The 288,358-nt window shown below is 43.2% G+C and overlaps 7 protein-coding genes, 2 long non-coding RNA genes and 1 other non-coding gene across 13 annotated transcripts in view; 6 read left to right on the top strand and 4 right to left on the bottom strand.

Moving 5' to 3' along the window:
* The first annotated feature begins 17,694 nt into the window (after positions 1-17,694).
* LOC133507926 (uncharacterized) lies at positions 17,695-20,422 on the top strand. Its single transcript, XR_009796939.1, has 3 exons — positions 17,695-17,779; positions 17,900-17,961; positions 19,836-20,422. It is a non-coding gene; the product is annotated as an uncharacterized LOC133507926 (long non-coding RNA).
* Positions 20,423-55,922: 35,500 nt separating this feature from the next.
* On the top strand, positions 55,923-56,580 carry LOC133507066 (uncharacterized). Its single transcript, XR_009796732.1, has 3 exons — positions 55,923-55,973; positions 56,211-56,361; positions 56,483-56,580. It is a non-coding gene; the product is annotated as an uncharacterized LOC133507066 (long non-coding RNA).
* A 49,643-nt stretch (positions 56,581-106,223) lies between these two features.
* On the top strand, positions 106,224-111,927 carry svbp (small vasohibin binding protein). Of its 2 annotated transcripts, none has more exons than XM_061833395.1 (3): positions 106,224-106,468; positions 109,217-109,355; positions 109,910-111,927. In XM_061833395.1, exons 2-3 carry the CDS (start codon positions 109,242-109,244, stop codon positions 109,994-109,996), a joined length of 201 nt encoding a protein of 66 aa, XP_061689379.1. In that variant the 5' UTR covers positions 106,224-106,468; positions 109,217-109,241; the 3' UTR covers positions 109,997-111,927. The 2 variants fall into 2 exon arrangements, with proteins under 2 accessions (XP_061689379.1, XP_061689380.1); XM_061833396.1 differs by lacking the exon at positions 106,224-106,468 and adding an exon at positions 106,480-106,814.
* Positions 111,928-112,482: 555 nt separating this feature from the next.
* Positions 112,483-127,009, bottom strand: fbxo2 (F-box protein 2). 2 transcript variants are annotated; one of them, XM_061833394.1, is made up of 7 exons: positions 126,927-127,009; positions 126,492-126,616; positions 118,785-118,832; positions 115,595-115,721; positions 113,809-113,901; positions 113,584-113,722; positions 112,483-113,503 (listed from the first exon to the last, which is right to left on the bottom strand). In XM_061833394.1, the coding sequence occupies exons 3-7, from the start codon at positions 118,819-118,821 to the stop codon at positions 113,369-113,371; spliced, it is 531 nt and encodes a 176-aa protein (XP_061689378.1). In that variant the 5' UTR covers positions 118,822-118,832; positions 126,492-126,616; positions 126,927-127,009; the 3' UTR covers positions 112,483-113,368. The 2 variants fall into 2 exon arrangements, with proteins under 2 accessions (XP_061689378.1, XP_061689377.1); XM_061833393.1 differs by lacking the exons at positions 118,785-118,832; positions 126,492-126,616; positions 126,927-127,009 and adding exons at positions 117,452-117,587; positions 117,819-117,917.
* A 792-nt stretch (positions 127,010-127,801) lies between these two features.
* Positions 127,802-220,604, bottom strand: LOC133507577 (integrin alpha-5-like). 2 transcript variants are annotated; one of them, XM_061832769.1, is made up of 30 exons: positions 220,185-220,604; positions 203,804-203,928; positions 197,479-197,579; positions 196,576-196,699; positions 195,985-196,046; positions 195,785-195,830; positions 195,519-195,644; positions 193,800-193,844; positions 193,540-193,583; positions 193,361-193,417; positions 191,584-191,636; positions 190,318-190,526; positions 189,270-189,461; positions 189,138-189,183; positions 188,936-189,049; positions 188,349-188,404; positions 187,498-187,655; positions 182,016-182,153; positions 169,218-169,285; positions 160,565-160,715; positions 159,303-159,395; positions 156,783-156,862; positions 153,007-153,087; positions 152,811-152,916; positions 148,394-148,552; positions 148,202-148,306; positions 141,307-141,423; positions 134,766-134,867; positions 134,544-134,666; positions 127,802-129,113 (listed from the first exon to the last, which is right to left on the bottom strand). In XM_061832769.1, the coding sequence occupies exons 1-30, from the start codon at positions 220,382-220,384 to the stop codon at positions 129,030-129,032; spliced, it is 3,165 nt and encodes a 1,054-aa protein (XP_061688753.1). In that variant the 5' UTR covers positions 220,385-220,604; the 3' UTR covers positions 127,802-129,029. The 2 variants fall into 2 exon arrangements, with proteins under 2 accessions (XP_061688753.1, XP_061688752.1); XM_061832768.1 differs by lacking the exon at positions 127,802-129,113 and adding an exon at positions 132,358-133,012.
* On the bottom strand, positions 159,763-159,835 carry trnai-gau (transfer RNA isoleucine (anticodon GAU)). Its single transcript has one exon. It is a non-coding gene; the product is annotated as a tRNA-Ile (tRNA).
* A 2,597-nt stretch (positions 220,605-223,201) lies between the features above and the next one.
* Positions 223,202-226,370, top strand: LOC133507765 (uncharacterized). Its single transcript, XM_061833175.1, has 2 exons — positions 223,202-223,505; positions 223,761-226,370. Exon 2 carries the CDS (start codon positions 225,400-225,402, stop codon positions 226,321-226,323), a length of 924 nt encoding a protein of 307 aa, XP_061689159.1. The 5' UTR covers positions 223,202-223,505; positions 223,761-225,399; the 3' UTR covers positions 226,324-226,370.
* A 3,921-nt stretch (positions 226,371-230,291) lies between these two features.
* On the bottom strand, positions 230,292-240,520 carry bin2b (bridging integrator 2b). The gene is made up of 12 exons (XM_061833129.1): positions 240,275-240,520; positions 239,322-239,402; positions 236,676-236,730; positions 236,183-236,277; positions 235,672-235,767; positions 235,404-235,511; positions 235,251-235,336; positions 232,802-232,877; positions 232,629-232,711; positions 231,908-232,550; positions 230,885-230,974; positions 230,292-230,710 (listed from the first exon to the last, which is right to left on the bottom strand). The coding sequence occupies exons 1-12, from the start codon at positions 240,365-240,367 to the stop codon at positions 230,594-230,596; spliced, it is 1,623 nt and encodes a 540-aa protein (XP_061689113.1). The 5' UTR covers positions 240,368-240,520; the 3' UTR covers positions 230,292-230,593.
* A 2,944-nt stretch (positions 240,521-243,464) lies between these two features.
* txnrd3 (thioredoxin reductase 3) lies at positions 243,465-276,216 on the top strand. The gene is made up of 16 exons (XM_061832034.1): positions 243,465-243,799; positions 244,161-244,221; positions 244,776-244,885; positions 250,011-250,118; positions 250,255-250,327; positions 254,878-254,997; positions 255,138-255,280; positions 258,311-258,426; positions 265,318-265,543; positions 265,637-265,729; positions 269,270-269,346; positions 271,719-271,875; positions 272,660-272,767; positions 272,865-272,960; positions 274,398-274,532; positions 275,020-276,216. Exons 1-16 carry the CDS (start codon positions 243,683-243,685, stop codon positions 275,080-275,082), a joined length of 1,803 nt encoding a protein of 600 aa, XP_061688018.1. The 5' UTR covers positions 243,465-243,682; the 3' UTR covers positions 275,083-276,216.
* Positions 276,217-280,669: 4,453 nt separating this feature from the next.
* LOC133507129 (carbohydrate sulfotransferase 11-like) overlaps positions 280,670-288,358 on the top strand; it is a 45,590-nt gene continuing 37,901 nt past the window's right edge. Inside the window, exon 1 of the mRNA XM_061831865.1 lies at positions 280,670-281,433. Within this exon, the coding sequence (XP_061687849.1) occupies positions 281,340-281,433 (94 nt within the window). The 5' untranslated portion in view covers positions 280,670-281,339. The remainder of the gene's footprint in view (positions 281,434-288,358) is intronic.

Here is a 288,358-nt window from a genome sequence, read left to right on the forward strand (position 1 = left end):
CCATCCATGGATGGACGTCGGCTGCGGCTTGGCCTTCGCTGGAGTGGAAGCAAGATTCCGCTGTGGCTCTGTTGTCATCACAGAGTGAGTGAAAATCTGCTGTGGTTCTGCCGCCAGCGCGGTTTGAGTTGTTGCGGCTCAGTTGTCACCAAGATGGAAGCGAGAGTCCACTGTTGCCCGGTTGTCGGACCAGCTTCAACGATAGTCAACGGAGGCTTTGTTGCCGGCAAAGCATAGATGGACCTCAGCTGTGACTTGGTCGTCACTGGGGCAGAAGCGATAGTCCGCTGAGGCTTGGTCACCGGCGAGGCGTGGGCAGAAATCTGCTATGGTTCGGTCGCCGGACGAGGCATGGATGGATGTCGGCTATGGCTGGGTCGGTGAGCAGCAGGAGGCACAAGGCGGCACCCTACTTGGGCGTATTCTCTGTCTGCCACACAGAGGGCCCAGCTAGATGGCCAAACGGGTCCCCCAGAAAGGATCCGTGGTAAAGAGCACTTGGGTGCACAGGACAAAGGCACTCAGGGGCTGGAGCCGTGGGGCGGAAAAACAAACTGACTGGGACTGAATACCGGGAGAGAAAAAGTCAGTCTCTGAGTGCGAATGGCACGGTAGGCGAGGACAACAAGACAGACCCCACTCGGATATGGGATGGTTGGTTCTCAGGCTGGGAGCGCCGGGTGGTTGGCAATTCGACGTCTTCCCTGCTGGGTCCTCCTTTGACCAGTTCGTTTTGTCTATGGCAAGCGGCACAGGGCTGGACCCGAATGCAGGACTGAGAGACGAGGACATGATATTAAGTGTGGTTTTATTCCAAACTGAGGTCGTATATCAATAAGCATTCCAAAACAGGCAGAAGCACAAAAACGCTGGGCTACAGGCAAGATCCAAAATCATGAAGCAAGGTCTGATGACTATGAGGAAACACTTGACACGTAAACAAAAACTTAATATGACTATTGTGGCACAGATATGCTGTGACAAGTGGATGCTCTACACACAAAACTTGTGAACTTACGCACAGCAGAGGAGTATGAACTGGCAAATGCCGATGACACTTTCAAAACTTAAATGCCTGGTCTAATTAGTGTCCATTGTCAAGCAGCTGCGTGACAGCTGTCAGAGGTGGTACCGCCCAGGGCAGTGGTTTGGGCATGCGCCTCACAGGAAGCAACGCCCATGGCAGAGACTTGGCCATGTCCCTGAAACATACAGTGAAGAAAACAAGTATTTGAACACCCTGCTATATTGTATATATTATAAGTTCTCCCACTTAGAAATCATGGAGGGGTCTGAAATTTTCATCGTAGGTTCATGTCCACTGTGAGTGAGATAATCTAAAAAGAATGTATGATTTTATATGCAAAGTATGATTTTTTCAATGATTTATTTGTGTGATACAGGTGCAAATAAGTATTTGAACACCTGAGAAAACCAATGATAATATTTGTTACACTAGCCTTTGTTTCCAAGTACAGAGATCAAACGTTTCCTGGAGTTGTTCACTAGGTTTGCACACACTGCAGGAGGGATTTTGGCCCAGTCCTCCACACATATCTTCTCTAGACCAGACATGTTTCTAGGCTGTCGCCGAGAAACACATAGTTTCAGCTCCCTCCAAACATTTTCTACTGTGTTTAGGTCTGGGGACTGGCTAGGCCATGCCAGAGCCTTGATATGCTTCTTACGGACCCACTCATTGGTTTTCCTTTCTATGGGCTTCGGATCAATGTCATGTTAAAATACTCCGCCACGACTCATCTTCAATGCTCTGACTGAGGGATGGAGGTTGTTCCCCAAAATCTCACAATACATGGCTGCAGTCGTCCTCTCCTTAATACAGTGCAGTCGTCCTGTCCCATGTGCAGAGAAACACCCCCAAAGTATGATGTTACCACCACCAAGGTTCCCAGTAGGGATGGTGTTCTTGGGATATTATTTGTCTTCCTCGAAACATGGTTAGTGGAATTATGACCAAAAAGTTCTTAAAAAAAAAATTAAGAAAACTAATGATGGGCCTTGACATTTGCTGGTTTCAGCAGGGGAACCTTCCGTGCCATGGATGATTTCAAACTATCCGTCTTAGTGTATTACCAACAGTCACCTTGGAATCGGTGGTCCCATCTCTTTTCAGGTCATTGACGAAGTCCTGTTGTGCAGTCCTGGGCTGATTCCTCACCTTTCTAAGGATCATTGAGACCCCATAAGGACATATCTTGCATGGGGTTCCACTCCGATTAAGTTTGACCGCCATGTTTAGCTTCTTGCATTTTCTAATGATTGCTCCAACAGTTGACCTTTTTCACCAGGCTGCTTGGCAATTTCTCTGCACCCCTTTACAGCCATGTGGAGTTGTACAATTTTGTCTCTGGTGTCTTTGGACAGCTCTTTAGTCTTGGCCATGCTACAAGTTCGAGTCTTACTGATTGTATGGGGTGGACAGGTGTCTTTATGCAGCTCACGACCTCACACAGGTGCATCTGATTCAGGATAATACATGGAGTGGAGGTGGACTTTTAAAGACGGACTAACAGGTCTTTCAGGGTCAGAATTCTAGCTGATTGACAAGTGTTCAAATACTTGTTTGCAGCTGTATCACACAGATAAATCGTTAAAAAAATCATACATTGTGATTTCTGGATTTTTCTTTTTATATTGTCTCTCGCTCTCACAGTGGACATGGACCTATGATGAAAATTTCAGACCCCTCCATGATTTCTAAGTGGGAGAACTTGCAATATAGCAGGGTGTTCAAATACTTATTTTCTTGGATGTACTTGATTACCCTGATGTTAAAGAAATGGATCCAGACAAAAAAAGAAGCATACGCGATCTGAACTTTTAAGTCCAAACAGAAAAACCCTGCACTTCACAGTTTAAACTGCACATGAGGGTTGATACTACGTTGCTTGGATGTTTCAAATGCTTCAAAATATTAATCATTCTGTTAAAAATTATTTTAGGAATCTCTTTGTTTTCATATATACTAGACTCCTAAGATAGCACCACAAAAGACGTGACTTAATCACGTTTCAAGTAAAACAAATTTGGCATAATTTCTCTGGTCTTTTCTTATTGAAAATATCAACCTGGGACATAAAGTATAGAACCAAATCTAATGTGTTATTTTTAAGTTACATCATTGGTTATATTCAGGAGCTGCCAAAAACAACATCTAAAAATAAAAACAACAACCAGTTCAGCCAGTACTATACGTTTCAATTCGCTTATCCTCACGAGGGTCCCAGGAGGGCTGGAGCCAATTCCTGGTGTCACCGGGCAGCATGCAAGGGACACGCTGGACTGTTTGCCAGCCAGTTGGAGGGTACATAGAGACTATCTATGTCCCAATCTTTTGCATCTCTAATACTGTATACACATTCAATAATAAACCATATACAGCAAACTGCCCGAGACGATATTTTGTGGCCCCCACCTTAATATGAAAGTTTAATGTTTGTGCAGCCCTCGAGTTTTATATGCATGGCACTTTTACAGTGTTGTGTGCGGGCAGAACTGATGAACCCACCAATCTCGATGGGGTGTATGGTTCTCAGGGACATGACATCGACCAGGGTTGTGATAGCTAAGCAGAAAACATTAAAACCACATCACGTCAACTGAGCAGTGTTACAGTAAGATAAATCGAAACTAATGTTATCAAATTTAAATAAATAGCAGCAGTATGATCAGGCATCAAATTTAAAAATCCTCATGTCGCAATGTTAATACCTGGATGACCTGACTTTTATTTGACATCCACATTATTGTATATTTGGCTGGGTATAGGGCTATACAGTACATTTGATAAATTATTGTGTTAGTTTTTATAATAATGATTTTCACTGTCCTGCTGTTGCAAAAAAATATATAATAAATTCCCTGGAAATGTGCCAATGTTGAGAAAATATGAGTTACATACAGAACTTTGACCACTTCATCTGAAACATGTGGATGGTATTATATATCTTACAAGTTTGAAGGAAAAGGCAACATGTCCAAACGTCAGTTTTCCCGTGAACCAGACCAAATATTTTGCCTGAAGCCAGGAGGGCAATCAAGTTTGGACATTATAGGACAATATTTTTCAGCATATTTTCAACAATTATTTAAACAACACTACTTTTAAGTCGCAACTTATTGAACAAATTCATTTGAGGACAAAACATGCCATTGTGAAATCTTTATTCATTATAAAGGCATCGCAGTGTAAAAGTAAAATAACTTACCCTTTTCTGTGACAGTTTATGGTGTACCCACCTCTTGACCAGAATCACCGAGAAGGGATACTGGCTAAATGGCGATCCCCTTGAGGTCAAGGAGTATGGAAAATGGATGGATAGATGAATGGATTTAACTTTCATGACATATGAGAAGTGTGTCACAATTAGGGAAGAGGAGCGTTGCTCAATGCCAATCATGCATTGTATTCTTACCACTCTTTTCAAAAAGAGGAAAAAGAAAGTAACTGTTGATTCCATTTGACTGCCCCCCTCCCCATGCATTTTTTTCTAATTGCTTATTTTGAAAAACACAGCAATGACAAAGTCACTAATTTGAGAACACGAAGTAGCCCTACCTCTGACTGTCATGGTGGTGAAAGCCATACTTGATGAGATGATGAGACTGAACTGCTCCCCTCTAAAACTGTGATTTTAAATACTGTGCGAAATGTTAGTATCAAGTGTGCTGAAATGTTGTTTTAAATTACATGGCAAACATGAATAATATTCCTGCTTCGTGGCTATAGCCATCTTTTGGTATGGCACAATGATAGAGTAGATAGCTTTCCTGCCAGCAAGAAGCTTCCTGGTTTGATTCCAGCTTGGACAATTCTTTGCAACTGACTATTAGGCCCTTCTGCCTTGATGCTCTCAGCATGGGGTTCCTCCTGGTGATGATTTGCTAAAGCCTGACGTGTGCAAGAGTTGTGAGTTCTCGTGTGTCACAAGTGGCTTGCCAGTGTATAGTCCATGTGATCGTGTCCTGTGTAGGACAGAGGAATCAATTCATGCACCACTTTGACTGAGCTCGTCATATACAGTAACCCATGGCTCTCCAAAGCATACGCATCGCAGAACCTTCATTATTGTTTTAATTTACCGTATTTACCGTTTAGTATTTTGGAAGATGTGAATCTATTTTATTCCGTGGCATGGAAAAGCCACTTGCGCACTGAGAGTTACAGTCACAACGCTTAAAAAGATTAAGTTTTTGTATTTTGATAGGAAATGACATTTACTATACAGGGAGGGGAAGAAAATATTGAACCCTTAAAAATCATTTAACAAAACAACTTATCTTTAACGAGCAAATGCGTTATATTTTGTGCTTAAAACACGGTGCTGTGCTTAATATCTGTCGGTTGTGTGTGTGTGTGTGTGTGTGTGTGTGCGTGTGTGTGTGTGTGGGTGTTTTGCATGTCAGAGAGCTATTTGTATGTGTTGCGGTTCACAGTGTTACTGGCTGTGAGTGTTTTGGCTGAGTGTATGTTTTGGCTTGTGTGCAGCCTCAGGCAGAGGGAAAGGAGGTGAGGGTCAGTATGTGTTTTGGGGTCAATTTGAGGGTCTCGGATGGAATTACCAAGTCACCTCACACATTCACACACAGAGACTGGATTCTCAATGGTTCAAGTTAAGTGTGACCATCACTCTGTATTTGTTTTATATGTCAGTTAGATGTGACGCTCAACTTCAATTGAGAATCTGATGGAGTGTGCGCGCATGTACTGTATCCGTACAAGACTGTGCATGTGACTTTTCCCACCCATGATGAACCTATATGCTGAAAAATCTCCCTCAGGCACACTTTGTCTAAGCAACTGTGTTTAGGGTGCTAGTCACAAAGCTCTTCCTCGCTTTGTTGTCTCTCCCGCCCACGCTTCACATAGAATCCAGATGTTCAAACCAGTGATGGTCTTTGTTGATAGGCCCATGCAAGTTGGTCAGTTGTGTTTTGGCATTGGCTGGATTGTGATGTGTGACTTTATCCGTGTGCCTATGTGTTAGTGGAAGTGTGTGTGTGTGGTATATCTGTGTCCATGTGTGTTTTGGGCCTGCGGGGTAGATTTAGGTTGACTGATGTGTTCTAAGCATTGTTGAGCGACACCTGAAATACCTCGGAGTTCAGATGGATATCACTCAATACATCATCAATACAGTCTCTTCTTTTTCTCTCTCACTCTCACACATAATTGCTCACACACACACACACACACACACACACACACACACACACACACACACACACACACACACACACACACACACACACTGTACATACACGAACACAAATCAAATGAACAGGAAACAGTGAGATAAGATGAGACAGCAAGCAAGGGGGGAGTTGGGTTGGACATGCATGTCAGGTCGGAATGTGTGTGTTAGGCAGGTGAAAAATGAGGAAGCTGTTTTGTAGACAGAATGAGTGTAATTAGTACCACACACATGGGTTGTTTGGAAACGCATCGTCCGACCTTTGGAAAGGTCTGGGCTCATGCTGTGGGCTCACAAATATAATGTTTGCAAATCCAACACAAATCACAAGTTACATTTTGTCTTACATTGAGAAATTAACTATAAAATAACAAATGCTGTAATTATAACAGAAAAGCTCAAAATGGAAAACTATACCTTTTATATGATATTTTGATGTTTTAAAGCAGTCCCACTAATGTAATTTTGTTGGCATGGTTGTACATTTAAAAAAATCAGTTCCTGAATTTTTTTCTTCGAGTTATTGGAGTTTTATTTTTGTGTAGCTTTTTTTTTTTATTACAAACTAGGACTAACCTAAAGAAGATGTGAGAAGATAATTTTTTTATGAGTAGAAGTTACATGAAGTAAGCTAACTCGCTTGACTCATTTGAAGCATTAGTGAAACAGCAAATATAATTTGTCATATTGAATCATCTCCTTAAGAGAAAATTCAACTTTAAATTTAGCTGCTAAATATAATCACTCAAAATGTAGAAATGACACACAATGAGGAGCAATGTCAGTGACTGCTGGGATAGGCCTGCTGTTTTCTCATACTATACTGTAAAATAGTTATGCTACACCATAAAAAGAGCAAAAAAATAATTTATTGCTGAAACATCAAGGTTTTGATGACTGAATGTGATTTGTATGAGTTTACTCACTTCTGACGAGGTGTATGTGTGTACATGCTGTGCTTCAGACTGTGGTAGTGAGTAAACAATCCTCAGGTGCACAAAAGGCAGACAGATTCAATCAGAGTGAGAGAAAAAGTGGACGGAAGAGGTTACTAATTCTCAACAAATTGGTTCCTGTTGAGGACTCAACAATTTTGATGACACGTGAGTAGGAGGACCTTTCATGTTCTTTTATGCAGACCTTTTTTGCATTCTTTTTTCTTTATTTGGAATTTTCTCATCATCTTATTCATGGACACATTCCCGTCCTGGGTTTTCTCCTTATGTATATCCAAGAGGGCCGGGTCACACTTGATACTTCAGTGACACAAGCCCATTTACCGGCAGATACCTGACACTGAGCCACTGCACTCTCACACAGATTAACACTGACATTTAACCATGCCTCTCAAATGATTCTTCCCCTCTCAATCTCCACTTCAGCACATTTCGCAGCTTTCCCTCACTGCTGGATTGTGTTGTGTTGTTAAATTATACTTGCCTAATACTCCTCTTTTGACATTTTGATTTTTGGAAGGTCAAAAAGCTCTGTGACTGAAATTGCACACAACCCTGTGCTGGCAGTGGTAAACAGGAGAACACTGAGAAAGCTGCTTCTCATCAAAGACCTGCTCCCATCTGCCCATGCTCATGCTCTCGGGGCTCCGAGATATTTCCTTTCCAGGGCCATGAGACTCACGACTCCTCACGCTCATATTCACTCCTATGAGCAATTTCTAATCTTGAACTAAATGTACATTTTGGATTGTAAGAGGAGGTCAGATTACACGGACCAAAAGCACACAGATACTGAGATAACAATATGAAAATATAGCTATGTTGATAATATGATGAATAGAACTGACCCATTTTTTTTGAGAGGGGGGGGGATTTCCATGTGTGCAAATGTAACCATACTTTTTAAGATTGAGATGCAAGCACGTTTTAGTCAATGACTACCTAAGGTCTGGAGGTCATAAATATGAACAACACATTTTTAGTTTCTTGCCAAGAGATGCTTTGTCAGGCCTTCAAGGCAGCCATCATGTTGTTCATGTTTGTGAGTCTTGCTGCCCTCACTTCAGGCTTTAGTTGCTGAAAATTGTGCAATTATAGGGTGACTTGTCCATGCTGTACCTTTCTCATTCTCCCAAAGTCAGCTGCAAGTCAACTGCTACCCAAGCAAGCAAGCATAGTTTCCGTCCATTTTCTGATTTGCTTATCCTCACGAGGGTCACGGGATCGCCGGACTTTATCCCAGCTGTCATCGGGCAACCCTGAACTGGTTTGCAGTCAATTGCAGGGCACTTGGAGACAGGCAACAGTTGCACTCACAATCACCTCGGGGCAATTTTGAGTCTCCACTTAATGCATGTTTTTAGGATGTGGGAGGAAATGAGTCCCCGGAGAAAACCCACATAAGCATGGGATGAACATGCAAACTCCACAGAGGCAGCTCCGGGATTTGAACCCCAGTCCTCAGAACTGTGAGGCAAACGCTTTAACCAGTTGTGCGACTGTGACACCGCAAGCATAGCAAATGTGTGATTAATCACAGACAGCTGAGTGTGAAGGGAATTTCAGCTATCTGATAAAATACAATCCATCTATCCATCTATCTTTTTCTGAGCCGCTTATCTTTATGAGCGTTACGGGAGTGCTTGAGCCAATCCCAACTATCATCGGGCAGTAGCTGGGGTGCACCATGAACTGGTTGCCAGCCAATCACAGGACACATAGAGACATAACAGTCATACTCACAACCACACCGAGGGTAAATTTAGAGTGTCCAATTAATACGTGTTTTGAACCGCTGTGCACAGAACTGTGAGGCCAATGCTGCGCCACCGTGCCCCCTGTAAAATGCAATCATTTATCATTATCTTTCGTTGTCAAACAAAGTTATTGGGTCAGTTCGAGACACATAACTAAGCCAAGTTGGAAATGGAAATACATGAGTGGATTCTCTTTGTGGCTCATCACTCTGTGTCTGTCTGTTAGCGCCTGAACCCTCTGCTGAGATCTTATCTCTCAATCATTGCATGGAGTGCATTCCTGTTAACAACATACACACCTGCATGTTCAAGGCAAAACATCAAAATACTCGTCTGAGAGCAATCTCACTTTACCCTCAGTCATGATTCTGGTCACTTTTTTACTAAGACCTCTTTTTTAGCACATTTTCATTTTCAAGACACGGGCTGTTTGGAAATGTACATATTTTGGTACCTTAAATAATTGGTTCCAAATCCTTTGATGTCAATGAAAGCCTGCAGTCTGGAATGCAGACATCACAAGTCCTAGTGGATTTAATCCCTGATGGTGGTCTGCCAGGTACCTATTTCAACTGTCTTCAATTTTTGCTTGTTCTTGGGGAATTTTCCATTCAGTTTTGTCTTCAGCAAGCTGAATTCTAGCTCAGTCAAATTAAGATCATTGCATAAGATTTTACTGCTTTGCCTTTAAAAAAATAAAAAATCGCACAGATTGCTTTCGCAGTATGCTTCGGGACAATGTCCATCCGCACTGCTAAGTGCTATCATTGAGTTCTGAAGAATTTGAATGGATATAAATAGATAATATTCCCTGAAACACTTTGGAATTAATATTTTCAACAAATGCAAAGAAATTAGTTCCATTGGCATGTCCACCCCATGCCACCACCACCCTCCATGCTTGAAAGTCAGGTCCATAACTACAATTTTTTTTGTTGATACCGAACACCACCACAATTTATTTGAAATAAATGAGCAAGGTTTGATTTAGCAGCCGATTTAAGTTTGAATTTGATAGTATTTACATCCCATATCAACTGAGCGGTTTAGGAATTTCTATAGGCACCTCCTTTTTAACAGATCAACAGTAATGGAACAATTGACCCCTCTGTGGATATTGCGCAATCCGCGTCACTGACCAATCAGAGGCCAGAGATCTGCATAAACCAAAGCCCGTTTTTGCTCCCGCCATTTTCTCAGACAACATTGCATTGTACAGTATAGGTTTAGTTAGCGTTTTATCGCGTATTTGGGTTATTTAACAAAAATATGGTTAAGAGGTGTAGTCACGGACTTTGTAATAGTGACGACAGGTATCCTGAAAGGCTAGTTGGTGGAGTTCGATTCGTACCCTTTCCAAAACCGAAGACCCAGTACGAAAAATGCCTTCGATGGATCAAACTTTGTGAAAGACCGCATCAGCAACTAAATCCATCTAATATCAACCGGAACACATGTTTGCACGAAGGTATGCCCTATATTTGATTTTCAATACATGTCTCGTATAAATGAATCCGAAGTTCTTCGCTAGCATAACACTGCTGCGTGTGAACGATTGACACACTTATTCTTTGTTGAGCGATATTTAGCGATGATCGGACTGCACAAACGTATTGATTTCTTGCTGGCTCGTGGCCAGAAACTTAACCAGACTGTGTTTGCATGAAGATATGCCCTAAATTTGATTTTTAATCCACGTCTCGTATAAATGAATAAGACGTTCTCCGCTAGCATAACATTGCTGCGTGTGAACGATTGACACACTTATTCTTTGTTGAGCGATATTTAGCGATGATCGGACTGGACAAACGTATTGATTTCTTGCTGGCTCGCGGCCAGAAGCTTAACCAGACTGTTTGCACGAAGATATGCCCTAAATTTGATTTTTAATACACGTCTCGTGTAAATGAATGAGATGTTCTCCGCTAGCATAACATTGCTACGTGTGAATGATTGAATGAAAGCATGGCGTCTCTCTCAGTTAAGAATGTATTGTATTTAGAATCTATAATATATCGTTGATTTGAATGAAATCAGAAGCATGGAGTCTGTCTCAGTTCAGAATGTATTGTATTGTATTTGCCATTTTTACTGTTTGTCTTACGTCAGGGCTCGTGGCGTGACGTCACTTCAGGAGGCGTGGTTAAGTGCCCTGTACAGAGGGGTCAATTGGCTGCTCTGCTGTCCATGGCCAGGTGGGTGTATATGACTGCCAATGGAGCTGGTTATTGATGATTTAACTGCTGACAAAAGCAGCAGGATGAGTTCTAAAGTGATTCAGGCAATGTTATTTGCTCATATTTATCCAAATGCTTTGGGAATACTTCACAGTGCAGAAGGACTACAAGGTTACTCAGAAAGCAATCAAAGACTTTTTTTGAGGCAAAGAAATTGAAAGTAACTCAATGGCCATCCAACCATTTGACCTGAGTCTGACTGAGCATGAATTTCTCTTGGTGAGGACAGAACTGAAGGGAAATTTCCCAAGAACAAGCAGGAACTGAAAACAGTTGCGACAGAGGCATGGCAGAGCATATGTTCCACCCTTCAGGCTACAAATGACTGCAAAAGATTTTAAATAAAGTATTTGAAAGTAAATGGTTGACTGTTCATTATTGGAGAACCTAAATTGCCCTTAGGTGCGATTGTGTGTGCGACTGTTGTGTCTCCATTTGCCCTGCTATTGGCTAGCAACCAGTTCATGGTGTACCCCGCCTCCTGCCCAATGACAGCTGGGATTGGCTCCAGCACTTCCGCGACCCCCATGAGGATAAGTGGCTCATAAAATGAATGGATGGTTAACTGTTGTGTTTATTATCACTTTTGGTCCCTTGTTGTATTGTATTGTATATGTGTAGATGTGAAGATGGACTAATGCAAAGTGGGAAAGTCTTCTGTGGTCTGATGAGTCCACATTTCGAATTGTTTTGGGAAATTGTGGACATCGTGTCCTCCGCACCAAAGGACTGTGATGGATGGAAAGTTTAAAAGCCAGCATCTGTGATGGTATGGGGCTGTGTTAGTGCCAATGGCCTAGGTAATTTACACATCTGTAAAGGCAGCATTTTTGCTAAAATTTACATACAAGTTTTAGAGAAACATATGCTGCCATCCAAGCACACACACAATTTACACATCTGTAAAGGCATCATTTTTGCTAAAATTTACATACAAGTTTTAGAGAAACATATGCTGCCATCCAAGCAGCATCTTTTTCAAATACATTTCTAAAAACCCAATGCTTGTTTCAGAAAGACAATGCCAAACCACATTCTGCACGTGTTACAACTATGTGGCTGCATAGTAAAAGAGTATGGGTCTTAGACTGAAATATATGGTGCGTTATGAAGGATAAAATACAACAATGGAGACCCGCAGACTGTTGAACAGCTGAAGCTGAACATCAAGCAAGAATGCGAACAAATTCCACCTACAAAGCTCAACAATTAGTGTCCTGACCTCCCAAACATTTATTGGATGTTGTTAAAAGAAAAGATGATAAAACATAGTGGTAAACATGACCCTATTCCAGCATTGTTGGAATGTGTTGCAGCCATAAAATTCAAAGTTAATGATTATAGTAAAAAAAGAGTAAAGTTTATAAGTTTGAACTCTAAATATCCTGTCTTTTTTGTGTATTCAATTAAATATAAGTTGAACATCCATCCATTCATTATCTGTGCCACTTATCCTCACAAGGGTTACAGTCGTGCAAGTGTCCATCTCGGCTGTCTTTGGGGAGGGGGCGGGGTACACCCTGAACTGGTCGCCAGCCAGTTGCAGGGCACATAGAAAAAAACAACCATTCACACTCATGATCACACCAAAGGGCAATTGAGATTCTCCAATGGATGCATGCTTTTGGGATGTGGGAGGAAACCAGAGTGCGCAGAGAAAACACAAGCAGGCATGGAGATTTAAACCCCAGTCCTCAGAACTGTGAGGCAGATGCTCTAACCATTTGTTCTCCATGCTGCCTATAGGTTGAACATCATTTGCAAATTTTGAGGGTCTCAGATGGCATTACCAAGTCATTTTTTACTTATTTTATAGCCCCATTTCAGCACCATTGCATGCACTAACCTCACCCCCACAGTTCCTGTATTTATTTTACTTATTTTAATTTTATTTATGTTTAACAATGTCCCAGATTCATTGGAATAAGATTTGTATATTAGCACAATACCGTTTACTGTAATAATGGTCATTTTAAATGATCACACTCAGTCAGGCAGTAATGTTGCAGCACTGTAGCATAGTGAGAGGAGCACATTTTCATTATTTGCCTCTAATAAATCATAGGTGATCTGAATATTCTTTTTGTAAAGTTATAAATTGATTATCTCCTTCCTCCCGCAATATGATTCAGCTAATGTCCGCCAACCGTCATGGGAATCACTTTTATGTCTTAGCTAAAGTTGGAAAAATGTGCCTGTGAGTCACCTTCCATTTTTACGGAAATCATCATGAAATGTTTAGTGACTATATGTCTATTCTGGCAATTGAGCTTAATGAGGAAAGATCTTGTGGAAGCCTGCAAAAAAAGGCCTGTCTGCTTTGTTTAGGCAAAACTGAAATAAGCTTGGGCTGTGATCCCATTTGGTTCCATTTGGACCCATAATGTGAAAAAGTTTATGTTGCTCTTTTGTTCTTCCTTTCATTTATGCTAAAGTACTAAAATTTGCACATGTGGACATTATTAAACAATGGACAAAAGTGCAATCAAAACTTTTGACGTTTACTACTACAGTATTTTGAAGTAAGAGAAATGTGAGGTGTTGAGCATTGCTGATATGCTGCCAAACCAAAGTGATGTTCAGTAAACAAAATCACATCTGTACGAAATTAAGCAAAATGGAGAATCTAATTGGATTGTGGTCTGCTACTGATGGGGAAAACGTTCTGCTTTTCCGTTCTACCTTGAATGATCCTTTTGGGGCTTCTGTCAAGACATTTGACTAATATTTTGAGTCATTTCACAATTTCCAGTATTATTTTCAACAGCTCTACATGGAAATGGAAAGATGAGGTGGCTACTTCATTAGATGTGAATCTGCCAGCAGCTGATTAAAAACCAATAATAACGAGACAGAAAATCTCAACTACTGACACAAGCCTTAAAACTGTGCACTATTACAATGAATAGGTTATTCAAACTAGGTTTCCTTTTAGTTAATATAATCACTATATTTATGGGTGCAATAAATATGGTGCTCACTTGTTTTAAGTGACTTTTGGTTTGTTTTACTGTATCACCTTTTTGGGACAAAGATGACATTATTCATCCAAGCAATAACAATCAATAAAGACTCCAAAATGGTCATTGACATAAAGCAACAAAAACAAATAAACAAAAATGTAGATAACATTAAATATGTTCTCCCCTTTGGAGCTCGTGTGCCCTAACATGATGTTTTGTTGTTCCTGCAACTTTATTCCATTTAACAAAGCTACACCATGGAGAGATGTGTACACACAAGCCAGTATTTGTAGTCCACAGTCTGTGTAAGTGCAGACACACAGAAGAAAGGAACCAGCTGGGCAATAATATATAGAATAGGGGATGAGATAAGATTCAGTTGGAGCTCAAGACTTGGCATGAGGTCTAACCCAACAATGTCTTATCACTCCGCAAAGCATAAAAAAATGATGTGTGTGAACTTATAATAACACCATTAAAGGAATATAAGAATAATTCACCATCTCATTAATCTAATCCATTTTATAGTATGATTTTCTGTTTCTGTGAGATTGACCCAGAAGAATTCCCATCAATTGTAATCAATGCACCACAAGCAATAGTAAGTTGTAATGCAAAATATAGTAGGCAACAGAGCAATAAGAACAATATAAAATATATGTCTTGTTTAATTTCTTTTGAACAAACACCAAACATGGAAAAAATACAGTTTCCAATTAACCGGACTTGAGTAAATCCAAAACTGAGAAATAATAATAAACAATTTACACTCACATTTGGCCAATTTAAGATGGATTTACAATTCATGGTTCAAGTTACACAGTTCCGATTTTTCCCTGACAAGTGGCACAATCCAGAAATGCATTATGGCAAGGTAAAGTGGGGGGTGGAGCAATTCCATTAGATGTGCTCGGATTTATTCAGATCACAGTCAGGCCTCTTTCAGATTTGAAGAAAAAATGGACTGATATCAGATAATCCTTTTCAAGATTTGAATAAAAAACGGTTTTATATCAGATAATCCCATTGCAGCATAAATTGGCAGACAAAAACCATTAAGACTGACATCCTTGAAATAAACAGATTATTGGACAAACATCCTCATTAGCCCAAACAACCCATATAAGCACATTAAAAATCTTTAAATCTACAATTTACAGCAAAAACATAGTTCATTAAATATGGTCAAAATATGCTACATGATCAGTGGGATCATTATCCAACAATTCAGCCATTTTCTGAGCCGCTTATCCTCACAAGGGCTATCCCACCTATCATCCGCCAAGAGGGTTAGGGTTAGGGTACACCCCGAACTGGTTCCCAGCCAATCACAGGGCACATCAATGACACCTAGGGGCAATTTAGAGTCTTCAATTATTACATGTTTTTGGAATGTGGGAGGAAACTGGAGTGCCCAGAGACAACATCCATACTCCACACAGGCGGAGCTGTGATTAGGACCCAGGTCCTCAATTGCTCCACTGTGCCACCTTTCATCGTTAACGAAACAAATTATTTTCCAGTGGTACAAGGAGTAATGTGGAGTTTACCATCATTAAAATCAATGTGGGCAGATCAATTTAATTGTATGAAACGAATAATATTCCAAGCCTGAGGTTGTGGCAGGCTTCCAGTCATCCTTAGAATAGATTCTAAAGGTCTATAAATCACGAAATGGTTTTGGGCCTGAAGACAGGGCTAGCCAAGTTTATTTGTATAGCACAATAAACCAACAAGATAAATCAAAGTGCTTTACAAAAACATCAAAATATATATATATACAAACATGATTCTTGATTAACATAAAAACAGGTTAGAACAATAGATAATCATATAAAATCACTAGTTAAAATGTAATTAAATTCCTAAATGTGCAACAGTGTTCAAAATACTAGCAGTCCAATATGACTAACCAGATTAATCCTCGTTATCAGTCAAATTCTTTATTGCTACATGTCAAACAAGTTACCAGGTGCAGTAAATTTTCAGAAAAACACCAAGACCCAGCATTCATGATGTACATACTCTTAAGGCTGTGCAATTGGGCAATATGTAGTGTGTGTAAAAAGTGTGTTTCAGGGGTGTGTTAAAAAAGTAGCAGTGTGGCATTCAATCAGCAAGGTCATCAATTTTGTGAAAATCAGGTGGCCCCTATTTAATGATTAAGAGAGTACCTGTTGACTATGCGTTTCTCTTTGCAAACCTGAGGAAAATGACTCATTCAACACATTGTTCAGAAGAATACCTTACTTTGATTAAAAGTTTAGTTGGAGAGGGGAAACCTTATAAATAGGTGCAAAAAAATTATAGGCTGTTCAGATAAAATGGTCTGGAATGCCTTAAAATGAAGAGCAAAACCTGAGACATGTGGCAGAAAACATCACTGAAGGAACGATAGACCACACCCTGAATCAATCAGCAGTCACTCACATATCAATCCCACGCTACCCAGACCAAAGTCCGGCGTGTGTACCATTACACCATCAGAGGCCTAGGACCTGAAGGGATTTGGAGTCATTGTGAAAGGTATGACTGAATGCAGGCCTACGGGGGCACAAGTCAGTGCAATTTGTCGGACGGTCCAAGCCCGGATAAATGCAGAGGGTTGCGTCAGGAAGAGCAGCTGGTGTAAAACTGTACCAAACAAATATGACCATTCATCTAAAGAATCCCATACCAGATTGGTCGTGGCCCGGGTTAACAACGCCCACCCCAGGCACCGCTAACCTGCAGGGCGTCGGTGAAAATTCAGCTACTGTGGGTCGAAGACAAAGAAGAGAAGGAAACTGGATTTGTTGGCAGAAGAAGAAGAGGAATGCAGAGAGCCTCTCTTCCCATCTATAGACGCTGACTTCTCGGTGCCATCAGCTTTAGACGTTGTAGACAGACCTGGGAGCGAGCCTGTAAGATACTTCTGCGCAAGGAACGCTCCTATTTGGCCACTGCGGACCCGAAGAGAGCACCGGTTCCAGTCTACAGGGGGAGGGGTCAGAAAATCTGGCTGTCTGCTAAAGGCCTCCCACTCAGAGTGGAATCGGGGAAGCTCGCTCCTAGGTTTGTCGGTGAGTTCCCGATTACTAAGGTAATCAACCCTGTCACAATGAAATTAAAACCCCCGAAGTCTATGCGGATCCACCCAGCTTTTCACGTTAGCCTGTTCTTGTTGGTCCCGCCTGTCAGACTACCCCCCCCCCTATGGTTGACGGGGGTCCTGTCTACTTGGTACACCGGTTCCTGTCGTCTCGCCGTTAGGGGTTGCAGAACCTGTTGGACTGGGAAGGCTACGGTCCCGAGGAGTGGTCGTGGATCACCTCGCGGTTCGTGGTCGACCCCTCCCTCATTAGGGACTTCCATGCATCGCACCCTGAGGCCCCTGGGCCATCTGAGGCTGACTCTTGGAGGGAGGGGGTTCTGTCATGAGTGTGTCTGTCTCCGATGCGGTACACAGCTGCTCCAATCAGCAGATACACGCACCTGCATCCTGTCTTAGTGATTACGGCTCCCATATATATTGCCACGCATGTGGTCTGGTCTTTGCCAGATATTTGTACTACTATGTCACGTTCCTGCAACTATTTGTCTACGTCCTTGTTACTCTGTGTACCAATCTGTCTCTTATTAATGACCTGACCTTCTCACCTGCTGATTTTGGTACTGCTGCTTCTTTGGATCGCCTGCCTGTGTTTCGACCTTGGACTGACGCTTCCCGAACTGTACCTGGTTTTGTGAGTTGTGCATTTTGGGTTCAGACTTGTGCTCTGGTCTTGACAGATGGTGGTGGACTTTGCAAAAAGGATGGAAATGGCTGTAGTGAACACTGTTTTCCAGAAGAGGTAGGAACATAGAGTGACCTACGCGAGGAGAGGTAGAAGCACGCAGGTGGATTATATTTTGTGCAGACAATGTAAACTGAAGGAGTTCACTTACTGTATGTAAAGTAATGCGGAGGGGGCGACTCAACAGCATCGGATGGTTGTGTGTAGGATAACTCTGTTGATGGGTAGTAAGATTAAGAAGACAAAAGGCAGAGCAGAGAACCATATGCTGGAAGGTAAGATTAAGAAGACAAAAGACAGAGCAGAGAACCATATGCTGGAAGCTGAGAAAGGAACATTGTTGTGGGGCCTTTCGGAAAGACTTGAAACAGGCTCTTGATGGACAGGAGGAGCTCCCAGAAGATTGGACTACTACAGCCAAAGTGATCGGAGAGACCGGCAGAAGAGTACTTGGTGTGTCTTCTGGTAGAAAAGGGGAGAAGGACACTTGGTGGTGGAACCCCAAAATACAGGAAGTCATACAAGGAAAGAGATTAGAAGTGGGACACCTCGAGGACTGAGAAGAGGTGAAAGGAGTACATTGAAATGCTACGTAGGGCAAAGGTAGAGGTGGCGAAGGCTAAACAAGAGGCATTTGTGACATGTACACCAGGTTGAACACAAAATAAGGAGAAAGGGATCTCTACAGGTTGGGCAGACAGAGGAATAGAGATGGGGAGGAGGTGCAGCATGTAAGGGTGTTTAAGGATAGAGACGGAAATGTGTTGACTGGTGAGAGTAGTGTGCTAAATTGATGGACTGAATACTTCAAGAAGTTGGTAAATGAATAAAGTGAGAGACAAGGAAGTGTAAAAGGCAAGTGTGAAGGACCAGGAAGTGGCGATGATTAGTAAGGGGGAAGTTAGAAAGGCACTGCAAAGAATGAAAAATGGAAAGGCAGATGGTCATGTTGACATACCTGTGGAGGTATTAAAGTAATTTGGAGAGAAGGCTGTGGGAAACGACATAGGAATAAAGTTGATGAGTCATACAATGAAGTTATTGGGAAGATTTGTGGAGGCTAGACTTAGGACAGAAGTAAGTATCTGCGAGGAACAGTATGGTTTCATGCCTAGAAAGAGTACCACAGATGCATTATTTTCCTTGAGGATGCTAGTGGAAAAGTACAGAGAAGGTCAGAAGGAGCTACATTGTGTCTTTGTGGATCTAGAGAAAGCCTATGACAGAGTACCAAGAGAGCAATTCTGGGACTGTATGCAGTTACTGTTTGATGTGAAAAATTGCCAGCGACTGGTTAAGTGAGAATAACTTGATAAAGTCCTCATTATTGCCTCCTGCAGGCAAGAGACCAGGGACAAATATACGATTCCAACATCTTGGCGAGATGTAATTTCTAAGCACCTCATCCTTGTATCGTTTGAGCCGTTTTTCCAATTCATTTTGGTCCAAAAACCTCAACCACTTCACATTGTTGATGCGGTTTGTGAGACTGGTTTGTGTTTTCTATTGTCTTGAAGAAGTTGGCCAAATATTTGACACAACTCTTCTTCTCCGATACTGCTGTGTCTCCCGTCTCCTCATATGCATATTTTTTAATCCATCTCTCTCTGCCTCTGCCTTTACCCCCATGTCCTCTTCCTCTTTCCCAACATGTTTAAACCTGTACTCACAAATATTTCATGTCCGTTCATTTTCTGTGGTGTTGACAGGTGGAAGGCTTCTCAGCAGAATGTGAATTATGTTTACGCATGTACACTCAAATGTGTGATTGTATATGACTTTTCTTGCACTTGTGATTGTAAGACCGATAAGGTTGAGAGAAAAAAGCAAAACTGAAAATGTGCATTTTGTATAAAAGTATACATAAGTGCTTAGAAGCAAAGTAAATGTAGCGTGTTATATGGATAATGTGTATGTGTCCATGCATGCAGGTTCCCAAGTAGTTCCCTGTGCTGAAACTGTTGCATCTGAATTCACCGCTCTGGGTTACCATGATTTAGTCCCCCTGGAGTTCCGAGAACTGTGGGAAAACTCTCAGCATGAGTGTTTCTGTAAGCATGTGTGCATGTCTTTGGGTTTTAGCTCAGTGATAAAGGTATGCTTGTGTTCAAGAAGTCGACTTGTTCAAGACGAGGGCACAATACATCCTTTTCTCTGTCATGCAGGTCCATGGAGTCAAATAAGACTCAATCACTACAATGCAGTGGTGTTCTTTACACATGCAACAATGTACACCTGCTTGTGTATAGCCAGCCCAATGACTATAAATGTTTATATGCATTTCTTATTAATGGGTATCATTAATTTAATGAATGATCACACTATACAATGGAACATAGATAGAATCACGGCTACAATTATGTATACTGTATTAAAAGGGCTGAATGGAGCAACACTATTTCATCAATCTGCAACCATAGGTTATTGTTATGACCACGAGCTGAAATTTGGTTTGTGTTGATAAGAAAAGAAATAACAAAAGGAATAGGAATATGTTCATTTTCAATCCTTCGGAAAAGGGTGGCCCCTATTGAGATCTCAGTGTTTCAAAAATAATTTTGTCATGTTAACATACTGTTCACCTATTGTTAAAGTTATGTTATAAAGGGGATTAGAAACAAACAAAATCTGGCGTGATCTCAAAATTATTATTTTTACGATCCATCCATCTATTTTCTGTACCGCTTCTCCTTACTATGGTCACAGATGTATTGGAGCCTATCCCAGTTACATGTATCTTTGAGCGAGAGGCAAAGTATATCCTGAAATGGTCACCAGCCAGTCGCAGTATTTAACATGATTTGAAATTTTGGCAGCTTTTAGAACGAATCATTGAAGTTGGTGCACATGAATTGCTTTGGCTGGCCACATAAAACTATTTGGGGGCCAGATGTGGCTTTGACTTTAACACGTATGAGTAAAAATGAAGTTTAAGTGTACAATTGTAGTGCCTCTCTAGTATAAAATACTTTGAGGAGGTAGCCACCTGAGTTCTTTCCTCACTCCAAAGTAGAAAAGTAAGAAATTAACCCAATGGTAATTACTCTAAATGTCTATGACAACTTTACTTTTTACTTGTGCATTTAATTCTCTGTCAAAAAGTCTCTGAAATAATATTTCCCCTTATGAGTTAATATTATCCTAATTTAAATAATCAAGCTACCAAATAAACGCACCACTATTTTAACTATCTTGCAGATAGTCAAATAATAAACCTGGTTATGTAACAAAAAGTGTGAACATTTAATAACAAACTAAAGAATGAAAAATCAAACATATATACACAACAGTCAAATAAACAAAGTCCATATAACAGGTACACACTGCACACATTGCTAGGCTAACCTAAGCTAAGGGCCCAAACAAAACTGAATCCAGCCGGCAAAGCAACGAAATTCAAACTCCAATGTCACTGCGGTGCTTCCCCAGGCAGGAGTGAAGAAATGTTAAGGTGGTTTTTCCTCTGTCCAGAGTCCTCGTCCTTTCTTTCTTCTTTGAAATCCAAACACTGGCCTCGCTAGCCACGTTAGCGCGACGCTAGCACCCTTGTCCTCTCCATCGTGGTCCAACACACAGGCATTGCTAGCTAGCGTTAGCTGGTTGCTAGCGCCCAAGCCAAGTCCCATGCATGCACTTAGCCCCTGTGGTAGTGGCTAACTCCACCACGTTACGGCGTCATTTGAGTAGTCCACAAACAACACACTATCCCAGTTGAACTTTCAACAGTCCGAACACGTTGATCAACTTTTGATAAATGTCCACCATTCACTTTGTCCTTTTTCTCTCAACCACTTCTCCCAGTGACGCTGTCCAGCTTTTTTCCCTCTCTCTCTATCTCTCTCTCTCTCTCTCTCTCTCAAAACCCAAGTTACCACAATAAATCAACAAACAAAAGTATTTCCTCTTCACAAATGAATCAAATATTTAAATACAAATCCCTCAAAAAAAAAATAAAGTCAGCACACACAGTTTAACAGATATTCTACCACATTGTATAAAGATAACCTACAACTTAATTGTTATTCTATTATACTGAACTTATACCTGTACCAACTTTTAACCGGGTTACACAGCCAGGGCTGGACCGATAGGACCATGACAGAAAATTTGTGTTTCATTATTTGACACCTTTGGGTGTTTCTTCTGGTTTGCTGTCAGCAGTCGTCGTGGCAGCAAGATGTCAGCACACTATGAGATGATTTATTTGAATATGTGCACCGCTTGATATTTGCTGCAGCCTCCATCTTTCATCGCAATACGGTTATTTCTTTCATTCCTCCGCCTGTCTCAATGTGAATTCTACTCCCACAGAGCACCAGGTTTTCCCACAATTTTGCATCTTTCATTTGACATGGCAAAAAACATGTGCTCACCAAAAACATAACGTAACTGCCTTGAGTTTTGTATCTTCTACAAACCTGGGTATTGATGACTGCAAAATGTTGCTTCCTTCTGACTGTTGATACCAACACTTTATTGAAAAGTGTATTGTTGTAGGAGAAATAGGAGTACAAATGTGTTTGTAACGAGTTATTTATTTTTTTTGTGAATGAGGCCCATTGTCTATAGTGGGGAGCCAGAAGGAGAGCAGGAACACCCTAATGCACCTGCATCTAGAAATAGAGCCATTGTATTGTTGTTAAAGAAATATGTTCTTATTACTCCATATAAGGGGAAAAAAACAGATTCACTAGAAATTAGAGCTTGTGTGTTATAGTGAAAGGTTCTTGGAAGATAGCAGTCATGTTAATATTTTTCATTTTCTTAAAAATGTAATATAAATCATGTATTTAATGATGTAAAAAGTTTTCTCAACTGATAACACCTACTTCCTATACTGATGTGAGTTTGAGAGTGTATTGGGCCATATTAAAGCTCAAAGAAATTGTACAAAACATCCATCCATCCATCCATCCATTTTCTACTGCTTATCTGAGGTCAGGTCGTGGGGGCATTAGCTTAAGCAGGTATGCTCAGACTTTCCTCTCCCCAGCAACTTTATCCACCTCTTCCGTGGGGATCCTGGGGAATTCCCAGGCCAGCCAAGAGCCATGATCCTTCCAGTGTGTCCTGGGTCATCCCCGGGGTCTCCTCCTCGTGGGACGTGCCTGTAAAACTTCACCAGGGAGGCGTCTGGGAGGTATCCAAATCAGATGCTGAAAAGTCTCCTTGTGATTAATGCGCATGCGTTACTAATAAGGGAACTCTGGGTACATAGCAGACGCTTACTGGGAAATACCCCGGTCTCATAGTTCCCTTTCTTCTACATAAAGGCAGCGAACATACGTTATATCCTAAACCTACCTCAGCAATGGAGGCGCAGAACATGGTCCGCTTGGACTGAATGTCCCCCGCCTCCCCCAGAACATGAGCAAATTTCTGTCGGAGGAGAGATTTTAAACTCCTTTTGACGGGATTCTGCCAGATGTTTCCAGCAGACCCCTCAAATTCGTTAGGCCACGTCGAAAAGGCATCTTGCCCCACCATCAGAGCCAACTCACCACCAGGTAGTGATCAGTTGTGAGCTCCGGCCCTCTTTTCACACAAATGTCCAAGACATTTGGCCGCATGTCCGATGACACAACCACTAAGTCTATCATTGAACTTCAAACTAGGGTGTTCTTGTGTCAAGTGCACGTGTGGACACCCTGATGCTTGTACATGGTGTTCGGTATGAGCACAGAATTCCAAAGACAGATCACAGCTGAGGTTCTGATCAGGGGGGTGTTCTTCCCAATCACCCCCCTTCAGGTCTCATTATCATTGCACACTTGTGCATTGAAGTGCTCCAGGAGAACGATGGCGTCCCCAGTGGGAGCGCACTTAACCACCCCTTCAAAGGACTCCAAAAAAGGTGGGTACTCTGAACTGCTTTTTGCTGCATATGAAATTAATAATGATATTAATTCATGTTTCAACAAATAGCTGCCTAAGTTCAGCATTCCCGGGACCCTCATGAGGATAAGTGGCTCGGAAAATGGGTGGGTATGGGTACTTTGTCTAAAAAAACCAAAATATATTGAAGAAAAAAATATACGATGCTTCACTTACTATTAGGGAAGGGAGACGGGGATGGTGAAGAATGAAGGGAGGCTGCGCTCAGCTATTGCTAAGTAAGCAAGTACAGGAAGTTGTTGCTAGCGATAAATTCCTCCTTGGCATCCTCTCCTTTCTGCTCTTTCAAAAATTGGAAAATACACGGTGCCTTATACTTCAATGAACATGAGGCTGATATTAAGCTGACATTGATTCAGATCCTCGATCCATAAAGTAAGTAATATTTCCATCTGAGCAACGATCGAAGAACATTGCTTCATTTTTTTTTCTCCTCAAAAAAAGTTGCTTTGTGATCACTGTATCCCCTATTGGGGTGAAACCCTTCACGTGCACTAAAATACGGGCTTTGTCCTTATTAATAATCGCCACAGTCATCCGACTGAAACCCAAGTCTTTATGTCCATCATGTTTGTTGGTGTTAATCATTTCTTTGTTTGTTTGTTTGTTTTTTAATGATGTTGAACTTCGTTTCCACGGTCATTGTTTTTCTTCGGCTGGACCAGCATTGCTAAAAAAAAAAAAAAAAAAAAAGAGTTTTCTTCTTTTAGGCCTAATGTGTAGATAGGTGGGCGACAGGGGCAAATAAACTCCCAGCGCACAAACACAGATAAGCAATATGCATGAGCAAAGCAGAAACACGATGGTGCAGGGGCTATTATGTCAGACAAGACAGGGGCATCGGAAAGTCTAAACGTTTTAGGTCGAGACCGCCTTAACCCAAGAATTCCCTGTACCCAAAAAAAAAAAAAACCCAGAAGTTCCCCTTGGAATCTTTTGCCTGGCAGCTCCATCATCATCACCCTTCTACCAATATACTCACTCTCTCGCCTCTGAACATGTGAAAACCAGGGGTAGTCCGAAGTCTGCTCTCTCTAACCTTGTCTCCAAAAAATCCTACTTTGTCTGTCTCTCTAATGAGCTAATTTCTAATCCTATCCAACCTGTTGACTCCAAGCGAGAACCTCACCATCTTCATTTCTGCTACCTCTACTTCTGCTTCCTTTTGTTTCTTCAGAGCCACCGTCTCTAAACCATACATCATGGCCAGCCTTACCACTATTTTATAAACATTGCCCTTCATACGAGTGAAGACTCTTCTGTCACATAGAACACCAGACACCTTCCACCAACTGTTCCACCCCGCTTGGACACATTTCTTCACTTCCTTACCACAGTCACCATTGCTCTGTATTGTTAATCCCAAGTATTTAGTCCACCCTCGCTATCGCTTCTCCCTGGAGCTTCAGTCCTCCTCCTCGGCCCCTCTCATTCATGCACATATATTCTGTTTTACTTTGGCTAATCTTCATTACTCTCCTTTCCAGTGCGTCACTCCATCTTTCTAATTGTTCCTCGGCCTGCTCCCTGCTTTCACTGCAGATCACAATATTATCTCTGAACATCATAGTCCAAGGGGATTCCAGTCTAACCTCATCTCTCAGCCTATCCATTACTACCGCAAAGAGGAAGGGGCTCAGCGTGGATCCCTGATGCAGTCCCACCTCCACCTTAAATTATTCTGACACACCTACGGCACATCTCACCGCTGTTCTGCTGCCCTCATACATGTCCTGTACTATTCCATACTATACTTATACTATTCTTTTCCACGAACATCCTCAAGGCAAATAATGCATCTGTGGTACTCTTTCTAGGCATGAAATCATACTGTTGCTTGCAGATACTACTTGTGTCGTGAGTCTAGGCTCCACTACATTTTCCCATAACTTCATTGTGTGGCTCATCGTCTTTATTCCTCTATAGTTTGCACAGCTCTGAACATCGCCTTTGTTCTTAAAAATGGGGACGAGCACACTTTTCCTCAATTCTTCTGGCATCTTCTCTTCCTGTAGTATTCTTTTGAATAACTTGGTCAAAAACTCCACAGCCACCTCTCCAAATTTCTTCCATACCTCCACCGGTACGTCATCAGGACCAACTGCCTTACCATTTTTCATTGTATTCCGTGCTTTTCTACCTTCCCCCTTACTAATCATCGCCACTTCCTGATCATTCACACTTGCCTCTTCTACCTTCTCTCCCATTTTCTTCATTCATTAACATCTCAAAGTATTCTTTCAGTCTACCTAAAACACTACTGACACCAGTCAACATATTTCCATCACTATCCTTAATCACCTTGACTTGCTGCACATCCTTGCCGTCTCTATCTCTCTGTCTGGACAACCTGTAGAGATCCTTTTCTCCCTGTTATGTATCCAACCTGCTGTACATGTCCTCATATGCCTCTTGTTTAGCCTTTTCCACCTCTACCTTTGTCCTATGTCGCATCTCAATGTATTCCGTTCACCTCTCCTCAGTCCTCTCTGTGTCCCACTTCTTCTTCGATAGTCTCTTTCCTTGGATGACTTCCTGTATTTTGGGGTTCCACCCCCATATCTCCTTCTCCTCTTTCCTACCAGAAGGCACCCCAAGTACTCTCCTGCCTGCCTCTCTGAGTACCTTTGAAGTAGTATTCCAGTCTCCTGAGAGCTCTTCCTGTCCATCTAGAGCCCGTCTCACCTCTTTCCGAAAGACCCCACAACATTCTTCCTTTCTCAACTTCCATCAGCTGATTCTCTGCTCTACGTTTGTCTTCTTAATCGTCCTACCCGCTACCAGAGTCATCCTACACACCACCATCCTATGCTGTCGAGCTATCCTCTCCCCACCACTACCTTACAATCAGAAACCTCCTTAAGATTACATGGTCTGCACAAAATATAATCCACCTGCGTGCTTCTATCCCCACTTTTATAGGTCACTCTATGTTCCTGTCTCCTCTGGAAATAAGTGTTCACCACCGCCATTCCATCCTTTTTGCGAAGTCCACCACCATCTGACCCTCAAAGTTCTTTTGCTGAATCCCACACTTACACATCACTTCTTCATCGCTCCTGTTTCCTTCGCCAATATGTCCATTGAAATCTGCACCAATCCAAGCTCTCTCTCTGTCTGAGATGCTAAGAACAACTTCGTCTAGTTCCTTCCAGAATTTCTCTTTCAACTCATGGTCAGATCCTACCTGTGGGGTATAGCCGCTAATCACATTATAAATGATACCCTCAATTTCAAATTTCATCCTCATCACTCGATCTGGTACTCTTTTCACCTCCAAGACATTATTAGCCTGCTCTTCCATTAAAATAACCCTACTCCATTTCTCTTCCCATCTACTCCATGATAAAATAATTCAAACCCTGTTCCTAAAATTAAAGCCTTACTCCCTTTCTACTTGCTCTCTTGGATGCACAATATACCAGTCTTTCTCCTCATCATAATGTCAACAAACTCCTGAGCTTTTCCTGTCATATTCCCAACAATCAAAGTCCCTACACACAGTTGTAGGGTCTGTGCATTCCTCTTCTTTTTCTGGGAATATTTCCCAAATATCTCGGGACTCCCCTATTCAAAGCAGTCGTGAAGAAAATCTGCAAACTTGCATTTGTCTGTTTCCTGAGCCGTGAGTCTCTCTCATGTCATGTTTCAAGACTTTATGGGGTAAACGGACATTCAGTCTTGGCCAGGTAATAAACAAACCATTCTATGAATTTCCACTGACAGTTTCTGCCACCCACAAATGAGTTTGATGGGGTGTCACTAATGGATCACTTGCAACAAATTCAGTTACAGTGGAACTTCGGAATTCGAACGTCTTGGTAGTTGTAGAAATTGGTTTTCGACTAAAAAATATTTGAAAAATATGCCTCGGTTTTCAACCTAATTCTCGGTGTCCGAACACCTGAAACCCATGTTGACCCAGTGGCCCCCTGTAGCGGAGTGATGATGTATGCACACGGGGTTATGCCGAGACGAGCCACTGCTCACTAGCAGTCAGTCACTGCACGCCAATGTTTGTTCATAGCATGAGCATGCACCTTTGGTCATGGTCCTCAAGATTGCTGTTTGTTATTTTTGCAGTATTTTCTTTGCCATGGACACAAAGAAAGACAGTGGGGCTACCATCATCAAAACAAAAGGAAAGTTGAGTGAAACACAATGGATCTAGGTATGCTAAATATGAAAATGGACCTCTCGCCAGCAAGCAACTATCCTAAAAAAAAATAAAATAAATAAAAACGTAATAAAAGGCAATTACTGTTGCCAAAGTGGTATTATAAAACAAAGGGGTGACTGGTATTATAAAACAAAGGCCACAGATAATAGAACAAATGGAGAAGCTTCTCAAAAATTACACAGGTGAATCATGGAGCAGTGAATTTGACACTTTCTCCTTCCCTCTTGAGTCACTCCAATGCCACCGCACCACCACCAAAAAGATAAATGATACACATTTAAGTTGGTTTAAGTTCATGCATTTTTGTTGTTTAAACGCAGAGTGTACATGTTTTTACAGCTATAGGAATTAAAATGTGAATTTACGATTTGGAGGTTGGGAATAGTTTAAACTCAATTACATTATTTCCAATGAGAAATAATGCTTCAAAGGTTGAAGAATTCTGATTTTGAACACTTCACAAGAACGAATTATGGTCAAATTCCGAGGTTCCACTGTACTTCCTTTTTTTTTAACAACAACAAATTATTTCATTAATATAAGCCAAAACAAGAAAAAGAAGAAAAGATTATGTAGCCAGTACAAACCGGAAATCCAAACTGCTCTTATTATTCATTTGTTGAATGTTGTGATCCTCAAACTGATGAGGGTGTTTCTTTCTGTTTAGTGCGACTCGCCTTGCCCTCCTTCTTAAGAACATCCAATAACATTAGAGACATTAAGGCCTTATTATTCTGTCTCCACAACTAGGCTGGCCAAACTTTAATGAGTTGGACAAACTTTGATGATCGTGATAATGATAGTGCAAATTGGGGAGCTAAGTAAAGCAAAGAAAATAAAAGAAAATGTATTTTAATGGTGGATTTCATAAGCAACTCAATATGCTTTACATAATTCTTCTTTTTCTTTCGGCTTGTCCCATTGGGGGTTGCCACATTGTGTCATGTTTTTTCCATAGAAGCCTATCTTGTGCATCCTCCTCTCTCACACCCATTGTCCTCATGTCCTCTTTCACAACATCCATCAACCTTTTCTTTGGTCTTCCTCTCGGTCTTTTCCCTGGCAGCTCCATCCTCAGCACCCTTCTGCCAATATACCCACTCTCTCGCCTCTGAACATGTCCAAACCATCGAGGTCTGCTCTCTCTAACCTTGTCTCCAAAACAACCAACTTTGGCTGTCCTTCTAATGAGCCCATCTCTAATTCTATCCAGCCTGTTCACACCAAGCGAGAACCTCAGGATCTTCATTTCTGCTACCTCCAGTTCTGCTTCCTGTTGTTTCTTCAGAGCCACCGTCTCTAATCCGTACATCATGGCCGGCCTCACCACTGTTTTATAAACTTTGCCCTTCTTCCAAGACTTCTTTGCCAAATGATAACATTTGTGATTTATCAGATACATTCATGGTTCATTCTGTAGCCTCAGTGGCTGATGGCTTATCTACAAACTCCTCAGGTCATACTAATAAGTCTGAAAATATGTTAATAAACAAGTCAATTGTATTGCAACAATACTCTCCTCCCGCGTTACTGATTGTTACAGTTGATGATGATGCAAGAGTCAATGACAATGTTGATTATGTTGTTAGCAATGTCACGTTTGATGATGTGAGTGAAAATGCTTCTCCAAAGTTGTGCAATTCTAATGTATTAGCTCACCTTGATGAGAAAGTGACACATTTGTCAATTGATCAGGAAGCTGAAATGTCACATTTGCTTTTTGAGTTTTCTGACCTGTTTCCAGATGTGCCTGGCCGCACATGCCTAATTAGTCATGATATAGATGTGGGTGATGCTGTGCCTGTGAAACAACACCCATATCGAATTAATCAAATGACGAGTGAAATTCTGGGGAAGGAGGTGCAGTACATGCTGGACAATGACATAGAACACAGTGACAGTCCATGGAGTTCACCAAGTGTACTTGTGCCTAAGAGTGGTGGTGGCGGTTGGCGCTGCTAAGCTAAGATGAAAACTGTCAATGCGTTGTCATGAACTAACTCCTACCCTCTGCCAAGAGTGGATGATTGCATTGATAACGTCGGTCAAGCTACGTACATGAGTAAGTCTGAGCTTCTGAAGCGCTTCTGGCAGGTGCCGCTTACGAAAGATGGATAATGAGGCTTCTTCTTACGACTTCACCGTTGCTTTGGGAAACTACGCTGCTTGGAACACCAACGACACGGACGCCTGCCACCTTTCGTTTTCGGACTGGCTGAAACTTTCGCTAACTTGGACTACCTGCTGGGATGGACATTTGCATGTTTGGGAACACTTGTTCAACATTGGTGACTATTCACCATTGTGGCTCAAATACTCTGTTCTTGAACACCTATTTTGTGTTAGCTATTTTATCGTGTTTGTGTTGTGTTTAACAAAGGGGATGTTAGTCTAGATTCACACATAAAATTAGGGGCTTGTCCGGGATCAAATTCATTTGACATTTTTTTTACATCTGGTTAAAAACGTTTATTAATTTTTTGGGGCATATTTGCAACTTTGACTGTGAAGCAAGCAAAATGGAGTTTAATGTTGAGCACTTTATTAGGTATCCTACTCAAGAATCAGTCTGTGATTTCCGCAAGTACGATCTCTTGAAATTTGCGAGTTATTTCTGACTTGATGCCAAACCTCCTAAGAGGAAATTAAAATTTTGAAAAATGTTCTGAATCATTACGTTGATCAGAGAATTTTTATTCTTGGTGTGATGGCATTGGTTCAGGAACCTTCAGACATTTGGGAATTAAAGAAACTGGAATTACAACTTCAGATTGAAAAAGAGAGATGAAGGAAATAAGAGATTGAATTTGAGAAACTTGAAAGGTCCTTGATTCAGTTAGTACTTCTTTTGTTATTACATGGTATGCCAAAATGCTCCCTACTTTCAATGAAAACGAGGTTGATAAATACTTCCTCTACTTTGAGAAAGCTGCTGAAAACCTCAAGTTGGCCTAAAGAGTCATGGACTATGCGATTGCAAATAGTCTTAGAGGGAAAAGCTCAGGATGCGTGTTCAGACCTTTCTGTCGAGCAAAGTTCTGACTATGATTTTGTCAAAAAGACCCCACTGGAAGTTTAGGAGTTAGTACCCGAAGTGTATTGTCAGAGATTTAGAAGTACTCAAAAAAGGGACAATAAGAGCTTTGTAGCGTTTGCTAGGGAAAAGGAAACTTTGTTTGATAAGTGGTGTAGTTCAAAGAGAATTTCAGATTAGCAGAGTTTGAGGCAATTAGTTTTGATGGAGGAATTTAAGCAGTATGTTAATTCCAATCTCAGGACCTATATGGATGAACACAATGTTAAAACCTTACATGATGCAGTGGTGTTAGCACATAATTATTTATTGACTCACAAGAGTTCTTTTCAGTCTCCTGGCAATTCCAAGTCTTTTTTGCCAAAAGACTGTTTCTCATACAGAGTCAAGTGGTGATGAGGCAGGTTCAAATTCAAACTCTGGTTTAAGGACCTGTCTGTGCCTATTGTAAGAAGGCTGGTCACTTGAGTTCTGTTTGCAAAAAGCTCAAATACAACAATCAGTCTACAATTTCGCTAAATGCCTGTGCATACATCGCACCTCGACCTTCCTTGCCAGGTTGTTCTGAGGAGAGTTTGGTTCTGACAGTGGACTTTCAGATTCTGAAGTTCCGGTGAGGTTTGCCTTTTTATTCACAATGGTTCAGTTTCACTTATGGGAGATAATTCTACCTCAAGGCCCGTTACTATTTTAAGGGACAGTGGAGCTCTGCATTCTCTGATTTTGAAGGATGTTTTGTATTTTTCTGCGAGTCTTCAGCTAACTCAGATATTATTATTAACGGTATAAGTGGCTGTTCTCTTGCTCCTTTGCATTTTGTGAATTTGACTTCAGATCTGGTTTCTGACACCATCGAGGTTTGTGTTCTTGACTCTCTTCCAGTTCCTCGTGTTGATTTGTTGATCGGCAATGATCTTATGGGGGCACAAGTTGGCGCTGATCCTTTTGTCACTGTTTCTCTGGAGTGTTCGCACAATACAGAGAAGTTGGAGTGTGAATTTCTGGGTATTTTTCCATCTTATGTAGTGACTAGTGACTAGGTGCAGGTTTTAAATTATTTTATCATTGAGTAGATGGGAAGAGAAATGGAGTACGGTTATTTTAAAAGAAGAGTTGGCTAAGAATGTCTTGGAGGTGAAAAGAGTATCAGATTGAGTGATGATGATGAAATTTGAAATTAAGGGTCTTATGTATAATGTGATTAGCAGCTATGTCCCACAGATAGGATGTGACCTCGAGTTCAAAGAGAAATTCTGGAAGGAACTAGACGAAGTAGTCCTTAGCATCCCAGACAGAGAGAGAGTTGTGATCGGTGCAGATTCAATGGATATGTTGGCGAAGGAAACAGGGGCGATGAAGAAGTAATGGGTAAGTACGGCATTCAGCAAAGGAACTTTGAGGGGCAGATGGTGGTGGACTTCGCAAAAAGGATGGAATTGGCACTGGTGAACACTTTTTTCCAGAAGACACAGGAATATAGAGTGACCTACAAGAGCGGGGGTAGAAGCACACAGGTGGATTTTATTTTGTGCAGACGATGTGATCTGAAGGTTACTGACTGTAAGGTAGTGGTGGGGGAGAGTGTGGCTCAACAGCATAGGATGGCGGTGGGAAGGATGACTCTAGTAGACGGTAGGAAGATGAAGAAGACAAGGGTAGAGCAGAGAACCATGTGGTGGAAGGTGAGAAAGGAAGATTGTTGAGCGGCCTTTCGGAAAGAGGTGAGAGAGGCTCTCGATGGACATCAGAAGCTCCCGGAAGACTAGGCTACTACAGCCAAGGTAATCAGAGAGAGAGCCAGGAGAGTACTTGGTGTGTCTTTTGGTAGGAAAGGGGAGAATGAGACTTGGTGGTGGAACCCCAAAATACAGGGAGTGATACAAGGAAAGAGATTAGCGAAGAAGAAGTGGTGGAAGTTGAGAAAGGAAGAATGTTGTGTGACCTTTCGGAAAGAGGTGAGACAGGCTCTAGATGGTCAGGAAGAGCTCCCAGAAGACTGGAATACAACTGCCAAGGTATTCAGAGAGGCAGGCAGGAGAGTACTTGGTGTGTCTTCTGGTAGGAAAGGGGAAGAAGAGGCTCAGCGTGGAACCCTGATGCAGTCCCACTTCCACCTTAAAATCTTCTGACACACCTACGGCACATCTCACCGCTGTTCTACTGCCCTCATACATGTCCTGTACTATTCTAACATACAGTATTTCTCCGCCACACCAGACTTACGCATGCAATACCACAGTTCCTCTCTTGGTACTCTGTCATAGGCTTTCCTTAGGTCTACAAAGATACAATGTAGCTCCTTTTGACCTTCTCTGTACTTTTCCATGAGCATCCTCAAGGCAAATAATGCATATGTGGTACTCTTTCTAGGCATGAAACCATACTTTTGCTCGTAGATACTTCTGTCCTGAGTCTAGCCTCCACTACTCTTTCCCATAACTTCATTGTGTGGCTCATCATCTTTATTCCTCTGTAGTTTCCACAGTTCTGAACATCGCTTTTGTTTTTAAAAAAGGGGACTAGCAGACTTTTCCTACATTCCCTGGGATCTTCTCTCCCACGAGTATTCTATTGAATAAGTTGGTCAAAAACTTCACAGCCACCTCACCAAATTGCTTCCATATCTCCACGGGTATGTCATTGGGACCAACTGTCTTACCATTTTTAATTCTATTCAGTGCCTTTCTGACTCTTTGGAGTGATTTGCAGTTGAGTGTGAAGCAGTTGGGATGAGAATCAGCACTTCCAAATCTGAAACCATGGTTCTCAGTCGGAAAAGGGTGGCATGCCCTTTCCAGGTCAGGGATGAGATTCTGCCCCATGTGGAGGAGTTCAAGTATTTGGGGGTCTTTTTCAAAAGTTGTTAATCCGAGGCACGACTGATCCGGTATGTGATTCTTTAGATGAACGCTCATACTTGTTTGGGAAAGTTTTAAGCCAGGTTCCCTTCCTGACGCAACCCCATGCATTTATGTGGGTTTGGGACCGGCCTAGAGAATGCACTGGCTTGTGCCCCCATAGGGGTGCATTAATAACTGCAGTAGAATGACCTTTAAAAAATTCTGTGGTTCACCAAATCAGTATTAAGTGAGCAGCAATGTAGTTCTGTTATACTGTATGTACAACTGTCGTCTGGGTTCAACTGGGCTCCTACTACTGTATAAAGGCGGGTCTCCAAGCCAAAAAAGGGCATCCATTTCCTAAAATGTTTAAACAGAGGGAGAGTGATGGCTCACTATTTGCCTGATTTAAAGCCTCATAAATGCGTCTCGCCCTTGTGTTTGTGTCTTAGCATATCACCAGAATAATGAACGATTTCACTGAAGTACCTCCTTAAATGTTATCTATTTCATCTGACTGACACGTACACTCATACCAAAGTTACACAGCTACACAAATTTGAAGCAAAAGTCTTGCTTGACATGCATGAGCATTCTGGGGTCTGACTATTGGGATTCATTCACTTGTCAATAGGGATGTCCTCACCTAATGACTTATAACTCTTAAAGGTTCCACAGTTTGGCTATTTAGACCTTCATAGTGTCTCTAATGTGGACGTATCCTATAAAAGTGCCAATTTCAGTAAACAAAAAAACAAACTTGTTTTGTTGTACATGTGTCCAGAAATGACCCATTTGACAACTACCTCAGTTTGACCCATTTTGCATTGTCTTTATCTATATTCGACAAAGACTACCCCCTTTCCTCTGATTGGTTGCCTCCATGTCGAAGACCCACTTGTGAGAGCACACAGTGCTGGCTCAGGAGCGGAGCGGTAGGCGGAGATCTTCGCTGGTGAAGCAGATAAGTAGGGGAACATGGAATAACTTGATTTCAAGCCTCTCAGGGGAAAAAACATCTAGAGCTCAGGAATGTGTGGATGAGATGTCATCATATTTTACATGTTTGTTGAGGAACAAGAGAGACAGTATTGCATACCAGTTACTACAAATAGTTGGTTTGGGAAAACCACCACCCATCATCACTGACTCTAGACCAGGGGTGGGCAATCTTTTTGGCTCAGGGGACACATTCACTTTTAAAATGTGACAGGCAGGCCAGGTCACAAGCAGATGCCTACATATGAAAAATGAACACACTTACAATTACTTTTAATGGGAGTAGTGTCCTTTTTTGTTTTTGTTTTTCCTTTCCCACTGCATCAAAGTCTCGCGTTAGTTTCTCCAAAGACAGAAAGTGACAGGAATGTCGCTTATCCACTACAAAAACAAAAAAAAGGACATGTTGAACTGTGCTGATTAGTTGGTACCACACTAGTTATAGTTATATCAACATGAACCAATAACTTAAATACTCTATGTGTCAAATCAGAAACTTAGTACAGAATTGACATCACAACACAGAACAGTACACTATACACAGTTCACTTCTCAAAACACTCTTGATAGATAGATAGATAGATAGATAGATAGATAGATAGATAGATAGATAGATAGATAGATAGATAGATAGATAGATAGATAGATAGATAGATAGATAGATAGATAGATAGATAGATAGATAGATATAGTTCATGCACATCCATATAAATCCCAAGTGGTGCTCAAGCGCCAGCCCTTTTACCCTGAACCATAATGTGCCTTTTTTTCCTAATTCATCAATATTAAAAAACAAACCAACCAACCAAACATGTAAAAACAATTACTTCTCTGTTATGAAGTCCACCAATGGTGTTTTGACATTTATTTTTGAGTCCTGGGAGAAACATACTCCTATCTAAATTTATTCAGGGTTAATGAGAGGCTTTACTCGGGACTTAAAATGGCAGAATCACTGCCCTGCATTCACTTTTGACATTCATTCTCTTTGGTCCACTGTTGGCGGTTGAGGTGGTCAGAGCAGAAGCAGAGTAGAAGCAGAACAGCCAAAGACAACTAAATGTATCACTGGACCTGTAGGCATTACAGCACAATCCACAATCTATTGGAACCATTGAGCATTACGAACAAGGTCCAATAAATTGAGTCATGATTTTGGGATGATTTGGCAAATCTATACCAATCTTTGGCAGGCCAGATTGAAATGGTTAACAGACCTTATGTGGCCCGCCCGGCATAGTTTGCTTACACCTGGTCTACAGAATGAATTCAGTTAATGTACAAACCGTACTTTAAGCACTGGATTTGCTTTATGCTTGCAGCACTGTGTCCATTACCCAACTGATTATTCTGCTACACTGTTTATAAGTTTCTTTCGGCTTGTCCCTTTCGGGGTCGCCACAGCGTGTCATCTCAGATGAACGCATATATATGTTTGGCACAATTTTTACTGTTTATAAAGGTCTGTAATATACTGTACATAATATTTAACCATCTGCACTGCTGCTCATAATCTCAATACCACACATGTATGTATGTATGGGAATTGCAGTTCCTCTTGTTAACTATGTGAGATTTATCATATTGTTTATGATATTTATAGTATAACACACATATATTAGACAGAGCAGTTTATTTATTTATTTGTTTGTTCGTTTGTTTTGTTGTTTATAATACCAGCGCCATTCTGAGAGGAATGCATTTCTGGTATGTTGTATGTCATGTATGTAGAACATACATGACAATAAAGTTACTTGAACTTGCCAGAATTTTTAGCCCCCACAACACATTAATAAATGTTAAGTAGTTTTGAAAACTATCGTAGAAAACTGACAACCTTACAATGTAAAAAGTTCACTACCAGTATGTGTGTGCCTGTGTGTGTGCAGGCTGTTTAACTTGGCGACAGTGGCTTGTATGATATGCCAGCCAAGGAAGACATTGAGAAAGACCTCACGCCACACATGCTGAATGTTCGGCAGCTGCTCTTCAATGGTCTTCTGCTGAGTAGCCTGAAAACCTCACCGAGCCCAACTGGCGACCGGATGCACCCTACAGCACTTGTCTTGCATCATATTTTCCCATCTTCACAGAGTTGATGTGTTCTTCTTTAAACCTGGTTTATATTTTTGTTTCCCCTATAATTTTATAGCGGTGTGGTCATAACTTGGTGAACCACCATGAAAACTTGAAAAAAAATGATGTGGTAGATTTACTGCCATTTTCTGGTTTTATTAGGGAAATAGAGCTCTCTTAAAATAAATATAAAATTGGGCAACACAGTGGAACAGCTGTAGAGTGTTGGCCTCACAGTTCTGAGGACATGGTGCAGTCCCGGTGTGACAGTCTGAGTGCTCCCCTGTGCTGAAAAGTCTCCTTGTGATTATTGCACATGCGTTACTAACAGGGGAACTCTGGGTATGTAGTAGACGCTAACTGGGAAATCTCCGGTCTCATAGTTCCCCTTCTTCTACATCGGGGGAGTGAACATACATTATATCCTAATCCTAAACTAACCTTAAAACAAATGTTGATAAAAAGATATACACATATACTGCATGTACGTTTCCTGTGTTCATCTTTCTGAGACGCCATAGAACACGAACACTCGGCGACAAGTTGTCGAATGGCATGTGTTGAGGCATGGATGGGGTTGTTTCAGACTGGCCGGAAGTTTACAAAATATACACACATGCGCATTAATCACAAGAAGACTTTTCAGCACCGGGAGTGCTCAGACCATCACACCGGCCCCACCTGTGGAGAGTTTGCATGTTCTCCCCACGCCTGTGTGGGTTTTTTTCAGGCACTCTATTATTCCTCCCACATTCCAAAACATGCATTGATTGGAGACTCTAAATTGCCCCAAAGTGTGATTGAGAGTGAGACTGTTGTATGTCTCCATGTGCCCTGCGATTGCCTGGCAACCAGTTCAGGGTGTACCCTACCTCCTGCTCGATGACAGTTGGGATTTCAAGACCCTCGTGAGTATAAGCGACTCACCAAATGGATGGTTGGATAAAAACTTTCGTAGGCTTTTACTTAGGCTCATGCAGTCCTATGCATTTTTTGTTATACTGGGGTGGTGATGGGTGTTCAACACAAAGCCACATTAATTTCTAATTAACCTTTGAAAACTATTCTTTATTTATTTTAATTACTATATTTCATGTAGCACAGTGGTCTCAAACTGGCGGCCCCTGAGCCATTTGCGGCTCGTGAGTGTCACGACCCATCAAAACGGATGTAGGACCCAAATACAAGATGCAGAGGTAATTCGGGAAAAACGTTTATTGTTCCCCAGTCCGGGATCGGGCAGGCAGTCAGGTGCAGCAGCGGTAGTCAGAACGTCGGGCGTAGAGAGCAGGTCAGCGGGAAGGCAGGAGTCGGTACATTGGATCAGCCGGGCCGCTGCTCTGGGCGCTGTCATCTTTGACACCTGTCATCGGTCACAGCTGTTTCCCGTGAGGCACTGTGATTAGACCAAGCATTTAAATTGGAGTTTTGTAACTGGCATTTGACAGTGTGTTGCTTTATGTTCGTAAGTATGCTTCACCGCATCCCGGGTTACTTCGCTACTTAGCTTCATAGTCATTGAACCCTGTTTCTCGTTTTTGGATCCTGCTTTCTTGGACTGTGTAATTGTGCATCTCTTTAGTTAAGAATAAAACCCACTAAACATTATGCCTTTGCCTGGGAGTCCTGCATTTGAGTCCGCCTCCGCACCGCTGGGATGTGACAACAGCTATTTGTTTGACTCAGTTTGGTATTCACTTGCTCCATCTTTAGAGAAGACTGCTCCTTTTCCTCTGATTGGTTGCCTCCGTGTAGAAGACTCCCTTGTGAGAGCACGTTTGTTCAGTTGAGGTTGGCACGGGAACCAAAAGTAAGGTGGAGATCTTTGCTACTGGTGTAGATAAGCTTAATAAATTTGAATGACTTGATTTCTGGCCTCCCAGCAGAAACGGAACTCAGGAAAGCGTTGACAATTTTAATTCATATTTCACTTCTTTCCTGAGGCATTGTTGTGACAATATTACTTCCCAAATAGTTGGTTTGGCAAAATCTATTCCCTTTAAAAGGGGGTTGGTCAAATAAAATGCTTGCAATATTGCGACATTATACAAGTGAAGACAACTTATAATTTTGTATACTTTGTATAGTCAACATACATGATTTGTTTTCACGGGCCACATGAGAATGGGTCAGCCTGGATTTGGTCCCCAGGCCACCAGTTTGAAATAGGTGCCTTTAAGAAAAATCTGATTGAGTGTTTTTGCTTGTTTATTTACACAGTTAAGTTTTTTTTTTTTTTTTTTTTGTCAAGTTAAGTGTGCAATGAATGCTGGGTTAATCAAAATTCTAAAGTGAGTCAATTGAAAAGCAACATGTAGGAGGGATGGACTAGCTTTGGCTTTTCAGACTACTTTCAGAAGGACTTACTTATTTTAAATCAGTGTTATAAAGAAAACTGTGAGGTTTCAAATATTGTTCGGACTGCTAAAACAGCTGGTGAGCTGGTTGAAGTCACAGTGTGCTGCTGATTTCACATAAGTCTTGCTCCTCCTATCCATCACACACACGCACAAGCACACGCACACACGCCCACACTCGCACACACATGCACACACACACAGCGTGTAGTTAAACAGATGCCAACTCCTGTGACGATGGAGGTAATCAGATAAAGCAATGAGGTATGACTAAAGTCTTAAATGCAGACAAAATGAGTGCTGTTGGCAGTAATTACACGTAAAATATTAGTGTGTGCGGCTGCCACTAATCTGTCTTTTGCATCTCATGGCTCGCACCCCCTGACAATAGGTCACCAAAGAAATCTGAATAATATGCAGGTGCTACAGTCTCTTTCTATGTATGACTATAGTTGTACCTCTACTTACGAAATTAATCCACTCAGGAAGTTGTTTCGTAACATGATTTTTTTTTTTGTAAGTAGAAGCGCATTTTACATGTAAATAGCCTAATCTGTTCCAAGTCACCCCCCCCCATGCCCAAAATAAGCATTCAAATTGCATAATGTAAAGAATAATAAAAATCATGTTAATGTACCTTTGGCGTTGGGCAACTATCCGAAGACGAGGGTGAGTGACAAGCAAAAGGCATCGTAGGGGATGGAGGAGGAGGCCAACGATTGACAACCAAGAGAGAGCCTACATACAAATGTACGCATGCACAGAATTTAATTCCACAAAATTTTCTTGGGGCCCATAATGAAGAAAGATGAATTAACGTGCAAAAAACATCAGCAAAAACTGACAAAAAAGTTATTTTCCACTGTGCACTAGCTTGTGACAGCATGTGACTAACATGTGATTCGGTGACACTTGAGTGTCCAATGGAAAACAAAAAGGCTGCAGAGGCGAATATACTTTTGAAGCTCTCCAATTTTATTGTGATTAATGCCCATCTATTTTCCAAGCTCCTTATCCTCATAATGGAGTATTATAATTATCTTACTACTAATAATAATATTACCGCACATAGTACACTATATAGTGCAGTACTGACTGAGTGGCTCATTACTTTAACTAGTCTGTGCAGTGGAATTTGGTCATTCATCTATTTTGTGCTTTAGTCTGTCATCTGATATCATGCACTGAAAGACAGTCCTTAGAATTTGAATATGTACTTCAATTATCTATGATTAAAAATTGTTAAACGCGTACACCATTAGTCTATCATTTTGTACGACAAGAGGAAAATTTTCAATCTTGTAAACCAATATACATGATCAACTATTTTCTGTGTGGACCAAGCCGCAGTAAAAGGAACCTAAAATCTTGCTTATTGCATTGATCTGAAATGTAATATTTCACATTTGTGTAGCGGATGATTTTTGGTGCAATGTTTCAACTTGGTCATTTTAGAATTTGCAACAAAAGGGAGTGAAAAAAATGTCAAATTTCACATTTTAAGCCTGACTGACAGTATTCCATATCAGTTTGTGGTATCCGCAGTTAAAAATGTCATTGCCAGATAATAAGACATTGTGAAGCCTTTAGTATTAAATTTTTCTGTTCTTCTACAATTCCACCACAGATTCCCAACATTTGAGCACCCTTTGAGCCTTTGGCAGGCTAAACAAATAGTTGTGACTCAAAGTCCCAAAAAACCCAGTATAACGTATCGCTCTTTTCTCCTTGTATCACTATTGCCATTTCTACAGTATTTCATGCTGCTTTCATCTGTCATTTCTATTCGTCTCTTTTTTCTCATCGACCTCAACCTCCATTAGTTTCCTCTAAAATAAACTGCCTAACCCTTCTTGTGAAATTCAACCCTCCATAGCACAACACTGAGAGAAGTACACCTCATAAATGCCCTTGGGGCTTTACTTACTTCAAACACAGGCAACGAGGTCATGTCTGTTTACTTACAACCCTCTCTCCAGCTCTTTAAGTTCCCAACACTTCCTAATTGAATTACTGAGGGAAGCTGCAGTAAAGTCTGAATCTTCGCAAAATACAGGACATGGAAATTTCCTGAAATGGACTAAAAGACATTACTTGCTGAGTGCTGGATTACATAAAAGAAAATACCATCTTCAGAAATCAATCGAATCTCACTCACACCCAAGCGTTCAACACAAAACGGCTTTGGCTTTCGACATTTTGATTTATATTTAATTTCAACTACTTGTTGATGAGATTCCAGTATGATTCCTGAGCACTGTCGAGGTGAACATGTCAGCGCCCTAAGAACTGCTGGAGTTGCACCCAATCACACGGGCATGCATCTTCACATCTTCTTCACATCTTTTCTATGTGTGCAATCTCATGGCTGTCCTGAAGCAACAAATAGAAATACTAACAATGATTTCATGTTTTATGCACTCTGTCGAAAAGATGGGAAAACTACACCCTGAAATCAGCCCTCAAATCAAACAAAGTTGAAACATCATTCCCACGGTGGGATTCTCAATTACAAACCAGGTAGCGGTTGGTCTCCGAATAAGTCAAATTTATTGCTTGCTTCTAAACCACTGATGTGGAGTGTCCCTTGACGGACATAAATGTATTTCTCGGCCACACTTCCACCAGGTATCACTGTTGTTTTGGAACAATTGAACTCTAATCTCTTTTGTCTCCATCCCGTGGTTTCTATGTGAGATGGCAGTCAATGAATCACCGATAGCCTATGGGCACAGAAAATAAATTCCTTTTGCCTGATCTTCTTGTTTTTCTTTTGATTTGTCCCATTATGGGTCGCCACAGTGTGTCATCTTTTTCCATCTAAGCCTATCTCGTGCATCTTCCTCTCTAACACCCACAGTCTTCTTGTCCTCCCTAACAACATCCATCAACCTTTTCTTTGGTCTTCCTCTCGCTCTTTTGCCTGGCAGCTTCATCCTCAGCACCTTTCTGCCAACATACTCACTCTCTCACCTCTGAACATGTCCAAACCATTGAAGTCTGCTCTCTCTAACTTTGTCTCCAAAACATCCAACTTTGGCTGATGAAGTCAATAAAACAAAGTGAGTTTTACATTATAGTTATCTTTTGATTTCATTTTCACTTTACATTTTAAAATTCAGTTTTATTAATTTTCTTCTTCAAAAAAATTACATTTCTTCCGTATTTATTAATTTCATGATTAATTTTATTTTTTTTTAAGAGAAGTACTTTTCAAGTGTGTGATGGAAGCCTTTTGAAAAATGTTACTATTGAGCCAGCCATTCATTTTCTGAGCCGCTTATCCTCACGTGCGTCGCGGAGCACTGGAGCACTGGAGCTAATCCCAGCTGTCATCGGGCAAGAGGCGGGGTGCACCCTGAACTGTTTGCCAGCCAATCGCACGGCACATGGCAACAGACAACAGTCGCACTCAGAATCACACCTAGGGGCAATTTAGAGTGTCCAATTAACGTTTAATGTTTTTGTGATGTGGAGGAAACTGGAGTGCCCGGAGAAAACCCACGCAGAAACAGGGAGAACATGCAAACTCTACACAGGCGGGGCCAGGATTGAACCATGGACCTCACAGAGATGAAAGTGACGTTCCTGAAAATAGAAATGTGAGCACCGAAGGTGCAAAGTCCTGGTCGGTGGGTCCGGGGGCATGCCCCCCCTGAAAATTTTTGAAAAAATGGATGGCTGTGGTGCATTCTGGCAATATCTGTGAACAAAATTCAGACAAAAATTGAAAGTAAAATTTTTAAGTCCTGACCAAAAAAATTATTGGGCAGAAGTTCCCCATGGGCCAAGGCCAGATTCTTTTGCCCCCCATATCCCTATCACTGGATAGCACAAAATCACATTTGTCATTAAAATATGCTTAAAATATGCCATCTTATCTCAAGACAAATGAATTATGTGAACTATTCGGTAAAAGACATCTAAAATTGTCCTTTTCCCCACATTATACATATTATAGTAGATAGTAGATATAGAATATACACGAAAATATATCCTAGAAATTCTACACCGTACAGCAAAACATGTGAAATAAGTTCATCTGTAGTAATTACTATTAACGTTTAAGTCTCTAACTTATTATGTTGCGTTGTACTGATACACTCGACCAGATTGCTCACTATCTGAGATATAGATCTAGTAATACTAGTAATATAATGAGTTGCCTTTAATATTTTGAGATATATATGATTTTAACTGACTAACCAGGTTTTTCCTTTTCCTCAGGCCATGACCACTTGAACGTGTGCCTAACACTCGTGTCTATTGCACACATGTCATCTTGCCTGTCCACCTGTTTGAACATCGCGCTGGGGCCGAATTAGTTTACAAAAAATGCTATTCAAACACTCGACATTCAATGATTAATCACCCTTTGTGGCTTACGTTCTCGCCAAAATTTCAAAATCTCCAAGATTTGGTGAGGTCATGAGAATGCGAGGGGACGGGCGTTACTGTTACTTGTGTTAGTCGGTCAACATGGCAACGCCCGTGAAAGCAAAACAACAAACTAAAACGCGTGTTCGTTCAATGTTGTCAACTAATATCCGGATTCATTTTAGGCAATTTTTCCTCAATTTTCCAGAGGAATTTTCATGAAAATTTAAAAACCCGGAATTCTTTCCTCACTGACCTCAGAACTGGCCAATGTTCTACAGCTGCTCCACTGTTCCACCTGGAAGAAAACAAACTGTTTAATTCTCTCCAAACCAGTCAACTGACTTTAGCTCAGCATCTTAAATACATACTGTAATTTCTCGAGTATAATGCATCCTGAAGTATAATGCATACCCCTAAAGTCGACCTAAAAAAATCAGGAAAACCCTTCTACGAATGAACAGTGCGTACCACCAATTTACTGCAATCCATATGATCAAAATATTGGGAATTATCTGGATTTATATTTTGCTAGGTTTGTTCTTTTATTGTTTGTACTTGTATTGTTTTTCAAAAAATCATCTGTAGAACAATCATGAATAATCTTTGTGCATTAATTGATGCAGTGGTAATATAATCTCGGGACAGGCCACAGGACACGCTTGTCCTGGTCCCTGCAATTGTTAGAACAGAATCCCTCAACCAACTAAAATAAATTCACATTGATTGCATAACATTTTATAATTAGTTGATAACACATATTCCAGTCTTAAATAATTAAACAATTTTACACTGTTTAACTTGAAAAAAAATGTCCATTCCATATTTGTGCATTAAACATTTGTGCATAGTGAAGTTTACCCACTTCATTACATATCCTTGGCCAAGACTTCAAAAGAAGCATCTGACTCATCTCCAATCTGAAAAATATCCATTTTAGCTACCTTTGTGCATCACTGTAAAACTCATCATCGATGACTTCCCAATCCCAGGTGTCATCGGACAGGAAGCATTGTAGACCCTGGACTGGTTGCCAGCCAATCGCAGGGCACATGGAGACAGACAACAGGCACACTCACAATCACACCTACAGGGAATTTAGAGTCTCCAATTAATCCATGTTTTTGTGATGTGGTAGAAAACCGAAGTACCCAGAGAAAATTCACACAGGCACAGGAGAACATGCAAACGCCAGACAGGCGGGGCTGGTATTTGAACCCATCAGAACTGTGAGACCAATGCTCTAACCAGTTGCACCACTGTTCCACCACTTTATTTTATTGTTTATTATCAGGATTTAGGTAGAGATGGTGCGAATTGTTGTTTGTCTCAATGTGCCCTGTGATTGGCTGGAAACCAGTTCAGGGTGTACCGCGCCTCCTACCTGAAGATAGCTGGGATAGGCTCCAGCACTCCAGCAACACTTGTGAGGTTAAGCGGCTCGGAAAATGGAGTAATTATCATTATTTATTTTGCCACTAGCTTAACAATTGCTCCATGGCATCATTAACTACTGAACTTCTGAAACTCTAGCAACACAGTTGGGTAGTTTGGCCATTGTTAACATGGCTCTATTACTTGTGCATCATTAAAACACACAACTGAACAAATTGTGCACACACAGTGTTATTCTAGCCGCATTGTAAGCTTTGATTGACCTGCCACTGTGATGATGGACAAAGCACAAATCGGCAAAAACACATAACATCGGCTTAGACTTCTGCATTTTACAAAGCAAAGGTATTAAATTCCTGTTAAGTCAGCAACATTCAAGGAGAAGTATTTATGGCTCTTGCTCTTATTCTGAAACTCAATATTTCACCACTTCTGGTCGGTCCACTGATCCGTCAGAGAAATCCCTTGTTTTCTTATACGCCAATTCACCAAAGCAGATGAGCAATCAGGCCTCTGGCATGAGTCACCTCTCTTCCAATATAAAGGTACCTTGCGCACTCACTACTTGCGGTGCCTATTCACCGCAATTCCCATTCCCTTATTGATAATAACGTGGCCTATTTCTACCACTACAGCGTGCAGTTAGCCATTAAGCTGTGTTTTGTGTTATCCAGGCTGCAGTGTCTTTGGCGTATGCCTCAACCTACGGCCGGTAGCAAGGCAGCACCAAACCAGTGACTCTGCCATCCCACACCAGCAAGCTCTGCCGCAACGGTGTTAGATGCGTCACAACGGTCGGTCGCAACGTTGCGTAGCAAAGAAAAACAAATATCCACAGGGGCCATTGCATCAGACTGCTATGGCTCCATAAGGTGCTTTCTGAGGCGGACAAAATCCCTCTTGATTTCAATCAAGGCAAATGAGGGTAAAATTGTTGTCAGTCATTGTGCCAGGGCTCAGAGGCTGTCTGGCCGCTGCAGAGTGGACCGTAACAGCATGTGAATGGGCTCTATTTTCATGACTAGCGCAAATTCAGCACTGCACTTGCCGTAACTCTGCAAGGAGTGGGGCTAAAGGCAGTTTTTGCAATATTGTGGACTGACATACGATCAGAGCATTTGAAATGGTAAGTCTGCGCTGGTGTGGGTGTCACCACAGCCGACTTCAATCCTCTCCACTGGCAGCCGGTTCTTTCATCTCCTTTAAAAGTGGCGCAAATAGTCTTGCATGGAGATGTTTTATGTGTGGAAGAGGACGTAGCAATCCTTGCTGGACTGAAGCATTTTACATTAGTGTTATACCCTATAACATACAGAATGAGGTGGTAACAAATCTCTGGAAACTTAAATATGTTGGTGGACCTCTATATCAGCTCCAACTATTGTTAAATCCTGTCCTCATTAGGATAACTGGTGAACTGGAGCTTATTCCAGCTGACTTTCAGTGAGGGTGTGTGTGGTCATAAGCTAATCACAGGGTAAAAAAAAAAAAATCTTTACACTCACACTCACACTATACAGGATGGCCATAATTCTGAAATGAATACAAGAATGAAAAAAAAAACACTGAATTTGGGTAGTGGTGCCTTCCAATGTGTTTCTCTATTTTACATTCTTGTTTTTCTGGCACTGTATGTATGTATCATACCTTGTAATGGCTACACTTTCTCGACAGAGAATGTCTGTCTGAGAATGTCTGTATTCTCAGTTGTATGGCAACACCAGGCCCAGATTTAGTGGTGGGTCGCGGGTAGCGTACAGCGCGCCAACAGCCCACAACAGCTGAGAAAACACTGCTCGTATGTAGCTCAGTAGGATGCTTGTATGGCTCATATTAACATAGCTGCTGTTTTTGCTGTCTTCGCAGCAATACAGCTGTAGAACACACATCCACACATAGCATCTGCTACATATGCTCTGTCTAACGATGTAGTCTTTCAACCCCTCCCATCAGTACTTGCCACAAGGAGTCACTCACATGCTTTGTCTGGCACTCTTTTTACCTTCCTGCCACTGCTCCCATTTTAGATATGCTCGAGCCAGGCACTGGAGAGCTCCATTTGCTGGGTGTTGTGCCACTGTACCAGCATCAGCTGCTTGCAAGGCAGCAGTATGTACCACTCCGCTACCAGGGCATACCCCGTGTTTAACAATAATAAAGCCAAACCAAAATTATTGGCCCTGCAAACCACAGGCCATTAACCTCTAGATTCACATGCACACACACTCACATGCTGCTAAACAGTTTAGTACTAAGGAACATGTTGTAGCTGTGACAGTGTAGCAAATAAAGCTTGTTGCACATTTTAGATGTTGAATGTCAAGCTGCTATATGCTACTGACCTTATGGGTGGTGATTGTTATTGTAATTGGTCCTCGTTACCTGTTTCATCTACCATCCATCCATTTACAGAATTTATATGGAACTGTCACCACCTTTCGAGCTGGCTGTTTTATTCTGATATCCATCCCTGTATTCACACAGAAGGGCGCGGTGCAGCAGTGATGTCACGTTCCCAGCCTGAAAATGCTGTTTGAAGGGACTAAAGAGAGGGACAGAAAAAAGCTGGTTAGTCATTAGTCTCTCCACACTCATACCCACAAATTTAGAGATTATCTGCAAAAAAAATTATGGACCGTATTAAATTCAATATTTTTACTGGCCTGGATGAAATTAGCCTTTCAGGCTGTTTCTATCGCCAACAGCAGACAGAAACTGATGACTTTGAAATTTTTTACCTTTGGAAGAACTATTTGGGTAGAACAGATCTCAACACATTTGTGAGACATAAAAAAAGGCTGATTGTATGCCTTTACTAGACATTATTTTGCGATGCTGTGGGGACTTCATCAAAATGTAATCAAAGGCATTGTAGAAGATGTGGAAAAATTCTTCTGATGTTTGAATCAAAGGTTAGACAATAAACAAGTGATGCATTGGATATCCATCCTGCCATTGTGAAGTGACCGGCAGAACTTCAATGTCCATATTTGTATGCAATGTGTAAAAAAAAAAAAAGGTGCACTGAACTTGCATTCAAAGAAATTGAAGTATAACATCTGCTGCACAATATGCCAAAATGATATACATTATAGATTCGCTGGAGGGCCTTGGCCTGCTGTACCATGTGATGTCAGGGCTACTGCAACTACCGGTGGAACCGTTGAACAGGTGAGTGACAGCCGGCATAGCAGCACAGGGACAAGCTTTAAGAAGTCGAGAGTGGTCAAGACTGGTTTGACGGGCAGATCGAAGCAGCATCTCCTGTGATGCATAGTATGTATCGATTAGACATCGTGAAGGAGTGGAGCTGCAAGGCAGAGCTCTCAATTTATCGGTCAATCTATGTTCCTACCCTCGAGCTGTGGTAAATTACCATAAAAGGATCCTGGATACAAGTGGCCGAAATGAGTGACAGGCTTGATCATCACAGAGGGGATTAGAGTTGAGCCACTGCTCCTCCACATCGAGAAGAGGCACACGGGGTGGCTCGGACATCTGGTTAGGATAGTCGTGCCGCTGCTCACCACTCTCGTGAGGTGTTCCAGCCAGGTCCCAGGACATGCTGGAGAGACTACGTTGCCCAGTTTGCCTTGGAATGCCTGGGGATCCCCCCGGGAGAGCTGGATATAGTGGTTAGGAGTGGGATGTCTGGACCTCCATGATTAAGCTGCTGCCAATGCTACTTCACTCCGGATAAAATAAGAAAATGGACAAATGAATCTTTCAGTTACTTTTTGAATCAAGTAATGTAATTAATAACAATAAATAATTACATTTTAACCTAATTTGCCCAACACTATAGATCAACATTCGAGGCTATTTCTTTTGCACATGGGCAATTGTTTGTAACTGTCTCCAGTTACTGAACTGTGTTATAGGATTACAAATGTAGGGACTATACTGGGACACGTCATGATCTCGGATCGTAGGTCAAGTGGGGAAAATGTTGCTTTGGTCCCAATAGAATCATGTCTATGATGAATATAAGAACCACACGCTCTGCTCAACACATACATTCACACACCAAAAAACAGCTGAGTGGTTCATTCATGAGGAGGTCCTGAGGGAGATGGGTTGTGCATTGCTTCCTCATAAAGGAGGATTTATAGAGTGTCCTGCAACGCGTCTCACCTTTTGACAGCTCATAACCTTTTTTACACATCTATTGCTGTCTCAACTCAAACCAGTAAATATGTAACTTGGGAAAACCATCAACCTGAACTTGTCACAAATATTTATAATTACTTTAATTGCTGACACGTCATTGATTGATGGTACATTGTCTGAAGGTGACAATGTTAATGTGTACAGTTTTCTCTAGGGTTTAGTCAGTCCTGTGACTGACTGGTGATCAGTATTAGGGTTAATATGTAACCTTTGGGGTCCATGAAGGAAAAAATACAAGAGGCAAATATATAGGAACAATACATGCATACTGGGATTCCATAAAATACTTGTCGCTTCCTCACACTGCAAATAAATAAGTACAGTAGAACATCGTGTGTTTTGTCATATAATGTACGTGAACCAAAAAAGACCATGTCACAAAGCATCGCAGGTGTTTTGATTAGCATAAGGAAAGACAGGAGCCTACCTACCTAATGTGTGTGTCAACTGGTCATACCATAGGGTGGTAACTCATAAAGAGCCGCTCGCCAATGACATCTCTTCTAGGTTTCACACAGAATAAGAACAATATCTGTTGCAAGTGCCTCTCATAATAAGTCCTTTGAGGTAGGGTCCTCCTTCCCATTGACCTGGACAAGGACCACAAGAACTTGAATAAGGATTTTTTAAAATAAGAATACTTAAGTGATGCTAACGATATCTATATATCCATCCAATGTAAGAGCTCATGAAACATGATTCTGATTCTGAAAATCCTTCCATCCATCCATTTTCTTAGCCGGTTATCCTCACAAGGGTCACAGGAGTGCTGGAGCCTGTCCCAGCTATCAACGGGCAGGAGGCGGGGTACACCCTGAACTGGTTGCCAGCCAATCACAAGGCACATGGAGACGGACAACAGTTGCACTCACAATCACACCTAGGGACAATTTTGAGTGTCCAATTAATGTTTCATGTTTTTGGGATGTGGGAGGAAACCAGAGTGCCTGGAGAAAACCCACGTACGCATGGGGAGAACATGCAAACCACATACAGGCAGGGCCAGGATAGGCACTACAGGAATCTAGATTATTATTGTTATTATCAAGATTATTATCTGGCCAACATTCACAATAAATGCCTTGCTCAGTCAGTGAGTTATTGTAATCAAGACTGAAATCTTTGCAGATATCTGGCCAACTTTTTAATTGAGTCAATCTTTCTGAAGCCAAATGTGTGCAATTGCTCAAGAGTTATAGCATTTTGCAAAGCACTTCTCATGAATCACTCTATGTATTGATTTACGAGCAAGTTCGTCTGACATTATCACAGACAATAATTAAGTGTATCTCAATACAAAAAAAATGTGAAAAAGCTTGTGAATATTACAAAATAACAACCAATTCAATTTTCTCTTGCCCTACCTCTTGTCCTCAGGGTTCCGGGTGTCATGATCCTGCCGCTTCAGCACGAGCTGTGCGGGTTTTCGCGCAGGTGCGCTGATTGGAAGGTGCACACCTGCGCCTCATGCGCCTGATTATGCTGTGGATTTATATGACCGCGATGACAACTAGCCGGCGCCAGTTGGTATGATCTTCATGTCCCGTTCATGTGCTGCGGTATCCCTGATTGAACCTGTGTGTACCGACCTTCGCCCGTTCTCCGACCACCCTTGTAAGCCTGACTCCTTTGATACTTCTGCCTGCGTTGATTGTTCTCCCGTGTACCGACTCCTGCCTGCCCGCTCACCTGCTCTCTTCGGCCGACGTCCCAACTACGGCTGCTGCACCGGACTGCCTGCTCGATCCCCTACCTCTGCATATAATAAAGGTGTCTCCTTGAACTACCTGGCATCGTCCGAGTCCTGCATTTGGGTCCTACGATCGTTCCGATGGGACGTGACAGAACGAACTGGCCACAACAGGACCCAGCAGGAAAGACCCGACGCAAGGTAGACCGTCTGCCGGAGGTCCAAGCCAGTCCAAACCGGGTAGGCTCCCTGACGTCCTCTGCTTCCGTGTCTTACGCTCCGCCAGCGAGGTATGAATACGTCCCGTACACGACCCGTCCGGCTCCTCATATTCTTCTGGACACTGACTTTTCGGAATATAAGAAGGACCGTGATTTGTATGACCGGCTGCCTGAGTACGACTCTGACGACTTTGATTTTGAATCTCTTTGCCCGGCTTTTCATCCCAGTCAGTTTGCTCCGCCTCCCCGCGTTTCCAGCACCCGAGCGTCTTCGCCCGGGAGGTTGAAATACACCAATCCGTTTGAGGGAACCCGCTTGGCCATCTACCCGGGACCTCCGCGTGGCGGCCAGAGGAGACTCCCCGGCCAGGCGCTCCCTGGTGTCTCTCGCTGCGCGGCAACAAAGACACCGTCCTCCCACTCCTCGCCGGCAACGGTGAGACCGGCAGACCCGCAGCTGGTGGCGAAGCTTCCAGCCCAGAGGGAGGAGGAGCCGCCAAATCACGAGGCGTTCTGTCGCGAAATGCGGGCGGAGATAGAGCGGCAGAGCGCCGAATTGGCGGCTCTCACGGCCCAGGTCTGGCAAGGATCGGCGAACCAGCCGAGCTACGCTGACGTCGCAACGGCGACGGCTCGCTGCTGAGGCAGGTTCACGTGGCAGTTGGAACTGACCCGCTCCCGAGACACGCCCACGTGTCAGTTTCGACGGACTCTCCGCCTACTCAGGTTCACGTGGCCGTGGAAACCGACCCGCCCCCTTGCCAAGTGCACGTCGCAGTGGGAACGGACTCGCCACCTCGCCAAGCGCATGTAGCTGTGGAAACTGACCCGCCTCCTCGCCATTCCCACGTCGAGGTTTTGGCTGTTCCGAGCAGAGCTCACGCGGCAGTTGGAACTGACCCGCTCCCGAGACACGCAGACGTGTCAGTTTCGACTGACTCTCTGGCGACGCTCGTTCACGTTGCCCTGGAAACGGATTCGCAACCGCGCCACACCCACGTTGCTGTTTCAACGAATGCACGGCAAGCTCACGTGGCAGTGGGGACCGACCCGATGCTGCCTCATGTTGCTGTCCACAAGGTGGCGACGTCTCCACAGCCGCTTCTCGTCCGTGCCCTGGAGTACCAGTGGCGACCAGTCCGCGGACGCTCCCCGTTCTTGCTCTGGCGGCGACCGGTCCGCAGTCGTCCCCTGTTCCGAGGGCGACGGGCAAGTCCATATGTTCCCGTCCAGGAGGTGGCGAGAGTGCCACCACCTTCTCAAGTTCCTGTCCAGGGGGAGGTGGCGACGGTGTCGCCGCCTTCTCACGTTGCTGTCCAGGAGGTGGCAATGGCGATGGGGTCGCCGCCTTCTCACGTTACTGTCCAGGAGGTGGCGATGGGGTCGCCGCCTTCTCACGTTGCTGTCCAGGAGGTGGCGATGGGGTCGCCGCCTTCTCACGTTGCTGTCCAGGAGGTGGCGATGGGGTCGCCGCCTTCTCACGTTGCTGTCCAGGAGGTGGCGATGGGGTCGCCGCCTTCTCACGTTGCTGTACAGGAGGGGGCGCTGGGGTCGCCGCCTTCTCATGTTGCTGTCCAGGAGGGGGCGCTGGGGTCGCCGCCTTCTCACGTTGCCGTCCAGGAGGGGGCGCTGCCGTCGCCGCCTTCTCACGTTGCTGTCCAGGAGGGTGCGCTGGCGTCGCCGCCTTCTCACGTTGCTGTCCAGGAGGGGGCGATGGGGTCGCCGCCTTCTCACGTTCCTGTCCAGGAGGGGGCGATGGGGTCGCCGCCTTCTCACGTTCCTGTCCAGGAGGGGGCGATGGGGTCGCCGCCTTCTCACGTTCCTGTCCAGGAGGGGGCGATGGTATCGCCGCCTTGTCACATTCCTGTCCAGGAGGGGGCGATGGTGTTGCCGCCTTCTCACGTTCCTGTCCAGGAGCAGCTGGGGAGTTCTGTGGAGCCACCCTGGAGCTGGAGAGACTTCGGGATGGTGGCGGTCATGGCTCTGGTCCTTCTCTCAATCATTCTATTCGCCCCAGATGGCTTACAGCCGCTTCATGACCTGGCCTCCTTGGTGACCAATCCACGGCTGCCTACTGACCAAGCCTCTGTGGCGACCAATCCCTGGTCGTCTTGCAACGACGGCGTGGGAGGTTCTCGTCCGGAGCAGTGGCCTCCCTCGTTCTGGTTCCTGCTTCGCCGTTTGGTTCCTCACAGAGGTCGTCCGCCCGAATTGCCCCTTGGGGACCCTGGTGCTTGGCGTCCGGGTCGTCCTCCTGACCTGTCCACCCGGACGCCTTGTTTGGTAGCCTGGATGGCCATCAGACTGGGGTTCGGGGGGGGGGGGCATGCCCTCCTCCGGACACCCCTTCCGCCCACCCCTGCCTGTGTTAATTATTGTCTGTTTTTTCGTTTAGGCACGTCTGGGAGCCATGCCTTTGGGGCGGGGGGGGGGGGGGTACTCTCATGATCCTGCCCCTTCAGCACGAGCTGTGCGGGTGTCCGCGCAGGTGCGCTGATTGGAAGGTGCACACCTGCGCCTCATGCAGCCTGATTATGCTGTGGGTTTATATGACCGCGATGACAACTGGCCAGCGCCAGTTCGTATGATCTTCATGTCCCGTTCGTGTGCTCCGGTATCCCTGATTGAACCTGTGTGTACCGACCTTCGCCCGTTCTCCGACCACCCTTGTAAGCCTGACTCCTTTGATACTTCTGCCTGCGTTGATTGTTCTCTCGTGTACCGACTCCTGCCTGCCCGCTCACCTGCTCTCTTCGCCCGACGTCCCAACTACCGCTGCTGCACCGGACTGCCTGCTCGATCCCCTACCTCTGCATATAATAAAGGTGTCTCCTTGAACTACCTGGCATCGTCCGAGTCCTGCATTTGGGTCCTACGATCGTTCCGATGGGACGTGACACCGGGTGATCTCGAGCCTTTCCCAGCTGACTGTGTGCCAGAGGCAGGGTAATGGAATCGTCCACACTCAATTGCAGGGCACAAATTCACACATCAATATTTTACATTTCTTCAATTAACTCACTGACCAAGTTTCCACCGTGCTGCCCTAATAATCTTGATACCTGTAATTCTTTAACTGCTGTCGACATATTTGTACTGCATAAATAAAGATAACATTGCATCACAAAAGACCACCTTCAGAGTACAAATAGCTGACAAGGACAATTTTTAATTAGTTATTGTAGGCATTACCCTAGGTGTGTGTGTATCTGTGCGAGTGTTTTTGTGGGAGCATTTTTGTGATGCAACAACACAGAATTGTATTTATTTCCATTTTTAACACAATCATTCATCGATGCTTCCTAAATTTTGATGCACCCAACATTTTGAAGAAAAAAAACTTGCTATACAGACAATAACTTCATATATATATATGAGCATGTTTGTTGAGTGATTTTGAATGATTAAAAAGTTTCCAATTTAAAGTACTGTATACTTAAACGGAGACACAATGAGATATGATACTGTTCAGTGTGTTCAGCCAGCTTGGTCTTGTTTATTTTATTTTGACTTTGTACATTAGTCTTAAAAGACTAATGTTGCTTAAAGTGCTGCACTGTAAATGTTGACTTTATGGTAATTTACAGATAGCTGAGTAATACTTACCAATGTTGTCATATTAACATGAGCAGCAGACCTTGTACTGAGTGCAAGGTAAACTGCATGATACCCCCAAGCTTAGTATCTAAATCTCATAATGCATCATCTTTTACTCATAGAGATTTAATTACATCTAGAGGAGTCAAGAAGCTTGATATGTTCATAAAAACAAATTGCGATAAGGATGGCTTTTTTATGACTTTGCCTGAGATAAGTGTCATAGGCAGGACTGTCTCCTTTCATTTCATGAGAATTAATGGGGTTTCTTTTGATTCTTTGCAGAGAGATAAATAAGGGAGTTACTAAATATTGGTGAGGTGATTTCTCCAAGGTCAACCATACAATGTAGAAACGGGATGAATATAAAAATTTGGCCTTCCACATATTTGGTCCATGTTGATATCCTGTCCCATTGACAAGAGATGCCTGAAACTCATCACTTTATCCGTCACAACACACCAATCAGTACATCTGTATGAGCAGGAGGGAGCAGATGGGCATACCGCCAATTTGTGGTTGTTATCTGTATTGTTTGTTATAATTCATAAAAAAAAGGTTTCCTCATTTTTTAACAAGCAGCAAAACAAACATAAGATATATAGTGTTTATACAATAGAGAACGAGCTGACATGTTCCTGAAATTAATGTCATATTTTTGTAGTCCTTGTATCGGAACCCCAAATATTTTCCCCATTCTTTTCCACCAACAAAAGACACAGCATTCCTCGTTCAAATTGACCATGGTAAGATGGGGACAAGTACCGTAATTTCTCAAAAATAACGAGCAAATTTTTCCAAAAATATTTTCAAAAAGTTAATAGGGCCCATTATATTTAGGTATGAATGAAAAATAAAAAAATACAATCACATTGTATAGTTGTATACAAGTAAATAGAGTGGTTAAAAAAAAGGTATACATATATATTTCAATATGATATTCAATGTCTTATGTTACACATATATATTTATCACGGTATTGTGCGCCCCCAATCTGAACTCTATGACCTCCTCGGGGAGATTCCATTTTACGATCGTTAGCGTAGCATGTTTGTTGCTACTGCACCAAAGATCAGATACGACGGCCCGTGAGGTTTTTTTTTTTATTTAAACCTAGGCAAAAATGTCGACTACAACGGCTAGTTGTGCAGCTGCTTTTAAAAGGAGTGTGTCATCACTCGTGCCATGACGCCGCCAACCCGGAAGTAGCTCCGCAGTCTGAAACAACGATAGCTCAGGTAGGAATATAAACAATGTGAGCTCAAACTATATAATACGAGCATAATGGAAACATAAAAAAAAAAAAACAAGAGAGCGCACATAATTGAAATGGTCGCTTTTTTTAAAAATGTGCCCATCACTCTTGTTTCTACATAGTTTGAGCTCACGTTTTGATAGCCACCTGAAACCCGCTGCGGAACCAAAACTCTTGGGATTCAAAAAATGTTTCTCCACAAACGCCATGGATGGCACAGAGGATGACATGCTGTGGGAGCAAAATAGGATCACTCTTCATGAATTCAAGAGGCACCAGAACTGGACCAAGTCACCAAAGGTAGCTACGATGGATATTTTTCTGAGTGGAGATGAGTCAGATGCTTCTTTTGAAGTCTTGGCCTAGGATGCGTAAGTTAGAGGATAAACTGCACTATGCACAATTGTTTTATGCACAACTATTAAATGCAAAAAGAAGAGTGTCAAACAGTGTTAAATATTTATTTAAGACTGTAATATGTGTTATCTACAGGAAATGTTGGCGAAGGAAACAGGCGATGAAGAAGTGATCGATAAGTATGGCTTTCAGCAAAGGAACTTTGAGGGGCAAATGGTGGTGGACTTCGCAAAAAGGATGAAATTAGTTGTGGTGAACACTTATTTCCAGAAGAGACAGGAACATAGAATGACCTACAAGAGTAGAGGTAGAAGCATGCCTGTGGACTATATTTTATGCAGACGGTGTAATCTGAAGGAGGTTACAGACTGTAAAGTGGTGGTGGGGGAGAGTGTAGCTCGACAGCATAGGATTGTCGCATGTAGGATAACTCTGGTAGTGGGTAGCAAGACTAAGAAGACAAAGGTAGAGCAGAGAATCAAGTGGTGGAAGTTGATAAAGGAAGAATGCTGTGTGGCCTATCGGGAAGAGGTGAGACAGGCTCAAGATGGACAGGAAGAGCTCCCAGAAGACTGGAATACTCCTGCCAAGGTATTCAGAGAGGCAGGCAGGAGAGTACTTGGGGTGTCTTCTGGTAGGAAAGAGGAGAAGCAGACTTGGTGGTGGAATCTCAAAATACAGGATGTCATCCAAGGAAAGAGATTAGCAAAGAAGAAGTGGGACATAGAGAGGCCTGAGGAGAGGCAAAAGGAATACATTGAGATGAGCAAAGGTAGAGGTGGTGAAGGCTAAACAAGAGGCATATGACAACATGTACACCAGGTTAGATGCGAAAGAAGGAGAAAAGGATCTCTACAGGTTGGCCAGACAGGGGGATAGAGATGCGAAGGATGTTCAGCAAGTAAAGGTGATTTAGGATAGCTATGGAAATATGTTGACTGATGCCAGTCGTTTGCTTAGTAGATGGAATGAGTACTTTGAGAAGCTAATGAATGAAGAAAATGTGAGAAAAGGTAGCGTAAAAGAGGCAAGCGTGAATAACCGGGAAGTGGCATTGATCAGTGTTAGGTTTATCACCTAACTTAATGGAATAGTTGCACAAATAACAGACAAGAAGTCGTCTTTCTTCGGATCACGAGGATGTGAGAGACAGGCCAGTTACAGTCTCCAAACACGTTCTGAACCAGCTTTTCACGTACTCTTTTTTTTTTTTTTTTTTTTAAATTAGAAAACACACAAGGTCAAAAGGAGGGGTGAGCAGATGAAATGAACAAAGGTACAGTTTTGGTGATGATGTGGCACATTCTTTGGTTATGATGGAATTGTCCTTGGCCACTTCTAGAAAGATACTGTTGCATCTGTGGGTAAGAAGTTCATCCTGTGAACAAGACTCTTTGAAGCAAGGATGGTACTTTGGCTTTGTTGCAAGTCCATAATAAATATATTAACGATAACTCTAACAATCAGAAAGGGAGAAGTTAGAAAGGCACTGAACAGAATGAAAAATCGAAAGACAGTTGGTCCTGATGACATACCAGTGGAGGTATAGAAGTAATTTGGAGAGGTGGCTGTAGAGTGTTTGACCAACTTATTCAATAGAATACTAGCGGGAGAGAAGATGCCAGAAGAATGGAGGAAAAGTGTGCTCGTCCCCATTTTTAAGAACAAAGGCGATGTTCAGAACTGTGGAAACTACAGAGGAATAAAGATGATGAGCCACACAATGAAGTTATGGGAAAGAGTAGTGGAGGCTAGACTCAGGACAGAAGTATCTGCGGGCAAAAGTATGGTTTCATGCCTAGAAAGAGTATCACAGATTTATTATTTGCCTTGAGAATCCTCATGGAAAAGTACAGAGAAGTTCAGAAGGAGCTACATTGTGTTTTTGTAGACCGAGAGAAAGCCCATGACAGAGTACCAAGAGAGGAACTGTGGTATTGGATGCGTAGCTCTGGTGTGGTGGAGAAATATGTTACAATAGTACAGGACATGTATGAGGGCAGCAGAACAGGGGTGAGATGTGCCGTAGATGTGTCAGAATAATTTAAGGTGGAGGTGGGAAAGCATCAGGGATCCCCACTGAGCCCCTTCCTCTTTGAAGTAGTAAGGGATAGGCTGACAGACGAGGTTAGACTTGAATTCCCTTAGATCATGATGTTCGCAGATGGTATTGTGATATGCAGTGAAAGCAGGGAGCATGCAGAGGAACAATTAGAAAGATGGAGACATGCACTGGAAAGGAGAGGAATGAAGATTAGCCGAAGTAAAACAGAATATATGTGCGTGAATGAGAAAAGTGGAGGGGGAAGAGTGAGGCTACAGGGAGAAGAGATGGCGAGGGTGGAGGACTTCAAATTCTTGGGGTCAACAATACAGAGCAATGGAGAGTGTGGTCAGGAAGTGAAGAAACGGGTCCAAGCAGGTTGGAAAAAAAGAAAAGAGATGAATTACAGTTTGGGAAGAAAAGCGAAAAGAAAAGAGGGAGTTAAGGTCATTAGATGTTAAAATTGTTTTTCTACAGGTGAATCATCGAGGAAGGACAAATTGAATTGACTGCAGATGTGTCCAAAGCATGGTGTCCTACTGCTTATTACGAATCTTTTAGGTTTCAGGTGAAAGATTATGAAGCTCAAAAATCTGATGGCAAGAAAACTTCTGCCGCTAACTGTATTCAGAGACAGACCTGAAAAGGAAGGGGGGAAAAAAGGAAATGTATATTATCTTGTATTTACCCTGCATTTTTCTGTTAAAAACTTTCTCTTGCCATCACTGATGGTCCAATGCCAGACTGTCCATTTTTTTAGGTGCTCCTTTCTTATTTTTCCACTTTGATCTATTAAATTCCATTAATGCAGCCCTATGGGGGCACAAACCAGTGCAATCTGTAGGCCGGTCCCAAGCCCGGATAAATGCAGAGGGTTGCGTCAGGAAGGGCATCGGGCGTAAAAACTGTGCCAAACAAATATGAGCGTTCATCTAAAGAATCCCATACCGGATCGGTCGTGGCCCGGCTTAACAACGCCCGCCCTCGGCACTGCTAACCTGCAGGGCGTCGGTGGAAATTCAGCTACTGTGGGTCGAACCACGGAGTAGATGGGAAGAGGAATGGAGTAGGGGTTATTTTAAAGGAAGAGCTGGCTAAGAATGTCTTGGAGGTGAAAAGAGTATCAGATCGAGTGATGAGACTAAAATTTGAAATTGAGGGTGTTATGTATAATGTGGTTAGCGGCTATGCACCACAGGTAGAATGTGACCTAGAGTTGAAAGAGAAATTCTGGAAGGAACTAGATGAAGTAGTTCTGAGCATCCCAGACAGCGAGAGAGTTGTGATTGGTGCAGATTGTAATAGACATATTGGTAAAGGAAACAGGGGCGATGAAGAAGTGATGGGTAAGTGTGGGATTCAGCAAAAGAACTTTGAGGGTCAGATGGTGGTGGACTTTGCAAAAAGGATGGAGATGGCTGTAGTGAACACTTATTTCCAGAAGAGGGAGGAACATATAGTGACCTACAAGAGCGGAGGTAGAACCACGCAGGTAGATTATAATTTGTGCAGACGATGTAATCTGAAGGAGGTTACTGACTGTAAAGTAGTGGTAGGGGAGAGTGTAGCTCGACAGCATAGGATGGTAGTATGTAGGATGATTCTGGTGGTGGGTAGGAAGATTAAGAAGACAAAGGTAGAGCAGAGAACCATGTGGTGGAAGCTGAGAAAGGAAGAATGTTGTGCGGCCTTCCGGAAAGAGGTGAGACAGGCTCTCGATGGACAACCGAAGCTCCCGGAAGACTGGACGACGACAGCCAAGGTGATCAGAGAGACAGGCAGGAGAGTACTTGGTGTGGCATCTGGTAGGAAAGGGGAGAAGGAGACTTGGTGGTGGAACCCCAAAATACAGGGAGTCATACAAGGAAAGAGATTAGCGAAGAAGAAGTGGGATACTGAGAGGACTGAGGAGAGGCGAAAGGAGTACATTGAGATGCGACGTAGGGCAAAGGTAGAGGTGGCAAAGGCTAAACAAGAGGCATATGAAGACATGTACACCAGGTTGGACATGAAAGAAGCAGAAAAGGATCTCTACAGGTTGGCCAGACAGAGGGATAGAGATGGGAAGGATGTGCAGAAGGTTAGGGTGATTAAGGATAGAGATGGAAATGTGTTGACTGGTGCCGGTAGTGTGCTAAATAGATGGAAAGAATACTTTGAGAAGTTGATGAATGAAGAAAATGAGAGAGAAGGAAGAGTTGAAGAGGCAAGAGTGAAGGACCAGGAAGTGGAAATGATTACTAAGGGGGAAGTCAGAAAGGCACTACAAAGGATGAAAAATGGAAAGGCAGTTGGTCCTGATGACATACCAGTAGAGGTATGGAAGCAATTTGGAGAGATGGCTGTGGAGTTTTTGACCAACTTATTCAACAGAATACTAGCGGGCGAAAAGATGCCTGAAGAATGGAGGAAAAGTGTTCTAGTTCCCATTTTTAAGAACAAAGGGGATGTTCAGAGGTGTGGGAACTATAGAGGAATAAAGTTGATGAGCCACACAATGAAGTTATGGGAAAGAGTAGTGGAGGCTAGACTCAGGACAGAAGTAAGTATCTGCGAGCAACAGTATGGTTTCATGAAAGAGTACCACAGATTCATTATTTGCCTTGAGGATGCTCGTGGAAAAGTACAGAGAAGGTCAGAAGGAGCTACACTGTGTCTTTGTGGATCTAGAGAAAGCCTATGACAGAGTACCAAGAGAGGAACTGTGGTACTGCATGCGTAAGTCTGGTGTGGCAGAGAAGTATGTTAAAATAGTACAGGACATGTATGATGGCAGCAGAACAATGGTGAGGTGTGCCTTAGGTGTGACAGAGGAATTTAGGTGGAGTTGGGACTGCATCAGGGATCAGCTCTGAGCCCCTTCCTGTTTGCAGTGGTAATGGATAGGCTGACAGATGAGGTTAGACTGGAATCCCCTTGGACCATGATGTTCGCAGATGATATTGTGATATGCAGTGAAAGCAGGGAGCATGCAGAGGAACAATTAGAAAGATGGAGACATGCACTGGAAAGGAGAGGAATGAAGATTAGCCGAAGTAATTAATTATTTTGTAGTTTTGTGTGCATTTGCATGTAGTCTGTGTGGTTTTGTGTGATACAACAAGGAGAGTAAATCAGTTTTCGAGTTTGCAAGAAAGATGATAAAGGTCAAAAATGGGCACACAAAGTCGGGAAGTGGTGCACCCACAAATCCACAATTCTCAGTAAAGTATATTTGTTATCTATAAAATGACAATAATAGTAAAAGAAACACAGTGGAATGTAGACTGTACAATGAGATGTGTGTAGTCTATTCGTCTCATTTTATATAAATACATTTCATATTGTTCTAGTGGTAAACTTATATTTAGACTTGTGAAAATGGAGAATATTTGCTGAAACATGTCTTCACACCTTTCAAAAAGACATACCTTGCCCATGTATGTATAGTCACAGTCCAGCACTTCTGTTATCTGATGGTATGTTCGACATCTGCCGGCAGTATGTGTGTCTAAATAAACAAGGGCTGGGTGGTTTGCGCAGATTTCACAGATAAAAACAAAATAGCATCACTAGTATATTAAAGCGTTCACCAAAAAGATCCATACGAGCATCTTTTTGAATTAGTCCAAAATACTTCATTTATGACACTTTTTATGTGTAATCCCTTAATTCTGACAGGTCTGTTAACCATTTTATTCATCAATGTGTAAGATCAACGACGGAGTTTTTATCGATTCCATAAGGAGTTGGAAAATATATGAAATTTCTTAATTTGTCTCAAATGTATGTTTAAGTGTCTTGTGGTGGTTTTCTCAAGGGAGAATAAGAAAAATGTTTAACCCAGACAACAGTAAATCGCTTCTTATTTGTGCCAATTCAATTAAACACCCAGTTAGTTAGACACCTCAATTTATGCAGTTCGAACGGGGGGAAAGCATGTCAACTCAAATCAAATCCTGCTTTTAAAGTGTAAGAACTGTAGTTTTTTTTATTTAATTATTTATTTTATTTAATTTTTTTAGATATGCTGAAAAATTTTAAATGATCAGAAATGGCACTTTCTTAGGCACCTCAGAATTGGGCTTGTAAAACTTGCATAAATCATTTTAATTCACAATGTCTTTATCTCTAAATGTGTTCTCAATTCATATTTTCTAGTAGTGTGAAAAAGATGTCAGGCCTAGCATTATTATGCGTAAATGGAATGGGGTTTTTTTTCTCCCGTTTTTACCGCACTTTTTTTCTGGCAATGGATTTAAAATCAGATAATACAATTTGGAAGTTCACCACAATGATTTTCTCAACCTAGTTATAGTTAAAATAAATAAAACCCAGATACACCACAGGAGGAGAAACCTTACTCTGTATCTTCATACAAATGGATCAGCCATGAGGTGTTAGAAAGTGTTTTTATCCTCAGTTCATAACATCCACACAGGTTTTCGAAGAGGAGTGCGATTTCCAGTTAAAGCACGCCTTTGTTCATGTTTATAGTTAAAAAGCAGTTTACGAGATGGACTGCATGATATGTTTAACCTTGGGCGCTTCTGCGAAACACCACCTGGATTTAAAACAACTTGAGAAAAAAAAAAGTTTGAAAGCCCGTACGGCTCTTACCGTTATCACACTCATCAGATGCGCGATGATGCATTTTGAAGCACACGGCAAACATAGCCCTCATGTTGTATATTGCCTTACTGTAAACTGCGTGATAAAAGCTAAGGAAGGCAGAGGGGGGTGGGCTTCACTTTATTCCGAACGGGTCACCGTTCGTGCCGAGGCCAGAATTACAAGCAGCTGTGATGCCAACAGACATAGGCACATATGTACAACTTTAACACTATTTGGGCTTTAGACGTAAAACGAATCAGTGTCGACAGCACGGTGGTGCAGCTGTAAAGCATTGGCCTCACAGTTCTGAGTTCCAAGGATCAATCCCAGCACCTCCCTGCGTGGAGCATGTTCTCCCCATGCCTGTGCGGGTTTTCTCCGAGCACTCCGGTTTCCACCCACATCCCAAAAACATGCATTAATTGGACACTCTAAATTGCCCCGAGCTGTGATTATGACACTCCATGTTCCCTGTGATTGGCTGGCAACCAGTTCAGGGTGTACCCTGTCTCCTGCCTGTTGACAGTTGGGATAGGCTCCAGCACTCCCGCGACACTTGTGAGGATAAGCGGCTAAGAAAATGGATGGATGGATGGATGCACCTTAGGTTAAAGTGGAAATGTTTTGATTATGCTGTCATCTGGAAATGGAAACTGAACCTCAGACAGACAGAGAAATAAAAAAATTAATTTGTATGAGTTTGCGGATAAAAGTCTTTCTTTTTGTGTTAGTTAACTGTTGGGAGTATAGTAATGAGGTGAGTTAGCTTTAAAAAGAGTAAATGTGATAATATGCTGCAGTGAGATTTCAAGTTGGAATACCTTCAAAATAACACCAAAATGAATACCAAAATAAAATACACAAATCCCAAATGTGCGCATGTTCAATTTCAATTATGCTATAATGCTCTGAAGGCGAAAGTCCACAAAAGTGTACAGTATGAATTACAAAGTCATTTACATTTGAAAATGAAATATTGCTGCATTGAGCCTAAAAAAAGTGTAATCATACTTCTGTTATACTCCTATCCACTACAACTGCAAATGTTTTTAAAACTGACATGTTTGAAAATAAAAAATGACATGCTATGGAGAGATGACGGGAAGATAGTTGCACTACCATCGGGAGGTGGAAGGGAAAAAAAAACTGCACATCTTTATGTTTTTTCTGCAAAGATGCCCATGCATCCATCAATCAATTTTCTATCCAGCTTGTCCTCATTAGGGTCACAGGTGATCTGGAGCCTTTTCGAGATGCCAGTGGGCAAGAGACCAGGTACAGTCTGGACTGGTAGGCAGCAAATCGCAAGACTGAGTAGACAAACAAACAGATTCAAAAACTCTGAACCGTGAGGTCGACGTGCTACAATGTCATGCCCATTTCTATACAACTTGTTAAGAAATAATGTATTTTTCTGTGTGCAAATTGGACTACATAAGTAAAATACCCACAATAGGGCAGGAATCCATGATCCCTTCCATGTTGCAGCCACCTATGGTTTTATGGAGATTTCACAGATGATATCTTGTGAAGTTAAAATCTGACACTGGGGGCTGTGGGCATGCCTCAGTGCCAAATCCCTCAAATGTTTGTGCGTTTGTCTCAACGTCAGATTGGATGAGTGGCGTGCCTGTCTCGCACAAACCAGTTTCACGCTGAACGGCATCAATTCATTTTATCAGTTAATTTGCTTAATGGGCCTCCTCACATTTCATGTAGAAGTATTTATCTGGCTCCCACCCAACCAGCTCTAGTCTTGCACGACAAAGCCAACAGTCAGCAAAATATTGCACATCGAGTGGGTTTTGCAATTGCTCTGAATGGGGTGTTACCATTTTTGCTATTCATTTGTTATATTGTTATTATTATGCTTATCCTCACGAGCGTCACGGGACTGCTGCAGCCAATCCCAGCTATCACCGGCCAGGAGGCAGGGTACACCCTGAAATGGTTGCCAGCCAAACACAGGGCACATAGAGACAAACATCCACATTCACAGTCACACCTAGGGGGAATTTAGTGTACAATTAATGTTGCATGTTTTTGGGATGTGGGAGGAAACCAGAGTGCCTGGAGAAAACCCAAGCAGGCACGGGGAGAACATGCAAACTCCACACAGATGGGGCCAGGATTTTAACCCTGGTCCTCAGAACTGTATGGCTGCCCCACCGAGCCGCCATTGTTATTATTGTATAATGGCCCCATCACACCATGACGTTCTGATCAGCATTTTATAGCGTTTGAGGAAACGTTGGTAGTCGCCCATGGTCGCCGGGATAGCTCCAGAAGAGCGTTGTTTGAACGCTAGTGAACGTCAATGTTTGCTGGGAATCGGGGGAGAACGCCGGTCCGGAAAAAAAGTTTTGAACATGCACAAAAGTTCTCACCGAGACCAGCGTTCATCAACGTTTAATTTTAAATGCTGGAGAACGTTCAAAACGTTCATGGAACGTTTAACTAAGGTTCACCGAGCGTTGCATGCATTTGGCTCTCGTTAGTCGTAACTCTAGCTTTACTTGGTTGTTACTTAATCGTTTGCTTTGCAGTGAACGACTCACTGGCGACCTGTCAACGACCACTGTACAATCCCGTAGCGCACACAGCATGTAACTAAAGTCAAACGAACGTCGTTTGGAGTACATTGAGCGTCATTCATGAGTTTCCCGAACGTCCATGCATATGGGTATATAAACCGATGCTTTGTAAGCAAGGTCCATTTAATATTAAGCTACAGTAGAGAGCACCTACTATGGAAGATCCAGAAAACAAGTTCGTTTTCCCGGAAAAACTCCACCAGACTATCCTCAACAGCCCGGCCCAGGATCCTGCAATCCTTTCTCTGCATCTTATGTCTCTTTGTCGGACCGTCCTCACTGGGGTTTGCAAGGTGTTTAGGGTGCCCCGGGGGTGTCACATGGTGCGTGACTTCGCGGACGTGCTCTTCCTCCTGCTGTTGTTTTTCCCACAAACACATTGCTCGTGATGAAAGAGGCTTAGCTTTCTTACTAGCAGCGCTAGTTGCTGAAGTCCGCGCCCTAACTTTTTTTCTTCTCGGTGGCATGATGCAGAGTGGTCTAACTCACGACAACAACTGAAGTGACTATGAACTTTCCAACGTTTTAGTTCCGGTTCCACTGTAAAAATTACACGCCAGCAAAACGCTTTTGTGTCGTTATTCACCCATTGGTCACATGCTCAACACGCTCGTCTTACGTTGACAAATCGCTAGTCGCACCCCAATGACGCGTTTGCAAACGCTAATGATTTTTAGGGGTATCTTATTTGGTTGCTGTTACACGCTTTTCGTGCGTTAGACACGCTTTTCATGCGTTACACACACGTTAATCACACGCCAGATGCGTCATCCGCATTTGAGAACGCAGAAAAATAGAACGATTGAAATGTTCAGACGATGTTGACCAGAACGTCATAGTGTGACGGAACCTTTAGCTATAAGTTTCAATGGCTTTGTGAATGCCAATTCAAACGTTTTATTTCCTGAATGCCCACTAGTGTCTGTGGTTAAGGTGTAAGCTCAACCAAGAGATGCTGTCTGAAGTGGCTCCAAAGGAACTGCAACTAACGTGAACCACCTTAATCGTAGCTGAACTAGCAATCAAGTTATAAAAGCATCAGGAGAAGACAATTGGCCATATGTGTTTTAGTCCAATGCAAACATTTACGCTAACACAACCATCCAAATTTATAATGAGTTCATAAAAGGTTATGTGAGAATGATTAAATTGTATTGCAGATGACATGAGAAAAAAGATGTATTTTACAAAGTTGACTACCAAAGTCAAATACAGCCTGATCCAGGGTACTGGTTGGCCTTCAAGTTGACATTTTAAAGTGCTAATCCAGAGGAAATGTATTTTATTTGTCTATCATGCAAATGTAGCTAAAATTTCATAAAAAAATATTTAAAAAATTTTCAACACAACAGAAATGAAATATATTAGCGTCAAAGTCAGTCTCAAGATTTTGTTCGCAATGTCACTTAGATTCAAAAAGTTCTGGTACTCTCCGGAAGGTGACGTTATACCAAGACAACATTTAGCCTTAGAGTGAAAAAGCTAGCAATGATAATGAGGAAGTGTGTTGCATACAGCTGTTCTGCATCAAACGTTGACGGAGTCAGGTTACATGAATGGCCAAAAGATGAACAGTTGGGCAGGTTATGGACCAGGTTTGTGAAGACAAAGTGTATGATTGTCTATGTAGGAAGCCATTTCTGTAATGGGGGTTGTCTTAGTGTGACGTCACAAGGAAGCAGCTTCAATAGAGCCTCAGTTTGAAACAGACATTGGAGGCATTCGGATTACAAAGAAAGTGAGCGCTTTGGCACTAATTTATTTCATTTCTGTTGTGTTGAGAATTTTAAAAATATTTTTAATGAAATTTTAGCTACATTTGCATGATAGACAAATAAAATACATTTCCTCAGGATTAGCACTTTAAAACCTTTTTTTGCATTGAAAATTATGGAAACTGACGCCACTGTAAAATCATTCTTAACTGTATAAAAATAAGTTTTCCACTTTCTAATTATACTGAATAAAATTAACCTAAGGCATACATGGCCATAAACACAATTAGCTGGTATTCGGGTATAACAATATGTTAACTGTATAGAGTAAAACGTAAGAATAATTTATGTATCGCATTAACCGTTAACCATTTGAGGATGCAGGGACGATTACTATGATTTCACGGGATGTGATTCACTATAGCTTACACAGATCCATCCATCAATCCTTCCATCCATCCATTTTCCTAGCCACTTATCCTCACAAAGGTCGCAGGAGTGCTGGAGCCTATCCCAGCTGTCAACGGGCAGGAGGCAGGGGCAGGGTACACCCTGAACTGTTTGCCCGCCAATCACAGGACACATGGAGACAGACAAATCGCATTCACAATCACACCTAGGGGCAATTTAGAGTGTCCATTTAACGCATTTTTTTGGAATGTGGGAAGAAACCGGAGTGCCCGAAGAAACCAACGCAGGCACGGGGAGAACGTGCAAACTCCACACAGGCAAGGGAGGGATTGAACCTGGGTCTTCAGAACGGAAACAATAAATACCTTGTGGCCCGTGACAAAAATGACTTTGACACCCTTGCCATGCCAGACTGTCTCTCTTTACCACATCACGGTAAGTTCTACTCCGTGTTCTACGGCGAGAACCGCGTTCACTCATTGCCACAATCTGAAATTCAAAAGTCAAAAAGTAAATTGACTTCATCTTTTCTTCACTGACTGAGTTATGTTGATGCCTCACGTTATATCATGTATTCTATGAAGACTGTTGGATCTCCATGTGTCTGTGCACTTTTTGAGGCATAGTTTCACTGGAAACATCAAATTATACTTGGAGACTCTGTGGTTCCACTATAAATCTAAACAATGAGTCGAATGGGGGTAAGGTTATTCAGGTCTCCTCCCTTCATTACTTTGAACACTGTCACTAAGTTGAAAGACAGATCCCAGTTTCATGCCAAGATGAGATTTTTGTTATGACATCAGGTTTCTAAAGTGATTTATGAAATCTTTGGTAAATTATTCTGGCCTTTTGTTGGGCAATAGGTTCTCAGAAGTTAAAAATGGTTGAGGTGTTGAATTATTGTATAAAACAGCAAAATACAGTGTCTCCATTAAATGTACATAAACTAAAATTCAAAGTCATAATCAACTGAAACTTATATTCTTGTATTTGTGCAAATGTATCATGGTTATCATGGTCTGTGTTTTAGTTTAGATTATATTGTTTTTGTTTCTTTTTTTACTCCATCCAGAGATGGGTAGACTAGCTATTGTACTCAAGTAAGTCTACTGTTACTTTAGAAACATATGACTCGAGTAAAAGTAAAAAGAAGTCTTCCAAATACTTCCTTCAGCAGGACTAAGAAAGCACTCAGTAAAAAAAAGCTACTCAAGTATCAAGTAACAGGTGAGTAACTTCTGATTTTTTTCAAATCAGAGCCTGAACATCAAATAAAGTAAAAAATAAAATAAAATGTGAATGTGCAATTTCAGATATTGCTGAACAATATCCATCCATCCATTTTCTTAGCAAGGATCGCGAGAGTGCTGGAGCTTATCCCAGCTGTCAATGGACATGAGGTAGGGTAAACCCTGAATGGGTTGCCAGCCAATCGCAGGGCACGTTGAGACAAACAGTCGCATTCACAATCACACCTAGGGGCAATATAGAGTCTCTAATTGATATTGCATGTTTTGAGATGTGAGAGGAAACCGGACTACCTGGAGAAAATCCACGCAGGCACGGGGAGAACATGCAAACTCCACACTGGTGGGGCTGGAATCGAACCCTCAGAACTGTGAGACCAACGCTTTTGTGCTGCTGAATTAAGAATCATTTGGCCTCGCTGGTTGCACTTCTCATTGACTGGGCTGAGGAGAGGGGATTAATCGACCAGCAGCCGTCTCTTGTTTTTGTTTCGATGATGCCCAGCCCGTGGCGTCCACCTTTCCCTCCTGTTTCATCAGTGTAAGGTCCACGGTGGCCAACCTTCTCTCCTGCATTCCAGAGGTGGCGTTCAACACGTGGCTACCGCCATGCATTCAAACAGCAGTGCGTGATATACAGCTGCCACCTTGCCTTTCTGTTTCTGTGGCTTCTGACCAACAGCCGCTCCCTTACTCTTGCTTCAGCGACGGTGCCCAGCCTCCAGCGTTCACAACGTGCCCTTGTTCCGGCAGTGCCCAGCGAGTGCTGTCCACTATGTGCTCATATCTAATCAGCCCCCGACTCACAACGTCCACCATTTGCTCTTGTTCTGCTGGGGGCCAGCCCATGCTGTCCAACTTTCGCTCATGTCTCAACAGAGCCTCACCCCAAGCTGCCTCTCTCTCATCTCTCGGTAAGCCTGACCCCACCTCTTGCTCATCCCTCAGCAGTGCCTGACACCCAGCTGCCTCTCGACCATGCCTCGGCCGTGCTTGACCAGCAGGAGGTGCCTCTCGAACACGCCTGAGTGGTGTTCGACCAGCAGCATCAATCGCTGCCGTCACCTCTCGACCACGCCTTGGCGGTGCTCGGCCAGCAGCAGCACCCAATGCCTCTTGACCACACCTTGGCAGTGCTAGATTAGCAGCAGCAGCTGCCGTGTCTTGCCCACACCGCAGCGGAGCTCAACCAGTACCAGCAGCAGCCTCTCGCTCATGTTTCAGCGGCGCCTGACCCTGAGCCGCCTCTTGTTCATGTCTCAGTAGCACCTGATCCCGAGCAGCCTCTCAGTCCTCCCTCGGGGGTGCTTCGCCCACGGTTGCCATCTCTTCCTGTTGGGATTTTGCTTTGCCATTGGGACCCTCCTTGCAGATGTCCACCTGAGTGGCTTCATAGGGACCCTGGTGCTTGGCATCCTAGCCAACCTCCTGAACTGCTCAACCAGGTTCCTCGGTTTAGGTGGTCTGGATGGCCACCAGACAGAGTGGATTGGTTGTTTGTGCCCTCCTCCGTGCTGCCTTCCACCCGCCCCTGGTCACTGTTTTGTTTTTTGATTTGTCACATGTGGGATCCGGGGAGGGGGTTCTCTCAGGGACATGGTTGGGCCACTACTCTGTGTGCGGTTGCCACCAGCAGCAGCCCCTCACCTGCGCCTCATTGGCTTCAATTATGCCATGTATTTAAGCCTTGTGTGTGCCTTGTATTTTTAGTGGCCTGTTTGTTGTATGAGACTGCATTAGTCTTCAAGTGGAAATGAACTTCTTGTTGTCACGGCCAGTGTTTCTGCACCATCAAAGCCATTTCTAGTTAAGCCCCGTTTTTGCCTTGTAGTTATCTAACCTCGTTTTCATGTTTTTGGACTTTGCCTTTTGCCTTGCGTTTTTGTGGCTTTGCCTTTGTTGTGCAGCATGGTAGGGCAGCTGTCAAGCGTTTGCCTCACAGTTCTGAGGACCAGGGTTCAATCCCGGCCCCGCCTGTATGGTGTTTACAGGTTCTCCCCGTGCCTGCATTGGTTTTCTCCGGGCACTCGGTTTCTTCCCACATCCCAAAAACATGTGTTAATTGGACATTCTAAATTCCTCCAAGGTCTGATTTTGAGTGTAACTGTTGTCTGTCTCCATGTGACCTGTGATTGGCTGGCAACCAGTTCAGGCTCTACCCTGCCTCCAGCCCATTGACAGCTGGGATAGGGTCCAGCACTCATGCGACCCTTGTGAGGATAAGTTGCTAAGAAAATGGATGGATGGATGGATGGATGGATGGATGGATGGATGGATGGATGGATGGATGGATGGATGGATGGATGGATGGATGCCTTTGTTGGACTGCCTACCTGTGTAAGACCTCAACCTGGAATAAAACCACCCTCAAAATCATCTCACTGCCTCGGAGTCCTGCATTTGAGTCCCACCCTATGTCCCGTGCTCATGACAATAACGACATAAAAGCCATGTTTTTTTCCCCATTTAATTTATTGGGAAGAAGTGCAATTAAATGTATACAGTAGGTAAGTGTGTATCACATTGCCTTTAAACTTGGGGCAGTCCACCCTCAAAGAGGTAGTGGCCAGTACCAATTCTTACAGTATGCTGAACGAACCCAGATTCACTAAAATGCAGAGTTGAAAGGAATTTTAATTAAAAGGCGCAGAAAAAAATGTGGATAGATGGATGACTTTTACTACTTTTCTCTGTATGACTCAGATATGCCAGGTAAGATCTTCATAAATCATGTTTCCTAAAAATGTGTATTTTTTAGACCTTGAGTAAACCAGGCCCATAAATGTCAAAGACAGAATCTATGTCGAAATCTGTAGTCAGGTTGAGACTGAGGCCATCTAATCCACGGCCCATTTGCGCTGCCTGGTGGTGCCTCAGCCTGTGTTTCTTTGTTGTTCTCTATGGGCATAGTATAGACATTCCAGGATCTGTCACGCTCCCATCCTTAAGTAAACCCTGCTGGTGTACTCGTCCCCTGGAAGCAGCAGCCAGAGGAGATACTGAATACATAGGAATCTTGCACTTACAGTGGATAACAGATGCTGCATTGAGCAATGTTCTGCAAGCAATGCTGCCCAACGTGGATCTACTTCACCTGCACTACCTGTTGCATTTCATCATACAGTTTTTCAATCAAATATGAGACTCCAGCCTGAAGTTTTAAACCTTTCTAAAACAGAAGAATTCTGGGTCTAGCTATAAGAAAACACTTTTGAATATTTTGACCTAAATAAAATCCTTCCATGTAGTTTTCCTTGACAGTATAGGTTTGCAACAGATACTGTACTTTTGAAATAGTTTACCCCAGATGGATCAGGAGAAAATAAAACTAAACTAAAAGCAGGGAAAAATAGAAAATTTCAGGACACAAAAAGGATTTTTGAAAAAAAAAACCTTGTCTTAGCTAACTGACGTTCAGTAAGAGTCTGAGAGACAGCCCGACTTGATAAAATCCCAAATAGCATCATGGCATGTGCTAAATTGCACGTTCGGTCTCACAGATTCCACACATAGTTGGTATGTATGATGTACATGATCTAAGATCAACAATATTTTACTAAGATACAAAATAAACTGCATGATGACTCAGCCTAACAGATTATACCTACTGTTGGCAAAAGGTTTGAAAGTGAAGAAGAACATGTTTAAAAAACACTTTAGTGTGTTAGGTAACTATGCAAGTTTGTACAATTTTGGAGTGCCTCATAAGTGTAAATAAATTTTTAAGTGATGGAAGTGGAAGTGTTGGGAGAAGAGGCAAACAAACATAACTAATAGGAGTGGTACAAAGACATTTACCACTCCAATAATTTGAAGGAAGGCAGCAACCAAAAAAACAATGTTTTCTTTGATTTACATGAGTGAGTAAGTTGGATCTACTGTACTGTATGTACCATCCTGCTAACATTGTGTCTTAAACAGCACATTACCTAAAACTTCTCTAGAGAGAGAGACAAACACTAATTGTTACAGTGCACTGAAATGACCCAAATGCAAGGAACGATTGTGTTCAGAGCCGTTTTAATCCATCTGATATGGCATGGCTCCTTCTTGTGACTGGCTTTAAATCAGCATTTTACATCTTTTTAAAGCTCTAAAATGGCATTGCTGAAAATATATGATGTTATAATGTTGGGTCTCTCTCAGAAAAAAATTAAAAACACATTTAAGACTTTGCAATTACGCTTGAAGGTTAGTGTTTCTAAATGTTAGTCGGACTATGGGTTGTTCTGGATCAAAAAGTCCTTTTTGGGGTCCCAGTCACTCCCTGTTGTTTACTGTGTGTGGCATCTTGCCTGCATCCATCTACTTTCTCTACCAATACTACTTGTCCTTGATACGGGTTACAAGTGATGAGGTGCAGCCTGGACTGGTTGCAGATCCATCAGTAGGCACATTCAAAAGTATTCACTCATGGGGAAATTAAAATCTAAAATTAACCTACCTTGCTAGCATAGTAACCCAAGAAAGTAACAAAAGCACAGAGATGCAGATGCATATTGTATCTGTGCATCTCAACCACATGCAAACACATCACATGATGGCCTGAGCCGAGATTCAAACCAGTGACCCCTTGGCTATACGACATGCTAACCACTAGCCGACTGTAATCGTTTTATGTTTACATTCTGTAATCAAGTCTGGAAGGTCACTGGAGCATTTTCGACAGTATGTACTGTAGCGAGACTGCTGAGTTCTCCTCATTTCACAAATTTACGTCAAACCTTTTCAATCTCTTCAACACAGACACTCACACAGAGGAGGGCCTGTAGGAATTCCACTCAATTAGCTGTGCTTAGCTTGAGCAGTGTCGACATCACCTCCCTTGAGACCAGGCCGCCAATCTAACTGAGCAGACACATGCATAGGTTGTCTGCTCAAGATAATGAGCAAGACTCAACAAACAAAAAAACAGAGACAAGTATGGCCCAACTTGTAGAGGCAAAATATGTCTTATCTTGCGAATGTGAGACATCTTTGCCGACGCCGCCACCCTGTGCCCTCAGTTCAGGTTATTGATGTGACTTTGTTTGAATTACAAAATGAAATTAGTGGCTGTGTGTTTATTCATGTCTGTGTGTGCAGCTGGCTTATGCTACAGTCATTTATACAAAGACATCTGGTTGTCTTGGAGTACATAATTCTTTGTGTGTATGGTCACGTGTACATGTTTTGACAGCTGGGTCGAACCAAGTAGGCCCATGTCCTCAGATGTCCTATAGACACCGTAACCTTCTGACCTCACACTTCAACCTCCACCAGCCACACACTGCTCTCAATTCAGCTGCAACTCGACCAGCCTAAGCTAAAAACTATACAATGACTGGATTTTAGGAGCATGGGTAATGGAAGGAATCGGACAATGCTGCTGCAACTAAAGGAATTCTGTTGTGGTCAAATGAAAAGTATCAATATTGCATCATCATTGTTGATTTTCTCAGACCTCTGGTGAAACTATTGGAAGTACCTAAAAATAAATTTCAGAAGACGGCAAATTAAATGTGCTTTTAATTTTCTTTTTTTAACTGTCTGTCATGAGTGAGGCTCGAGGGCGGACCCAAATGCACAACTCAAGAGGCAAGCAGGCAGTACAGAGGAGGTCTTTATTTGTGCTGCGGTTGGTTACCAGCAGGTCAGTCCAAAAGAGCAGAAGTACTAGTAGCGGCAGGCTTACAAGGGTGGTCAGGGGACAGGTGAGGGTCGGTAACAGGAGATCGATCAAAGAAGCAGAAGTGTCAAAGGAGTCAGCCATACGGGGTCGGTCGGAGAACAGGCGGAGGTCGGTACACACGGGTTCACGATCAGAGATACGGGAGTGCTGGAATGGGGCATGAGATGCGATGATCTGGCGGAGGAGCAGTCGTCCCCTATATATACAGGGGTTCATCAGATCGTATGAGGCGCAGGTGTGCGCCTCCCAATCATCTGGCCACGCCCAGCCAGGATTGGAAGGCAGGGAGATGATAGTACCCCTCCCCCCTAACGGCCGGCTCCCAGGAGCATCAGGATGGGCCGCATGGAAGTCCCTGATGAGGGAGGGGTCCACAATGAAGCGGGAGGGAATCCAAGAGCATTCCTCCGGACCGTACCCCTCCCAGTCCACCAAGTACTGGACACCCCTGCCCCTGTGACGGGAAGACAGCAGCCGGCGCACAGAGTACACCTGTCCGCCGTCCACCATGCGGGGGGTGAGGGGCGGGGGGCCTGACCTGAGGAACCAGCGGCGGCAGACAGGTCGGGCAGAGCCTGCTCACGTGGAACTTCGGGTGGACCTTTATCGACCTGGGGAGCTTCAGGGATACGGCGACAGGGTTGATGATTTTTCTGACAGGGAACGGACCCACAAACCTGAGGGCCAGCTTGCGGGACTCAGTCCGCAGCGGGAGGTCACTGGTGGACAGCCACACTCGTGTCCCACCTTGAGCATCGGCGCACCTCTCCTCTTGTGGTCTGCTGCAGACTCATAGGCGCTGCCCATGCGCAGCACCGTCCTGCGTGCCGCCTCCCAGGTCCGCTTACAACGACGTACCACCACCAGGGCTGACGGCACCGCGGAGTCCAAGGGCACCGAAGGGAACAGAAAGGGGCGGTAGCCATGCACAACGTGGAACGGAGCCATACCTGTGGAGGAGGAGGGTAGTGAGTTGTGTGCATATTCTACCCATCTAAGGTGCTGGCTCCACGTGCTATGGTCCCGGGATGCTAAACAGCGAAGCCCGGTCTCCAGATCTTCAGAGGTTGACCCTCTCTGTTTGGCCATTGGACTCCGGGTGATGGCCTGATGTCAGACTTGCCTAAGCGCCGATGAGGGTGCAGAACTCCTTCCAGAAACGCGAGATGAACTGCGGTCTTCTGTCCGACATGATGTCCACCGGAAACCCGTGGTATCGAACGAGCTTGTCCAGCAGCAACTGGGCCGTCTGCGGATCTTCGGGGCCGGCACGAAGTGGACCATTTGGAGAATCTGTCAATAATAGAGAGGACCACAGTGTTCCCCTGGGAATGAGGCAAGCCAGTGACAAAATCCACCGCAATATGCGACCACAGACGAGAAGGATTGGGCATAGGACGCAGCTCTCCAAAAGGGTGCAGGAGGGACGTTTTGTTTTGTTCACGGTCCTCAGGTATTCAAGGTTCTTGTGGTCGGTGAGGACCATGAACGGGACCTGCGACCCCTCCAACCAATGTCGCCACTCCTCCATGGCCGTCTTGACCGCCAGTAACTCCCGATCTCCCACGTTTCAACAGAAAAGCACACGAGTGATCCTCCCGTCCTTGGTGTTTCTCTGTGACAGGACTGCTCCGATCCCCAAGTCCGACGCGTCCACCTCGACTATGAACTGGCGATCCGGATCAAGCACAATGAGGATTGGCGCGGTGGTGAAACTTGCTTTTAGTTTGTTGAAGGCCTCCTGAGAGATCATGGTCCACTCGAAGGAGCTCTTCAGAGAATTGAGGACTTGCAGAGGGGCGTCAACGGTGCTGAAGTTCCGTATGAATTTTCTGTAAAAGTTCGCGAAGCCGATGAACCTCTGCATGTCCCTCCTGCAGGTGGGAGTGGGCCAATGAAGAACCGCGTCGACCGTCCAAGGATCCATCCGAATCTCCCCCTCCGCCAGGATAAACCCCAGGAAGGACACGAAGGCTCGGTGGAATTCACACTTGTCTTTGTTTACGAACAACTGATGCTGGAGTAGACGCTGAAGGACCTCTCTTACTTGCTGGATGTGGGAGGCCAGGTCTAAGGAAAAGATCAAGATGTCATCAAGGTAGACAAACACATTTCTGTTTAATTGGTCCCGAAGTACATCGTTGATGAAGGCCTGGAAAACGGCCGGCGCATTCGTAAGTCCGAATGGCATCACCAGGTATTCATAATGTCCGGTGGGGGTATTGAATGCTGTTTTCCACTCGTCCCCCTCCCGGATCCGCACCAGATGGTAGGCACTCTGCAGGTCCAACTTAGTGAACATTCGGGCCCCCTGCAGCAGTTCGGACGGCTTTGCAGTCAGAGGCAAGGGATACCTGTTCTTAATGGTGATGTCGTTCAATCCCCGGTAGTCGATGCAGGGTCGTAGCGAAGTGTCCTTCCTTACAAAGAAGAACCCTGCACCAGCCGACAAGGACGACGGGCGGATGACGCCGGCTGCCAGCGACTCCTCGACGTAACTCCTCATGGCCTGGTGTTCTGGTCCTGTTAAGGAAAACAACCTCCCTCGCGGGGTTGGGGTGCCGCAAAGAAGTTCGGTGGCGCAATCATATGAGCGGTGCGGGGGCGGGGATTTAGCTTTACTCTCCGAAAAAACATTCAGATCATGATAACAAGCCAGTACTGCAGCTAATTCCGGAGCAGTACCTAGCTCCTTCACTTGTACAGGCGCGACTAGTATTCCCCCATCCTCCCGGGCAGTGCAGCACCGATTACGGCAGTCCTCACCCCATGCCTTAATCTGGCTCGTGGTCCAATCAATATGTGGATTATGCTCCTTGAGCCACGCGCTTCCCAAGATGATATCAATGCCTCGACAACTCAGGGGTTGATCAAATTAGCATCCGACCCTGAGTCGATAAATGCCGATACAGTACATGAACGGCCCTCCGTGCCGAGAGTGAGTTGAAGGAGTGAATGAATTGATACTGCCGCGGTATACCGGACACTCACCGGAGTGGAGATCCTGAGGCCGGTGTGCTTCGGTCGGACCGGGCACTGGGCGATTAAATATCCCAAACGTCCACACTAAAAACAACGCCCCTCTCGCCGACGACACAGGCGCTCCTCCGCTGGACCGCCGAGGGCCTCCACTTGCATGGGTTCCGTCGAGGGAGGGAGAGTAGGTGAAAGGGAAACAGTCGAAACAGGCGCCCCCTTCCCCTCTTCAGCCAGCGCGTCCATCTGTCCCTGGACGACGAGCCTTTCATTGACCTTGAGCGCCAACACGATGAGGGCGTCCAACGAGGGCGGGAGGTCCACGGAGATGAGGAGGCTGCGGATCTGCAAGGAGAGCCCCTGGAAGAAGGCGTCGTGGAGGGCGTCCTCATTCCAACTGCTCTCGGCTGCCCGGATCCGGAACTCAATGGCATAATCTGAGACGCGACGCCGGCCCTGGCGTAAATTCATGAGCGACGCAGCTGCCCTGCATAATGGAATACCTGTGTAATGGCACACACGAAGGCTGTCCAGGAGCAACACGTTTCTTGCGGCTCCATTCTGCTGTGGCCCACGCCTCCGCCCTGCCCGCCATGTCCGAAATGACGAAGGCGATCCGGGAACGGTCTGTTGGGAAGTCGGAAGGCAGCAATTCAAAATGAAGGTCGCATTGTTCAAGGAAGGGCTTGACGTTCCCCGAGTCGCCCGAGAAACGTTCTGGTCAGGAGAGAGGTGTAATGCTGGTGCATGGAACCTCCGCAGCGGGCGGCGCGGGGGATAAGAGCTCAACCGGAGCGGCAGCCGGAATGGCCGCCGTCGGCGTGGCAGCCGCGCTAGCTTGGGAGGGTAACCACGGCTCCAGCCGGGCACAAATCTTATGGAGCCTCGGATTCGTCACCTGGAGAGCAGCCTCCTGCTCGACCAGGCGTCTGCCCTGGATTTGCAGCGAGCGGCGGATGGCCTCAGAGTCGGCTGGGTCCATGTTTTGGCCAGATCGTTCTGTCACAAGTGAGGCTCGAGGGTGGACCCAAATGCACGACTCAAGAGGCAAGCGGGCAGTACAGAGGAGGTCTTTATTTGTGCTGAGGTCAGTTACCAGCAGGTCAGTCCAAAAGAGCAGAAGTACTAGTAGCGGGAGGCTTACAAGGGTGGTCAGAGGACAGGCGAGGGTTGGTACACAGGAGATCAATCAAAGAAGGCAGAAGTGTCAAAGGAGTCAGGCTTACGGGGTCGATCGGAGAACAGGCGGAGGTCGGTACACACAGGTTCACAATCAGAGATACGGGAGTGCTGGAACAGGGCATGAGATGCAACGATCTGGCGGAGGACCAGTCGTCCCCGGGGTCCTATATATACAGGGGTTCATCAGATCGTATGAGGCGCAGGTGTGCGCCTCCCAATCAGCTGGCTAAGCCCAGCCAGGACTGGAAGGCAGGGACATGACACTATCAACAAATTGATACAAATAATGACGCAGCCAGGTTTGCACCTAAACGTAAAACTAAGATAAAAAGACCTAGCTAAAAACATAATAATGTTGTGACTTTAAGCTTGTTGTTCCATCAAAGGCTGGCACAACCAATCACTCATATGAACTGTTGGTTTTTATGCCGGAAGCTAACCAGGGGTTTGCCAAGCAGTGACTGCCGTGGGCAAAGCAAGAGACAGACAGTTATTCAGAAGCCAATTTGCTAGAATTGGTTCAATCGGATGTCATCAATCTAGCCGCAGGATCGACACATCAATCAATCAAGCGACAAAATGGATGATAGATAGGCCGACGTCTTTTTTGGGGGGGGGGCACGCAGTCATGCAATCGACCAAAACGGTCTCGGCGAGCGACACATTTGGCACCTGTAATCCGAACATTACACAAAAGTCTTCTTAACGGAACTTATGTTAGTGATAGCTGAGTCTGACTTATTTAATAACTAAATTGATTACAATGTAAACTGAATTCTGAAAATAAAAGAGCAAGGAATGATTGACGCGCTGCACAAATGGAAAGTTTGATGCACAAAATGGCACTGGCTCGCCAGGTCATGTGACACCATGACGTCGGTGAATGCTATCATTTTGTGGAAGAGGACGCAGCAAACAATGTGTGACTAGAGTCTTAAACGTTAGCAAATACCCTACTTATCGAATGAGCTGTTGAAAACTGTTGGCCACTTAAAATATGTCCGTAGACCTCATGCCTCAGCGGCACAGAGGGTGACTGGTGATTGCCCCACAGTTCTGAGGACTGGGGTTCATATCCCTGCCCCATATAAGTGGAGTTTGCATGTCATGCACAGGTCTTTTTCTGGGTACTACAGTTTCCTTCCAATTTCCAAAATATCCATGGGAGAGTATAGATTGACCGTAGGCATGAATGTGAATGTGAATGCTTGTTCCTTTATACAGTATGTTTATACAGTATGTTTGTTTCTATCTGCCCTGTGATTGGCTAGTGACCTTTTCAGGGTGTACGCCAACTCTCTATAGATTCTAGCACACCAACGACTCTCGTGAGGATAAGCAGTAGATAATGAATGGATGGATAAAAATAATAATACCAATTATATTAATAATAATAATGGCTTATGGCCTTGCTACCCATATCTCATCAGATCTCGGAAGCTAAGCGGGTTTGGACCTGGTTAGTACTACAATGGGAGACCGCCTGGGAATACCAAGCGTCTCTCCCTGGCTAAAGGAAGAGGGGTTGCGTCAGGAAGGGTATCTGGCGTAAAAAACTGTACCAAACAAATATGAGCATTCATCTGAGATGACACGCTGTGGCGACCCCTAACGGGACAAGCTGAAAGGAAAAGAAGAAGATAGTAATAATAATGAGACTGGTCCTTCTTTTAAGAATAAGTGGTGCACCTGTAACCGGAAATATGTCTTATATTCAGAATGTGGAAGCTGGTCACGTGTCATCAAACGTGCCTGGCAAGAGGTGCCCACAAGTATTCATGTAGTTTTCAGTAATGCTAAAATGCCAATTTTGGGTTAGCATGTTGTGGCCACTGTTGCTTGGAGAATGCTCATTACACCTGCAAATTTATAATATAAGAAAGAGGCCATCCTTTTAACAATTTCTAAAAATGATCACTCATAATAGAATATGCACAACAAAATTACACTCACTTCTCATAACACTTCCTTTGGTCAAATATATAAATATAGAGAGCCAAGTGAACACCAACAATAAATATTTGTTTGCAATGACAGTGATGCAGTGCCTGTGGCAAAATCTGATGAATAACCAGTGTGCTGCAAAGTTGCATTGCACAGCCAGCTCTGTCTGTCTCAGGCCTTATACCGCCTGTGTGAGTGAACATGTGCATGTGCCAGGTACTGAGAATACATGTATTGTTTATCACATCCCTGGTGTGTGTAGGGAAGCAAGCAGGGAAACTTAAGCCTAGCACGGCTGTAAGCTTGCTGTTTTCCACAGGCTGTCCCAGACAGAAAATTGGGGAGTGGAGGGGTCCAAATTGCACTCACTGAGAGAAGAGAACGCTGCATTTGTCTCCTGCAGTGTGTGTCAGGCTTGTGTACAGTAATGGGAGTGTGTGTTGTGCAGTGGTAGGGCTGTGTGGCATATGTTTTCTCTGACTTGGCCCACTGTGGGCTAGAGCAGCCTCACAGTGACAAGCTCTTTAAGGGTTATTATTGGTTCTATCTAGACTAAACGGGTTTCACTGTTCAGTGGAACATAAACACAAGAAACACTGGGTTTGTGTGTGTTCTTAAACGTGCGAGAGTGGTTGCCTCCGTGTGTATTAGGCTTTTCACTTCAAGGTGAGGATAGAAGATAGTACCAGTCGAAATGCTTTACAACCTTTCTTGTCAATGACAAATATTTAGTCTTCTTGCTCTTACATAATTAGTAATTAATAGAAAACAATGAAAAATAAAAAGATCCTGGAACAAAAGTGAATACACAAATAGCATCTTGTATTACATTTGTAATAACATACTGTACAAAGAAAACTGTCTTGAAAGAGAGAGAGGGAGCGAAAACGTGTAAAATGTGTTGAAAAAATATACACAACAGGTAATTAAAATAACGTTGTTTTAAATTGAGTGTACTTTACAAAATTAATTCATCCGTTTTCTTCCGCTTATCCAAGGTCAGGACATGTGGGAAGTAGCTTTAGCAGAGAAGCCCGGACTCTCCTCTCCCCAGTCACTTCCTCGCGTACTTCCAAGGGGATCCCGAAACATTCCCAGGGACAATGGGATGTGCTCAGAACACCTCACCAGAGAGGTGTCCAGGAGGCATCCTAAACAGATATATATATATATATATATTATATATATATATATATATTAAGTTAACTTAAGGAAGGCCCATCCGCACACACTGGGAAGGAAACCTATTTTTTTTGTCTGCTTGTATCCGGGATCTTGTTCTTTCCGTCATGACCCACAGCTCATGAAGAACTTCCCCTTTTAGCTGAGCTCTTTCTTCACAACAACAGACCAATACAAAGTGTACATCTATCCAGATGCAGCTGTGAATCTCCCATTTCCTTCTTTCCTGACCCACGAACAAGACCCGAAGATATTTGAACTCCTTCATTTGAGGCAGATCTCATCCCTGACCTGCTATGCTACCTTTTTCCAACTTAGGACCACGGTCTTGTGAATTTGAAGGTGCTGATTCTGATCCAGCCGCTTCACATTTGGCTGCAAACTGCTCCAGTGAGAGTTGGAGATCACGTCTTAATGAAGCCAAAAGAATCACATCATCAGCAGAGCCTCTTGGAACTACACATAGATCGCATCCACTCTTCACCACCTCAGTAACCTCAGCCCCAGAGATAGAAGAGCCTGCCGCCGAGGCTCCAGAGTCTGCTTACCCATGGGAATGTGTGTTGGTTGAATTGAGAAGGTCTTCAAAGTATTCTGCCTAGAGACTCACAATGTCCCGAGTGGAGGTCAGCAACACCTAATCCCCAGTCCACACAATGTTGATCGTGCACTGCTTCACCCTACAAAGAAAATTAAGTAAATTAATGAGGCAATGTCGGCAGGCAGTTTCTATGCATGATCTGCACATTTCGTTGCCTGTGATTCAATAAGCAAAATGGAGGCACCCAACAATTAGGGTTGGGTATCGAGACTCAACAGCCAATTAGAAACGGAAATAACATTCTGGTTGGCCCAGAATCGATCAAATTTAAAAATGCCTACAGTTCACAGGCACCGAAGAAGAAAGTCGCAAAATCCAACAAAGAGAGCGCACAAAAGTGTCCTTTCCTGTCAGGGGCATGGCCAAACCACTGCCTTGGGCGGAGTTGCCTCTGGCAACAGCCCAACACCTGCGCCATATAGACGCAAATTACGCCTGGCAGATAAGCCTTGAGTTTGTCACTTTCAGGGCCAGTTCATTGTGTTGGACACTGCATTGTTGTGTATCAGTATGAAAGCGTCCTGTAGTGTATCTCCTTCATTACAGCATTTCTGTGCCACTATAGTCAAAGTCTTGTTTTTGTTCATGTTTCAAGTTTAGCCTCACAGTTATCGGACCTCGTTTCTGGCTTTTTGGACGTTGCCATTTGCCACGTGTCGTCTTGTACTTCTGCCCTTTTGGGCTGCGTCCCGTTTATGACCCATGACAAAATAGAACTCCTTTCGTAAATCATGTCCCTGCCTCTGAGTCCTGCATTTGGGTCCTATCCCTGGCTGAAAGCCCTTGACACTTCCATCCATCCTTTTTCTTAGCCACTTATCCTCACAAGGGTAGCGGGGAGTGCTGGAGCCTTTCCCAGCTGTCAATGGATAGAAGGCGGGGTACACCCTTAACTGGTTGCCAGCCAATCGTAGGGCACATAGAGACAAACAGCCGCACTCACAATCACACCTAGAGGGAATTTAGCGTGTCCAATTAATGTTGCATGTTTTTAGGATGTGGGAGGAAACCGAAGAAAACCCACACAGGCACAGGGAGAATATCCAAACTCCACACAGGCGAGTCCGGGATTGAACCCGGGACCTCAGAACTGTGAGGCCAACGCTTTAACAGCTGCTCCACCTTACCACCCCTTGACAGTTTCCTTTGTTAAAATAAATGACTGTCATGCTCCTGGCATCCTCCCCAGGCTGGGTGTGGTCAGCTTATTAGTCGGCACACACCTGCACCCTGGTTTGGGTTGAGTACACCCGGTACTTATAGGACACGGGGTACAACTAGTCCGCCGCCAGATCGTTGAGCTTCATGTCCCGTTCCAGTACATCAGTATCCCTGATCGACAACCTGTGTGTACCGACCTTCGCCTGTTCTCCGACTCACCCCGTAAGCCTGACTCCCACTTCTGCCTGCTTTGAACGTTCTCCTGTATACCTGACCTGCCGTGTACCGACCCTCGCCTGTCCCCGGACCATCCAAGTAAGCCTGCCTCTTCTGCTACTGCTGCTCTTATGGACTGACTTGCTGATCATAGACCTCTGACTGAATAAAGGCTTTTGTACTCTACCTGCTTGTCTCTGGAGTCGTGCATTTGAGTCCGCACTCGAGCCTCGTCGTGACAATAACCAGTCACCTGAATGCGTGCAAAGGAGGCTTTCGTGATGTGTGGAATTCAGATGTGCTCCCTCTAGCTCTACAATGTACGGAACCTAGTAAAGTCAGCTGGATGAGTGTAAAATAATAAAATACGGCTATGCCAACACCGAGGCAGATAAATTAAATGGTGGGTTGCACTCTCAAACACACCGAGGGGCAATTTAGAGTGTCCAATTAATGTTGCATGTTTTTGGGATGTGGGAGGAAACCAGAGTGCCCGGAGAACACCCAAGCAGGCACGGAGAGAACATGCAAACTCCACAAAGGCGGGGCCAGGATTGAACCCTGGTCCTGAGAACTGTGAGGCCAACACTTTACAGCTGAACAACTGTGCCACCCAAAAATAAAATATTAATCAATTTACCATTCTGGAAAGAAAGTAGAAACGGTCTTAGTATTTATTAGACCCTTAATATTGAGCTGAAATGCATCAAAATAAGCTCAGTGAAACATTCATCATTGCTTACATTGTTTCCTGCTTGTATTAATAGTGTGTTGGGTACGGATAGCATGCGCTGTGTCCATTTCATTTCATAATCCTGTGTTTGTCGATTGTATGGAAAGTAATCATTTATTGACCATACTCACCAAAATATAATGGAAAAAAGGCAAGGTTAACTGTGTCAGCATCCCCCTTGTTGGCCAGTTGTCTTTCTGTACTTTCTTTTGACATTGCACTTGCTTTTAAATACTTGACACTGCCAAAATAGTCAAGACTTGCATCAGTGAAATAAGTATACTATAACAGAACATGGATGTTGAGGAACACAAATGTATACAAGTTACAATGTGGGGAGAGCTTGAAAAGAATGGTGGCCACACAAAATGCTGACATCATGAGTACAATTTCAACATTTTTACTCTGGAGTGTACTCACTTTGCTGTTTTATACGTTAATATTTGTGTAGTGTCATGCCCCTGGCATCCTCCTCAGGCTGGGCGTGGTCAGCCAATTAGTCGGCACACACCTGCACCCCTTTTCGGCTGATTACACCCAGTACACGGGGGACAACTAGTCCTCCGCCAGATCGTTGATTCCCATGCCTCGTTCCCGCACTCCCTGTTCCCTGACCATCCTAGTAAGCCTGCCTCTTCTGATACTGCTGCTTTTCCTGACTGGTTTGCTGATCATTGACCACGGACCGAATAAAGGCTTTCTGTACACTACCTGCTTACCTCTCGAGTCGTGCCTTTGGGTCCGCCCTCAAGCCTCGTTCGTGACAGAACGATCTGGCCACAACATGGACCCAGCCGACTCCGAAGTCATCCGCCGATCGTTACAGTTCCAGAGGAGACGCCTGGCTGAGCAGGAGGCTGCTCTCCAGGTAACGAATCAACGTCTCCATGAGATCTGTGCCCGGCTTACGCCGTGGCTAGCATCCCAAGCTAGCACGGCTGCTACGCCGACAATGATCACTCCGCCTGTCGCCACCCGTTCCGCTTGTTACGGAGCCCTCCCATGCCAGCATAACTCCGCTTTCCCGACCGGAACGTTTGTCAGGCGACTCAGGCAACGTCAGGCCCTTCCTTGCGCAGTGCGACCTCCATTTCGAACTGCAGGCGTCCACTTTCCCCACGGACTGCTTCCGGATCGCCTTCGTCATTTCCCACATGACGGGGAGGGCGGAGGCGTGGGCTACTGCAGAATAGAGTCACACCTTGGAGATCTGCCTTTCATGGACAACGTTCGTCTGCACGCTCACCCAAGTATTCCAGTACCCGGCTCCGGAACGCAAGGCAGCGGTCTCACTCATGACAATTCGCCCAGGCTGTCGCCGCGTGTCAGACTACGCTATCAAATTCTGGATCCGGGCCACCGGGAGCCGGTGGAACGAGGAGGCTCTCCATGACGCCTTCTACCAGGGACTTTCCCCACGGATCCGTGGCCACCTCATTGCCGTGGATCTTCCGCCTTCGATGGATGCTCTCATCACAATGGCCCTCAAGGTGGATCAGCGCTTGGCCGTGCAGGGGCCGATGGACGGCATGACCGAGGAGGAGATGGTGAGGCTCAGCCCGGTCGCTTCCCAGCCGCCCACGCTGCTTTCTACGTCGGAACCCATGCAAGTGGAGGGGCTCAGCAGCTCAGCGGAGGAGCGCTTACACCGCCGGCAAGAAGTGCGTTGTTTCTACTGTGGTCGTCTTGGACACATAATCACCCGCTGCCCGGTTCGACAGAAGCGCTCCGACCTTAGGATCTCTACGCTGGTGAGTGTGCGGTATAGTGTCGTTGAGTCAGGGCGGTTGCTTTTGCACCTCACCATAGGAACGGACTCTCACTCATGCCTAGTGACCGCGTTCATTGACTCCGGTTCAGACGCTAACTTAATAAATCCCCGTGTGGTCGAGGCGTTGTGTGCGGCGACCTTCTCCACACAGCGTCTTTGTATTGCTTACGCCGCCAACTCAAGCAGCAGTGATATAATCCTGGGGAGCCCGTGGCTCAAGAGACACAACCCCCACATTGACTGGGTCACGGGTCGGATAATGGCATGGGGTGAGGACTGTCACAAGCAGTGTCTCGCCGCTCGGAGGGACGAAGGGATTCAGGTTGCTGAACTGAGTACCGCTTCGGAATTAGCCACGGTTCCCTCTTGCTACCATGATTTAAAGGAAGCCTTTTCTGAGTCCAAGGAAAAATCTCTGCCGCCGCATCGGCCTTATGACTGTGCTATCGAACTCCTTCCAGGCACCTCACCTTCCAGAGGGAGACTGTTCTCTTTGACAGGACCGGAGCACCAGGCAATGAGAGATTACGTCAAGGAGTCTCTGGCAACCGGACTCATTCGCCCATCGTCCTCATCAGCTGGTGCAGGTTTTTTTTTTCGTTAAGAAGAAGGACTCCACTTTACGACCCTGCATTGACTACCGAGGCTTGAATGACATCACAATCAAGAAATCGCTACGGCATTTGAACTCCTCCAAGGTGCCTGGATCTTCACCAAACTGGACTTGCGCAGAGCGTATCATCTGGTGCGGATCCGGGAGGGCGACGAATGGAAGACGGCTTTCAACACTCCCACGAGGCATTACGAGTATCTAGTGATGCCCTTCGGACTGACCAATATCCCGGCTGTCTTCAAAAACTTTATTAATGACGTTCTTCGGGAGTTCCTGAACAAAAACATATTTGTATGCCTTGACCACATTCTCATCTTGTCAACAGACTTGATCTCCCATATCCGACAGGTCAGAGAGGTGCTCCAGCGTCTCTTGCAGCACCGACTGTTCGTGAAATGGGAGAAGTGCGAGTTCCACCAAGCATCTGTGGCCTTTCTGGGCTTCATCCTGGCAGAAGGGGAGATATGGATGGATCCCGGGAAGATCGACGCGGTACTTCGGTGGCCCACTCCCGCCAGCAGGAGGGACGTGCAGAGGTTCATTGGCTTCGCAAATTTCTACAGAAAGTTCATTCGGACCTTCAACGCCGTGGCCGCCCCCCTCTGCATACCCTCACCTCTCCGCACAACGTTTTCGAATGGTCCCGGACCTGCCAGGAGGCCTTCAATAAACTTAAGGCTAGTTTTACCACCGCACCCATCCTCATTATTCCGGATCTGGATCGCCAGTTCATGGTGGAGGTGGACGCGTCGGACTCAGGAATTGGAGCCATCTTATCGCAGAGGAGTCCCAAAGACGGAAGGATCCACCCGTTTGCGTTCCTGTCTAGGAAGCTAACCCCGGCAGAGAGAAACTACAATGTGGGGGATCGCAAACTGCTGGCGGTCAAGACGGCTATAGAGGAGTGGCGGCACTGGCTGGAGGGCTCACAAGTACCGTTCATGGTCCTCACCGACCACAAAAATCTAGAGTACCTGAGGACCGTGAAGCGGTTGAACACCCCCAGGCCAGGTGGGCTCTCTTCTTCACCCGCTTCCGCTTCACTCTGTCCTTCCGCCCAGGTTCCAAAAACGGCAAGCCGGACGCCCTCTCACGGTTCCATGAGGGGGAGCGCACGGAGTCAGTAGCAGCTCCTATCCTGCCAGAGGCGTGATTTGTGTCCGGTTTCACCTGAGCGGTCGAGTCGCGGGTGAAGGAGGCCCTGGGAGAGATGCCGCCGCCCGCAGATTGTCCATCTGATCGCCTGTTCGTCGTTCCATCACTTCGGGGAGATGTCGTCAATTGGGCCCATTCGAACAAGACGGTCTGCCACCCGGGTCTGGCAAAAACTCTCTCTGTGGTCCAACAGAGATTCTGGTGGCCCAACCTCAGCAAAGACGTGAAGGAATTCGTCAATGCCTGTCCGGTGTGTGTGTGTGGCCAATAAGACGTCCCGTTTACGACCGATGGGTGAGTTGCGGCCTCTGTCCATCCCTTTCCCCCCGTGGTCTCACATCGCATTGGACTTCGTCACCGGCCTATCGCCCTCTCAGGGAAACACAGTTGTGCTGTCTGTAGTGGACCGATTCTCCAAGATGGTTCACTTCGTGCCACTTCCGAAGATCCCGTCGGCCAAGCAGACAGTCCAGCTGGTATTGGACGAGGTTGTCCGCTACCACGGGTTCCCCCGGGACGTTGTCTCGGACAGAGGTCCGCAATTCAGCTCCCGCTTCTGGAAGGAATTCTGCACCCTCATCAACGCTTCGCCTAGTCTAACTTCGGGCCATCATCCGGAGTCTAACGGCCAAACAGAGAGGGTAAATCAGGAATTAGAGACAGGACTTTGATGCTTAGCTTCTAGGGACCAGAGCACGTGGAGCCAGCACCTCAAATGGGTTGAGTACGCCCACAACTCCCTACCCTCCGCCTCAGCAGGTATGGCTCCACTCCACGTTGTGCACGGCTATCCTCCCTCTCTGTTTCCGTCCTTGGCCACAGACTCTGCGGTGCCGTCGGCCCTGGCAGTGGTACGGCGCTGCAAACGGACCTGGGGGGGGCAGCCCTGAGGACGCTCCTGCACATGGGCAACATCTACAAGTCTGCAGCGGACCGCAAGAGGAGAGCCGCACCAGAACTCAGGGTGGGGCAGCGAGTGTGGCTCTCCACCAAGGATCTCCCGCTGCGGATGGAATCCCGCAAACTTGCTCCCAGGTTCGTTGGTCCGTTTCCAATCACCAAAATCATTACCCGGTCGCCGTATCACTCAGACTACCCAGGTCGATGAGGGTGCACCCTACGTTCCACGTCGGCAGACTACGCCGGATCGTCCTCCGCCGCTGGCCCCTCCGGTCCAACCCACCCCCGTCCCCTGATTACACCCGGTACTTATAGGACACGGGGGACAACTAGTCCTCCGCCAGATCGTTGATTCCCATGCCTCGTTCACGCACTCCCGTATACCTGACCTACCGTGTACCGACCCTCGCCTGTTCCCTGACCATCCTAGTAAGCCTGCCTCTTCTGACACTGCTGCTTTTCCTAACTGACTCGCTGATCATTGACCACGGACCGAATAAAGGCTTTCCGTACACTACCTGCTTACCTCTGGAGTCGTGCATTTGGGTCCGCCCTCGAGCCTCGTTCGTGACATGTAGTGAGTTATTTTGAGAGAACAGTAAATTTTACGGAAGTTGTACATTGACTCATTATTTCTTATTTCTTCAATGTTGTCCTGTCACAAGGCATATAAAATGTCGAGGGGTACTCAGTTCTGTGAAATATTGTATATAAGATACTAGTGTATCTTATATATATAAAAAATGATGAAAAACTCACTTAGGCACATGAACATTAGATCGCTTTTAATATTGTGATTTAGAGGAATTTTGTAAAAGCTCAGTGTCACGAAAGAGTGAAGACATCCACCGTATTGCCTTCTGCGGGGCATTTTTTTTTTAAATTGGCGTATTTTACCTTTAATCTCATAGTATCAAACGTTTGTTTTAATGTAAATCTGTAAATCATTATATTTGTTAGATTGCATTTGTTTCCCCAAACAAATGTGACCTTTGTCCCACTGTATTTTTTTTTTCCTTTCCACAGCATGATGCAGCTCACCACGTAGCACGAGCGAATAGGTAACGCAGCAGTGTTGGGGGTGAAGGCATTCCAAAAGTAATGCAATTAGATTAAAATAATGGATGTCGATTATGTACTACAGACCCTAGGTCATATTATTGTGTAATGGCTCCGCTGCAACTTAAACCCTGAACACTAGTGTTTAGAGGGGTCTTCTGAGTGGTACCTGATCATTGCCAAAACAAAATACTGTGTGCTTGTGTGTGGCTGTGCTATGCGTGTACCCATTACTAGCCATGTGATTGCATAGTGCCGCTGTGTGGCGGCCAAAACAAATAGGCTTAATGAGAAGCAACAGTTGGGACAGAGAGTGAGAAAGAGAAATGGCGGCAAAAAGGAGCAGGCTAAACACACTGACCATGCTGTTTGTCACGCCTGGGCTTAAAGAATCCACTGTTCGCCTCTGTCCTATAGCATGGTCATCACCTTCATCAGCCTGCCCTCCTTCGTCTCACAGACTTTTTGCTCCTCAATTCACCCTGGGTCCTAGTGGTGGGTGAGGGGTTGCACGAGGTGACTGACAGCAATTAGAGATCATTTTGGACATATGGGGACATTTCTGTGTAGCCTGGTCATTCCTGCGCCATCTGGTTCTTCAGAGAAACAAACAGGATGCACTTTTTTTTCCTGTTTTTGTAATCATTGATTCATTTTGCTGATTCACATTCTAAACAACCCAATATGTTGCAGTGCTCTGGTAGAGTATATTTTGTGTCCCACCTCTGATATATTGGCCTTGTATGATAAAATTCTTAGGTCTTGTTCATACTACAGACAAACTTCAATACTCACAACCTACAGTCACGGTTTGATAATGACCTAGTTGTGCTTCATATCTTCTTCTTTCTTCTTTTCCTTTCGGCTTGTCCCGTTAGGGGTCGCCACAGCGTGTCATCTTTTGCCATCTTAGCCTATCTCCTGCATCTTCCTCTCTAACCCCAACTGCCCTCATGTCTTCCCTCACCACATCCATCAACCTTCTCTTTGGTCTTCCTCTCGCTCTTTTGCCTGGGAGCTCCATCCTCAGCATCCTTCTACCAATATACTCACTCTCTCGCCTCTGAACATGTCCAAACCATCGAAGTCTGCTCTCTCGAATCTTGTCTCCAAAACATCCAGCTTTGGCTGTCCCTCTAATGAGGTAATTTCTAATCCTATCCAACCTGGTCACTCCGAGCGAGAACCTCAACATCTTCATTTCTGCCACCTCCAGTTCAGCTTCCTGTTGTTTCTTCAGTGCCACTGTCTCTAATCCGTACATCATGGCCGGCCTCACCACTGTTTTGTAAACTTTGCCCTTCATCCTAGCAGACACTCTTCTGTCACATAACACACCAGACAGCTTTCGCCAGCTGTTCCAACCTGCTTGGACCCGTTTCTTCACTTCCTGACCACACTCTCCATTGCTTTGTATTGTTGACCCCAAGTATTTGAAGTCGTCCACCCTCGCTATCTCTTCTCCCTGTAGCGTCACTCTTCCCTGTCCACTTTTCTCATTCACGCACATATATTCTGTTTTACCTCAGCTAATCTTCATTCCTCTCCTTTCCAGTGCATGTCTCCATCTTTCTAATTGTTCCTCTGCATGCTCCCTGCTTTCACTGCATATCACAATATCATCTGCGAACATCATGGTCCAAGGGGATTCCAGTCTAACCTCATCTGTCAGCCTATCCATTACCACTGCAAACAGGAAGGGGCTCAGAGCTGATCCCTGATGCAGTCCCACCTCTACCTTAAATTCCTCTGTCACACCTAAGGTACACCTCACCATTGTTCTGCTGCCATCATACATGTCCTGTACTATTTTAACATACTTCTCTGCCACACCAGACTTACGCATGCAGTACCACAGTTCCTCTCTTGGTACTCTGTCATAGGCTTTCTCTAGATCCACAAAGACACAATGTAGCTCCTTCTGACCTTCTCTGTACTTTTCCACGAGCATCCTCAAGGCAAATAATGCATCTGTGGTACTCTTTCTAGGCATGAAACCATACTGTTGCTCGCAGATACTTACTTCTGTCCTGAGTCTAGCCTCCACTACTCTTTCCCATAACTTCATTGTGTGGCTCATCAACTTTATTCCTCTATAGTTCCCACAGCTCTGAACATCCCCTTTGTTCTTAAAAATGGGAACTAGAACACTTTTCCTCCATTCTTCAGGCATCTTTTCGCCCGCTAGTATTCTGTTGAATAAGTTGGTCAAAAACTCCACAGCCATCTCTCCAAATTGCTTCTTTACCTCTACCGGTATGTCATCAGGACCAACTGCCTTTCCATTTTTCATCCTTTGTAGTGCCTTTCTGACTTCCCCCTTAGTAATCATTTCCACTTCCTGGTCCTTCACTCTTGCCTCTTCAACTCTTCCTTCTCTCTCATTTTCTTCATTCATCAACTTCTCAAAGTATTCTTTCCATCTATTTAGCACACTACCGGCACCAGTCAACACATTTCCATCTCTATCCTTAATCACCCTGACCTGCTGCACATCCTTCCCATCTCCATCCCTCTGTCTGGCCAACCTGTAGAGATCCTTTTCTCCTTCTTTCGTGTCCAACCTGGTGTACATGTCTTCATATGCCTCTTGTTTAGCCTTTGCCACCTCTACCTTTGCCCTACGTCGCATCTCGATGTACTCCTTTCGCCTCTCCTCAGTCCTCTCAGTATCCCACTTCTTCTTCGCTAATCTCTTTCCTTGTATGACTCCCTGTATTTTGGGGTTCCACCACCAAGTCTCCTTCTCCCCTTTCCTACCAGATGACACACCAAGTACTCTCCTGCCTGTCTCTCTGATCACCTTGGCTGTCGTCGTCCAGTCTTCCGGGAGCTTCGGTTGTCCATCGAGAGCCTGTCTCACCTCTTTCCGGAAGGCCGCACAACATTCTTCCTTTCTCAGCTTCCACCACATGGTTCTCTGCTCTACCTTTGTCTTCTTAATCTTCCTACCCACCACCAGAATCATCCTACATACTACCATCCTATGCTGTCGAGCTACACTCTCCCCTACCACTAATTTACAGTCAGTAACCTCCTTCAGATTACATCGTCTGCACAAAATATAATCTACCTGCGTGGTTCTACCTCCGCTCTTGTAGGTCACTATATGTTCCTCCCTCTTCTGGAAATAAGTGTTCACTACAGCCATCTCCATCCTTTTTGCAAAGTCCACCACGATCTGCCCTTCAAAGTTCCTTTCCTGGATGCCGTACTTACCCATCACTTCTTCATCGCCCCTGTTTCCTTTACCAATATGTCCATTACAATCTGCACCAATCACAACTCTCTCGCTGTCTGGGATGCTCAGAACTACTTCATCTAGTTCCTTCCAGAATTTCTCTTTCAACTCTAGGTCACATCCTACCTGTGGTGCATAGCCGCCAACCACATTATGCATAACACCCTCAATTTCAAATTTTAGTCTCATCACTCGATCTGATACTCTTTTCACCTCCAAGACATTCTTAGCCAGCTCTTCCTTTAAAATAACCCCTACACCATTTCTCTTCCCATCTACTCCGTGGTAGAATAATTTAAACCCTGCTCCCAAACTTCTAGCCTTACTACCTTTCCACCTGCTCTCTTGGATGCACAGAATATCAACCTTTCTCCTAATCATCATGTCAACCAACTCCTGAGCTTTTCCTGTCATAGTCCCAACATTCAAAGTCCCTACACTCAGTTGTAGGCTCTGTGCATTCCTCTTCTTCTTCTGACGCTGGATCCGGTTTCCTCCTCTTCTTTGTCTTCGACCCACAGTAGCTGAATTTCCACCGACGCCCTGCAGGTTAGCAGTGCCGGGGGCGGGCGTTGTTAACCCGGGCCACGACCGATCCGGTATGGGATTCTTTAGATGAACGCTCATATTTGTTTGGCACAGTTTTTACGCCGGATGCCCTTCCTGACACAACCCTCTGCATTTATCCGGGCTTGGGACCGGCCTACAGATTGCACTGGTTGGTGCCCCCATAGGGCTGCATTACCTAGTTGTGCTTCATATATCAGCTATAAATATGACAGGTAAATAAGACGCACATTCAACTACTGTAACATAAACTTACGGTAACAACAAAAAATAATTGTCTTAATTACAGCAATAATTCAAATTTGCACGTCACAACAAATTGTGGGAACCGTTTAGCGTCACTGACCCTAACCCTAACTCATTATGCTAGCTATGCTGCTAGCCCAAACTGGAGCATCTCCACCGTCGCCAAACCTCGCTGCTTTCTGCTGTTCGGCTACTCAGGTCGTATGCTTGCTCCATGTTATTTATTTGCACCACTCCAGCTATCTACGAGCTACAGCTCATGCAACGTTTTACAATGCCAAACTAAGGAAGCGAACGTGCATCCCACATCCATGGTTAACCCAGCTTCAGTCACTAATCATCGCCTTCATGACAGCAAATAAACTACATTTTGACAAGTATTGTTGTCACAAAGGGTGATGGGAGGTTAAAATGGGAGACAGATGATGTAGATGCCAATTGAGAAGCAATCGTGACATGAAGTGGCAAAACACCAAAACAAGTGATTGAGTACTACAGTACACTTGTCACATAGGTCTGACCTGAATGGCCTTATAGCAGAGATCAGCCATGGTTAAAGAGCAAAACAGTAGAAAAATAATTGTGTCTACTGAGTAAAATACTGAAATACACGATAAATCCACAAGGACCAGAGAACGTAAATGCATTAGTACATCACTTGAGAAAATGGGCCGGTATCTTAAAAAGTACAAGAATCTAATACATGTTAAGAATTTAAGAAGTTGGTCGATTTTTATCCTGAATTGTGAACACAGGAAATAGCACGCAAGAGAAAATATATGCTTGCAAATGCATATTAAGGTTGGTTACATTACAAGGTAAACCCATTAAATTAACAAATATTTAAGCCATATTTTTTAAATTTATGATCAAAGAGTAATAAATATGTTGTACAATTGATCAGCATGCAGAATTATCTTTATCCTATGTCATAACATGGTGCAGCAACAGTCCTACAGTAATGATCTTGACGTAATTTTAAAATGTGGAAATTCAGACACAGTGTTCTGGAAGTAAATCTCTAAAGGTCGGAAGCTCTGTAGTTCATAGCCGAAATGCAATTTTACGATAATTGACATAGTTTTATAATTATTAATTCCAGGTTTGAATTTTCATTTTTATTTTTTACATTTTAATTAATGTGAAGTTTGGGGGTAGGGGAGAGGGGGAAAGTGTTTACAAATTGATTGGTAAGGGTTTTTTTTGTGTGTGTTTTAGCTTTGGTTTCCAGTTTTGGGTTCCCTAGTTTCTGTTTTTGGTTTCGGTCGAGAAATTTAATTTCTCAGCACCAAAAATTATAAATTTGATCGAAATTATATTATGAAAAATCACTAACTGTAGATTGGATAATTGGAATGGACTCTTGTTTTTAATACAGTGTACAATAACTTGTCCTGGTCCTGAGGCAGCAAATCAGTCCCAAACCATGACAATGCCACCACCATGCTTCACTGCTGGCATAATGTTCTTTTTATCAAATCCTGTACCATTTTTACCCAGATGTATGGGTTGCATACCTTCCCAAAAAATCAATTTTTGACTCATCAGTCCAGGGAATGGTTTCCAAAACTCTTGAGGATCATCAAGATGATTTTTGGAAAAATTGAGACGAGCCTTTATATTCTTTGCTGACAGTGGGGATTTTCGCTTTGGAACTCTTCCATGGATGCTATCTTTGGACAGTGTCTTTCTTATGGTATAGGCATGAACACAGACCTTAACTGAGGCCAGCAAGGCATGCAGGTCTTTAAATGTTGTTCAATGTTCATTTGTGACCCCCTGAATGTGTCATCATCACACTCTTGGAGTAATTTTAGTTGCCCGTCCACTCTTGGGAAGGTTTCCCACTTTTTCCAGTTTTCTCCATTTTTGGATAATGTCTCTTATAGTGGTACACTGGAGTCCCAAATCCTTGGAAATGGCTTTGTAATCTTTTCCAGACTGATTGATGTCAAACATTATTTATCTAATTTCTTCTTGAATTTCTTTTTTCCAGTACTAACCAGGGCCAAACCCGCTTAGCTTCCGAGATCTGATGAGATTGGGCGTTCTCAGGGTAGCATGGCTGTAAGTTATGAGGTCTCGAAAATACAAACCTCAATTCCAATGAAGTTGGGATATTATGTAAATAAAAATAGACTTCAATAATATGTACAACATTTTCAAACTATATTCTATTGCAGTAATTCCCAACCAGTGAAATTATCAAATTTCACTTAATTGTAATTAATATACCATAAAGACATTTCATGTTGAAACTGAAAAACGATGTTTGTGTGTTTGTTTGTTTTGCAATTGTTCACTCATTTTAAATGTGATTCTTACAACTTCTCTTCTACAACACATTCCAAAAAAGTTGGGACCGGAGCTTTGTTACAACTGTGTTACAGCAGTTTTCTTTTATACAGCACTCATTCAGCCTTTGGGGATGGAGGGCTTCAATTGGTGAAGCTTTTTGCTTAGGTGTAATATCTTTCCATTCTTTCTTGATGTACAACAGTCCATGGTATCAGCTGTTGCATTTTGCGCTTCATTATGCACCACACATTTTCAGTGGAGGGCTGGTCTGGACTGCTGGCAGTCCAATCTTGTGTGTTTCTTTCAGCTTGTCCCTTTTGGGGTCGCCACAGCGTGTCATCTCAGATGAACGCATATATATATGTTTGGCACAATTTTTACGCGGGATGCCCTTCCTGACGCAACTCTTCACAGGGAGTGGAGGGCCAGTGGGATACGAACCCACAACCCCTGGTTTACCAAACCAGTGCTCTATACACTGAGATCCGGGGCCTCCAGTCCAATCTTGTACTTGCACTATTTTACTACTAAGCCACACTGTTGTAACAGGTGCAAAATATGCCTTGGCATTTTCTTGCTAGCAAAAAAAGCTGGGATACCACTTGGATGGCAGCATGTGGTTCCGAAACTGGTATGTATTGAGTTTTAATATGGACTCATCAGACCACAGCATACTTGTGCACTGCGGATCAATCTATCTCAGACGAGCTTGGCCACAGAGAAGCAGTTGGTGTTTCTGGGTATTGATAGATTTTGTTTTGCAGGGTAGAGCTTTACCTTGCATTTGTAGATATATGGACAAATTGTGTCAACTGACAATGGTTGTCTGAAGTATTCCTGAACCCAGTTGGATGATGCCAGTTTTTAATGCAGTGCCACGTGGAGGATTGAAGGACCAGGGCATTCTATCGCATTTTAGCTTTGCCGCTTAGTTGCAGAGTTCTCTTCATTTGAAGATATTATGGAAAACATGATGAAATACCCTTTTTTTTTGCAATTGTACATTAAACATTCTTAAACTGTTGGACTATTTGATTACCCAGTTTATTGCAAAGTGATGAAAATCATTGGCAATCATTTCCAAATAGGGGTGTTTTTCTAGCATTCGTTGACTTTTGTTTGCCCTCTCACATCTTTTTTTGAAAGTGCTACAAGCATCAAATTCAAAATGAGAGAATAATTTCAAAATATATATATACATTAATCACTTTGAAAAATATATTTATCATCATTTTCATGTGTTAAAATGAATATATCTTGAAAAAGATGTTCAAATCATTGTATTCTGTTTTTATTTCCATTTTACACAATGTCCCAAATTCATAGGAATGAGTGTTTGTACCAACATGCAATGCAGTGCAATGACTAACAAGCACATAAACAGCTGTGAAAGAATACATTTTCACCCACAATACCCACAATGGCAGACTCAGATACAAAATATTAAATAAACAAACGAACAAATAAATAAATGAATGTTATTTGGGCGACATGATGGCACAGCTGTAAAGAGTTGGCCTCACAGTTCTGAGGATCAGGATTCCATCCTGGCCCTGCCTGTGTGGAAATTGCATGTTCTCCCCATGCCTGCGTGGGTTTTCTCCAGGTACTCTGGTTTGCTCCCAAATCCCAAAGACATGCAACATTAATTGGACACTCTAAATTGCCCCTAGGTGTGATCTGTGAGTGCTACTGTTGTCTGTCTCCATGTGCCCTTTGATTGATTGGCAACCAGTTCAGGGTGTACCCCACCTTTTGCCTGTTGACAACTGGGATAGGCTCCAGCACTCCCGTGACCCTTGTAAGGATAAGTGGCTAAGACAATTGATAGATGGATAAATAACATTTATAAAATTTTAAATAATTACGACTTCACTACTGCATCGCTGAAGGTTAGTGTTCCACAGCCTGGACAGCATCTCAACATAAGTACAAATTCAAGTTATGTCGCTGCCATAAGAATGCCATTGTGACAACCCATCCAGGTGTGCATCGAATCAGCTGGTATTGGCTCAAGCTCACCTGTGAAGTATAAAAAATGGATGAATCATCTTTTGGGAGTAATGTCTCAGTCATTTCCATGGTGTACAGTAAGCATATATTTACCCATGTGGGTCTGTCCAATTATTTTAGGCACAGTCACCATGGTCACTTTATTTTTAGTTCTGAACGACTTAGATACTTTGATTTGTACACCACACTTGGGTATGAGTATGAATGCTGTGTGTGTCTGTTTTGGTGGTAGATTGGCGAGCAGAGTCGGAGATTGTGGTGACTTTGTGTGTTTAGGACTGCTGGTGTGAAAGAGCAGTCAGAGCTTAGCTTCCCCCGGCAGCAAGGGTTTAATTTAGAAGCATAAAGCTCCTAACTCACACGCTGCCATCCCCATGGTCCGTCTCCACACACCTCTCCCCTCCCCTCGCCAAAATGTCTCTACCACTTCCCCTACCAACAAATCATCACTCTACTTTGTCATCAGCTTCCCTTAAGTCGAAACAACTGACAATAGAGGGAGTCATTAGCCACATCTGCAAAATCTAATGAAATCAAGACAAGGTTACTAGAAGGTGTTGATCTCATTTGTGAGAGCTGTCACCATTTGTGTACTGCCATGGTGCTTCATGCTCAACTCCCACCACAGACTATGAGATAGAGCACAGGTTGCTGGAGACATGCCAGTTCCCTTCCTGAGGATTGCTGGTCCCAGCTCAAGATAGACACTCAATTGTTATTTTTTTGTTTTAATTATTGAACTGTCTGGTGAATGTAACTTGTCTAGTTCAAGGTGAATTCTCTCAACTTAGCTCACTTGCTCCAAAAGCTCCAGGAAGAACAGAGATAATAACGCTTTATCGTATGTCCTTTGGCAGCACAGTGGGGCAGCTGTAAAGCATTGGCCCCACAGTTCTCAGGGCCAGGATTCAAATGCCAGCCCTGCCTGTGTAGAGTTTGTATGTTCTCCCTGTGCCTGCATGGGTTTTCTCTGAGCGTTCCGGGTTCCTCCCATATTCCAAAAACATGCAACATTAATGGGACACACTATATTGCCTTTAAGTGTGAGTGTGAGTGTGATTGTGACTGTTGTCTGTCTCTATGTGCCCTCTGATTGGCTGGCAACCATTTCAGGGTGTACCCTGCCTCCTGCCCGATGACAGCTGGGATAGGCTCCAGAACTCCCGCAACCCTTGTGAGAATAAGCAGCTAAGTAAATAGATGGATGGATGTCCTTTGCTCTTTGGAAAGTGTCACAATTCCACTGTTTGTCTCTCAAGTGGAACAATGTGTACATGGGTAATGGCAATGTTAATATGTTGCAGTCGGATCAGGCCTTTTCCAAATGCAGATAACAATCTGATCAGTAACTCATATGTGCCAAAGCCAGTGGAGTGTAACCATCCAAATCCGATATGCCCCGTCAATACAAGCCCTTTAACATCATGGATGTCTACACACTAGCATCTCCCCAAACAACAGAAATAAACATGATAGGAAGTACTCGCTATAAATCTAAAGTACATCAAAATCAGAAGCATTAAATACTATGTTAATATGCAACCGTACATTACAGGCAGGTTCATCATTAAATGAGCAAAATATTTACTGACAGTGACAGGTGGGGGAAGAGTCACCTCAGGGAGTCACCTCAGGCCAACGAAACATTCTGTGAAATCTTTTTTTTTTTTAATTCATTACTGTTTACTTCCATTTTGTCATTACCCATTGCGGAGTCTTTGTTAGTTATTTACTTCCAATTTGGCCATCTGCACATGAGTTATTTCACGTGTTCTGTCAGTGTAAACATAACCATAATGGATACAGTATGTTTACAGTGAATACAGCTATTTGCTGGAAATAGGGAGGAAGCCGTGTCAAAAGTAATTGATGCAAACCCAATAACGTTTCCAATCACACTAATAGGCCACAATGTGAAGAAATGAAGGTCCTTTTGTCACTTCAACATTGTTCCTTGGAAGGAGCGCTTTTCAGATAATAACAGACGATAGATAGCTCCTTCCACCCAGAAAAAAGCAAAAAACTCTAATAGCTGAAACAGCAAATGATGAGCTACCCGTATGAAAGGGCTGAAAATTGGAATTGGACACTTGATTCTGCAGTGTCTTGCCTTAATAAGTGGCACCAAAATGCTTGTTTATTTTATTGAATGAACCTTCATACAACTACACGAGGGAAAAAGCAGTTGTATGTTTGTATGACACCATGTTTTGTTGAGACTTCCCACGTTAAAATCTGTCCCTGTAAAGCTAACACAGGAGAAATTAGCCAATGCAACATGAGTAGAAAATATCAGTTTATCATTTACTGCCTGAGTTGTTAGATAAACACTTTTCCATTTCTGACAAGTGGTGTTAGGAGTTGTTTTAGTCATTACCTCAAGGGTACATTGTGTTGGGATTTCTGTTGGAATGACACGCATTAGTGCCCCAGGGCCCATGCATGTGATGTAACTATAATTTACCTTGTTTGCTGCATTCTACATTAATAACAACCACTTTTTGTTTCCTATTTGTAAAAAAAGATAATTATAATTATGAAAAAATGTTCCTCAGGCTTTTTCGGTTAAAATACTCCCTCCATTGTATACGTACTCTTTTGTATGGCATTCGGGTTTAAGGTAGCATTAAATTGGCAAATGGTGAGAAGAAAGTGGGGGTTTCATTTAGCATAAGCCCAAAGATGGAATCCCCAGCAATTAGACTCTGCCAAGGAATTGAAAAAGTGCTGAACTGATTCACTGGGAGGCACACATGAAGTCCTCCTCTCATGCCTCGGTGACTCCCACATAGTTGTTTACCAACGGCATTTGAAATGAGGTTGCGCCTCTTTATCTTATGTGTGGTAGACATAGTTGACTGAGTATAATTATTGGTTCTGTTGTTATATATTTTTGTCAGCTTTACAGGTGTCCAAAAGTAGCATATGAACAAAAATATCATTACAGCTGTCAATGTTGCAGCCCAACATGCTATCATATTATTTAGCCATTTTGAAGTCATGTCGACCAAGTCACCCCTAAATGAGTCAAGTGTCTTTTAAATCTTCACCAGCCTTCAGGTATTTTCAGATACTATAAATCTGCACCCACCGTATGCTGGACTTTGCTCACCTTTCCCTTAGGTGACTCAGCTGAGATGACCTTTAACAGTGTGTAAGGTGTATCCACGTGTTTCTTTCTGCTATTTTGTCCATGGCATTCAGCTCTTGCTCAGTCTACACCAGTGTTCAGGTAAAACTGCATGTACAGTAGATGTTAATTCATAAACAGACATAGGATGACTAGACAAATGGCAGTAATAAGGTTATTAAAGCACAGTAACTTGTTACATTTTTTTTTTCTGATGATGTAGTCTAGGGATGTCAAACTCATTTCTCTTGTGGCCCACGTTATAGTTCGCATTTCCCTCAGAGGGACATTTCGAGTGAAGGCAGCGTTGGGATCGATTCCCGCTCAGTGATGGTGTTGACATCTGCACTGCGACTGGCTGGCGACCAGTTCAGGGTGTAGTCTGCCGCTGCCCGAAGTTAGCTGGGATTGGCTCCAGCTCTCTCTGAATAAATGCAGAAGGGTTGCGTCAGGAAAGGCATCCGGCGTAAAAAAAAAATCAAAAAGACAAGTTACTGCCGCACCACCATGACAATGGCACAAAAAAATGGCTTTACACATCAATGCTGATAAAATTCCCAATTTGTTTCTAGTCCTATCAAATTGATGCATGTGAAATTTCCTAGTGACACGCCATTAGAAAACAGTTTTTTTTTCGTTTTTCAAGAGAAGTTAATGGATACACAGAATCCCCCAACTTTTTTTTTTTTTTTGCATTTGTTATCAATTAATAGTATTGGTAATATCTCTGGATCTGTGCAAAGAACACAATCTTTTGGACACATTTTTTGTATGTAGTTATCCAATTTGTTTTGTTTTTATTTTATTTTATCTATTTTTTTGGGGTGGGACCTTGAGTGGTTCCCACAGGTACCACTCGAACAGAAAAATGAAAATAATGGGTAGCGTTTTCATCCAGCACACAACAGTAAAATTTAACTGTTTAGTTACCATTATGACTGTAGTCTCACTCCCATGTGTAACCGGACTACAGCGACCTTGGCAGTGGGAATGAGAACAGCTATCTTACAAGTGCCCAATAAAAACAAATTAGTTTTGTTTGTGTTAACCATGGTTTCAAAAGCAAAAACTTTCCTACAATGAACAAATGAACTCAAGTACCCCTTTTTGCAAATTTTTAAGCTGTTTGGGGTTGTTAATAACTCCTGAAAGGGACCCACTTGTGTGTTTTTTTTTTTCCTTCATCATTTGTCTATCTCTCATTGTGTGGAAAATATTGGTAATTTGTATGGTCTCCCAAACAGTGTTTTGAATGGAATGAGACCCTTATGTGCTTGTAATGTATGTATAGTTAGACTAAATCTATCATTGTGTCCACATTGCCCCTACGTGTGATTGTGAGTGCGGCTGTTTTTCTCCATGTGACCTGCAATTGGCTGGCAACCAGGTCAGGGTGTACCTTGCCTCCTGCTCGTTGACAGCTGGGATAGGCTCCAGCCCTCCCCGCGACCCTTGTGAGGATAAGCGGCTAAGAAAATGGATGGAGGGATGAATGGATGTGTAGCTTAAGGAAACTGACCACATTTTGGATGCTCATTCCCTTGTGGATTATGTCGCACGCAGATCAAACAAGCCCGACAAAAAAAGTTTTTTGCATACAAGTTAAATCCATGGATCATGTAATGCCTTTGTACCAGGGCTCCCATTCCCCCTGTTGAAACCTGAGACTTTGCATGGCTCAAGATTGCCGCCCCTTTTGTAGTACCTCTGCATGTGTCACTGTGTTCCCTGTAGTTGTCGTTATTCCTCTATTTTTCCAGTATTGTCCGTGTAGATTGTGATACCACCGTGAATACAGCAGCATCTGGTCTCAGATTGTTTAAGACTGTCCAATAAGATATTGTCTGTACGGTTTAGTCGTCCCAATCCAAATCTGGTTCTTTTTCTGTCCAATCAGGAACATTTCGTACTACCAAAACAAATTGTCCCAAACTCTTCCACTCCTGTTGTAATGACGTGTGTGGTGGTATCCATTTCTAGTGTAGTGCATTTAGTTTGTCAGTCAGTCTTGTTCCTGTCACCACGACTCATATACCATCTGAGTACAGATAATCATGATTTTGTCTGGTGTGGGCTGTTATAAGTTTATCTTATACTACATTGTCACATGCAATGAGTCACTTCCTACGTCATTTTGTGGTTGTTAAATCACGTCTTGAGCTGTTTGCAGCAAGAAATCTTCTGTTCTTGTGGGAGGTTTGTTTGGAATATCTAAGGTGTAATAATAGAGTGCTGGATTGCTATTTTGTTAGATATTTAACTGTCCTCCCAGTAATTCTTTTTTTTTTTTTTACTTCTATTTTTCCTGTCAGAGAGGGAATTAAGCCCAGTCCTAGTTTCAACAAGCCATCTCTTCCCAACAAACGTACGGGGCAAATTAAAAAGTTGCATTTTGGGAGCATTAGTTGTGACATTTTTGATGGGGAGATGGCTGCTCTCTTCCTCATCTGTGGCCACAATTTTTAAATGTTTCGCATAAAGCTCCATAAATTTCTCCTTCCTCTGTCAGAAAGGTGTCAACTTCCTTTTTCTTATTTTGTAGCACTCTTTCTGTGTGTAGTGCTTGGTTAATGTAATGTTACAGGGTGCCAGTCGGTTTGTCAACCCAATGTTTTTCAATCCATTGTTTTGTAGGATTATTTGAATTTCCATGAAGAGCATTTTTTAATTGCCCTTGATACACACTCCCTGGAGTGTGATCTTCAGGAATGCCACTGTTTACTTTAAAACATGCAGTCATTCTAATTCTATATTCTTCACCTCTATTTATTTAGTTTTAAGACACCCCTTATTTACATGGATCTTACAAAAAGGAGACGACAAGCAAAACAGTTTGAAACAAGGTGTACACGTTTGTTTATGTGCATGTGCATGTGTGGAAGATTGCTGAATACATGTGTGGTCATCATTTCTTTAACAGGCAGCAGTTCTAACAGTTCTGATGATTAGATGTTTTTGTTCTTGCTATCTCCTGCTAGGAGGCTGCCACGTTATCTCGAGCAGAGCAAAACATTTCATTATTGGAAGCAGATGTATGGTAATTATGATCACAATTATTCCTACAGAAGCTATAAACCCTCTGCAGCCTACTTCCACCGGATGTACCGCTGCTCTCCAGCCTTGCTGTTGCCACAAATTCTGCATGTAATGTAATGAAAAGTTGAGACAAATTGAGTGTAAATCAACTGTGAATGCATGCAAGTCCACTTAGGCCATCCATGAAATGAAAGGACCTGATTTGCTTAGTATCAGTTTCTTTAAAAACATTTTACACAAATACAAATATTTAGTTACTGGTTTCATAGGACAGCACTTTGGTATTTCAATGTTGCTCTTCTAAGAAACTGCTTGTCAATCAAACACAGTGGTCGACACAGTGACGTCTTTCACTTTGGATTTTCTGAGTGTGAGGCTTTTCTGACCACGAAAACCTGCAATTACCCAGCAGTTAGTTTGCGACGTAACTTCGCTCTGTGCCATATTTTGCAACCAATGGATGCATTCATTCAATCTTCAGATGTTATGAACTTGATCAAGTCTTTAATCACAGTTAAACAGAGGAGACCATTTAGATTTCATCCAGCAAATTGTCTTTGATGTATATGTGATACAAAATATAATACACAATAAGGTTAATTGCTTATACTGCTGAGTAAAAAAAATTGCTGCTCATGAAAGTTTTGCCTCTATGCTGATACATAATGCTTCAGGGGCAACTTGTTGGCAATGTATTTTTCAGGATATTATTACAAAGCGGCTCACTCTCCTGCAGCCAGGGGATAAATGCAGGTAAACCTTTGGTGTGCTGCACCATAAATCCAATTGTGGTACAGCACTGCCAGATGGCACATATGCACACGTACATACTTTTTAGTTATTCTTGGTTCTTAGGTGTTGTATCATGACTGTTTTTTTTAAATTTATTATTGTTATTATTTCTGAAGCGATAATTATGCTGTGGACCACTGTGGTTGGTGTGAGGCCAACTCATACAGCTTCCTGAACAGTAACACTCCAAGTGTACTGTGTGTGTAAACGTGAGCGTAGTTGTGTCGAACAAAACGATCAGTACTTCAACGGTAAAATTTAAGGCAGAAGACAAAGGGCATTCAAAAAAATTACCATAAACATTAAATTGAAGTCACTTGCAGCCGTCAGATTTGAATGACGTCACCCAGACGAAGCGCTCCATGGATAATAATGTGAGGTTGACATCTTGTGGGCAATCGGAGGCTGGGATTCAATCAAGGGTGCAAACGTTAAAGTGACAAAGTACAGTACTACTGTTAAAAAAAAAAAAAAAAATCTACATTTCAAAATTCTAATTGTACTATCCACATTCAGCTCTGTGTGTGTAACGTAAATTGAAGATGCTAAAAAAATAAATAATAATACGAAGGATATAATATTGAGAAGTTATCTATTGTTTTTTAAACACACACCACCGTTAATAGTAGCTTTATTAGAAGTCTTGCATTTGTTTTCATGTTTTCGTTATTCCTTCATTCAAATATTAACTAAATGTCGACATTGGATTGTTATCGATGAGGAAACGAGCACTCGTAATCGGAACCTTATGTCGTGTTCGACAAACTAGTAGAAGACGGACTTGTTTATTTGTAACACCTATGTAAGAGTTGTTTTTAATTCATTGGCTAATAGCTAGCGTCACTATTTATTGTCGTTTCAGCAACTATCTGTATACGTTTGCGTTATTCTCGCCATTAAGTACATACGAGTAAATATATGTTTGTCAGGAAGCCGTTTCCTGTCATAATCAAGAGCGTTGTCTTCCATTACGGTCAACGATTGAATGTCAGCTGGCTAACATTCACGTTAGCTTCTCAGACAAGTAGTAAGTAAACGACACCATCGTGAGAACTCTTTAATATGTGTTTAAGTTGTTATGATAAATACATTTACATCAATGATGAAATTATTGTGTATCGTGGGATTTTTCAGTCGTTTTCGTCCCCGGTATGTGTTAAATATTTAAATGATTGATATTACCAACCTGTGATTTGTATTAGGAAGTTTAGTGCTCTGTAAAAATGGGGAAACTGGACCAATCTCTGGCTGACGTCTGAATACAAGGTCAATGAAGGTCGATCTTTTAGAAATTACTTTGTTGTTGACTACGAATTTCAAATTTTAGGAACTTTATTCATCTTTATCCTATTTTGAAAACCCTCACATCACTGGTAAGTTGCTAAACACGGAAACGTATACAAATAATTTGTAATTAATGTATTCCTTTCACTATGTAAATCAAAGAATAACTATATCTTCTTTCTTAGGGGTCGCCACAGCATGTCATCTTTTTCCATCTATGCCTATCTTGTGCATCCTCCTCTCTAACACCCACTGTCCTCATATCCTCCCTCACAACATCCATCAACCTTTTCTTTGGTCTTCCTCTCGCTCAACGAATTGACCCCTCCATACAGGGCACTTAACAACGCCTCCTGAAGTTACGTCACCCCACGTGTGCTAACCTCAGACAAACAATTAGCAAAAATGACGGCGCAGCAAGAAAAGACTAGAGCGAAACTGTCCAATTTACCATCTGATTTCTCACTCGCATTCTTAGCTACCAGTGAAATATCGTTGAAAAGCAGACAGCAGTATTTCAGCGAGGGGTATTTCAATGGTATTTACATACATATCGACGGAGAAACCATTGATATTAGCGCGAGATCTTTCCGGAGTCAGAGGAAGACCAAGAAGCCACATAATATAATATATTATAATCCAAAGGCGAATTCGTCATTGACAGTTTCCTATTTTCGTGTTACATATTACACTTGTGTGCAGAATCTGTATGTGTATCTGTATAGCCGTTCGTGAACAGCCGTATGAAGGAAAAGAAGGCTTGATTTACGAGTTGTTTCTCTCGTTTTCTTTGTGTAACGTCACGCGCACCCCTCAATATTTATTCTTGAATTAGTGCCGAACCTACATAAGTCCCGACTGAGTACGACAATCACCACTTTATAGTGTCCTCAAACATCCTTCCTTCAGTCTTGGTGTCTCGGTGCACGTCGAAGGCTTTTAGGACTCGCTAGTCCGGTTTAGCTTAGCTCGGTAGCCGACAACAGAGACACCTTTGTGCAGTCAGATCATCGCAAAATATCGCTCAACACAGATCAAGTGTGTCAATCATTCACACGTAGCTATGTTATGCAAGCGAAGAACTGCTAATTCATTTATATGAGACAAATATTGAAAATCAAATATAGGGCATACCTTCGTGCAAACAAAGAAACACGTTTGTGCAGTCAGATCATCGCAAAATATCGCTCAACACAGATCAAGTGTGTCAATCATTCACACGTAGCTATGTTATGCAAGCGAAGAACTGCTAATTCATTTATATGAGACGTGTATTGAAAATCAAATATAGGACTTACCTTCGTGCAAACATATCTGTTCCGGTTGATGGATTCAGTTGATCATGCGGTCTTCCACAAAGTTTGATTCATCGAAGACATTTTTCGTACTCGGTCTTCTGTTCCGGTTGATTTTAGATGCATTCAGTTGATGATGCGGTCTTCCACAAAGTTTGATCCATCAAAGACATTTTTCGTACTGGGTCTTCGGTTTTGGAAAGGGTACGAATTAAACTCCACCAACTAGCCTTTCAGGATACCTGTCATCAGTATTACAAAGTCCGTGACTACACCTCTTAACCATATCTATTGTTAAAGAACCCAAATACGCGATAAAACGCTAACAAAAGCTATACTAGACCATGCAACGATGTCTGAGGAATGGCGAGTGCAAAAAAGGGGCGTGGTTTATGCAGATCTCTTGCCTCTGATTGGTCAGCGATGCTGATGACGCAATTTCTACGGAGGGTTCAATTGATCACAAATGCGTCTCGTTGTTAGCAAGCTAAGCTAAGGAAAACTAGGCCAATAAGCAAGTTTAAGTTGACGTTTTCACTCGCCCAACTTCTTATGAGTACTCACGAACCTCGTTGTATACGATACGTAGGTTTTGCAGGTCATGTAGATACTAGCGTTTGATGTTTTCCTCCTCAGTAAATATTAGAAAACAGACGCGTTTTGTTGTTAGCGATCTAGGCTAGGCTAACTTAGGCCGAGCAGGTTCATCGAATTACTATACTTACTAAGAATAACTATATCAATCATTTTTAAAACTAGTGAATACTACTTTCAATTTTCTACACAAAAATCACCCCAAAGCCTGGTTCAGTAAAGCAATATCCTATACAAATGCAGAAAATAAGTCTAATCAGTGCTGTGTTTTAAAAACTCCATAAACTGATCAAATACATTTTAAAAAAGAAATAGATTACAGTTAAGAGGCATTTGTTGTTGCTATAATTAGTGGTCAAAGTGACATATCACACATCAAATTTGGTAGAAAAATATATAATAAAGCTGAGCATATATGTATTTTAAAATGGCCTGACCTGAAAGTGTTTTGGGAGGGGTTGTCAACTTCTGGAAAAGTTGTGTGTGTGAAGGAGTTTGGAAACTATGCAAAAATATAAGAATTGAGAAGGGAACAGTACTTCTTCTTGGCACTGTAACTACAGCTATCTTATAATTGCTAAATAATATTGTTTACTGTTTAGGTTACTTGAGCAGAGAACAATAACAATGGAACCCGTCTGTCGTAAGGACAAGCCAAAGCTGAACTCTACTCCAATCAGAGGAGACAGATCAAAACAGAAGTCTGCACAGCAGGAACTCAAACAGCGACAAAGGGCAGAGGTAGCGGAGATCATTGGATCTATTTCCATGCACTGTATTTTCCGCACCACAAAGTGCACCGGATTAAAAAAATGCTGTCTCAATTACGGGGTCTATTTCTGTACTGAACACATACATAAGGCGCACCGTATTACAGAGTGCATGCTAAAACATATGGTCTACCAAAAACACACACAAAACTGAGTTTAATTCCACTTTATTCTGCTGTCTAACAATACACTCACATTTTTTTAATCAATCTTTTCTTTGTAATCCGCTGGCAATTGTTGCACCACGGTTCTCTTTATGTGACTCAAAAGTTGACGTGACCCAGATGTTCTTTGTTCAGTAATCCCTTGTTCAAGTACACCTAACTGTGGCCACCTCACTACATTTTTACAGATTTTGGAACTCAATTCACACAAAGTGCACTGGATTAAAAGGTGCACTGTTGATTTTTAAGAAAATTAAAGGTTTCTAAGTGTGCCTAATAATGTGGAAAATACTGTAGGTAGTACTACTACTGATGTGTGGTATAATTAACTGTCCACTGTGTCACCTATCTTCACATACAGATATATGCTTTGAACAAGGTGATGACGGAACTGGAACATCAGCAGTTTGAGGCCTTTTGTAAACAGATGCAGCCACAAGGAGAATGAATATGCTGTCATTGCTGCCTTCATCAGGGTTTTGCCTGGCACAAATTGAGGCGGAGGTCGTAGCGTTCTGATCACTCACAAATATGCCACGCCCCCCACTGGCTTGAACAAATAATTTTTCCAAGTATTTGCATATATTGTTTGACTTTTCTTAAATCATATACAGTACTACTACATCTTTTTGACGGTTTAAGGACTGACAACTGTTTCTGCGACAGTGCTGTATAATACTAGTTTTCAGTCACGCTATCAGTATTTGTTCACCATATTGCCGTTTGAGAGCGGAGGACTCTCTCGTCATACATTTAATAAGCATCAGAACAAGACAGTGTCGACCTTCCAGATGGTGGCGTGTTACAGCACAGAAAAACTGTCTATTGCAGTTACAAATGACGCCCATCTAATATAGGGCTGGTCTGATAACGGTTTTCATTGTAGGTGTTTTAGAGAATGACTGACTACATGATTCAAAGGGTCAAAGATCCAATTTCCTCCAACTAACACACAATAAAAGACAAAGTTAAACATGTTGACGTTTTCTATATTAAATCTGGTTATCAGACTATTGAATTTGTCATGTTGAATATTCCATAGAGCAGGGGTGGCCAAATTTTTTTTCAGGCTGCGTACCTCCCGTGATCTACTTTACGGAAGACTGTGTCATTGACTTGTGGGGGCGCAGTCGAACGAAGTATTTGTATGTGTCCAGACTTTTATACGTTTCCGAACTTTTCTGTGTAAATCTCGACGACTCACTCACCGGATATGTGTATATCCAGTTGTCCAAGACAAGCAGAAGCGAATTAACAGTCCAATTTCTTTTCGGCGAAAACATCGACTTCGGCATTCAATATGGGTCCTCTATGCCAATTTTCTCTAATTTTTCCATGTACCTTGGTTTATTATCACCTTCTAAATGTTGAACAGTATTGGACAAAACTCTGGTTGTCGTGCTGTAAGACATATTTTCATTTCGTCTCAATGGAATTAACTTGCAACAATGCTTTGTTTGACAGGCAATATGGCGAGTTACGTGATTTTATGACTTAGGTCCACGAGCTCGATAGCAACGCGATCAATGTATTGGGTACACCAGAATCAAGAGATGGAATGGATGGCAGGCTGTTGTCTTTGATGGATAATAGGCTTTTTTTTTTTGGGTTGGGGGGTGTCACACGCTTGACTAAAATTAACTATGATTGACCAGTTTATCGCTATCGATGCATTGAGCACGCCTGCCATAGAGTATTTCTATTTTAAGTGTTATAAATGCACTGTAAGCAAGGTGCAGAACATATTTGAGGAACACTTAGCAGAATAAAATATTTCATACACAACCATCAAATATGTGTCCAAATGGCCTTTATTAATGTCATGAATCGGTTACATTGAGCCTGTATGCTCATTTAGGTCACGTCATAAAACCCTTTGTGTTTTGTATGTAAAGTATGTTTACTTTCTGAGCAGGAGACTTTGGGGCAGTTCCCATTGTACTGTTAACTGTATTGTGAATTATTTACACAGCATTACCAAGAGAAAATATATCTTGTTGAATCCATCCTCTGCACTTGAAAGTATCTATTGTTTCAGTTATCTAATACAATATGTTATCTTTCAATCGCAAACTATTTGCACTTGATAGGTTGATCTTTTATTGTGTGCTTGGAAGGCCGCTTTAATAGAATTTTTTAGACACCAGAAATTCAACCATTATTGCCCTTGTGTATCTTTTTAGTTTGTTTAACTTCTAGTCTCAAATAATCTTTGTATAATGTATTAGATTTGTCCTCTTTACTGATGATGGCTTTAACTCAGTCATGGAAACTGTTGTGAATGGCACTGTAGTCAATGCCAACAAACCTTTACTTGAGTCAATTTTGTATGAAGTTTTTATTATTATTTTGTTAAATAAAAATTTCCATTAAAAGTTTTTTTTCCTGTTGGATTAATTGATTTAATATTTGTGTGTCCACACACAGGTAAAAACTGACACAATCTATTGAGATCCAATTATCGTCCCGAGAGGATTAGTGTTGGGAATGTTTATTTTGCAGAAACTAGTTTGAAGTTCAGTTCACCATTCCAAAGAGGAACCCTTTCAGTTAGTCAGTCATATTTAAAAATTTTGAACTTTACCGCTACAGAAATGTAGAAGTTTACACACACACACACACACATTGCCTACTGGGTTGGGTGGTGGGCAACTGGTTAGCACATCTGACTCAAGTTCTAAGGACCTAGGTTCAAATCTGGCCTCACCTGTGCTGAGTTTACAAGTTCTCCCCGTGCATGTCTGGGTTCTCTACAAGGACTCCGGTCCCCTCTTACTTTACCTTCTGGTGGTCACTTTTAATATTACAATTGATTCACTGTATATTACAGTACACAAATATCATGGTGTACCATGCATTCTGACTGAATCACACATGTACATTTCAATGAAAAACAATATACAGTATTGTGCAACTCTTATTGCTAGTGTTTTGGAATAGAGTTGAACTATACTGGATTACGTAAAGGTGCTTCCAAAATATTGCCAATTCTATCTCTCCATCCATCCATTTTCCACACTACTTATCCTCACTATGCCCACTGGCATGCCGGGGCCTATCTCAGTTAAATGCGGGCAAGAGATGGGGTACATCCAGTGCACATATAAACATTCACAGTTTCACACACATTCACACATTTAGAGTCTTCAGTTAACCTAAAGTTCATGATGTGGCACGTGTGATGAAACCAGAGTACCTGTAGAAAACCCACGCGAGGAAGGGGACAGCATACAAACTTCACATAGGCGAGGCCAGATCTGAACCACGGTCCTCTGAACTATGAGGCAGATGTGCTAAACCATTTTCCACCATGTCAGCCAATTTTATCTAGAGGTAGCTAAATCATTTGAAACAACTCTTATGTGCATTTCAACACCACTGTAAACTATTATCACAAACCTATCAATTTATTGATTCAAGATTTGTATCAGAATTCTATTTACTTTCATTAGATGGTACATAACATGGTGCAACGCGTATCAGTAACTCCCAATGTGTGAAAACGCCTAAACCTCAGCACATTATCTAGAGCAACTTATGCATAAAGTTTCACCAACCATTCAACCACCCAATCAATTCAGCAATTAAATGTAAAATCTTGATCATTTCACACACTGAGCTAGACAGAGATGATACAGTTTTTAGTTAATTCAGTATTTCTTATGTATTAATGCTTACAACTCACAAACATAGGGGCAGCTTTTCCCGAGCTACCTTGGAATACGTACAGGATGATGTGTAATACACATTTTACTGTTTTATCCGACAAGTGGTCATCCTAAAACCATCAGATGTTCTCAACATTTTTTTTTATTCTTGCCTAGAGCTCAAGAGTAACAGAGCTCCCAGTAACGCGCACTCCAAACCACCCCTCCCAGTACTTTGTGTCTTGCCCTCCATGTTCAAAGGAGATGAAACGCAGACCAGGGCCATACCCCGAAAATTTGTGGCTGACCTAGTGGAGATGACAGAATTACATTACATTTTGACAAATGCAAATATACTCAGTGAGTTTAGGTTTCTTGTCATGTTCACCTCTTTCCATGAGCAGTCGTCACACTCTGGGTCAAGACTCACAGGTTCAGGTCTGAACTCCTGCATGACCACATGATTTTCATCCAGCAGGCCTACTGTTATCTGGTAGGTGCAGCCACAGTCCCGCCTCCCACTGTACCTGTGGAATGCGTAGAATTTCAAGTCTGTGGTGGGCACAACCCAGTTTGAGGTTGAGTGAGGCCACGTATTTTTGCTTTTTCTTACCAGTCCTCAACTGATACAACAGGTTGGGCATCCAGTTGTTCACAAGTGAAACCTTCTTCAAATAAGTCAATCACCTGCCTCTTCAGACACAGTCTGGGATGCAAAAACAATATGAAATTGACAAAATAGATTTTTCAAAAAGGGACTACTTTAGTGGACTAACATCTTTAGTGTAATCTTGTGCATGTTGAAGCTTCACAGCCTAGCTTAGTTTATCATAGAGGTGAGGTAAGGTCTTCTTTCCGCCACCTATGAGAAAGGAGTTGGTGCCGCAATATCTAAAATTGACCATTAAATGAGGTTTAAAAACTACATCATGTTGCCTTTGTCTCAGTAGGGAAAATAATATTCTCTAACGATCATTTTCTGATGAATTATTTATCATTATTGTTATCTATATTCTAAATTCAGTGGAAGTTAGACCATCTGCCTCACGGTTCTAAGGACCGTGGTTCAAATCCCCCCCACCAACGACCCCCCCACCCCCGGAAAGAAAAGAATAATGAGTAACAACAATAACCACATAGATGCACATAACACATTGCTCTAGATTAATTTCAATAACATCCATGATATTTACCTCGCCCGGCATGGGTCCTCCCGAATATGCTACATATACAAGACCTATAAAAGGGTTAGGAAATCGAAATCAAACAATTATGGGCGAGTCATTTAGAATATTTCAATTGGGTCCCTCGTCCTCCTCATCTCCCCACTCGTCTGTTTGTCGGGGAGTCAGTTGTTAGTGGAGACGCGATCTGCATATCGTGTAAATATGGCAAAAAACAATATGGTACAATGGCCCCGGTCGCTTCACTCGCTTCTGAGATGTTTTCTTCTTCAAAAAGAGCTTCAGTCTCAGAAGGGGCATCAGAAAAATTAAAAAAATCTCTCATCTGCCATTGCATTCGGCACAGCGTGTTTTCAATGCCAGTGTTCCTATGTGATACCTGGACATGACGTCACAGACAAATATGGCTGCCACTGGGATGCACGTTGAGTCAAGTCATATGTATGCAACTTTGCACTTTTATAAAATGCTCCCAGCTCACTTTTTCCAACTGGTATGATCATCAAAGTGATTAATATTATTTGTAGTTTTGATAACAATACCCATTTTAAAATGTGAATTATGGTGTCGGTGGGAGTTTAATCTGACAAGCATAGTTTGGAATGTTGGAGGACACTGGACTAAATAAAAAAAAAAAAATAGCAAGCATTGAGGAGTGCAAAAAACCTCACAAGTAAGTAAGTTTCTTTCGGCTTGTTCCGTAAGGGTTCGCCACAGCGTAACATCCCAGTTGAACGCTCATATTTGTTTGGCACAGTTTTTACGCCAGATGCCCTTCCTGACGCAACCCCTCTTGGGGAGTAGAGACCCCAGTGAAATACGAACTCATGACCCCTGGTTTACCAAACCAATGCTCTAACCATTGGGGCCTCTTAAACCACACACACACACACACACACACAGGAAGGCAAAAGCTGAGATTCGAACCGCTAATCCTAAATGTGAAGCTGACAAACTAACCAATATAACAATGCAATACCCATGTTACACATTTCTTAAAAGTAAATCTGGAACATTAATCGGGGTTTTATTTGGGAATAATTGATTCACTTAAAGTTCTCTTTATGGACAAATGACAAACTAGTTGTAATAGCATGTCAACCAGCATCATGGGACTGATTGCGTTCGACGATGGGGAAGCTGAAAACATTCCAGTTGTTGAATGACCTGCATTCTAGTCATATTTATGGAGACAATTGTGTAATTCATACTCACTCAAAGGAGGTTGCAAAGTATTTCATCACAGCTGTGTCACTGAAGTCATGGCCACAGTCACCTGGCATGTCCTCCACCATCCATTCGCTCCCACCATTCTCTGTCAGCTCCCAGAAATTCAGTTGCTCTGGGTGGGAAACACAGTCTGAGGATGCCATTGCAGAATCATTGCATGCATATTTTTCTATGTTTTGAGTATATGCCTGCAAGACGAACCAGATCTAATCACATTATTGGAGGAGACAATTATCCCTATGGATTTAATTTCAATACAGGGAGTTCTCGGGTTAAGACGGTCTCGACCTAAAACGTTTCAACTTTACAACACCCAAGTCTTGTCCAATCGACAGAAAAGCAATGACCACAGAAATTAAGTAACGAATATCACTAAAAAAAAAAAAAAAAAAAAAAAAAAAAATCGGAGAAAGGATTAAAACCGATGGACATGACTGGGCTTCAGTCCGACGAGCTTGGCAATTATTATGAAGGACAAAGCCTGTATTTTAGTGGACGTGAAGGTATTCAGTGCTCACAAAGCAACTTTTTTGTGAAAAAAAAACAAAACAAAAAAAACAAATCAACGTTCTTCGATCGTTGCCGAGATGGAAAGATTACTTCCATTATGGATCAAGGATCATTATCAGCGTAGACAGCTTTTTGGTCTTGGCCATGTTACAAGTTTGAGTCTTACTTATTGTATGGGGTGGACAGGTGTCTTTATGCAGCTAATGACCTCATACAGATGCATCTGACTCAGGGTAATACATGGAGTGGAGGTGGACTTTTAAAGGCGGACTAACAGGTCTTTGAGGGTCAGAATTCTGGCTGATAGATAGGTGTTCAAATACTTATTTGCTGTATCTCACAAATAAATCGTTAAAAAAATCTTGCATTGTGATTTCTGGATTTTTCTTTTTAGATTATCTCTCTCACAGTGGACATGCACCTATGATGAAAATTTCAGACTATGATTTCTAAGTGGAAGAACTTGCAATAAAGCAGGGTGTTGAAATACTCATTTTCTTCACTTTAATATTATTATTATTATGGAAAAGGCACGGCATATTTTCCTAACTTTGAAAGAGCTGTGTGGAGTTTGCATGTTCTCCCCATGCCTGTGTGGGTTTTCCCCGGGCACTCCTGTTTCCTCCCACATCCCAAAAACATGCAACATTAATTGGGCACTCTTAAATTACCCCTTGGTGTGATTGTGAATGTGGCTGTTTGTCTCTATGTGCCCTGCGATTGGCTGGCAACCAGTTCAGGGTGTACCCCGCCTCCTGCCCATTGACAGCTGGAATAGGCTCCAGCACTCCGCAACCCTCGTGAGGATAAGTGGTGAAGAAAATGGATGGATATGAAATACCAACACCCATCAATTTCTAAACCGCTTACCCTCACAAGCGTCACGGGAATGCTTAAGCCAGTCCCAGCGGTCATCGTAAATTTGGACTTTAACGGTGAAATCCGCTTCAGTTGAAATTTGAGTTAAGTCGCTACTGTGGGAACGGATCTCAGTCGTAGACCGAGGACTCCCTGTATTATAAATTGAAGATTATGATTCCAAAGCAGGTTTGCTAAAAAGGTATTAAGAAAATATACAACTGTGTGTGTGTGTATACATACATACATACATATATATATATATTATATATATATATATATATTATATATATATACACATATACATACACATACATATACACATTCATATACACATATATATATACACATACATACATATACACATACATAAATACATACATATATATACATACATATATATATATATATATATATGTGTGTGTAGCGCATCATTCAACTTTTGCCCTCCTTGATCATATCCAAAAGTTTTACTTTTTCGCTGATCGTCATCATCTTCCTCTTCATCATTGTCACTGACTTTTTTTCTGTATTCCGCGATCCACAAAGGTGAGACAACGGTCATGATCCTGCCGCTCCAGCACGAGCTGTGCGGGTGCCCGTGCGGGTTCTGTCACATCCCATCGGAACGAGAGTAGGACCCAAATGCAGGACTCGGACGATGCCAGGTAGTTCAAGGAGAAACAGTTATTATATGCCGAGGTCGGGGTTCGAGCAGGCAGTCCGGTGCAGCAGCAGTAGTTGGGACGTCGGGCGAAGAGAGCAGGTGAGCGGACAGGCAGGAGTCGGTACACAGGAGAACAATCAAAGCAGGCAGAAGTAACGAAGGAGTCAGGCTTACAAGGTTGGTCGGAGACGGACGAAGGTCGGTACACACAGCTTCAATCAGGGATACCGGAGCACACGAACGGGACATGAAGATCAACGAACTGGCGCTGGCCAGTCGTCATCGGGGTCATATAAATACATAGCATAGGCTGCATGAGGCGCAGGTGTGCACCTCCCAATCAGAGCAACCGCGGACACCCGCACATCCCGGGCTGGAGCGGCAGGATCATGACAACAGCTTCCATTTGAATAATCATATTTCGCAGTCACCACACGTTACACTTTCTTATTAAAAATTATTGAAGCGGTTTTACGGATTTTATGTAGCGCACCGTTGATTCATTCACGCCATAATGGCACGCCACAAAAGTGTAACTTCTGCTGTCTTTCATCATAACCAAAGGTTTTCCTCTTTTGCTGGCCATCAACATCTTCCTCTTCATCTACTTCTTGGGTGCTTTGGAAGAAGCTTTCGTATCAGCACAGCCATTTGGCGGCGTTGTGAACACAGTCAACAGCATCGAAAATGTAGGAAAGGAAGAACAAGAGAAACAGTGGAACGGATGTTGCTGGGTGAGGCTTCGTTGATGAAGAAGCAATCACCTCACGAGATAAATCCACAAATCCTCTCGTTGGTCGATGTCACACTGGGGACCAATCATGTGCTTTGTATCACTGTCATCCCGCAAAATGCTGATCTGGCTTTTTTTTTTTGGGTGGGGGGGGGTGAAAAAAAACGTGAAACACTGAAGCCGCAAAAAGTTATGCGTGGAGTTGCAAGGAAATCCTGCATATATATATATATATATGTCTTTGAGACTTGGGAAATTTTCTTGTGTTATTTCCAGCCTGTAAACCATTAATAGAAATAGATTTCAAATGTGGGTCTTAACTAATAATTTCTGGAGTACGTCAAACCAGGGGCCCTTGTTCACTTTCTGAAAATATCTTCCCCGCTTTATATTAGGAGACAACTTACCATCACCATTGGGATTTTTGATCAGATTATTGACCATGATTACAGCACCTGGACAAAATATAAAGCAAATTAGAGGATGCAATGCAATGGCCTAACTCTAATCCCATCCCTTAGTGTTTATCAATCTCAAGCAATCTTTACCTTAGTAGTACTTAGTAGTAGTAGTAGTAGTACCTCAAGTACCACTTAAATAACATTTACCTCTAAAAGAATCACCTACTTATATTCAACTGATTTTTATTATGAAAAAAGAGTATTTGAGAAGTAAAAATGAAGAGTTTGTTTTCAAAATGAGACATATCCGTTTTTTTCATTTTGAGAAAAGGGCTTGGTATTGAAGTGAAAACAATAAACTCCATTTATGTTTTTAACTATTGGGGGATGGAAAGAGATGCTAAAAAGTAACTAAACACCATACTACAAAAAAATATTGGCTTTAATATTCACCGAGTTTTTTTGATGACAAATTTCATTTTTTCTCCAAAATGAGACATATCCAAACATTCTATACTTGGCAAAGTGAGACATATCCAAATTTCGACTTAAACCTTCAGGAGCAACATTTTTTTTTTTTTGAGAGGCAATCATGAAAATTATTTGCCTTTCAACATTTCAAGCATTTTAAAATAATATTTAAGACCATGACCACCACATTTAGAGAGTTAGGTATCAGAAATAAGGGTCAGTCACCAGTCACAATTTTCACAATTAGCTGCCTAATGTCAGATGTTGAAAAAGGAGATGAAAAAATGGGAATTTCTTTTAAAAAGGTGTTTTTCAGTTATTTAGAAACTGTTTGTTTGTCCAGTATGAGGTCTTGGAAAGGCTGAGTTTACATCATTGTAATTTTGTGTATCTGTATGCGATTCTGCAATCTGACATCTGCAGGCATTGTGTCACTCAGTTGATTAATTTTGTTTATAAGTTGATGTGAGATCATTAAGAAAGTAAACTGCTTCAAACCAGTCTACCAAGGTTAATATGGGTTGCGAGGGATACCAGCAGAAAAAAAATAGGTCGTCGATCTCATACACACATAATGCAATCAAAATGAAATCAGTTTCAAACTCACAAATTCACTGTTTGAAATCTGACTCATTGACTCTGCTTTCTTTTGATTTTATTTATAGCTGTCGCTGTCGGGGGAAAGAACACTGCAGAATAGGATATAAGTCTGTAGTAATAATAACAGTATTCATAATGCTCAAAGACAGAAATTGAGTCTACTCCAAGGGTGTTGATTTCCTTTTAATGTCAACTTTTCTTAAGTCATAGCCGATAACTTTCCTTATAAAAAATGGCAAAAAAAAAAGATTGCATAGAATTATAAAAATTTATTCATTCAGTAATGATCGTTGGTGAAATATTTTGAACAACAAAATTACTATTCAAGCATTACACAATCATAGACAAAACAGTACGTTTATTACATTCAGATACAACGGTACTTGGATGAGAACTGAAGTATTAAATTAACCCTAACCCTAATTTCATAAAGAATTAAAATTAAATTGAAAAAGCACCCTCACAATGGGACAGCCTGCAAGTAACCCAGCACAATCCCTGATTCATTTATTCGATATTATTAAACATTGATAAACAAAATACAAGACTTAGTTCAGCTTGAAAGCAAGAAACACTGTAAAGATAAAATCAACAAAAATGCATGCCAAGGATCCAAATAAAAAAACATGGTAAAATGTATCACATGGCAAAACAATGAAAAGGTTTGCTACTGACTGTACTGGATATTTTTCAGTGTAAACAAAAACAATCTACAAAGATCAAAAGTCTTTATTTTCTTTCAATTCATAAGTAGAAAAGAAACATTACTGATTCACACATCAGTAGATTCTATTAAAAATAGAATTCATGTAAAAGAAAATCCAAATGTGATAAAAAAGGAAACAATAGGTCAACTTCACAAAGAGAAAAAATAGGGTCTACTATCATAGCAAGCGCTTCTTCTTTTCTGACCCCGTTTCCGCTGGGTTTCTTTTCCTTCCCAGCTTCACTCTCTCCGGTGTCTCGTACATAAAATCAAACTCGGCATTAGCATCTCTCTCAAACGTGGGCGCAGCCATTTTGGATGATGATGTGGAAGATTCCGGAACTTCCCTCTAGACGAATTCTGATTGGATGCTGCTTGCTTCAGCAGCGCACGCTGATTGAAGGATATTATGTCGCATTTTGCTCTAAATAAGATCTCGATATGTCGCATTTTGAAATAAAACACGATCTTCCTTGGCTGATATAGAACGATATGTCGCACTTTCAACAAAAATCAGAGTATCCCGATAACTACCATTCGGAGCTGGATAATTTTGGCGCGAGTTTCGTAAATCTGAAAAAAATGCCTAGGTCGCGTTTTGAAAACAAACTCTTCAAATATTCAGTACATCGGAAGTAAAAAAAAAAAGTTGCTAAATTATCTCCGTCAAAACTCCCAGAAGACCTTCCTGATGAAAGTGAACCAAAGCAAATCTATTTATATTGTGCATTTGAAGCACAAGCTGAGTTAATGTGTTTTGCATGATTGAAAGCATTTAAATACAAAAAAAAACACTTTAAACAAGGGGAAAAAACAAGTGCAACTAAAACAGTTTGGATGATTACATGATTATATGACTAAAATCATTTGAAAACAAAAAAATAAGTTAAAAAAAATAGTGTACCCCTCTTGGAAGCCATCACCTTACTGTGGTGGAGAGATTTGTTTCTCTCAGTGATCCTAGGAGGTAAGGTTGTCTGGGGCTTCACGCCCCTGATGGGGCCACTCATGACAAACAGGTCCCAGGTGGGGGACCAGACAAAACATGACCAAAATACTCCTATGACGAAACATATCAGTGGATCGAGGTTTCCCTTACCCGGACGAAGATCACCAGGGCCCCACTCCGGAGTCGGGCCTGGAGGTGCGGCCCGAGTGGCCAGGCCTCCACCCTTGGGGCTTGGCTGGGCACAGCCCAAAAGGGTGACATCGGTCCCCCTTCGCATGGGCTCACCACCTGTGGGAGCGGTCATTGGGGTTGGATGCAGTGTGAGCTCGGCGGTCACCTTAGTGATTTGAGGTGGTGTGTGACGTTGAGAAGTTCTGACTAGATATAGTCTAACAGTCCTCTACACACTCCTTGGGCTCTGGCAACAGTTCTCTTGAGAGGGGTTGGACTCTCCTCCACTCTGGAGTTGCCCAGGATGAGAGGCGCCTAGCAGGTATGGCAATATTTATTGCTCCCTAGCTCGGCACCTCAACATTGAGATTCACCTTGGTGAACAAGAGGGTAGCCTCCCTCAATCTCCGGGTTGGGGGACAGGGTCCTGACTGTTGTTTGTGCCGATTCACCAAACAACAGTTCAGAATACCCACCTATTTTGGAATCCTTAGAAGAGGGGCTGGAGAGCGCTCCTGGTGGAGAGTCCATCATTCTGCCGAGGGACTTCAATGCTCACATGGGCAATGACAGTGATACCTGGAAGGGTGTGATTGGGAGGAACGGTCCAGGAACAGTTATTCCAAGAAATATTCTATCTTTATTCATCTACTTATGCCAGTGAGGCACAATGACAGACAGAACAAAAAAAATCCTCTTCTATTAGATGGCAGGAAGTACATACAGTAATTAATCGATCCATTTTTGGTGACATTTACTTTTGTTTGTGTGCCGTGGGGTTTTTCAATTGTAAAATATGTGCCTTGGCTCTATAAAGGTTGGAAATTACTGTGTTAAGGGTTGCCACAGTATGTCATCTTTTTCCATTCAAGCCTACCTCGTGCATCTTCCTCTCTAACACCCACTGTCCTCATGTCCTCCCTCACAACATCCATCAACCTTTTCTCTGGTCTTCCTTTCGGTCTTTTGCCTGGCAGCTCCATCCTCAGCACCCTTCTACTCTCTCGCCTCTGGACATGTCCAAACCATAGAAATCTGCTTTCTCGAACCTTGTCTCCAAAACATCCCACTTTGGCTGTCCCTCTAATGAGCTCATTTGTAATCCTATCCAGCCTGCTCACTCCGAGCGCGAACCTCAACATCTTCATTTTTGCCACCTCCAGTTCTGCTTCCTGTTGTTTCTTCAGTGCCACCGTCTCTAATCTGTACATCTTGGCCGGCCTCACCACTGTTTTATAAATTTTGCTCTTCATCCTAGCAGAGACTCTTCTGTCACATAGAACACCAGACACCTTCTGCCAGCTGTTCCACCCTGCTAGGACCTGTTTCTTCACATCTTTACCACACTCACCATTGTTCTCTATTGTTGACCCCAAGTGTTTGAAGTCATCCACTATCGCTATCTCTTCTCCCTGGGGCTTCACTCTTTCTCCTCTACCCCTCTCATTCATGAACATATATTCTGTTTTGCTTCGGCTAATCTTCATTCCTTTCCTTTACAGTGCGTGCGTCCATCTTTCTAATTGTTCCGGCGCCTGCTCCCTGCTTTCACTGCAGATCACAGTATGATTTGTGAACATTATGGTCCAAGGGGATTCCAGTCTCACCTCATCTGTCAGCCTATCCATTATCACAGCAAACAGGAAGGTGCTTTGAGCTGATCCCTGAAGCAGTCCCACCTCCACCTTAAATTCTTCTTCACACCTACGGCACATCTCAGCGGTGTTCTGCTGCCCTCAGACATGTCCTATACTATTTTAACATATTTCCCCGCCACACCAGACTTGCGCATGCAGTGCCACAGTTCCCTTCTTGGTACTCTGTCATAGGCTTTCTCTAGGTCTACAAAGACACAATGTAGCTCCTTCTGACCTTCTCTGTCCTTTTCCCCAAGCATCCTCAAGGCAAATTATGCATCTGTGGTGCTCTTTCTAGGTATGAAACCATACTGTTGCTCGCAGAAACTTACTTCTGTCCTGAGTCTGGCCCCCACTACTCTTTCCCATAACTTCATTGTGTTGCTCATCAACTTTATTCCTCTATAGTTCCCACAACTCTGCAAATCGCCTTTGTCCTTAAAAATGGGAACTAGCAGACTTTTCCTCCATTCTTCTGGCATCTTCTCGCCCGCTAGTATTCTATTGAATATGTTGGTCAAAAACTCCACAGCCACCTCTCCAAATTGCTTCCATACCTCCACTGGTATGTCGTCACGACCAACTGTCTTTACATTTTTCATCCTGTTCAGTGCCTTTCTAACTTCCTCTTAGTAATCATTGAATCATTTAAGAATCCTCTTCTACTCTTCCTTCTCTCTAATTTTCTTCATTCATCCACTTTTCAAAGAATTCTTTCTATCTATTTAGCACACTACTGGCACCAGTCAACACATTTCCATTGCTATTCTTAATCACCTTTACTTGCCGCACATCCTTCCCATCTCTATCCCTTTGTCTAACCCTTTTCTTCCAAGTAGGTACCTTGCCACATTTCCAACCTGTTCAGCAGGATATTATGATCTACCATGTGAAAAGCCGCAAAGAGGCCCAACAAGACCAGAATTTCCTCCTTTCCCCGATTCTACTTTTCTGTATTCGACCTTATATCGTTAAGCACTTTGATCAGAGCAGATTCTTTATTGTGATAAGTTCAGAAACCTGATTGAAACTTATCAAAAACCCCTTTTAAGTTCAAGATTCAGCATTCACACTTTTTGCCACAGCTCTGGTCTCCATAAACATAGTAGCGGTACTGTCATTGATGTACCGTTTCTTCGTAGACATAGTGGTCTGAAATTTTGTAATTCAAAGAATACACAAAAAGGGTTACAAATAGCTATATAGTTGTCATTGTCAATTTCAACAGATGACCAGATATGACCAGGTCTAAGATGTGACCCTGAGTGTGTGTTGGACTCTTAATATGTTAATAGATGTCAAATATATCTAATTTAGCCGAGTTCTTTAGATTTTTTTCTGTAAACAAGAATATTAAAGTTCCGTTATGATAAAATAGTCATTGTCAGTCCAAATAACAAACAGAAATTCTGAAAAATCATCTATAAATGTTCTGTTGTATCTTGTAGCTCGATAAATTGTTAAAACAATAACTTTTGGGTCACCTTTAGCTAAAAAACTGATATTAAAATGAGCTAAAATCACCCAGTATAATTTCTTTATACTGAGGTAATGAAAAATAATCTCCTTTACCAGGGAGGCGAAGGAGTGTGATCCCCCTATAGATTGAACACACCCTCGGGTCACCCTTCTTGAAAAGGAGGACTATCACCTCAAGCTGCCAATCCAGAGACACTGTCTCCAATGTCCATGCGATGTTGCAGAGGCACGTCAACTAGGACAGCCCCACAACATCCAGTCTTTAGGAGCTCTGGGTGAATCTTATCCACCCCCAGGGCCCTGCCACCAAGTAGTTTTTTGACCACCTTGGTGACCTCAACCCCAGAGATAGAAGATCCCTCCTTAGAGCACCCAGACTCAGCTTCCTCATGGGAAGGCGTGTTGGTGGAATTCAGGAGGTCTTCGAAGTTTTCTCCCCACCGACTCACAACATCCTGAGGTCAGCAGCGCCCAATCCCCACTATATAGACTTTGTTGAGGGTGCACTGCTTCCCCATCCTGAGACGCCGGACGGTGGAGCAGAATTTCCTCAAAGCCGTCCTGAAGTCGTTCTCCATGACCTCACTAAACTCTTCCCACGCCCGGGTTGTTGCCTCTGTGACCACCAAAGCTGCATTCCGCTTGGCCAGCCAGTTCCTAGCTGCCTCGGGACTCCCACAGGCCAAAAATGCCAAATAGGACTCCTTCTTCAGCTTGACAGTAACCCTCACTGTTGGTGTACACTAACATGTTCACAGGTTGCCGCCACGACAGGCACTGACCACCTTACGGCCACAGCTCTAGTCAGCCGCCTCCGCAATGGAGGTCCCCGCCTTTGGCCACCGCCCAGATCATATCACACCGACCCCTATGGGCCCTCTCGCAGGTGGTGCGCCCATGAGAAGGGGTACCCATATTACCCTTTCGGGCCGAGCCCCATGGGTGCAGGCCCAGACAACCTCTAGGCCTGGCTCCAGAGGGTGCCCCGGTGACCCACGTCCGGGCAACATACAAGATCCAATTTTATTACTCGTCATAGGGGTTTTGGAGTCGTACTTTGTCTGGTCCCTCACCTGGGACCTTTTTGCCGTGGGTGACCCTACCAGGGGCATGAAGAACCAGACAACTTCGCTCCTAGGACCATCGGGACACACAATTGATAAGGTGACAGCTCGAGGAAGGGCTGAAAGGTTGCCTTGCTAAAACACACACACGCACACACACACACACACACACACATATACACACACACACTGAACATCTGGAATATGGTCTTGGAACATTTGTTCCTGCATTGATGAAAGCACTAACACCCAGTCTGCTGAGTCTGTACACTACACGGATCAACTGCAAAGCCAGCCTCATTCCACGCTGAATAGGGGACATCACAGAGGATCAGTCAGCCATCAAGATCAAGCTGACAGAATAGCTATCAGCAAAACAGGCAGTCCTGATGAGTCATAGGAACTTGTGTACAGTACACAATGTGTTCAGTATTTGTTTGTACTTTACCTCAACACTACCTCTTTTTGGATTGCTGTTGATAATAGTTTCCCTCCTTCACAACATGTTTTCTCAGACTAAAAATACACTTGACTAATTCTTAGTTATTCAGTGAAATATGCAAATGCGTGCATCCAAAAATATACATCTGAACCCATCAGTTTTTGTCTTAACATATACGACAGCATGTTACTCACAGCTCCAAAGGATAAAGCTGCTGTTCCGTGTATTTCTCAGGACACTCGAGCCCCTCTGCAGTGAAGTGTCTTTGTGCCAGCTGGGTTTTTATTCCAAGGGTGGGGGGAGCATGCATGCACTCAAACTGAATAGAAACACACATGCACACACTCAGCAGAAATGTTTTGGGAAAACACCACAATAACCGATGATGGAAGAAATGAAAAGTATGGTTGAAATAAAAAATGCCAGGATTTAAAGATTTTATATAATTTATATAGATATAAAGTCAATACAGTAAGATAAAACTAGTTTTCGAGACTTTTGCTTTTTAGAATACTGCTCATTTAATTAGTACTAACAAAATAATAATATACATTTTTGAATTGTTTAAAAATTAGAACTAAATTTATCTCATCGTTTAAATTTGGAAATGCATTTATCTCAGTGGGCACCTTTCAGTTGTCTGAATATGACCGGTGGACTTCTTCGTTGTGTAGCTTTAAAGACCACGTCGTGACACAGGATTCGTCTCGGAGACAATCTCCATTTATTTGACACAGCTGCCGTGAACAAGGTGAAACAAACACTTTGCAGTATATGTAGCATCAAGCTAGGACCTGGACAAGTGAAACAAATATACTATCCTCTTTCCATACTACAAAGGCCGACATGGTGGAGCAGCTGGTAAGTGTTGGACTCACAGTTCTGAGGTCCCGGGTTTGATCCTGGACCAGTCTGTGTGGAGTTTGCATGTTCTCCCCGTACCAGCGTGGGTTTTCTCCAGGCACTCCGGTTACCTCCCACATCCCAAAACATGCAACAACAAATTGGACACTCTAAATTGCCCCAAGGTGTGATTGCGAGTGTGCCTGTTTGTCTCCATGTGCCCTGCGATTGGCTGGCAACCAGTTCTGGGTCTACCCCGCCTCCTGCCTGTTGACAGCTGGGATAGGCTCCAGCACTCCTGCAAACCTCATGAGGATAAGCGGCTAAAGAAAATAGATGGATGGATGGATATAAAGTTTCTGTTACTGCCCCAACTTAAAATCCACTCTACTACTATTTGCTATTCAAATGAAGGTGAGTTTTCAATGACAATATATCCGAGAAACAATGTCGTAACGTCATCAAAATTAAAGTAACCACATTTTTCTGCCATTTTGAAAGTGTTAAAGCACACAAATTTCCAAGAAATCAATGAATTCCCCCTTGAGATAGATAGATAGACAGACAGACAAACACAATACATATCATCAATTTCATCGTTAACACTATATTTATTTGTGATTACCCTCCAGCCCAAGACATCATGTCAAATTAGGATGGGTATAGAAAATGAGGCTTTATTCTGAGTCAAGATATAAACATCATACATTAATAATACACACAGATTACCTCCCAATATGGAAGAGGACATTCTTCTTGTTAAAAATTGCAGTTTGTTCAGGATTGTCCTGCAGGCAGTACAGTACATTTCAATTTCAACATAACGACACTGTGGCATAAATGGTATTACATTCTTTTACAAGTAACATCACTGACGTCAAAGAAATACCGAACTGAAACTGAAATTACAAACTACTTAATCTTTTCAGAGTGAACAAAATACCAGCGCATTAATGCCTTTTGTTTGTGTTCCCTGGACTGAAACGGGTCTTTAAAGGACCAATGGGCATCATTTGGTGAGCATGAAAAAAAGAAAATGCTCTTATTGAACATTTACCCCATTTTAATTAATGTAATTGTTGAAGCAGATTGTGACTACACTTAAGATTATTTTTTTTTTGTTGATATGTATGCAACATCAAGCCATCAATTTTCTTTGGACTCATTCATGTTGCTGCTTAGCTGATGGGGTATACACCCTGGACTGGGCACCACCCAATCACAAGGCATATAGTCTATTAACAAATAACCACTTACACTCACATTCACACCTGTGGACAATTGTGACTCTTCAATTAACCCAACATGGATGTTTTCAGATTGTGGAAGGAAACACAAGTACTTGGAGAAAGCCCACGCAAACACGAGAAGATCATGCAAAACTGCTGAACCACGGATTAAATCCAGAACTTCTCAACTGTGACCATGTGCCACATTGACCATGGAGATTTGCCATTCAATCATCTTGTAACATTTATTAACACTTCCTTTCTTCATACTCCTGACATGGTGCACCACCCACTGCATTCACTAATTACTCACTGAGCAAAGATCTGAAGACGATCCATTACATAACAAACTCAAAGCTGTCTGGAATGGAGCAACATGCTCAAACAAAAAAATTCGAAATCCAACACAATGATACATAAATTCTTCCGATTCTCTCTTGAGACAGAAATAGTTTAGTATCAGCCGTGCCTTGTTAACTGCATGGCCTTCTCATATTTGTGGTTTAGATTTTAGTGCAGCACCAGGTAATTCGTGGTCCAGTGATCCAACACCCAAAAATATCCACCAACAATAACGTTCATCATTAGAAAACCTCATAATAATTTAGGTACTATATGTGAGAATATCCATTGGCGATGAACAGCTCCTCCATCTTGGATTTAGGCTTCTGATGACGCCTGGGGTCTGAGCTGGGCCTTCTCCATGGTGGCGCCATATGGATCTGACCTTTTGAAGAAGCCCATCTGGAGGAATACATAATGAGAAGAAAGTAACAGATTTGTTTAATTTGAAGCAAAATATAGCCTTTAGAATAAATATTAGCTGCTGTTGAAAAGCGTAGGCCTCACAGTTCTGAGGACCAGGGTTAAATCTCGGCCCTATCTATGTGGTCTTTGCAGCATGTTCTCCCCGTGCTTCGGTGAAATTTCTCCAGGCACTCCAGTTTCCTCCCACATCCCAAAAACATGCATTAAATGGACACTCTCAATTGCCCCTAGGTGTGCTTGTGAGTGCGACTGTTGTCTGTCTCCATGTGCCCTGCGATTGGCTGGTCCCCAGTAAGGTGTGCACCCTGCTCCTGCTGGTTTACAGCTGGGATAGGCTCAACAACTCCTGCAACCCTTGTGAGGATAAGCGGCTAAAAAAATGGATGGATGGATGGATGAAAAGTGGTTTTTGGAAGAGATTGTTTCAGTCACAAGCGCATTTACAATATGTACCGCCACAGCATGTCATCTTTTTCCAAGTAAGCCTAACTCCTTCATCTTCCTCTCAACACCCACAGCCCCCATGTCTTCCCTCACAACATCCATCAACCTTTTCTTTGGTCTTCCTCTCGCTCTTTTGCCTGGGAGCTCCATCCTCAGCATCCTTCTACCAATATACTCACTCTCTCACCTCTGGACATGTCCAAACCATCGAAGTCCACTCTCTCGAACCTTGTCTCCAAAACATCTAACTTTGACTGTCCCTCTGATGAACTCATTTCTAATCCTATCGAACCTACTCACTCTTAGAGAGAACCTCAACATTTCTGCCACTTCCAGTTCTGCTTCCTGTCTCTTCCGTTCCACTGTCTCTAATCCGTACATCATGGCCGGCCTCACCACTGTTTCATGAACTTTGCCCTTCATCCTAGCAGAGACCCTCTGTCACATAGAACACCAGACACTTTCCATCAGATGTACCAAAATGCTTGGACCCATTTCGTCACTTCCTTACCACACTCACCATTGCTTTGGATTGTTGACTCCAAGTATGTGAAGTCGTCCACCCTCGCTATCTCTTCTCCCAGTAGTCTCACTGTTCCCACATTACCCCTCTCATTCACACCCAGATAATATGCTTTACTTCAGATAATCTTCATTCCTCTCCATCCCAGTGCATTCCTCCACCCTTCTGTTACTCCACCTGCTCCCTGCTGTCTCTGTTGATCACATTATCTTACTAATCATTGCCACTGGTCTACCACACTTGCTTCTTCTATTCTTCCTTCTCTCTCATTTTCTTCATTCATCCACTTCTCAAAGTATTCTATCTATTTAGCACACCACTGGCAACTATCAACACATTTCCATTCCTATCCTGCATCACTCTTACCTGCTGCACATCCTTCCCATCTCTATCCCTCTGTCTGGCCAAACTGTAGAGATCCTTTTCTCCTTCTTTCGTGTTCAACCTGGTGAACATGTTGTCATATGGCTCTTGTCTTGCCCTACGTCACATCTTTCTTTACTTTACTTACTTTCTCCTCTCTTCAGTCCTCTCAGTATCCCACTTCTTTCCAAACCTCTTGCATCACTTTGGGGTTCCACCACGAAGTCTCCTTCTCCCCTTTCCTACCAGAAGACAGACTAAGTACTATTCTGCCTATCTCTCTGATCACCCTGGCTGTAGTAGTCCGGTCTTCTTGGACCTCCTCCTGTCCATCGAGAGCCTGTCTTTCCAAAAGGGCGCAAAACATTCTTTCTTAGCTTCCACCACATGGTTTTCTGCTCTACCTTTATCTTCTTCATCTTCCTCCACACCACCAAAGTCACCCTACCCACCACCATCTTATGCTGTCAAGCTCCATTCTCCCCTACCACTAACTTACGGTCAGTAACCTCCTTCAGGTTACATCGTCTGAACAAAATGTAATTCACCTGCGTTCTTCTACCTCTGCTCTTGTAGGTCACCTTATGGTCCTGTCCCTTCTGGAAAAAAGTGTTCACAACTGGCATTTCCATCCATTTTCAAAGTCTACCACCATGAAAGTTCCTTTCCTGGATGCCTTACTTACTCATAACTTCATCACCCCTGTTTCAATCACCAAGATATCTGTTACGATCTGCACTAATCACAACTCTTTCTGTATTTGGGATTCTCAGAACTACGTGATCTAATTCGTTCCTGCATTTCTCTTTCAACTCTCAATCACATCCTACCTGTGGGGCATAGCCGCTAACCACATTATACATACACCCTCAATTTCAGGTTTCAGCCTCGTCACTCCATCTGATCGTCTTTTCAACTCCAATATATTCTTAGCCAACTCTTTCTTTAAAATCACCCCTAATCCATTTCTCTTCGAATTTACTCTATGGTAAAATAATTTAAACCATGCCCCTAAGCATCAAGCCTTATTGGCCTTCCATCTGCTCGCTTGGATTCACATTATATCAACCTTTCTCCTCATCATTTTAACCAACCCATGAGTTTTTCCTGTCATAGTCCCAATATTCAAAGTCCCTACACTCTGTTGTAGGCTCTGTGCTTTTCCTACTCTTCTTTGTCTTCAACCCACAGAAGCTGAATTTCCATTGACGCTCTGGAGGTTAACGGTGGCGGGGACGGACATTGTTAGCCCGGGCCACAACCGATTTTTTATGGGATTCTTTTGATAAACGCTAAATTGTTTGACAAAGGTTTAAGACAGATACCCTAACTGACGCAACCCTATGCATGGCTTGGGACCGGCCTACAGATTGCACTGGCTTGACACCCATAGGTTTTTGGGGTTTTTTTTCCATTTAAAGTGCAAGTTTTTTTGGACATGTTTAGAGGTGACAGAGTGAGTATATTGGTGGAAGGGTGCTGAGAATGGAGCTGCCAGGCAAAAGAGCGAGAGGAAGACCAAATAGAAGGTTTATGGATGTGGTGAGGGAAGACATGAGGGCAGTTGGGGTTAGAGAGGAAGATGCAGGAGATAGGCAAAGATGGAAAAAGATGACACGCTGTGGCGACTCCTAACGGGACAAGCCGAAAGGAAAAGAAGAAGAAGAGAGTTTTTTTTTCATTTAGAGTAGCAAACCAAAGCTAATTTATTAGTATAGCACATTTCATACACAAGGTAACTCAGTGTACTTTACGTGATTAAAATCATTTTAATACAAATAAATAAAACATTTAAAACAAAAAAAAATCCAAAATAAAAATGACAAATAATATAGGCAACACGGTGAAGCACCTGTAAAAACATTGGCCTCACAGTTCTGAGGTCGCGGGTTCAGTCTCGGACGTGCCTGTGTGGAGTTTGCATGTTTTCCCCGTGCCTGCGTGGGTTTTCTCCGGGCACTCCGGTTTCTTCCCACATCCCAAAAAAACATTAATCGGACACTCTAAATTGCCTCTAGGTGTGATTGGAAGTGCGGCTGTCTGTTTCGATGTGCCCTGTGATTGGCTGGTCACCAGTTCAGGGTCTACCCCGCCTCCTTCCCGTTCACAGCTGGGATAGGTTCCAGCACTCCTCACGACTCTTGTAAGGATAAGCAGCTCAGAAAATGGATGGATGGATGGAAAAAAATAATTAGAAAAATAAAATAAAGAGAAAATAAAAGTGTTTCCTGCAAAAAGAAGAATATTAAAGTTTATAGAAATAACTAATATAATTTTAATGATCAATCTATGAGGTTGGACATACAAGAAATATTTAATAGCAACTCAGGCATATTTTACAGTTCAGTCCAACCGGCGGTTGACGATGAGTCGTTGGTGATCTTTATTCTTCCGGGCGAGAATATTCTTATAAAAAGGCGTGCCACCATCATTTATGTTTTTAAGAACTGAAGCCATGGCGTTTTGTGCTGGTGCGCCAAAATGCCGCGAGGCCTATCACACACCCCAGATACTTAAGGTGGGCGATCGCTCTGTTGCGTCGCACCTGCAGAAGAAGAGGAAGAGACTGTAAAGCAGGGGTCTCAAACTAACGGCTCGGCGGCCAATTACAACCTGCAAGACAATATTTTGTGGCCCCCAGCTGAAGATGAAAGTAAGGAGTTTGGGAGCTGGGTTCAAAAGATCGGCACATGTTTTACTGCCATCTGTGCAAGCAGAGTTACCAGGTTGAAAAGACTCTCTCATCTTCCGTTGGTATGAATCTGTTTCTAAAATATCAAAATAGTGAAGCATGAACTTCAGGCAGTGGTACTGGCAGTGCATGCGCACTAGGGATCGCAAAAAAAACCGCTTACTTTCATAACCGGTTTTAACCGAACAGCTGTAGCAAAAACCGGTACCATAGTGGTGTTTACATAATTCACCCGCCGGACCTCGAGTTGGGGTGCGGGGTTCCGCATGGACTGTTTTTGTTGTTGCTCTTCCGGAGTGACGAGTTCACAGAGTTCCCCCCGTTATGCGAGTAGTGTTTTGATGTCTGCCAATAAAACAAGTTTACTCCCATACTTTGGAGCGTTTCCTCGATGCCATGTTTGATGTTTCTTTGATTTAACTGAATGTTCTTTTGAGTCCAACTTTACTCTAACAGCGAAATGTGAAAAAAGTGGAAATGATGTTGAAAAAATAGCACAATGTGAAGTACCAGAACTGTAGGTGTGACAGAAAAATTTAACGTGGAGGTGGTACTGCATCAGGGATCAGCTCAGAGCCCCTTCCTGTTTCCTGTGGTAATGGATAGTCTGACAGGGATGGACGACTTCAAATACTTGGAGTCAACAATCCGGAGATATGGTGAGTGTGGTAAGGAAGTTAAGAAATGGGTCCAAGCATTTTGGAACATCTGATGGAAAGTGTCAGGTGTGTTATGTGACAGAAGAGTCTCTGCTAGGATAAAGGGCAAAGTTTATAAAACAGTGGTGAGGCCGGCAAAGATGTACGGATTCGAGACATTGGCACTGAAGAGACAAAAGGAAGCAGAACTGGAGGTGGCAGAAATGTTGAGGTTCTCTCTAGGAATGAGTAGGTTGGAAAGGATTAGAAATGAGCTCATCAGAGGGACAGTCAAAGTTAGATGTTTTGGAGACAAGTTTCGAGAGAGTGGACTGGTCTGGATAGAGAGTGAGTATACTCGTAGAAGAGCGAGAGGAAGACCAAAGAGAAGGTTGATGGATATGCTAATGGAACAAGCCGAAAGGAAAAGATGTAGAAGAGAGGCCACTTAAAGTGAAAATGTTTTAGGCGAGGGAGCACAGTCATTCAAACCCCTAAATTCAAAATAAGGTTAGTTTTCAATGTTTTAAAATCAAAGCATTTTAACAATATTCTTGATGAGCCTTGAAGTGGCAGATAATAGGAAACATGATAATTATAAATACATTCTGTCAGAGCACAAATGTCTGTCATGACTGTGATCTTGAAATTCGAGTCGAAAAAAAAAAACGCAATTGAAAGTGTCAAGGGGTTTGGGCTCCTTAATTAAAAACATTTATTCCCACATATGATTTGTAAGATTTTACCTTGTACAGCAGATATATGAGCAGTGAGAGTAAAAGCAGCCCAGCAAGAACAGCAAGGATGATGATCCACACAGGAACATAGAATAAGCTGTCTGCTTTATTCCACAATACAGCTGTCAACACCTGAACAACAGAAAGCCATCACAATTTCACTGATGTCTCAACAAATTAACAATGAACAATGTCACAGCAGGATGAAATGATGCTGGCAAAATGACTAACCTTTTTCAATCCAGATTGTTTGGATTTTGGAGGAATGGAGTAGGGCATCTTGTCGACAACAAACTGAACAGAACACTCCAAAACAAACTGTTTGTAAGCACTCTGATGACAAGGAGAACAAAAAAGATGCACATGAAAATCTAAACTATGCTGTATACCAGGGGTTGGGAACCTATGGCTCGCGAGCCATACCTGGCTCTTTTGATGGTTGTGTATGGCTCGCGATCCATACCTGGCTCTTTTGATGGTCGCGTATGGCTCGCATCGACCTCTTAATGACTTACTGTTTACAGTATGTCATTTCTGTCGCTTGGGCAATGGATATGAGGCAGAGACAGTTTGTCCTAGTGGGGGTTGCTGTAGTTTACTGTCCAATATGGAAGTGTGTGTGGGCAGGCACAGAAAGGTTGAAGGCAGATCAGGTGGAAATTAATTGTGGAAACACTTTTAACAAAGGTGGCTAAAAGAAAAAGAGAAGAGAACTACAGTAACTGAGTTTTCAGCAAGAATGGACAAAAGAATTCGCCTTTGTAGAGAAAGAAGCTTCCTTTGTGTCTGATTTATAATGTTGACGCATAACCAATGTAATGTCCAGGTGGCGCGGCTTCCTCCCAGATTCCAAATGTAAGCATACTAAGCCATCCGGAGACTAAATCAGGGCTGCCCAGAGTTTTTTTACCCCAAGTTGTACTTTTCAAGCAGCCAGCCTCTCAAGAGCTACCCATCACGGTGGTGGGTTGTGTGTGTGTGTTGGGATGATGCTCCCAATGTTATGTTATTCATGTTATGTGTTATATTATACTATATATATATATATTATATATATATATATTTAAAATACAGAATACATAAAATACAGAATTAGCCGTTGTGCAGTGTATTGTCTGTGCTTTCATCCTGGATCAGGCTGTGCCAAGGTGGAATTTTAAAATTACACAACAACTCATCCTGCACTTTCTACCTTACCCACTCGAAAAGAGAAAATCTTTTCCAGTTTTTCTTCGATGATTCACATACTCTGACAGTCATTGCACCTTAAAACAACAGCATTTCTTTTTTTATCTTTCGCCATTAATATTAAAAGTAAACATAAGCAGCATATGTAGCTCGTCTTTCCTCTATGTTGCCCAGAATGTGTTGCATACTAAAGCAGCACTGGTGGACACTGTCATTATAAAACACATTGATGGGTTGCATAAGTACTGTAACATTTGTAATTATGAGTGTACGACTTTAAGAGCGGGTATTGGGGGCGGATGTAAGGTAAACTTGGAAAAAGAAAGTGTCGTTGTTAGAGAAAGTTCCGTGTGCTGCCTAAAAGAAAACAGTGGCTTCTTTTCATTGTTTTACAGTATGTACAGTGAAGAAAAGAAGTATTTAATCACCCTGCTATATTGCAAGTTCTCACACTTAGAAATCATGGAGCAGGGTCTGAAATGTTCATCGTAGGTGCATGTCCTCTGTGAGAAATATAATCTAAAAAGAAAAATCCAGAAATCACAATATATAATTTTTTTCAACAATTTATTTGTGTGATACAGCTGCAAATAAGTATTTGAACACCTTAGAAAACCAATGACAATATTTGGGACAGTAAGCTTTGTTTGCAAATACAGAGATCAAACGTTTCCTGTGGTTGTTCACCAGGTTTGCACACACTGCAGGAGGGATTTTGGCCCAGTCCTCCACACATATCTTCTCTAGACCAGACATGTTTCTAGGCTGTCGCCGAGAAACACATAGTTTCAGCTCCCTCCAAACATTTTCTACAGTGTTTAGGTCTGGGGACTGGCTAGGCCACGCCAGAACCTTCATATGCTCCTTACGGAGCCTCTCCTTGGTTTTCCTGGCTGTGTCCTTCGGGTATTTGTCATGTTGAAAGACCCAGCCACGACCCATCTTCAATGCTCTGACTGAGGGAAAGAGGTTGTTCCATGAAATCTCAAAATAAATGGCCACGGTCATCCTGTCCTTAATACAGTGCAGTCGTCCTCTCCCATGTGCAGAAAATCACCCCCAAAGCATGATGCTACCACCCCCATGCTTCACAGTAGGCATGGTGTTCTTTTGATGGAACTCATCACTTGTCTTCCTCCACCTGGTTCGTGGAATTATGACCAAAAAGTTCCATTTTGGTCTTATCTGACCACAAAATTTTCTCCCATGATTCCTCTGCATCATCCAAATGGTCATTGGCAAACATAATGCGGGCCTTGACATGTCCTGGTTTAAGCAGGGGAACCTTGCATGCCATGCATGATTTTAAACCATGACGTCTTAGTGTATTACCAACTGTCACCTTGGAAACGGTGGTCCAGCTCTTAGTCATTGACTAAATCATGTTGTGTAGTCCTGGCCTGATTGCTCACCTTTCTAAGGATCATTGAGACTCCACGATGTGATATCTTGCATGGGCCTCTACTCTGATTGAGATTGACCGTCATGTTTAGCTTCTTCTATTTTCTAATGATTGCTCCAACAATGGACATTTTTCACCAAGCTGCTTGGCAATTTCTCTGTAGCCCTTTCCAGCCGTATGGAGTTGTACAGTTTTGTCTCGTGTGTCTTTGGACAGCTCTTTGGTCTTGGTCATGTTACAAGTTTGAGTCTTACTGATTGTATGGGGTGGACAAGTGTCTTTATGCAGCTAACGACCTCACACAGGTGCATCTGATTCAGGATAATACATGGAGTGGAGGTGGACTTTTAAAGGTGGACTAACAGGTCTTTGAGGGTCAGAATTCTAGGTGATGGACAGGTGTTACAATAGCCTTTTGCAGCTGTATCACACAAATAAATCATTAAAAAAATCATACATTGTGGTTACTGAATTTTTCTTTTTAGATTATCTCTTTCACAGTGGACATGCACGTACGATGAAAATTTCAAACCCCTCCATAATTTCTAAGTGAGAGAATTTGCAATGTAGCAGGGTGTTCAAATACTTATTTTCTTCACTGTATGTGAATTGTGCCATTGGATGTAACAACCAGTCATCCCTCACTCATTGAATCACATTGCAAAATGCCACAAACTGAATAGCTGGATGTTATGCTTTCAATTTGCTTTGGATTTTTTTCCCGCGCAACAGAGAATATCTGCAAAGAGACTGCATCAATGGTGCACAATTGTGCACGCGCACAGTTTAGAGGGAACATTGGCTGTCGTTTCTTTCCTTTCTTTTTTCTTTTTTTTTGGCACGCCGTTCTGCGATTGACCAAGACTGCCTCCAATGCGATTGACGCATTGAGCACCCCTGCTCTAAATCATCCACTGGTGTGCATCTACATTAGGTGTGAATTGTTGTTTGTCAGTATGTGCAGTGTGATCCTCAACCAGTTGATGGATGGATAAATTTATAGGGAAGTGCTATTCAAGAATAAGTGTACAGGTAGTCCTTTTTAGATTACTATTACTATTAGTGTACTTTTTCTATCTGGAACTACAAAAGCAGAATAGCGGAAAGATTTGAGTCTACATTCTACAACAGACCTGGTGCAAATGTATTTTGGGTAAATTAAATTACCACTTTAAATTTGTAAGATATAAAATCGTATAAAAGACCACTCTCCATTGGGGTCTACATAACTTCATATGAACTCATGAAAAAAAATTGTAATGTTTTGCCATGGATGTGGGATAACAGGTACTTTTGCATTGACCATGGCATTTCCCATGCAGAATTACAGGCATTCTGGTTGTGCATTTATAATGACAATGTGTAATTATTTTCTCGATCCACATATTTGTTCATCTGTTGAAGATGTCTTATTTTTGTAATCGCCTGAAGCTTGATCAGAACATAGCATGCCTCTTGTGTTTGTGTTGTTACAATTGTTGTCCGCTATCAGATTAGGGTAGGACTAAATGGAATGGTCCATAAATGGTTTAGGTCCTACCTGGAGGAAAGAAGCTACTTTGTAACAATTGACCCCTCCGTGGATATTGCGCAATCCGCGTCACTGACCAATCAGAGGCCAGAGATCTGCATAGACCAAAGCCCGTTTTTGCTCGCGCCATTTTCTCTGACAACATTGAATGGTCCAGTATAGGTTTAGTTAACGTTTTATCGCGTATTTGGGTTATTTCACAAAAAATATGGTTAAGAGGTGTAGTCACGGACTTTGTAATAGTGACGACAGGTATCCTGAAAGGCTAGTTGGTGGAGTTCGATTCGTACCCTTTCCAAAACCGAAGACCCAGTACGAAAAATGCCTTCGATGGATCAAACTTTGTGGAAGACCGCATCATCAACTAAATCCATCTAATATCAACCGGAACACATATGTTTGCACGAAGACATGCCCTATATTTGATTTTCAATAGATGTCTCGTATAAATGAATTCGAAGTTCTTCGCTAGCATAACATTGCTGCGTGTGAACGATTGCCACACTTATTCTTTGTTGAGCGATATTTAGCGATGATCGGACTGCACAAACGTATTGATTTCTTGCTGGCTCGCGGCCAGAAGCTTAACCAGACCGTGTTTGCACGAAGATATGCCCTAAATTTGATTTTTAATACACGTCTCGTATAAATGAATGAGACGTTCTGCGCTAGCATAACATTGCTACGTGCGAACGATTGAATGAAATCAGAAGCATGGCGTCTCTCTCAGTTAAGAATGTATTGTATTTAGAATCTATAATATATCATTGATTTGAATGAAATCAGAAGCATAGAGTCTGTCTCAGTTAAGAATGTATTGTATTGTATTTGCCATTTTTACTGTTTGTCTTACGTCAGGGCACGTGGCGTGACGTCACTTCAGGAGGCGTGGTTAAGTGCCCTGTACGGAGGGGTCAATTGGCACTCAGCAATCTCAACAAATGGCAATGACCTATGGGGTCTCTCAAGGGTCAGTTCTTGGACCCCTTCAGTTCAGCCTGTATATCCTACCCTTGGGCCAAATTTTTTAAAACTTTAATTTTGACTATCATAGCTAGATGACACACAGTTATATTTATCAGTGTCTTCACATGACTACAGTGCAATTGAGGTGTTGTGCCACTGTCTTGAGCAGATGAATTATTAAAGAGAATTGCTGTTAGTAAATACCTGGTCTCACTAGCTTTAAAAAGCAAAGAAAGAGTTCAAAACCTTAGTGTTCTGATATATTCCGACCTAACTTTCCACTGTCATATCAAATCAATCACAAAAACTTCTGACGAGACTGACCAAAAAGAGCATTAAACAGCTGCAGTTCATTCAGAATGCTGCAGCTCAGGTTCTGACCAGAACAAAGAGGTTAGAACAAACAGTGTAACTCCAATCCTGAAATCCTTACACAGGCTTCCTGTCAGCTTTAAAATGGATTTTGAAGTTCTGTTGCTCGTTTATAAATCAGTAAATGGTTTAGGTCGTGAATACATGAAACAAATGGTTATGAATACACACAAATATAACAAATATAATATATATTATCCATCCATCCATTTTCTTAGCCGCTGATCCTCACGAGGCTCACAGGAGTGCTGGAGCCTATCCCAGCTGTCAACGGGCAGGAGGCAGGGCATACCCTGAACTGATTGCCAGCTAATCGCAGGGCACATCGAGACCCTAACCAAATAGCCACACTCACAATCACACCTAGGGGCAATTTAGCGTGTCAAATTAATGTTGCATGTTTTTGGGATGCAGGAGGAAAACCGGAATGCCCGGAGGAAACGCACGCAGGCACGGGGAGAACATGCAAAATCCACACAGGCGGGGCCAAGATCGAACCGAACGAAATATAAACAGTAGAGCTCAGATATCGACTGACTCAAGTCAAATCGTGGAGCCCAGAATCCAAAGCAAAAATGGCGAAGCAGCATTTAGCTATTATGCTGCAAAAAAAAAAATGGATGTTTACAACAGAGGTGATGTTCGCCCCAAGTGTGAATGTTTTTAAATCCAGGTGAAAAACTCTTCTTTTTTCTCATGCTTTTTTGAGAATTTCCACTTTTAAAGATTTTTCTTGCACTGTATGCCATTTTTGTAATCTTATTTTTCATTTTTAATATCCAATTTGTAATTTTGATTATTTTTTTCCTGTTTTAAATGTGTTATTTATTTGAATTGAAATCCATTAACTCATGTAAAGCACATTGAGCTACCTCGCTAACCTTTGTGTTAGGGAGAGGCTGGTTGTCCTTTTTCCCATTTTGTTTTACAGTGTTGTGACACAATTGTGAACATGTTGTGTATCAGTATTATTCTGCCGCTCTAATTTCTCTGTGGCATTGGTGAGTCGGGGCTGGTTCCCTGACTGACGGTACACTGATTCTGTGACGTGTCTCACAAACTCAATTTCCTGTTGAGGAAAATATTGATGTTTAAGATGTTTCGTAAGCATGAAAAAAGAACTAAAAATTTAAAAAAAAAAACAAAAAAACTATAGGTATGCTGATATGATAGTGGTGCATTACATCAAAGGTGATCGTTCACATTCTCCACCAAAGGGCAGTACAAGCAGGCTTTGGGTTTTCCTCATACTGTAGTTTGTTCAAATGAAGGTATACAATTAGCTTACCCTGCTGAGGAAATTGTACACTCACCTTAAGGAAAGTTTCTGCCCAAAGTCTGGAGTGAATGGTCAAGATAACACTGGCTCCTCTCTCCAGCAGTCCAATGTTACACTCGAGCTGCCAGCACTCCACAGTTGGGGAGCATGTCTGAGAAGGCACAAAGAACAAAGTTTATGTGCCACTCAACAATAACATATTGTATTTATTTTGTCACATAAGTGAATGACTTCCTTGGCTTTTTATCACAACTGAATTATGAAAGTATGTTTTTTCACTTTGGTGGGATCTTTAATTGGGTTGAACAAAATAACAGACAAAGAGTCTAAAAACAGATGTGATGTAAGCTGTGTGTCAGGAACGGGACTCGAGGGACCCAAATGCACGACTCGGGTGACAGCCAAGCGGTAAGGAGAAACTCTTTATTCGTTCCAGAGTCGGTAAGCGGGGAGTAAGTCAGCACAAACAGCAGGAAAAGGAGCAACAGGCTTACAGGGTAGCTCGGGAGACAGGCGTTGGTCGGTACACAGGAGGTTGGCGTCAGGAATGCGGAAGTGCGGGAACGAGGCAACGATCTGGCGAAGACAACTCGTCACTTGAGTCCTATTAGCACCAGGGTTAATCAGCCGAGATGAGGCGCAGGTGTGCGCCTCCTAATCATCGTCGGTCTGCTGGGACACGCCCAGCCGGGCTGGAACGGCAGAGCCATGACAGTACCCCCAGCGCCCCCCCAACGGCCAGCTTCAGGATGGGCCGTGTGGAAGTCACTGATGAGGGTGGGGTCAACAATGAAGCGGGAGGGGATCCAGGAATGCTCCTCCAGGCCATACCCCTCCCAATCCACCAGGTACTGGACGCCCCTGCCTCTGCGACGAGAAGACAGCAGACGGCGCACAGAGTACACAAGCCCACCGTCTACCATGCGGAGAGGCGGAGGAGGCTTGACCAGAGGAACCAGTGGTGACGGACGGGTTGGACGGAGCATGTTCACATGGAAGGTGGGGTGGACCCTCATCGACCTGGGGAGCTTCAACAACACAGCGACAGGGTTGATGACCTTGCTGACGGGGAACGGACCAACGAACATGGGAGCAAGCTTGCACGATTCCGTCCGCAGCAGAAGATCCTTTGTGGACAACCACACACATTGTCCCATCTTGAACGTCGTTGCCCTTCTCCTCTTGAGATCCCCTGTGGACTTGTAGGAGCTGCCCATGCGCGCCAGTGTCTTGCGAGCTGCCTCCCAGGTCCGCTTGCAGCGTCTCACCACCGCCAGAGCAGACGGCACCGCGGAGTCTGTGGCCATCGATGGAAATAGAGAGGGAGGATAACCGTGTACTACGTGGAAAGGAGCCATACCTGTGGAGGCAAAGGGCAGGAAGTTGTGAGCATATTCCACCCATCTGAGGTGCTGGCTCCATGTGCTGTGGTCACGAGACACCAAGCAGCGAAGGCCAGTTTCCAGGTCTTGGTTAATCCTCTCTGACCGTTGAACTCCGGGTGATGGCCTGGCGTCAGGCTCGCCATAACACCAATGAGGGTGCAGAACTCCTTCCAAAAATGGGAAACAAACTGTGGACCCCTGTCTGAGACGATGTCTACTGGCAGCCCGTGGTAGCGGACGACCTCGTCCAGCAGCAGCTGGGCCGTTTGCTTGGCGGACGGGATCTTTGGGGCCGGCACGAAATGGACCATCTTGGTCCAGGGGTGTCCAAACTTTTTGCAAAGAGGGCCAGATTTGGTAAGGTGAAAATGTGTGGGGGCTGACTATTTAGCCTGACATTCTTTGAACCATTAACATTAAATACAAATTAACTTTTTGGGATTTTTTTTAATTTAATTACAAATGGCATACTTTTACTTTTACATTTTTTTTTACATTTAGGTTTTTACCGAAATCACAAACCACAAAAAATTAAGAAAACTATAAAGGATATCTAAGTTCATGTGAAACATTACATATTATTCACTATTATATGCTCACTGTAGGAAAAGTGCTGAAAACAAAACAATGATCACTGCATATTCAAACTGTGATTTTGACCATCACAAAAAAATTCGTAGCTTGCCTTTGTGGCATTTTCATTTGACTCACGGACTCTTGTGAAAAAGCTTTGCTGTGCCGTTAAAACAGCTTCCAGTTGCTTCACTTTTTCACCGCGTTTGTTCCCAGTTAGCTTGTCGTAGCTAGCATGTTTCGTCTGGTAGTGCCTCTTGATGTTGAATTCCTTGAAAACAGCCACAGTCTCTTGGCAAATTAGGCAGACACAGTTGTTTCGTATTTCAGTGAAAAAATACTCAAATTTCCACTTGTCCTGGAAGCGGCGGCCCTCGCGGTCAACTTTCCTTTTTTTGTTTACAGACGCCATGTTAGAAATGGGCTGGGCTGAAACGATCACGCAAGGTCAAGGGTCACGGTGGCCAGAGTGCGGCCACAGGGCTACTGCCATCTTCTGGTGAAATGAAAAATATGAAAAATAGCTTTTTGTACACATGTATTTTATACTGTGGTCAACAGTGCTGGCGGGCCGCATATTATTGATTTCATGATAGAGGCCGCGGGCCGGTAAAAATTTGTCCATGGGCCGCAATTGGCCCGGGGGCCGGACTTTGGACATGTCTGATCTTGGAGAAACGGTCGACAATGGAGAGCACCACCGTGTTCCACTGGGAAGGAGGTAGCCCGGTGACGAAATCCACGGAGATATGTGACCAGGGGTGTGAGGGAATCGGCAGTGGCCGCAACTCCCCCATTGGTCGCAGACAGGAAGTCTTGTTGGCCATGCATACCGGGCAGGCGTTGACGTAATCCCTCATGTCCCTACCCAGGTTTGGCCACCAGAACCGCTACTCGACGACAGAGCGGGTCTTGGTCATGCCCTGGTGGCAGACAGTCTTGTTGGTGTGCGCCCAGTCGATGACGTCCCCCCGTAGTGACGGGACCACGAACAAGCGGCCGGGAGGACATCCAGCTGGACCTGGAGTGTCCCTCAATGCCTCCTTCACTCGTGTCTCGATTGCCCAGGTGAACCCGGACACGAAGCAGGCCTCTGGAAGGATTGGGACGCTCGTGGATCCGCAAGAGTGCATGGGGCTTGCCGTTCTTCGAGCCTGGGCGGGAGGACAAAGTGAAGTGGAAACTTGTGGAAAAGAGTGCCCACCTGGCCTGGCGGGCATTTAGCCACTTCGCGGTTCTCAGATATTCCAACTTTTTATGGTCGGTGAGAACCACGAACGGCACTTGCGACCCCTCCAGCCAATGTGCCACTCTTCCATCGCTGTCTTGACCGCCAGCAGTTCGCGGTCACCCACGTTGTAGTTATGCTCAGCCGGGGTCAGTGTTTTTGAAAGGAAGGCGCACGGGTGAATCCTACCGTCCTTTGCGCACCTCTGGGATAGAATCGCTCCTATCCCAGAGTCCGATGAGTCAACCTCGACCACAAACTGCCGGTCCGGGTCCGGCATCATGAGGATCGGTGTGGTGGTAAAGCTTGCCTTGAGTCTTTACAAAGAAGAACCCTGCACCAACTGGTGAAGAAGACGGAGGAATGAGCCCTGCTGCCAGTGACTCCTCGACGTATTTCTTCGTGGCCTGGTGGTCTGGCCATGTCAAAGAAAACAACCTCCCTCGAGGGGGGGAGGTGCTGGGCAGGAGCTCAATGGCCCAATCATACGGGCGGTGCGGCGGCACGGATCTAGCTTTTCTTTCCTCCTGTTTCCTCCACCTCCTTGAGATCCAGATAACAGGGGGGCACCGCGGCTAACTCCGGTGCGGTGCCTGGCTCTTTAAATTCCGCGGGCACGACTTGAATCCTCCCCTCCTCACGAACAATGAAACACCGCTTGCGGCAATCCTCGCCCCACGCCCTGACTTGGCCCGTGGGCCAGTCAATATGTGGGTTGTGCTCCTTGAGCCACGGACTCCCCAGGATGATATTGCTGCTCCGCGAGTTGAAGACGTGGAAGCTAATTCGTTCTGTGTGGGCGTCGGGAAATACCATCCCTAAGGTTTGCGTGCGGAGCGTCACTCGGCAGAGGAATTTCCCGTTCACTGCGTAAGCATTGTGGAACCACTGCGTCGGAAAGATAGCCTCGACCACGCAGGGGTTGATCAAATTCGCATCAGAGCCAGAGTATGAATGCTGTCACGGTACACGAACGACCCTCCTTGCGTAGGGTGACTTGGAGAAGCGCCCGACTTGATTCCGCCGCGCTATATCGCACACTCACCGGGGTAGTGATCCTGAGGCCGGGGCACTTTGGTCTGTTCGGGCAATGGGCAATTAAGTGCCCCAAGCGGCCGCAGTAAAAGCAGCGTCCCTCCCGTCGCAGGCGCTCCTGTGCCGGACCGTCAAGAACCTCCACTCGTATGGGCTCCATCACGGGAGTGAGCATAGGTGGCAGGGAAGTGGGTGGAACGGACGCCCCCGTCTCTCCTCAAACCAGCGCGTCCATTTGTCCCTGGATGGCAAGTCTTTAGTCGACTTTGAGCGCCAGCGCGATGAGTGCATCCAACGAGGTAGGAAGATCCACGGCAATGAGGAGACCGGGGATCTGCGGGGAGAGCCCCTGGAAGAAGGCGTCAAGAAGGGCGTCCTCGTTCCATCGGCTCTCAGCTGCCTGGATACGGAACTCGATGGTGTAGTTGGAAATGCGGCGCTGTCCCTGGCGTAACATCATCAGCGACGCCACTGCCTCGCGCTCCGGCGCAACGTACTGGAAGACCTGCATTATGGCGCAGACGAAGGCCGTCCAAGAGCGACACGTCACCGAGTTGCGACTCCACTCCACCGTGGCCCACGCCTCCGCTCTTCCCGTCATGTAGGAGATGACGAAGGCGATCCGGGAGCGGTCCGTCGGGAAGGCGGACGACTGTAGCTCGAAGTGGAGGTCACACTGAGCAAGGAAGGATCTGACGTTCCCTGAGTCGCCAGAGAAATGTTTGGGTCGGGAGAGAGGTGTTACGCCGGTACGCTGAATCTCCGCAGCGGGCGGGGCAGACGGAGTGAGCTGGACCGGAGTAGCAGCCGAAATGGCCGCCGCCGGCGTAGTAGCAGTGCTAGCCTGAGAGGCTAGCCATGCCTCCAGCCGGGCACAAAAATATCAAGGAGACTCCGGTTCATCTCCTGGAGGGCAGCCTCCTGCTCAGCCAGCCGTCTGCTCTGAAACTGTAACGAGCGGCGGTGGTATCGGTATCGGCCGGGTCCATGTTATGGCCAGATCGTTCTGTCACAAACGGGACTCGAGGGCGGACCCAAATGCACAACTCGGGTGACAAGCAAGCGGTGAGGAGAAAGTCTTTATTTGTTCCAGAGTCGGTAACTGGGGAGTCAGTCAGCACAAACAGCAGGAACAGGAGCGACAGGCTTACAGGGTAGGTAGGGAGACAGGTGTTGGTCGGTATACGGGAGGTTGGCATCAGGAATGCGGAAGTGCGGGAACGAGGCATGCGAGGGAACGATCTGGCGAAGACCAGTCGTCCCCTGTGTCCTATAATTACCAGGGTTAATCAGCCGAGATGAGGCGCAGGTGTGCGCCTCCTAATCATCGTCGGTCTGCTGGGACACGTCCAGCCGGGCTGGAATGGCAGGGCCATGACACTGCGCAACAAACAGCCCAGTAAACCACAAACATAATTAAGTTCCTCTTGTAAACACAGAAGACAGTAGCCCATGTGGACCAGGGATTATTATATTCCCCATTCCTCAGTTAATTGCAATGATCTCTCAATACTTGGCACGCACAGAAGCTTTGAACTGGTCCTCTTGCAGTCTTGCAGGGGGCTCAACTATTTATTTAAGTTAAAATCCATCCATCCATCCATCCATCCATCCAATTTCTTAGACCCTTATTCTCACGAGGGTCGCAGGAGTGCTGGAGCCTACCCCAGCTGTCAACAGGCAGGAGGCAGGGTACTTGCTGAACTGGTTGCCAGCCAATCTTAGGGCAGATCAAGACAAACAGCCGCACTCACAATCACAGCTCAGGGGAATTTAGAGTGTCCACTTAATGCTGCATGTTATTAGGATGTGGGAGGTACCCGGAGTGCCCGGAGAAAACTCACGCAGGCATGGGGTCAACATGCAATCTCCACACAGGAGGGCTGGGTTTGAACCTGGGTCCTCAGAAATATGAGGCCAACGTTTTCCACCTACTCCACCGTGTCGCCATTATATACGTATATACTAAATAGTTTTATTAGCTCTACCTTGAGCAGCACGTGTGGCATAATTAAACATAAAACACAATGGGCCCCATTTTCCTATATTGGGCAAATTCAGTGTAGCACAAAAATATTTAATGCAAGCCTACTTGCCTTAGCTAATTTGGCAGACCAGTCTCCACTAAGATGGACGTACTGGCACAGCCAAGGTGTGTCCTTTGGTTTCCTGGCCACTGTATTGAGAATTTGGTGGTGGAATGTTGGTCTAAACTTACCTGTAAGACCAACTCTCACTATTGGTGCACAAATGTAACACAGTTGGAGCAATGGCAGCTAGAAACAGCTTGAACATATACGGTGGATGATAGAGCTCACCCATAGTAATAACCAGCTCTCTATTACCGTTTCCCACATCTGCTAAACAGACCCCAATATCTTTAGTTTGTCTTACTACAGCCCTTGGAGGATTTAAGGTAAATGAAATGACTGCAGATAGTCATGTCATTATCCAAGCTGCTTAAACTCACAAGGGTTGCGGGAAAGCTGGAGCCTATCACAGCTAGCTTCAGGTGAAAGGCATACAACACCCTGAACTGGTCGCCAGTCAGTTGCAGGACAGATTATCGACACCATCACTGAGTGGGAATCGATCTCACACTGACTGCACCAAAGGCAGGCGTGTGTACCACTACACAATCAGTGACTCTATAGGAAATAGTTTCCCCACCTTTAAAGGGTTACATAATAAATTCATTTTATAATTACCAAGTTTCCTTTTCCAGTCATGGGTCCTTTGGCCTCCCTCTTCTGGATATGATGTTCCAAGCTGGACTTCAGAGTTGAGGGACTTCTTGGAGCTGAAGACTGAAGCTGAGTGCATGAATAAATGAGTCATCAGCAGACACAGGAAAGGATGAATACAGTAGTTCAACTCCGAGGTATACATCTATTCCTGACCTTGTGTTTCAGAGCATTCAGGACATGTTTGGAGGAGCATCTGAGTGGCCCCTCAGTGGCCACTTCCACAGGGTAGAGGAAGTCGTGACCTTGAGCCCTCAGAGGACATCTCACTTCTAATGTTGACTGACTTATTGTACTAGGGCCATTGTTGACAAACTGAGAATGAGAAAATCAGTTTGAAATTGTATGCATGTGAGCATTATTACCAATTCTAAGGTTTCAGATTCAGACTATCATAGTTTCCCTCTAAAAGTAGTGGAAACGGGGAGCTCAGTTCATCACATTTAGGCCAAACACTGAAAACATTGTGGGTTTGACATCAAAAGATAAAAATGAGACAAGAGATCAACATTTTAGCTCCAATTTTGAAACATTTAAATAGGGATCTGACATTGCCTTTTGTTTGAACCATGACATTTTTCATTTCAACAAAAGTGTTGGAACACATGACCTCCACCACCACTGAAAGGTATGAAATTGAATCATCCAAGAAAAAATTGGAACCCCAAACATTAATAGTTGGTGATGAATCCATCAAGTATGCTTTTGCAGTGAAAAGAACACCAAAGTACTGTGTTTTACGAATGACACGGTGTCAGATATCTCTCAAAATATCCTAGTGTTCACTGCTCAGCATCCAACTGTGAAATCTGTCAATCGGAGGAACAAGAGATAAGGTGAGACAAGATGCACACAGATTCATTTGCGTCATCCAAACAATCTGATGAGCAAATGACAAATGGAATGTGCCAGCACTTTCGATCCCCCCCATCTCTTCTTGGCTCATTGGAGCCATCCATACCTCAGAATCTCCCCTCTATGACCACAACAACCATACAATCCGCAGTAGATGTTGGCTCCCCCTCTCCCAGCCTGAATGCAATGTTTGGTCTGATGGATAGGATGAAGACTATTGTCAACGATAGAGTCCAGCCCATACCACGCCAAGATCTTCCTCCCATCTCCCCTCGCCTGAAACCACCGTCCACTCAGAAGTGAAAGGCCCCTCCTTCACCCATGAAGACTATCTGAAAATCTGACTGATATTTAGCGGGTCTTTTCCAGAATAACTCAGACCCCTATGGAGATCAGGCATTTTTCATCCCTGTAATTTCAAGGGACAGAAAGTTGGTCAAAAAGATATGACACCAAAAAAGTAGAACTTCCAACTTAGTAAGGATAAAATTCAAGTCTATCGAACCATTCTCTCCAGCCATCTCTGCGAGACTTGCTCTTTTTAATATAAGGTCATTGGGTAACAAATCAATGTTTATCAATGACATCATTACAGCGTATGGTCTGGACTTTTTGTGATTAAATGAAACGTGGTTAACAGAAATTGGTTGTAATACCATTTTAAATGAGGAAACACCAGCAGATTTTAATTTTATGAACAAGTGCCGTACAGGTGGTGGTATTTCTGTTATTTTTAAATCATTATTTCAAGGTAAAGAAATTATACTGAGTGATTTTAGCTCTTTTGAATAGCTGCATTTTTAGTTAAGGTTGAACCAAAGGTTATAATTTTAATCATTTATAGACATCCAAGATACAATGGAAAATTCATGGAGGATTTTTTATAACTGCTGTCAGTTATTTGTACTGAGTTCAACTATTTTGTCCGAACAGTGGACTTTAACATTGATGTTGACAATAACAGAAAAAACATCCAAAGAACTTTCTGCAAGACTAGACACGTTTGACCTCTCTCAACATATTAAGAGTCCAACTCACTCAAGGTCACACCTTAGACCTGGTCATCTCTGAGGATGTTGAAATTCTATCGATTGACATTAAGGATTTGGCTATTTCTGACCATTTTTGTGTATTTTTTAAATTACAGATTCTTCCAAAAGTTCAGACAACCTCTATCTCTCTTGGAAAAGGTACATAAATGAGAGTACTGTGACTATGCTTATTGAGACTGTGGCTGTGCCACAGACTGTAACTGCTGAGGCAGTTGATGAACTTTTGGACAATTTCACCTCGAAAAATCACAAATGCCATGAATGCTGTCGCTCCTGTTAAAACTAAGACCATCCTGAGGCGACCTAGACTACTGTGGAGGAGCACAATGATGGTCAAGAGATTTCAAGCGGAACGCAAGTGGAGAAAAACAAAACTCAAAATTGACTATGACCTCTACAGACAGTGTCTTTAACCAAGAGTTAGTTAGAGCTAGACAGCAACACTTTTCTGAAATCATCAGCAAGAACCTCAACAATGCTCGTCCTCTATTTGCTTTGGTTGACAAGCTTACAACCCCGCCGAATCAGATAGATTCAGAACTCGTAACAGCTGACAAATGCTTGTTCGTTATTTTAGTGAAAAAGTACAATCCATCAGGTCAAATGTCAGCACAAATCAGCAAAAAGATAGAATGATCTCACATCTGAAGCCCCCCAGAGAAAACTCTCTTAACTTGTCAGAATTTGATACAGTTGACCAAAAAACTGTCGAGAAAACTGTGCAGCACTTGAAACCGTCAACGAGCTGTCTCAACTCAATACCATCTGACTTTTTTAAAACTATTGTGAAGTCAGTGCTACCTGATTTGCAGCAAATGGAGATGACATATGGGGTCCCTCACAGGTCAGTTCTTGGGCCTCTCCTGTTCAGCCTGGAAATGCTACCCTTGGGTCAAATTATTCAAAACTTTAATTTTGAATACCATAGCAATGGAGATGACACACAGTTATATTTAGCAGTGTCTCCAGATGACTACAGTTCAACTGAGGTATTGTACCACTGTCTAAATCAGATAAATAACTGGATGAGCCAAAATGTTCTTAAACTAAATCACAACGAAACTGAGACAATTGTTTTTGGCAATAAAGAAAAGAGAATTGCTGTTGGTAAACACCTGGACCCTCTATCTTTAAAAACCAAAGACCAAATCAGAAACCTTGGTGTTCTGATTGATTCCGACCTGACTTTCAACAATTATGTCAAATCAATCACAAAAGCTGCCTTCTACCATCTGAAGAACATATCTAGAGTGAAGTATTTTATGTGTCAAGCAGACCAGGAAAAGGTCATCCATGCTTTTATGTCAAGTAGACTTGACTACTGTCATGGTCTTCTGACTGGACTCGCAAAAAAGTATTTAACAGCTGCAGCTCATTCAGAATGCTGCAGCTTGCGTTCTGACCAAAACAAAGTGGTCAGAACATAGAACTCTAATCCTGAAGTCCTTGCACTGGCTTCCAGTCAGCTTTAGAATAGATTTTAAAGTTCTGCTACTGGTGTATAAATCACTAAATGATGTAGGTCCTGAATACATGAAAGAAATGCTTATGGAATACAAACCCAGTAGAACTCTGAGATCAACCGACTCAGGTCAAATAGTGGAGCGCAGAGTCAAAAGCAAACATTTTGCATGGCGACAATATTGTGCCGTCTGTCCATCAAGGGATGCACAGGGGACGCATGGCCCAGTGCATCAGTCACGTGATCCAATGCAGCTGGGCGAACATGACAATATAAAGAAGCCTTTAGAGTCTTCAACTAACCTAAGAACCATGTTTTAGGAATGTGGCTAAAACCCACACAAGCATGGGCCGAACATGCCAACTCCACACAGGAACGCCAGAGCCTGGAAGGGGAACTCCAAACCTAAGTACTGTCAAGCAGATGTGCTAAAAACTTGTATAATATGGTGCTCATCTGAGACAAAAATCTGAAATTATGGATTGAAGAGACAAATATAAATAACATAATCTGTTCATGATCCTAAGGATACAAGTGAAGAATGGTGGAGCATCGGCTTTTTTTTTTTAACAACAATGAGGTTATTCAGCAGCAAGAAGTTGATGGTTTTGTGAGTTTCTGCAGACTTAAACTTGATAGAGCGTGCGTTTTGCCTACTACAGAGGAGACTGAAGGGAGTAACTACAATAACAGAAAACTGTAGCATCGCAAAAAAGAATGGACGTTTGATGATGTCAGTTATTGCTTAAATAACAATTCGTCTTACAGTCTTAATCTATTTTACATTGCTATACTATTTATACTACTACTGGAGGCCCCGTAGCTCAGTGGTTAGAGCACTGGTTTGGTAAACCAGGGGTTGTGAGTTCGTATCCCACTGGGGCCTCCACTCCCTGAGAAGGGTTGCGTCAGGAAGGGCATCCGGCGTAAAAATTGTGCCAAACATATATATGCGTTCATCTGAGATGATACGCTGTGGCGACCCCGAAAGGGACAAGCCAAAAGAAACACACACACTATTGCCTACAAAGACTTATGTTTTCACGGTCCAGATGTAAATACCTGATTATAAAAGTTGAAATGATGGTCTCTTGTCTCATATTAGTTTTTTAATGTCAAAACCAAATATTTGTCTAAAAAAAAACATTTTTTCAAAGATGGGACGTTCACAATATTTTCCAAAACTCTGGTAATCGTGGCATACTTCATAGACATGTTGAAGCTCAGGGCCGATCTCCAGCTCGTCCGTCAAACTGTGACTAACACTCCAGTTGGGGGGAGGGAGGAAGATTTTGTCTGGCTGAGAAACACTAAAACATGATGTAAAATTTCTGTGGCAGCCCAAAAGAAGAATGAATGCATGACGCATGATGAAAGTATAAAATAATCATTTGTCTCACCCCTGCAGAATGACATCAGCCACTGCAGCTACCTCCAACTCGAACACAATGACTTCACTCTCTGAGTTATTTAAATTTTTACTACAAGACACATAAGCAGGGAAAATTTGAGGGTTCAAGATATATTCATTGTGGTGAACAAATGGCTATCAACTGAACGCATCCTGTTGGGATGCAACAAACTCACAACAGAACATTGGCAAGTCAATGACTCCGAGATCATATAAGGATAACTGATTACTGTATGGATAAAGTACAGTAAATACAGTAATTCTTGTGAGGCTTTTAGTAGTGATATTGAGTGAAAACAGTATATTTCTAGAAGAAAATCACAAAAATGTGTTTTTATACTTGTAATGCCAAAGGGGTTGTACAGACTCGCCGATTTGCCGACTTCACAACTCCACGGTGATGTTTGGATTTGTTTTTGTTTTTTAGGAGACAGCTGCTTGCACAGTGAAATGAGTAAAATATCCATCCATCTATTTTCTTTCACCACTTATCCTCACAAGGGACGCAGGGAGTGCTGGAGCCTATCCCAGCTGTCAGCGGGCAGGAGGCGGGGTACACCCTGAATTGGTTGCCAGCCAATCGCAGGGCACATCGAGACAAACAGCCGCACTCACAATCAGACCTAGGGGCAATTTAGAGTGTCCGATTAATGTTGCATGTTTTTGGGATGTGGGAGGAAACCGGAGTACCCGGAGGAAACCCATGCGAACTCCACACAACTGTGAGGCCTATGCTCTACCAGCTGAACCACCGTGCCGCCCGAATAAAATATCTGTCACCTTAATTGATTTTGCGGTGAATGTTGCTGTATTTCTAAATGTCTATCTTTGATAAGTAAGGAAGAGCCAATGAAAGGGGAAAAACAGGCTTAATCAAGAGAACCTTTCACTCCATGCAGTCCAAGTGGAAGGAAAGTAATGCATTATTCCTACTCAAACAAAAAGATTTGTGATTATTTGAAACACTCTAAATTCTTGCCACATGCAGTTTTGGTGGGCCCAGAACAAGGACCATTTTCATCATTTAGCCAAATTGTGGAAATGTTAGATACCTGTACCAGTGGCAAGCACAGTGCCCAAAGTTGTTTTTTTTTTTTTTTTCCCCTCGGTCTGTCTGGATATGCCATCACTTTCAAATGGATGATCCTTCACCTACCTGACATTGATGCTTTAGTGTTTCAAAGTGTATGTTCTGTATGAATCATAATGTATGATGTACTACAGATTTGAGTTTTAATCTTTTAAAATGTTATCTCAGTGAGCATCAAAACTCCACAAAGTAAAAAGGTATTTCATTGCAAGGTATGAATGCAGTATAGGCATTTGTAGCCGCTTAACTCGAGCAATGACAATAATATAAAAATATATTTTTAAAGACAACATATTGCCACAGAACCACCAATGATGACAACACCTGTTGTTTAGGTGGTTGACATGTATTAAATCATATTTGTATAAATAAATAATATACTTGTGATTAACTTTTATCTGAAGACACCACAGCCATAAAGAAAACCAAATTTTAGCAAGCTCGTCTTCAGCAATCATGTCATCGAACCTAGTTACTCTACTTGTTCACTTTTTTTACACAGAAACTAGTGTATCGATTCCATGGTATCAATATATATATCAGTTGGGTATTGGTCACACCCATAATGTATTGATTGATTGCCCTAAGAGTGTGTATATCATGAATGTTGGGTCTTGTTTTTTTTTTTTTTGATAATCTACTCCGCCTACTAGTAACTTGTTTGATATTTAGCAATAAAAAATGGACTGAAAACGAGGATTAAACTGGTGAGTCACATCGGAAGGCTATTATTTTTGAACACTACTGTAAGGCTTTTACTTCCGTTTGGTATAAAAATAAAATTTCACATTTTCATTTCTATAGTTTTAAACCAGGTGCAGAGAACTCATCTATAAGAGTTAATTTGTTCTTTATTCTTTAGGAATATATCCGTATCATCAGCTAGTTGGGTCAACGTGATTTCCCTGTGAAAAAGAGACAAAATTTAATCCGTGGAATGACCGCAATTCCACTGAAATCAAAAATAAGAAGAGAGGAATTTGGCATCCTTGTTGGATCATTACTAAAAACTGGAAATCTTTGAGGAGTGTTTGGAAATAACGTAACACAACTGCAAATATCTTGATAAAACAATTCAATGGTTGATAACTTTTTTTCCCAAAACCAAACGTTTGGAGAGCTTTAAATTAAAAAAAAGTACTCTAACTTATCAAATGTTTTATTAAAACCCCCCCCAAAAACTATTAAACAATCGCTATCAACGTTATCAGAGAAGTTCAATAAGTCAAGAAGAAGTCTTATATGAGAGTTTATGTGACAGCCATACAACTAGTTTGTGTTTCATTTAGAATCTCTTCAAGACTTTTTTCAACCTTTTAGAATACATCAATGAGAGAATGTTGTAATCTACATTTAAAAGTGAAATAGGTCTCCCATTTTTTATTAGCATCTGATCTTTGTCTGGTTTGGGGATGAGAGTAATTACACCTTGTTTCATACTTGTAGACATTTTGTTTCTTAACAAATATTCTTTAAATAATTGTAATCAATTATCTCCAATAGCATCCCAGAATAGAAAATAAAATCCCACCAAGATCACATCACATCCTGGAGATTTCAAACTTTTTCATTGAGCGTGTTGCTTCGTAGATTTCAACTTTGGTGATTGGTTGTTCACAACTTAGTTTAATGGATCTTGATATTGTGGGTGTCACTTTCCTTACTTACAAAAAAATGTATTACAGTTGCTAGCCTGATAATTTGATTTGCACATTTCAGTGTAGAATGAACCGACATGTTTTGAAATGCCCAGATGTTTATTGATATTGCCATTGATCGTAAGAGCTGAAACATCATTACTTTTTTGAATATTTTTATTACTTTCACCTAATTATTGCCATTTAGCTCTTGATCTAATAAAAGCCCCTTTTAGCCATATCGATACACGCATTGTTTATCTGTTCTTTAAGTCTTTTCCATTTAATGCCTTCCTCCACTGTTAAGAGTCTCCTTTTTCAGTAATCAATCCAAACCTTTCATGATAGGAGTTTCTTTAGTAGCAATAGCTTTTTTGCTATCGTCTCATTGCTATTTCTCTTACTCTGAATGTAAAGTTTTCTCATCTTTATACAGGATCCATTTCAATATTTTCAAGTATCTATCTGTATTGCCCTTCCCTTTACCCTATCACAATTTTTTGTCATTCAGCAAATTATTCTTTAACTTCCAAAAGCCTCTTATATTATGTTTGTGTTGTTTAAGCAATACGATTACGGGGCTCTTGGACCTTTACATGTATGACCCAGACAGATATTGTAATTTAATTTGTCATAGAAGTAAATGTCTGAAGGTGAAGTTTTGTTTTTTTTTTTTAACAATTTTTGGTTTAATAGAAAGCAATAGAATTAGTTTTCTAAAATCATTGTGCTAATAGTAATCAGTGTTGTATATCATCAAATTTGTCTGGAATCGCCCATGACTAACAGGAAGGTAGCTATCCTGTGTTCCGCGTGGCTCACATGAAATTCCGTATAGAGCGGATTATATGACAGATAAAAGTAGTTCTATGACAGATTTGTCCTTGAACTGATTATTTACCTTTTAATTTTGGCTCCTAAGAGTGGAGGATTTTTTTTTTTGTTTGTTTTGTTTAAGCTATTTGCACAAACTGGTGTTTGACCACCATCTTGACTTCACATTAAGATGATGATAAATCTTGACAAAAAGGGACCTACCTTCTTAATTGCAGCTCAAATTGGATAGTGTTTTGGCTGTCAGTGAGTCTGGGAACAGTGAAGCGGAGACCTGCCCAAAACTAAGAAAGAAATATATGTGATTAGGCCGAAGCAGAGAATGACCCACAGTTAAAGAATGGCTGACTTTCACTTTAGTATGTTGCATTTGTTCATTACTAGGCACCATGAACTGTTCTAAAGTCCCTTAATGGTCCACTGTCATGAAATGCATGATTTCTAGTATGTTATTAATGGGGGAAATAAAAGCAGCGGGAATGGACTCATCCATTTGTTCACCACAAAACATGATTTTGACGTATATGGCTTTTTGTAACTCCCGCCATGAAAATCTTCTCGAGGGATTTGTTTTTGAGAAGAAGCAGGAAGTGACGTTACAGCAGCAGCGCACTCAGGCTGGCTCGTCTGTTTATAATACAAAATGCCAGGTCGTATTGGTGGATATTGTTCGAACACTCAGGAGGATGGATTTACTCTTCATACTTTTAAAAAAGACCCGGTTTGTCATGAAAAATGGATTGCACAGGTGCAAAGGACGAGAGCTTCGTGGTTTCCAAATGACAGGTAGGTGTGTATAGAGCTACTAAAAAAAACAATAGTTGGGGGTGGGGACGTAATCCTCTCATAACGTAACAAAAGATCTGTGTACGTAAGTCAGGAGTGCTGAATGCGTCGACGTGCGCGTCAGACTGCTCCCGTGCAGCAGCCGCGGTAGGACGGTCTCCGCACGGCTTTGTGGATTGCCAACGGCCTTGTCAACAAGGCCGAGCCAGCCTTGTGGATTGCTGCAAGGACAGACCCGGCGTTAGCCCCGACACGGAGGTGAATTGGGCAGGGAGGTGGTTTGGCCGGGCTCTACCCCCATCAGCCATCGGTGTCTGCGCACCCCAGTTTGCACGTGGGCTCCCCGGCGACGGCTTCCACATCGGCTCGCTCCCCACAGCTCGCGTGCCAGCGAAGGCTTGCTCGCGAGCGACAGCTTCTGTGTTGGCCCCAACGCGGAGGTGGTTTGGCTGCGTGCGCGAGGAGAAAGGAGCTCTCCCTACCCCGCCCGGCATGGGTCCTCCTGAGTACGCTACATACAGTCAGGGAGTCTGTTGTTAGTTAGGAGTGATCTGCCTATCGTCAAAATATGGCTCGAAATTATAGGGTAATATTGACCAGGTCATTTCACTCGATTGTAAGATGTTCTCTTCTCCGAAAAGAGCTTCCGTGTTCCATAGCTAGTTGCCACTACGTGTTTTCAATGGCAAGTGTCTCGGTGTAATATCTGCTGATAAAGTTGCAGACAATATGCAGACCACTTGGATGTCAAATGAGACTTCCGCAACTTTGCGCATGGATGACACGCTCTCCACTCATATTTATTTTTTCGTATAGATATCCATCCATTTTCTTTGCCACTTATCATCACGAGGGTCGCGGGGAGTGCTAGAGTCTATCCCAGCTGTCAACGGGCAGGAGGCGGGCGGGGTACACTTCGCAATCACACCTAGGGGCAATTTAGAGTAGTGGATTAATGTTGTATGTTTTTGGGATGTGGGAGGAAATCGGAGTGCCTGAAGGGAACCCACGCAGGCACGGGGAGAACATGCAAACTCCACACAGGCAGGTCCGGGATTGAACCCGGCACCTCAGAACTGTGAGGCCAACACCTTACCAGCTGTACCACCCTTTCGTATAGACATTGAAGTGAATAATGTTATATGTATTTACATTACAATATCTATTTTAGAATGTTTAGCAAGAGCTTTAAAGTCCCTACAAAGTGAAACGCAAGCCTTTCTCACCGCCGAATGCATGAAACCATGAGCTGCCAGAAATGGACAGTACTGTACTTCGTTGAGCAACTTATGCATACAAATTCCGATAGCTGTTAGCTGCAGAAATACCATATATCTATTTAAAGCCTCTGCTAGCTAGAATATATCCGACAGAATTACTATGACGAGAGGTGCTAGCCAACAGAGAGCTTGCAAGGTAACAAACTTCCAGAGCTTACTCGGCTGACGTGTAACTCGCAATTTTGCCGGATAGCCTTTGTTGCGAGATAAGGCATTTTTTACTGGGTGCCATTTTAGCCTTGCAGTCCAGAAAAAAAGGAGGCAAACTGAAATGCGTAAAAACTGTTTCATTTGTTTAGTTCAATTTATCTCTGTAATTCAGTACTTCATTGTTCTCGGTCTTTAATTGTTTTCAGCAATCATCTTCAAACACGTTAATGTGTTTTACAAACAAATGCATCTTTAACAGCGTGCACCCAATCATGAATTGAGACTGGCTCTTTTTCCAGTTATTTTTAAGGGTTTCTATGGTCTCTTTTTTTAAATGAACTCTCCACATGAAAGATTGAAGTATTTTATGTCACAAAAGTATACAGCGTGAGTTCTTTCTGCTGTGTGTTGTAAAACAACAACTATTTTTCTTTTTTTTTCCATCTTGTCAAAGAAAAAAACTGTAGCATATATTCAAAGACATTGTGTGGACTACATTAGTTCTTACACTAGTGCCAGGTTTCATGGGGTTTCCCAGATCACACATAAGGAAGCGTGTCTCGTTTTCTGTTTCGTAGCTGCATGTTAGCTGAGTCAGACTCTGGAACACAAAGACAAACAGAAAACTGAATGTTTAGTGTCAAAGAAAAATAAAGAAAAAGAAAAAAACAAGACACTGGCTAAAAGAAGTACATGAAATTTCTACATCAAATAATGAGTCACTGAATGAAATAAAATCATCCACAATAAATGAATACTTTTTTGAATTATCTTAATATAATCTCCACTACTTAAAAATACTGAAACACCACAGTTTTTTTTAGGTAAAAACAAATAAAATATAAAAGTTTCTTTCGGCTTGTCCCTTTCGGGGTCACCACAGCGTGTCATCTCAGATGAACGCACATATGTTTGGCACAATTTTTACGCCGGATGCCCTTCCTGACGCAACCCTTCTCAGGGAGTGGAGGCCCCAGTGGGATACGAACCCACAACCCCTGGTTTATCAAACCAGTGCTCTAACCACTGAGCTACGGGGCCTCCAAAAAAAAAATAAATAAATAAATTAAAAAAAAAAATAAAAAAATAACAGGTATTATTGTGTTACAATCTCCATTTTGGTTGGGTTGGTTTTGTCTCATGTTTCCTGTGTTCTAGGTTTTCCATGTCTCGTGTGCTCATTTTGTAAGCTGTGTCCATCTGTTCCTGTTAACCTCCTCCTTTGTGTTGACCAATAATCTCCCTCCAGCCACTCATGTCTTGACCAGATGTTCCTCTTTGTCTCGACAATCTCTGTGGTCAACTCCTTGGTTCCTTTCAGTTCCTGGTGGTCCATTAGTTGTCCGTGACCACTGTGCCACGTCTTGTCTTGTTTCCAGTTGAGGTTTATTTAAGGTTTTCCTTGGCACAATGATTACTGCTTGTTTAACTTTGTTTAGTTTGACGTTGTTGGACACAAGATGTTTTTTAAGATTAGTTGAACTCCTGCACTCGGGTCCTCCATGCCTTTGTCTTGCCTTCCTTGCATCCTCAAGCCAGTAACGTGACATCTTGAGAGGTAATTATTCCTGAATTCTGGATTTGTCTTCACTTCTTTTTGTCCTTGTTGTTAGAGATCCCATAAAGACCACACTGCATTGAGTAGCAGAGTGAGAGGTGAATTTCACCTGCTTCTACGTAGCCCAAGCATGCGGACGCTGCCACAAAGTGACTGCCATCCAGTGATGTAGACTGAACACTTTTAGATGTCGAAACAGTTGTCTTTCTTACCTCATTGTTGCGAATGATCCCACTGTAGTCAGCCTCTTTGGGAAGCAGCGCATAGAGCTCAGCCTCATAGGCTCCCCCTTCTCCTTCATTTCTGGCATTGAAGGTGAGTCTCATGGAGTTTTCGTCACCCAGGTAAACTTCTTTTTTGTCACTGCATGATGATAAATATCAACAAAATGGTCAATGGTAGAATACAAAGTAAATTGTATTGTATTCTACAATGACCATTTGTTCTTGTTAGCAGAATGGAGACTCCTAATCATTTCATAACTTCATGGTCTTGGGTGTTAACAGGTGTTTTCTACCTTGCAGGTACCCAGTAAAAGATTTTTATATCTTCTTGAAAAGGTGAAGCTCGAAGCATGGTGGACGAGTGGTTGGTACAGTGAAGAAAATAAGTATTTGAACACCCTGCTATATTGCAATTTCTCCCACTTAGAAATCATGGAGGAGTCTGAAGTTTTCATCGTAGGTGCATGTCCACTGTGAGAGAGATAATCTAAAAAAGAAAAATCCAGAAAATACAATGTATGATTCTTTTAACGATTTATTTGTGTGATACAGCTGCAAATAAGTATTTGAACATGTGTCGATCAGCGAGAATTCTGACCCTCAAAGATCAGTTAGTCCGCCTTTAAAACTCCACCTCCACTCCATGTGACCTGTGTGAGGTCGTTAGCGCCAGAAAGACACCTGTCCACCCCATACAATCAGTAAGACTCAAATTTGTAACATGGCCAAGACAAAAGAGCTGTCCAAAGACACCAGAGACAAAATTGTACAACTCCATATGGCTGGAAAGGGCTACAGAGCTTGGTGAAAAAAGGTCCACTGTTGGAGCAATCATTGGAAAATGGAACAAGCTAAACATGGCAATCAATCTCAATTGGAGTGGAGCACCACGGAAGCTATCACCTCGTGGGGTCTCAATGATCCTTAGAAATGTTAGGAATCAGCCCAGGACTACACGACAGGACGTGGTCAATGACCTGAAAAGAGCTAGACGTTATGGTTTGAAATTATGCATGGCACAGAAGGTTCTCCTGCTTAAACCAGCACACGTCAAGGCCCGTCTTAAGTTTGCCAATGACCATTTGGATGATACAGAGGAGTCATGGGAGAAGGTTTTGTGGTCAGATGAGACCAAAATGGAACTTTTTGGTCGTAATTCCACTAACCGTCTTTGGAGGAAGATGAATGAGGAGTTACATCCCAAGAACACCATCCCTACTGTGAAGCATGGGGGTGGTAGCATCATGCTTTGCGGGTGTCTTTCTGCACATGGGACAGGACGACTGCACTGTATTTAGGAAAGGATAACCGCGGCCGTGTATTGTGAGATTTAGGGGAACAACCGCTTTCCCTCAGTCAGAGCGTTGAAGATGGGTCGTGTGTGAGTCTTGCAACATGACAATGACCCGAAGCACACAGCCAGGAAACCCAAGGATTGGCTCCGTAAGAAGCATATCAATTTTCTGGCATAGCCAGTCTCCAGACCTCAACCCAATAGAAAAACTTTGGAGGGAGCTGAAACTCCGTGTTTCTCAGCGACAGCCCAGAAGCCTTTCTGATGTAGAGAAGATCTGTGTGGAGGAGTGGGCCAAAACCCCTCCTGCAGTGTGTTGGTGAACAACTACGGGAAACGTTTGACCTCTGTAATTGCAAACAAAGGCTTTTGTACCAAATATTAACATTGCTTTTCTCAGGTGTTCAAATACTCATTTGCAGCTGTATCCCACAAATAAATCGTTAAAAAAATCATACATTGTGATTTCTGGATTTTTCTCATTATATTATGTCTCTCACAGTGGACATGCAGCTACGATGAAAATTTCAGACCCCTCCATGATTTCTAAGTGGGAGAACTTGAAATATAGGAGGGTGTTCAATACTTATTTTCTTCACTGTACATCTGCCTCACAGTTCTGAGGCCAGGGTTCAAATCCTTGCCCCGCCTATGTGGAGTTTGAATGTTCTCCCTGTTCTTGCATGGATTTCCTCCCACATCCCAAAAACATATGTGGTAAGTTGATTGACGACTCTATATTGGCCATTGGTGTGAATGTGACTGAAAGGTTATTTGTTTATAAGTGCCCATTCTGGTCACCAGGGTGTACCCTGCCTCTCGCCAGAAGATAGCCGGGATAGGCTCCAGCAAGCCCGTGACCCTCGTGAGGATAAGCGGTAACTGGATTGATTGATTGATGGATGGATGGGAAGGTGAAAGATTGCTCCCCGTGCTGAATCCATGGACCCTTGAGGAATCCCCTTTAGGAATTAATATAAGTTTCAAATGCAAGTTTTATTATCCTTGCATATGAACACAACAACGTTGCACATGCCAACCCCAAAACATAATAACGACAACAACATTCAATCTATGCTCATCATCAGCAGCCATACCAAACACACAAATATAACAACCATTCATCCATTTTCTTAGCCGCTTATCCTCACAAGGGTAACAAGGCAGGGTACACCTTGAACTGGTTGCCAGCCAATTGCAGGGCACATGGAGACAGACAACACTCGCACTCACGATCACACCTGGGGGCAATTTAGAGTGTCTAATTAATGGATGTTTTTGGAATGTGGGAGGAAACCGGAGTGACCTGAGAAAACCCACGCAGGCAAAGCCAGGATCGAACCCGGGTCCTCAAAACTGTGAGGCCAACGCTTTACGGCTGCGTCACCATGCTGCCCAAATACACGACATCAGCACTTAAAACTCCTTTCATAAAAATGTATTAGGTGCAATCTTTAATAACTTGATTTCATTTAAGATATTGTCATAACAAAAATATTCATGAGGTCTCCTATATAGGTGTACAGTACTTTTAAATTATTTGGGAATTGCTCATCTCTATCAAATCATACTTCTTGAAAACTTTCAACATCACTGAATAATCGATCCCGCATTCGTCTTTAGGCACCTTTGTAATGGATACACAATTTAAGATATTGTCATTTTTGCTTATTGTGTGTAATAATTTCTTTAAAATAGTTAATTTCATGATCTTATGATATAGAATAAAAATGTAATAAAAGGCAACCATATTTTGCAAAAGGAGTAAGTAGCATTACTAAGCTACCAGAGAATTACATAGTCAAATCATTGAGAGGTGACTTCAACACTCCCTCCGTCCCTCTTGAGTCCCTCTGATGCCACTGCACCCCCACCAAAATGGTAAATGATACACATTTGAATTGCTTTAAGTTTATGCATTTTTTTTATTGTTTAAATGCAGGGTGTACATGTTTTTACATAAATATGAATTTAAATGGGAATTTACTCTTTGGAGGTTGGTAACTGATTCAACTCATTTACATTATTTCCCATGGGAAAATATGTTTCGAAACTAGAACAACTTGGATTTTGAACAAGTCACAAGAACAAATTATGTTCAAATTCTGAGGTTTTACACTGTATTTTTAGATCTGCTGCTTTTATTTCGGTTTTCCTTTTTTGCACTCATTGAACAATCAAACCTATTGCCACAGCACATCATATTTCAGAGGAAAACATGATTGTTACTTATTTTGCCTTACGAGTTTATATAAGGGCGACACAATGGCTCAGCTGGTAAAGCGTTGGCCTCACAGTTCTGAGGACCCGCATAACTAACCCGCATGTGTGGACTTTGCATGTTCTAAACATTAAACATATAATCGATGCTGGAGAGCGGCTGCACGGTGGATCAGCTGGACCGGGTTCATTCCAGGGCCCCACCTGTGTGGAGTTTGCATGTTCTCCCCGTGCCTGTGTGGGTTTTCTCCCACATCCCAAAAACATGCAACATTAATGGGACACTCTAAATTGCTCCTGGGTTTGATTGTGTGTGCTACTGTTTGTCTTGATGTCCCATGCAATTGGCTGGCAACCAGTTCAGGGTATACCCTGCCTCCTGCCCGTTGACAGCTAGGATAGGCTCCAGCACTTCCGAGACCCTTGTGAGGTTAAGCGGCTAAAAAATGGATAGATGGATGGATGGATGGATGGATGGATGGATGGATGGATGGATGGATGGATGGATGGATGGATGGATGGATGGATAGATGGATGGATGGATGGATGCTGGAGAGACTCTGGAAACTAAGAGAGCAGTATAGAATTACCACTGGATTATGATTCAATAGTTTTGTTTCCTTCCACATCCTAAAAACATGCATGGTATGTCGATTAATTGAAGACTCAAAATTATATAGTATGTTAATAGCTGTGAATGTGAGTGGGAATGGTTGTTTGTTTCTATGTGCCCTGTGATTGGATAATGAACATTTCAGGCTATACATCACCTCTCACCCAGAGTTAACTGGGTGCCAGGATGCCTGCGACTTTAGTGAGGATAAGCGGTTCAGAAAATGGATGGATGTATGGATGTTTTTTATGAATTCCATGTAAGGATATTATAGACATTAAGTGTGCAAAATTGATTCGTGATTAAATACAGACACAAGCAAAAAGATCAGTGGTGATAAAGGATGTATCCTTGTGTTAGTTCACCCCTCAATAACCACTCCTCCATTACTATGTTCTTTTGAAGCCACTTTTTGTACTAAGTATGAGCCAAAGTAGTGATCATAAAATGAAATAAAAAGAACGGTTCTTAAGTCCTCACAGTTGGTCTGTGAGGAGTGATCTCCAGAGACCTCATACAGTATACTGTATGCACAACTCACCATGACCGAGCAAGGAAATGATCCACATCTGATCACATCAATTTGTCTCAGGAAACTCACTCCACCTTCTTGTGCATTTGAACAAAGTGACCTCCCTGATGTGCAAACATGCTTTTCAGTTTCATGAGGATCCAGCCTTCCCCCAACAGAAAAAAAAACCTCTGGTCAAAGCTCAATATCAGGGTTCCGCTTTGATTTAACATTTCCTTCAGCCCTTCCCCCTCTCCACAGAAGGTCTGAATGCAGCACCCCCTTGCAAGGTAGGACCACCAGCTGAATTGAATTAGGCAATGCAGAGGAAGTAACATTGATAATATTACACCATATACGTAGATGCAGAGAATGGGCACAATTCTGCAGCAGAGATTTTCACTTTTCAATAAAGCATAAGGTCACGAAAGGTTATTGTGATTTTTTTACACGCTGCATGACCTCTAGGAGAAGAGAGGTTGTATTCCATGAAACTGCTGAATCATTTCAATGTGGTCCCGTGACAGCTGGGATGTGCGATCGGTCATCGTGGGAACATTTTTGAAAGTGATTGTGTTTCTTCAGCTAAGAGAAATGGTGTGACCATGTAGTGTTCCTCATAACAGACCTGAATGACACAAGTGTATTTGTTTGCCTTGTGAGACTTTTGGCTCAAATATATGGCTGGAGAAATCCAGTCACAAACAAAGTTTATAAATTAATATCATTGGTCTGTACGTATGCGTGCATTTGTATTTGCATGTCTGTGTGTGTCTCCAGCTGTCCAGGGTACATTGCCTTCTACATTCATCCACCCATTTTCTCTTGTGCTTGTCCGCATTCAGCCAAATGAGCTAAGAGCCGGGCACATCATCTTAGCCTTTGTCGAAAAATACATCATATTTTTTCTTTCGTTTCTTTGCTCATTTAAAATGTTTAGCACAGTGATTTACTTTAAATCCAAACTTTTCTATTCTGATAAGCAATATAAGCTATCGAGGCATTAATATCTCTGCAAGACCTACAGAGTTCAACCATTTAAATCACGGAAAAAAAATGAGTCTGAAGGAGCCGACTCTCATTCATGAAGAAGCGCCCAGTTCAGGAGTGCCAAGGTAAACACTGAAAGAGCAACAACACAGCGTTCTGCCACCTGTGGGGTTTCAGGAGCCACTCTTCAATTCTCACGTTACCGTCCAGGAGGTGGCGATGGCGCCGCCACCTCACATTCCCATTCAGGAGGTGGCGAGGGCGCCGCAGCCGCCTCACGTTACCATCCAGGTGGTGGCGATGGCGCTGCCGCCTCATGTTCTCGTCTAGGAGGTGGTGATGGCTCCGCAGCCACTTCACATTGCTGTCCAGGAGGTGGCGAGGGCGCCGCAGCCGCCTCACGTACCATCCAGGTGGTGGCGATGGCGCCGCCGCCTCATGTTCTCGTCTAGGAGGTGGTGATGGCTCCGCAGCCACCTCACATGGCTGTCCAGGTGGTGGCGATGGCGCCGCCGCCTCATGTTCTCGTCTAGGAGGTGGTGATGGCTCCGCAGCCACCTCACATTGCTGTCCAGGAGGTGGCGACGGCTCCGCAGCCGACTCTCGTCCGTGTCCAGGAGTACCGGCGGCAACCGGTCCGCGGCCGCCCCACGCTCCTGCTTCGTCGACGACCAGTCCGCGGTTGCCCCCCCAATCCTGCTTCAACGGCGACCAATCCGTGGTCGTCCTACGCTTCTGCTTCAACGGCGACTGGCACGCAGTCGTTCCACGCCCCTGTCTCGACGGCAACAGAGGATGGCAACGGATTATCGGCATCCTCACTATCCTGTTCAGCAGACGGCGACGGTACCACAGTCCTTTTCGTTCCAGTTCCGGCGGCGACCGGTCTGCGGCCGTCCCACGCCCCTGTCTCAACGGCGATAGGAGCTGGGGAGTTCAAATGGGCCACCACGTAACTGGAAGGGCATCGGGATGGCTATGATGATGATGAAGGCGGTCATGGCTTTGGTCCTTCTCTGCGTCGTCCTCCTCACTCCAGATGTTTCCCAAACGCTTCTTGACCTAGCCATGGCGGAGACTGATCCCCGGCCGCCTCATGATGAAGCCTTGGTGGCGTCCGGCCCTTGGCCACCTGCCGACAGAGCATCGGCGGCGACCGATACCCGGTCGTCTCACAACCGCGTCTTGGGAGGGCTTCGTCCGGAGCAGTTGCGTGCCTTTGTCTGGTTTCTGCTTCGCCGTTGAGTTCCTCCCCGATGATGTCCACCCGAATCACCGCGTGGGGATCCTGGTGCTTGGCGTCCAGGTCGTCCTCCTGACCTGTCCAGCCGGACGCTTCGTGTTTGGTGGCCTGGACGGCCACCAGACAGACTGGGGTTGGGGGGCGGGGGGTGCCCTGGACCCGGACCCCCTTCCACCCGCCCCTGGACATGTTAATTTTGTGCGTGTGTTTCTTTTGTTTAGGCACGTCTGGGAGCCGCGCCTTAGAGGGGGGGTACTGTCATGGTCCTGCCGGTCCAGCCCTGGCTGGGCGGGTCCCAGCACACCGGCACTGATTAGGAGGCGCACATGTGCGCCTCATCCTCGCTGATTCCCCCCGGTATTTATAGGACCCAGGGGACGACTGGTCTTTGCCAGATCGTCGCAACTCATGCCCCGTTCCTGCACTCCCGTATCTCTGATCATACACCGTTGTGTACCGACCTCCGCCTGTTCTCAGACCGACCCTGTAAGCCTGACGCCTTTGACACTCCTGCCATCTCTGATCGATCTCCCGTGTACCCACTGCCTGCCCGCGGACCTACTCTCTACACCCGACGTCCTGATTACCGCTGCCCCACTTGACTGTCTGCCAGATCCCCGACTTTGGACCGAATAAACACTTTTCCCGAACTACCTTTGCGTCTCCGGAGTCCTGCATTTGGGTCCTCCCTCCATACCGATGGGTCGTGACATTTTCTACATTTTCAATAAATATTAGAAAAGAAATTAAAACTTGAAAATAAGCAGAGGGAGGGTTTCAAACACCCCTGTTGCACACCAAAACTCTTTTAGTACAAAGGCATACAGAGCCACTATTCTACAAAGTCATTCAGCTAAACAGGACAGGTTAGACGAAAAAGAAAAATGAAATGTACGATACAATTGAAAGGCAATTGCCATTACTTTCTCATCAAACCCAATGACACAAGAGAAGATAGATAAGATATAAATATATCCTCTGGGTGGTGACCTAAAACCGTAGCTGAACCTTCATTGTTATGTAAAGATGAAATTTAACTATAAGTATGGACTGGCGACTAAAATATGGAGGTAGAGCAAAACAGGCTCTTGGTTACAAGAAAATGTAAAGCCAGTAAAAACATTGATATTAATTACAATTCAAAATAGGAACAATTGTGTAATTGAGACAAAGGAACTGACATTTACTGTATTGAAAATAAGGTATGGTGTGCTGTATTTGAATAATTTGGTTGCTTCGTGAAAAATATATCGATCCATAGGTACATGGAAGTAAGAAAACAAATGAAAACAGAACCTGTTTGCCACTTGTTTGATTGTCCTCATTTTGTCAAAACATCATTCCACTAAGAGCATCAAACATCAAGATTATTGCCTCTCTTTGATGCCTGTAAGACAGTCATACTATTTAATTTGTGTTGCGGTGATTCAATTTCTTTGATGTTTTCATGGTAATCCTGGGGAAAAAAGAAGCACTAAGTGCAACAGAGCAACTTCAGTGTGAGTTGGACATCTTTAAGAAAGAGGGACAGTGTGAATCTGTCATGCAGGAGCACTACAGCCACAGATGGACATCACTCACCCAAAGGCATATATTATATATATATATATATATATATACGGGAGTGCAGGAACGGGGCATGAGTTGCGATGATCTGGCAATATATAATTACAGTAAATGTCAGTTCCTTTGTCTATATATATATATATATATATATATATATATAGTTTGTTATATCAGCTAAAATAATACAAAGTGACTTCCTCTCACCCATAGACAGACAACTTCAGGTCAGGCACACAGATGTTGTCTTCTCCACAATCCAGTTGAATCTGGGCCTGGGAAACGAGGGATGTCAAGAAATGGATGAGAAGAGGTTAGAAATATGGAAGAGAAGAGAGGCCAAATGGATATTGTATACTGAGAAAAGCTTTCAATGAAATGGATATTTACCCACACCAAGACAGTAGAATCATGATTTAATGAAAGGAAAAATGATTATAAAGACCACACACGCAACAGCCACAATCCAAAATGCTGTTGGAGGCATACATCTTCCGTGTTGACACTATAAGTGTGACGTGCTTTGTGCGAAACAGAATTTGTAGAATAGAGACAATATGACCAAGGGTATGGAGAATGAAAGATGATTCTAATCTAAACATTTATTGCATTTTTGAGGGAAATCATTCAAATTTCAATTTGTTTCAAGGTCTTAAAACATTGCTTGGCAAAAACTAAATGAAGATGACTGTCATTTATTTTGAGTACAGTGGGCCAAATGGACTTTCCTTCCTTGTTGACTTTCCTGTTTTTCTGCTATCCGTCTACCAATCCGTCCGTCTGTGTGCCGAACTATACTGTTATTGTTACCCTCTTTTCTCCAACATATGGAAGACATTCGATTCCAAAAGAATGTTACAGATGCCTATGAATAAGCCTGGTAATCGTTAAAATTGTCATAGGGAAGATTCACTTTCAAGTCCCTAGTTTTATTTACGCTCAAGGATACCAAACACACAGGCGTGAAAATACGCTCACCATAGTCTCAATTTCAATAATTTTTTGTTGGCGTTCGTCACTTCATCTTTGCAGGCGATCCATGTTTCCCACCGGCTCAACAGACTGATGTACATTATATGACGGAACAATCGAGCCGCTTGTTCAACTCTTTTTGTTTGATTTTTTTCAAAATGTGATCAGTCTCTAGTTACATGAATTGGTCTAAAGTTGTGGGAAAAAAACAACAACAGTATGTCAGAAACAGGTTTGCTGATCCCCAAAATACTGAAAATTGTTCAGGGAAAAATGTGTCTGCTCTTGTTAAATCTACAGGACAGCTTGAATTGTTAAGACCTCTCTGACAGTTTTGTGATTCACTTAAATCTGTGAGTGGACAAATGGAAACTACACTGACAGACTGTGTCAGATGGGTGGGCCGACCTTGCATAAGCTGTAGAAGATGGATGGATGGATGGATGGATGGATGGATGGATGGATGGATGGATGGATGGATGGATGGATGGATGGATGAAAGGATGGATGGATGGATGGATAGATACAGTAAGTAATGGAAATGTAATTGAATGTTATTACAAAACCAATTCCAATGAAGTTGGCATGTTGAGGTTAAACATAAGTAAAAACAGAATACTGTACAATGATTTGCAAATCATGTTACACCTATCTTTAATCAAATACACGACAAAGACACATTTAATGTTCATAGAGATTAACTTCATAATTTTTTTTAGCAAATGATCATGAAATTTGAATTTTATGGCTGCAACACATTTTAAATACTGAGACGGCCTCATGTATACTACAATGTTACATCACCTCTTCTTTCACGATCCATCCATCTATTCATCTACTACCAATTTTCCGGGTCAGGTCTGGGGGGCAGGAATTTTACCAGGGATTCCCAGACTTCCCTTTCCCCAGCCACTTCATCAAGCTCTTCCGGGAGGGATCCCAAGGCATTCCAAAGCCAACGAAGAGACGTAGTCTCTCCAGCATATCCTGGGTCATCCCCAGGGTTTCTTTCCAGACTTCACCAGGGAGGTGTCCAGAAGCATCCGAATCAGACGCCCCAGCCACCTCATCTGGCTCCTATAAATTTTGAGGAGCAGAGGTTCGACACTGAGCCCCTCTCGGATGACCGAGTTTCACACCCTATCTATCTGCAGAGGAAAGTCATCCCAGCTGTTTCACACTCGGCTGCGAACCACTCCAGCGAGTGTTGGAGATCACGACTAGATGAAGCCAACAGAATTACATCATCTGCAAAGAGTAGAGATCCAATGCTGAGGCCACAAAACAGGACCCCCTCTACTCCTTGGCTGCACCAAGAAATTCTGTCCACAAAAGTTATGAACAAAATCGATGACAGAGCACAGCCTTGGCGGAATCCATCTCTCATCGGAAATGAGTCCAACTTACTGCCGGCAATGGGGACCAAATTCTGACACAGGTCATACCGCGACAAAACAGCCAATATCAGGGAGTTCAGTACCCTGTACTGCCAATGACCGCCAACAGGACTACCCGAGGGACACGGTCAAACGCCTTCTCCAAGTCCACAAAACCCATGTAGACAGGTTGGGGGAAGTCCCATGCTCCCTCGAGGATCCTGCTGAGGGTGTGGAGCTGGTCCATTGCTCCATGGCCTGGACAAAAATCACATTGCTCTTCCTGAATCTGAAATTTGGTTTCCCAATGGACACTCCTCTCCAGCACCCCCGAATAGACCTTACTAGGAAGGCTGAGGAGTATGATGCCCCTGTAATTGGAACACACCCTGCGGTCACCTTTCTTAAAAAAGGGGACCACCAACCCAGTCTGCCAATCCAGAGACACTTTCTCCAATGTCCTCACAACGTTCCAGAGGAGTGTCAACCAGGACATCCCGACAACATCCAGGGCCTTTTGGAACTTTGGATGAATTTGATCCTCCCATGGGGCCTTGCTACGGAGGAGCTTTTTAACCACCTCGGCAACCTCAACCCCAGAGGTAGGAGAGCCCGCCTCAGAGAACCCAGATGCCGCTTCTTCATGGGAAGGCGTGTCAGTAAAATTGAGGAGGTCTTTGAAGTATTCTCTCCACCGACTCAACCTCCCGGGTCAAGGGCAGCAGCACCCCATCCTTACTATACACAGTGTTGAATGTTTACTGCTTTCCCTCCTGAGACACCAAACGGTGGACCAGAATTCTCTCAAAGCCATCTTGAAGTTGTTCTCCATGGCTTTACCAAACACCTCCGACACCCGGGTTTTTACCTTAGCACCCACCAAAGCTGCATTCCGAAGGCCTGATAGGACTCCTTCTTCAGCTTGATGGCATCCCTCACTGTTAGTGTCCACCAACGTGTTCCGGGTTGCCACCATAACAGGCGCCGATCACCTTACGGGCCGCCTCAGCAATCGAGGCACGGAAAATCATCCACTTGGACTCAATGGCCCTCGCTTGCCCCAGAACATGAGCAAAGTTCTTTCGGAGGTGGGAGTTGAAACTCCTTCTGACAGAGGAATCTGCCAGCCACTCCCTGCAGACCCTCAGAATACATGTGGGCCTGCCCTATTAGACCCCACCATCGGAGCAAACTCTCCACCAGGTGGTGATCAGTTGACAGCTTTGCTCCTCTCTTCATCTGAGTGTCCAAGACATGCAGCCGCAAGTCCGATGACACGACCACAAATTCGATCATAGAACTGCGACCTAGGGTGTCCTGGTGCCAAATGGATATGCGGACACTCTTGTGCCTGAACATGGTGTTTGTTATGGACAATCTGTGAAGAACACAGAAGTCCAGTAACAGAACACTACCGGGTTCTGATCGGGGGGCCATTCTTCCCAATCACGCCCTTCCAGGTCTCACACTCACATGAGCATTGAAGTCCCCCAGCAGAACAATGGAGTGCCCACAGGGTGCGCTCTCCAGCACTCCCTCTCAGGACTCTGAAAATGGTGGGTACTCTGAACTGTTTGTTTTTCTATTTACAACATTCAATAATTGTTTGAGAACTGAGGACACTTATTGTTGAAGCTTTGTGGGTGGAATTCTCTCCCATTCTTGCCTCAGCTGTTCAAAAGTCCGGGGTCTCCAGTGCCATATTACATGTTTCATAATGCGCCACATATTTTCAATAGGAGACAGGTCTGGACTGCATGTCGGCTAGTCTAGTAATCACACTCTTTTAATAGGAAGCCATGCTGTTATACACCTGGAGAACATGGTTTGGGATTGTCTAGCGGAAATAAGCAGGGTCATCCATGAAAAAGGTGTTGCTTGGATGGCAGCATATGTATCTACAAAACCTCTATGTAGTTTTCAGCATTAATGGTGCCTTCACAGATGTGTAAGTTACCCATGGCATTGTCACTAAAACAGACCCATACTATCACAAATGCTGCCTTTGTGTTCATAACAGTCTGGATGATTCTTTCTCTTTGGCACAGAGGACACAACATACACAACTTCTAAAAACAATTCAAAATGTGGACTTATTGAACAGCAGAACAGTTTTTCACTTTGCATTAGTCTATATTTTTTTTTATATATTAAATGAGCTTGGTCCCACAGAAGGTGGGAGCATTTCTGTGTTTTTTTAGAACTGTCTTGTGCTTTGCATAGTAGAGTTTTATGTTGCACTTACGGATGTAATGCCAAACTGTATTTACTGTCATTGGTTATCCGAAGTGTCCCTGAGTACATATGGTGATATCCTTTTCCTATTGATGTCAGTTTGTGATGCAATGCCGCATGAGGAATCGAAGGTCACGGACATTTAATGTTGGTTTTCGGCTTTGCCGCTAACATACAGTGATTTCTCCAAATTCACTGAACCTTCTGATTACATTATGGACCATAGACGATGAAATCTCTAAATTCCTTGCAACTATACACTGATAATGATTGTTCTTAAACTGTTCGATTATTTTCTCACACACTTAACCACAAAGAAGTGACCCTCACCCCGTCTTTGCTTGTGAATGACAATTCAGGGAAACTCCTTTTAGACTCAACCATTCACCTGTTCCCAATTAGCCCAAACAGGTGTTTTATGAACTTTCCTCAACTTACTCAGTTTTTTTTGCCACATATCCCATCTTTTTTGGAAGATGTTGCAGCCATAAAATCAAAGTTAATGATTATTTTCTAAAAACAATCAAATTTATCAGTTTGAACATTAAATATCACAATAGAGGACTTGCTAACCATCAGAGAGTCTTCTCCGGACTTTTTTCGACAACTCTCGCCAATTCGTTGAATCTTTTTCCGGAGTTACTTGTCGGGGTACTCTTCAAGGCTACGCGTCGGTGACAAAGGGGGCACGAGCCGATTCATAACTTAAGCTGCGGAAAAGAGGACATCGAGTAGCATTCCTATCGATTCATCTTGCGAACCTACACTCCCTAGCCAACAAAATGGACAAACTTCTTCTTATGATCAGGACCTGCAAAGACTTTGGACGTTCTGAGGCCCTGTTGTTTACAGAGACATGGCTTTGTGGACGGACCACAGACGCCACCATTACACTACCGAGCCTTCAACTCCACCGTGCGGACCGTGTCCTGGGGCTAACACGGGAATCGAAAGGTGGTGGAATATGCTTTTACATCAATGAGAAATGGTGCACACGGACGTTACACAGCTAAGCACACACTGCCGCCTCCACCTCCATCACAGTCTGATTTGGGGGCCACCACAAAAAAGGACAAACTCTGACTGCAACGAAAAATCAAAACAGCTGAATGGATTATCAGCACCACTCTACCCACAATTGAGGACTTACACGCAATGCGAACTAGGTCCAGAGCAGGCAGGATTCTTTCACAGGATTTCACAGGATCCTCCACATCCTGGCCCCAGCTCTTCCAGCTCCTTCCGTCGTGAAAGTGCTACAGATTAATGCAAGTCAAAATTAGTAGGCATTCGAACAGTTTTTTTCCTCTGGGAATTAAGTCATTACATTCTTAATCAGCAAATTTACTATTTTCTGCTTGTGCCATTGTTGGGACATTCACATTCTGCTGGTCCAATCAACAACAGTATTAATAATTTATTTTGGAGACTATCGCACGATTTGTCATCTTAACCTGCTACCTTCGCACATCTGTCATTGCACTGTCATTGCACTGGTCTATTATGGGAATCGCGAATGGGTAAAGGGAGTCTGTACAAGTTTTACACATGTGGGACGTTGACACACTTATCTCTTACCTGTTCTAAATGAAGAAGATTTTACATCTTGCACAACTTTTATAAGGAATAGTTCCGATAAATAGAAATGTCTCTTGTTCTTTGTTCTTGCTGCTTTGTTGTTCTTTGTTCTGTATGTCGTACCAGGGCAGCACCGTCTGCCAGAGAAAAATTCCTTGGTGTATTTTCACACACTTGGCCAAATAAAGCTGATTCTGATTTTGATCTTGTCTTTGTAGTGTATTTATTTGAATATGGGTGGAACATGATTCGTAAATCATTGTATTACATTTTTATTTAACACATTTTGTACATTTTATTAGAAACAGATCTTTAGTTTTGTTCTTATATGTTAATTCCTAGTTCTAAGTCAAAATAGAGATGTAATTCCACAATACAATGATTTTAAATAGCTTGAAGTTCATTAATTTTGGTAAAACACAGCCCAACTCAAAATCTGTCATCACTTTTGCATTGTGTCATTCGTGTCATCTTCAAAAGCGACACTGATGGTAAGTGTATATTGTATACTACAATACAGGTGTGATATGGTATGATTAGTCAAATCAGTGCATTGATTTTGACTTGATGATTTGAAATTTTATTTTATTTTTTTTAATTCATTCACAAACCTGACTTTTTAAGTTGCATCAGGAAGGGCATCCGGCATAAAAACTGTGCCAAACAAATATGAGCGTTCATCTGAGATGTCGCGCTGTGGCGACCCCTAACGGGACAAGCCGAAAGAAACTTACTATTTTACTGACACTAACATGCTCTGCAGTCAGGGATCCTGCTACAAAGTGTAGTAATGTTGGCTCTCAATTTTGAAAATGAGACCATAAAGGGTTTGTGTGCTTCTGCTCCATGATAAATGGAACAGAAAGCTGTCATTCCTTTTTAAGTGAAGCTCAACAACAAATGACTTTGACTGTGTTTCCTTGAAGGTTTCCGGGCAATAGTCTGCTCAACTGTGAAGTAACAAGCTTATGATGTTATTTATACATTCACATATGGACATCATATGTACAGATCCTCTAATATCCCATGTGCTACATGTTGCGCATGTTGACACTCAGCCTTTTGCCTCATGGAGGAGAGCACTGTCAAGATCTAGAAGCAAACCACATTCAGAGGTTGGAAAGCAGAGCACCACCGCAGCCAAACACAACTGCAGGTTTTCTTTGTGTGTTTTTGTACAACCAAAGCTCACCAGTCCTCGCTAAACTTTCATCATGTGTGGAGAGGGAAAGAACAGTACCAATGGAGAGTTCGAGGCCAAAGTCCAGTGTAGAGCTCTTGCTCTACTGAGGTTGACCCTAGACCAATCACGTATGTTTTGTCAGATTCAAAATGTTTGCCTGTAACTACCTGTAAATTAGCAACATACTAATCACAAATAATGGAAAATGAACTTTACTGTTGTTAAGGGTTTCAGATTCTCTTACAAGTGTAAATTTTGAAGGCCATATGCTTAGATTATAGAACACAAGATATGCAACTATATGGGAAATACAGTATTGTAGAGATGTTTACTGTTGTTATGCAATATGTAGACAATTTACACGGAATTATTTCTACATCATGCTCAAGTAGACCGCACTGTAGTTAACTATAAAGTAAACATTACAGTGTCTCTGATCATTTCATGGATTGTATATACAATTCATTTTCAACGTGAATAGAATGATCAGAAACAGAATCACCTTTAATGGCCAAGTATGTAACAACACACAAGGAATTTGTCTCCAGCAGTTGGTGCCACCCTGGTACGACATTCATGATGAGTACTGAGAAGAAGAACAAACAAACTTACAAGAACCAAGAACTTTCAATTAATATATTTCTTATAAGAGTTCCAATTGTGCAAAGATGCAGAGTGTTCTAGTAATTAGAGTAGTCAGAGTGCATCAATCCTAACACATTATGTTGAGCTTATAGAGTGTGACCTCACCCATTCGCAGTTCGCTGTTATAGTCCAGTGCAATAACAATTGTGGAAAGGGAGCTGATTAAAGACACGAATCATGCGATACTCGACAGTACATATTACTAATATTAATACTGATTGGACCAGCAAGGTCTGAAGGTGTGTCCCAACAATGGCACGAGGCAGAAAATTGTACATTTGCTGATCAAGAATTTAATTAATTAGTTGCAAGAGGGATAAAAAACAGTACGAATGCCTGCAAGATTTGCTTTGCGTTGATCTCACGACCCCTGTTTTACCAAACCAACGCTCTAACCACTGAGCTATGGGACCTCCAAAGAAGCCACAAGAATTACAGTGAAGAAAAGAAGTATTTGAACACACTGATATATTGCAAGTTCTCCCACTTAGAAATCATAGAAGGGTCTAAAATTTTCATCGTACGTGCATGTCCACTGTGAGAGAGATAATCTAAAAAGAAAAAGCCAGAAATCGCAATGTATGATTTTTTAATGATTAATTTGTGTGATACAGGTGCAAATAAGTATTTGAACACCTGTCTATCAGCTAGAATTCTGACCCTTAAAAACGTGTTAGTCCGCCTTTAAAAGTCCACTTCCACTCCATGTATTATCCTGAATCAGATGCACCTGTGTGAGGTTGTTAGCTGCATAACGACACCTGTCCACCCCATTCAATCAGTAAGACTCAAACTTGTAACATGGCCAAGACCAAAGAGCTGTCCAAAGACACCAGAGACAAAATTGTACAACTCCACACGGCTGGAAAGGGCTACGGAAAAATTGCCAAGCAGCCTGGTGAAAAAAGGTCAACTGTTGGAGCAATCATGAGAAAATGGAAGATGATAAATATGACAGTCAATCTCAATTGGAGTGGAGCCCCATGCAAGATATCACCTAGTGGGGTCTCAATGATCCTTAGAAAGGTGAGGAATCAGCCCAGGACTACATAACAGGACTTGGTCAATGACCTGAAAAGAGCTGGGACCACCGTTTCCAAGGTGACTGTTGGTAATATACTAAGACGTCATGGTTTGAAATCATGCATGGCACAGATGGTTCCCCTGCTTTAACCAGCACATGTCAAGGCCCGTCTTAAGTTTGCCAATGACCATTTGGATGATACTGAGGAGTCATGGGAGAAAATTTTGTGGTCATATGAGACCAAAATGGAACTTTTTGGTCATAATTCCATTAACTATGTTTGGAGGAAGACGAATGATGAGTTCCATCCCAAGAACACCATCCCTACTGTGAAGCATGGGGGTGGTAGCACAATGCTTTTGGGGTGTTTTTCTGCACATGGGACAGCATGACTGTACTGTATTAAGGAGAGGATGACCGCGGCCATGTATTGTGAGATTTGGGGGAATAACCTCTTTCCCTCAGTCAGAGCATTGAAGGGTTAGGGTTGGGTTGTGGCTGGGTCTTTCAACATGACAATGACCCAAAGCACACAGCCAGGAAAACCAAGGAGTGGCTCCGTAAGAAGCATAGCAAGGTTCTGGCGTGGCCTAGCCAGTCTCTAGACCTAAACCCAATAGAAAATCTTTGGAAGGAGCTGAAACTCTGTGTTTCTCAGCGACAGCCCAGAAACCTGCCTGATCTAGAGAAGATCTGTGTGGAAGAGTGGGCCATAATCCATCCTACAGTGTGTACAAACCTGGTGAACAACTACAGGAAATGTTTGACCTCTGTAATAGCAAACAAAGGTTTTCTCAGGTGTATCTGCAGCTATATCACACAAATAAATCGTTAAAAAAAATCATAAATTGTGATTTCTGGATTTTTCTTTTTGTAGTCTCTCTCTCACAGTGGACATCCACCTCCGATGAAAATTTTAGACCCCTCCATGACTTCTAAGTGGGAGAACTTGCAATATAGCAGGGTGTTCAAATGGTTATTTTCTTTACTGTACATCCTTTGCTGTTTTTCTTTTTTTTTAGGATGGAGTTGATGTTTGTCTCTCACTTCAGGTCCTGTTAGACTAATTCCCAAGAACTTGAAGGTCTTGACACAAGTTGTGTTGGCCACACTAAAAGCTCCAGCCTCACCACTTCCTGTCGATAGGCAGAATCATCACCATCTTTGCTGAGGCCGATGACTGTGGTGTCATCTGCAAACATCAGGAGTTTGACAGTCGGCTGGCTCGAGATGCAGTCGTTTTTGTAGAGCGAGAAGAGCAGAAGGGAGAGTAAACAACTTTGGGGTGCCTTGGTGCTGATAGTGCGCGTGGATGAGATGGTGTTCTCCAGTCTCACCTGCTGTGTCCTGCGCGTCATGAAGCTGCAGATCCACTGGGAGATGGCAGGCAAGATGGTGAGCTGGAGACATTTGGAGGAGAGTTGTTCAAGGATGATGGTGTTAAATGCAGAAATAAGATCCACGAACAGGATCCCTTGCTGTCGAGATGTTCAAGGATGAAGCGCAGACCCACGTTGGCGGAATCATCCGCAGACCTATTAGCTTGATAGGCAAACTGGAGTGGGTCCAGCTGAGGACTTGTGACACTCTTGAGGTGGTCCTTTACAAGCCGCTCAAAGGACTTTATGACCACGGATGCCAAGGCAACAGGCCTGTCGCCATTAGGACCTTAGACTCCTGTTTTTTGGGGGGGACCGGTATGATGGTGGGGCGTTTGAAGCAGGTTGGTACTTCACAGAGTTCAAGAGACCTGTTGAAGATCTTTGTGAAGGCAGGAGCAAATTGGTCTGTACAAATTTTGAGGTAGGAAGGAGACACAAGGTCTGCGCTATGTTGATCTTTTGTTGTTTGAAGATCTGCGTCACGACTTGTTCATGGATGTTAAATGGTGGAGTTGGAGTTGTTGAAGTGGACAATGGTGTGACTTGGTTGGTGTGTGGAGTGAAAGTGTCCTTTTCAACTCTGCAGTAAAAGCGGTTCTGGTCTTTGGCTAGCCTACTATTAATGCCGATTGGGTGGGATCGTCGCTTGTAATTAGTGATCAATTCTAATCCGTGCCAGACTTTGGAATTATTTGTGCCAAGATGTCTGTCCAGTTTTGCTGCATAATCCCTCTTTGCAATGTTAATTTCTTTAGTCAGCTGGTTTCTAGTGCAATTGTATCGGGCCCTACCCCCACAGCGATATGCTCTTTAGCCTCGCAGAGCTGCCTATGGCTTTAAACCACGTCTTGTTGTTGTTCAGGATAGATCCGCGCAGGGCGCCTAAACCATGCTTACTTAGACACAGCGTGGCCAAGCATGTTATGAGCGATTCATTAGAGTGAATTCCCAATAGTATTTCTGTTTCCTTTCTGCCCATGGTGTCAGAAATATTGACAAAGAAAGTACAGAAAGGCCTTGATTACTTTCAACAGGGATATAGTCATAATGTCAAGGTTTCCTAAACGGGAACGCCAGTTAAGGTTTCTGCAATGAGTTGGCCATCTATGCAAAAGAATCAACCACCTCATAAATTAATGGTGGACATTGAATGAGATAAAGATTTCTGATTCTTATTGTTCATGCAAAGCAGGGTAAGTTTGCATTTTTACGCTACATAAACATGCCGATTCGAAATGATATCTACGTTCTTAGTGGATAATTAATTTACATAAATTATGGCAGTATGCGTGTCCTCTATCGGTCTGAACGTACATACTGTCCACGTAAATGTAGGCCCAAAATACTTGTATTCACGTGATGTGTTTAATCATGGATAAGAATGCTTGAGAGCAGAGCCAAAGTGAGGGTGGAAGCTTTGAGTTTCCCCCGGCTCAGGTAGAGCTTCTTCCTTCCTCTATAGGTGTTTCACCGACTAATTGAATAACTTACCTTGGAACAGATGGATTTGTGCTGAATTATCTTTGATACATTCACCTGGTCGTGAGGTTGGCCACAAGCCTTAATCCAACGTTTGCATTTATCTAAATTACGGTTGGGGGGTAGGAAAGCACACTAGATATTCTCCCAGTAATCTCTTTGGATAGCGCTCGTCTCCATTACACGTTAACCAGCCACATCGAAGCACCATATTTCCAAATTGGATATAAGCAGGACTATACACTCGCAATTCAGAGGCTTAAAGTAAACACGCGTTCTCTTTGTTTGTGGGTAAAGGATCGCGGCTGTAGGCAGCATGGGCGAAGTTCAGAAAATGCAACTCACTGATTGGTCAAAAGGGAGCAGTCAATCATTCTCACGGTACCATTCATTGAATGTGTGAAAAGTTTTTGTTGGAACACACTCCTCCACACAGAAACTGACATACGTGGTAACAATATCCATGAATTCATCAAGGGTGCTCGTTGAATTTTCAAAGACCCTCTGGTCTGTGCAGTCAAAGCAGCTTTGAAGTTCTAATTTTGGCTTGTTGGTCGACTTTTTAACTGATTTTACCAATTTTTTCGCCCACTTGAGTACATGCCTTTATGTAGGTATTAAGTAGCTTGAACAGTGATCAGAGGAGCCTAGGGGAGCAAGAGGAATTGTGTAATATGCGTGTTTAATTGTGGTATAGCCATGGTCTAAAGTGTTATTTTCCATCGTCAGGCCTTTTACGTGCTGCTTATGTTTAGGGAGTTTGTAGTTAAGTTTATCTGTGTTAAAATCTCCTATGATAATGAGGGGTGATTCTGGGTGTTTTTTCTTAATCTCGTTTACCTGTTCGGCTAGCATCAACAGTGCTGCGTTCATGCTAGAATGGGGCGGAATCTAAACACTCACGCGGCTCCAAAGTGTACTAGGTGCTGAGCTGTGTAACATCTGTGCACCATTTCTCAGTTATATGAAAGCATATTCCACCACGTTTCGATTTCCACCCAAGCGCCCAATAATGAACGGGTAGCATAACAGCTGCACCAGGAACAGGTCCATAAAGTCTTTGTGCGTCTTATGCACATAATGATGCATGTTCCACTTAATAGCTTGGGCAATATGAGAAACAGGGCATACCTTCTTCTCTATTTGTTGCTCAGTGTGATCATTCAAGATAGGTCTGAGCCCATGTCGGTCTATTGGGGCTTGGGGATCCAGGCTGAAGGCCAGACTGATGACTATGGGGGAGAGTTTATCCCGAAACTCCTCTTCTGCCTGAAATGAGTAAAGGTGCAATTGAATGAGTAGAAAATGAAAAAAAAAAAAAACACGACACCCTTAGTTTCCCTTCAGTTTCCTATGCTGTATCACTACACCAGCCATATCACAATTAGTTTTACTCAAGGTGTGTTGTGCAGTGACAAATTGTTCAGGGAAGGCCATTTTCTGCTTCAGTGAGGAAGGGCTAGAAAGACTTGTTTGGATGTGTTTGGTGAGGAAGAACTGGACAGAGCATTGACCTCAACAACAACAAGCGGAAGAGAAATTATGAGTAAGGCACTCTCATCCAATATCAGTGACCTCGCATTGACACATTACATAAATATGCAAAGTGGATAATGCCATTAGGGAGCTATCCAAATATAAGATGTACTGGTAGTATACATTTTTTGGTGTTTTTTTTTTTTTTCTCACCAGATGCAAGGGAAGCTGCCATAATGTGAGTTTTGTTTTTAGATGGTATTGTATTCCTCCATCTGCAGGAATTATCATAACAAGGAAAAGTACACAATGAGATGCAATGTTGACTGACAATATGAGGGGACGGTTGCCAGATGCAGGTCAAACCATCTCTTATGCTGTCAAAGAGCAAAAACCTTGGGCTAGATTGCTTTTGTCAGTGGTGCCGTTTGATCAGACCACCACTGAGTGATGAGATGATTGGTACTGTAGTTGCTTTACCTCAGTATTCGGTAATGAGTGCCTCTAAAACACCACTTCAAACCCCTCTATTAGGAATTGACTTTAATCTTTGTCCTTGACCAGAAAGGTAATTACATTCACCTGTGGCGATTATTTGACAAGATAGAAAAGGCCTTTGGGCCTGCAGAATGGTAAACAGCTTATTGCACACTACGTCTGTTGAACAAAACGTAATTCATTGAAAACAATTGTTTTGTTGTCAAATATTTTACTTTGAAAAAATTATAATCAATAATTGCAAGCTCTCTACAGAGGCCCTGTAGCTCAGTGGTTAGAACACTGGTTTGGTAAACCAGGGGTTGTGGGTTCATATCCCACTGGGGCCTCCACTCCCTGAGAAGGGCATCTGGTGTAAAAATTGTGCCAAATGTATATGTGCATTCATCTGAGATTATATGCTGTGTTGACCCTGTAAGGGACAAGCCAAATGAAACTCACTTTTTTAATTGCAAGCTGTCTATATTAAGAGTCCCACCATTATTAAATATATCGCTATTGTCTTAGTCTTTTGAGTAAATTTCATGGGGTTTTCATGAATAACTGTTGTTGATTGCAATGTCTAAAATCCAAAAATATGGAGGGTTTTGTACGTTTGGTATTCAAAAAGGTAATTAAATGTATTGCAAGGTTTTGGGCCTGTGCATCTGTAAGTTTTTTTTGGTTTACATTTCTTGATATCATAGAAATATTGTGATACAACCAACAGTAATAGGTTTGGCCACAAAAATTGTGATGATAATCACATAGGATGGACACAAAAAAAGAGCTGGAATTTTTCAAAAAAAGCAACTGCTCTTCTGATTGCGTCCACTGGATGGCACAAAAACAATTGTGTTCCGCAAGCACACCTTTGTACCGGGGAAGAGCAAGTAGGTCAAGAGCCAAGTCCGGATGAGATGCTTTGTGTACTGCCCGTGCTATTTGTTACGGCTTCTATGGTACAGTACTTTTAATGTGAGGTTTGGCACACCTCATAGCTCCAATGTGCCTTTCAAAAAAGAGAAAAGTGGACGCAGAGTGCAGCGTGTTCCAAGAAAAAAATGGTTATCCTCCTATTTATTCATGCAAGTGAATGGGAAAGCTGCATGTTTGGTGTGTTCACAGCATGTTGCAAAGCTGAAGGAATATAACCTTCATCACCACTATTTGAGTCTTCATGCCGAAAAATATAACAACTTTCGGGGACAGCTGAGAAGAAAAAAGATGAATTAAATGTTGACCGGACTGAAGAAACAGCAGTCTGTGTTTACTCACAACAGAGCCCATCAGTGATACTGGTGTGAAGGCTCGCTACCTCATTGTTAATGAAATCGAAGTAGCTTCAAAACTATTTAATGAGGGAGAATGTGTAAAAACATGCATGATGAAGGCAGCGGATGAGAATCACGGTTGCAGACGGGACTTCTGGTCTTTCAGTGGATTTGGACAGCCAGTTACAGCACAAAAGAAAGTCACTTATTGAGATTTCAGTTGCAATTGATGAAAGCACGGACATTACAGAAGTGGCACAGCTGGCCATTTTCATCCACGGAGTTGATGACACAATGACCGTCACCTGAGAGCTCATGGTGAGGGTACCAATAAAACCTACGACGACAGCATCTAATAATTTCACTGCACTAATCCTTACACTGATCCCGCGCTGTCAGCCTGATAAAAGATTGGTGATACCTCAATGATCGTGAAAAAAAGCAGGTGTTGAGATAATGTTTAGAGAGAAAGTGCAATCTGCCATTAGAGGAAGAGAATTTGGGACTTTTTCATGTATTTTCCACTAGGAGGCTTTATGTTGCAAGTCGTTAAAGATGGATAACGTCATGAAGGTGGTTATCAAAACTGTTAATTTTATGTGATCCATAAGCCTCAATCACCATCAGTTTGACAGCCTTCTCAGAGAGAAAGACCACATCTATGGCCTGCCATACCACAAATGAAATGTTTTATGATTAATTGTGATGTTGTGCTCGTATTATTTTGGACTGTATTAAAAATTAAGAAAACAATCATGACGTTTTTGTTTTTAAGTTCTAAAGTATATAACTTGTAACGTAAAGGCTATGAATTACCGGTCTGGCCTAAGCTAGAATGAGTTTGACACCACCGGTCTAAGCGTTTCCCGGTTGACTTTGGCAAAAGGTGGACTAAAATCAGAACAAGTCAAGGCATATCTATCCTTATAGTGTCGATTTTCCTCTAATGAACAATTTTCCAATCTCAACTACTAAATTCAGACAGGAGACAGGAGATGGATTTCAAGTAAAATTTGATGCTGATCCAAAAAGGATTGTTTGACCTTGGTGGAGGTCTGCAGTAGACTGGGAACAAATTCCATTTTATTAGTTTGTTTGCTGGCAATCTTTGTCCTGACCTGTGTCAGACCTTTCCCATATTTCTTGGAGTGTCACCAACAACAACAAAAGTCAAGACTGTCTGTTGGGCTTTGTATGTGTTTAGTGCACACCATGAAAATTATTTCTTGACAACATTGCTTCACAGTTTCCCTGGGGATCTAGCCAATCAAATCTACTGTGCCCCACAGAAGAAGTTTGACCCTGTGGTTTAATGTTATTTTACTTAAGGTGGTTGGAATACAATGGACCTTCACTGCATTCCAGAGGTGAGTTCTTTCCGAAACTGTGCAATCAGATTTTTCCATTTGTTATGAATATGTTAAAGGTCAAGTGTCATCCCTATAAACATTCTAAAATATATATTGTAATGAAAAATACATATAACATTCTTAACTTCAATGTCTATACGAAAAAATAGATGTGAGCAGAGAGCGCGTCATCCATGCGCAAAGTTGCTCATTCTACGACATCCAAGTGGTCGCCATATTGGCTGCATCCTCTGTCCATGGCGTCACCTGGACATTCGCCATTGAAAACACGCTGCGGACCCTACTATGGGAGACGAACACACCCCTTATGACGCGTAAGCTCTTTTTGAAAAAGAGAACACCACACAACCGAGTGAAGTTACCGGGGCAATATTACACTATTGTTTCGAGCCATATTCAGATGATATGCCATCACGGCCAAACCGCTTCCCCGTCAGATCCACTTCCGCGGCGGAAATCAGCCATCGCGGCTCATCGCAGCCGGCCAGTGTGGCTCATTTTCGTCGCCAAGGTGACTTATCACGGAGACGAGCTGTGCTGCTTTAGGGGGTTGCTCATAGCCACCGCAGTACGCGATGAACAACAACGTCGAACCAGGGAGCTTTACTGCGTTGTCGTCGCACGCGGCTGAATGAGGTAGAGCTGAGCAGTGCTGCTTTAGGGGGTTGTGCATAGCCACCGCAGTATGCAATGAACAACACCGTCGAGCCAGGGCGCTTTACTGCGTTGTCGTCACACGGGCTGAGTAAGGCAGAGCCGAACCGTGCTGCTTTAGGGGGTTGTTCATAGCCGCCACAGTACGCGATGAACAACACCGTCGAGCCGGGGCGCTTTACTGCGTTGTCGGCTGCGTTCTTCAGAGCCGCCACCGTCCACAAGCCCGACTCACAGCCTTCGCTGAAGCCGCGGTGCCTCAGCCGGTGTGGCTAATTTTCGGCACCGTGGTGGCTTATAATGGAGACAAGCCGTGCTGCTTTAGGGGGTTGTTGATAGACGCCGCAGTACGCAACGAACAACACCATCGAGCCGGGGCGCTTTACTGGGTGCATGCGGCTGAGTGAGCTATTGTCGGGTTCTTCTGAGCCGTCGCCGTCCGCGAGCCCGAAGTGCAGCCTTTGCTGGCGAAGCGACACAGCAGCCTGATGCCGTCCGACGAGCATATCAACATATTTCGTACGCGGATCTTTTGTTACATTATGAGAGACCGATTACGTGGTCCGCCCCAAACTATTTTTTTTCTTTTAGTAGCTGTATTCACACCTACCCGTCATTTGGAACCCACAAAGCTCTTGTCCCCTGCACCCGTACAATCCATTTTTCACAACGAACCGGGTCTCTTGCAAACTTATGAAGGGTAAATCCATTCTCCTGAGTGTTCAAGCAATGTCCAGCAATGCAACGAGCCGGCAATTTGGCTAACACGAATGAACAACGAGCTACCTTCCCGGAGGTAAAACTAATGGAAACAAACGAGTCCATTTGGGGTGCTTCTGTCCTTTACGTCACTTCCTGCTTCTTCTCGAAAACAAATCCCTCGAGAGGATTTTCATGGCGGGAGTTACAAAAAGCTGTATACGTCAAAATCATGTTTTGTGGTGAAAAAATGCATGGGCCCATATTGGCTGCCATTTTTTCATTAATAACATACTAAAAATCATCCATTTCATGACAGTAGCCCTTTAGGAAACCCTCAGATTGTGTAACAACATAATAACCTCAGTTAGTATATAGATGAATAAAATTCCTGGCACAGATATTCAAATAAATGCTGAATTATGTCCTTGCAAAATTTCTGTAAACAAGTACAATAATTTATTTGCAGAATAGATCTTCAACCTGTCATTTATGTGAGATGATATTTTAACAGTCACACTGAATTGCTCATCAAAATGACTACTCCTTTGATCCTGTGTTTGTCTGTTTGGACAACAATGTGAAGCGGTATTTTATCATACTCGGTTTTGTCAATGTAGCCCTAGTTGGGGAAAAATGAAAAAAATTATGATCCTGACTGACCCGTAAATAGATCCTGGTGTCATGGCACAAGCGTTGTCCATTGGTGAGCCTGAAAGTCTTCACCAAACTGGGCTGCTGACTGTCCAGAAACAGAGTCCTCCTGACAGATTCCTTCTGGTTCTGCTTCATATTGTCCAACTGAATTTCCACCAAAAAGTCTAAAAACATGCAAATGCAAACAAGGCCATATAGAGTAAATTTGCATAGAACATCTCTTTATGCATGTATAGTATTACAAACAAACTGTGTTCATGTCTCTGTACATGTAAAAATGTTGCGATAAACAAACTTTTCATGTTCGCCTACAGCAGTGATTTTCAAACTGTGGGTCACGGCCCCTGATGAGAGGGGCGGTGGCGGGGGATGCGTGGATGGACGGGTATCGTGAACGCCCATGAACACTTTTCAATAAGTTACACCCAGCTGTTGGGTGTTTTTTTGTTGATTCCAAAGAAATCATGTTTGCAAGCAGGAGGTGGGTGGCGCTGAAAATTTGCAAGCGGGTTGGAGGGGTTATTTTGAAAGTTATATCTCCAAAAGGGGAGCGCAGCAAAAAAAGTTAAAAAAAAAACACAGTCTTATAGTATCTACAAAGGCAATACATTCCTGCAACAAACACGTTTCTTAAATGTTGGAGCCCAACTAGGTAGCCTCTGTTTACACAATTGCCCTTTTATCTTCTTGTTAGCAGCCAATTTGAACACAGTTAAGTCCAGCATACTTGTGGGAACACAAAGAAAGCAAAGTACTGTAATAGGGAACATCTGTGTGTCTACGTGATTGTGCGTGCAAGTGTGTCTGTGTGTGTGTGTGTGTGTGTTTGCATGTGTGTGTGCGCGTGTGTGTTTCACCTAGATGAGAAGGGAGGTGCTTTCCTTGAGCCAGCAAACAGAAGGTGATGCTGACACTGAAAGTTGGAGAAAATATTACAAACCTACGTGCATACAAAGATTAGAAACACACTGATGCCTGTGTGTTTTTACAACGTAGCCAGAATATTGTGTACATTCTTATTAACATTCTTAGATCCATAAAAATGAGCTTTCTATGAACCACCTGTTTGAAACTGAGCACCTGGCGAATACTACCTAGTCTAAAGTATTAAGAAGGATTAAAAGTTACTTTTTGGTAAGATGAACGTATTTCCCACATAGAATTCTGTGTTTCTAGTTAAGAACAGCTAAGACAGGAAACTGACAAACATGAAGTCATTTGACATCCTCATGAGGGAAACTTTGAAGAGCTGAAATAGATCTGTGATACCTGTTACATAACAGTCATATTTTCCATGTTTGGTTATTTTCAGATGGCTATTTAAACACTTCACGTTTTCGTGTTGAAGAAGTAACGCTATTTCCACAACAGAGGAAAAACATACATTGTGTAATCATCCTATTAACCATTTGAGGGTGTAGATGAGAGGAGAAGGCGGTTGTACCAAGACACGGCAATGTTTCCATTCCTAATGGGAAGCTCACAAATCTTCTCTTCTTGGTTGAACATTGTTGGCTGTACTGTGAGAGATGCACTTGCGGTTACAATTGGTCGAGACCTGAGCGAAGACACGGCATAAAGATTCACCCAAAAAGAGGTTATCTGCTGTTAAATATAAATTACAATGCTATAGGCCTTAAACACACCTATACAGCACAGATTTGTCAGCCCCAAAAGCACCAACAATCAGGTCTACAAGAGAGGAAATTGGAGAATTAAAGTAAGTTATCAAAGAAGGAAATTGTGTTTAATAGCTCCCTGAGAGTGGAATGCTGTACCTGGGTAGCCATTTAGATCCATATCTATATTGCCCCGTAGCGCAAAACCAAAGTTGGCAGGGAAAGAAGTGGGAGCCCAGTGGCCAGAGAGAGTCTGAGTGGGCGTGTCTTTCAATCCCTGAGGATAACCGTTGTAAATAAGAACCAGTCCCTCTTGGTCTTCTCCTCCGTAAGGACAGCCAATGGCCATATCTGATTGTAAACACAAAGAGCACAGAATATGAAGCAGATTGTGTGTTTTGGTTGCTTTACAAAATGTACATTCTCAGTAGAACAGCAATTTGCAGAGCAGCTTCCAGTGAGCAGCAGAATCAGTGTCATGCATTAGAAGTTGAAGTTCTGCAAAAAATAAAAAATAAAAAGGTTGATCATTTTCTGTGTTTCATGTGTATGATATATTTTATTTGACTTTCTGTCATGTCATTGGAACAAGCTGTATAAAGATCTAAAACCAGGAAGCAAATTATTGCAGCACCGGTAAGCAGAGAAGCTCTCAGGAGTGAGTAGATAACTTAAAAAACTATTGAATCATAATCCAATAGCAATTCTACAGTGCTCTCTTAGATTCCACGGTCTCTCCAACATCTATTTTATGTTGAATACCAAGTAATGGATCAACTGAAAGATGAATGTCGACTACAGTTTACATTTCTTTCCTTTGTGAATCTTCCTACCACACTGTTTATGGCCACATTCAAGCAGCATCATGGGCACTATACTATTATAATGTGGTGTGGTTATGACAGAGCCCAAATAAAAGTCAAGATCAAGTGGCCAGAAAAGTGCGTGTAAATGATGCTTGGATAAAGCACTGGAGTTTTTCTGGTTTTTGCTTAAGGTGTTTTTGCAGCAGACTTTAACAGCCATTCCAAGAGCCAGTAGAGTCTGAATCATCCACAGAGAGTATTTTAGCCCCAGCGTCACATCCTCATGACAATTGTTTGCTTAGTGCACATTTTGACACCTGTTGATGACCTAGTCAGAGGTGAAAGTCAATCGTCTACATAAAGACCAATCACGTTTGTGGTCCATCATTTTACACTCATACCATTGAATCCATCCTGGTTGAGATCACCCAAAGGTGCCAGTGATGTGCCGAAACGCCCGAACTGCTGCTGGCCAAGTAAATGCTGTACGCTGGGCTCAAGCACCAAAGGTTCCTTCTGCAGGTACACGTAAACTTTCCCAAGCTCCTCTGGGCGCCCGGTGGAACCTCGATCCATGAACATTGGAGCTCCTACCACAAGGTCATCCAGTCTGAAGAGGAAGTCAGATCACACATGTACATATACAAAAGATGTGTGGAATATATATATATATATTATTAAAAATATAAAACTATGGAACAAAGAGGGCAGCAAAGTGGTCGGTGAGGAAAAACTCCCTGACAGTTCTGAGGACCCGGATTCAAATCCGTCCTCACCAGTGTGAAGTTTGCATGTTCTCCCCATGCTTGCGTAGTTTTTCTCTGAGTCCTACAATTTTCTCCCACATGACAAAAATCATACATGGAATACAATTCATACAGTTGCAGACTCTTAAACTGTGTGTAGTTGTGAATGTCAGTGTTAATGGTTGTTTGACTATACGTGCCCTGTCATTTGCTGACGACTAGTTCGAGTTCATAGCTGAGACCGGCCCCACTACACCCACGACCCTCGTGACTATAAGCGGTGTAGAAAATGGATTAGCAATGATGGCTACAAGAAGAAAAAAGGTAAACTTCTAGACAGTTCTTCACTGGCCATCAAAGCTATTTTATTAATTGCCTTTTCACTTCAGTGTGTAAGATATTGATGACAATGTTGGGTTGAGAACCCACAAATTTACCATTTTCTGAGGTACACACACGCACACAGAAAAATATATCCATCCATCCATCCACTTACAATCACACCTAGGGGCAATTTAGTGTCCAATTAATGCATGTTTTTGGAATGCGGGAAGAAACTGGAGTGCCCGGACAAAAACCACGCAGGCAATATATACATCTATGGCGGCACGGTGGCACAGCTGTAAAGGCCCCCCAAGTTCTATACAGTACTGTAATTCATAATTCAACCAAAACCTGTGTGAAAATTATGTCTCGAAAACTACAAAATTAATATGATCCAATGAAATGAGTGACAGCCTAAAGTGACTGAGTTGGCGTGGGAAATTCAAACATATGTGACCTCGGTTATCATGACAAAAGTCATAACTTTTATTTATTAATCCGATCTTAAATTTCTCTCCCTTCCCTCATTTCCCCTTTTTTTCTCATTTTGCCAATGTTTCCATCATCTTTCTGAGCACGGTCCCTTCATGTACTTACCCATCATTGTTGATGTCAGTGGCTACCACTGCATAGCCAAAGTAGGAGCCCATCTGCAAGACATTAAAAGCATGAGTCAGTTAGTCTCTAATTACACCACACTGCTTAGATCTCTTTATTTTTCTTCCATGTCCTGTCTTTTGTACCCGCCAACTTCAACGCAAGAGGTTTCCCTCCAAATCTCTCAATCCCACAATCCAGTAGGGTGCCAACCTTTCCAATTTCAAGAAACTCACTCTTCAAACATCTGGAAAGATGGGAAAAGGTGCCGGTGCTCTTACTCTCTAAACTCACTTAACGCTGCTCTTCTGGTTCAATCTCACACTACAAATGATATATAAGGGTTACATTACATCACTCTGTGACTCAACTCAATGTGATTTGCAAATCAGATTAGGGGGCCCAGGGAAAGAGAAGTCTTAGCACAAGAGATTATTTTATTTTAGCAACTGTGCAGAGCAAATCTACAGAGACATCATATGAGCACTGTTTAGCTATTCATACTCACTCTATGAAATACCACCACCACTTGCTGTTAAGAATTGACAGTAATGTTGGACACGTGTCTACAAACTTTGTAATTTGATTTTTTTTTTTTTTATGTGATTCTTTTTTGGGATGGGGGGGAGTTTGTGTCATTTATTGTCACAGTCAGACGTATCACTTATTCAAGTATCAAATGATGACTTTAACAGTTCAGTCCAAAAGCCAACAGAGCAGAGCATTCGCCACAGAGAGTCTGTCAGCCCCTGTGTCACATCATTCATTACAGTTTACTTAGCACCGTTCACACCGAGACTGACACTCCTCCCACATACAGAAAACACACACGCATTTAGGTGGGTCACGTGGACTACATTTGGCAAAATATTAAAAGTAACAGTGATGTTCACTACTAGTGTAGCTGTCAATCTATTTCCCTCAAATGTAATTGTCATGTTTATGGGAATAGTAATCTGAATCTTATATCTCATTTAGGGCATTAAATCATTTTCTGCCATGAAGAGCACAAAGTTGGTTGCAAATGCAAAAACTAATGGGCACAACAAACTTGTGCCGAGACAGTCTGAGGAGATCCACACGGAAAATTAATCGTTTCAAGAAACGTGTGTCCACACTATAACATTGAAAAACTGCGCTATGTGTGTCAGACCTGCATATAACCCTGCCACAGGAAGTCACCAAAAGCACACAACATGAAACCCTCAGATCGACGCAAACTCACAGCAATGATGATGAACAAAAAGTGAGGAATAAAGAAGAGATTTGTGTGAACCGTACAAATGCAACACATTCAATTCAACATTGCTGTTGTGAATGTTTGCAACATTCCAGCATGGTCACGTGACAACTGGCACAATTATCTAATCTGAAAAGATGTGTTTGCCCACCAGGAAATGTAAGGGCAGCATTTTGAGATTCATCCACTTTAGAGCCTGGTACAAAAAAAAAAAAGATACGATTCTGCCCAGCAAAATGCAAGCGCCATGTGGGCAGAATACAGAAATGGTAAAAAAGAAAAATGAACTTGCAGATATACTGAAATGTGTTCCGAGACATGAGGTGGAATGAATTAACAAGTTTATTTGTTAGAAGTCTACACCAGCAAGACCGATAAGCAAAGAAGTCAGTGGTGTTGGTTGATATAAACTCAGACTATGACTTGCTAAAGGCTTCTGTGCAGGACAAACTTCTTCAACTTCAACCCTTACATTATTCTCAAATGTGTGACATACAGTATGGAAACTTGTTCAAGTTCTGCTAAAACTGAACATACTTGCTCTCCTGTCACGTTGAGCAGTGATTTCAGATCCCTTGCATTCAATATGGACACCTGTGGGACAGTTATTGATTACAAATCATTGTTCAAGAAGCCAAAATAGTTGACATGGAAAATTGACTTGACTTGTACATTAATGAATAGAATGAATTCATCAATTTATTTGTACTCCTTACTAAACCATACAGCATGAGTCCTTTTGGAACTCCTGTGATGAAATCTGCAACAAAGACAGCGGGTAGGAATAGGTTAGCACTGATAAAGAATGACTGAAACAATGTTTACATTTTCTGAGGCCCCCCCTCCAGGATGTCAAAACTGGAGTAGACATACTCAGTCATGTGTGTAGAGACTAAGTAGTTTCAGGCCTGAGGTGGTCAACAAATCCTACACCCATGTGTGTTTTGAGACTCTGCACTGTCAACATGACCCTCACCTTCCTCATCATCCCCACTGAACTCGCCAACAGCCACAGAATAACCTGCAGCGAGATAAGTCACATTAGAGAAATTTGGGAAAAAGGTGGAACACTTAGATTTCTCCAACATCTCATATACAGCGGTACTACACAAAGATGCACTTTGCAATGTTAATGAAAACTCCAATGGTATTTGAGTATTTTTCATGTCATTTGGTCAATGACAATAAAGACACTGTAAAATAGAATTCCAATGTAATGTAATGTTCTACCTTGGTTTGGTATGGGTAAATGTCTTCCATACTGAAAGTCCTACTTTCAAAATGTTGATGATGACTTTTTAATTTTTAGGCATTTTTGGCAGAAAGAAATACTTATTGACAAAGCAAGTGAAATAAACTTCTTTTTGTCATGGTAAAGACAAAAATGTAATGTCCTAAACATCTTCACAAAAATCTTGCAAGTTGCACAATTTACACGTTGCCCTTTAAACTGTGGATACAAGTGCAAAAATGATCCTACGTACTCATGACAGCAATTAAGACTCTTGTCTTTTCACAATCATAATAACGGTAGAATCATGCAGTAGTTCCGACACTTTCACAAATTCACATAAATTAATCCATGGCTCAGAAATAACGCCATTTATTTTACTGTCCACTATTGTGTGAATGCAAAATGGCTGTTTCATCCTGGCACTTCAGCTCACAGATCCCTCTGATGTATTGCAACAACACAATTATGTCATGTCATCATCCAAGCAGCTTAACCTCACAGGGGTGGCAGGAAAGCTGGAGCCTATCCCAGCTCGCTTCGGGCAAAGGCAGACTATACTGCAAATTGATATCGAGACTATCACTGAACAGGAATCAATCCCACGCTGCCCCGCACCAAAGGTAGGCTTGTGTACCACTACACCATCAGTGAACACAAAATTTAGCCCACTATTGTCTTTTAATAATGTGCTATGTATTTACATCTTCCGCAAACTAACAGAACCAGTAACAACTAGCTTCAACACAATGATGCTTTTATATGTTATATGTAATATATACTCCTTTATATTATCACTGAAAAGTTGAGGTAATCGGTAAATGGCTGTACAAAGATCTAAACCAAAAGATACCAGAACAAGTTTCCCTTTACAACAATACAGTAAATTTTGTATAATTACTGTTTTGAAATATTAAATGTTGTTATTGTCAAAACATTGTTAGGGGCCCCATAGCTCAGTGGTGAGAGCATTGGTTTGGTAAGCTCAGGATCGTGAGTTCATATCTTCCTGGGGCCTCTGCTCCCCAAGACGGGTTGCGTCACGAAGGGCATCTGGCATAAGAACTGTGCCAAACAAATATGAGCGTTCATCTTAGATGTCACGCTGGGGTGACCCTACCAGGACAAGCCAAAAGAAACTTTCTAGCATTTTAAAATATTGTTTACTCTGGGGTGTTTCTAATTTTTTGCTCAATGGATAGATCACCCAAACATTATAAAATCTCCGTCCAGCAAGATGTGCTACTACAACCGAAATAAAAAAAAAAAGAGAGAATGCTAATTTAATAGCTCTCTGGCATAGAAAAAAAAAGAGTATTATTATCTTTCTGAAGACAACGTTTTTTTAGACAGGACTTGAATGCAAGTGTGCCAAATGCTTCCTTTGTGTGTGGCAACCCACAGTATGTGAAATTGCGATGCAAACGCCTTGGTTTTACATTGAATAAAATATCGATTCCTTACCCAAGTAGCTGTCGTCATAGCTTCCCTGCACTTGTCCTGTTTGGATCTGACCAGCAACCGAGAGTAAAAAATATGAAGGGTAGTAGGCCTTAACAATCTCGTCTGGGGTAGCTGATATCAGCTGACCTATAAAATTGTAAAGTATAATCAGTTAAATGGCATTTAAATCATAAATTAGTTGTTTCACTAGCCAGTGATAATAGTGTAGCATGTTCTATATTTCAGATGACTCGCTTTAAAAAATATCAACAATAACATGAGCAAACCTTGCCAGTAAAAGCTGCCCGGTCCACCAAGAACAACTCTTCCGTCCTAAAACACATAACAGCAGGAATTTGCATGAAACCAGTTGCTTCAAAAAGTTACAATAAACTCTTTGAGCCCGTTACACACAGTTTAATCTCTACTGCATATTCTGTCAAAACGCAACAATGGCTTTAGGATGACTTACAAATATTGCTCCTACCTTGGTCAAGTCAGCACTAAATCCTCCTTGACAATAACCCTGTCCTGCAGGTCCATGTCTTTCTGTAGTTAAAAACACCCAAATGTAGAAAACATAACATATATTTGTTCGTTAATAAAGATTAGGAGTCTTAAACTATTAAGAGACTACATCCGCTAGTTTTAAGATAACATTAGAATTACAGTGACCAAGGGGGACAGTAATTACAACAATACGCATCCAGGACGATGGACACGTGTGCAGAGATACGAAAACTAGTACTCATAAACCATGCATGTTCCTCTCAACTTTCAACAACAAGTAGCAAGGTAAAATGACACATTGACAAAAAACTTGCAACATTGTCAAATTATTGCATTGCATTTGTAATCAACAACATTTATCGTTTCATGGCTAATTTATTTTAACGCTCAGCACACATCAGTCTGACGCTCACGTCTTTTGTCATCACCTCAAAAAGTTGAAATTCCTACAAAATTGACTTTTCGGGTTTTCATCGAAGAGCAATAAATAGTACAGTGAGATATATACTGTATGTATGTATTACTTAATTACTATGTAATTACAAGTACTAACATTGTAGTATCTCACCTGTTCGACAAGGAGCATACTCCACAAACGATTTGAGGTTGTCCACAGAGAGGTAACAAGTTCCCGTCACGTCAGAGAAGGGCGTGTCATGTTCGGTCCTCCAATAATACCTGGGAGCGCAAGCCTGAAAAGCACAGATGCATAACCACCCTGCATTTAAAATAGACATTTCCTCTTTTTGTTTTCATACAGTATATCCTGTTCATCATTTACTTTCCCATTCTTAACTAGCAGAAGGCATATTGCAATATTATTCAAACCTATTCATTAACAAAAGACCTCCTTTCTGAATCAGGTGAGAACAGAGATGAGTTTCTCATTTGAAATCTGGAGGCAATCTGATTTTCAGTGTTTTGCTCGACGACAATTCGAGAGTGGACAGTCAGAGCTGGGATTCCAACCACCGAAATGTATGTTTTCTGTATGAATTGCCACCTTCACACTGTTTTACTTGGAAATGGGCACATCAGAGAAAGGTGTGATGGCTGTCGTCGAGTGAGGATTTATTCACCTATTCCAGACAGAACTTACCGAAGCCGGACATTGTCGAAGTCTGATTTCATACATCTGCTGAAGTGCCGTGCAATTAGATAATTAAATGTAGCTATATGTCAGGAAAATGTGCGGAAAAAGGTGGAAGGTGGATAAAAGATGGTACACAAGGGAGCTAGTGTTGTTTTGTTGATTTATATCCATAAAAATTCTGCTGAGTTAGAAGGATATCATACGGTAAATGGACCTATACAAAAAAGACAAAAAAGATGACTTTCACCATTCATTGCCCTAGATCTACAATATCCAGTGTAAACGAAATCAATCAATTTTGAAAAGACATTCTTCATGCAAAAAAGCCCACAAAGCTCAGCAATCGAAGGTGACCAGCCACCAGGATGCGATTCTTACCAGGACATTGTTGCCTTGAGAACGCACAGTTGCTCCAAACCACTGCTGGGACTTGAACTCAATCTGAGTGTTCACATCATTTATATAAAAATACTGATCACCTAAAAAAAAATAACAAAAAAAACAGACTAAAATCATTACAAAGAACTTCTACAAGCAAGACCAGGAGGAAAAACTCACTGGTGTCATGTTTTATGTCGTGCTTGCAAGGCTTCTCCCTGCATGGTCCTGGGTTTTATGTTATGTTTGTATGTACTCTGTTTTATATGAATTCTAATTATTTATTTGACTTCAAATCTTACTTTTAGAGAGTCCTTGTTGTCAAAATTATTCTCCCAGTCCTCTCGGTCTGAACCTGTTGACGTGCATGAACTCTCTTTGTAGCGTATTTCACAGAAGTGAGTGCAATACATTTTTGTATGTGCTGTATTCAATTGTGTTTTGTGATTGGACAACACTGAAGAAATGAAGCTTCTCTACAATATAGCAGTCCACAGCTTCTATAACGCTGTAGATTTACTGTCCCCTCGAAATAATTCCACACACAGTCGTTAATTCAAAACATTTGTTAACAAAAGTGAGTACACTCCTAAGTAAAAAACTACATTTTCCATCCTCGGAGTCATGTGACTCATTAGTTTACGGTCTCAGGTGTGTATGTGTCATGATCCTGCCGCTCCAGCAAGAGCTGTGCGGGTGCCCGCGCGGGTGCGCTGATTGGGAGGTGCACACCTGCGCCTCATGCAGCCTGATTATGCTGTGGATTTATATGATCGCGATGACAACTGGTCGGGGCCAGTTCGTTTGATCTTCATGTCCCGTTCGTGTGCTCCGGTATCCCTGATTGAACCTGTGTGTACCGACCTTCGTCCGTTCTCCGACCAACCTTGTAAGCCTGACTCCTTCGTTACTTCTGCCTGCTTTGATTGTTCTCCTGTGTACCGACTCCTGCCTGCTCGCTCACCTGCTCTCTTCGCCCGACGTCCCAACTACCGCTGCTGCACCGGACTGCCTGCTCGATCCCCTACCTCTGCATATAATAGAAGTGTCTCCTTGAACTACCTTGTATTTTCCGAGTCCTGCATTTGGGTCCTAGTCTCGTTCCGATGGGACGTGATAGAACGAACTGGCCATCACAGGACCCAGCAGGAAAGACCCGGCGTCGCCGGGACCAACGCAAGGTAGACCGTCTGCCGGAGGACTTAGCCTGTCCAATCCGGGTAGGCTCCCTGATTTCCTGATGAATACAACCCGAACACGACCCGTCCGGCTCCTCATATTCTTCAGGACCATGATTTGTATGACCGGCTGCCAGAGTACGACTCCGATTATTCTGATTATGAATCTGCTCATCCGATCTTTCATCCCAGTCAGTTTGTTTCACCTCCCCGCGTTTCCAGCACCCGAGCGTCTTCGCCCGGTAGGTTTAAGTACACCAATCCGTATGAGGGAACCCGCTTGGCCATCTACCCGGGACCTCCGCGCGGCGGCCAGAGGAGACGCCCCGTCCGGGCGCTCCCCGGTGCCTCCCGCTGCGTGGCAACTAAGACATCGTCCTCCCACTCCTCGCCGGCAACGGCGAAACCGGCGGACCCGCAGCTGGTGGCGAAGTTTCAAGCCCAGAGGGAGGAGAAGTCGCCAAATCACGAGGCGTTACGCCGCGAAATGCGGGCGGAGATAGAGCGGCAGAGTGCGGAATTGGCGGCTCTCACGGCCCAGGTCCGGCAAGGATTGGCGAACCAGCCGAGCTACGCTGACGTCGCAACGGCGACGGATTCGCTGCTGATGCAGGTTCACGTGGCAGTTGGAACTGACCCGCTCCCGAGACACGCCCACGTGTCAGTTTCGACTGACTCTCTGCCTACTCTCGTTCACGTTGCCGTGGAAACCGACCCGCCCCCTCGCCAAGTGCACGCCGCAGTGGGAACGGACTCGCCACCTCGTCAAGTGCACGTCGCAGTGGGTACGGACTCGCCACCTCGCCAAGCGCACGTAGCTGTGGAAACTGACCCGCCTCCTCGCCATTCCCACGTTGAGGTTTTGGCTGTTCCAAGCAGAGTTCACGCGGCAGTTGGAACTGACCCGCTCCCGAGACACGCCCATGTGTCAGTTTCGACTGGCTCTCTGCCGACTCTCGTTCACGTTGCCCTGGAAACGGATTCGCCACCACGCCACGCCCACTTTGCTGTTTCAACGGATGCACTGCAAGCTCACGTGGCAGTGGGAACCGACCCGATGCCGCCTCACGTTGCTGTCCAGGAGGTGGCGACGTCTCCACAGCCGCTTCTCGTCCGTGCTGTGGAGTACCAGTGGCGACCGGCCCGCGGACGCTCCACACTCCTGCTCTGTCGGCGACCGGCCCGCGGTCGCTCCCCGTTCCTGCTCTGTCAACGACCGGCCCGCGGTCGCTCCCCGTTCCTGCTCTGTCGGCGACCGGCCCGCGGTCGCTCCCCGTTCCTGCTCTGTCAACGACCGGCCCGCGGTCGCTCCCCGTTCCTGCTCTGTCGGCGACGGGCACGCCCATACGTTCCCGTCCAGGAGGTGGCGACGGTGACACTGACGCTGCCTTCTCACGTTCCTGTCCAGGAGGCGGCGACGGTTCCCCAACCACCTCACGTTCCCGCCCAGGAGGAGGTGGAGTTGGTGATGCTGCCTCCTCCTTCTCACGTTCCTGTCCAGGAGGTGGCGACAGTTCCCCAGCCGCCTCACGCTCCCGTCCAGGAGGAGGTGGAGTTGGTGATGCTGCCTCCGCCTTCTCACGTTCCTGTCCAGGAGGAGGTGGTACTGGCGCCGCCTTCTCACGTTGCTGTCCAGGAGGTGGCAATGGTGTCGCCGCCTTCTCACGTTGCTGTCCAGGAGGTGGTGAAGGTGTCGCCGCCGTCTCACGTTGCTGTCCAGGAGGTGGCGATGGTGTCGCCGCCGTCTCACATTGCTGTCCAGGAGATGGCGATGATGTCGCCGCCTTCTCACATTGCTGTCCAGGAGGTGGCGATGGTGTCGCCGCCCTTCTCACGTTGCTGTCCAGGAGGAGGCGAAGGTGTCGCCACCTTCTCATGTTGCTGTCCAGGAGGAGGCGATGGTGTCCCGATGGTGGCGCTTCATGACCTGGCCTCGTTGGTGACCAATCCACGGCTGCCTACTGACCAAGCCTCGGTGGAGAGTCCTGCATTTGGGTCCTACTCTCGTTCCGATGGGACGTGACAGAACGAACTGGCCCCGGCCAGTTGTCATCGCGGTCATATAAATCCACAGCATAATCAGGCTGCATGAGGCGCAGGTGTGCACCTCCCAATCAGCGCACCCGCACAGCTTGTGCTGGAGTGGCAGGATCATGACAGTATGGGCCATAAGTGTGTTAAAAGTCTCTCTCGCCCATTTTCTACCCTGTAGTGATATTGCTCCCTACACAGATGATAACACTACTATATTTATAAGTTTTACCAGAAGGAGTAATACAAGCAGTTGTAATGTTTACATTTTCCAGAAAAGTAGCCAAAAACAACAACGTAGTTATGTCCAACCATCCATTTTCGCAGGTCGTGATTAGTTCTTAAACTTATTAGTCTTTCCCAGGTGACTTTGGGCGCGAGGTGGGGTGTACCCTGAACTGGCCGGTAGCACTGCAGGTGATAGTTATGTATTATGCTTCATTAAATGATTATTTTGAGATTTTGATGTTGTATTGTATACATTTTCTCCTGCCTTCAGTAACCCTTTACCTGTCTTGTAACTTCTGTTGGAAATAAAATTGAGTTGAATGGTGGGAAATTAATTATTTTTTTATTGAAAGAGATTCACAACCTTAATGGGTCCAGGGATCTCTTTGAGGGGAATTCCACCCCCACCCCACCCCCCAATATCTCCATTATTATCCGAAGATTGTCATGGCTGTGCCAGTCCTGTTGTGGCTGTCCCGGTCCCTGATGTGGCGCACCGGTGTCTCATTTACGTAATTACGTCCCATGCATTATGGCCACGCGTGCAGTCTGGTCTTTGCCAGATTGTTGATCCCATGTGGCGTTCCCGCAACTCCTTATTTGTGCTCTTGCTATCCCGTCTACCGAACCCCGACCCGTTACTGACCTTCCTCTTACGCCTGCCGAATCTACTACTGCTGCGGACTGCTTACCGGTATTTGGACGTTGGATCAAATAAAGACTCTTCCCAAACTGCTACTAAGCCTCGTGAGTCGTGCATTTGGGTTCAGCTGTGAGTTCTCGCCATGACAGAATGATCTGGCCAAAAAGTGGACACTGCAGACTCTGATTCGGTTCGCAAGGCTAGAGACCTTACGTAACACAAAGGAGCCCTCCAAATGATTGGTTGCCATCTGCTGGAGGCGATGGCTCGGCTTGACTCCTTGTCCACGTGCTTGTCCAGTGGATCCGGCGCCAACCTGGGCCTAGCCGGTGCCACAGCAGGTCTACGTACTCCCAAGACCACTTCCGCGCAGGTCGCTGACACTCAGAGAGACCTGTGCTCACGGCTCTCTTGCCCGGAGGGGTTTTCTGGAGACCGGGGCAATATTAAGCCCTTCATCACTAAGTGTGAGTTGCACCTCGAGTTGCAGTCTGCCGCCTTTCCCACCGACCGCTCTAGGATTGCGTTCGTGATCTTCCACCTGATGGGAAGGGCGGAAGGCTGGGCTACTTCGGAATGCAGCCACGGCACAGATACGTGCCGAACGTGAGCGTCCTTAGTCACAGCCATGGCACAAATGTTCCAGGACGCATCCCCTGAACGCGAGGTGGCCACATTGCTGATCATGCTCCGGCAGAGGCTACGCAGAATCTCGGATTACACAATCAACTTCCGCATTCTGGCGGGCGAGAGCCAGTGGAATGAGAGGGTGCTCGTCTATGCCGTTTTCCAGCGGTTATCGCCCGCGATCAAGGATCGACTAATCCCGGTGGACCTGCCAATGGACTAGGACACCCTCATTGCGCTCATCCTGAAAGTCGATCAGCGGCTCGCAAATCAAGAAAAGCACAATGCATGACGGGGGAACGGCCGGCTGCCGGAGCTCGCTCGCAGCTGCCCCTCAGAGCTCAATCGCGGACAGCTGCCGAAGCTCACTTGCGGCCGGCTCCCGGAGCTCGCTGGCGACCGGCTACTGGAGCTCGCTTGACAGCCATAGGTTCAAATCTGTATGGACGTATTCCTCCGTCTTCCCGATCAATCGATACTTCTATTTCTTCATCAGATGAGGATAAATCCGAGAAATCAGCGCTGGCCATAACTGTGTAGGAGCATAACCGAGCCTCAGGTTGAGCACATGACACGTAACATCCACGCACATAGGTCATGTGACTCGCCAAAATGTCAGCGACCGGGAACATTCAAAATTGCCGATATAAATATCCTCAACACAACCTTAAATGGTATCTGATGAAAATCTTTATTTTAAAGTTACAGGACCAATGACATGACCTATCTGATACATTGTTAATTTCACTGAGTGGACTTCCTCTTTAATTGTGTTTGGGTTTGAGTAATTTTAGTCAATACACAATTTCCCTTTTCCTCAATTTAGATTCCCCATTGTTCTTTTTTGTTTTCATTTCCTGTTAATGTGGATGGCTAAAATAGTGTTACTTACACCTGGGATTCTGAAATATGTATACCCGCCAGCAAACGATGTGGTTTTCTTTATGTGCTGACATACCACAGTTTCTGTCAATAAAGTAGCCGTAAGATAACAGTAGTGTCAGTGAGCATGTTCAATAAGAGAGACCATGTGATCCCCTTATCATTTCCTGCCCTTCTAACGTGTGTGTGGCAGCCCGATCCTCTCGGGTCCTTTGTCCTAGTGATGACTCTTCTCTAATTTGAGCTCAACATGCAACTCAGCCCAAGTCCAATTAGAGTGGACAGTTCTGCGGAAACACTGCAAACATCCCCAATTGCAGAAAGTGACCAGCTTACCAAGGGGTGGACAAGAGGGAAGTTACAGCCATGATCAGAACACACTGGACACATCAAAGGCAAGTTTCAATCCAAACAGAGAAGTACTGAATTAGGGGTTTTTAAAATGGCAGGAGCCCTACTTCTGACCTTCAGGTCATGCACAGGGGCAGCTAACTTAAGTTGCCCCCATAACTCGTCTAATAAATTACAGCATGGATGGTTACACAAGCTGAGTTTACTACATAGACATGTCCATTCTTTTTAATAGTACAATTAATGAAGTCAGATGACTTCAAATGTGACCAACAACGGTGATTATGAAGCTGGGTAAATAGTATCCATAAAATGCACACAGTACTTTTCCATGTTGTAAGGTGAAGTCATGTAGAGAATCAACATAGAATTTACAAAATACTACCTTGCTTGTCAAAGTTGATAATGCTGCAGTTAGTTTGGTTCCAGTGGCACATGAAGACAGCTCCTCCTTCAGTAATTCCAGGCTGGCTCGTGTTGCCTTTAGGAGCCCCAATCAAAATACTAGGACTGGACAACAAAGAGCAAGTACACAATCATCTCATGCACTGAAGAAAATATGCTGAAATTAAAAATGTCTCACATAAGGAACAGTCATTTCTAATAGTTTGCCATTAAGAAAGGGAGATATGGGAGGGACTCAATCCTCATAAACTTACTGTATATAAATGCAGATGTTTGAATAAATAATGTAAGTGTTTACTTCTCTTATTTTGGCCAATACTTTTAATTTGGTTCTATAACCAATTGTAAATCACCACAAAAATGTGAAAAAAAGATGAAATGGCACAAAGACGCCACAAGATGGTTCCCAAGTAATACTTGTATTGCTTTCTTTAACCTGAATAATGCAATGTTTGAATAAGTAATATAAGTGTTTACTGCTCTTATTTTGGCCAGTACATATTTTAATTTGTTCTATAACCAAATGTAAAACATCACAAAAATGTGGGAAAGAAATGAAATGGCACAAAGACGCCAAAAGATGGTTCCCAAGTAATATTTGTATTGCTTTCTTTAACCTGAACAAAAGAAACAACTAACGGGGATTTTTTTGTGACAAATAATGGAGGATATGTTTATAAAAAAAATTGTGAATGTGGCTAGTGTAGCGTGTATCGGTAAATTTCTGAATGCCGAACCATTACTATGCGACAGCTTAAATGCACAATGAAACATCCAAGGAAAATACCACCAAAGTCATTTGGAGTTTTCAGGAAAAATCATCTCAAAAGTCAAAAGGTTTTACCATAAGTTCAAGAGATCAGATCAGAGTTTACCCATCATACATGTTTTGTTATCACGTGTGTGTTTGCACGTGCGCATGTGTGTGTGTGTGGTGTGTGTGTGTGTGTGTGTGTGTGTGTGTGTGTGTGTGTGTGTGTGTGTGTGAGAAGGGAGAGAGGACTGTGTGCGATGATAACCATGGAAATGGAACTGACTGCAAAATGAATGCATCTGGCTACACAATACAACATCCATCCATTTTCTTAGCCGCTTATCTTCACAAGGGTCGCAAAACTACTAGGGCCTATCCCAGCTGTCAACGGGAACGAGGCAGGGTACACCCTGAACTAGTTCCCAATTGCAGGGCACATGGAGACAGACCACAGTCGCACTCACTATCACACAAAGGGGCAATTTAGACACTCCAATCAATGCATGTTTTTGAGATGTGGGAGGAAACCGGAGTGGCTGGAGAAAACCCATGCAGGCACAGGGAGAACATGCAAACGCCACACAGGGGGAGGAAGGATTGAACCCTGGTCCTCAGAACTGTGAGGCCAACGCTTGACAGCTGTGCCACCGTCCATTCATCCATTTTATTTGCCGCTTATCCTCACGAGGGTCACGGGGAGTGCTGGAGCCTATCCCACCTGTCAACGGGGAGGTGGGATACCATGCCATTTGCCTGCTTTGTACTACTTACTTTCTACACTCTGTGGTGAAGCAGAAGATAAATTCTATCTCTTCTCTCACTTCCTCATTAACACTAATGGCACATTGTTAAAATACTAACAAAAAAGACTAATTCAGTAAAAAGAACAAATAGCATGAATCACCAAAAGTTGCTGCTTTTGGGGTGTCGGAGGAAACCGGAGTACCTGCAGAAAATTCATACAGGCACAAGGAGAACATATAAACCCCACACAGGCAAGGTTAGATTTACACTGTGGTCCTCAGAACTGTGCTGCGCATCATTGAAGCCCCACCCAGAAATTTCCCTTCCAGCTTGTCCTTTGTGCTTCCTTTCTGCCATTTTCGGCTACACTGTTGACTGCGCGATAATCTCTCGTGTTCAGAACACTGCCGACGTGCTGTGCTGATGCGAAAGCTTCCTGCGAAGCGTCCATGAGGAAGATGACGATGAGCGAAAAAGTAAAACTTGTGGATATGTTCAAAGATGTTACGCTTTTGTGGCGCGCCATTATGGCATCAATGAATCCAGGGTACGCTACATAAAATCCAGAAAACCGCGTCAATAACTTTTAATAAGGAAGCGAAATGTGTGGTGACTCCACGAAATAAGAGGATTGTTCAAATGGAAGCTGCGTTAGCTTTGTGGATAGCGAATTGCAGAAAAACGGTCTGGTGACGAAGATGAAGAGGCTGAAGAAACTGCTGACAAACCTCAAGCTGCAAAAAGCGTTTCACTCCCTCGAGGACAAGGCTTTTTGACAAGGAATTTTGGTTTGAAAAATTTACGGCCTAAGAAGCGTGCCTCTGTATGGTGAGGCTTCCTCTGCCAACAACGATGCTGCTCGTCATTATGTGGAGGAATATGCTACAAGCTGTTGAGTATAACAATTGTGTTGACGGGATTATGACCTTGTACAGGGGATTTTGAAGCGGAAGAAAAAACAAAGACAATGTTAAAATAATCATCCATATGTTCTCATTTTGTTCAAACTGTAGTTGGTTACACAACACCACCAAGCTTGTACCTTTGAACTCATTGTGTTGATGTAATCAATCTAACTTGATGTAATCAATCTAACAAATATAAACAATTAAAGTCTGACACGTCTTAGTTTATGTGTCGCAAGCCTTCAATGGTTGTGACACACTCACACACACACTCATTATGTGATTTACTGAATAAAAAGAAGCTGCAAGGAGACACAAGTTGGAGTTGGTTGGAAGCAGGGAAGTCCTGTCACTCCCCTTGCAGCAAGTAAAACTTGAAGCCTTGTCTGTTCGCCTTCTTTTAATAGAGTGAAGCTTTTAAACCTGACATTTGGTCCTTCGAGCCGGATCCCAACACACCACCGCCCATCGAGGAGGGAGAAGACAAACCGAAGTCTGTCGACAGCCAGGAGCATTTAGCTGTTCCTGAAGAAAAGCCCTGGTGAGACGTGAATTCGCGACCAGGCCGGTGTTAGAGTCCAATCTCCCCTTGGTGGACGAAGGTTGACGGGATCACGAACAACTGGCGTACAGACAATGCGTGAACCGGTAAGTGAAGGCTACTCCGCCAGAAGGAGGTTTTAAGGTTACTCCACCTTTAAAGAGGTTATTTATTAGGATCCATAAATGTGTGAGTGAGTGAATGTAAGTGTGAATGCCATTACTTGTGGAATCATAGGTCACGGATGGAAACCTAACGGTGCTAACAGAAGTCCGTGCTTCGGTGAAGTACACAAGGTACTGGATTAGGACTTGGGTCCCAAAAAGGACAAGTAGTCTGTACGGGACAAATGTAGAAAAACATAATGGTGAGCGGGAATAATAAGTCTGCCCTAGAGGGGATGTAAACTTTATGAAATAATGTTTACCGGGCAGCATGATGTTTCTTAAAGAAATGGGAAGAAAAAAGAAAAAAAAAAAGAAAAATAGCATGGCTTAAATGGCAAGTTAACAGTTGGAGGATGCAGCAGGTTGGTAGAAAGATTGATGGCAAGTGTTACAGGGAAGTAAGGCAAAGCCAAGATTAAGACTTACATCTTGGGATGTCGAGAGGTTGGTTAGCATAGGCAAGAAAGAGAAAGGCAGGAGAGTTGGCTGAAGTAATGCAACAAGTGGCTATATTAAAACCAGCGACAACAGTTTAAAACAGGCTAAAGAAAGTGAGGCAGAAAGAGAGCTGTAAGAAAATCTTGAAAAAAAAAAGAAAAAGAAAAAAAATGCTGTCTCCCTGGGAAATACATTCACTGATAAAAGCACCAAGGAGGCAGCAACAGGAAAATATGGCACACACATAGTGACACAATCACAAGCCCCCATTCCTCCTATTGATTTAACAGTTCTAAAAGATGTGCAAAACATGCTCCTCAAAGTGAAACTCAGTGATGGCTTACAGAAAAAAACGGAATTAAAAGGTAATATACATTAGGGTCTCAAACTGGCAGTCCGCGGGCTATTTGTGACCCCCAAGATGATGTTTTGCGGCCCTCACCTTACTTACTATGAAAGTCAAATGATGGTGTGGCCCTGAAGTTTTATATGAATGGCACTTTGCGGTGTTGTGTGCAGAGCTGGTGAACCTACCAATCATGGTGGGGTTGTGGCTTTCGGGGTGTGACAGTGACAAGTCCTGATGCAAGCAGAGAAACATTTTTCATTGAGTGAAAGTTAGTGATTTTGCCATGGAGAGTTTTATTCGTTTTGCGCACAACCTGTTTACACCAGCTTTCTTGCTTATTTTATTTTATTTTTTTTTTTAAAGACTTTTAAATTGTGTGCAACTAGAATCACTGAGGGGGTAGTGGTACACACGTCTGCCTTTGGTGTGGGCAGTATGGGATCGATTCCCGCTCAGTGATGGTGCCAATATCTGCCCTGTGACTGACTGGCGACAAATTCAGGGTGTAGTCCACCATTCGCCCAAATTTAGCTGAAATCGGCTTCACCTTTCCTGCAACTCTTGTGAGGATAAGCGGCTTGAATATATGACATGCTATGACAAATTGTGTGCATGTGCGCTGAGGCTGCGTCCCAGCCTCAGCCAGAATGTGCCTTCAGCGGCCCTGATGTGAATGGACTTTTGAGACCACTGATATACATAATCAGGGGAAAACCTAAAAATAATAAAATAAAATTTAAAAAATCTGTTGAAAACACTGACAATTTTGAGTCACGGGCCTTGCCATGTCTCAATAGGAGGGATGGTAATGGTAGATATTATAGACATTTTCGCACCTTTGGATTCAATTCTTACTCAAAAAAAAATTTGTAGATCATGTCTTAATTGCTAAAAACACAATACTCAAGGGAACTGCAGACCTAAGGCGGCAGTTTCCCCAAGGTAGTCAGCCTTTCCAGTTTTTACACATTAATTTTATTTGAGTTAAACAGCATTGTCATGATCCTGCCGCTTCAGCACGAGCTGTGCGGCTGTGCTGATTGGGAGGCACACACCTGTGCCTCATGCGGCCTGATCATCCCCCGTATATATAGGACCCGGTGACGACTGGTCCTCCGCCAGTTCGTTGAGCTTCATGCCCCGTTCCAGCATTCTCGTATCCCCGTTCGAACCTGTGTGTACCAACCTTCGTCCGTTCTCCGACCAACCCTGTAAGCCTGACTCCTTGATACTTCTGCCCACGTTGATTCTTCTCCCGTGTACCGACTCCTGCCTGTCCACTCATCTGCTCTCTCGCCCGACGTCACAACTACCGCTGCTGCACCGGACTGCCTGCTCGATCCCCGACCTCTGCGTACAATAAAAGTGTCTCTTCTTGAACTACCTTGCGTCTTCCGAGTTCCTGCATTTGGGTCCTACTCTCGTTTCTGATGGGACGTGACAGAACGAACTGGCCAATACAGGACCCAGCAGGAAAGACCCGGCGTCGCCGGGACCGACGCAAGGTAGACCGTCTGCTGGAGGACCAAGCCTGTCCAATCCGGGTAGGCTCCCTGACGTCCTCCACTTCCGTGTCTTACACTCCGCCAGCGAGGTATGAATACGTCCCGAACACGACCAGTCCGGCTCCTCATATTCTTCTGGACTCTGACTTTTCGGAATATGAGGTGGACAACGATTTGTTTGACCGGCTGCCTGAGTACGACTCCAATTATTCTGACTATGAATCTGCGTCGTCCGATCTTTCATCCCAGTCAGTTTGTTTCGCCTCCCCGCGTTTCCAGCACCCGAACATCTTCACCCGGTAGATCCAAGTACACCAATCGGTACGAGGGAACCCGATTGGCCATCTACCCGGGACCTCCGCGGGGCGGCCAGAGGAGACTCCCCGGCCGGGCGCTCCCTGGTGTCTCTCGCTGCGCGGCAACGAAGACACAGTCCTCCCACTCCTCCCCGGCAATGGCGAGGCTTCCAGCCCAGAGGGAGGAGGTGCCGCCAAATCACGAGGCGTTCCGCCGCGAACTGCGGGCGGAGATTGAGCGGCAGAGCGCGGAATTGGCGGTTCTCACGGCCCAGGTCCGGCAAGGATTGGCGAACCAGCCGAGCTACGCTGACGTCGCAACGGCGACGGACTCGTTGCTGACTCAGGTTCACGTTGCCGTTGCACGAAACCGACCCGCCCCCTTGTCAAGTGCACGCCACAGTGGGAACAGACTCGCCACCTCAAGTGCACGTCGCAGTGTTGGCGGTTCCGAGCAGAGCTCACACGGCAGTCGGAACTGACCCGCTCCCGAGACACGCCCACGTGTCAGTTTCGAATGACTCTCCGCCTACTCAGGTTCACGTTGCCCTGGAAACAGATTCGCCACCGCGCCACGCCCACGTTGCCGTTTCAACGGATGCAGTGCAAGCTCACGTGGCAGTGGGGACCGACCCGACGCCGCCTCACGTTGCTGTCCAGGAGGTGGCGACGTCTCCACAGCCGCTTCTCGTCCGTGCTCTGGAGTGGCAGTGGCGACCGGCCCGCGGACGTTCCCCGTTCCTGCTCTGTCGGCAACCGGCCCGCGGCCGCTCCCCGTTCCTGCTCTGTCGGTGACAGGCACGCCCTCACGTTCCTGTCCAGGAGGTGGCGACAGTTCCCCAGCCACCTCACGCTCCCGTCCAGGAGGAGGTGGAGTTGGTGATGCTGCTGCCGCCTTCTCTCGTTCCTGTCCAGGAGGCGGCGGCGACGGGGTCGCTGCCTTCTCAAGTTGCTGTCCAGGAGGCGGCGGCGACGGGGTCGCTGCCTTCTCAAGTTGCTGTCCAGGAGGCGGCGGCGACGGGGTCGCTGCCTTCTCAAGTTGCTGTCCAGGAGGCGGCGGCGACGGGGTCGCTGCCTTCTCAAGTTGCTGTCCAGGAGGCGGCGGCGACGGGGTCGCTGCCTTCTCAAGTTGCTGTCCAGGAGGGGGCGGCGACGGGGTCGCCTTCTCACGTTGCTGTCCAGGAGGGGGCGGCGACGGGGTCGCCTTCTCACGTTGCTGTCCAGGAGGGGGCGGTACTGGCGCCGCCTTCTCACGTTGCTGTCCAGGAGGGGGCGGTACTGGCGCCGCCTTCTCACGTTGCTGTCCAGGAGGGGGCGGCGACGGGGTCGCCTTCTCAAGTTGCTGTTCAGGAGGGGGCGGTACTGGCGCCGCCTTCTCACGTTGCTGTCCAGGAGGGGGCGGTACTGGCGCCGCCGCCTTCTCACATCCCTGTCCAGCAGGAGCTGGGGAGTTCTGTGGAGCCACCCAGGAGCTGGAGAGACTTCGGGGTGGCGGTCATGGCTCTGGTCCTGCTCTCCATCATCTTCTTCACTCCTGAGTTCGCCCAGCCGCTTCAGGACCTGGCCTCGTTGGCAACCAATCCCTGGTCGTCTTGCAACGACGGCGTGGGAGGTTCTCGTCTGGAGCAGTGGCCTGCCTCGTTCTGGTTCCTGCCTCGCCGTTTGGTTCCTCACAGAGGTCGTCCACCCGAATCGCCCCGTGGGGACCCTGGTGCTTGGCGTCCGGGTCGTCCTCCTGACCTGTCCGCCCGGACGCCTCGTGTTTGGTGGCCTGGATGGCCACCAGTCTGGGGTTCGGGGGGGGCGTGCCCTCCTCCGGACCCCCTTCCGCCCACCCCTGCCTGTGTTAATTAGTGTCTGTTTTTTTTCGTTTAGGCACGTCTGGGAGCCGTGCCTTTGAGGGGGGGGGGGTACTGTCATGATCCTGCCACTTCAGCACGAGCTGTGCCGCTGTGCTGATTGGGAGGCACACACCTGTGCCTCATGCGGCCTGATCATCCCCCGTATATATAGGACCCGGTGACGACTGGTCCTCCGCCAGTTCGTTGAGCTTCATGCCCCATTCCAGCATTCTCGTATCCCCGTTTGAACCTGTGTGCACCGGACTGCCTGCTCGATCCCCGACCTCTGCGTACAATAAACATGTCTCTTCTTGAACTACCTTGCGTCTTCCAAGTTCCTGCATTTGGGTCCTACCTCTCGTTCCGATGGGACGTGACAAGCATTACAAATGTAGTTTAGTATTGATCTGCCCCTTATCTAAATGGGTGGAGATTTTTCCATGTACAAGTGCTGATGCTATTAATGTGGCAAAGTTCTTGTGTAAATATATTATTCCTTCTCATGGCATCCCAAAATATTGTATGGCAACAATGTGCCACATTTTGTTAATGAAAAAAAAATGGTCAAGTATCTGCAAATCTAGAAATAAATTAAAAAAATATAATAAAATCATTGTGCAGAATTAGTGGAACGAAGTAATGGGACAGTGAAGTCTTGATTAAGGAAAACTACATTTAGTAAAACTGTATATGAAAATAACCCCAACAGATGAAGGATTGTTCCCATTTGAAATAGTATCTAGATTAGATTAGATTAGATTAGATTAGATTAGATTAGATTAGACTGCCCATGGTAGAGCGGCCAGTGCAGCAGTCAGAAGAAAATACTTTAAGTGATTGGGTGAAAGACATGCTGCTAAATAAAACTGTAAAAGAAGCAAATGATCTGCCGCCTACTGTGCCTTCTTCACTGGTACTGTTGGTGTCCATTGGTGATTGGGTCCTGAGAAAAATCATCAAGAGGAAGTGTTGGTCCTCACCTCGCTGGGATGGTCCACTCCCACGGTGATAAAGATAGCAGAACGTCCCACATGGACACACTTGTCACCACTGCAAGCCTGTGGCTCCCTTTTCATTCAACGACGAGTAGCGGTGGAAGTCCGGCTACAAAGGGTGGGGTAGGAATAGGCTGCCCTGGTCTCAAACCGGTGAAGAATTCGGCTGATCCGCGCTTGAGCATGTTAGGTAAAGGAGGGCCACTATTGGGACTGTTGGCCTTCGTGCTGTTCGGCCCATGGCTCCTCCGCACTGGCCAGTCTGGGACTGTACGTGTTTATCACTGGATCTATAGACATGAATCATCATGGAGCAAGGACAATCCCACCTCTCCAATGGACGCCAACGCCTGGTACTCTTATGTGAATATGGTGTCCCTCCGTGCACAACCAATGACAGATCAACAAGTGTGGTGAAGCTGGAACTACTCAGATGCCCTGCCATGAAAAGAAGTGTGCAGCAGCGACGAGTCCGACAATGCCAGCAATTCCACCTAATGGTCCCAGACTTCATGCCAGGCCAGGAGAGGATTACTACGTCCTGGCCGATCCATAGAAGCAGAAGCGAGAAAAAGGGTATCCACGTGCCCATTAGCCCGCAGTCCATCCCGGAGCCCGTGGCCCGGGTGCTAACTGACAAAAGCAAGGATGTCATGTTCATCAGGCCCAAGAAGCTGATCCGCACATCTGCCACCCTGGTCCTCAGTTATGTGGACATCAGGACTTTGGCGGAGGGCGTGTGTCACTACGACCTCAACGAGGAAGATGTCACCTGGCTGCAGGTCATCGACGAGGAGTTTGCAAGGTTTCCCTTCTTCCACTGGATGAATTCGCCATAGAGGGCTGAGCACCGTTGTCATAACAACGTGACACACAATACAGAGACACAGTAGGGCCTTGGTATCGAGTACTACGAGAATGTGGTGTGCGACGTGCCAGTTCCCCAACGGAGAGGACGACAACGAGATGGTGTTCGGCAACAAGTGCAATATCTGCGTCCACCATCCTGCCAAAGTGCCAGTTGTGCTCGAAAACGGGCGATGCTATGAAGCCCACCCGCAGTGGAACCAAGTGGGTCCATGTCAGCTGTGCCTTGTGGATTCCAAAGATGAGCAATGGGAACCTGGAGAAGATGGAGGACGTCACCAACGTGTCGCACACTCCCAGCAACAGCCTCCACTCCGCCCTGGAGAGACCATCATCACTCAGAACGACAAAGTCAAGGTCAAGTACTACTGGCCCAAGCACTCGGGCCTTAAAGGCAGTGACTCTGTGGAGCGGGACTGCACCACTGAAGTTGAAAATGAGGAACGCGTCGGGAGCAAGACGGGCAAATTGAGAGGAAAGGTTGGAAGGGACGATAAAGAGGACATGGCTGCCCTCGGCTTCATCCCTTTCGCCTCGTCGTCCTTGTGTCTTGTTTGTAAATGTGACCCGCAGGAAAAGCGTGTCAATGTCCGGAAGATGAAATTGCAAGAGATGGAGGAGGTCTTCTACGAGTTTGTGGACACTGAGGAAGTGGGCCGTCACCTCAAGATGACACCCAAGACAGTTGACTTCCTGTACCAATACTATAAGCTGAAGCACAAAGCTAACTTCAACCAACTGCTGCTGATGCCTAAGAAGGACGAGGAGGACCTCTGGCCAGATGTGAACACGAGGTGTTGCTGAGATGACTGCAGCTATTCAAGCAACTCAGCCAAGACCTGGAGAGGGTGTGCAACCTGACTTGCATGGTGATGAAGATGTAAAGACTATTGATTGGAAAAATACGAGCAATGGAGTGCAGGACAATGGCCTGACTTTAAATGGACAATGACTCTGCACTGTCACCAGCAGGGCTGAAGAATCTCTTCTGTGTTTGCCCTTATATGCCATGGGGTGCAAAAGTCTACATGACTGTCCCAATCACCAGCGAGGGTTACATCTCACGGCTTCCACTCTCAGTGGAGGCTGTGTTTTTATCTCGACATCAACCATTGCCTTTCTCCTTACATGTTTCGCGACTCCAGTACCAAGAATATCTACACTAGACTTGGTTGGGCTGCTGTGTACCCGCACATGATGGGTTCAGAAATGAGCAACGATGTTCACCAACTGTTTATTTATGATGATGATGATGGTGATTATTATTATTTATTACTATTGGTCCTGGTTCACCTCCGGACCTTGGTATTTTGTTATGATGAATTTCCTTATCTGTAATTACTGTTTTGGGTTTGTTCTGCCTTTTCATGATGTGTATAATCGCACGTTTGAAATCTTTGATGGTTCGAGCAAGGTCAAATGTTTTTGTGAACTATGCCCTTCTACAACAAGTAGACCCTGATAATATGCAGCTCCAGCCAAAAGGAAACTTTTGATGCTTTATACGCTCGAGTGTAAATGATGAACTTTCTGAAAATGCAACAGCATTCTGATGTCCCCACTAGTATTTCCAAAATGATAAACAGTAGGGAAATGTTAAAATAATCATCCATATGTTCTCATTTTGTTCAAACTGTAGTTGGTTACACATCACCACCAAGCTTGTACCTTTGAACTCATTGTGTTGATGTAATCAATCTAACTTGATGTAATAAATCTAACAAATGTAAACAATCAAACGGTCTGACACGTCTTAGTTTATGTGTCGCAAGCCTTCAATGGTTGTGACACACTCACACACACACTCATTATGTGATTCACTGAATAAAAAGAAGCTGCAAGGAGACACAAGTTGGAGTTGGTTGGAAGAAGGGAAGTCCTGTCACACCCCTTGCAGCAAGTAAAACTTGAAGCCTTGTCTGTTCTCCTTCTTTTAATAGAGTCAAGCTTTTAAACCTGACAGACAACATCTTGTTTTTCTCAAAGATAAAAACCTCAGTTACTCCATCAGCACCTCTCATAGAAGATTCTCCGAGTGAGGAATATTACATCAATCCATCCATTTTCTTCGCCGCTTATCCTCACATGGGTCACGGGAGTGCTGGAGCCTATCACAGCTGTCAATGGGCAGGAGGCAGGGTACACCCTGACCTTGTTGCCAGCCAATCGCAATCTCATAGAGACAAACAGCCGCACTCACAATCACACCTGTGGGCAATTTAGAGTGTCCAATTAATGCATGTTTTTTGTGATGTGGGGGGAAACCGGAGTGTCCGGAGAAAACCCACGGAAGCACGGGGAGAACATGAAAAATCCACACATGGAGGGCTGGGATTGAACCCAGGTCCTCAAAACTGTGAGGCCAACACCTTCCAGCTGGATCGCCGTGCCATTAGAATATTACATACGTACTGCAATAAAAATGTGAATGTTCCCCACAAGGTTTTAATAGATAAAGATTTAACTAGACACTTGTACTGCAGAAATGAAGATGTTGAGGTTCTCGCTCGGAGTGAGCAGGTTGGATAGGATTAGAAATGAGTTCATTTGAGGGACAGCCAAAGTTAGATGTTTTGGAGAGAAGGTTAGAGAGAGCAGACTTGGTGGTTGATGGTTTGGACATGTTCAGAGGCGAGAGAGTGAGTATTTTGGTAGAAGGGTGCTGAGGATGGAGCTGCCAGGCAAAAGAGCCAGAGGAAGACCAAAGAAAAGGTTGATGGATGTTGTGAGGGAGGACATGAGGACAGTGGATGTGAGAGAGGAGGATCCACGAGATAAGCTTAAATGGAAAAAGATGACACGCTGTGGCGACCCCTGACGGGACAAGCAGAAAGGAAAAGAAGGAGAAATATGTACTCTATTGATGACATATTTTAAACATTTTGGTACCCACATACACACACAAAAAAACAACTCATCCATCCATTTTCTTTGATGCTTATCCTCACAAGGGTCACGGGAGCGCTGGAGCCTATCCCACTATCCCAGCTGTCAACAGGCAGAAGGCGGGGTACACGCTGAACCGGTTGCCAGCCAATGGCAAATAGCTCCTTATCTCAAATATTAAAAAAAACTCAGCTATGTACACCACCACCTCCTCCAGCAGAAGATTCTCCAAGTGAGGAATGCTAATAACATACTGCAATAAAAATGTTATTGTGCATCATATTGTTTTATTGATAGAGATTTAACTAGGCACTTGTACTGTTGTATTTTTTTGTCTCAAGTAAGCAGAGTATAAATACTGTACTGTTGACACATTTTAACCATTCTGGTTGATGGTTATTTTCAATACTTTGGTACTGCACTGGTTGATTTAGGCTATGAAAAAAGTACAAACAATAATTTAGTCCTGTATAATAATAGGGGTGCATATTGCCACAAAACAGTGCTTCAATACAATGGACAATCAGAGTAACAGATGACTCCCCTCGTCTCTATTAGTCCATTTAATCGAGGTTCCACTGTGTATGTCTTAAAAAGTATGTCACTGGAAATAATATTTTTAAAAGGTTGTATCATTTTGTGCTTTCAAAAAGTCCTGTAGAGTACTGGGTAATTAGGTCATATTTTGAAACCTCATTAAACTCATTTTTTTTTTGGGGGGGGGTGGCCGGGGTCATTAACATTTCTTCAACAGAACAGTGTTTAACCCCACAATTATTATTTGTGTGTTTATTTAGTCTTGTCTCCCTTATTACGACTTTTTACTTCAATATGATATCTTCCATCCATCCATTCATTATCCGAGCCGCTTAACCTCACTAGGGTTTGGTCAAAGCAATAACACAAAGATACATATAAAACCTAAGTTGGGTATGTATACATAGATGGTATAGTGTTCAACACAAAAAACACTAATGATTTTAGCGATTGTCAGAATCCATGACTGCAGCAGAAACCTCTTAACCAGTGTAGCAGAATGAAAACATTCTCCCTATGGAAAGCATCCTTTTCCTGTTGTCTTGTTTACTTACCACACAGCAAGAATGAATTGTTTTACACTGGTCTGTCACGAGCTGAAACATTCCATGTCATCAACAGCCCAAATGCTTCTAATTCTCCATTGTTAAGAAATTAGTCAACACTCAACCCTTCCAATTTCTACATCGAGAGGTAAACTGTCAGAGTTCACAGAAAAAAAAATATATAAAAACAATCAGACCAACTTCACATTCTTGCTACAAACCCTGAAAGATAAATTCTAGCTCCGAACCCTCAAATATATGCTGTATACAAAGATAATGGGTAGAAGCACAGCAAGTATAACTGTAAACATCCAGCATGACTTTGAAAGTACACTTCCCTCATAACACTGCTGTGATTACTTTTTTTAATGAATTGGGTCAAAGTGAATAAAATCTTGAGATTCCTCTCGTCAACTATGTACAGTATAAAGAGCCACCAGGTAACATACAGTGAAGAAAATGAGTATTTGAACACCCTGCTATATTGCAAGTTCTCCCACTTAGAAATCATGGAGAGGTTTGAAATTTTCATCGTAGGTGCATGTCCACTGTGAGAGAGATAATCTAAAAAAAGAAATCCAGAAATCACAATATATGATTTTTTTTAACGATTTATTTGTCTGATACAGCTGCAAATAAGTATTTGAACACCTGAGAAAACTAATGTTAATATTTGGTATAGTAGCCTTTGTTTGCAATTACAGAGGTCAAACGGAGGCCCCGTAGCTCAGTGGTTAGAGCACTGGTTTAGTAAACCAGGGGTTGTGGGTTCGTATCTTCGTATCAACCCTCCACTCCCTGAGAAGGGTTGCGTCAGGAAGGCCATCCGGCGTAAAAATTGTGCCAAACATATATATGCTATCATCTGAGATGATACTGTGGCGACCCCGAAAGGGACAAGCCGAAAGAAACACACACAGAGGTCAAACGTTTCCTCTAGTTGTTCACCAGGTTTGCACACACTGCAGGAGAGATTTTGGCCCACTCCTCCACACAGATTTCTCTAGATCAGACAGGTTTCTGGGCTGTCGCTGAGAAACACGGAGTTTCAGCTCCCTCCAAAGATGTTCTATCGGGTTTAGGTCTGGAGACTGACGAGGCCACGCCACAACCTTCATAGGCTTCTTACAGACCCACTCCTTGGTTTTCCTGGGTGTGTGCTTCAGGTCATTATCATGTCGAAAGACCCAGCCATGACCCATCTTCAATGCTCTGACTTAGGAAAAGAGTTTGTTCCCCAAAATCTCACAATACATGGCCGCGGTCATCCTCTTCTTAATACAGTGCAGTCATCCTGTCCCATGTGTAGAAAAACACCCACAAAGCATGATGCGACTACCCCCATGCTTCACAGAAGGGATGATTTTCTTTAGATGGAGCTCATTATTCGTCTTCCTCCAAACACGGTTAAGGGGATTATGACCAAAAACATTTTGGTCTCATCTGACCACAAAATGTTCTCCCATGACTCCTGTGTATCATCCAAATGGTCATTGGCAAACTTAGGACGGGCCTTGACATGTGCTGGTTTAAGCAGGGTAACCTTCCGTGCCATACATGATTTCAAACCATTACATCTTAGTGTATTACCAACAGTCACCTTGGAAACGGTGGTCCCAGCTCTTTTCAGGTCATTGATCAAGTCCTCTCATGTAGTTCTGAGCTTATTCCTCACCTTTCTAAGGATCATTGAGACCCCATAAGGACATATCTTGCATGGGGTTCCACTCCGATTAATTACTGTCTGCTTGTCTCTGGAGTCGTGCATTTGGGTCCACCCTCGAGCCCCGTTCATGACAATAATCATATAAATGTGTGTGTTATTGTTCCTTTTTGTTTCAAACTCACAGAGCCAAGCTTTATCCAGACATCTATTGATCCATTTTCCATACCGCCAAGCCGCACTTGGGTAGAGAGTCTGCCGGAGCCTAGCCCAGCTGACTCTGAATATACGCTGAACTAGCCACCAGTCAATCACACGATACATATAAACTCACTACCATACACACTTACAGTCACATCTGTGGTCAATTTAGTCTTCATTCAATCTACCATCCATACATGTTTTTGGAATATGGGAGAAAACTGGAGTACTGGAGAAAACCCATGGAGGCACGGGGAGAACATGGAAACTCCACACAGGTAAGGCCGAATTTGAACCCCAGTCCTCAGAACTGTGAGGCAGAGGTGAGAACCAATTATCCATCGTGCTACTGCCTTTGTCCACCTTTTACAAGTACCTGTATTAATTTGGTTCTTTTAAGTTCCTTTTGTCTATTTGCAAAATTTGTTAATGTTGACTGTGCCCCGTAGTCCAGACACACACGATCTAAATTAAATAGTAAAGTGAGCTTGCTCAGATAAAAGAAGTTTCATACCAGCATCTAGACGTAATCCACAACTGAGCCAATATATACACTCACTAAACTGCCTTTACATGACACTTATTCTCCAAAATCAACTTTCAAGTTGTTCATCACACATTCATTCATGTGTGTTACATTTGTGGCAAAATATCTGCCGTGACAAAGACAAGGTGACTCCTAAATAATTGTTTCTTTATGTTGATGATGTAGTAAAATGTTTGCATGTCTTGTGTACATGCTTGTAGAAACTTTGCCAGTCTCATTAAGATGATTTTGAAAAGCAAATCTTCCCCTAAAAGTCACGAAATTGTGAAATATATTGTAAGAACTTATGACTTGCTTCTTTGCAGTTCAAGCCTCCGCTCTTTGTACGACAATATTACTCACAGACAGCCGTGCAATGTCTGTTTCCAATCACTTTTGGACAGAAATCTGGATTTGCACACGAGCGCGCGCGCACGCACACAAGGGACATACGTTTCCTCTCAGTTTAATGTATGATCCAACTACTACATTTAAATTTGCCTTCCTTAGTGAATGAAAACAATACAATAAACGGAGTTAGTTATTTTCAAATCGTTTGAAACATTTTGCCTTCTCCAAGTTATGAAATATTGAGACTGACCTGGAAGAGTTGCCGAAGAACTCCACAGAATACCCAAAATAACTCCCCAGTGGTCCGGTGAAAACGACGCGTTTCTCCGTGTCGAGATTAAAAGAGTCGCAAAATTCGCTCAGAACCAGAACCATGACAGGTACTACAAGTACGGCGAATGGACGTTTTCCCGTTGACAGCATAAAAGGAGGTCCAGAAATGGTGCCCATCTCTCCTTTTGTGCGTCTCGTCTTTCATTGAATAGCTGTTGCGCAGAACACATCATCCGTCCTGGTCTCTGCGCAGGATAGTTTGAGTCTGACCATCAATGTTTGTCGTCCGTGGTTTGCTGCTGCTCAGTTGGAATCAGCAATGAGTAACAGAGTGAATCGTGAAATGTGGAGAACAGGAAAGTAGAGGAGGGAAGGGCTCCATGCGACCTCATTTGGGGTGGAGCTTTCTAATGACACCAGGCTGTGGCAGACTGTATCCTCATAAAACCGCCGTAGCCAGCATTACACATAGAAAACGAATTAGACACCTTGAAGTTTAGCTACATTTTAATTCCTGCTCAATTCTTCAACATACCAAGATTTTTTTTTCAACAGGTCTATGCCTCCAACTTTATAGGAACATTTTGGGGAAGGGACTTTGGTGTCCCTGTTCTGCGCATAAAGGCATGCTTGGGGGACTTTGTTGTGGAGGATCTTGAAAGCTCAAACCTTAACCCTGTCAAACATCCACAGATGAATCACAGGCTTGTCATAGGTGTGAATGTGAATGCGACTTGTTCTTCTCTCGATATGTGCACCGCAATTAACTGGCGACAGGTCCAGGGTGTACACTGAAAAAAAAGTGTGTATGTGGGGGAAAAAAAAGATTTAAGTAATTACAGTAAAAAAAAAAAAATACATTTCCATCACATGAAACAACCAAACTGATATTTTTCAACATTTATTGAAATCAATCCATGCATTTTCGGAGCCGCTTATCCTCACGAAGGAAGTCCTATCCCAGCTGCCAACGGGCAGGAGGCGGGTGACACCCTGAACGGTTGCCAGCCAATTGCAAGGCACATGGAGACAGTCACCAGCCGTACTCACAATCACACCCAGGGGCAATTTAAAGTCTCCACTGAATGCATGTTTTTGGAATGTGGGAGGAAACTGGAGTGCCTGGAGAAAACCCACGCAGGCACGGGGAAAACATGGAAACTTCACACAAGCGAGGCTGGGATTTGAACTCAGAACTGTGCCGCCCATCTATTGATATTCACTCTAAATTGTTCATAGGTGTGAGTGTGAATGATTGATGTCAAACACGCATTATCTGGCAAACAGCAGAGGTTGCATGTTTTCTCTGTATTCCCAAAATTCCTTACAAGGTAATTCCAAATTCTTTATGGGCTAAAATGTGATCCTGTAGGGGTTTTTTCCGCTTTTGGTGCCCTTGAATAGGCTGGCAACCAGTTCTTGGTGCACCCTGTCTTTCGTAATGGGCTCTGTGTTACATGTGATCCTAGTAAGAACAAGTGGTACCAAAAAAAAAAAATGGATTCAAATCTGAATATTATTTGCATGTTCTGCTATGTTTGTCTGTGTTTTTCTTTGGGTTTCCTCCCACATTCCAAAACAAATGAATTGTCCATACGTGACTTATGGTTGGTTGTACCCTATGTACCATGTGATTGATTTACGAACAGTTCACCGCTACCAGTACCCCACTTCTAGCCAAACATCAACTGTGAAAGGCTCCAGCTCCCTGTGACTCTGAGAAAATTTGTAAACAAAAATCATTTGTGAATACAGTACTATTGCCCTATTGGATATTTTTATATATCTCAGACACGACATTTATTGCTGTTGGATAAACTTTATCCATCAAATATAGTATCGTCATCGTGGGTGACAAATAGCTAAATGTTTTGTCATCAAAAATTTCATTTTTGCATCAATAAAGGCAGAACAAAATGTAAAGTAAACCCACGGCGAACATCAATGGAACGCCAAAATGTAATGCTAACAGTTTTGGCAACAGTTTTCCATCAAACAATTTGTTGGTAACACACACACACTTATAATAATAAATCATTTCACATAACATCCATCCATCTTCTTTGCCGCTTATCCTCCCGAGGGTCAAGAATTATTGCAGCAAGAGCATCATGCAAAGCTTGAGTTCTGTTGACATTAATTGGATGCTCTATTTATTTTTTTTCATCCCCACTTGGCTCTTTGGAAAATCATGACATAAAATGAGTCATTCATACACAGCTGAGTCTGATTACTAGTTTTTTTGTTCAGCTTCTTATGAAAGCCCAATCACTTGTTTTTGTTCAACTTGGAACAGATTGAGGGTAAAGAATTGTAAGAGAAAAACAACAACATACTTCACATGTACTGGCAGAAAGCATGGTGACTAAGCCTGGAAACCCCTGAGGCATCCATCCATCTATCAGCAGGTTTGTCTCATCTTGGTGAGGCTGAAGCTGCAATCTTGTAGACTGATGGGCTGGGATTGGTGGATCTGGTTATGGACGCCTGTAGAACTGAAGAGCTGTGCATCATCTATTAGCTGCAAGGCAGGAGAACCTTAAAGAAAATATTTCTGACTTTATGATCGTTACATTCCCTCATAAATGTGTACATCTAAAGTTAGTTGTTACTGGTTCTGTTACTTTGCTAAAGATGTAAATATATAGCACATTCTTAAAAGACAGTGAGCTAACTTTTGTGTTCACTGATGGTGTAGTGGTACACACGCCTGACTTTGGTGTGAGCAGCGTGTGATCAATTCCTGCTCAGTGATGGTGTTGATATGTACCCTCCGACTGACTGACCACTAGTTCAGGGTGCAGTCTAATTTTTGCCCAATGTTAGCTCTGCTAGGCTCTGGCAGTCTTGTGGGGACAAGCGGCTGGGACAATGACACGGAATTATTTTAAAAAAGACTTTCAGTGTAGTATACACACTACTGCATATTATCTTTAAGACTGCTCAACATTCATATAAATTTCTATCTCTTTTAGAGTCATGAGTGAGCTGGAGCCTATCTAAGCTGACTGCTGATTTCTCGGATTTATCGCTAAAGCTTGGCTTGCTCATCCGGCGGAAGCATTTTCACGGCCAGAGCTTGCTCCTCAGACTCGGCGTCATTCAACCCGAAGAACCATTCGAATATTCAGCATTATTTACAGCCACAGGTTGAAATCTGTATGGAAATATTCCTCCATCTTCCCGATAAACCGATACTGCCATTTCTTCATCAGATGAGGATAAAGCCAAGAAATCTGCGCTGGGCACACTGTAATCGAGCCTTTGGTGCGGCACCTTACATGTCACATCTGCGCACGTAAGTCATGTGACTCACGAAAACGGCAGCCCCCCTGAAAATCCGTAATTGTTGATTAAAAATCTTCTCAAAACACTATTAAATGAGAGAGGATTTAACATCACATTGTCAAAATAGAGTACATAATGCATGACCTATTGGATACATTGTTCATGCAAAGCACTGGATTTCACTTTGAAGTAACACATGGAGAGGGAGAAAACAAGTACTGATGTCTGCTGCAACCATTTTTTTTTTTTTTTAACATTTTCACAGCGTTCCAAGTCAAAACGTCTTGTAACCTCTCAATGCAGACATTGTCACGACCGGGGCTCGAGGGCGGACCCAAATGGACGACTCCAGAGGCAAGCAGGTATAGTACAGAAAGCCTTTATTCGGTCCGTGGTCAATGATCAGCGAGTTAGTCAGGAAAAGCAGCAGTATCAGAAGAGGCAGGCTTACTGGGATGGTCAGGGAACAGGCGAGGGTCGGTACACGGTAGGTCAGGTATACGGAAGTGCAGGAACGAGGTATGAGAATCAACGATCTAGCAGAGGACTAGTTGTCCCCCGTGTCCTATAAGTACTGGGTGTAATCAGCCGAAACAGGGTGCAGGTGTGTGCCGACTAAATGACCCCTCCGTACAGGGCACTTAACGACGCCTCCTGAAGTGACGTCACGCCACGTGCGCCTACGTCAGACAAACAATTCGCAAAAATGGCGGTGCAGCAAGAAAAGAATAGAGCGAAACTCTCCGATTTACCGGCTGATTTCTCACTTGCATTCTTAGCTAAAAGTGAAATATCGTTGAAAAGCAGACAGCAGGGCTTCAAGTATTCAGCGAGCGGTATTTTAATGGTATTTACATGCATATCGACGGAGAAACCATTGATAGCGCAAGATCTTTCCAGAGTCAGAGGAAGACCGAGAAGCCACATAATATAATATATTATAACCCAAAGACGAATTCGTCATTGACAGTTTCCTATTTTCGTGTTACATATCACACTTGTGTGCAGAATCTGGATATGTATCTGTATAGCCGTTTGTGAACCACCGTATAAAGGAAAAGAAGGCGAGGCTTGATTTACGAGTTGTTTCTCTCGTTTGCTTTGTGTAACGTCACGCGCTCCCCTCAATAATTATTCTTGAATTAGTGCCGAACCTACGTAAGTCCCGACCGAGTACGACAATCACTACTTTAGTGTCCTCAAACATCCTTCCTTCAGTCTTGGTGTCTCGGTGCACGTCGAAGGCTTTTAGGACTGCTAGTCCGGTTTAGCTTAGCTCACCGCCGAACAGAGACACGTTTGTGCAGTCGCTAAGTCCGAGTTTGCCAACATGGAACGTCTGGGCAGTGTCCGCCGCTCGGATAGCCCGTGGGCCTCGCCACTACACAACGTCCCTAAACTGAGTGGCGGGTGGCGACCGTGTGGTGACTACCGCCGCTACCCTGTTCCACACATTCAGGACTTCTCAGCCCACCTGGCAGGCAAAATCTTGTTCTCCAAGGTCGACCTGGTGTGCGGGTATCACCAGGTTCCCGTGCACCCTTCAGACGTTCCCAAGACAGCTGTAATCACCGAGGTTGCTGTGCGACCTCTCGGCTGACCAGCCTCGGCCGCTGGTCCCTGCAAACTGGCAAAGAGCTGTTTTCGAGGCGGTCCACAACCTCTCCCACCCCGGAAGGAAACCGTCCGTGAGGCTGGTGGCCCAGAAGTTCGTGTGGCGCGGTCTCAAGAAAGATGTGCAGGCCTGGGTCGACTCGTGCGTGGCCTGTCAGCGGGCTAAGGTGCATCGCCACACAAAAGCCCCCTTGGAGCCCTTCGCTGTCCCCGAGAGGAGGTTTGACCACGTCAACGTCAACTTGGTAGGTCCACTTCCTCCCTCGCAGGGATTCACCTACTTGCTGACCATGGTGGACAGGACGACCCGCTGGCCCGAAGCTGTTCCCCTCTCCTCGATAACGTCGTCAGACGTGGCCCAGGCATTCATCGGCACGTGGGTTGCACGCTTCGGGACACCGTGCGACTTTTCCTCAGATCGTGGCCCTCAGTTTACCTCTGAACTCTGGAACGTAGTCGCTGAGAGTTTGGGGGTCAAGCTGCACCACACTACTGCCTATCACCCCCAGGCGAACAGTCTTTGCGAGCGGTTCCACCGCTCCATGAAAGCAGCCCTGCGTGCCGGCTTGACGGACGGCAACTGGTTGGATAAGCTCCCGTGGGTAATGCTCGGCCTCAGGTGCGCCCCCAAGGAGGACCTGTTGTCCTCATCCGCCGAACTCGTCTACGGCCAGCCACTGCGGGTCCCCGGCGAATTCATCCCGGACGCCACAGCGCCCTGGTCCGCAGCCAGGCAACGGTCCTCCCTGCTGGAGGCCGCAAAAGGGTTCGCGCCGGTTCCCACGTCGCAACATGGCACCCCAGCTGCCCGGCTGCCCCGTCACCTGCGCTCTGCGGATTTTGTGTTTGTTCGTCATGACGCCCACCGTGGACCTCTCCGTCCCCCATACGACGGGCCGTTCAGGGTCCTGGAGCACGGGGATAAGAGCCTGCTCATGGACATTGCCGGCAGACCCGAGACTGTTTACGTGGACAGGGTCAAACCCCCGCACCTGGACATTGCCCAGCCTTTGGGGTTGGCCCTCCCCCTGCGCCGGGGTCGTCCCCCTTTGCCCTGTGCCCCTGGGCCTGCCGGGGTGCCCTTGACCCCGCCTGAGCCCTTGTCCCGTGACTCAATGGACAGTGAGGCCCCGCCCCCCTCGGCCCCTACAGTGCACACCCACCGGGGTCGGGTCATCATCCCTCCACGGCACAAGGATTTTGACTATGGGTGAATTCTGGGGGGGGCTTGTGTGGTGTTTACATAATTCACCCGCGGGACCTCGAGTTGGGGTGCGGGGTTCCGCACAGACTGTTTTTGTTGTTGCGCTTCCGGAGTAAAGGTTAACAGAGTTCCCGCCGTTATGCGAGTAGTGTTTTGATGTCGTACAATAAAGCAAGTTCTGTTCCTGTGTCCGACACTCCGCCTCCGACTCCTTTTCTCCGGCGCTACAGGACCATCAATCTTTGTTGACCTCTACTGGCACAATTATAAACTGCAATAAGAATGAGCATTCACAGTAACTAGCGGTATCACTCATGAAGCCCATGAAAACAACCCGGTTTAAGACTGAAACGGAGAACCAGGTGCGGTGGAGGTTTTTTGCAATGGCCTACATCATTGTTAATTTAACTCTTATACTCTTCAATTAGCTACATATGCCATTTGTAATACGGTAAACCAAAACAACCTACGACGTTGGAATCATAGCTATTTTGTTTATCTAAGCTGTGGGTCGGCTAAATGAAAAACAGGTTAATGTGATGGCTCTGTGAAAAGTTGAGAATTTCAGTGTTTGTCACCGTGTTTATTTTAGGTTCAACCTCATTACTGGCATTGTCCTACAGAATCTGGGAGTCAAGACTGATTATGTGGTTTGGAAGAAAAGTTTAATTTAATTCGAGTCAGTGCCTGTCAGGATCCCTGACTGGACTCCTAGATCAAGTGACAACATTTTATATCCCCCAAAGGCAGCTACAAATGGCAACAATTGAGAGTGGTTTGTGAAAATATTTGGGTTTGGCAAAATTACTGCCAAATCTTTTCTCAGGTACAAAGAGCCAGAAGAACAGCCAAAAGTGCTTACACAGTCCAAAAATCACATTGATAAAATGAATGCATTTTCCAAAATGAGACTTCGATGGGCAGCACGGTGAATCAGGTGGAAAGCATTGGCCTCACAGTTCTGAGGTCCCGGTTCAATCCCAGACTCACCTGTGTGGAATTTGCATGTTCTCCCCGTGCCTGTGTGAGTTTTCTCCGGCACTCCGGTTTCCTCCCACGTCCCAAAAACATGCAACATTAATTGGACACTAAATTGCCCCTAGGTGTGATTGTGAGTGTGGCTGTTTGTCTCTATGTGCCCTGCAATTGCCTGGCAACCAGTTCAGGGTGTACAGCGCCTCCTGCCCTTTGACAGCTGGGATAGGCTCCAGCACTCCTGCGACCCTCGTGAGGATAAACGGCTAAGAAAATGGACGTATAGATGGTTGGAGACTTAGGTGAGGCAGCAAGGTGGAAAACTGGTCAGCTCATCTACCTCCCAGTGATGGGATTGTGGTTTCAAATCCAGCCTTGAGGTGAGGCCACACATTGATGTTGAATGTTGCTGCTGGAGTTTGGGTGTTCATTCTTAGATGCAAGTGCAAAAGCTTGTTTGTTTACATGTGCCCTGTGATTTGCTGGTGACCAGTTCAGTGTGTACCACCTCTCCCCTGAAGACGACTGCAATAGGCACACGCACCCAAAACCGATGTTAGGATAACTGGTTTGACAAATGGTTGGATGGAGACTTGGGTGAATTTTGGATACGAGGTGTTGGCTGGGGGCAGCACAGTGGAGCAATTGATTAGAGCATTGACCTCACAGTTCTGGGGATCGGGGTTCAAATCCCAGACCCCCATGAGTGGAGTTTGTATGTTCTCACCATTCCGGCATGGGTTTTCTCCGGCCAGTCCGGTTTCCTCCCACATCCCAAAAACATGCATTAATTAGAGACTCTAAATTGCCCCTAGGTATGATTGTGCATGTGTCTGTTGTCTGTCTACATGTGCCCTGCGATTTTCTGGCAACCAGTTCAGGGTGTACCGTGCCTCCTGCACATTGACAGCTGGGATTGGCTCCAACACTCCTGCAACCCTTGTGAGGATAAACAGTTCAGAAAATGGATGAACGGTGTTGACTGGGGTTGTGTTTGTGGGAGGAAGACTCACAATTTGTCGAGATTTGTTTGAATAAATAAAATAATTTTCTCAAACAAAGTGATTGCCTGCACTGTGAAGTCTCAAATGCATTATTGAAATGTAAAAGGCAGAGAATATGACTGTTGACATGTCTAATACTCAAAATCTGCCAGAGGCACAAAACGGCAAAAATGGCCAGGCCACAAAACATTCAGGTCCAAAAAATACCAAAACCACAATTCAACACTGGTTATTGACACTAAATCAGTGCTGTTACCATTCTTCTCAAATTATGACTAACACCGAACAGTACTAATTGCATAGACTGTTATCAAGTTAAGAGAAACGAAACCAAAACCTTTACAAATGACAGATCATGTTTCTTTTTCAATTACATCAATACTGTCATGATATAAAAAAGTGTGTTGCACTATTACAGTAACAAGACTCCAAGGTCAAAATCCCAGCTGTGTTGGTCCAAATAAACCACAACATAGCAACACTACATTTGTGCTGTAACTGTTGTTAAGACCAGATTGTTTTCTGACATTTGTTTCATAGATGTATTTAAACATTATCCAACTTGTTTACCTGTTGGTGAGTGTATTCACATAATTTAGTCAGCACTTTTCGACAATTAACATGGCTTAGCTGTTACTTTCACTTTCTATAAAGGAGGATTTAATTTCACTAGCCTGGTAATTACTAGAGTTGTGAAACCAAGAATTCCCTGAAATAGAACTTTTTGGAGAAAGACACTGGATAAAAATCACATCTGTGGGACAGTCCCAATGTATAAACCATTGTTGAGAACAAACACAGAGACAATCTCTTAATGATACCCAAAAGTTTCAAGTTTAACTTTTTGGAAGCTGTGCAGCCTGATGGAGTTGGCATAAAATCAACATGTCAGCAGTCAAAGATGCATGTTGGGAGGGCTATGGTCTGGAACTACTTCGCTTCTTCAGGACATGGACAACTCCTGGTGAGATTAATGAAAAAAAGAATATTTTGCTGTCTTCCAAAAACTCTTCCAGGTGAACTCCAGCATTCGATTTGTTTTCTAACATATGAACTACTGCTGGCCCACTTGCTAAGACACTAGTGGATCCGTTTAACTTCTTGAATGAATTAAAGTGGTGGTTAGAGCATTTGCCTCACACTTCAAATTCTGGCCCCGCCTGTGTGGAGTATGCATGTTCTCATCGTGCCTGCGTGGGTTTTCGTCAGGCACTTCAGTTTACTCGCACATTTCAAAACATACATTGGACTCTAAATTGCCCTTAGGTGTGATTGTGAGTGCGAACGCTTGTTTGTTTCTATGTGCCCTACAATTGGCAGGCAACCAGTTCAAGGTGTACACCGCCTCCTGCCCGAAGTTAGCTGGGATAGGCTCCAGTACTCCTGCGACACTTGTAAAGACAAGTGGCTCAGAAAATGAATGGATGAATGAGTTAGTCTGAAAAATTGGCCTGTATAGATCATCAGCATAATGAAGACAAAGTCCTTTTTTTTTTTTCTCTATTCAGAATTTGTTTCTATTCACTCCAACCTTTCATTCCTGTGATGAACATTCTGGTTAAGCATATGTAAAAATAATATAGTACTGAACAATGACATAACCACGACAACTTCATAGCTCACAGAAAAAAAACCTGACACATCGCACAATAAAATCCATAAAGAGGTGTATTTAAAATAAGTGGTATTTGGACTGACACTATTTGGAATGTAGTAATTCTTTTGATTGTAGATTTGTTTTTATAACAGCCATACTGTAACATGTTGTAGTCAGACCACTACTAACTACAGTAAACCATTTGACCTGTTACTCTGACCAGTCATCTTTGTAAAGGCAGATTTTTGTCAAGGTGTTGATTTGCATTTTATTGGTTAATTGATGTAAAGACAATTTTTATTGCAGACCTTCTATTGGATCGCATTTGATTATTCAGGTCATGTATGTTTGCAAATAGGCATCCACAAACCAGCATTACATATTAGACTGTCAAACTCAAAATCTTTATTATTCAACTTTATTGACATATATAAACTGCATAAAAAAAGCTTTAGTAGTAAAAATACAAACACAGAAAATACTATTAGGTCAGCTTTAGTTATCCAAATGCCCATAAAATTGAGTTGAACCGCTCAGTTCATTTTGTTACAAAAGTTGCAACATCAAAACATCTGAGTATCGGCAAAGTATTTGGAGATTTGTTTGTGCAGCTTCCACACCCATAACAATTTGGACCATTTGGATATGAACTGGAACATGTGTGAGTCAGCAATTCCTCATGGGAGGAAAGAGTGAATTCTCCCTCACTCTGCCTGGAGAGGACCAATGAAGTCTTCTGAGAAAGTTCCAGCATGATTTTCTAGATCTCTGTGCAGTTGCCAGTTCTCCTCCCTGACCCCCTTCAACAGACCTTCCTGTTGCTATACAAACATAAAGACAAGACACTTTTCATCATGTTTGGGACTCTGGGCATCTATTTGGATTTGGGCAGCATGGGCAATGTAATTATTAAACAAACCTAAATACCATAAAACTGTATGCAATATATTTGCTTCTTAAATGTGAAAATATTTTAAAACAACCTAGAAACCGACCTGGGTGTCAGCAAAAACCAGGATTATATCCCCTTCTTCAAATTGGAGTTGCCCACCATCAGATGCTGCATGGCTCTTTAGTGCCACCCCCTGGTGTTAAACATGTTAGACCAGTCAACAATCAAGACTGCTGTCGCCACACCAAAACAACAGTTGATAAAATCTGGCAATTACTACATGTCAAAAATCTAACTGAAAAAAAAAAACATTTACAATAGTCATTTAGCCAGTTTTTTCTTATTCATCTCGAGTTATTTAACCAGTGTTTTCTTATTCATCTCTTTGGTTAAATACAAATCGCCCTCTAACCCCACTCTCCACTCCAATTAATCTCAAAGGTATTCTCTCAGGTTGAGGTCAGGACTCTGCAGACCAGCCAGTAAAGTCAAAGTCATCTACTTCAAACTCTGTCATCCACATCTTTATGGCGCTTGCTTTGTGGAGTCATATTGAAAATCAAACTGTTCCTCCAAAGTTGGCTGGACGAAATTATCCAAAATACTCCTTAGTTCGAGTGAAAGAAACTCTGAAGGATTCAGCGTGTCAAGATCTTTTGCGCAATTCATTGCTCCCAACTTTATGACAACAGTTTGGCATGGCTGCACAAAGGAAGGCCCATAAAGTCATGTGTGACAGAGTCTGGTGTGGATGAACATGACTGGCCTTCACAATGTCCTGACACCAACATGATAGAACACCTTTGGTATGACTTGGGGAGCTTGTGAGAGCCAGGCCTTCTCATACAACATCAATGTGTGACCTCACAAATCTTATTCTGGAAGACAGGTCAAAAATTCCAATAACAACACTCCTGAACCTTGTGGACAGCCTTCAAAGTAGAGTTGAACCTTTTATAGCTAAAGAGTACCAACGTCATATTCAACCAGATGCATTGGGAATGGGATGCCACTTACATCCGTGAGTCAAATCAGGTGAGTGAATACTTTTGGCAATACAGTGCATCTTGACAACATACTGTGGAGGTGAGTAGTACATTAAACACCAGATGTTATGTTTGTCTACCTTGTAGAGAAAGCCAGGTGGAAAGTGGCTATCACAATCATCTCCTGAGCAAGCTCTCTCCTTGATGTCAGAGGCTTCTTCTACCTCTTCTTCCTTAGTGGGAAGAAGAGGACATTTCTCAGAGCGGAACGATACACGAGGTGCAGGAACTGGTGCAATTTTGATCTTGGCTTCCTCTGCTGGCGCTTCACTTTCATTGTCCTCCTGGTCAGAAATGTGTGATGCATCTCCTGCGCAATCAGAAGGGCCAGATGTTTCTTGACTTGCAACCTCAGATTTAGGGATGCTAGAGTCATCAGAATGATTTGTTGATATTTCGGCTTCCACCTCATCGACACTTTCACTTGTGCTCCTGTCGCCGAGTTCACTGACACACACAGACTGCCTTCTAGGTGTATTGGTACCACAGGAGCTAAGGTCAGAATCTGAAGAGAGCCCAGTTTTGGTATGGATGCCACTATCCTCTACTATAGTGATTTCACCTGACTTTCTGGGATTTTGTGGAGCAGGAGAAGAGGGTGAAGCATTTTTCCCATTTTGGGTTGAGGAATGGACAGAGACATGATCAGCCGGGAAAGCTGTGTTGCATGGGATTGGATTTGAGATGACCAAGGACATTCTCTTCTTTGACTTTCCTGTAGTGCTGTGAAAAGATAAAGAACAATTATTTTGGGGACTTGGGGTATAGATTTCTTTTTTTTATACATTATAAATATATCACCTGCTCAGACCCTTAATGATGAAATCTTTTCCAGAGTGTTGATTTTCTAGTTTCTTCATCACATTGTACAAATCCCTGTTAAGCTGCATATGAAGAATACAGATTTTCCCCATCAATAAATGTTAGTTTAATTGCTTCAGAATAAGAGTGAGGGGGGGGATGTCTGATCTTACCACGCTCATTTCTTTATAGAAAACATCTCTCAGATTTGAAAGGTTTTGAAACACTGTCACATAGCAACCAATCCGGCTACAAACAAACAAAATACATCAGTCAGCTAATCCTCATGACAGTTACAAAATACACTGAACACTTCATCTGTATAATTTTTTCTGGGGTGGTGGATAAAAGGCAGTATCATATAAGCACTTTCCCAATTCAAGACAAAGTAATTAAGAGACATTCTACATTTTACAACATAAAAAGAGTTCCCTGATGCTTTAGGATATCTATGAGATACTTAAAAAAAGTGTTTCCATAAAGTACAGTGCCTTAAAGTATTTGGCCCCCTTGAACTTTTCAGGCTTCAAATATAAAGATATAATTTTTTTTTTTTTTTTGTCAAGAATCAACAAGTGGGACACAATCGTGAAGTGGAACAAAATTTGTTGGCTATTTTATACTTTTTTTTTCCACAAAAAAAACCTGAAAAGTGGGGCGTGCAATATTATTTGGCCCCTTTCCTTTCAGTGCAGCAAACTCACTCCTGAAGTTCAGTGAGGATCTCTGAATGATCCAATGTTGACTAATGATGATAAATATAATCCACCTGTGTGTAATCAAGTCTCTATATAAATGCACCTGCTCTGTGATAGTCTCACGGTTCTGCTTAAAGTGCAGAGAGCATCATGAAGACCAAGGAACACACCAGGCAGGTCCGAGATACTGTTGTGGAGAAGTTTTAAGACGGATTTGGATACAAAAAGATTTCCCAAGCTTTAAACATCTCAAGGAGCACTGTGCAAGCAATCATATTGAAATGGAAGGAGTATCAGACCACTGCAAAATCTACCAAGACCAGGCCGTCCCTCTAAACCTACACCTCAAACAAGGAGAAGACGGATCAGAGACGCAGCCAAGAGGTCCATGATCACTCTGGATGAACTGCAGGGATCTACAGCTGAGGCAGGAGAGTCTGTCCATAGGACAACAATCAGTTATATACTGCACAAATCTGACCTTTATGGAAGTGTGGCAACAAGAAAGACATTTCTCAAAGATATCCATAAAAAGTCTGGTTTAAATTGCTACAAGCCACCTGGGAGACACACCAAACATGTGGAAGAAGGTGCTCTGGTCAGATGAAACCAAAATCGAAGTTTTTGGCCACAAAGCAAAACGATATGTTTGGCGTATAAGCAACACAGCTCATCACCCTGAACACACCATCCCCACTGTCAAACATGATGGTGACAGCCTCATGGTTTGGGCTTGCTTTTCTTCAGCAGGGACAGGGAAGATGGTTAAAATTGATGGGAGGATGAATGGAGCCAAATACAGGACCATCCTGGAAGAGAACCTGTTGGAGTCTGCAAAAGACCTGAGACTGGGACTGAGATTTATCTTCCAACAGGAGAATGATCCAAAACATAAAGCCAAATCTACAATAGAATGGTTCACAAATAACCGTATCCAGGTGTTAGAATGGCCAATTCAAAGTCCAGACCTGAATGCAATCGGGAATCTGTGGGGAGAGCTGAAGACTGCTGTTCACAAGGGCTCTCCATCCAACCTCATTGAGCTCGAGCTGTTTTGCGAGGAAGAATGGGCAAGAATTTCAGTCTCTCGATGTGCAAAACTGATAGAGACATACCCCAAGTGACTTGCAGCTATAATTGTAGCAAAAGGTGGCGCTACAAAGTATTAATGCAAGGGGGCCGAATAATATTGCACGACCCACTTTTTAGGTTTTTATTTGTTAAAAAAGTTTAAAATATCCAATAAATATCGTTCCACTCCACGATTGTGTCCCACTTGTTGATGCTTAACAAAAGAAAAATGATTTCATATCTTTATGTTTGAAGCCTGAAACGCAGCAGAAGGTTGAAAAGTACAAGGGGGCCGAATACTTTCTCAGGGCACGGTAGGCCAATATTCACAGAATTGATTTAGATTGAATGGACTGGTGGTAATACTGCCAATCACAGGAGGAAAAGTGGACAAGAATAGATTGGTAATAACTACTGCATTTTAATAGCACCATCCCCCCAATATGAAAGTTAATAAATACTATCAGCTGTCTATGATTCTCAGGACTGAATTATTCAGATGCACAACTTTTCTGCAAAGATTTTTTGTTTTTGTAAGCTGCTAACTCCATCTTACTGGCCATTTACGTTTTTTTCTAAACTGAAATGACTGCTGTGAAAAAGGTGACCAAAACAGCAAAGCTCGTGCTGGCCTTTTATCTCAGTACTGGACATTTACAGGGAGACATTGAAGTAAAAGTTTCATTTTTGTGTAAAAGATTTCGATGAAAGGCCATCTTTGTCTTGTATTTTTTTGACAGACAGTAGAAGGCTTGCCTGTGTAGGAAAAAAAAAGCAAAAAAAAAAAAAGCACAAAAACCATTTGTCTTATCCATTTCATGTTCAGAGACCATGAAACTTGGCTGGTGAATACCTCTCATAGAGAACAGGCAACTCCTCCCTCAGTTCATGATTTATCTCTTCAAAAACATTCTGGGCTTTGTTGAACTCCTCCTCAGCCTATAAAACAGGACAGTTTCTATAGTAAATAAGCTACTGTGATCAAAATGTGTCTGAAATACACTACCTTAGCAATTTTAGCATCATCCTTTTTCTTGGCACACTGCAGCGCTTCTAGGTGGTGACGTGATGAATCATAGTCCACCAGCTTTCTACCACGTTTAGCAACTCTTTCCTGAAACACATATGCTCAGGTAAACACTCAGTTGGACTAACTGATATCAGACACTTGTGCTCCAGTCCACTTCTCCATCTCTCAAGGCACATTACATTAAGTAATTTTGTATGTGAAGGCAGTTTTCCTGGCACAGACAAAAAAAAAAAAATTGAGATACCTTGACTTCTGGAAACTGGCTCGTATAGTTTTCCATGGTGCGCACAATCTGATCATTTATTTTCTCCTCAAAGTCATTCCACAGTAAATCTTCACTCTAAAACATGGATTAATTATGGAATTCATTTTCATTATACTGAAAGTGCTACTACAAACCATTATAAACTGGTTTATACAATAATTATTTCAGAGGGAAAAAAAATGTTGGTCAGAGATGAATAAGGATACTCCTAAATGAGTTCCAAGATAGGGAAGTGTAAATATTCAATGATGTATAAGTTTCATGGCTGCATAACTTGCACAAAAGGACAGAACAGCTGAAAGTATTCATACAAATGATACAAATGTGATGGTAAAACCCATAAATATCAAAATATATTGTTGGCTAGATCTCTAATTGCAACAACTTGCTGACATATTGAAGGCAAAGCAATTTATGAAGCCAACATTTCTGAATCTCAATTATTTTTGGCTTGCCTACAGATAGTAAAAGAAATAGATAACAAAAATACTTCTATAATGATGGCAAGTTCCTCCACTTCATCCCAGTCAGATTCGTAGACATCTCGCAACGTCTGAGAAAGCCGCTTCGATGTCTCGTGCACAGCTGTGGAAATGAGAATTATAGGGACGGAATTAATATTAAATCGCTCTCCAAAAGTCAACTTTTTGCATTAGCAGCACTTGGTGCTACATGTAGTATTGTTGTCAACCTTTGAGGCAACACTGTTACACCCACACCAATAAGGTCATAACAAGACTTGCTTGTTGAATGCAACGTAAATAAAAATAGCTGGCAACACTAGACATGCAATGATTTCTTAAGCATGATAAATGCTGAGTGTTTTTTCTCAAGAGCAACACAGACATCAATGCCAAGTATATTGCAAGCTCCAAGAATAGTACAACTTCACTTCCCATTTACTCAATAACCCCCATTCAATTGAATGTGATAGTTGTTGATAGAATTGTCTGCAAATATTTAAGTGTTAAAAAAAAACTTGCCTTTCACTGCACCATAGTAGGCCCTTACGTCTTTAAGTAGCCTACTTCCATCAATCTGTGTGAAAAAAAAAAAAAAAAACCTCAATGACTTTGGGGATATGTGCATTAGTTACCACTTCCTTAAGATGTGCATTTTGTTTTGTTTATTTTAGGGAGAACATACTGCATTACAAAACTTCTGGTCCTCTGCACAGGACTCCCCAAGGGACACATTCGAACGCCTTCTCCAAGGCGACAAAACACGTTTGGACGAACTCTCATGCACTCTCGAGGATCCTGCCAAGGGTGTAGAGCTGGTCCACTATTCCACAACTAGGACGAAAACCACATTGCTCCTCCTGAATCTGAGATTTGACTTTCTGACGGACCCTCTGCTCCAGCATCCATGAATTGTCCTTACCAGGGAGGTCGAGGAGTGTGATCCCCTTGTAGTTAGAACACACCCTCCGGTCCCCCTTCTAAAAAGGGGCCCCACCACCATACTATACCAATCCAGAGGCTCTGTCCCCAATGTCCACGCAAGATATAGAAGAGCCCACCTCAGAGAACTCAGACTCTGCTTCCTCATGGGAAGGCGTGTTGGTGGAATTGAGGTCTTCTTCGAAGTATTCTCCCCACTGACTCACAACTCCCCATCCTCACTGTACAGTGTTGACAGTGCACTGCTTCCCCCTCTTGAGACGCAGGACGGTGGACCAGAATTTCTTTAAAGCTGTCTTGAAGTCATTCTCCATGGGCTCACTGAACTCTTCCCACGCTCAGGTTTTTGACTCAGTGATCAACAAAGCTGTATTCCAATTGGCCAGCCAGTACCCATCACCTGCTTCGGGAGTCTCACAGGCCAGAAATGGCAGATAGGACTCCTCCTTCAGCTTGACAGAATCCCTCACTGTTGGTGTCCACCAACGTATTTGGGGGTCCTTCTCTTCACACCCGAATGTTCAAGAAATGTGGCCCCAAGTCCGATGACACGACCACAAAGTCGATCATCGAACTGCCAAGTGCACATGTGGACACCCTTATGCCTGAACATGGGCACAGAAGTCCAGGAATCGAACACCCCGCCGGTTCTGTCGGGGGAGGGGGGGGTTCTTCCCAATCATGCCCTTCCAGGTCTCACTGTCATTCCCCACATGGGCATTGAAGTCCCCTAGCAGAATGATGGGAGTCCCCAGAGGGAGCACTCTCCAGCACTTCATCTAAGGACTCCAAACAAGGGTGGGTATTCTGAACAGTTGCCAGAGCCCAAGCAGTGCGTAGAGCTGAGTCTGACTATATCTAGTCGGAATGTCTTGACCTAACGCACCAGCTCAGGCTCCTTCTCTGCCAGAGTGGTGACATTCCGTCTTCCTAGAGCTAGTTTTGGTAGCCGGGGATCGGATCGCCAAGGTATGCGCCTTCGGCTCCTGCCCAGATTACAATGCAGCAGACCTCTATGACCACTCTCACAGGTGGTGCACCCAAGGGAAGGGGGACCAATGTTACCTTTTCAGGCTGTGCCCTGCCGAGCCCCACGGGTGAAGACCCGGCCAGCAGTGGCTTGTCTTCAAGCCCCACCACAAGGCCTGGCTCCAGAGGGTGGCTCCAAGCAAGAGAAATCTGGATCAATTTCTGTATTCAAACATAGGGGTCTTTTGGCCATGCTTTGTCCGTTCCCTCACCTAGAATCTGTTTGTCATGGGGGAATTTAGCAGGGGGGTGAAGCCCCAGACAACTTAGCTCCAAGGATCATCTGGACACACAAACGCCTCCACCACGATAAGGTGACTGCTTGGGGAGTGGATTTGTAATATAGATATTTCAATATATTGACTGAACCGCAACACAAATAGCATGTAAAAAGAAATGGAAGCATTCTTTTAAATGAAAGCACACAGGATTTTCACATTATTCCACACCTAATTTCTGATCTAATTTGTATGCATGGTTTATTTGTTCCTAACATCTCGTGAAGATTTCATGTTATTGGCATCTTATAGCACCATATATTAAATGAGAAAAATACTGATGTTAAATACTTCAGTCGGTGTCCTGGTTGTGGTGTAACCACGTTTAAATGGAGGTTAAAATTAGCCATGATATCAAACATGACTTGTGCTGGACCAAAGGACGATGATCAAACACCTTACCGGTAAGCAGTGTTGTAAAAAGAGGCTTTGAAACCCACTCTACGTGTTCCATAATGTTCAATTACTTGCACCTTCTAAACTTCAAATTTGCATGTTTACAACATAATAATATCTAGACATCTTTTAAAAAGTCAAAATGTCACTTCTTTAAATGTTGTAAACAAAAATTGAGCACTTACTGTGAATTGAAAATAGTTTAACATCCTTCCCGTTGTGAAATAGAAAGTACTGACTCCAAAATGCACTAGACTTTAAGGAACTTGATTCCCTTCACACTAACTTTGTCATCAGAGTATCCAAATGAATAAAAATGTATACATTTAAAGTTACTTTGTTGTTAGAAATAATGACTTGTAAATGTGCATTCAGGAGAGAAAGAACATACAGTAGATAAAACACTGGTATGGGGTGTAACCTATTGCTTTAAAAAGTTGAAAAAACCCAGACAATTGTCTTTAAAGTTTCACAGTAAGTATCATTACACTACACTCAAATCATGTAGGTGTACTGCATGTACCTGTTGTTTGCTGAGGTTCTGCGAGCAAACCTCAAAATGTTCATCCTTGGTCTCCATGGTTTTTCCCAGTTTTTGAAGGACCTGTGTGATCGGAATATTTTGATTTTAGCAGATTTTTTTTTTAAACCAGATAGCTACTTTACACTTATAATCACCCAATTGTAAAATGTGCCACTTGACTGTATTTTAAAAGACTCTGTTGTGTTTTCTGCCGACAGCCAAGCAGAACCAATTTTGTTTAAAGTCACTATTGATTCTGACTGTGACCTTGAATAGTCTTTTCACAGATACAAAACAATCAATATGTAGAGCTTTTAATGTCTAATATCACATAATATTTGAAGAGTTGATCTGTCACTTTACTATGACTTTGATCATGAACTGAGAAAACACAATACCCTAACACATTATTGCATCATCTCAACTAAATGTCCTTAACAACCAGGTCTTTATTTCCCCACACTTCCCATGGCTTTCACATTTCAACCTGAAACAAAGCATCTGACATCACAATAGCATTAGGTCTGCTCAGAGCAGCGACACATTAATCCACCAGAACTGTAAAAGTGTTTTCTTCTACTTCGTTCTATGAAACGAATCAACCTCAAATTCAAGCGTTATCGAGTTGAAAACAGCGGAAGTTCATAATCAGGAAGTGGTTGCTGGTGTTTTGTAACACAGCTGTGATGTTCTGACAGGGGTCAGCTACAGACATGCTAAATGGTCAACTTTGTGGAGTTTCGTCATTAGAATTAACAGGACACGTCGTTCGTGGTCCCACAGGCTACAGCATAAAAAAGACCACATAGCACATTCCGGACTCAAGTGCAAGTATTACAGTTGCTACGTCTCGCTTTCTTCTTCTTCTTAAAGAGTGGAGTTAACGTTCTCCTGGATGCGTCCCGTCAACACAAGTACTGAACTGACATTTATGGAGCAGTCACGCGGCTCACCTTCTCTTGTGCGCGATTCAATGACTTCTGGACCCTTTTCGCGAGGAATCCGGCACCGGCCTGCAAGTTCGGACCCATCTTATTCTCGGCCATTGTCCTGTGGTTGTCTTTGCAACGGTATGCAACCGCCTCTCGTCTGCTTCCTCTTGAAAGACGTCTGCCTTTAGGCGATGGAGGTGGAGCAACAAAGAGCAAATTACGCGATTCCCGCGTGCTTGCGCACGCGTGCGCGCACGCACACAGATACACACGGAGGCACTTTGTGTTCAACGAACGTAAATTCCTTGATATCACTAACCGAATCTTGTCTTGATGACGTGATTATTATGGAGTGTGTCTGCATGTCCCAATGTGTTGAAGCAACCGTGCCTTACATTGTTGCAGTAGTGAAGCATCTCACACTCATTCATTTACTAAATCATTCGTTCATTCATTACTTCTCACACTCACTTGAAAACCATGTGTGTTGATTGCGTCAGTCGGATGGGGCATACTGACTCAGCCAAAGTGATTCAGAAGACCGAACGAAAGAAGAGCAGGCAATGGTCACAATACCTCGACAAAATGAGAAAAAAGCCAATTATAATTTGTATGAATGCTGTGTCACTAATGGCGTTATCTTACACTCTCCTCACTTTGGTCCAAGCAGCATAAGTTCAGTTCCCACTCAAGTGATGATGTCGAAGTATATGTGTGCTTTGACTGAAAGGCAACCAGTTCAAGGTGTTGTCTTTTGCCCAAAGTTTGCTGGGAAAGGCTTCAGAACTCCCGCGACCCTTGTGAAGATAAGCGGCTTGAAAAATGCATCGATGGATAGATGTTTAAGATAGAAGAAGCTTATCTGTGGATTTACGTCAAGTAGACTTGACTATTGTAATGGTCTTCTGACTAGACTCCCCAAAAAGAGTATTGAACATCTGCAGCTTATTCAGAATGCTCCATCTTGGGTTCTGACCAGAGCAAAAAGGTCAAGGCTTATTGCTCAATTTCTAAAGTCTTTACACAGCCTTCTAGCTTGCCTGGTGGCTTTACAATAGATTTACAGGTTTCTGATACTTGTCTGTAAATCACTAAATGGTTTAGGTCCCAAATACATGAAAGAAAGGTTCAAGAAATATAAACCCAGTAGGGCTCTGACTCAGGTCAAATAAGGGAGCGCACAGTCCAAAGCAAACATGGTTTAAGCAGCATTTGGCTATTATGCTGCACACAAGTGGAATAAGTTGCCAACAGAGGTGACATCAGCACCAAGTGTGAATGTTTAAAAAACCACCCCCCACAAAAAAATGCATGGTAGGTTAACTGAAGATAACTGAGATTGAACCCAGGTCCTCAGAACTCTGAGGCCAACGCTTTCCAGCTGCGCCACCGTGCTGCCAGCCTTTAAACAGTATTGGGAAATCCCATAAAATGATGTGACTTCTTTGGAAGAATTGCTAATTTTATGAATAACATTTGAGTTCATTAGAGACAGACCTGTGGATGTATTTGAACTGTCGGCTCACCTGAAACACTGGTTCTTTCTTTAACATAATGGAAAAGTCGAAAGATATTAGCCAAGACACCAAGAAAGAATTCTAGACTTGCACTAGTCTAATTCATCTTTCGGTGCAATTTTCAGATGAACAGAAGGTGCCACATTCATCAACTTTTATATATAAGTATAAACACCATGGGAATGTTCGTCCCTCATACTACTCAGGAAGGAGTTGGATTGTGTGAATGTGTTTGGTCATAAATGTCCAGCCCAATAACAAAGGCGAAAGATGTTGTGAAGATGCTGGCGGAAGCCGGTAAGAGTGTGTTATTTTTCACACTGAAATAAGTACTCTGGTTACATGGGCTGAAAATCCACTCTGCCAGGAAGAACCCGTTATTTTATATATTATTTTAGATTGTGGTTTATAAATGACCTTAACTTTTGGATACACATCCACCAGTGGTCTGACAAAACTAAAATGTAACTGTTTCCTATCATGACTATTGTTATGTTTGGAGGGAAAAGGAGGAATCTTTTTAGCCCGAGAACACCATCCCAATTTTGAAATACCGGTGTGGTAGCATCATGTGAGGTTGTTTTACTGCAGGATCCATCCATCTAGACATCCATCCATGTATGTATATGTAATTCCAAAATAATAATAATAATATAATAATAACATTACAATAGTTTCTTTGCCTTTAAAACGTAGGTCAGAAAGTTATGTTAACATCCATCCATCCATTTTATTAGCTGCTTATCCTCACAAGGGTTGTGGCGATTGCTGTCTACTATCCTAGCTGTCAATGGGCAGGAGGCAGAGTACACCCTGAACTGGTTGCCAACCAATCGCAAGGCACATCGAGGCAAACAGCCGCACTCACAGTCACACCTCGGGGCAATTTAGGATCTCCAATTAATGATGCGTGTTTTTGTAATGTGGGAGGAAACTGGTCACTGATGGGGTAATTATTACACTGACTTTGGTGCAAGCAGTGAGGGTTCAGTTCCCATTCAATGGTGGCCTCTATAAATACCCTGCGACTGAATGGCGAGCGGTTCAGGATGTAGTCCGCCTTTTGCCTGACGTTTGCTGTGATAGGGCCAAACCCTGTGATTCTAAGGTGGAGGATAAATGGTGTTGAAAATAGATGGATGGATAAAAAAATAAATATGGAATGTTAACATAACGGGCGGCACGGTGGAGCAGCTGGAGCGCGTTGGCCTCACAGTTCTGCGGTCCCAGGTTCAATCCTGGACCCGCCTGTGTGGAGTTTGCATGTTCTCCCCATGCCTGTGTGGGGTTTCTCCAGAGCTCCAGTAGTCCCGCAACCCCTGTGATGATAAGCGGCTAAAAATGGATGGATGGATTGATGGAAATATGAGAACCTTCCATTTGTCGTTGCGTTTTTTGACCGACAAACGTCGCTAGATACCAACTATTGGATTCTCGAGTTGCCTTCCACGGGTCATATTATCTTTATTAGACGTACATCTACATTTTTTTAGGTATATGTATGTAAACCATTCTCCAAATTTATTGATGTGAACTTCTACAGGGAATTTAATGTTTTTATGGCATTTTACTACGCAACCAGGTGACGTTTTTGAGGTATACGTTAGATTTATACAGAGGCAGACCGTGTGGGCGGAGGGGTTCTTGATCAAAAGACGCCATTGTAGACGGCGAATGAAGTAGACAAAATGGAGCGCACCCAAAAACATGTCTATAAAGAAGTATTGGAAGTAGCGATAGCGCGTTCAGGTCCGGTTACTTTGTGCTAGCAGATCATCGGGACGAGAGCTTGCGGTCTTGTCGTTTGTCTTTGGAAGAAACTCTCAAGAACCAGTTACATTTGTCTCGGATTTTTTCTCCTTTTACACCGGCCGTCTTCTGAAGGCTTGGACAGAAATACCTTCCCGTGAAAATGCCTCCCGTCGAAAATCAATCCGGGAAGAGTGAACTTAAAACTCGCATACAATCCCTTATTGACTCCAACCAAGTGGTGGTCTTCAGCAAAAGTTATTGTCCATATTGTGTGACGGTACGTTATTTATCTAATCGACTCACAACACGAGTGATAGCGTGTATCCTGCGAGGTAAACGGGCTTCGTCTAATTTTCGACTTCAATATTCGTTCATGTCACGACAAAATTTCGTTTGTTGCAACTTGAATGTATTTTCCTGAATTTTATTGGCAGAGGCATTTCGTAGACTTCATGCGTCCCGAGTTAAATTAATGTGTGACGCTCTTAGTCAAGTTAAATCTGACTTGAATGGAAACGTTCCCATCGCGAATTGGCCTTTACCGCTTAAGTTAACTCAATCGGCTTGTGGTTTATTGCATTGCTGTAATGATGATGTTCTACTTTATACTGAGTGTATTTGTAATCGTGTATCTCTAGGTCAAAGATTTGTTCAAAGAACTCAAAGTGGAGTGCAATGTGGTGGAGCTGGATCTCATCGGTAAGATCCATTTCCTCTTCCAGATCCCTACAATGACTCAGCATCTTTAGCACTGCTGCAAGCACTACATTATAACGGGCGAGCATGTTTTGTTCAAGGGATATTTGCACCATGATCAATGTTGACGCTTAGTCTCTCAAACTTTTTTCACTCGTTAATTTTCTAGAAGTCGTTGAAGCATTCTTGCATATTTATTAATTTTGAGGTCTAATCAACTAATTTTCGCTATTACCTTGAACAATGTTTTGATTTTTACACAAATGGCTTGAAAAGCGGGAAAGTTGTACTGTATAATCAGAAGACAAAAGAGGACACATTATTAAGACAGTTTAGCGTAGCTGTATATGTGAAATATCATTTTGGTCAACAGCAGATACGTGGATAATTACAGGCTGCCCCCCTCTTTAATTAAAAAAAAAGGATTAAATATCTAACACTCAACAACTTTGGAAAATTGATTTGGTTCAATTGGAAACATGGTTTTATATGCCCAAAACTTGATATGAAAATGAACTTGATATGCAAGAAACTCATTTAGTTTATACACTGTGCAGAGGATGGAACCAATTATCTGGAGATGCTCCATGAGATGACTGGACAGAAGACTGTTCCTAATGTCTTCATCAACAAGACACATGTTGGTGGCTGTGACAAGACAATACAGGTAAGCAAGTGTCTGCAATGATGCAAATATTTACATATTTGGGTTCCAAACAAAATTCACAGTTCAGTTTGATACTCGAGTGTCACTGATGCATATTTTCTCAGAATATAAAGTTACCTTTTTAAAAAGGTTTATTGAAATTGTTAAATGAAATGTATCTGGTGCGGCTACACCGTACCTGGCTTCTTCCCCTGGCATACTTTTGAGGTTTGAATTAGATGAAAAAAAAAACCCCACCTCGTGAAAATTATTAAATTAATCTCATACATCACTCATCTTCTGTGGTACATTTTTAATTGTTGATAGGTCCATCATGACAATTAATATCTTATTGCTCAATAACTGAAATGGAGATAAGTTTTTCAGGACTCAATAAATAATTGTTGTGGTCAGCTGATATATGTGGCTTGCATAGTTGACAAGGTGGGCTGCTCTGTCATTAACTGCGAGTGGACTCATGTACCACAGGGAGATATATATATATATATATATATATATATATATATATATTCGAACGCAGACACGGAGTGCTTGAAAAGTACAATTTGGGGAAGGGGCAAAAAAAAGTCGGGCCACGCCTGCTTGTACATTCGCTGCATTGAAACTTCTCACAAAAGCATCAAATCTCCGCACTCCATATATCGGGGCTGTTATTGTTCGTCAACACCACGCTCCTCCCGACACATCGACTTCCGCCTGTGTGCATTCTGACTCAAACGCTTGAACATTGTACATTGTTATTTTTGTTTTGTTTGCCCAATGGCGGCAGTAGTAAGAGCACAGAGCATCGACTCGCTGTTACACTCGCTTTGTTGGCTCTGAGTACACAACACTTCCTGGTTACTACTTACGGTGAGCTGCGCGTGCACCCCAAGGTCGTTCGCGAGAGGCTGAGTGCTTTAAAAGTACAATTTGGTGAAGAAAAAATGTCTGGCCACGCCTGCTCTACAATCTCTATCGAAACCAACTCCTCAGAAAATCATCAAATCTCCGTGGTCCATATAATAGGATTGTTATTGTTCGTTGTTAGTGCCACGGCCCCAAATGAAATCAAACTTTTTGGCCACAATGCAAAAGGATATATTTGGCGTAAAAGCAACCCAGCTCATCACCCTGAACACACCATCCCCACTGTAAAACATAGTGGTGGCAGCCTCATGGTTTGGGCCTGCTTTTCTTCAGCAGGGACAGGGAATAAAGTTGATGAGCCACACAATGAAGTTATAGGAAAGAGTAGTGGAGGCTAGACTCAGGACAGAAGTAAATATCTGCGAGCAACAGTATGGTTTCATGCCTAGAAAGAGTACCACAGATGCATTATTTGCCTTGAGGATGCTAGTGGAAAAGGACAGTGAAGGTCAGAAGGAGCTACATTGTGTCTTTGTGGATCTAGAGAAAGCCCATGACAGAGTACCAAGAGAGGAACTGTGGTACTGCATGCGTAAGTCTGGTGTGGCAGAGAAGTATATTAAAATAGTACAGGACATGTACGATGGCAGCAGAACAATGGTGAGGTGTGCCTTAGGTGTCACAGAAGAATTTAAGGTGGAGTCTCTGCTAGGATGAAGGGCAAAGTTTACAAAACAGTGGTGAGGCCGGCCATGATGTACGGATTAGAGACTGTAGCACTGAAGAAACAACAGGAAGCAGAACTGGAGGTAGCGGAAATGAAGATGTTGAGGTTCTTGCTCTAAGTGAGCAGGTTGGATAGGATTAGAAATGAGCTCATTAGAGGGACAGCCAAAGTTGGATGTTTTGGAGACAAGATTCGAGAGAGCAGACTTAGATAGTTTGGACATGTTCAGAGGCGAGAGAGTGAGTGTATTGGTGGAAGGGTGCTGAGGATGGAGCTGCCAGGTAAAAGAGCGAGAGGAAGACCTAAGAGAAAGATGGATGTGGTGAGGGAAGACATGAGGGCAGTTGGGGTTAGAGAGGAAGATGCAGAAGATAGGCTAAGATGTAAAAAGATGACACGCTTTGGCGACCCACAACGGGACAAGCCGGAAGGAAAAGCAGTTCTAACACAGTATCAACTGAAGACAGTACTGTATCATTTGGGGGTCACTGTATTTTCTATTCTTGGCAGAATATACATTTTTCACACCCAATCTTTAAAATTATATAAAATATGTAGTGAATAATTGTAACAATGCAAAAAAAAAAGGGAAATTTCTCATACTCATACTCATGATGCACTTTTTCCTGTGCAATTTCTACTGTGAGTGTGAAGTGAGATTATTATTATTATTTTGTTTTATTTTACTTTTGCACTGTTTGTAGCACACTTTTTTTTTTGTTTTTTTTCTTGGGCCAGTTACTCCGGTTTCGCATGGGGTGGGTTTGGTGTGTCATCATGACTTTTTTTTTTTTTTTTTTTTTTTTTATCCACTGTGGTTTAGCAATATGCAAGACTTGCAACATACTGTTGTCCTTTTTGTTTGTGACGTCCTTGCCATTAGCGTCATACATAGAATGAACAATAAAGTAGATCTAAATGAAAGATCTGAAAGGTGGTGGGGGGAGCTTTTTTTTTCCCCCCATGTGCCTTACAAGGCATTTGTCATGTTCTGTCTGAGCAACTTGGTCTGAATGAATGTAGGAAGGGAAGTTAAGTGAGTCTGTGTTCCACAATGTGTACTCTGGCACAGGTTCTTGCCATCAGACGTTTACTCAGTAAATAAATAATTTCATATAGTTTGACATGGTGCATATCAGACAGAGACCACTCTATCAGGTGATTCGGTTCAGATGTGTGTATTGTTGGATCCTTAATGGACAGTTTGGTTCCATTGAAGCTTTCTTTTCCACAAAACAGTATTCATCAATCTCGATTGATCTGTTTTTTTGAGACATCACCCTTAAAGTGCCACTGTCATGAAATGCACAATTTTTAGTATGTTATTAATGGAAAAAAATGGCAGCTGACATGGAACCATGTGTTTTTCTTCACATAAAACACAAAACATGATTTTGACGTATACAGCTTTTTGTAACTCCTGCCATGAAAATCCTCCCGAGGGATTTGTTTTCAAGAAGAAGCAGGAAGTGACTTACATGGCAGGACCGCCCTCAAGTGGGCTCGTTTGTTTCTATTAGTTTTACCTCCGGGAAGGTTGATTGTTGTTCCTTCATGTTAGCCAAAATGCCGGCTTGTTGCATTGCTGGAAATTGCTTGAACACTCGGGAGGATGGATTTACCCTTCATAAGTTTGCAAGAGACCCAGTTCGTTGTGAAAAATGGATTGCATGAGTGCAATGGATGAGTGCTTCGTGCGTTCCAAATGACAGGTATGTATGTATACAGCTATTTACAAAAAAAAAATACGTTGCTAAATGCGTCGATATGCGCATCGTAAGGCTTCCATGCATCAGCGCTGAAGAACGGCCTCCGCAGGCCTTGTGGATCGCTACCGGCCTTGCCGACAAGGTCGAGCCTGCCGCCGGCCTTGCCGACAAGGTCGAGCCTGCCGCCGGCCTTGCCGACAAGGTCGAGCCTGCCGCCGGCCTTGCCGACAAGGTCGAGCCTGCCGCCGGCCTTGCCGACAAGGTCGAGCCTGCCGCCGGCCTTGCCGACAAGGTCGAGCCTGCCGCCGGCCTTGCCGACAAGGTCGAGCCTGCCGCCGGCCTTGCCGACAAGGTCGAGCCTGCCGCCGGCCTTGCCGACAAGGTCGAGCCTGCCGCCGGCCTTGCCGACAAGGTCGAGCCTGCCGCCGGCCTTGCCGACAAGGTCGAGCCTGCCGCCGGCCTTGCCGACAAGGTCGAGCCTGCCGCCGGCCTTGCCGACAAGGTCGAGCCTGCCGCCGGCCTTGCCGACAAGGTCGAGCCTGCCGCCGGCCTTGCCGACAAGCCGTTATCCGCGTGTCATCTAAATATGGCTCGAAACAATAAGGTAATATTGCCCTGGTCGGTAACTTCACTCGGTTGTGTGATGTTCTCTTCGTCCAAAAAGAGCTTCCGTGTCAGAAGGGGCTTGTTCGTCTCCCATAGTAGGGTCCGCAGCGTGTTTTCAATGGCGAATGTCCGGGGTGACGTCACAGACTGGGGACAGCCAATATGGCGACCACTTGGATGTCGTCGAATGACACTTCCGCAACTTTGTGCATGGATGACGCGCTCTCCGCTCATATTTATTTTTTTCATGTATACATTGAAGTGAATAATTTTATGTATTTTTCATTTCAATATCTATTTTAGAATGTTTATAGGGATGACACTAGACCTTTTAAAAATACAGTGTTACCTTGAGTAAGAAAAAATTCAGGTTACGAAACACCGCCTCGGAAAAATATTGTCCCTAGTTAGTTACAAAGTCAATTCTGGATATGAAAGGGGGAAAAAGGGTGCTGGATTCACCAAAGTTCACCGAACATAAACATCCTGTATCTTGGTTTGTGTGGCCTGATAGAGATGCTATCGCCGTAGCATCTTCATGGCATCTCATTGGCTGGGAGGGACCTCAATCTTTACCCATGGTGCACTTCTTTCATCTTGGTTTGTGTGGTGTGATAGAGCTGCTCTCCCATTGGCTATTGGCATGGCATCTTCCTGGCTTCCCATTGGCTAGGTGGGACGTCAATCTTTACCCATGCTGCTTTTTGATTCCCTTGGACACTTTACTGTCACTAACTCATGCTAGCTCTATCACAAGCTAATGAGCATTGGAAAAGTCCAACTTTTCATTTGTTTTTTGCAAGTTTATTCATCTTTTTTTCACTATGTTGTGTAAATTCCTATCTATTTTTTTTCCCCTCTCCCATCTTGGCTGTCATTTTTCCACCTCCTCCGTCCCCCATGATGCCTTTTGCTTGTCACTTACCTTACCTTAAGAGAGAGGATTAACATCACATTGTCAAGGCAGAGTACATATGACATGACCTATTTGGATACATTGTTAATGCAAAGCACCGGAGTTGGCCTTTAATAAACAATGACTATGAACAACCAACCATACAGAATCAAGACATTAAGATAGGCATCGAATAACTGACAAAACAAAATATCTAAAAAAAGGACAATGTAAATTAAAAAAATATATATACTGGGTACCTAACTGGAATTATAATTAATGAACTGGAAAAGTGGTTGTACAGATTACTTGTATGTATTAACTATTTGTGTCCATTAGGCTCATAAAGATGGTAGTCTGCATCAGCTACTGAACGGAGAGCTTGAAACATATGACTATGATCTTATTGTCATTGGTGGAGGATCTGGAGGACTCTCCTGTTCAAAGGTGAGAAGTTTAATTACAACACATTAACTGGTTGTAACATTTCACTGGCAAGTTTATTGTTCACGTTCATGATTAGTATAGAGGTTGCAATTTCCAATGTAATTTTTAAACATTTCTTTAATTTTGTCTTTTTAAGGAATCTGCCACTTTGGGGAAAAAAGTCATGGTTTTGGACTACGTTGTTCCCACTCCGAAAGGAACCACTTGGGGTATGATATTTGTACTAAAATGTGGTTGGCTGTTTCATGTGGACCAAAATATTGAGTGAAAGTAATATTTGGCCTCAATACTTTAGACACTATGAAGCTTCATGAAGCATCCTACGGAACACTTAAGCCATTGGTTAATGTAATGGTTCATTTCTTGATGCTTCATGCACACACAAAACCACCTGCTGTCCATGTTTCATAATCACAGGCAGCTGTATCTAAACCACAAATGTAATGTTCCGTTTTTTTAAACGTCTTTTTGGTTCTTGTGAATGACTGACAGGTTACTACAAAATTTTTTGACTTAGTAATTTCCTGGCAGAATGTGTGTGTGTATATACTGTGTATACACACACACACACACACCACCCAGAAGTTTACATACACCGTTATAAAACACAATTTTTTTTTTTTTTTAAGTTAAATCAGACTAAACCTCTCCCTTTTCACCTAAGTCAGATCAGTTATTTTATTAAATGCTACAATCATGAGAGAATTTCTTAAAGGGCAAGTCCGGTCGTTCAATTAATGTATCAGATAGGTCATGTCATATGTACTGTACCTTGAAAATTCGAGGGTAATCAGATATCCTTTTTATCGCCAATTACAAATTTTTATGGGCGCCTCCATTTTGGCGAGTCTCATGACGTACGTGCACGGATATATATGATGTATTACGTGCGCGAACAAAGGCTTGCTTATGTTGTGACACAATTATGGCGAGCGCTGATTTCTCAGATTTATCCTCATCTGATGAAGAAATAGTATCGATTTATCGGGACGACGGAGGAATACTTCCAAATAAGTTTCTCAATACTGAAATATTTTATGCCTTTACATAGAACTTAGACAATAAATTTTATACAGGAAATTGTAGCTGGTTGAATTTCAGAAAGCGAATTGTAGCCAGTTGAATCTCAGTAGATGGAAAATATTGCATTTGAATTTTGAGTGCGATATATATATATACATACACATACATACACACACAGTCACATTTGACGCGCGCCTCCGTGCTCGCAAATGTGCACAGTCAAGCACGAAAAATCATCCGCGTAAAATTTTACGAGTAGAAAAACTACATATTGAAAGACGTCGCGTTTTCTGTGTAGTCTTGACATTAATTTACGTGTTTTTCATAAACGTTAACTAAACAAGCCTGCTCCAAAACCATTATTCACCCAGAAACAGGAAATGTAAGTTAATCGTACTGAGCATGTACGGAATTTAGACGGAAAGCGCATGTTCAGAGCTGCTTCATGTACTGCGAGCGCATTTACGTCAAAAGTCAACATCTTGAGCCATGTCAACGGAAATTCAGTTACACCAGGAGTGGTCTTTGCGTCGATCGCGAGACAGTGTGACGGCGTTGGGGGGGGGGGGGGTCGTTAGACTATCATCCACCTCATTGCTTGACTCATTAGTGGCCAATTCAGTGAGTGCTTGCACATTAAGGCCCATTCTTGCAAGCCAGCCTCCTATTTACAGCAATCGCGGCAATGCGTGCTCCTCCCCCCTCCCATAACAACACATCACGATTGGCGGCAGGAATGTTTGTTACAATGTATCGCTAGCTTGTTGCCACTAACGCCGATTATGTCCAACAAAAATTTCAGCATCTTCATTACATTGCGGGTATAGACTGTTCATGTTTATTCCTTGACAGGCCAGTGCATTTAACTTTTTTTCAGATAGTTTGTCAGATCAAGAATTTTTATTAATGAAAAGTTTTAAATACCGTTTTATATCATGTCATCATATCAGTTAAAATGTGAAATTATCATTTCTGAGTTAGATTTTTTTTTCTATTTTAGTTATGTATTTTATTTTTAATTTACAGTTATGTTATATAAATCCAGTACGTTATTTTAAGGTCTTGAGATTCCATCCCTAATCACACCCGCAACTTTATCTTCGAGCATGCGTCAGGAAAGGCTTCCGGCGTAAAAAGAGTGCCAAACAAAATGAGCATTCATCTGAGATGACACACCGGTACCGAACCGAGGGCGATACTGACATTTTCCATAATTGTGTCACAAGGTAAGTGAGCCTTTTTTTTTGCGCACGTAATGTTACATCTGCGCACGTAGGTCATGTGATTTGCCAAAACGGCGGTGTCCATGAAAATTCGTAATTGCTGATAAAAATCTTCTCAAAACACCATTAAATGATATCGGATTAACCTCAAATTTTCAAGGTACAGTACTTATGACACGCCCTATCTGATACATTTTTAATTCAATGACCGGACTTCCCCTTAAAGACAATTTTATATTTTCTTCAAGGTCAAAAGTTTATTTGCACAAAAAGTACTGTCTTTAAAGGTCGAGTGTCATCCCTATAAACATTCTAAAATAGATATTGAAATGAAAAATAAATAAGATTATTTACTTCAATGTCTACACGAAAAAATAAATATGAGCAGAGAGTGCGTCATGCATGCGCAAAGTTACGGAAGTCTCATTCGACATCTAAGTGGTCGCCGTATTGGCTGCATTTACTGTTTGTGACGTCACCCCAGACATTCGTCATTGAAAACACGCTGTGGCCCTTACTGTAGGACACACCTCTTCAGACACGGAAGCTCTTTTCAAAGAAAACATCTCGCAACAGAGTGAAGTGTCCAGGGCAAAATCACCCTATTGTTTCGAGCCATATTTACAGGACATGCAGATCACGGGCCACACCACCTCCCCGCCCTATGCACCTCCGCACGGCGGTGATAAACACCCACTTCCGTGGTGGACATAAGCCATCGCGGCGACGAGCCACTCCAGCCGACAATGCCGCGGCAGCCTCGGCCTTCAGCGGCTGCTGCATGGGAACCTTCCGATGCGCAGATCGACACATTTAGCAACTCATTATTTTTTTTAGTAGCTGTATACACACCTAAATGCCATTTGGAACCCACGAAGCTCTTGTCCATTGCACCCGTGCAATCCATTTTTCACAACAAACCGGGTCTCTTGCTAACTTATGAAGGGTAAATCCACCCTCTCGAGTGTTCAAGCAATGTCTAGCAATGCAACGAGCTGGCATTTTGGCTAACACGAAGGAACAACGAGCTACCTTCCCGAAGGTAAAACTAATAGAAACAAACGAGTCCACTTGATTGTGGTCCTGCCATGTACGTCACTTCCTGCTTCTTCTCAAACAAATCCCTTGAGAGGATTTTTCATGGCGGGAGTTACAAAAAGCCATATACGTCAAAATCATGTTGTGTGGTGGGGAAAAAAACGCATGGGTCCATGTTGGCTGCCATTTTTTCATTAATATACTAAAAATCATACATTTCATGACAGTCGGACTATAAACAATATGGGGAAGCCCAGATGACATCATGGATTTGGAAGCTCCTGATAGGTTAACTGACATGAGTTAATTGACGGCAAACTTGGATGTATTTAAGGCTGGACCTCAAACACTGCTTCCTTGTTTGAAATAATTGAAAAGCCAAAAGAAATTGGCCAGGAAATCGGAGAGAATTGCGGAGCTTCACAAGTCTGACTTATCGTTGAGTGCAATTTCCTGATGCTTGAAGGTGCCACATTCACGTGTTAAAACAATTATATGCAAGTCCAAACATCATGGAATTGTCCAGTCATCACGCTGCTCACGAAAAGAGTTCTGTGTCCCAGAGATGAACACGTTTTGGTCTTAAATGTGCGAAGCAAAAAAGCAAAAGACCTTGTGAAGATGCTGGACAAAGCTGGTAAGAAAAGTGTCATTAGGCACAGTGAAACTAGACCTGGACTAGTATGAAGCCATTACTCTGAATGAAACGTAAAAAAAAGAAACGAAAAAAAAATGAAACGAAAGTGGAGCTCCTTGTCCATAATGTCCAGCATAATATCATGAGAAAAAACGGGGAAGCTTGTTGACCTGAGAACACCATGCAAACTGTGAAGCATGGACAAAGCAGCATCATGTTGTCGGGCTCCTTTTTTTTTTTTTTTTTTTTTTTTGGCGCAGCCGCAACTGAACCTCTTCAAAAATATAGATGGTATCATTAAAGTGCCAGACACCTAAAACATAAAATTTAATATGTTGTTAACCTAAAAAAATCAGGCCGAATAGACTCATGCATTTGTTCACAGCATGTTAGAATGTTCCTGTGTATCAATCCCCCCCCCAAGAAAATATAGTTGACTGTTTCGAGTTGAACAAGAACCAGTAAGTGATGTTTTTTGCAGACACCGACAGCAACGGGGTCGAGTGTCTTTACCTATTTTACCTGTGATAAATTAGGTGTTTTTCTGTGTGTTAGCCAAAATGACGGCTCGTTGTGTTGGTGGATTTTGCTCGAACACTCGGGAAGAGGGATTCACTCTTCACCCGATTCAAATGACAGGTCGGTTTGTATAGAGCTCTTAAAAAATACAAAAGTTTATTTGCATTTCTTTTAATGGTTCTCATGTAAACGTACCTAGAGAGTAGTCCAAAATGGTGCTTCGATGAAGAATTTAGATTATCAAGTTTAAGTATTATTTGAGAGCATCTACTTGAGGACCTCCAGGCACAATAATCTGGAATCTTACTGTGGTAATCAGGTTTAGGTGGAACGTGCGTGAATGTTGGCTGTATTCCGAAGAAATTGATGCATCAAACTGCCTTGCTTGGCACTGCCATGCAGGACGCACGCAAGTTTGGCTGGGAGTTTGATGAAATCGGTAAGCAGTAAATTTCAATTACATAAGTAATGATGGGCCACAGATTGAATGAGGCTGCAATAGTAAATATTGGATTGAAGTTCATGCTCTTGTGCTACTATTAGTACTAATTGTAAATGTCTTGTTCTGTTTGCCGCCAGTCAAACACAAGTGGGAGACGATGAAGACTGTAATTAATGACTACATTGGCTCACTAAACTGGGGCTACAGGGTGTCACTGAGAGACAAGAATGTCAACTATATCAATGCTTATGCAGAATTTGTCGAACCTCACAAGATCAAGGTAATGCGTTTCACTTTGCATAAAGTATGAAGCATTTCAGATATTAACTCGAACTGGTTTTTGTGACACACCCCCCCCCCCCCCTCGAGCCGCCACCCTATCTTGGCGGAGGGGTTTGTCCGTCCGTCTCGATGATCCTAGGAGCTAAGTTGTCTGGAGCTTCATGCCCTTAGTAGGGTCACCCATTGCAAACAGGTCCTAGGTGAGGGTTCAGAGAAAGTACGACTCCAAAACCCCTATGATGACTACAAAAATTGGATCTTGGTTGTGACGCCTGGAGGTGGGGCTCGAAGGTGAGACCCTGGTGGCCGGGGCTGCACCCATAGGGCTCAGCTGGGTACAGCCCGAAAAGCTGACATGGGTCCCCCTTCCCATGGGCTCACCACCAGTGAGAGGGGCCATAGGGGTTGGGTGCAATGTGAGCTGGGCGGTGCCCAAAGGCGGGGACCTTCCGGCTACAGAAACTACCTCTAGAGACATGGATTGTCACTTCTTTGGCAGGGAAGGAGCCCGTTTTGGTGCGTGAGGTTGAGAAGTTCTGATTAGATATAGTCAGACTCTCCTCTACACACCGCTTGGGCTCTGGCACCACTCCTATTGAGGGTTGGACTCTGGAGTTGCCCACGGGGAGAGACGCTGAGCAGGTGTACTTATTGCCCCCTGGCTCGGGGCCTATACATTGGGATTTACCCCGGTAGTTGAGAGCGTAGCCTCCCTCTGCCTGCAGGTAGGCGGGCAGGTCCTGTCTGTTGTTTGTGCTTATGCACTAAATGGCAGTGCAGAATACCCACCCTTTTTGGAGTCCCTCAAGGGAGTGTTGTTGAGCCCCCCCCCTCTGGCCACTCCATCATTCTGCTGGGAGACTTCAATGCCCACATGGGCAATAACAGTGAGACCTGGAAGGGCGTGAAAAGGAAAAACGGCCTCCCTGATCAGAACTCGAGTGGTGTTCTGTTACTGGACTTCTGTGCTCATCACGGATTGTCCATAACACAATGTTCAGGCATAAGGGTGTTCACATGTCCACCTAGCACCAGGACATCTTAGGTCGCAGTTCGATGATCGACTTTGTGATTGTGTCATCGGACTTGTGACCGCATGTCTTGGACACTTGGGTGAAGAGAGGGGCAGAGCTGTCAACAGATCACCACCTGGTGGTGAGTTGGCTCCGATGGTGGGGGAAGATGCCAGTCCGACGTGGCAGGCATAAACATATTGTGAGGGTCTACCGGGAACGGCTGACAGATTCCCCTGTCAGAAGGAATTTCAACTCTCACCTCCGAAAGCTTTGCTCACGTCCCGCAGGAGGCGGGAGACATTGAGTGCAAGTGGACGATGTTCCGCGCCTCCATCGCCGAGGCAGCCAAATGGAGCTGTGGCCGTAACGTGGTTGGTGCCTGTCGTGGTGGCAACCCACAAACACGTTGGTGGACACAAACAGTGAGGGATGCTCCCAAGCTGAAGGAGAACTATCGGGCATTTCTGGCCTGTAGGACTCCCGAGGCAGCTGATAGGTGCTAGCTGGCCAAGTGGAATGCAGCTTCGGTGGTCGCTGAGGCAAAAACCCGGGTGTGGGAGCAGTTCGGTGAGGACATGGAGAACGACTTCGAGTTCTAGTCCACCGTTCGGCGTCTCAGGAGGGGGAAGCTGGGTACCTCAACTCGAAATGTTGTGTGTTGGTAGGGAGAATACTTCGAAGACCTCCTCAATTACACGCCTTCCCACGAGGAAGCTGTGTCTGGGTGCTCTGAGGTGGGCTCTTCTATCTCTGGGGTTGAGGTTCCGGTGAGAATTGGACTCCCCCAAGACCGTCATTTGTCACCAATTCATTTCATAACTTTTATGGACAGAATCTCTAGGCGCAGCCAAGCTGTAGATGGGGTCCGGTTTGGTAGCCCCAGTATTGTCTGCTTTTTGCAGATGATGTGGTTCTCTTGGTTTTATCAAGATGTAATCTGCAACGCTCATTGGAGCGGTTTGCAGCAGAGTGTGAAGTGGCTGGGATGAGAATCAACAACTCCAAATCTGAGACCACTGTTCTCAATACGAAAAGGGTGGCATTACCTCTCCAGATGAGATCACCCCAAATGGAGTTCAAGTAACCGGGGGTCTTGTGAGTGAGTGAGTGAGTGAGTGAGTGATGAATTCAGCGGGAGATCGACAGGCAGATCGGTGCAGCGTCTGCAGTGATGTGGACTTTGTATCGATCAGTTGTAGTAACGAGAGAGCTAAGGTGAAGCTCTCAATTTACCAGTCGAACTACGTTCCTACCCTCACCTATGGGCATGAGGTGGGGGTCATGACCGAAAGAACAAGATCCCGGATGCAAATGGCCAAAATGAGTTTCCTCCGCAGGGTGTCCGGGCTCTCCCCGAGAGATAGGGTGAGAAGCTCGGTCATCTGGGAGGGTCTCAGTGTCGAGCCGCTAATCCTCCGGATTTAGAGGAGCCAGATGAGGTGGCTGGAGCATCTGATTCGGATGCATCCTGGACACCTCCTTGGTGAAGTGGTCCGGGCATGTCCCACTGGAAAGAGACCCAGAGGATGACCCAGGACACGCTGGAGAGATTATGTCTCTCGGCTGGCTTGGGAACCCCTCGGGATCCCACTAGAATACCTGGAAGAAGGGGCTGGGCAAAGGGAAGTCTGGGTATCCCTGCTGAAGCTACTTCCCCCACAACCTGACCCAGAAAAGCGGTAGATAATGGATGGATGTTTTTTGTGATTTCTCTTTTATCTCTGTAAATTGATAATCTGGACCAACAAATGTTCACATCTGAATCAAAATTACCTCTAGTTTGAATCTGAAATAAGGCTCCTTTGCCTTGGTTAGGCTGGAGATTGCCATAATTTTTATTTCTCAAAACTCTCAAGTGCTTAAGGTATTTCTGGAAACTGTTTGCCTAAGAAGTCTTGTTTTTATTTTCTTTAAATTATTTCACGTCTTTCATCTATGATAACATCAAAACTGCACATTGAACAACCATTGACAGCTGTCTATCATATCTATTTAATTTATTTTTAATCCAGGCATTAAACAAACGAGGGAAGGAGACATTTTACACAGCAGCAAAGTTTGTTTTGGCTACTGGTGAGCGACCACGTTACCTGGGTGTTCCTGGAGACAAAGAGTACTGTATCACAAGGTGAGAGCTCAAGTTTTTATTTGATAAACAGCATATTTCATTTCGATGGGCCATAAATACATTATGGCAAAAGAAAACATCCAGTTAGTTCAGAGGTCTGTGATAAGTGACATGAAAGCTAGTTGGCATTACCTCAGGACATACTTCCCAACTATCTAAAATTTATCAAGGGTTATTATTATCGATTTTGCTGTTGCTATTTTGGCAAACACTCTATCCATTTTAGTCCAAACAGTTCCTTATATCAAAGGTGATTGTGAACTTAAAAGACAAAACACCAAACACTTTGGTTTTCACTAATATGACGCTTGATGCATCTTACATCCAATCAGACACCACTGATGAATAACCACAAACAAATTAATTCTTACTTTCAAACAATAGTAGCAGTCAGTGCTGTTACAGAAATATACACAGAAGGTGAAATATGTAAACACAGCATTTTTCTCAACATATTTCCCTAGGTGCTATTGACAAAATATTCGTAAGATGCTGGAAACAGCATAAGTGGGTGGGCTGGTGACATTGGGCTCACTGGGGTGGTGTGTTGTGGGATGCCCTTACCCCTCCCTCTTGGCACTGGTCAGGGTGCTTCTGTTGGGCTAGTGACTTCCTTTCTGGGTGGTAGGCCTTCGGTTTGGTCCCCTGGCTTGCTGATTTAGAGGGAGCGTTTCAAACTCCTTTGTTACACAGCAAAACTGTTCCAGCAAAAAGTCAAACTGATCCACCATTCTGTAAGACTATTCAGCTGAACAGGACGGGTTATTTTAAAGATTTATTAAAAAAAAGACATCTCAGGATGGTTAAGAACAAAGAGCTGTCCATTACAAAGTAATTTTTGCAATACATAATTATGGCATATGTTCCAGTGATCACCTTTGGGCCCATAATACAAAAGTCAAAAGCCTACAGGACCAGCATACCTTTTCCTCAATCAGGTGCTCCTTGCAATATTTGTGACAGAGGAATGCAAAGAATAATTATAGTTGTCCAAGATCCAAGGACCACCTGTGGAGGCCTTCAAAACGACCAGGAATTAGAAGATACTGTTGTCACAAGGAAAGTAGTGAGTAATGCACTCCGCCGCCAATGCCTGCATGACATGATAGGTTTGGGTGCCACAATCCACACCATATTTGGAGGAGAAATATCATTGCACATCTCTCTTAAAACCCCCACAGCAATCTTGAAGTTCGGAGGTAGGAACCTGATGCTGTGGTGTTGCTTTTCAGCAAATGGTACTGGTAAACTTCACATTTAAGGAAGAATTTATTGGCAAATGTACCAAGACATTGACAATGTGTTGCCATGTACGAGGATCAAAATGAGAAGAGGGTTGACATTTCAAAATGATTATGATCCAAAACTTAAGTACACCAAGGAACCTCTCAATTGGTTTCAAGGGGGGAAAAAAACTCAGAATGGCCCAGCCAATCACCTGACTTGAATCGAACTGAAAATGTATAGAAATCACTGTAACTCAAGGTCTCAAAACCCACTGAATCTTGAATTTGAAGACTGAGTTGTATGGAAGAATGGGACAAAATCATACCAGTACAATGTACAGTGAGGAAAAGTATTTGAACACCTTGCAATTTTACAAGTTTTCCCACTTTGAAATCATCGAGGGGCCTGAAATGTTTATCGTGGGTGCATGGCCACCGTGAGAATCTTGAAAAAATATTCAAAAATTACAATGCTTACAATTGTATGTTACTGCTGTAAATAAGTATTTGAACACCTGCCAATCAGCAAAAATTCTGGCTCTCAAAGACCTGTTAGTCCGGTTGTGTGGAGGAATGGGATAAAATCATAGCAGTGCAATGAACAGTGAGGAATATATGTATTCGAACACCTTGAGATTTGCAGGTTCTCCCACTTTGCAATCATGAAGGGGCCTGAAATGTTCATCTGAGATGCATGGCCACTCTGAGAAATAATCCTAAAAAAAAAAAAAACCTAGAAATCACAATTTTCATTTTTTTTTTTTTTTTTTTAAGGATTGTCGGTTACTGCTGCAAATAAAAATTTGAACACCTGCCAATCAGCAAAAATTCTGGCCCTCAAGGACCTGTTCACCTCTAAAAAGTCAACCTTCACTTATTCTAAATTAGAAGTGCCTGTTTGAGATCGTTAGCTGCATAATGACACCTGTCCAACCCATAAAAATCGCACTCTAACTGCTAACATGGCTAAGACCAAAGAGGTGTCCAAAGACACCATAGACAAAATTGTAGACATTCACAAGGCTGGAAAGGGCTCTGGGGCAATTGGCAAGCTGCTTCGTAAAAATAGATCAACTGTTAGAGCAATTTTTAGAAAATGGAAGATGCTAAACATGACTGTCAGTCTCCCACGCATTGGTGCTCTAAGCAAGACTTCACCTTGTGGCGTATCAATAATTCGAAGCGAGGCAAGGAATGACCATAGAACTACACAGTAGGAGGTGGTCCATGAAAAGAGCTGGGCCCCACTGTTTCCAGAAGGTTACTGTGGGTAATACACTAAGACGTCATGGTTTAATGTCATGCTTGACACAGAAGGTTCCCCTGCTGAATTATCAGCACGCGTCCAGGCCCTTAAGTTTTCCCATGACCATTTGGATGATCCACAGAAGTGATTGGAGAAGATTATGTGGTCAAATGAGACCAAAATAGAACTTTTTGGTCTTATACTCATTTTGGAGGAGGAAGAATGAGGAATAGCATTTCAAAAACACCATCCCTACTGTGAAGTATGGGGGTGGAATCATTATTCTTTGGAGTTGTTTTTCTGCACATGGAACAGTACGACAGCACTGTATGAAGGAGAGGATGATCGTGGCCCTGTACAGTAAGATTTTAGGGAACAACCTCCTCTCAGTGAGAGAATTGAAGATGGGTCGTGGCTGGGTCTTCCAACATCACAATGACCCGAAGCACACAGCCAGGATAACCAAGGAGTGGTTCCGTAAGAAGGATATCAAGGTTCTGGAGTGGCCTAGCCAGTCTCCAGACCTAAACACAATAGAAACTCTTTGGAGGGAGGTCAAACTCCATTTCTCTCAGCGGCAGCCCAGAAACATGGCTAATCTAGAGATCATTGTGGAGGAATGGGTCAAAATCTGTGCTGCAGTGTGTCCAAACCTGTTGGAAAAACTATAGGAAACATTTTACCTCAGTAATTGCAAACAAAGACTACTGTACTAAATATTGACATTGATTTGATCAAATATTTATTTTCAGCAGTAGCATACAAAAATTATTTAAAAATCTTAGGAGAGGTGGAAAGCGGATTCGTCAGCAGAAGAAGAAAAAGCCACAGAGCCTACAACTTAGGGTCGGGACTTTGAATGTTGGAACTATGACAGGAAAAGGTCAGGGGTTGGTTGACATGATTATTAGGAGAAAGGTTATAGTGTGATTCCAAGAGACCAGGTGGAAAGGTAGTAATGCGAGAGGTTTAGGGACAGGGCTTGAATTATTTTACCATGAAGTAAATGGGAAGAGCTAGCTAAGAATGTCTTGGAGGTGAAAAGAGTATCAGATTGAGTGATGAGGCTAAAATTTGAAATTGAGGGTGTTATGTATTATGTGATTAGTGGCTATGCCCCACAGGGAGGATGTGACCTAGAGCAGTGATTCCCAAACAGTGTGCCGGGGTACATTAGTGTGCTGTAAGCGCTCTTCAGGTGTGCCGTGCGAAGTTATCCAATTTTATGTAATTGCTAAAAAAAAAAAAAAAATTCCAAGAAATAATGTATCTTTATTCATCTATTTATGCCAGTGAGACACAATGACAGACCGAAAGTGCATACAGTAATTATTCTATCCATTTTTGGTCACATTTATTTTGTTGGTGTGTCCTGGGATTTTTCAATTGTAAAATATGTGCCTTGGCTTTTCAAAGGTTGGAAATCACTGACCAAGAGTTGAAAGAGAAATTCTCGAAGGACTAGATGAAGTAGTTCTGAGCATCACAGAAAGAGACAGAGAGTTGGTATGGCATCCAGGAAAGGAACTTTGAGGGACTGATGGTGGTAGACTTTGCGAAAAGGATGGAAATGCGAGTAATGAAAACCTTTTTCCAGAAGAGGCAGGAATATATGGTGACCTACAAGTGTGGAAGTAGAAGCACGCAGGTGGTTATATTTTGTGCAGACGCTGCAATCTGAAGGTTACTGACTGTAAGGTAGTGGTTGGGGAGAATATACCTCGACTGCATAGGATGGTGGTGTGTCGGATGATCAAGAAGACAAAGGTAGAGCAGAGAACCACGTGGTGGAAGCTGAGAAAGGAAGAATGTTGTGCGGCTTTTTGGAAAGAGGTGAGACAGGCTCTTGATGGAGACGAGGAGCTCCTGGATGACTGGACTACTACAGCGAACGTGATCAGAGAGACAAGCAGGAGACTACTTGGTGTCTCTTCTCATAGGAAAGTGGAGAAGGAGACTTGGTGGTGGAACCTTAAATTACAGGAAGTCATAAAAGGGAAAAAAGTTGCAGAAGAAGAAGTGGGACAGAGAGGATTGAGGAGAGGCTAAAGGAATACATTGAGATGTGACGTAGGGCAAAGGTAGAGCTGGCAAAGACTAAACAAGACAGACAGACAGAGGGATACCGATGGGAAAGATGTGCAGCAGGTAAGGGTGATTAAGGATAGCGATAAATTTTGACTCGTGCCAGTAGTGCACTAAATAAATGGAAAGAATACTTTGTGAAGTTGATAAATGAAGAAAATACGAGAAGAGTAGAAGAGGCAAGTGTGAAGACCAGGAGGTGGCAATGACTAGTTAGGGGGAATTTATTGTGGAGGTATGGAAGCAATTTGGAGAGGTGGCTGTGGAGTTTTTGACCAGCTTATTCAACAGAATACTAGCGGACGAGAAGATGCCTGAAGAATCCAGGAAAAGTGTGCTAGTTCCCATTTTTAAGAACAAAGGTGATGTTCGGCGCTGTGGGAACTAGAGGAATAAAGTTGAGTCACACAATGAGGTTTGGGAAAGAGTAGTGGAGGCTAGACTCAGGACAGAAGTATCTGTGAGCAACAGTATGGCTTCATGCCAGAAAGGGTACCACAGATTCATTATTTGCCTTGAGGATGCTAGTGGAAAAGCACAGAGAAAGTCAGAAGGAGCTCCATTCTGTCTTTGTGGATCTAGAGAGAGCCTAGGACGGAATACCAAGAGAGGAACGGTGGTACTGCATGCATAAGTCTGGTGTGGCAGAGAAATATGTTCGATAATACAGGACATGTATGAAGCCAACAGAACAGTGGTAAGGTCTGCTGTAGGTGTGACAGAAGAATTTAAGGTGGAGGTGGGGACTGCATCAGGGATCTGCTCTGAGCCCCTTCTTGTTTGCTGTGGTAATGGATAGGCAGACAGATGAGGTTACATTAGAATCCCCCTTGGACCATGATGTTTGCAGATATTGTGATATCCAGTGAGCGCAGGGAGCAGGTGGAGGAACAATTGGAAAGATGGAGACATGCGCTGGAAAAAAGAGGAATGAAGACTAGCCGAAGGATAATAGATATGTCCTTGAATTAGAGGGGTGGAGGGGACGAGTGAGGCTACAGGGAGAAGAGATAGCGAGGGCAGACGACTTCAAATATTTGGGGTCAACAATCCAGAGCAATTATGAGTGTGGTCAGGAAGTGAAGAAACTGGTCCAAGCACATTGGGACAGCTGGCAGAAGGTCTCTGGTGTTTTATGTGACAGAAGAGCCTCTGCTAGAATGAAGGGCAAAGTTTACAAAACAGTACATGATGTGCAGATTAGAGATGGTGGCATTGAAGAGAAAACAGGAAGCAGAACTGGAAAAGCAGACTTCGACGGTTTGGACATGCCCAGAGGAGTGTATTTGTAGAAGGGTGCTGAGGATGGAGCTGCCAGGCAAAAGAGCGAGAGGAAGACAAAAGAGAAGGCTGATGAATGTTATGAGGGGAGTGTGTGTTTGAGAGGAAGATTCAGGCTAAGATGGAAAAAGATGACGTGCTGTGACGACCCCTCACGTGAAAGCTGAAAGGAAAAGATTTAAAAATGTTATATTGCCATTTCTGTATTTTTTTTTATCTCACACAGTGGACATGCACCCAAGATGAAGATTCTTCAATGATTTCAAACCGGAAGAACTAGCAAAATCGCAGGGTGTTAAATACCCATTTTACTATGCGTGACTTGTTTCTCCATACAGGGTGCGTTTTAAAAGGGCTTTCGTACAAAGTATTAAATGAATACACATTTGTATTCAATACTTTCCTCTGTCTTTTTGACATTTATAACACGCAACTTCATTTCCAATCTTGTTCTTCTTTTTTTTTTTTGTTACATGTTCCGGGATCTGATATTTTCACATCAATTGCACCTTTGGAAATATATTGGGGGGGGGGGGAGAGATTACAAAGTGTACCAATTTCAGCCACTGTACATTCCTATTACAGTACAATTGTAACAAACTGGCATGCCTTTGCATTGAGTAATCCTCATTTCCCGATAAGACGTGTTGCAACAGGTATAGTGCAATCATCCTGGCACAACTTCCTCTTAATTTGGGTGTGTGTCCTCAAGCAGTATCGGACAAGAGACTAAGCAGATTGTCTAGAAAATAAACTAAAAGGAGTGAACCAAATTTTAAAAGTGTTACCTGTGGAAAAACCTGGTCAAAAACCCTGTCAGAATTGGGAGATGCTGTAACTGGTAAGATGTGATCTTGGGCTGGCTGAATGCTCCCCTTCAGCATAAGAGTCTCAGAATGCAAGAGTTGATGTGAAGATTGATATAAAAAGAAAAAAAAAATGTAGCCAGCCAGTCTGACTTGTATGTGCAGCTTGACAAACTTCTTGTGTTCAAGCAGTAGAGCAATTCACTGCTGCTTTTCATGATGAACTTTTTTTTTTTTCCCCCACCAGTGATGATCTCTTCTCCTTGCCATACTGCCCTGGGAAGACTCTGGTGATCGGTGCATCTTATGTAGCATTGGAATGTGGTGGTTTCCTTGCTGGTCTTGGTCTTGATGTCACAATCATGGTGCGTTCTATTCTGCTGAGGGGCTTTGACCAGGAAATGGCAGACCGTGCTGGTGAACACATGGAGGAACATGGGATCAAATTTATCCGTAAATATGTCCCTGTAAAGGTAAAGTGATTTTTAATTCCTTTAATTAAATGGCACCAAAGAACTTCAACTTTAGCTTATATTCCTCTTTTGGTTGTGTTTCGTGTCCCTCAGATAGAAGAGTTGGAAGCGGGCACTCCTGGCAGGCTGAAGGTGACTGCTAAGTCAACAGAGAGGGATGAGATCATTGAGGGAGAGTACAACACTGTAAGTTCGTCAGTCCTGTTCTTGTCATCAGGTTTCACATAGCATTGATATGCAAGAATAGGGTGTGGATGAACACATTAATTGTAATGACTTGATGACAAATTCAGTTTTTAAAAAAAATTTAATCACATTTTGTGTTCCGAACAATGTGGAACCTTTTTCAGTGCACATTTTCCTGGTACATGATTGAGTACAGCAGGCTACGCATTAGAGTTCAGCTACCAAAATGGAGGAATTGGATAAAACTGTGTTGGTTGGACTGATGGGAGGCAAATTTCATTGAAGTGTGGTTTTGTCCATTTTATGCAAAAAAAGTTTTCATACCATTGAAGCGTTTCAACTGCCACACAGAGACCATTTAAAGACTTTTCTGGAAAACTTATTGTATAAAATCGCACTTAAATTTGAGGTCTGTTTTGTTTTGGCAGGGATGGTTTTAATTAGGTATTCTATTGTTTTAGATTGAAATGCATTTATCCAGAGTGAGCGATATTCCTGATTGTCAATTTTGTACATCGGTCACCCACTAAAATCCATTTAAAATTCAACCATGTTGCATTCAAGGACAAGTATTGTAAGATTAAAATTAATTTGAGTATTATTTATATTACAGTGCGTATGGAAAGTATTATGACCCCCTTAAATTTTCCACTGTTACATTGTGCTCCTTGAGCCCAAAGAGAATTGTGGCAAGGCACAGATCTGGCCAAAGTTACAAAAAAAAAATCTGCTCCACATAAAGTTAGAGTACAGTGGCCTCCATAATTCTTAAAACAGAAGCGGTTTGGGACAACCACAGCCCTTTATTGTGCCGGCCTTCTAGCTAAACTTTGCTATCAGAATGAAGAGCCTTGGAGAGAAACAGGTCAAGAAGAACCCAAAGATCACTGTGGCTGACCTCCAGAGACGCAGTTGGGAGAAAGTTCTTTTTGGCAGCGTGGTCTGACAGAAGCCTCTCCTGAGTGCAAGACTCATAAGTCCACATGGAGTTTCCTTTAATGCCTGGTGGACTCTAAGGAATCTGAGCAATAAAACTAGTCTAATGAGGCCAAGATGGATTTTTTTTTTTTAAATTCAATGCATCATATATGGAAAAAACAGGCATTGCTCAGCACCTGTTCAATACAGTCCCTACTATCAATCATGGTGGTGGTAGCATCATGTTGTAGTTGTTGTTCAGCTGCCGGGGTAGGATGAATGAGAATCACAGGAAAGATGAATGCAGCCAAGTATAGGGATATCCTGGATGAAGACCTTCTCCAGAGTATTCAGCACCTCAGGCAGAAGGTTCACCTTCAATAAAGATAATATCTCTAAGCACACAGCACGATTCGTCACTTTAAACTGCTCCCTTTGCACAATTGACCCCTCCGTACAGGGCACTTAACCACGCCCCCTGAAGTGACGTCACGCCACATGCGCTGACGTAAGACAAACAGTTAAAATGGCAAATACAATACAATACATTCTGAACTGAGACAGACTCCATGCTTTTGATTTCATTCAAATCAACGATATAGATTCTAAATACAATACATTCTTAACTGAGAGAGACGCCATGCTTCTGATTTCATTCAATCATTCACACGTAGCAATGTTATGCGAGCAGAGAACGTCTCATTCATTTATACGAGACGTGGATTAAAAATCAAATTTAGGCATATCTTCGTGCAAACACAGTCTGGTTAAGCTTCTGGCCGCGAGCCAGTAAGAAATCAATACGTTTGTGCAGTCCGATCATCGCTAAATATCGCTCAACAAAGAATAAGTGTGTCAATCGTTCACATGTAGCAGTTTTATGCTAGCGGAGAACGTCTCATTCATTTATACGAGACGTGGATTAAAAATCAAATTTAGGGCATATCTTCGTGCAAACACAGTCTGGTTAAGCTTCGGTCGCGAGCCAGCAAGAAATCAATACATTTGTGCAGTCCGATCATCGCTAAATATCGCTCAACAAAGAATAAGTGTGTCAATCGTTCACACGCAGCAGTGTTATGCTAGCGGAGAACGTCTCATTCATTTATACGAGACATGTATTGAAAATCAAATATAGGGCATACCTTCGTGCAAACATATGTGTTCCAGTTGATATTAGATGGATTTAGTTGATGATGTGGTCTTCCACAAACTTTGATCCATCGAAGGCATTTTTCGTACTGGGTCTTCGGTTTTGGAAAGGGTACGAATCGAACTCCACCAACTATCCTTTCAGGATACCTGTCGTCACTATTACAAAGTCCGTGACTACACCTCTTAACCATATTTTTTGTTAAATAACCCAAATACGCGATAAAACGTTAACTAAACCTATACTGGACCATTCAATGTTGTCAGAGAAAATGGCGGGAGCAAAAACGGGCTTTGGTCTATGCAGATCTCTGGCCTCTGATTGGTCAGTGACGCGGATTGCGCAATATCCACGGAGGGGTCAATTGTCATAGCACTGGTCTATAACGTGAACCGCGAACAGGTAAAGGCACTTTGTACAAGATTAACACAATGTGGGACACTCTTATCTTCGACCTGTTCTAAATGAAGAAGACTTTACATCTTGTACATCTGTGACTCTTATAAGGAATAGTTCCTATAAACAGAAATCTTCTTTGTTCTGAAGTTGTACCAGGGCAGCACCAAGTGCCGGAGAAAAATTCCTTGTTTTTACACACTTGGCCAATAAAACTGAATCAGATTCTCTTCAAAAGACTCATGGCTGTATTAGCTCAAAAGGGTGCCTCTACAAAATACTGAGCAAAGGCTCTGAATACTTCAGGCTGTGTGATATTTATTTTTTTCGACAAATATGCTATATATAATTTGAACAATTCATTTTTTTTCCTGTCAATCTGAGGAGCTGTGTACATTAATAAGAAGAAAATGCAATTTTTAGTGAATGGCTGCAATTTAACAGAGAAAAATTTAAAGCTGCCTGAATACTTTCTGTATGCAATAAACACACTTATTTATATATATATATATATATATATATATATATATATATATATATATATATATATATATATATATATATATATACATACACACACACACACACATTCATTCATTCATTCATCTCTTCCGCTTATCCTCCCTAATGTGGTGGTGTGTGCTGGAGCCTATCCCAGCTATCTTTGGGTGAAAGAAGACGGGTTACAGCCCTAAACTGGTCGTCAGCCAATCGCAAGGCACTGAAACAATCATTCGTATTCACACAAGAAATGTGGTTTTCAATTGGTGCATGTTTTTGGAATGAGAGAACCCACCCATCCACAGGGGGAACATGTAAACGCCACACAGCTATCTAAATCTATCTAATTACATTAATTCTATTAATAGAGCCCCACTCCTAGAATAAAATTAAATGATTTATTCCCGGATATACTTGATTATACACATTTTTCCCCAAATACTTTTTTGTGACTTTTTGTGTCCCTGCTTTACTAAGGCAATGTGTAATTTTTTTGTGTACTCTCATCCCAATTGACTGTAATCCATTTTGTGGATTTCCTATAAGATGAACAACAATTCTGTGGTCCTCAGGTGTTAATAGCAGTGGGTCGCGACGCTTGCACTGACAAGATCGGCTTGGACAAGATAGGGGTCAAAGTTAACCCAAAGTAAGTTTTACTGCATTTTTGTAGGCATAACAATTTTGTGACCTTTGCTTTTAAAATGTGTGATAGTCATGATGACTCAGGAGTTACCACTGTCACATGACTCTCTCTATCATGGGGAAAAGTGGGTGCTTGCTGCTTTTGTGTAAGACTATTGTTGGAATAACAAAGGTAATGTTCGGCCTTTTGAAGACAGTCACTGACAAGTTTAACTTTGTAGCTGAATTTGGCAACTGCTGGCCAGTCTCCCCCAAAAAGAGCTATCTTGGTCTGTAAATATTCAAGTAAGCACAAAATTCACTAAAATACAGATGTTTGTTATTGCACATTACTATATTTGTTTAGCATTTTGTCATGAATGAAACTGTATCCACAATCTGAAAATGTTTGTGCAGTCATACAGGAATAAATACACATCCAAACACCCTCTTAACGGGTGTGGTCATGTACTGTTCCATTTGTGATTGTTCTTGGATTAGGCTTAAGTGACCTGTAACATTTGTTTTTCAGTTCCAGTTACACCAGTTATGTAAAGTCCTTCCATTATTTGACCCGCGTATCCTCACAAGGGTTGTGGGAGTGCTGGACCCTAGTTTAGCCATCTTTGGACAGTGGGCAGGGTGCACCCTAAACTAGTTGCCAGGCAATCGTGGGACACACTGAAACTAGTCACACTTACCATCACACTTAAGGGCAATTTAGAGTCTCCAATTAATGCATGTTTTTGGGGATGTGGGAAGAGAAAACCCACACAGGCAGGGTGGGAATTTGAACCCCGGTCCTAAGAACTGTGAGGCAGACATGCAAACTCCAGTGTAAGTCTTCAATATTTTTTTGTGAAAATAATTTGAAGCTATGTGTCTGGCGTATTAATTATTTAGCAAATTATTAAAATGTGTCATTTTTGACAGTCTCTTGTTTGCATACGTTTTTCGGTGCCTGGCTGATTCAGGCAAGGCGGTTAGGAAGGATTAAGATTGCATGTGGAAATTTAAAAGCTTTGAGTCATGCTTTAGTCTTGTTAGGGTAGTAATACTGCATTTAGATAAAGCTGTGAAACCATCAGAATGCTTGCGCTATTCTTCAAGGTTGAGCTGTACATTGTTGATAATTGGTTTGATCTGCTGTATGTACAGTCTCCCTTACATGGCATTGGTGGTTAATTGTTTTTAGCTTTGCGTTAAAACACACACCCGGGTGCCTGTTTACAACTTCTTCCTGTTTTTATTAGTTGAGAGGAAAGAATTATGACGATTGCTGAAATGTGAACAAAAAATCAGAAATGTACATTCCCTATTAACTTAAAATGTATTCAGTATACAATATTGCTCAAGTTGTGAGTTAACATTGGCACTGCTTTAAATCAGATTGTTCATCTGAATCTACAGTAATTTCCATGTATAATGCGTAGCCTGAAAGTTGACCTAAAATTTCTGGAAAAACCTTCTGCCCATGTACAATACATTTTTTCAATGCATGATTTTGCTTCTGACCATATGAAGCAAACTTGAGATCCGTGTCCAATTTCCAAGCTACTTATCCTCACGAGGGTCACAGGAGTGCTGGAGCCTATCCCAGCTAAATCATACATTGTTATTTCTGGATTTTTCTTTTTAGAGTCTTTCTCAGTGTACACATGCCACATGAAAATTTCAGACCCTTCCATGATTTCTAAGTTGGAGAACTTGCAATATAGCAGGGTGTTCAAATACTTTTTTTCTTCACTGTAACTTCGTGGAAAAGGCGGTCTACACCCTAAAATGGTTGCCAGTCAGTCACAGGGCACATAACGACACCATCACTTAGCAAGAATTGATGCCACGCTGCCAGCACCAAAGTCAGGCGTGTGTCCCACAACACCCTCAGTGACTTCGGAAAAGAATTATAATAAATAAATAAATAAAAACAACCCTAAAGAAATTACTAATGGATGTTCATTCATATTTGTATTAAAAAACAAAACCACAAATTCTGCCAACATACATAAACTTACGAGCACAATTGTACATCTAGCTCTAAACAAAGCTGTCACAAAAATCAATTAAAACACATTACAATAAATAAAATCTACTCTGTGTATAGTACTGTATGTTTCGAGGTTTATAAGTTGTTAAATAGAATGTTTATAATGTTATGGTAAAGGTTAATTGGGGAATGGGGAAAATTAAGAAGTACAGCGAGGTTCATACAGTTTTAAAATGTAAAGAGAAAAAAAAAAAAACTGGTCACTGATATCACTTATTGCAGGGCTGGACCAGTACCAAACCCCTCCCTATTAAATAAGGGATTACTCCATCGACTTTACCACTTTTCACTTGTACTGTTTTTCCATTACATTTAAAAGTTTCTTCTTCTGTCTCTTCCCGACCTTCAAGGAATGGGAAAATCCCCGTAAATGATGAAGAACAAACTAACGTACCCCACATCTATGCTATTGGGGACATCTTGGAAGGCAAGTGGGAGCTAACCCCTGTTGCTATCCAGGCCGGAAAGCTGCTGGCACGACGTCTTTATGGGGGTGCAACACTCAAGGTCGTGATTTATTTTGATTGAACAACATATTGAAGACCTCGAGAGAGGAAATTGAACACTTTGTTAAAATAGAGGACAGTTCCTAAAAAGCAAATCGCATACTTGCTTGATTAAACTCTGAAATATAAAAGATAAATCAATGCATATATATCTACAATGGCTATTTTAAAAAGTTACAAACAAGTGGTGAACACTGAGTTTTTCTATTGATTGTGGTAAATGGATCTTGTTTTGCATGACATGCACAAATATGAGCAGGGATGCATGAAGCATATTTATTTTGTGTCCAGACACACACGTAGTGTGTGTGCGATGGGACAAAAAGCTAGAATTCACGATGTCTTTCTATTACATAACAATTAATTATTTTTCATGCAGAAAGTAGGCATTCATTAATAAACCCAGGTGTTTAAAGAATGGATTTAATTAGTACTGCAGTGGATTAACTTTTCTACCACGTTCAATGTTTTTGAGCTGTACATATAGTTGGCAGTTGTTGCTCCGCAATACAATTGAAATTAAAATTGGATTTCAATAAAACCGCTTCATCAGGAAATGAATAAACATTCTCAGGCTTGTAATTAATTATACATATCGGTATTGGGTGGAAGCTTATGTCCAAATTTGGTCAGTTTCATATTTTTACAAATAGATTCGTTTGTCCCTACATGGGCCTATTTATTCATTTTTACAAACTAACCAGTGTTGAAAATGGCTTGCGCTCTTCAAAAAGTTTATTAACCGGAAAAAAATGTAACAATTTTGACTGAAACTGTCACTGTAGTGTGATTACATCAATGTCCCGACCACCGTCTTTACTCCACTGGAGTACGGCTGCTGCGGTCTGTCTGAGGAGAGAGCCACAGAGTTGTACGGGCAGGACAACATTGAGGTAACACGGCACATTCGCATTCATCAGTTAAACTGATTCTGATTTGTACATTAGCATTTGCTTGTTAACATGATTTACTTGGTCTTTTTCTATTCAGGTATACCACAGTCTGTTGTGGCCTTTGGAGTTCACGGTGCCTGGCAGGGACAACAACAGATGTTATGCCAAGATCATCTGCAATAAATTGGACAATGTAAGACATTAGGGGGGAAAAAAAGACAACTTTCTTTTAATAACTGATGTATTCAGTGCCAGAATGCATTTAGCCTGTAGACTCCCTTAAATGGCCACCATTAAAGGGGAGTCCTCTAACAGTCAGACCGTTAAGGTCGCCTTTTAAGGTTTGCAAGTGGGTGCATTATTTGTGACCTGCAAATCAATTAAGTAGGTTGTAACCAGGCCAACGGAGTGAAATACATTACTTAAAATTAGATTTTGAATTCCGTACGCTATTATAGAAAGTGACTTCAGTCCCCATATCTTTCATCATAGTACTCGAAAATGTTTCTGTTTCTATTCGGTTTTGATCCGCGTTGGTGGCAGTAAGTCGGACTCGTTTCCGGTGGGAATTGGACTCCGCCAAGACTGTCATTTGTCACCAATTCATTTCATAACTTTTATGGACAGAATCTCTAAGCGCAGCCAAGCTGTAGATGGGGTCCGGTTTGTCTGCTTTTTGCAGATGATGTGGTTGTCTTAGTTTTATCAAGCTGTAATCTGCAACGTTCATTGGAGCGGTTCGCAGCAGAGTGTGATGTGGGTGGGATGAGAATCAACAACTCCAAATCTGAGACAACTGTTCTCAGTACGAAAAGGGTGGCATTACCTCTCCAGGTTGGAGATGAGATCGCCCCAAATGGAGTTCAAGTATCCTGGGGTCTTGTTCATGAGTGAGTGATGAATTCAGCGGGAGATCGACAGGCAGATCGGTGCAGCGTCTGCAGTGATGTGGACTTTGTATCGATCAGTTGTAGTAAAGAGAGAGCTAAGGCGAAGCTCTCAATTTACCAGTCGAACTACGTTCCTACCCTGACCTGTGGTCACGAGCTGTGGGTCGTGACTGAAAGTACAAGATCCCGCATACAAGCAGCCAAAATGAGTTTCCTCTGCAGGGTGTCTGGACTCTCCCTTAGAGATAGGGTGAGAAGCTCAGTCATCCAGGAATTCCAATTGGCTGCTGTCAACTTGGGATAAAATGGTAAATGGCTTGTATTGTTACTTCACAGATTTATAACTTTTTTTTCGTTTTTTGTTTTCATGTCCTCCAGATAGCCTTAATTGGTCTTCTGCTTGCCCTCCTTCATGCATTGTATGTGATGAGGATGACTTCAGACTTTGGAGAGAGGAATTTGGGAATCTCTGTGATGTTACTGGGAGAGAGTCTTTCTCGGGGAACTAGCTAGAAACACAAACAAACTGATGCAAGCTAGAAGCAGAATCCACTTGTTTTACAAATGAAGAAAAAGGTGATAGTGAGCAAAGTTAGGAAAGTGCACGCTCGACTGTTAGGTGGCCTCATTGGCTAGACTAATTCCAAAATTGAAGGACCTTTATTTCTAGCGGGTATATAGAAAGCCAACTTAAAGCTTTCAATAAAATTAATTTCACTGAGTTGTTTTTCTTACTATAGGACCGAGTGATTGGCTTCCACTACCTGGGTCCCAATGCAGGAGAGGTAACCCAAGGTTTTGGTGCAGCCATGAAATGTGGTGCTACCAAAGAGCAGCTGGACAGCACCATTGGCATCCATCCAACTTGTGCTGAGGTAAAGACAATCCTCACCCTTTAAAATTTTAAAGCTGTTCATAACTTCTTTATCTCACTTTTAGATATTAACTTGCCAGTATCATTTAAAGTTTGAACCAAACTCTTTCAGGTCTGTAAATACCATGTTGTATTAGTATTGTTGATTTTTACCGGAAACTGTGCACCAGGAACTGGTTTGAAATGGTGCCATTTAAGACTGGGAAAACATTTGTAACAATATAACCATCGTAGCAGGGCCAAATTTGTTGAGTAAAGAACAGTTATGAAGTGGGAGGGCTCGGGGTGATGATGTCGTGATCAAAGGTTTTTTTTTTTTTTTTTAAGTACTTAGAACAATAAAATGGTAATTGTGGGTATACAGTGTTAATTTAGTAGTCTCTGTATTCATCCTAGTTTTGAATGTTGAGAGTTGAGATATTGTATTGCGTAATACCTACATTGTCTTGATTAAGTTTATCTTGACCTTTTCCCCCCACCGCTTCCAGATCTTCACGACCTTGGAAGTGACCAAAAGTTCAGGAGGAAACATCGCTCAAGCTGGCTGCTGAGGTTAAACCCTGCTCGTTTAGCAGAATGCTCTCATCTAGTCAACCAAGCCATCTTCTCTTAACTGTAGCTGTTCATTTTCTGTACGGTTGTTTCTCAGGACAAATTTGACAATGTGGCCAGCATCTGAAAACGTACAGATGCTCATTTTTGAAGTTAAGGTGAAGATGGAAGCTCACCCTGGTTGAGTTTATTTAATGAGGTCATTCTGATGAACAGCGGGGTTACTCTGCTTAAAAAAAAAAAAACTACTGGGCTCTATTTGTGTCCTTCTGTGAGGAGCAAAGGTATCCATCCACACCACTCCTTATGATGGGTTTGTGTGTACCTGAGCTGTTATTGATGTTCTTGCCTGAAACCCAAAATGCATTGGCGGGCAGGGATTGATGTCCCTCTGCAAAAGTACCTAATGGTGTTCCAACCCCTTTCGTCCAAAAGCTTGTTTCTCTCTCCACTCTTATTCTCACCTTTTTTCTGATTAAAGTGCACGAACAAATGGGCAGGCAGTACATTATATAATGGATGCGGCAAGATCAACATTGTAGTGATATAAAATTCTCCCCTTTGAGCCCCATAAATTCCTCCAGCTAGTCAAGTTACATTAGGATTGAACTTGACTGTTGATGAACTGGGGTCCCCTCTGGAAACAGCATTTTCAAATTTGTAAAGGCTGCACCAGAATCAATACCCACCCCCACATTGAGATTGTCAATATAGCCATAGAGTTGAATTGAAAAATATAACTTATCCTAATATACTGAATATTTTCTGTAGTTTATACTTGGTTAATTTAATGCTTGTTTCATCTTTATATATATATACACACACACAACGCTTTCCAGGTGATCTTGCAATGTGATTGGATATGATTGTATTTGCCTTACCCTAATTGCCTGTTTCATATAAAGCATAAATTACACAATCATGAAATGATGATTAGATGATGATGACAAGCAACACATCAGGAATAATTCACTGAAGGCTGTTTTATAATGCTTTAGTTTTCTTGGAGGGTCCAATTGAAGTTATCAAAGCATCATTAGGTGATGAGTCTCTAAATTTCTTGGCTTTTGTTTTTTGTTTTGTTGGGACACTCAACCATAAAGTAACCCAAAAATAAAGAAACTTTACCAGTATTTGACTTTTTTTCTTAAATCATGTTTTATATTTGCATGGTTATCTAATCATGCTTTGTGATGATATGATTGCTGGGCGTTTTGAATCTTTCAATGCATGGACGGTACAGTGGATCAAAAATAATCCAATGATGCAAACTTGTTATTCATGTCCACCAGATCAGAGAACTGAGCAGAAATAATAGCAGGTCACCCTGGGGCGTGCGCTCCTGTGGCTCTATGCAACCTTCACAAGTAATCAGTCACATCTGGACTGGTATGAAGCGCTTGTTCATTGTGCACATCTTACAACAGTCTCACCTGCCGGGGTTACCATGACCACCTACACTTTGATGGGATTCTTTTATTTAGCCTATTGCCTATTTTAGTATGGACATTATCCTGAATCTGTAGTACCTGTAGAAAACCCATGCAGGCATTATTTTTAAACAATTTATATATTTTTGCAGAGCTGAGAATAACCTATGTACTGGTACTTGTGTAATGTATATTCCTTTCTCTGACTTTTCAAATGGGGTCAGCAATTCCAATTTCCAAATGATTGATCCCACCTCATTAAGGTTCCAAGCAGATTTTGTGAGAATATCCTTCACATTGAGAACTAGTAACTTTTGGTTAACTTTTTCTGTTAAGAGCAATCCCTCTTTCACTCTGACTTGGAATTTACAGTGAAGAAAATATTTGAACACCCTGCTATATTGCAAGTTCTCCCACTTAGAAATCATGAAGGGGTCTGAAATTTTCATCGTAGGTGGAGAGAGAGAGAGAGAGAGAGAGAGAGATCCAGAAATCAGACTTTTTTTTTTTTAACGATTTATGTGATACAGCTGCAAATAAGTATTTGAACAACTGTCTATCAGGTAGAATTCTGACAATCAAAGACCTGTTAGTCCGCCTTTAAAAGTCCACCTCTACTCCATGTGTTATCCTGAATCAGATGCACCTGTGTGAGGTCGTTAGCTGCCTAAATACACCTGTCCAGCCCAGACAATCAGTCAGACTCAAACTTGTAATATGGTCAAGACCAAAGAGCTGTCCGAAGACACCAGAGACAAAATTGTACAACTCCACACCGCTGGAAAGAGCAACGGAGAAATTGCCAAGCAGCTTGGTGAAAAAAGATCCACTGTTGGACCAATCATTAGAAAATGGAAGAAGCAAACTATGACTGTCAAGCTCAATGAAGTGGAGCCCCATGCAAGATATCACCTTGTGGGGTCTCAATGATGCTTAGAAAGGTGAGGAATCAGCCCAGGACTACATGACAGGACTTGGTGGTCGTCTTTTCCTTCCGGCTTGTTCCATTAGGGGTTGGCACAGCGTGTCGTCTTAGATGAACGCATATTTGTTTGACACAATTTTTATGCCAGATGCCCTTCCTGACGCAACCCCTCTGCGTTGAGCCGGGGGGAGAGGTTTACAGCATCCGGTTTTTCCAAAAGAACTGGAACCACCATTTCCAAGGTGACTTGGTAATACATTAAGATGTCATGGTTTGAAATCAGGCATGGCACGGAAGGTTCTGCTTAAACCAGCACACGTCAAGGCCTGTCTTAAGTTTGCCAGTGACCACTTGGATGATGCAGAGGAATCATTGAAGAAGGTTTTGTGGTCAGGTGAGACCAAAATTGAACTTTTTGGTCATAATTCCACAAACCATGTTTGGAGGAAGACAAATGATGAGTTCCATTCCCAAGAACACCATCCCTACTGTGAAGCATGGGGGTGGTGGCATCATGCTTTGGGGGTGTTTTTCTGCACATGGGACAGGACAGCTGCACTGTAATAAGTGGAGGTTGATCGTGGCCATGTATTGTGAGATTTTGGGGCACACAGCCAGGAAAACCAAGGAGTGGCTCCGTAAGAAGCATATCAAGGTTTTGGCGTGGCCTAGCCAGTCTCCAGACCCAATAGAAAATCTTTGGAGGGAGCTAAAACTGTTTCTCAGCAACAGCCCAGAAACCTGTCTGATCGATAGATCTGTGTAGAGGAGTGGGCCAAAAGCCCTCCTGCAGTGTGTGCAAGCCTGGTGAACATTGACAGGAAACGTTTTACCTCTGTAATTGCAAACAAAGGCTACTGTACCAAATATCAACATTGGTTTTCCAAGTTGTTCAAATACTTATTTGCAGCTATATCACACAAATAAATCGGTTAAAAAAAAATCATACATTATTTCTGGATTTTTCTTTTTAGATTATCTCTCTCACATGCACCTACGATGAAAATTTCAGACCCCTCCATGATTTCTAAGTGGGAGAACTTGCAATATAGCAAATACTTATTTTCTTCACTGTACAACCCACCCTTTATCAGTAGCCACCTTGAGTCACTGAGGAGTGCCACACTTATGTAACCTTACCTCGTATTTTTAGTGATGTAGATATGACTCAGCTGTTCTCTCGTGATCATTTGGTAAAAATTATAGGATGATTTTTACCGTTGTCCTTTATGTGCTGCTTCTGCTTCAGTGTTTTGAATGCTATCTTAGCCTATTGAAGTAAATGAACATTGACAAATTAAAAATACTTTTACTTGGTGCAACATGGCTGAGAAATTGTTTCTGACATGGCCTCCAGAGAGCAGCAGTGGCTCAAGAATGGCTCTCAATTGATCAACTTTGGCCTTGAAACTTTACTGCATGTGGTTGCATCATCATACTATCACGCAACCTTATAGAAACATTTTTAAAACCACAATCTCACTCCTTCAACTACACTAAGATGTGCAGTCTGTATTTTATTTATATATATATATATATATATATATATATATATATATGCTGAGTTGGTTTACTTTTAATCCATACTACACCACAGGACTTTGTATAATGCCCCAGTCACAATGAAATAAGAACAGGATCATTCAACTGTAATATGGTATATTGACTGAGGAATAACCATTCAATAATTTACATTAATTAGAGAATTTTGACACTTTCAATAGCAATACGGTTGAAAATATGAGGATGGCGACTCCAAATAGCCAAGTTATTAGTTTCAGTTGTTACATACATGTCCAGTAATTTAAAAAAAAAATGTTACCGAAGGGCACGGTGGAGCAACTGTTTAGAGCGTTGGCCTCACAGTTCACACTTTTCATGTTCTTCCTGTGCCTGCGTGGCTTTTCTCCGGGCACTCTGGTTTGGTGCCATATCTAAATTGCCCCGAGGCGTGATTGTGGGTGCGACTGTTGCCTGCCTTCTATTGGCTGGCAACCAGTTGAGTGTGTATCCTGCCTTCTACTAAAATATAGCTGGAACAGGCTCCGGCCCTTCTGTGACCCTTGTAATGATAAGCCGGTCAAAAACTTGATAGATGGATGTCTATCTTTTTTGGCCACATCCTTTCTTCTTCTTGTTCTTAACTCACTTATGATGTACTATGGACCACCCCTCACAAGGACTTCTGATCTTGGCAGTGATGGACAGACCAGTATTTTTACCTTCCTGCTATATTCGCATCATTCACATTGTCCATTCTTAGAACATTGTGAATGAAGCAGGAAACTAACTGAATACCAGCTTGCCAAGCGCCGGCAAGATCGGCCGTGCGGGGGCCTGGTACAAGTAGTCCGTACTGGCTGTTTGGAATTGATCAGGTTGGAATAGTTTATCAATCATATTTATTTCAACTACTTTATTACAATTGATTTGATTCTATTCTCTCATACTTTTAATAACTTTTTTTATTAATGTATTTTAAAAAATTAGCTCAAGAGAAGCTTTGGGGTCATTTTCTATTCATATTTTCCTCACAAAGTGACGTGCCTACTCTGTGCAAAAAGGTATTTTACAAAACTTTGATCTATTTATTGAACTTGACATCTCTCTTCTCAGATGCCAGATGATTGTTAGAATGAACTGCGAAGCCATCATGCCAGTTTTAAGACAAAAACGTCTCCTGTTCGATCAGTTTGGCCTCTGCTCCCCTCCCAACTCCTCCATTGGATCTAATTAATGTTGCCTTAGGATGAGGAAAATGCAGACTGTTGGGGAGGTCAGAGGTCAAAAGAGCACTGCAGGATGTCGTCCATGCTCCAATTAGCTCAACTTTTTATGATGCACGGTGATTCGTGGGACTCCACCTCTTGGGGCTGAAGGTTCAAGAGGGGATCAAATGTATCACATGTGAGATTAACCTTTGAAGTCATACACAATGTCCTGTGGGGTTTACAAATTATCTTGTATATAATACACAAATGTTTCAGATATGTTTGGGGTCCATGATAAAAACGAGACAAAAATAATTTAAATGGCTGTATTTACACACCAACCATTGTTTGTCTCCACTAAACAAACACTTGTAAGTTTCACGTAGCCTAACAGTATCCATCATCCAAATATGAATGAAAAAATATCAGAGAAATTAATTGACCAGTGACACATTAAGAAACGCTGAATAGTATAATAATCCTTTGTTCTTGGTTAAAACCGGAAAACAAATACGTTCAACTTCAGTTTCAAAATAAAAGCTCATCATGGCGTTATGTGGGTTAAAAGAGAACATTTTAATTCCGAGATAAACAGTGTCACAACAACGTTATTATAGGCAAGGTAGACTATAAAGTTTTCGTGCACGCGACGGAAAATATCAGCGTAAACGTGTGAGCTTATTTTAACTACAGTTCAAGACCAGCGATAATATAGCTTTAAAATCCAACCAGAGTTTATGGGGATTGATTATAGCCTCTCCAAAAGATCGCTTATTTTCAAATGATGTCCCTATTTGGTGATATGGAAGGTCATATGCGCCTTACACTTCGCCGATCTTACATGTGGAAAGCGGTGTACTTTGTACGCGTCGAGAAGGGAAGGGTTCACTGGGCACGCGGCCCTTTGGAATGAAACCACGCGGGCGTCAAAGTTCCCTCTTGGAGGTAATGCCTCCAGTGCTTTCAGTCTGGAGTCGTGGATCTTTTTACTCGCACCGGCTTCGGTACCGGAGTAACTTGCGCTGCTGAACCCACGTCTTCACGACTGGACATACGAGAATGTACTGGAAGCTAAAGAGCATCAAAGGTCGCAAAGACGGGTCTGTGCTAAAAAAAAAACAAAAAACATCTCATCGCACGAACCCCGGCAAGAATCTGTCCGCAACTCGCTCTCTTCCCGAGGACTCACGATGAGGAAGCCAAAAATCTTTCGAATGCTTTTTGCTCTAAGTCTAGGATGCTTCGTTATGGTCCTTTTCTATTTCAACAGCAGTCGGAAACCAGGTGAGGAGAAAACAGTCGAACATCACTATCTATCTATCGTACACTATATAGACTATGTACAGTTCCTCTCTTAATTTTTTGTATCATATACCCTGGCAAAAGTTAATAAAATATTCACGTTCATATACATACTGAACAAGGACAATAATTTACCGTTGTCCTTTATGTGCTGCTTTTGCTTCACAGTACTTTTAATAATACCTTAGCCTATTGAAGTAAATGAACGTTGACAATTATAAATCGCATACAGGTAATCATTTTCAGTTTAAATATATATAGTGCATGTAATGGATGGATGGACATTATATTACACTGATCTGATTGGCTAGACTGGCTGATATTTTGCATTTTATGCAATTTTGTGATCAGCTGTAACGTCATTACATAATTAACAAAAAGAGAACTGCTGAAGATGGTGTTATGTCATAGATAAACAGAAAGCTCAGTACAATGCTTATTTTCATGTTGTTGGATCTCTATATACAGATAAGGTAGGCTGTTAAATCTTTGTTGGGCAACTTTCCCTGGATCAATTTGTTGTGGTAACATTCAACCAATGAATTAGAAAAACACCTGAATCAGAATTTCTCCACGTTCCTATGGAAGAAAACTTCTTCAATGAGCATCTGTAGTCCTCTTGGTCCTATTTACCCTCATCTGTCCATCCATTCATTTTCTGTGCTGCTTATCCTCACAAGGGGTGGAGCCAATCCCGGCTGTCATTGAGCAGGAGGCAGGGTACACCGTGAACTGGTTGCCAGCCAATCACAGGGCACATGTAGACAGACAACAGACGCACTCACAATCATAGCTAGGGGCAATTTAGAGTCTCCAGTGGATGCATGTTTTTGGGATGTGGAGGGAAACCGTAGAAAACCCAGAGGCATAGGAAGAACATGCAAATTCCACACAGGCGGGCCCGGGATTTGAACCCCTTCCTCAGGACTATGAGGCCAACTCTCTAACCAGTTGCCCCACCATGCTGCAGTCAAGTTCAGTTAATGCACATTAAAGCGTAATCATGTTTAGTTTGTCCATTTCTTTATAATAATGTATTTTCACATGATGTTATACCGCACAATATTTGTTCAACCAGACTGATAAAATTCCTGCATTTCAGAAAAGCAACTTTGAATGCTCATTACCTTTGATCACAAAAGCGGCCATCCATTGTTTGAGCTGATTCCTCACTAAGGTCACAGGCATGCTGGAGTTTATCCCAACTAATTTTGGGCATGAGGCAAGTTACATCCTGAACGGGTCACCACCATTTGGAGGGCACATAGAGACAGACAACAATGTGAACTCACATTCATGCCTGCAGAGAATTTAGAATCTGCAGTTAACCGACCATACATGTTTGAAGGATGCGAAAGGAAACCGCAGTGCCTGGAGAAAACCTATGCATTCACAGAGAGAACATACAACCTCCAGATAGACTGGTCAGGATTTGAACTCAGAACTGTGAGGCAGATGAGTTTGGTAGTATGTCAAACTAATTTTAAAGTCTTTAAAATTTAGTACGATATACTCTAAATACGCAGCGGCGACACAGTGGCTCAGCTGGTAAAGCGTTGGCCTCACAGTTCTGAGGTCCTGTGTTCAATCCTGGACCCGCCTGTGTGGAGTTTGCATGTTCTCCCGTGGCTGCATGGGTTTCCTCACTCCTGTTTCTTCCCACTTCCCAAAAACACGCAACATTAATGGGACTCTCTAAATTGCCCCTAGGTGTGATTGTGAGTGCAGCTGTTTGTCTCTATGTGCCCTGCAATTAGCTGGCAACCAGTTCAGGGTGTACCCTGCCTGATGCCCCTTGACAGCTGGGATAGGCTCCAGCACTCCCCGCGACCCTCGTGAGGATAAACGGTGGAGAAAATTGATGGATACTGTAAATGGACATGGTGGGGCAGCTGTAAAGTTTAGGCCTCACAGTTCTGAGGACCGGGGTTCAAATCCTAGCCCCCACCTGTGTGGACTTTGCATGTTGTACCTGTGCCTGCGTGGGTTTTCTCCGGGCACTCCAGTTTCCTCCCCCATCCCAAAAACATGCAACATTAATTGGACACTTTAAATTGCCCCTCTGTGTGATGGTGAGTGCAACTGTTGTCTGTCTCTATGTGCCCTGTGATTGGCTGGCAACCACTTCAGGGTGTACCCTCGTGATGATGAGCAACTCAAAAAATGGATAGATAGACAGATGGATACTCTAAATGTTTTTGAGGCTATTTTAAACATATCTATCTTGTTCTTAAATTGTATTTATTTTTTTAACTACCTACTATGGGAGGAAACTCAAGTACTACTTGGAGAAAACCCACAGAGGCACAGGCAGGACATGCAAAAGTCCAAACAGGGCGACCAGATGTGAACCCCAGTCCTCTGATCTGTCAGGCCGATGAGCTAACCAGTCATCCATCGTGCCAGCATTAACTTAGTAATTTAAATTAAACAAATTTGCTGCCGATTATTATTATTATTACGATTATTCTCATTCCTTGAATGTGTCATTTGTCGGCTGTCACGAACACAGACGGTAAGCCAAATATTGAATGAAACGCCATTTTTGCTGGTATTACACATTTGTAATGACAGCAAATTTAGCCGCAATGTTTTTGTTTTTACAGTTTCCGAAATTGTCCTCCACATACTATATGTGATTATCGTAGAAAATATATAAAGCCGAATATGAGCATGTATGAACTGCATGTTTGACGAATATCAAAAGTCTTTCATTCGCATTCTCTTGCTGATAGCTGACCATAATAGTTAATGTTGTGCAATAGGCCGGCTGGACCTTCTTTATGTTCCTGTTTATCTTCATCACAGTTCTTTAATATTTTGTGAAGCTTCACACTGTGATGCTAAACGGTTACCGAGTACACAAACAAAAATGGCGTACAGACGCTATTTAACAGTTTGTGTTAATGTTACCATTGCTTGACACCCTTCCACAATCAAGGCGTTTGTGTACCGGTCTTGTTCTTTTTCTTTCAGCTTGTCCCTTTAGGGGTCGCCACAGCATGTCATCTTCTTCCATCTAAGCCTATCTTGTGCATCCTCCTCTCTAACACCCACTGTCCTCGTGTCCTCCCTCACAACATCCATCAACCTTTTCTTTGGTCTTCCTCTCGCTCTTTTGCCTGGCAGCTCTATCCTCAGCACCCTTCTCCCAACATACTCACTCTCTTGCCTCTGGACATGTCCAAACCATCGAAGTCTGCTCTCTCTAACCTTGTCTCCAAAATATCCAACTTTGGCTGTCCCTCGAATGAGCTAATTTCTAATCCTATCCAACCTGTTCACACCAAGTATGTACCGGTACATGGTTGTTATTTCTGTTATAAAAATGGAAATTGCTGCTGCTTGTTTCCCTCACGGACACCCATGCTTCGGATATAATGACCACAACCTACACCAAAGGAGCAAATAAAATCTGTCATTTAATGCTGTGAAAAAAAAACAACTCTGGAGTAGAAAACTAATTAAACTGTGACATGCAGAAATAAGGCGAGGAGCAGTTTTATGACCAAACTGGTTCATGAATGATGATTGTTTCCTCAGCTGGCTTGGTAATTGCTCGAAGAAATTGCAGGTGGTAGGATTTACCCAACTCCAACCATTTCTGTGTCCTCTTGGTCACACACAATGGCCTCATTCAGACATACCTTGCAATATCGTGTGCCAAAAAAAAACCAGGCTATCCATGCTGGTAGGTTGGTATAGAGATTAAAGCTAAGTTCTGAAAATGTGCAATATGTGACATGGGGTGAGAGTTGTGTGCACAGTTATTACTGATCAAAAAACGCCTGCCTTATGTGGTGTGGAAGAGCATACTACAGTATTCTGTCTGAGTCATTCAGAAATAGCCTATGCGTATGTAGTACATATTTGTAGCAACTGGAAACTTTTGCATTCAAATTTGAGGTGTGCTTACGATCTATTTATATCTTATATCAAAATCATCACCTATATAATCAAAAAGTCAGAGGCTAGAGAAAGCTCTTGAAAAGTGAGGAAGAACATTTGGATTGGAGTATTTAAAGGGGAATTCCAGTGGTTTGCATTAACAGTGTATCCAATAAGTCATGTAATATGTACTCTGTCTTGACAATGTGATGTTAAATCCTCTCTCATTTAATAGTGTTTTGAGAACATTTTTATCCACAATTACGAATTTTCAGGGGCGCTTCCATTTTCGCAAGTCACATGACCTATTTGGGCAGATGTGACGTGTTACGTGCTGTTCCAAATGCTCGATTACATGGGTCCCATTTATGCCCAGCGCTGATGAAGAAATAGCTGTATCGGTTGATCGGGAAGACCGAGGAATACTTCCATACAGATTTGACCCTGTGGCTGTAAATAATGCCGCCGAGCGGCGGAGCCGTGAGCTCGCTCCCCACCGAGCCCCGGACCTCAAACAGCCACACTCACAATCACACCTACAGGGAATCCCGATCAACCAAGACTATTTCTTCCAAGATTTCTTCATCAGATGAGGATAAATCAGAGAAATCAGCGCTGAGCATAATGGTGTCCCATGTAATCGAGCAAAAATGGTTGCGCCCCTGAAAATTCGTAATTGTCGATAAAAATCTTCTCAAACCACTATTAAATGAGAGAGGATTTAACATCACATTGTCAAGATAGAGTACATATTACATGACCTATTGGATACATTGTTAATGCAAACCACCGGAATTCCGCTTTAACTCATTAAATTATATTAATTAAAGTAAACAACAGCCTAAAACTTTGCTGGGGTAAATTCTGGTTTTACTATTTGACTGTTGCTAGTAAAAAAGGCAACATTGCATGCATGAGGTCTGAGTCTTTCTACTTTGCATGTACATAATGAAGAAAAAAAAAAGTTACATTTCCTTAAGAAAGAGAAATTTTGAACTAAAATACCAAATAATGAAATGCACATGTACCAAAGCATTTTATTTGCATTTGTAAAAAAACGTTATTTTTGCTGTGTTGTAGCATCATCAATAAACTTTGGTAATTCTAGTGCTGCCTTAAGCTGTAAAAGAACAGTCACTTGTTGAAACAAACATTAACTGCATGTCATAGTTTGGGATTTGAGTAAATGTAAATCCTGATACGTTGTATGGTGAAGGGCACTGGTGGTTTAGTGGTACGTATACACACCTGACTTCTGTGTGGGCAGTGTCAAATCGATTCCTCCTCAGTGATGGTTTCAATATGCGCTCTGCAACCGACTGGCGACCATTTCAGGGTGTAGTCTGAAGTTAGCTGGGTATAGGCAGCTTGGAAAATGGATGGATGTTCTATGTTGAAACCAGTGTTTTTATGGAGCATAACACTTAGAAATATAAATTCTAATAGGAGGCTTGGTGTTGTGTTCCACTGAATTTACACATTAACAGAAGGTCTGTGGGATACAGAAGGGTATGGAATGCGGTTATGTTTTATGGCACTGTCAGGCTCTTTCCATTTACAATATGTTCCTCGTCTAATGAAAAATAGAGTTCATGGATATACTCTATCCATCCATCCATCCATTTTCTGAGCCACTTATCCTCACAAAGGTCACGGGAGTGCTGGAGCCTATCCCAGCTGTCAATGGGCAGGATGCAGGTTACACCCTGAACTGGTTTCCAGCCAATCACAGGGCATATGGAGACAGACAACAGTCTCAATCACAATCACATCTAAGGGCGACTTAGGGTGTCCAATTAATGTTGCATGTTTTTGGGATGTGGGAGGAAACCGGAGTGCCCGGAGAAAACCCACACAGGTACGGGGAGAACATGCAAACTCCACACAGGCGTGGCCAGGATTGAACTCTGGACCTCAGAACTGTGAGGCCAATGCTTTACAGCTGCACCACCGTGCCGTCTGAATGTGTATGTCACCAGTAAATTTTGCAGACACAGATGTAACTGCAAGTTTGGCTCTCCCAATCATTTGGCATGTATTAATGGTGCACTTGAATGTACAGTCATTCACCTTATGCATTAAATTGGATTCTTTGGACTTGACTGGAGGCATTTCAGCATCATTGCAGTCCAATGATCACATCATCTTATGGTCAGTTTTTTTTTTATATATATATATATTTTTTTATTGCTTTAATGTTGCAATGGAAATAATCGTGACAATACTCAGGCCATTATCAGTTTCTGTTTCAAATGTTCCACAAAAGTAGATTCAAGATACCAAATTTTTCAGTTGGGAGCACCGGCACATGATTTGCATGCACCATTTTTGAGGGGTACAGCATGACCACATGCTGGTGTATATAATTTCTTATGATAATAATAATCGGTACGGTGGAGCAGCTGCAGTGAGTTGGCCACATAGTTCTGAGGATCGGGGTTCAAATCCAGCCCTGCTTGTGTGGAGTCAACTGGGATTGCGCTCCTGCAACGCTTATGAGGATAACCGGCTCAAAAAAATGGATGGATGTGATTGTGATTATTGTCTGTCCTATTTTTGCCCTACAATTGGCTGGCAAAAAGTTCAGGGTGTATGTTGCCTCCTGCCCGGTGATAGCTGGGGTAGGCTCCACACTCCCATGACCCTTGTGAGGATTAGCAACTCAAAAAATGGATGATCAATGCTGTACTTAACAGGAGCAAAACTTTTAACTTTATATGAGCATTGCTTCACCCTCTAGAGTTTAACTTTGAGTGGGCCCCCTTACGTTCTTCCCCTGGGTAAACCACAGTTTACAATCCTTCCTGGCATCATCAGCCACCAATGGATCTTTCCGACCTGTCAATCACTCATACAATAATAGCCAATCAGATAGCCCCATTGTCTCAACCCTTGGCTTGACATGCCCCTCCTGTCGTCATGTCCCACAAGCAATGCTGATTATCAGTCACGTGTGCCTTGAAAAGTTAGTTACGAAGCAAATGGTCCTCAGATGCGCTTGGGCAACGTGCAATTCTGA

The sequence above is a fragment of the Syngnathoides biaculeatus genome, chromosome 10 (genome assembly GCF_019802595.1).
Source record: "Syngnathoides biaculeatus isolate LvHL_M chromosome 10, ASM1980259v1, whole genome shotgun sequence".
NCBI lineage: Eukaryota > Metazoa > Chordata > Actinopteri > Syngnathiformes > Syngnathidae > Syngnathoides > Syngnathoides biaculeatus.

Excerpts from the sequence above, each read along its gene's own strand:
- bin2b (XM_061833129.1), bottom strand. The coding sequence starts at position 240,367 with ATGGCCGAGAATAAGATGGGTCCGAACTTGCAGGCCGGTGCCGGATTC. Across the intron at positions 235,768-236,182 it reads AACTTGCCATCATTATAGAA|AGTGAAGATTTACTGTGGAA; the intron begins GTATTTTTGTTA and ends TCCATGTTTTAG. Across the intron at positions 232,551-232,628 it reads ATCATTAAGGGTCTGAGCAG|CACTACAGGAAAGTCAAAGA; the intron begins GTGATATATTTA and ends ATCTTTTCACAG.
- svbp (XM_061833395.1), top strand. The coding sequence starts at position 109,242 with ATGGAACCCGTCTGTCGTAAGGACAAGCCAAAGCTGAACTCTACTCCA. Across the intron at positions 109,356-109,909 it reads AACAGCGACAAAGGGCAGAG|ATATATGCTTTGAACAAGGT; the intron begins GTAGCGGAGATC and ends CTTCACATACAG.
- fbxo2 (XM_061833393.1), bottom strand. The coding sequence starts at position 117,893 with ATGTCCCGTTCGTGTGCTCCGGTATCCCTGATTGAAGCTGTGTGTACC. Across the intron at positions 115,722-117,451 it reads TGATGACGATCAGCGAAAAA|AGCAACTGAATTTCTGGGAG; the intron begins GTAAAACTTTTG and ends TTTCCCACCCAG. Across the intron at positions 113,723-113,808 it reads GTTGTATCAGTTGAGGACTG|GTACAGTGGGAGGCGGGACT; the intron begins GTAAGAAAAAGC and ends CGCATTCCACAG.
- txnrd3 (XM_061832034.1), top strand. The coding sequence starts at position 243,683 with ATGCCTCCCGTCGAAAATCAATCCGGGAAGAGTGAACTTAAAACTCGC. Across the intron at positions 255,281-258,310 it reads TCGAACCTCACAAGATCAAG|GCATTAAACAAACGAGGGAA; the intron begins GTAATGCGTTTC and ends TTTTTAATCCAG. Across the intron at positions 274,533-275,019 it reads TCCATCCAACTTGTGCTGAG|ATCTTCACGACCTTGGAAGT; the intron begins GTAAAGACAATC and ends CACCGCTTCCAG.
- LOC133507765 (XM_061833175.1), top strand. The coding sequence starts at position 225,400 with ATGGTGGACAGGACGACCCGCTGGCCCGAAGCTGTTCCCCTCTCCTCG.
- LOC133507577 (XM_061832768.1), bottom strand. The coding sequence starts at position 220,384 with ATGGGCACCATTTCTGGACCTCCTTTTATGCTGTCAACGGGAAAACGT. Across the intron at positions 196,047-196,575 it reads GTATGCTCCTTGTCGAACAG|AAAGACATGGACCTGCAGGA; the intron begins GTGAGATACTAC and ends TTTTAACTACAG. Across the intron at positions 156,863-159,302 it reads CCATGAAACCTGGCACTAGT|TTTTGGGCAGGTCTCCGCTT; the intron begins GTAAGAACTAAT and ends TTTCTTTCTTAG.